This window comes from Schistocerca cancellata, chromosome 11 (genome assembly GCF_023864275.1).
Source record: "Schistocerca cancellata isolate TAMUIC-IGC-003103 chromosome 11, iqSchCanc2.1, whole genome shotgun sequence".
Classification (NCBI taxonomy): domain Eukaryota; kingdom Metazoa; phylum Arthropoda; class Insecta; order Orthoptera; family Acrididae; genus Schistocerca; species Schistocerca cancellata.
The window spans coordinates 125,847,889-126,106,845 of record NC_064636.1 but is presented as its reverse complement, the minus strand read 5'-3'; the positions used below and the strand labels follow the sequence as shown (position 1 = coordinate 126,106,845).

The window sequence follows — 258,957 nt, the reverse complement described above, 5'->3', positions numbered from 1 at the left end:
CACCGCAGGGTGCTCACATCAGAGCCCGTTCCAGTCCGTCCCCTGAGAAGCACGCCCTGAAGATGCAATGGTTCAAATGGCTCTGAGCACTATGGGCTTAACTTCTGAGGTCATCAGTACCCTAGAACATAGAACTACTTAAACCTAACTGACCTAAGGACATCACACACACCCATGCCCCAGGCAGGATTCGAACCTGGGGATGCAAATACCGTCAAAATTGCGTCCACCCTTGGCAGTGGCCTCCGTTCGGCGGCGAAGAAAGTTCGCGGATTTCGTATGATCTGCACCAAATGGTGACTACATCTGTAGAGCTACTTGTCGGGGGTGATCTGCGATCACACACTGTCCCAAGAACTCGTAGACACGCATTTCTATGGGACTAAGATCGATTGATTTAATGACACCATATGTGATTGGGTTCAAGAGCGTTCGTCAAAAGAGGGAACTATCTGTTAATTTCTGTCAACACACCTGTTGTAATCTATACAAACGGGAGTGTCTACAGCCCGCATCTCGTGGTCGTGCGGTAGCGTTCTCGCTTCCCACGCCCGGGTTCCCGGGTTCGATTCCCGGCGGGGTCAGGGATTTTCTCTACCTCGTGATGGCTGGGTGTTGTGTGGTGTCCTTAGGTTAGTTAGGTTTAATTAGTTCTAAGTTCTAGGGGACTGATGACCATAGCTATTAAGTCCCATAGTGCTCAGAGCCATTTGAATTTTTCAGTGTCTACAGCACGCTCATCAGGAAGTGGAGAAGTAAGTGGTAAGGTGGTAGATTAGTAAGCAGGGCACATGGGCTTCTGGAGTGGAATGCTGACCCTATTTGAGGATAGAAAAACTTATTTTTACCACGTTAATTAAAACAGAGCACTGGTGACAACACAATGATTAATTAGTATTTGAAAATTACGGTGCTCTACACCGATTATTCAATAGTCGTGTGAAGTTAGCACCCTTTTTTTCAGAAATGTATATTTTTTTCAGAGTTCTTGATAGATATGAAATAGTTCTAGAGTTCTTTGTACAAAATTTCAATAGTTCTGCAGAATTTAGCGAAGAAAACAACAATACTCGAAAAAATTTTCGTATCGAAAACATTCTTTGTCAATTTCCGCAAAATGTAAATAAGTACGACAGTTCTGAGCACAGTTCTGAATAGAGCTCCAAGAGTTCTGTCGAAAATCCCAGTAACATTTTTTTGTGCAGCTAATAGTTTACGAGATAATTGCAATTTAAGGAGAAAATCTTTTCACTTACTGTGAAGTTGGCACCCTTTTTTTCAGAAATGTATGTTTTTTTCAGAGTTCTTGACAGATAGGCCCTAGTTCTAGAGTTCTTTGTACAAAATTTCAATAGTTCTGCAGAATTTAGCGAAGAAAACAACAATATTCGAAAACATTTTCGTATCGAAAACATTCATTGTCAATTTTCGCAGAAATTAAACTCGTACAACAGCTCTGAGGACAGTTCTGAACAGAACCCCAAGAGCTCTATCGAAAATCCCAATAACATTTTTCTATGGCTATAATAGTTTATGAGATAAATTGATTTAATGTGGGACACACTTTCTCTACAGAAAATATAAATATATTCGTACAACAGTTCTGATGACAGTTCTGGACACCACGTGAAGAGTTCTATCGAAAATCCTGGTAGTATATTTTTGTGCAGGTAATAGTTTAAGAGGAAATTGCAACATAATTAAGAACTCTATAAGAGCTCCCACTGTGAAGCTGGCACCCTTTTTTACAGAAATATATATTTTTTCAGAGTTCTTGATAGATAAGCCATAATTCTAGAGTTCTTTGTACAAAATTTCAATAGTTCTGCAGAATTTAGCGAAGAAAACAACAGCACTCGTAAAAATTGAGGTATCGAAACGATTTTTGTCGATTTTTGCAAAAAGTAAATTCGTACAACAGTTCTGAGGACAGTTCTCAACAGAGCCCCAATAGTTCTATCGAAAATACAAATAACATTTTTTTGTGCAGCTAATAGTTTGTGAGATAATTGCAATTTAAGGAGAAAGTCTTTTCACTTACTGTGAAGTTGGCACCCTTTTTTTCAGAAATGTATATTTTTTTCAGAGTTCTTGATAAATATGCCATAGTTCTAGAGTTCTTTGTACAAAATTTCAATAGTTCTGCAGAATTTAACGAAGAAAACAACAATACTCGAAAAAATTTTCGTATAGCAAACATTCTTTGTTAATTTTCGCGAAAAGTAAATTCGTACAACAGTTCTGAGGACAGTTCTGAACAGAACCCCAATAGTTCTACCGAATATCCTAATAACAGTTTTTGTGCAGCTGATAGGTTACGAGATAATTGCAATTTAAGGAGGAAACCTCTTCACTTACTGTGAATTTGGCATCCTTTTTTGTTTTAGAAATGTACATATTTTTCAGAGTTCTTGATAGAAATGCCATAGTTCTAGAGTTCTTTGTACAAAATTTGAATAGTTCTGCAGAATTTTGCGAAGAAAACAACAAAATTCGAAAAAATTTTTCGTATCGAAAACATTCTTTGTCAATTTTCGAGAAAAATAAATTCGTACAACAGTTCTGAACAGAACACCAAGAGCTCTATCGAAAATCCTAATAACATCTCTTTGTGGCGATGATAGTTTATACGGTAACTGCTTTGATGGTAGACCTACTGTATCCACAGAAAAAAATTAATTCGTGCAACAGTTTTGATGAACAGTTCTGGATAACACCCCAAGACTTCTATCGATAATCATAATAACATTTTTTGTGGTTATAATAGTTTGTAAGATAATTGATTAATTGTGGGGTTCACTTACTCTAAAAAAAATTATGTCTATTCGTATGTTCTCATGACAGCTCTGAATAGCGATGTAAGAGTTCTATCGAAAATACTGGTAACATATTCTGTGCAAGTAATTGTTTACGTAGTAACTGCATTCAATAAGCAATGCTTATCAGCATTTCCCGTGAAGTTGGCACCCCTTTTACGAGAAATATACATTTCTTTCATAGTTCTTTATATGTATGCAATAGTTCTAGATGACCCTGCTCAAAACACGAGTAGTTCTGCAGAATTTCGGGTAGAAAACAATAACTGGGCAAAATTTTGGTATAGTAAAAAATTATTTGTCAGTCTGGAAAAAATAAATTTGTACAACAGTTCTATTGGCAGTTCTCGATAGCACCCAAAGAGTTGTATTGAAACTGATAAAAACAATTTTGTGGCGATAATAGTTTATACGATAATTGTTTTAATCTGATACTCACTTTCCCTACGAAAATAAAATTCGTAGAATAGTTCTGATGACAGTTCTAAATAGCACCTACAGAGTTTTACCAAAAACTATAATAACATTTTTCATGACGATGACATTATGTGAGATAATTAATGTGGGACTCACTTTTGTCATGTAAAAGTAATAAATTCGTAAAAAAGGTCTGATGGCATTTATTAATAGGACCCTAAGAGTTCTACCGAAAACTGTAATAACATTTTTTGTGGGGATAACAATTAATGAGATAATATCATTTACGAGAGATCCACTTGGTCTACATTATAATAAATTGGCACAACCCTTTTGCTGACAGTTCTGGATAGCACCGAAAGAGTTCTTTTAAAAACCCTCATAACATTTTTATGGTGCCAATAGATTATGAAATAGATTGTGTGTTCACTCTGCAGTGGGTGTGCGCCGATGTGAAACTTACTGGCAGATAAAAACTGTGTGCCGGGCCGGGTCTCTAACCCCAGGCTGTGACGAAGGAACATCGTCACAATATCCTTTCTTCCAGGAGTGCTACTTCTGCAATTTTCGTAGGACAACTTCTGCGAAATTGGGAAAGCAGGAGATGAGGTACTGCTAGAAGTACAGCTATGAGGACGGATCGTAAATTCTCACTATTATTTTGGAATTATGTGAGACATAAACAATGTTACAATGTGCAGTGTGGTACACAAGAAGCTCTTTTATCCGGACTACGTGGGAGCGGAAGTAATCCGGATAACCGAAAATCCGGATATATATTCTACTAAATACAAAAAGTCTAAATGTTCAGCACTGTACAAATGCCGGTACACCTTATTAAGACTGATTGTAGTAACTGTAGGTGGAAGCGTGGGATGTGCACGCTTTGATGGTTCAAAGAGAGAAGGCTCGTCAGTGCAAAACAGATGGCTGAGAGGGCAGATACATTCACACACGCCATTAACCAGGTGGTGTCACACCTGTCGAGAAGCGCACCAGAGGTACAATGAGCTCTGGTGGAGTGCGGTTGGCGTGGTTACTATGCAACTTATTTGATGGACACCAATACACCGCTGTATTAATGTACAATACTTGAGAAACAATGTCATTCAAACACTCTGAGCTCCTTTATCACTCAGTACTAGACTAAATTAGCGGCCTAGTGATAAGCAGCCTATGTACCTCACCTACTACGTATCTTCGTTTTATAAGAAAAAAGAGAAAAATACTAAGGCACACGAAATATGAATCAGGATAAACCGGAAATCCGGATTAGTGAGGACCAAATAAACGAGGTTCTTGTTTACAAATTTCGAACTCCTTAGTAACGTTAATACTTTATTCCCTCAACATAATAACGCCTCTATCAGTCATGAATCAGGATAAACCGGAAATCCGGATTAGTGAGGACCAAATAAACGAGGTTCTTGTTTACAAATTTCGAACTCCTTAGTAACGTTAATACTTTATTCCCTCAACATAATAACGCCTCTATCAGTCATGTACTGAATTACGATTTAAACGTACTACTTAGTTCGTTTGTACAATATATTCATTTAAATATACTTACATTTCTATACATTGAAAAGACTTTTGACTCTCACTGTAGTGTAACTCATCAAACTTCCACACTTCCTTTCTACCTAGAACAAATGTTTGCAACAATATTAACGATAGCAATTTCAAATTTATTCGTTACACACAGCACATGTTTTTATGTATCCTAGCGTCTGGTGATGTTGCCACCTAACTTTCATCCGTGAGGGTCCTGGGCATATTTTTGGCTGTTAGTGGGTCCTGGATGTCATGAGAGCTCAAAACAATAACAGTTTTACGTAATAAAATTCTTCTGGTTCTTCCTGATTCTAAAAATATACACTTCATGTACAGTACCTTGTCATTCTGATGCTTAAATGTCATTTTGTTTAATTTGGGCGCCGCAGTTTCCGTAGAAACTCGTTTATGTAATATCTTTGAAGAACCTGTCGACTCTCGTATGTGCAGGAAAAATGTTTACATGCCATAAAACAAAATCAGAATGCGTTTCAACAGTAGCAATTTGTTTTAATGGTGGAGTAAAAATGGTTCAAATGGCTCTGAGTGCTATGGGACTTACCTTCTGAGGTAATCAGTCCCCTAGAACTTAGAACTACGTAAACCTAACTAACCTAAGGACATCACACTCATCCATGCCAGAGGCAGGATTCGAACCTGCGACCGAAGCGGTCGTGCGGTTCCAGACTGTAGCGCCTAGAACGGCTGGGCCACTCTGGCTGGCCTGGTGTAGTAAAGATTAAAAACAATGAGCAGAACAGGCATCAAAACTAGGAACAACATGAACATTGTGCTGGTATGGGCGGACAGGCAACATGTCACATAATCTGAAAAAGCTGCTGAAAGCATGAAAAGGAGGCCACAATAACAAAGAAAAGAAGTAAAAATAAAGAAAATGAAAAGGACACGAAAGGTATCAACAAGATTATGGAGCAGGAATGGTTTGCAATGTCGTCATTGAGAAGAGAATGACATACAAATCTTTAGTTTCAGTTTTCTGTAATCAACGTGTTTGAATACCGAGATACTGTTACCGGTATCTCATCCACTATTAAAGCTACATAAACAAAGCTATGGATGAATAATAATATAGTGCTTGCCTACACACTGAACCACATTATTCAACAATGGATTAAGTATTTTAAGCTGCAGTATCTCATATTATGTTCTTAAATCATTAGGAGGAAAAATTTACTCTTAAAATACATTTTTTTTAAATAATCAAAACATGAAACGTAAATATTACTGGTTTGCTGTTCAACAATGTAATAATTCAAAGAATAAAATTTGTTTTTTATCTTTTATTTGGAATAGCGTTAAGTACATTGAACCTAAAATAACATTTACGTGTAATTCAGTATGTAAGAAAACATCAATATTCACTGCACAGTGTATTCCACAGATTTACAATTTTTTTCACCTGGAGCTCACAATATACCAATTCTTTGATAAAAGTTTCATTCCTGAATCTATTGACAGTCTTGCATTACTAAATTTCAAAGTACCAGTAAAAACTACAGGCTGTGATGTACAGTTCCCGTTAACAGCTCTTCTTCAGGATACACTAAAACCTAGAAGGAAGTACATATGTAGGGAATTCAGTAATAAATAAGCATAGAATTTATGAGGTGTGAAACAACTAAGAAAAATAAGTACAAAAAATATATACGTGAAATTTAGGGCATAAAATGCTCTTATTCTAGTAACCGAAACAGGAGGCTGTGATACCAGAAACAAAGATACTAAGATTTAACATAAGAGCTGTATTTGTAATATTTAGATACCAACTTTTAGCAATAGCTTACCTTATAAAGCAAAGTTCCTATGTAGGAATTACTTGTTTCGTCTCGTCGGTCTTGTAGCTGCCATTTGAAAATTTTCCTGTCGTGACATACATGAACAGGTGCGGAGAAATTATCGTTTCTTTTGAAACTTTCTGTACATCTTTATACACGCCATCGTACTGCTTCCAGTAGGTTCCGTCGAAGACATATGCCGTGTAGTGTTTGATGGAGATATTAGAATGAATGGCTCCAACGAGAGTGTACTCTTGATTGTTGACTACGATTACTTTCGTGATCGTTTGCAAAACACATTTCTTCCTTTGATTCGGAGGAAACTGATCTTCTGTTAGTTGACAAATTGTTATACTAGTATCCATCATCAAGTAACATCCGAATTTCTTTTCTTCGACTGCTTCTCCTTTACATTTCTTGCATTTTAAATAGTCTTTAGAACTCCATTTGTTGCATCTACAGCCTCTTGCATGAAATTATAACCAAGTCTGAAAAGAACATACGTATCAATGGAAATATAATGTCGTTTCACATAGCATAAATTTAGGCACGTCAGACACGATGTATTTTTGTTACAAATCAGGATATCTTTTAATATTTTCTCGTATAATTCCTGCATTCAGAGACAACATTTTTCGAGAGATTACTCCTTTTTTTAGGAACGGTATCACATATAAAATATCAAATCTCTGCCTAAAATGCTGGGAGTTTATAATTTGTTTGTCCAAAACATCCAAAGCCAGATCCAAAAGTGGATGGCCCACCATTTGAATTTTACTTTTGAAATCATCACTGAGTGATATTGCTTGCATGAATAAGGTCATCAGAGAATCGAAACCGCACGTTCCCTTCAAGTTGTAGGTAGCAGATTTGAATTTGCTTGAGGACCTATTTAGGAAAAGTGGCAAATTAATATCTATGAATTTCTTAGTCGAATTCCAGTTTGGGCAATCATCTAAGTAGTTTTTTCTTGCTCTTAGCTTGTATGCTCGAGGTGACAACGTTTTCATTTTGAAGCTTTTTCAGCATTGCACTCTCCTCCATTTTATTGTTACAGGCCTCTCTGTTTTCTTCTGTTTTCGAACCACAGGATGAAATTTCAGTGACATCCCTGGTGAAGTATGATTCTTGATAGTCTTTTGTGGAATGAAATATCTCTTTAGAGTCCAAATCGGGCAGTAAATTATTATCTGAAGAGCGCTGAAAACACACACTATCACTCTTGACTGTTGTTCTCCGCATTCATAATAAGTGAGCTCGAAGTAGGAGAAAATCTGTATTCAAAACTATTAAAATTTTGTCTAACTCTGTCTCATTGCCATCTTCGTGTTGGGTCTCACTTCGTAAGGTATTGTTCAGTGTGCTCTCAGAATTATCGAGTATATGATTGCTTTTGGGGTTTGTTATCTTCAGCTTCTTATTTTTACCTCTCCAGTTTTCTTCTTCATGGTAAGGCAATGATGCTTCAGTTAGTTTGTGCTTCACAGTTTGCTTTGAATCTTCTTTTTCCATCATAAGTAGCGCTAACAGTTTTGTTTCCTCATGCAGCCACTTCAAATGTTGAAAAATGAATTTGTCTACTCGTGAAGCCAGCTTGTCAAAGCCTATTGTCTATAATTATGAAAATTGTCCTTCCATCGCTGCTGATGAACGAATAGATAATGGAATATGGGAAGAAGGATACATCACAGCTGTTCACAGTCGTATATAGTTCATCAACTCTTTCAGCAACTCTGCAGCATTAGGAATGTTGTACTGATTCACATCAAAGAGATGGTCATCATTAGTCTGATTCGTGATGACTTCAGCTTCATTGTAGATACGTTTTGCCTTATCAACCCATGAGTTTGCAGTAGATTCCTTAGAGTTCAACATTGATTCCAAAAGACAGTCATCATTGTTTTTAACATCATCAGTTTTCCTGTCATCATCTTTCTTTTCGTCAATATATGAATGACGTGGACCACCTCTGATAGTGATGTCAAGATGGCGCTGATGTTCTATTGATGAATATTCTTGACCGCACTCATCAGTACCAAGACGTTCACTCAACGCAACAACCAAAAGTGAGTGCAAAGCACTTTCAATATCACGAAAATGTATCATCATGCAAATATCGGCCAAAACTCGAAGATAAAGTTGTTTGACTTGTGGTTTACTTCTTGAGAAGCATTTCCACCTCGAAATCATGACCATAAAATGGTTTAAAACTGTTCTCAAACAACACGAGGGTAGAATTACTCTTTCATGCAAAACAATATGACTATAACACCTATTCAAATAATCTGTTAAGTCCGAGCAATTGGCTATTGTACTAGAAATGGCAACCAACAAAGCCTTACCAAAATCAGTTACCATGATTTTTGGTATGGGAGCTCCAGATCTGACGATTTCCATAAAGAAAAATGACAAGAATGATGCGTCATGCCTAGAGGATATCATCTGATAAGTTGGGCAACTGATTGATGATCGATTGACGATATTTGGATCTTTACTAGTGACGTTTACTTCGCGGATGCACATGTACTGGTACAGGAATATGTACTTTGACTTAATTTACACACAGTCAGCCCTGTTTGACAGATCCCCAAATCGTGAAATAACTCGAAATGCAACGCCACCTGTAGCATCTATTGAATCGTATACACTGCTATTGATTTGATGACAATATTTGTGCAACTGACTTTGATCTTTCAGCCAATATATACAGAAGAATGGGTCCAATCCGACTGCGTGAATTTCGTCCCGATGGGTTGTATGCTTTGCGATTTACAGGTTTTCAAAAGGCTTACTCGTTGTTATACTAAATCGTTTGTCCCTTTCGTGTTCTTTAGCCTTTCTCAAGATATCAGCATTTAGTAAATTTGGAGGAATCATGTCTCCGAAAGACATATTTTTCGCTTCATCATTTCGCCAAAGAGTTGCAGGCATCCTGTAATCAACCAGTTTAGCAGCTATCTGTTGTCTTCTCGTGCCACGAAGTTGTCTTCTTTTCAGGTGATTACTATCATCTGAAAAGTTTGAAAGTCTGCAGTTCAGAATAATATCGTTGTCCTTTTTTCGCTTCTTCAGAGTAATCCCTTCGAAAGTGGCTCCGCATTCTGTACATCTTCCTTTGATCTTCAAGAAGTACTTTGAACTTTCACACACTTTCGCATATTTGAAAGAAAAGGCACATGGAGTTTTGTGATGTTCATAAATTTTATCAGTCATCAAATCGGTCCATTTCCCTATTTCCAGTCTTGAAGGCTTTCAAAGTTTCCTCTTTGTTGGTTTTATGGAAGACCATTTTTCTGCTGACAGTAGTAAGTCAAATTGCTTTGTCATGTCCTTGTTGCACGAAGAACCAAAAACACTCCATGACTCATCTTTGCTGTCGTCGTCTATTTCTTCAACGAAACATTCCAGCCTGAAGGTGTTTCTAACAAAAGTAAGCAGACCATGGTGATCTTCTTTAATTGTTGTGTAAATATGTTTTGAAGACATTTTCGAGCCGATGTCGACCATGGCATCAGACAGTTTTTGGAAGACCGGATGAGACGGAGTGAATTGAATGCCTCTATCATCGATTACTTTAAATTCCTCCATGCTGAGAAGACGTTTCAATTCTGGTAAATTGTACATTTTTATGGGTATTACGGTTCATAAATATCACTTACACAACAGCACCGACTGCACAACAGGCACCGACTGCACAAGAGCTCTGACTGAACGAGCATAATGATAATTCGCTTGAGAGTGAGTAGTATTGTTACGTATAGTCATTAGGGGCAGATCAAAGAGTGAAATGCAGCGCTGGCGGGCGCCTTCACACGACGCGGCGCGCGCGCCACCCAAAAAGTGCAGCTGTTGTTGTCATTAGCTTTGATGCTACCGCGCGAAGCTTTCATGCTACCTCTATTGTAACTGCTTCGCTGACGTCATTTGTCGATTGTTTAAAAGACGCAGTTCATGTGTTCATTGTTTCCAGATGTAGTGCCACGACTTTTGCGTTGTTTCTGTGCTTTGTTTATGATTTTTTGGTCTTGAGAGGTCTCAGGCACATATCATAGTTTTTATTATCCTTCCATCGGGCGCAGCTATTCAGATTGATACATGTCGAAATTTTCTGTAAATTACTTTTCAACAATTTGAAGTATTGGCGCCTTCTCGTTAATAGCTTCCCTTTTCCGTATGCCTTTCATTGTTGTGTGATTCTGTGAATTATTTGTCAACAATTGGCAGCACTGGCGCCTTCACTGTTATAGCTTCCTTTCTGTGTATGCCTTTCATTGTTGTATGATTCAGTATCGACGCTAATGCTCTCTTGATGAGATATGAGCCGATTGCTCGTTTTTATTCACTGTGCCCTTTCGTATTTCATTTAAGCAATTAATTTATTACCGAGCGAGGTGGCGCAGTGGTTAGCACACTGGACTCGCATTCGGGAGGACGACGGTTCAATCCCGTCTCCGGCCATCCTGATTTAGGTTTTCCGTGATTTCCCTAAATCGCTTCAGGTAAATGCTGGGATGGTTCCTTTGAAAGGGCACGGCCGATTTCCTTCCCCATCCTTCCCTCACCCGAGCTTGCGCTCCGTCTCTAATGACCTCGTTGTCGACGGGACGTTAAACACTAATCTCCTCCTCCTCCTCCAATTAATTTATTTGTTTATCAACGTAGTAAGTAGTGCAAAGCTAATCCATAATGTAAAATGCACTTAAATTCTGTTTGAACTGTTTAATCGTCAGTGTCCGCTGTCTGAACGTCAGATATCAAATTAATACACTGCGCCTGGTTGCGTTATGTTATAGGAATTTTATTATTTTAAGTGGGATGTACCAGATCATGTTGAAGAAAACCAAAGCATATTGTTCGAAGAGGATAATATTATTAGAAATTTACCTGGACAATAGGCGCAGCCAAAGCAGCCATTGTGATGCTGTAATTGCCTCATAGATGATGACATTTGTCTATTGTAGTTTTGTATTCCATTCAGCATTTTGAGAGCGTCAAAGCTTCATTTCAGCGTGAGAGAGCGGTAAAATCAATAGATGTTATTGAATTGAAAGTCTTCATCAGTCTCTTGTTTTTAATTGTTGTTTACAAAAGTAACAGATAAAGCCTGGAAGATCTCTGTGGAATTGATGTGGATGGAACTGAAAAATTTCACCTCGGAAATGAACTTAAAACGTTTCAAATTTATTGTGGAGTGCCTTAGATTTTAGAGTCGCGCTATTCGTGATGAAAGGAGACAAGTAGACAAGCTAACAGCAATTCGGGAAATATTTACTGTGTTTGTACGCAACAACCAGAAATCTTATACCCTCGGAGAAAATGCTCTAGTAGACAAGAAGCTGGAAGGATTCTGAGGAAGGTGCAGTTTTCACCAATATGTACCTATCAAAACAAACAAATATGGATTTAAAATCTATGATTTTGTGGATTCTTAAGTATTTAACCTGTACAATTTGGAAATATACACTGTGTTGCGACCAGAAGGATTTACCAACTGAGCAATAAACATTTTGATGTTGTTCTGAGACTGTGTAACATATATATCAGTCAGGTCGAAATGCGAAAGCGGACAACTGGTATACTAGTATTGGAATGATAATAGAGCTATGAAGGGAGAATTTTTCTTTTGTTGGCACGATGAAGAAAAACAAGCGTGAGATTTCTCTAGAGTTTGATATCAGTAAAAGAAGGGCTGCCCACAGTTCCCTTTTGGGCTTCCACAAGACTAAACTCTAGTTTCCTTCGTACCTAAAAAGGGGAAATGTGTGATCCTGGCATCACTTTTGCATGAAGATAATTCGATAGATGCTGACACTGTAGATAAACGGAAGCCATCCATCGTAAATTTTACAATAGCGTTAAGTGTGGTATTTTCACAGCCGATAAGCTGAATGCTTTGTACAACGCTGCACGAAATGTGCGCCATTGGTCACTGGTTATATTTTTGTAATGATCAATACGGTTGGAATCTATGCACAAGTGTTTTATTGTGGCAACAGTAAGAATTGTACCAGAAGGAAAGGGCTCCTGAATCAGCTATGTTATACATTGTTGTTTTCTTCGCTAAATTCTGCAGAACTATTGAAATTTTGTACAAAGAACTCTAGAACTATGGCATGGTTATCAAGAACTCTGAAAAAAATTACATTTCTGAAAAAATGGGTGCCAACTTCACAGTAAGTGAAAAGACTTTCTCCTTAAATTCCACTTATCTCGCAAACTATTAGCTGCACAAAAAAAAATGTTATTTGTATTTTCGATAGAACTATTTGGGCTCTGTTGAGAACTGTCCTCAGAACTGTTGTACGAATTTACTTTTTGCAAAAATCGACAAAAAATCGTTTCGATATCACAATTTTTACTAGTGCTGTTGTTTTCTTCGCTAAATTCTGCAGAACTATTGAAATTTTGTACAAAGAACTCTAGAACTATGGCTTATCTATCAAGAACTCTGAAAAAAATATATATTTCTGTAAAAAAGGGTGCCAGCTTCACAGTGGGAGCTCTTATAGAGTTCTTAATTATGTTGCAATTTCCTCTTAAACTATTACCTGCACAAAAATATACTACTAGGATATTTGATAGAACTCTTCACGTGGTGTCCAGAACTGTCATCAGAACTGTTGTACGAATATATTTATATTTTCTGTAGAGAAAGTGTGTCCCACATTAAATCAATTTATCTCATAAACTATTATAGCTATAGAAAAATGTTATTGGGATTTTCGATAGAGCTCTTGGGGTTCTGTTCAGAACTGTCCTCAGAACTGTTGTACGAGTTTAATTTTTGCGAAAATTGACAATGAATGTTTTCGATACGAAAATGTTTTCGAATATTGTTGTTTTCTTCGCTAAATTCTGCAGACCTATTGAAACTTTGTACAAAGAACTCTAGAACTATGGCCTATCTGTCAAGAACTCTGAAAAAAATATATATTTCTGAAAAAAAGGGTGCCAACTTCACAGTAAGTGAAAAGATTTTCTCCTTAAATTGCAATTATCTCGTAAACTATTAGCTGCACAAAAAAATGTTACTGGGATTTTCGACAGAACTCTTGGAGCTCTATTCAGAACTGTGCTCAGAACTGTCGTACTTATTTACATTTTGCGGAAATTGACAAAGAATGTTTTCGATACGAAAATTTTTTCGAGTAGTGTTGTTTTCTTCGCTAAATTCTGCAGAACTATTGAAATTTTGTACAAAGAACTCTAGAACTATGGCCTATCTGTCAAGAACTCTGAAAAAAACATACATTTCTGAAAAAAAGGGTGCCAACTTCACAGTAAGTGAAAAGATTTTCTCCTTAAATTGCAATTATCTCGTAAACTATTAGCTGCAGAAAAAAATGTTACTGGGATTTTCGATAGAACTCTTGGAGCTCTATTCAGAACTGTGCTCAGAACTGTCATACTTATTTACATTTTGCGGAAATTGACAAAGAATGTTTTCGATACGAATATTTTTTCGAGTATTGTTGTTTTCTTCGCTAAATTTTGCAGAACTATTGAAATTTTGTACAAAGAACTCTAGAACTATGGCATGGTTATCAAGAACTCTGAAAAAAATTACATTTCTGAAAAAATGGGTGCCAACTTCACAGTAAGTGAAAAGACTTTCTCCTTAAATTCCACTTATCTCGCAAACTATTAGCTGCACAAAAAAAAATGTTATTTGTATTTTCGATAGAACTATTTGGGCTCTGTTGAGAACTGTCCTCAGAACTGTTGTACGAATTTACTTTTTGCAAAAATCGACAAAAAATCGTTTCGATATCACAATTTTTACTAGTGCTGTTGTTTTCTTCGCTAAATTCTGCAGAACTATTGAAATTTTGTACAAAGAACTCTAGAACTATGGCTTATCTATCAAGAACTCTGAAAAAAATATATATTTCTGTAAAAAAGGGTGCCAGCTTCACAGTGGGAGCTCTTATAGAGTTCTTAATTATGTTGCAATTTCCTCTTAAACTATTACCTGCACAAAAATATACTACTAGGATATTTGATAGAACTCTTCACGTGGTGTCCAGAACTGTCATCAGAACTGTTGTACGAATATATTTATATTTTCTGTAGAGAAAGTGTGTCCCACATTAAATCAATTTATCTCATAAACTATTATAGCTATAGAAAAATGTTATTGGGATTTTCGATAGAGCTCTTGGGGTTCTGTTCAGAACTGTCCTCAGAACTGTTGTACGAGTTTAATTTTTGCGAAAATTGACAATGAATGTTTTCGATACGAAAATGTTTTCGAATATTGTTGTTTTCTTCGCTAAATTCTGCAGACCTATTGAAACTTTGTACAAAGAACTCTAGAACTATGGCCTATCTGTCAAGAACTCTGAAAAAAATATATATTTCTGAAAAAAAGGGTGCCAACTTCACAGTAAGTGAAAAGATTTTCTCCTTAAATTGCAATTATCTCGTAAACTATTAGCTGCACAAAAAAATGTTACTGGGATTTTCGACAGAACTCTTGGAGCTCTATTCAGAACTGTGCTCAGAACTGTCGTACTTATTTACATTTTGCGGAAATTGACAAAGAATGTTTTCGATACGAAAATTTTTTCGAGTAGTGTTGTTTTCTTCGCTAAATTCTGCAGAACTATTGAAATTTTGTACAAAGAACTCTAGAACTATGGCCTATCTGTCAAGAACTCTGAAAAAAACATACATTTCTGAAAAAAAGGGTGCCAACTTCACAGTAAGTGAAAAGATTTTCTCCTTAAATTGCAATTATCTCGTAAACTATTAGCTGCAGAAAAAAATGTTACTGGGATTTTCGATAGAACTCTTGGAGCTCTATTCAGAACTGTGCTCAGAACTGTCATACTTATTTACATTTTGCGGAAATCGACAAAAAATCGTTTCGATATCACAATTTTTACTAGTGCTGTTGTTTTCTTCGCTAAATTCTGCAGAACTATTGAAATTTTGTACAAAGAACTCTAGAACTATGGCATGGTTATCAAGAACTCTGAAAAAAATTACATTTCTGAAAAAATGGGTGCCAACTTCACAGTAAGTGAAAAGACTTTCTCCTTAAATTCCACTTATCTCGCAAACTATTAGCTGCACAAAAAAAAATGTTATTTGTATTTTCGATAGAACTATTTGGGCTCTGTTGAGAACTGTCCTCAGAACTGTTGTACGAATTTACTTTTTGCAAAAATCGACAAAAAATCGTTTCGATATCACAATTTTTACTAGTGCTGTTGTTTTCTTCGCTAAATTCTGCAGAACTATTGAAATTTTGTACAAAGAACTCTAGAACTATGGCTTATCTATCAAGAACTCTGAAAAAAATATATATTTCTGTAAAAAAGGGTGCCAGCTTCACAGTGGGAGCTCTTATAGAGTTCTTAATTATGTTGCAATTTCCTCTTAAACTATTACCTGCACAAAAATATACTACTAGGATATTTGATAGAACTCTTCACGTGGTGTCCAGAACTGTCATCAGAACTGTTGTACGAATATATTTATATTTTCTGTAGAGAAAGTGTGTCCCACATTAAATCAATTTATCTCATAAACTATTATAGCTATAGAAAAATGTTATTGGGATTTTCGATAGAGCTCTTGGGGTTCTGTTCAGAACTGTCCTCAGAACTGTTGTACGAGTTTAATTTTTGCGAAAATTGACAATGAATGTTTTCGATACGAAAATGTTTTCGAATATTGTTGTTTTCTTCGCTAAATTCTGCAGACCTATTGAAACTTTGTACAAAGAACTCTAGAACTATGGCCTATCTGTCAAGAACTCTGAAAAAAATATATATTTCTGAAAAAAAGGGTGCCAACTTCACAGTAAGTGAAAAGATTTTCTCCTTAAATTGCAATTATCTCGTAAACTATTAGCTGCACAAAAAAATGTTACTGGGATTTTCGACAGAACTCTTGGAGCTCTATTCAGAACTGTGCTCAGAACTGTCGTACTTATTTACATTTTGCGGAAATTGACAATGAATGTTTTCGATACGAAAATTTTTTCGAGTAGTGTTGTTTTCTTCGCTAAATTCTGCAGAACTATTGAAATTTTGTACAAAGAACTCTAGAACTATGGCCTATCTGTCAAGAACTCTGAAAAAAACATACATTTCTGAAAAAAAGGGTGCCAACTTCACAGTAAGTGAAAAGATTTTCTCCTTAAATTGCAATTATCTCGTAAACTATTAGCTGCAGAAAAAAATGTTACTGGGATTTTCGATAGAACTCTTGGAGCTCTATTCAGAACTGTGCTCAGAACTGTCATACTTATTTACATTTTGCGGAAATTGACAAAGAATGTTTTCGATACGAATATTTTTTCGAGTATTGTTGTTTTCTTCGCTAAATTTTGCAGAACTATTGAAATTTTGTACCAAGAACTCTAGAACTATTTCATATCTATCAAGAACTCTGAAAAAAATATACATTTCTGAAAAAAAGGGTGCTAACTTCACAAGACTTTATTCAATTGCATGGAAGCAATGAGAGTACTTAAGAAAATACTTTTAAAGAAAAACAGCCTTATGGGCGTAACATTAAAGTAATAAAAGATTACTTTACACAAATGTAACCGTAACATAACTACAGATCTGAGATCACTAATCACTTGTGAATATGAAAAATTACAATTTGTAAAAGCTATTTGGTTTCAAAACATATATTCAAATAGCAAGGTCTCATAAATACGTGAATTAACTATTTTGGAAATCATTCGTCAATATGATGTTACGATAGCCTGAAAGATCCATACACCAGTCAGCACCCTCTCGACGTTTGGCGTTCACATCGGCCGCGCGTCTCAATTCCGTGCTCGAGAGCTCAAGTGACACCAACACGCAGGAGGGCCTGCGCAAACCAATAATGGCTTCTAGAATACACAGTTCACTAAAATATAAAACCAACAGCCAAGTACTGGGTAGTGCCAAATGCAGGAAGAGGTGTTAAACATTATAGTGTGTCAATCACAGTTACTGTTAAAGTAATAGTTCATTACAAAATCTCCAGTGACGTCAAATTTCGTTTGATAAATTTAAAAATCACAACTAGTTCAAGGTGATAATGATCAGACAATCCGCACACATCCTTAAAAAGCAAAGCACCGTTTGACGATGCAAAGTCGTTACTATTACAGTTGCCAGCGACAATGAAGTTGGCAATTCCAGTTTAAATTGGCGGCTCAAGTATTATACAGAGAATAAGCTTTGACTCATTGAATTGACCACTTAACGTATTAACAATAATAGTAATAAAAGGAATCGCCGAATATCGGCCACACTTGTAAAGCAACAGAACCAGGGCACAGTTCAGTTAGATGGACTTGCAATACCAAGTATCCCGGACCCACATCCAAGTGGTTTAAGGAATGACTAGCGAAAATCAAAGAGGCTACACGGAGCAATGACTAGTTCTACGACAAATGGCTCACCATTTAAAGTTAGTGCAGGAGCTCGCCGTTAACTTGCACGCCAGGGTAAATTCCCGCGCTCTCCTCGGGATTCCAGTCGGACGCGGCTCTCAAACAGAGCCCGTGTTGGCCGGTGGCCGCTTCCGCCAGACCCAGGCGCCGGAGTGTCGGCACGGTGCGTCCCCGCAGTTCACGGAGCGCCGGCCGGCTGCTCGCGCTGCCTCCTTCCCCCTCTCACTGCCGCCTCTCCTCCAGAGCCGCGGCCGTCCTAATTAGAGGGCGCTGGCCAACCTGGACACCGCAAAGTGCGTAGCTTCGACAGAGAAACTATCCTGCCAATAGCATGGCAGGAAATCACGGCTCAGTAAAGGCAACAACTGGACACCGAGAATGTACCAAAGTACACACGGTGGTCCACGTTCACGGTAACCTGAATGAACGGGCCTGAGTAACGGTACACGAAACACCGCGAAAGCTGACTGAGCCGCTTCCAGAGTGAACTGCAGCCTCCACACGTACCGGGCAGAACGCCTCGTTGCTTCTTCGGTGCACTCAGGGCCTCGCGTCATCTGACGAGGCAGCAGACCTATGATACGTCGGGCCAAACGGCGCACCTCCAGACGGCTACTGCCCAGTTCCTGTGCTGTCTGGCACAGCTGAAGACCAGCAGTCTCGTGTGCTGCTGGCTACCAACGCTAAATGTCCAGTGTATACGGTTCTCTCAGCAAAGTTTACTCGCAAACGTGTCGAAATGGCCATATATACAGTGACAGCAGCAATCAATAATACGTTTGATGCCTGCTGTCGTTAACGAGGTGTGACACTCGTCTTGCTTGTTACGATCACTGTTCCCACGTCGCATTACATGGAGTGAGCGTTAAGACACGTTGGGCACCCCCCCCCCCCCCCCGCATTGGTATATACTCAAATCAGCCACCTTTATTCAAGTTTCAGTCCTACCTTACAATCATTATACAACTTCCGTTGATTGTTTCCGATGAGGTCATCGGTCTAATTCCTGTATAACTACAGCAATCTATATCAATTTCAACGTACCTACTCTACTCAAGCCTCGGTCTCCTTCCACAACTCTTACCCCCACTGCCCACGTATCTTTACACAATGTAACTGACAATTCATTATTGCATCAAGACGTCTCCTATCAACTAGTTTCTTCCTTTAGTCAAGTCGCGTCATAAATTTGCTTTTCCCCAATTCATTTAAGTATTTCCTCACTTAATCAAATGAAAGTATATGGTTCCAGAGATCTCTTCAAGTCTGAAACATCAGATATATGTAGACTGGAGAGATGAATGAAAATTCATACCAAGGCCAGGATCTGAACCTGCCTGGCCTGCACACTAGGCAGATATGCTGGTTACTACGCCACCCTGCTGCAGTGGGTTTGCAGAACAGTGTGCACTACCCTTGCATGCCTCAATGTTCAATTAAAATTCTCATTCCTGCCAAACGGCCTCAGGTGTGATTAGGGATTTGGTTTGGGGAGGGAGGTGCTCTAGGATAGTCTGTGGAGTTGTGCAAAGCCATTTTGCCAGCGTGGCGTAGTGGTTACTGCTTCTCCGAAGTGCGCAGGATCCTCATTTCAAATCCCTGCCTTGGTACAAATTTTTGTCTGTCTCTTCTATCTTCTTCATTTGTTATTCAGTCCATCGTACCTTCAACATTTTTTTTAAATAGAACCATGCTGTAAAAGCTTATATTAACTTCTTGTCTGATCTGCTAATCATCCACGATTTACTGCCAAACAAATACCTACATGTCATACTCCCTAACACTTAAACTGATATTACACCTTAACAAACACTTCTTCAGTATAGCTTTCCTTGCTATTGTCACTCTACACTCTATATCCTCTGCACTACAGTCTTCATATAATATATCAAGTCGCTACCCATTTATTCCAAGTGCTCTTCCAAGTCCTTCGCAAGCCTTATAACATTAGGATGTCGTAACCATACTTAAATGTTTTTATTTTTTTACCCTGATATTTAATTACCTTCCAAAATATCTCCTGATTTTACTTCAAAGCTTGCTCCACGTACAGACTCAATAGAAGCGGCGTTTTTTTACAATCCTGTCTCTCTCCATTCTCGACACTTATAACCACCTTCTTGTTTCTGTACTTAATGTGAATAGCCTTTCACTACGTACAGTATTTGATAAAAACTATGCAGACACCCGGTTCATAATGACATACCAGTTCGCGGCGCACTCTATCGGTAATGCTGGAATTCCTTTTGGTGTTGTCCCCCCCCCCCCCCCTTAGCTTTGATGACAGCTTACACTTTCGCGGGCATACCTTCAATTAGGTGCTAGAAGGTTTCTTGGGGAACAGCAGTTCATCCTTCACAGAGTGCTGCACCGAGGAGAGGGGTCGATGTCGATCGCTGGGGCCTCGAACGAAGTCAGCGTTCCAAAACATCTCGACGGTCTTCTATAGGATTCAGGACAGGGCTATGTGCAAGCCAGTTCATCCCGGTTCTTGTCGTGTAACCAATCCGCCACAGGCCGTCAATTATCAACGGGTACTCGATCTTGTTCAAGGATACAATCACCATCCCGAATTGGTCTTCAACAGTGAGAAGCAAGACGGTGCTTAAGACATCAATTTAGTCCTGTGCTGTGATAGTGCCACGCAAAACAACAAGGGGTGCACGCCCCCTCCAAAAAAACACCACCACACCGTAACACCACCGCACTACACATGCTGGCAGATGTCGTTCACTGGGCATTCGCCATTCCCACACCCTGCCATCGGATCTTCACATTGTGTACGCTGATTCGTCACTCCACACAGCGTTTTCCCACTATTCATTGTTTACGCTCCTTAAACCAAGCGAGTCGCCGTTAGTCATACATCGGCGTGTTGTGTGTCTTACGAGCAGCCGCTCGACCCTGAAATCCAAGTTTTCTCACCTCCCGGCTAACTGTCAGAGTACTTGAAGTGGATCCTGATGCAGTTTGGAATCTCTGTGTGATGGTCTGGATAGATGCCTGCCTATTACACATTACGACCCTCTTAAACTGTCGTCAGTCTTTGTAACTCAACAGACGAGATCGGCCTGTACACTTTTGTGCTCTACGAGTCCCTTCACGTTTCCACTTCAGTATCACATGTGAAACAGTGGACCTAGGGATGTTTATTTGTGTGGAAATCTCGAGTACAGACGTGTGACACAAGTGCCACGCTATCACCTGACCACATTCGAAGTTCGTAAGTTCCGCGGAGCTCCCCAGTCGGCTCTCTCACGATGTCTAATGACTATTGAGGTCGAAGGTATGGAGTACCTGGCAGTAGGTGACAGCACAATGCACCTAATATGAGAAACGCACGTTTTTGGGGACTTCCGGATATGTGGGATCACAGAGTGCATATTTCATCTCAGTGTCTTTGAGAACTTGAAGAGGTATTTCAAACAACATAGTCAAAAAATTTCCCTAAATCTACAAACGCTATAACAAAATGTTTGCCTTTCTGTTCTAGAGAAAGTTGCAGGGTAAGTTCAGCCTGGTGTATGCCTGCATTTCCTTGGAGCATATGCTTATCTCCCCTGACATGGGTTTTTAGTCACTTTTTCCATTCTTCCATAAATAATTCGTCTGAACATATGGCGACTGTACCTCACTAAATTTGTGGGTCTGTAGAATTTTCACTTGTGAGCATCTGCATTATGTGAAATAGGAACTCTCACATTCTTCCAGTGGTCTGAGGATATTTCGCCGGGCCTGTCAACACTGATATTGACTGTTGATGACTGGAAACATGTTGACTGGTCGGACGAGTCACGTTTGAAATTGTATCTAGCGTCTAGACGCCGCATCATGAATCCATGGGGCCTGCATGTCAGCAGAGGTCTGTTCACTGTTCTATAGTGGTGTGGGCCTGTGCTGTTGGAGTGATATGGGACTCCTGATATGTATAGATACGACTCTGACAGGTGACACGTATGTAAGCATCTTGTATGATCACCTGCATTCATTTCTGCCCATTGTGCGTTCTGACGCACTTGGGCATTTCTAGCAGGACAATGCGACACCACCACACGTCCAGAATTGCTACAGAGTGGCTGCAGGAACACTCTTCTGAGTTTAAACACTTCCGCTGGCCACAAAACTCCCCAGACATGAACATTACTGAGCATATGTGGGATGCCTTGCGGTGTGCTGTTCAGAGAAACTTTCCATCCGTTCGTACCCTTACGGATTTATGGACAGAGCTGCAGGATTCATGGGGTCAGTTTCCTCTAGCACTACTTCAGACAATAGTGGAGTCCATGACTCGTTGAGCTGTTTCACTTCTGCTTGTTCGCTGCGGCCCTCTATGAAAATAGGCTGGAGTACCAATATCTTCAACTCCTTCAGTATATATGATGCAATTAAGACTTTTTGTAATTTTGCAATAAATTCTGTAGATATGGTAATGTTAATAGCTGATCTTCCCAAAACCCATATATATTTGCAATTAATATGAGAAAAATAAATATAATATATCATATTTGAGTAAAATTAATTATCTGAAATGAATGGAGAGAGATGAAACGTAACAACGTGAAGTCATACCAGTGCAATGAACACATCATCAGACATTAAGATACAATTATTTTCGAAGGTTTTGTGGAACTCCTTTCGTCGTGGAATGACAGTCGAATTATTTAGTTGTGGTTTCGCAGCTTGCTTGAAACCACTGGCCAGCTGCACTCATGAGTGACTGTCCACCAGAAAAACACTCAGGCGCTCCCTGGACTCGTCGCGGGTCAACAGCGTAGGGGTCGCCAGCGATAGCGTGGGCCTCGCCTTCACCAGAGCGTGCCGTTTTGCGACGAGATAACACGAAGTAAAGGAGAGTTCATTTCTTGTTGCCGTTCTAATGAAAATTCGAATGGCAAAAACCAAAAGAACAGCTTTAAAACAAGAACAAGTGGAGCAACGAAGTAAATGAAAAAAGCACAAGTCATGACATTTTCCAAGAAGGAAATTAGAAGCAATCATTGCTGACGTCAAGCAGCTGTTGAGTTATGGAACAAGTTTAATGCTCACGTATCACGTACTCTCCTTGAGTGCCACAGCGCTGTAGACATCGGCGGCCAGCTTGATTCCTCCTAGTTTACTGACTTCAGGAAGTCACTTGGGACAGTGCCGGCTCTCCGTTTGCTGAGGAAACAAAACGTCGCTGGTCAGGGGACCAGGCTCAAGCCTTCCCTGCGACCAGAATTCAGCACGCTGCTCTTAAAGGAACTACATCGTCAGGTGGAAAGGTGTTTTCATTCGCATCAGAAGGACGTGTCAAAGGACCGATACTGTTAACATTACATACAGGGTGTTTCCGTAAGGCCGAACAAAAATTCAACAGGACATAGAGATTGCTCGACTGAGCAATTTGAGGTATGGAACCTGGGGTCTTAGAAACCAGCTTAACAAGATATGGGAGTATACTCGTCCACCCCTCTGTCTAGTGTTACTGTTTTCCAGCTTATTTACAACTAACATGTGTAGAAGTTTACTGTTGGCCCTCTGAATTTTACTGTTGGCACGACACACGCTGGCAAAAGACGTTCACTTCGCATTCGACATACCACACCCTGCCATCGGATTGCCAAACTGTGTACTGTGATTCGTCACTCCACAAAGCGTTTTTCCATTGTTCAATCGTCGAGTGTTTATGCTCCTTACAGGAAACGAGGCGTCGTTTGGTATTTACCGGCGTGATGTGTGGCTTATGAGCAGCCGCTCGACCACGAAATCCAAGTTGCACTCACCTCTCACATACCTGTCGTAGTACATTCAGTCGATCTTGATGCAGTTAGGAATTCCTGTATGATGGTCTGGATAAATGTCTGCCTATTACACATTACGACGCTCTTCAACTGTTGGCGCTCTGTCAGTCAACAGACGAGGTCGGCCTGTACGCTCTTGTGCTGTACGTCTCCCTTCTCGTTTCCACTTCACTATCAAATCTGTAAAGTGGACCTAGGGACGTTTAGGTATGGGGAAATCTAGCGTACAGACGTATGACACAAGTGACACCCCAATCACCTGACCACATTCGTAGTCTGTGAGTTCTGCAGAGCGCCCCATTCTGCTCTCTCAGGATGGTTAATGACTACTGTGGTCGCTGGTATGGAGGACCTGGTAGTACGTTGCAGCACAATGCACGTAATACCAAAAACGTATGTCTTTGCTGGTGTCCGGGTACTTTTGATCACACTGTGAATTTTTTTTTCTCTTCCTTTTCCTACACTCGAATACCAGTCCTCTACCAATATTAAATTTTGCTCTCCGTTAACTTATGAATAATTTCTATTATTTCATATTAAATTGTTTCATTTTATGTATCATTTGCGAAGTTGGTTGACGTATAAAACTGGTACTGCTTTGGTTGCTTTTAGCTTCCTGTTTATCTTCGCCATGATAATGTATTCTCTGCGCTGTTTACAGTGCGTTAGCCACGTTTCTGTTTTCTTCTTCATTGTTAGACCTGCATCTACATTACCCCATTTGACTTTGTATTGGTAAACCTATATTGACTTCACCAGAAGTCCTGTTCTTCGTCCTACCACACTTCACTACTCCCACTGCATCTAAATTGAACCTGTTCATTTTCTTTTTAAATTCTCTAACCAACTTAAACGGCTAACGTATTCCCCTCTGTGACCTCTAGAACGCCAGTTTCGTTTTGTTTTTTTTTTCTGTTGACATCCTCCCGAGTTTCCCTCGCCCAGAGATCCTCATGGAGGACTACCATACCTCCATAACATTTTACCCGACAGTGTGCCCTCATTATTTAACTATACAGCAAAGCTGCAGGCGCCGCGCGGGATTAGCCGAGCGGTCTTAGGCGCTGCAGTCAAGGACTGTGCGGCTGGTACCAGTTGAGGTTCGAGTCCTCCCTCGAGCATGGGTGTGTGTGTGCGTGTGTCTTTGTCCTTAGTATAATTTAGGTTACATAGTGTGTAAGCTTAGGGACTTTAGCAGTTCAGTCCCATAAGATTTCACACACATTTCAACAAAGCTGCAGGCGCTCAGTAAAGTGAAGACAACTAGTAATATTTTGTTAATAGCTTTTCTTCCTGATCCTGCAGCGTCAAAAGACGACAAAATATTTAATGAAGTATGTATGTATTCTCCACACATCTATGTTCCCTCGACACACAATAGGGATTCTTATAAACTAAAACTGTACTCCGTCCGAACTGGTCATGAAGGTCCAACTGTAACGACCGACCGCCGTGTCACCGTAAGCCTACATGCGTCACTGAATTCGGATATGGAGGGGCATGTGGTCAGCACACAGCTCTCCCGACCGTATGTCAGTTTACGAGACTGGAGCCGCTACTTGTCAATCAAGTAGCTCTTCAGTTTGCCTCACAAGGCCTGAGTGCAGCCCTCTTGCCAACAGCGCTATTCAGACTGAATGGTCACCCATCCAAGTGCTAGCCCAGCCCGACGGCGCTCAACTTCAGTGATCTGACGGGAACCGGTGTTACTACTGTGGCGAGGCCGTTGGCACTAGGGTTTATTGCAGGTCGTTGTTAAGTTCAGCTCTACAGCCTGCCCACTGAATTAGATAGGGCCCTCTCTCCCTGATGCAAGAGACATTAAACCCCAGTTTTGACAATGCCTATTATGGCTAACTTGTTTTAGGTGAAAAGTATACTCGATGCACAGTAGCCATGTTCTCGCTTGCTCAGATGGCAAGGCAACTTCTGCTTCGGTATATTGACTGCCGTCCTCTAAAATCGCTACACCAGGAAGAACAGCAATTAACAAAATATTTGTTGACGGTATGCAATATGACAAAGAACACAAATGATTAACTCTGTAAGTGACATAAGGTATGGACCTTGGAGAGGCTGCTACACCGCGCGGTCTCAGGCGTCTAGTCACGGTCCGCGCGGCTCCCCCCGTCGGAGGTTCGAGTCCTCCCTCGGGCATGGGTGTGTGTGTCGTCCTTAGCGTAAGTTAGTCTAAGTTAGATTAAGTAGTGTGTAATATTACGGACCGATGACATCAGCAGTTTGATTCCAAAGGAATTTACCACCACCCCATCACCTTAAAACTCTGAGCAAAGGTGAAGCCAAAACGAAAATTAGAATTTAATATCACTCCTTAGATAGTTTAACAAATTCGGTATTGTTGTTATTGTTGTGATCTTCAGTCCAGTGACTGGGTTGATGTGGCTCTCCGTGCTACTCTCTCCTGTACAAGCTTCTTCATCTCCCAGTACCTACTGCAACCCATAGCCTTCTGAATCAGCTTAGTGTATTTATCTCATGGTCTCCCTCTACGATTTTTACCCTCCACGCAGCCCTCAAATACTAAATTCATGATCCCTTCATGGCTCCGAACATGGCCTACCAACCGATCACTTCTGCTAGTCAACTTATGGAACAAATTACTCTTCTCTCCAGTTCTGTTCAGTATCTCCTCATTAGTTACGTGATCTATCCATCTAATCTTCAGCATTCTTCTGTAGCACCATATTTTGAAAGCTTCTGTTCTCTGCTTGTCCAAACTATTTTTCGTCCATGTTTCACTTCCATACATAGCTACACTCCATACAACTACTTTCAGAAAAGGCTTCACGACACTTAAATCTATACTCGATGTTAACAAATTTCTCCTCTTCAGAAACGCTTTCCGTGCCATTGAAAGCCTAGATTTTATATCCTCTTTGCTTGGACCATCATCAGCTATTTTGCCTCCATAACAGAAAAACTCATGGACTACTTTAAATGGTTCAAATGGCTCTCAGCACTATAGGACTTTCTTCTGTGGGCATCAGTCCCCTAGAAGGTATAACTACTTAAACCTAACTAACCTAAGGACATCACACACATCCATGCCCGAGGGAGGATTCGAACCTGCGACCATAGCGGTCATTCCAGACTGAAGCGCCTAGAACCGCACGGCCACACCGGCCGGCGGACTACTTTAAGTGTCTCATTTCCTAATCTAGTTCCCTCAGCATCGCCTGATTTAATTCGACTACATTCCATTACCTTCGTTTTGCTATTGTTAATGCTCATCTTATATCCTCCTTTCAAGACACTGTCCATTCCGTTCAGGTGCTCTTCCTGTTACTATGCTGTCTCTGACAGAACTACAATGTCATCGGCGAACCTCAATGTCTTTATTTATTCTCCATGGATTTTAATTCCTACTCCGAATTTTTCTTTCGTTTGCTTTACTGCTTGCTCGCTATACATACTGAATAACATAATATTCCATATAAATGTCGTGTGGCTAGGGCCTCCCGTCGGGTAGACCGTTCGCCGGATGCTGGTCTTTCGAGCTGACGCCACTTCGGCGACCTGCGAGTCGATGGGGATGAGATGGTGATGATTAGGACAACACAAAACCCAGTCCCCGAGCGGAGAAAAATCTCCGACCACACCGGGAATCGAACCCAGGCCCTTTGGATTGCCCTATTTTAGCGGTGATCACTGAGGTACAGGGGGCGGACATAATATTCGGTAAAATCACATTCGATGTTATACAATGGATTTCGATAAATGCTGTTTTCTTTATGATACTTAGAAAAAATAGTAACTAAGCACCGATCCACGGGAGGACAGGCAAGCGGTGGTGGTGGTAGGTTCCTATGGGACCAAACTGCTGAGGTCTATGGTCCCTAGGCTTACGCACTACTTAACCTAACTTAAAGTAAGTTACGCTAAGAAAAACACACCCACGCCCATGAGAGGGCTCGAACCTCCGACGGGGGTAACCGCGCGAACCGTAGAAACGCGCCCTGGACCACGCGGCTTCCCCGCGCAGCCACAACTAGGCATGTGAAACCTTGGAACCTCAAGCAGGGCTGCACTAGTATGTGCGTGGGACTCTGCGGCACAGTTTTTGTGCCCGCAGTTCGCAACAGGAGAAGAACATAACACTGAGTAACCTACACCTGAATCATACATCGCAAGAGGCTTTCAAACTGTTCTACTATAAAGAATCTGGTTTAACGCTGGACTGCTGAATTTCTTTTCTTTGAATAAACAGCTTAAGCAAAATTTGGAAGCTTATTGGTGTGCTAGCAGGAGTGTAAAATCTAACACAGAATGAACTGAATACTTCTGTTTCAGAGACGCTCACGCATAAAATACAGAAAGGGATATGTGAATCGAATTTTGCCTCAGATTTTCTTGTATGTCTTCCCAATACTTCGCTAGGTCAGAGCTGTTGCTGAAGTCGAACAAAGATTTTTTTTAAAGGCAACGAACATTCTCAGAGCTACGACGGAGCTGCAGTTATTGTCGGTCATTTGTGTATACACGTCTTCCAATGCAATGTTGGATCACCGTTTCGCTCATCATCTGAAAACAGTGCTGTTGCTAGTCTTGTCAGAGGTAAATGCAGTAATAGTTTCCTCACCTTAAATGGTCTCGTTCCTTCGATTCCACTTGAACCTAATTCACTTGAGCTCTATAGGAGAAATTATACAAACGAATGCCTTGAGCATGAGCCGTGTGGTGCAGTACAGCATATCGTTTGGTGAAATCCTCATATCGCAGACAGTTGACTTCACTTTTCAACGGCAATATAGCTCTAGATAAGTTGAACGATGAAGCCTGTAATTCTGCTCATGGATGTGAAATCACGATTTAAGATATTAGTTTCCCTCATTCGACATACTTTCGCAGATATTTTCCCTCTCACTAAAACCGTACCTGATATATTGTAAGGCCGAGTTTATCACACTGGCAGAAGTGTAACACCAATTTGTGCGTTCCAAGCTGTGTTGAAAACAAATGTTGGAGAGTGCATTTCACGGCCAATGTACGGACGAAACAGCAACTATTCATCCTAGGCCTGATGCTGCCGTAAATCTAGAACCAAACATTATTTTGATCCATGTAAGCAGTAATAGCTGAAGCTTGTACAAAATCGCTTTAGGATTTGTTTGGACGATTTTTCTGCACTTGGTTTTATTTTTCCTTTTTTTCGTTCGCTGCTGTTTAGGATCACAACGGTGGTTGCGCATATTTGCGGAGAAATGCTAGTTATTTGTTGGATTTTATTGTCAAATGGACTCCAGGCAACTTTGCTGCGCTGTGCAGTGTCTCTGGTCGCGCCTCGTCGCACTTTCCAGCTCTGAGCACCAAATGGGCAGCTACTGGTGGCGTAAGCAACAGAGACACGCTCCACGTGAGAAGTGTGTGCCGCAGTTCGATTTCTTTATGCTGAGGGATTCCGCCTGATTTCATGCGGCCCATGTAACACAACCCTCACGTGTGATAGCAAGGAGTGGCAGTCATGCAAGATCTTTGAAGCAGGATGTCCATGATTCAGGCTGTCAGGGAAGGAAGCGAATGACAGCCGATTTCCTTGTTCACTGGTTGGATAAGGCGATTCGAGAAAATCGACCTTAAGGGGCAGTCCAGAAGAAGCGAAGAGGAACCCTGCCATTGGGTAGTGTCCCTCTTCATGACAATACTCAGCAGCTCACTTCAGATGCTATAAAGACGCTCGTGCAGTCTGAGATAGGAAGTGTCTGGTCTCCCACAATAACAGCGTCGATTTTGCTTTATCACTAACGGCTGTGTGAAGCTGTGTCGGATGCTTCCCTGAAGTCAAGGAAAACGTCACAAACAAGGCCACCGCTGTATACACCGTAGTGGGCCTCATGGATGAACACAGCGAGCTGAGTGTCCCAAGATCTCTATACATGGAATCCGTGTTGATTTTTATACAGTAGGCTTCCGTGAGCGTAGTTCATATTCTGTAATTCTCGGTTGATGTCAACGATACAGGCGTATTATTATTTACCTCGATCTTATGAACCTTCTTCGAAATGAAAATGACCTGCGCTTCTTTTCAGTCGCTAGCTACGCTTGGTTGCTCCATGCGACCTACGATAAAAAGGTCCTTCTTGTTCAGGATTCAGCGCTGTTCTTCATCTTCCTGCCATTGGAATTTTCAACAGCACGCCACTGACTCGTTTTCTCCGTGTTATCTTCAAAAGATAACGTGATGTGACATAACCTTCAGATTGCCAGCTCTGATCCATCGAACAAAAGGAAGGACAAGAATAGAACTAAAAACAGAACATGATTCACACACCCTACCAATGACAACGCCGTCTGAAAAAGATCAAGGCTAATAGCGTCATAAAACTCGTTAATTCACATGACTATGAACGACCTAACGTGAAACCCGGTCGGGGTGGCCGAGAGGTTCTAGGCGCAACAGTCTGGAACCACGCGACCGCTACGGTCGCAGGTTCGAATGCTGCCTCGGGCATGGATGTGTGTGATGTCCTTAGGTTGGTTAGGTTTAAGTAGTTCTAAGTCTAGGTGACTGACGACCTCAGATGTTAAGTCCCATAGTGTTCAGAGCTATTTGAACCATTTGAACCTAACGTGAAAAATATCAGCATACACTGCACGCACCTGAGGACGGCTCGACGAGAATAGTTCAGGCCAGGATTTGTGGGCAGGGTGGGGGGGGGGGGGGGGGGCAGACAGGAGTACCAGCCCAGAGCGGCAATTTCACAGGGCGCCAAGTTCATATTCTTGAAGAAAGAAACATTGTTTCGCATGTCGCCTGAGCATCCAGTGCATGTTGTCTATTTTAAGTTGGTATCTGAAAGAATGATAAGTTGTTTTCGCATGTATACATAGTCTAAGTGATATCTCTACCAGGGAATTCCCTCGCGTCTAGAAATAAAAACAGAGGACGGTGCTATACGAGCTGAGCCGAATAAACCCGAATGGGTGAATGCTATTTGCAGTTTGTTTGTGTGGTTGATTGGCAGTGCGAATTATCAGCGTTATTGTATTAGTTAAATCCATAAATTCAAACTATCAGAGTGGAAATAACTGGTAAGACGGATTACGTATTATATTTCTGCGCTTATCCACTAAAAGGAAATTTTGACAGAAAATTTTTGCCAGATCGCTACATTACCAGTTTTACACTCCCCGGTTAGCAGTCGCATTAAGGTCTGTTCTCGGAAAACGAGTCGTACGAATACGTAATGACGCCTGAGCGGGGAATAAACGCGCGATAATTGAAACTGTGCTGCTGGCAGGGTTACTGAAATTAAGCTTTCACAATGGAAGGAATACTTACAGAATTTTTAATGAAAAGATTCATGTTAGAAGGAGGAAGGAGAGGAAACGGCGACACCACACAAATTATGTGGTAGAATATGACGACTGCAAATATATATATAAAAGATTTGGTACTACTATTTTTCGATCTAATGAACGAAACGTGATACTATTTCTTAATATAAAACTTTCTGCTTGTAATAGACCTAATAGGCATTTCATATTGATACTTCGTGAATTATGCTGTCATGTTACTTACGTAAGCGAGGTAAATAAAAATGATCATTTGTGCGAAAACAGTCTCACTTATTTGGTGTGTGTTACAATTGCAGCAATATTAGGAAGGCCAGTTCATTTTATCTAGCAGACAGTGGAAAAATAGACATAATCAAGTCGAAAAACCACACAAGTCTTTAGTACTACGCGTATTAACAGTTTTTACAGTATTAGAAGACGACATCCTGATTTTGCATATAGCAGACCGTTTGACGGACTTTGATGAGGTAGTAGATTAATTCACAGGAAGGAAGGCACACCATGGAAATCTGTAGCAAGATTAGAGACAAAAAAATTCTGGGACCTAAGGATTGAACAAATGTGTGTTGTTTTGATGGTCTGTTGTTTCTTACTGTCTTTTTTTTTTTCTTCCTTAGGAGGAGGCAGGATATGAAACCGAATGACTAGGAGCAGGAAAGGCACTACAGGACAATTTAAATTCCACTGCCCTGAATATACGTTTGATGGCTTCCACTGCAAAATATACACGATCGAGTTCCACAGAGCAAAATACAGTCACGTGTGATGGAAGACTGCTGTGTGAAGCGGCGTGGCACTCCAGTTTGGGAGACTTAAGACCGAATAACTTGTTTTACATATCCTGGGACATATATATTTTGTACATGAAACTCCTCAGGAAGATGCGCGGTACAAAATGAACATATGTTTGAATAATTGAGTTTTTTTAAATTTTTGACGACATATCACAAACAGTCTAGGTGGTGGGGGGAGGATGGGTTCCACTATCAAGTTGTGGCTCCAGTTCGCAAAAATCATAGATCCGGGGCTGGAGAAGTTAAAGAAGAAATGAGTTCAGTACAAGATGAACGAGCTGCTACGCCCCTGCCTCGCCCGCCGTGTTGCAGCTCTGCGAACTGAAAAAGCCTCTCCAGTGCACCGCGCTCTGTCGGTGTGACGCAGGGAGCCGCCGACTTAGCGAAGGCCAGGCGCCGCATATCGCTTGTGAACCTGTGCCCTCGACCGCCAGCAGTCGCTATCAAGGTTTATTTTTTCTTTTCTGAGAAGTAATTACCCACCAGTGCAGCTGAGCAACAAACAAACTGCGAAAAAGGTGGCTTCACATGAGGAAAAAGACGTAAAGGCACTCTCTGTCTGCACATTTTATGATATGTTTAATATACAGGTTCACGTCAGATTGTATCACCGTTTTCATTATACAGGGTGTATGAAAAAGAATCATCCGAGTTGGAACGTCTACAGTTTTGAAACTAACAAAGATATAGGTGGCTGGTTCATTAATTAATGCCCCACATTTTTTCCTCAGAACGTATATATTGTTAAGACTCAGAATTTTGTGACAATATATATGAACATGTCTTGTTCATGTTCTATTTTTCTACGTAGTCTCCATCACGATCTTTGGCTGTACCCCAATGTTGTGGAAGAGCATGTACTCCCCGCTGGTAAAAGCTCTTGTCCTGCGGGCGTAGCCATGTTTTCACTGAATAACTGGCACTTTCGTCATCATCAGAGAAAATCTTAAAGCGGCCAAAAGAGATGGAAGAGAGGGGGGGGGGGGGGCAGGTCTGAGCAGTAAGATGGATGCCGCAATGATGTACAACGCAGTTTGGCGATGTGTTCCCGGGTACTCATACTTATGTGCGGGCGTGCATTATCGTGTTGGATCAAGATTTCTGATGGTTTCTTGTCTGATCGGACATGTCAAAAAGGGTTCTTGAGTTTATTCAGAGTCTTCATGTATGCCAATGAATTGATGGTTGACTCCCATGGCATCACATCTACCAGAATGACGCCATCACAATCCCAGAATACTGCCGTCATGACTTTTCCGGAAGAGAGGGTTGTGCTGAATTTCTTCTTTTGTGGTGAATGAGGATGAAGCCACTCCATGGACAGCCTTTTTGTTTCCGGCGCAATGTGGCGCGCCCAGCTTTCGTCACTGGTAACGATCCTTGACAGAAAGGTCCTTCCGTCGGTCTCCGAACTTCAAATGAAATGCCATTTCTTTCAATCTTGTGGTCCGCTGTGAGCAGTCGTGGAACCCATTGTGAGCACCTCTTTGCATATCTGAGAGTCTCGATCATTGCAGACGCACTTCCAGTGCTGAGCGACAACTGTAGAGGCAACTGTTGAGTTGTGTTGCGCCGGTCGGCACGAGTAATGGCTTCCGCACGACTCAGCATGTCTGGAGCAGTGGCTGTGACAGGACGACCCGAGCGCGGCTGATCACGGGGTTCTGTTTCTGAATTTCCTGAGGCTGTAACTTTCTTCACGCATCGACCAGCTGTACTCCTATCAACTGCAACATCGCCATACACTGTACACAAACGTTTATGGATATCCACCACGGCTCGTTTTTCTGCACGCAAGAATTCAATAACAGCACGCTGCTTGTAACGTGAATCGTATGTAGACGCCATTTTGACGCTGTACTACGGATCTGCCATGTGCCAGAACGGTGCGAACCTTCACCGGGCACAAAACAAACATAAAATGTGAAGCATCTACAGGGACATTTGTCTTTGTACATTAACGGACTTTTCAATATAATTACTTACCTAATGACCCTCATACAATGAATTTTCTTTTATCATTAACGGGCAACTCAAAAAGGTTTTTTCATACCTCTTCGTAGATGTTCAATATTCTTCGCTTGACATGAATGGCAAGTGTCAATCCGATATTCAAACTGTTCCTCACTGCAGCTAGCATGTCTTGAGTTACAGCCTCCACAGCTGCTGTCATGCGATGTCTCAGTTCACTCATTGTTGTTGGTAATGGAGGCAAATAAACACAGTCTTTTATAAACCCCCATAACAAATAATCACATACAGCCAGGACCGTAGACCTGGATGCCAGTAATGCAAGGGTGAATCATTTGGTCCATTGCGATCGATCCATCGTTCAGTAATCCTTCGATTTAAAAATTCCTGCACTTCCAATTGCAAGTGTGGCGGTGCCCCATCCTGTTGTCGTTCGAATCAGTCTCCAATTGTGGGATAGGAACGCTCAAAAACATATGGAGGTATGTGCTTCCTGTAACAGAGTTCTCGGCAAAGAAACACGGACCGTACACCTTTTCGTGTGAAAGTGCACAACACACATTAAATTTTGGAGAATCCCTCTCATGTTGTACAACTTCATATGGTTCTTCCGTACCCCATACTCTCGCAGCATTACGGTCCACCTTTGCGTTAAGTGGAATGTAGCCTCGTCACTTAGCACTAAGGGTGGGAGAAAACTGTCACCCTCCATCTGGCTGAGAAGAAATTACAGAACTCCACACGTTGCTGCCTGTCACATTCACGAAGAGCTTGCATTAGCACAAACGTAGACGCAACACACGCCAGACGGAAATCGGGGGCATGTTGACTTGTCGAGCTGCACGGCGAACGGATTTCTGCGGACTCCTTGTGAAACTATGGCGGATGCTTTCGTCGTCTGTCACACACTCGGGCACGGCCCGGCGATTTACCTTTACACAAACAACCTGTTTCTCGCAATTGTTCGTGCCATCGTCTAATGCTCTGTGCTGTTGGAGTATCCACACCATACCCAGTACGAAAGTCACGCTGAACAGCTATTACCGTCCCGCACTGCACAAAACGTATAACATCAAAAACCTCTTCGTTGACTTTAGTAAAAGTGAAGTGGGCGCACACGACTGCTACCTGGCGGGAACCATGTAAAACTAGAGAGTTTTCTCTCTCCATCAGTACATTATTCACGCACATATCTCAAGTAATGGAATAGGTCCATTTTTATCGGGTCATCGTATTTCACACTCAGTTGATTGGAATCGAGAGAAGGTCGGAAAACTAGGAAAGTACTGCTGCAAGTACTGCTGAGGAAGAGGAAGGGTTATTATATGCTGCTGGAATTGCAGATTGATCGGAAAGAATTTTACATTATTGTTAACTTCAATGAATTTCTAGTTTGCGAGAATTTATTTTTCAAACGCGTTTATCTCGAAATGACTTTTTTGACATTTGCGTGCAGTCTAACTCAAAAAGTACAGAAACGATCATTATTAAATTTTATAGTATGATTCTTTATAAAATTACGAAATGTATGAACCACCGTGTGAGATTATATCATGGTTTGAAGGGTATTTTTCTTAGCTTAATTAGAGAAAAATAATCCTGGAAATCGAAGTAAATTGTTCCAACGCCTGCAGACATTTTAATATTCACTATTTTCACCTACATTGAGCTTCATATTGTTATAAAATAAGTTATTAATGGAAAATCAAAACCTTTTTGATTTCAGATGAAAAACAGAATAGCTGCACTGCACTCAATTGGATAACTATGCTCACAACCTGAAATTATTCAAAAAATTCACAGAAACTGTTAGAAATATGAATTAAATGATATAAAAATTGATTCAAATTCTAATTAAATCTTCCCATCCCAAAAAAAATCTCGAAAATTCGGTGTCAAACAGCTTCCTCATTTGGTTTCCCCCCTCAATCACAAGATTATCTACAGCGTTATACACTATCAGCCGCGAACCCCTTCTCATACAACAGAAAGGATGTAAAAAAGGCCAAGGACCGTTAGGGACAGCGAGTGAAATGTCGCAGTCTAGATCTTCTCAGTTTTGTAGCTCTACAAATGTAGTCATCAATCGTAGAGCGCATCGCTGGATCGGAACCACTGTCATCGCTGGACATCTACATCTACATCTACATCCATACTCCGCAAGCCACCTGACGGTGTGTGGCGGAGGGTACCTTCAGTACCTCTATCGGTTCTCCCATCTATTCCAGTCTCGTATTGTTCGTGGAAAGAAGGATTGTCGGTATGCCTCAGTGTGGGCTCTAATCTCTCTGATTTTATACTCATGGTCTCTTCGCGAGATATACGCAGGAGGGAGCAATATACTGCTTGACTCTTCGGTGAAGGTATGTTCTCGAAACTTTGACAAAAGCCCGTACCGAGCTACTGAGCGTCTCTCCTGCAGAGTCTTCCACTGGAGTTTATCTATCATCTCCGTAACGCTTTCGCGATTACTAAATGATCCTGTAACGAAGCGCGCTGCTCTCCGTTGGATCTTCTCTATGTCTTGTATCAAACCTATCTGGTACGGATCCCACACTGCTGAGCAATATTCAAGCAGTGGGCGAACAAGCGTACTGTAACCTACTTCCTTTGTTTTCGGATTGCATTTCCTTAGGATTCTTCCAATGAATCTCAGTCTGGCATCTGCTTTACCGACAATCAACTTTATATGATCATTCCATTTTAAATCACTCCTAATGCGTACTCCCAGATAATTTATGGTATTAACTGCTTCCAGTTGCTGACCTGCTATTTTGTAGCTAAATGGTAAAGGATCTATCTTTCTGTGTATTCGCAGCACATTACACTTGTCTACATTGAGATTCAATTGCCATTCCCTGCACCATGCGTCAATTCGCTGCAGATCCTCCTGCATTTCAGTACAATTTTCCATTGTTACAACCTCTCGATACACACATTGTGCTGACAGCAAGTGCGAGGCGCCTCCAGAGGGCGAATAATGGTCTGTCCGGGGTGCGAGTCTCGCAGAAGGAGAGGGAAAGGCCACTGAAATGAACACCTCGTGGTGGGCAAGTACGTCGCTGTCGGGGAATGGAGTGGGCAGAGGCTGGGAATGAACAGCATCTGATGTGGCGCACGTGGCTTTCTGCTAGTCAGAGGTTCCAGCCACTGTGTTCCGCGATCGCTCATCTCAGTCTCTGCAGTTTCGGTGTTCGTGCGATGATTGAAAGGAGGGACCGCATTTCGCGATGAAACATTTTAGAAATACCGAATGCATCACTTTGCATTACGATGCCAGTATGGCCACTGGATGACACAATACGCAACTTGAATTCACTTACTGGGTTTGCGTAAGAGCAAGATTTCTTAGTGCTTCGTCTAAGATGAGACGGGAAAAATACTTCGAACGTCAGACCTATGCAAGGGTTATCGTTGGCGGTGCGGATGGCGGAGGGGGAAGGAGTGGGGGAGGGAGGCGGTCTCGAGGAAAACTGCGGACAGAGTGGGTGGGGGGCGGCAGCCCAGTCCAGCACAGGAGGCGAGTCTCGCTGCCGACCACCACTGCACTGGCTGCCGCGGCGCCCGACGTGTCTGGTGAGTCTCCACGTACTCCCTCCATCAACGTACAGTGTATACTGCGCGTGTAACTTCCCTCAATTTGGCAGTCTCCTGTTCTCAGTGTTATCCACACTTAAAAGCAGCAGCTATGAAAACGGGGGAAAACTAATGGAAGACCGAGATGTTTTTCTTTTTTCCCAACTATTTTCCGCGACCTGCAGCACGACAGCTCTTATTTTGAACTTCTGTACTGGCTCACATCAGCTGTGAACTTCATTAAGTACAGCTTCTTACAGCACAATGTAAATAATGGTGCTGCTAGCAGTAGTTATTATTGTCACGTGTTGCATGGTTTTGAAACGGGTTCCAGAAGGAACGTAGCTTTCGACGTAAACGTGTCTGGTCCAAATGACAACTAAACCAGGCGAGAGTTCCGGAATGAAACTTTCACTCGGCAGCCGAGTGCGTGCTTATATGAAACTTCCTGTCAGAGCACTTTCCCGCGAAAAGCATAGGTCCCTAGTTTGAGTCTCGGTCTTGCAGGTAGTTTTCGTCTGCCAAGACGTTTGAGGCGAGAGTTGCTGGAAGACTTCTGTAGAATGGTAATGTACGTAAGATATATTAGCCAGCAGGAAGAAATTTAGATGTGATGGGTTCATAAAGGTTTTTAATAAACTAAGTAAGAACACGGAGGAAAGCTGGATGTTCAATTTATTTCGATGCACAGGCTGATTCCAAAAGTTTGCATAGATAATATTGTTTACTCGACAGAGTTGTACAGAAGAGTAGGTGCTCAAAAAGACGACTAACTGGGACACCTGCTCCCTTATGTGTGCAAGTACGTGACGTACAGGATCTCACATATCCCAGTCAGTGGATCGAATGGGGAGACCAATTTGCATGACTCCTTCGGTTCCCTGATCGGACGCCTCTTCATATTATTTATCTCAGGTCATATAAAAAAACATCGTTTACATGATACGGTTCCTGTAAAAGTTCAGTTTCATTAACACATGTTGCCGTAAAATTTTACGAAAGGACGTATTCCTTTACAGTACATGACTCACGTTGGATAGCGTCTGCGTAGATACACTGCTGCAATGTGACTTCTTGGACCTTGTCCCTTTCCTCCTCTTTCTCTTCTGACTTCTCTTTTCCGTCGATAGTTTGGAAACGAATAGTGTGGTCTCCTCTCACATTTTTTGTATTTTAATGCGACAGTGCTGCTATGTTAATTTGCTGGCTATGTAATGGTTTCCTTAGTCTCTGCGTGCTCAGAGTACTTCCACTACGTGCGTGCTATAATTCTTTCCCTATTACTACACTCTTTTCAGTAAAATCATTACTTTTTCTACTAATAAAATAATACGTAGTTTCCCTCCATATTTACACCAAGACAACCCAGGTTCAGCTAACTCGATGTTTCCTTAACAAAATTTGTACAGGTTAAAATAATCATATCGGGCTAAGGTATTATCTTTCATTCACAAAGATTAGGAATTTTATACACACTGCGTTTAATTTAGTTTACCATCAGGTATGCCTACACATGTTGCTTGTCTGAAACCACACTTTAATGTCGCTGGAAGGCAACATATTTTTATGTGGATTAACAACAAGCGTGTGCCTGGTATCGATGTCTTCTAGAGACCTCGCATGCCACTTTCCCCCATTTCGAGGTGAGTTTCATTCCTACGGCTCCCTGTGATTTCTGTTGTCAAGGTCAGACACCACCAGTGCAGAAAGGATGCCGTTAATGCCACAGCTAATTGTTTGCCCTGTAGAGCTTTGTGTCCCATACAGTTAAAGACTTTGGCAACTTCCGGTTTCCCCACATCACTGAAGTCTGTCAGGTAGTAAGGCCCCAGTCGTTAAATGATTACATACGGACTTAATAATATTCCTATCAACTCAGGACCAGATTAAAATAGAAATAAATCTATGGCGCCTATACTGGGCTTGTTGCCACTTTGAAGAAGTAATCAGAGTCGCTATGGTGGAGACTGACATGGTAGCGGGTCGGCCCCACATGGTAATCAGGTTATGAGAGAGCAATTTATTTTAGTAGGTACCTACTACGACGATGTGTCACTGATAAAATTTTATCATAATTTTTAGTTTCCCAGCGCAAAAAAATTTTGCTTCGTTTCCTCCACACATTGTCCATCCACAAAATTAGTAGGCGTTGACCCTCAGCACAGATACTGGGTATACTCTTGGTAACAGCAGAACGGTGTGCTACTTAGCGACTGCGAAAGGTTGATCATTATCTGTAACAAGCAAGAAAGGACTGAAAACTGTACCTCTGATCGTTGATAAACTGAGGAAGTGATGAGGTAACAAGTACGCATGAGCATTTTACACTATGTCCAGAACACACGTGATCACACTGCCACGCATGTGTTAATCAGGTATGTAAGCGTACTTCATCATTTGTGTGTTGTTGTTGTAGTAATAGTATTAGTAGTAGTAGTTTATTAGTAGATCACTTTTTACAGGTTATCGGACACGTCTTTACATTACAATTTAAGAACTACAAGTTAAGGTAGTACACATATAGAGACTGTGCAGGCTTATAGGTGTAGAATGGCATTAGGGTGACAAGTAGTTAGCCGTGGCCTTATAGTAGGAATAAACCTAGCATTTACCTTAGATGATTTACGGATACCACGAAAATCTAAATTAGGGTGGGATAATGAAGAGCGAACCATCCACCCTCCCGAATACAAGGCCAGTCTGTTTAAGACAGTGCTACCTCATTCAGTTTATCCCTTGCGTACGATACTTAAGACAGCAGGGACCTCGGTTGGACGGGTAAGGAGCAGGTGGCCAAATGAAACAATCGAGTGCACAATACGAATTCATGAAACAAACTCGATATATTGAAAAATTACAGAAGTCCGTCCTTAAAGAACTATGTATGTTACATGATAACAAAAACTAAATGTACTTATTACTCTGAGGTCATCTAGCAAGATTACTCACACTTCACAGAGCAACAGCAGAGGTTGCTTCGAACTACACTCCTGGAAATTGAAATAAGAACACCGTGAATTCATTGTCCCAGGAAGGGGAAACTTTATTGACACATTCCTGGGGTCAGATACATCACATGATCACACTGACAGAACCACAGGCACATAGACACAGGCAACAGAGCATGCACAATGTCGGCACTAGTACAGTGTATATCCACCTTTCGCAGCAATGCAGGCTGCTATTCTCCCATGGAGACGATCGTAGAGATGCTGGATGTAGTCCTGTGGAACGGCTTGCCATGCCATTTCCACCTGGCGCCTCAGTTGGACCAGCGTTCGTGCTGGACGTGCAGACAACGTGAGACGACGCTTCATACAGTCCCAAACATGCTCAATGGAGGACAGATCCGGAGATCTTGCTGGCCAGGGTAGTTGACTTACGCCTTCTAGAGCACGTTGGGTGGCACGGGATACATGCGGACGAGCATTGTCCTGTTGGAACAGCAAGTTCCCTTGCCGGGCTAGGAATGGTAGAACGATGGGTTCGATGACGGTTTGGATGTACCGTGCACTATTCAGTGTCCCCTCGACGATCACCAGTGGTGTACGGCCAGTGTAGGAGATCGCTCCCCACACCATGATGCCGGGTGTTGGCCCTGTGTGCCTCGGTCGTATGCAGTCCTGATTGTGGCGCTCACCTGCACGGCGCCAAACACGCATACGACCATCATTGGCACCAAGGCAGAAGCGACTCTCATCGCTGAAGACGACACGTCTCCATTCGTCCCTCCATTCACGCCTGTCGCGACACCACTGGAGGCGGGCTGCACGATGTTGGGGCGTGAGCGGAAGACGGCCTAACGGTGTGCGGGACCGTAGCCCAGCTTCATGGAATCTGTTGCGAATGGTCCTCGCCGATACCCCAGGAGCAACAGTGTCCCTAATTTGCTGGGAAGTGGCGGTGCGGCCCCGTACGGCACTGCGTAGGATCCTACGGTCTTGGCGTGCATCCGTGCGTCGCTGCGGTCCGGTCCCAGGTCGACGGGCACGTGCACCTTCCGCCGACCACTGGCGACAACATCGATGTACTGTGGAGACCTCACGCCCCACGTGTTGAGCAATTCGGCGGTACGTCCACCCGGCCTCCCGCATGCCCACTATACGCCCTCGCTCAAAGTCCGTCAACTGCACATACGGTTCACGTCCACGCTGTCGCGGCATGCTACCAGTGTTAAAGACTGCGATGGAGCTCCGTATGCCACGGCAAACTGGCTGACACTGACGGCGGCGGTGCACAAATGCTGCGCAGCTAGCGCCATTCGACGGCCAACACCGCGGTTCCTGGTGTGTCCGCTGTGCCGTGCGTGTGATCATTGCTTGTACAGCCCTCTCGCAGTGTCCGGAGCAAGTATGGTGGGTCTGACACACCGGTGTCAATGTGTTCTTTTTTCCATTTCCAGGAGTGTATACACTGGGACAGGCATTTAGTTAAATTCAAACAGAATGGAATAATTTGTCAAAAAATGAAGGAATCATTAAGTGAAATTAAATGTATATCAGGCTTGCAGTCAAAGAAATTCAAAGCACAGTAACCAATAACAAAGAATTTACTAGTTACATAAATAACAACATCAAAATGTCTAAATGAACAATATGGAGATGCTCTATACATTCAACAGCTGCAATAAGATCTTATACTGATTGTATTTTCCATGTAACTTACCCAACAATTTTTCACGGAATCTGGCATCACTTAAACATTATAATGTTCGGTCGGTGAGACAATTCAAATTTTCAAAAAAAAAATGGCTCTGAGCACTATGGGACTCAACTGCTGAGGTCATTAGTCCCCTAGAACTTAGAACTAGTTAAACCTAACTAACCTAAGGACATTACAAACATCCATGCCCGAGGCAGGATTCGAACCTGCGACCGAAGCGGCCATGCGGTTCCAGACTGCAGCGCCTTTAACCGCACGGCCACTTCGGCCGGCTTCAAATTTTCAATTGAGGACCCAAAATCATGACAAGCCACTCAGTTCAGACTGGCGAGTTAATGGGTCAATTTATTATTTAACACAAACATGTGCTTAAAAGGTGGAAGGCTCGCCAAAACACACAAAATGGGCGTGCTAAAGGCTGCCAAGCCTCGACAGTAATTTATCTTGCTCCCACAACCCAACGAAACAGATTGCTGATCTAGACATTAAAATGGCGGACCAACAATTATACCTTTTGTCACACAGGCTATCACGCTGTGGAACTAATTTTTACGCTCTCTCAGATACAGCAACTTAGCTAACCAAACATCCTCCCCCAAGCAATGTTCTACCTTGGTCCGTTTAAAACAACTTCGTCGTAACTGAAACATGTTGCATTTGTGGTCTTCAGTACAAAGACTGGTCTGATGCAGCTCTCCATGCTACTCCATCCTGTGCAAGCTTCTTCATCTCCAAGTACCTACTGCAACTTACATCCCTCTGAATCTGCTTAGTGTATTCATCTCTTGGTCTCCCTCTACGATTTTTACCCCCCCACAGTGTCCTCCAGTACTAAGTCAGTGATCCCTTGATGCCTCAGAACATGTTATACCAACCGCCCAATCTTCTAATAAAGTTGTGCCCCAAATTCCTCTTCTCCCCGATTCTATTCAGTACCTCCGCATTAGTTAAGTAATCCATCCACCTAATTTTGAGCGTTCTTCTATAGCACCATATTTGGAAAGTCTAAACGATTTATCGTCCACGGTTCCCTTTCACACGTGGTTACACTCGATACAAATACCTTCAGAAAAGACTTCCTGGCACTTAAATCTATACTCAATGCTAACAAATTTCTCTTCTTCAGAAACGCTTTCCTTGCCATTGCCCGTCTCCTTTTATATACTCTCAACCCTGGCCATCATCACTTACTTTATTCCCCAAATATCAAAACTCAGTGAGTTTCTCATTTCCAATCTAATTCCCTCAGCGTCACCTTATTTATTTCAGCTACATTCAATTTTCCTCGTTTTGCTTTTGTTGATGTTCATCTTATATCCTCCGTTCAAAACACGGTTCACTCCGTTCAACTGCTCTTCCAGATCCTTTGCTGTCTCTGACAGAACTACTATACAGTCGGCAAGACCCAAAGGTTTTATATCTTCGCCATAGATTTTAATTCCTACTATAAATTTTTCTTTGTTTGCTTTACTGCTTGCTCAATTTACAGATTGAACAACATCGGGGATAGCCTACAAGCCTGTCTCACTTCCTTCCCAACCACTGCTTCCCTTTCATACCCCTCGACTCTTATAACTGCCATCTGCTTTCTGTACAAATTGTAAATAGCCTTTCGCTCCATGTATTTTACCCCTGCCACCTTCAGAATTTGATAGAGAGTATTCCAATCAACATTGACAAAAGCTTTCTCTAAGTCTACAAATGCTAGAATAGTAGGTTTGCCTTTCCTTAATCTTTCTTCTAAGATAAGTCAAGGGCCAGTATTGCCTCACGTGTTCCAACCATTCTACAGAATCCAAACTGATCTTCCCCGAGGTCGGCTTCTATCAGTTTTTCCATTCGTCTGTAAAGAATTCGCGTTAGTATTTTGCAGCTGTGACTTATTCAACTGAGAGTTCGGTAATTTTCACACCTGCTTTCTTTGGGATTGGAATTATTATATTCTTCTTGAAGTCTGAGGGTATGTCGCCTGTCTCATACATCTTGCTCACCAAATAGTAGAGTTTTGTCAGGACTGGCTCTCCCAAGGCTGTCAGTAGTTCTAATGGAATGTTGTCTACTCCAGGGGCCTTGTTTCGAATTAGGTCTTTTAGTGCTCTGTCAAACTCTTCATGCAGTATCATATCTCCCATTTCATCTTCATCTACATCCTCTTCCATTTCCATAACATTGTCCTCAAATACATCGCCCTTGTATAGACCCTCCATATACTCCTTCCATCTTTCTGCTTTCCCTTCTTTGCTAGAACTAAGTTGCCATCAAAGCTCTTGATATTCATGCAAGTGGTTCTCCTTTCTCCAAAGGTCTCTTTAATTTCCCTGTAGGCAGTATCTATCTTACCCCTAGTGAGATAAGCCTCTACATCCTTACATTTGTCCTATAGCCATCCCTGCTTAGCCATTTTGCATTTCCTGTCGATCTCATTTCAGAGACGTTTGTATTCCTTTTTGCCTGCTTCATTTACAGCATTTTTATATTTTCTCCTATGATCAATTAAATTCAATATTTCTTCTGTTACCCAAGGGTTTCTATTAGCCCTAGTCTTTTTACCTGTTTGATAGTCTGCTGCCTTCACTATCTCATCCCTCAAAGCTACCCATTCTTTTTCTACTGTATTTCTTTTCCCCATTCCTGTCAATTGTTCCCTTATGCTCTCCCTGAAACTCTGTAAAACCTCTGGTTCTTTCAGTTTATCCAGGTCCAATCTCCTTAAATTCCCACCTTTTTGCAGTTCCTTCAGTTTTAATCTACAGTTCATAACCAACAGATTGTGGTCAGAGTTCACATCTGCCCCTGGAAATGTATTACAATTTAAAACCTGGTTCCTAAATCTCTGTCTTACCATTATATGATCTATCTGATACCTTTCAGTATCTTCAGGGTTCTTCCATGTATACAATCTTCTTTTATGATTCTTGAACCAAGTGTTAGCTATGATTAAGTTATGCTCTGCGCAAAATTCTACCTGGCGGCCTCCTCTTTCATTTCTTAGCCCCAATCCATATTTACTACTATTTTTCCTTCTCTCCCTCTTCCTACTGCTGAATTCCAGTCACCCATGACTACTAAATTTTCGCCTCCCTTCACTACCAGAATAATTTCTTTTATCTCATCATATATTTCATCTATTTCTTCGTCATCTGCAGAACTAGTTGGTATATGATCCAGTGCTACTGTAGTAGGCGTGGGCTGCGTGTCCGTCTTGGCCACAATAATGCGTTCACTATGCTCTTTGCAGTAGCTTACCTGTACTCCTATATTTTTATTCATTATTAAACCTACTCCTGCATTACCCCTATTTGATTTTGTATTTATAACCCTGTATTCACCTGACCAAAAGTCTTGTTCCTTCTGCTACCGAACTTCACTAATTCCCACTATATATAACTTTAACCTATCCATTTCCCTTTTTAAATTTTCTAACCTACCTGCCCGATTAAGGGATCTGACATTCCACACTCCGATCCATAGAACGCTAGTTTTCCTTGTCCTGATAACAATGTCCTCTTGAGTAGTCCCCGCCCTGAGATCCGAATGGGGGACTATTTTACCTCTGGAATATTTTACCCAAGTGGACGCCATCATCATTTAGTCATACAGTAAGGCTACATCCCTTACAGCTGTAGTTTCCCCTTGCTTTCAGCCGTTCGCAGTACCAGATCAGCAAGGCCATTTTGGTTAGTGTTACAAGGCCAGATCAGTCGATCATCCAGAGTGTTGCCCCTGCAACTACTGAAAAGGCTGCTGCCCTCTTCAGGAACCACACGTTTGTGTGGCCTCTTAACAGATACCCCTCAGTTGTGGTTGCACCTACGGTACGGTTGTCTGTATCGTTGATGCACGCAAGCCTCCCCACCAACGGCAAGGTCCATGGTTCATGGTTATTATGTAATTCTTATTCTCTAATGTAGGTTACTACTGTTCTGAATTACAGACTCAACAGTTAGTTTCATATTACGACACTTTGTTACACAGGTATATGTATATCTAAATTTACATTTCTACTGCATTTTCCACATGAAGAACGCACTTGTTTTAGAAGCTGTTGCTCTGGTAGTGACTGTAAATCTTCGGATTAGTGCTTAACGAGGGCGAAAATGAATAGCTAGATTTTGTTGGGTTTGACTCTGGTCCAGGATTTGTACGTTCCCTAAGAGTGCTTAAAAGCCAGTGGCTGAAAGGGAGAAACGAAATTAGTGGAATATATTCGCTGCTAATGAGAAAAGGGAGGCCTGCAGATCCGCAAGAATGTCGGAATTTCGAGGGGACGCACATGGCCGGTTCCCAGAAACTCCTCTCTGCGATAGAAGATGGAATTAGGAGGGGTGACACTGTCATGAGGGTGGCTATCCTATTTCGTATTCTCGAAAGTAAGAATCAAACCGTATTTTAGCAGGTTTTGTGATCATACCAGCCTAGATCACTGATAAAATTACGGTTCAGGTCCTATTATGTTGTAACATTACGTTTCCTTGCGACTGGCGAATCTTTTAAGTCTGGCTGTCAGCCACAGAATAGCACAACCCACGATTTCGAAAGTTGTTGTGGGTGTATTCACTCCATTTGGCAACACTTTAAAGGCCCAATACTTAATGATGCACTAGTGGTATTTTTCAAAGTTCGGAATATATATGTGTATTGCAGACCTCGTCCGTCGTACTAGGCAAAACTGCACGGACTGTCTCCCCTATCACTGCCAGTTTCTCTTCCCTGGCATGCTGAAATAAAGAAAGAGATGCAGTCAAGTTAAACATGAACATTCGTAAGCTACGGTATTGCGGTAGAAATTGCAAATTACCATGTAACGTTACATGTATATTACTCAGAAATAAACGATTGCCGACTTACCTTATTATGATAAAGCGACTCGTCCGGTTCACATACACACATTTCCTAGTTGTATGTCGGAATTAAGACGCATGACGCCTCTTTGCTCCATTCGATTTGTAGAATAAAAAATTGTACAGGAAAAAAATTGCTTTTTTTATTAAACATTTATTAAAATCTGCATTCTGAAGAAAATGCGGAAAATCCCGAACATGACACTAGCCACTAGACAATAAGTAAACGACAACTAGAAAGCACTGCAGTACCCCCTTCTGTGCATGCGTGAGTTACAGCTGCCTAGTGCGCATGCGCGGATTGGCGGCACTTTAGAACCGCTCCCTTTTGTAGCGGACGGGTAGTGTGTGTGCTGATTTCCGCAGCTTCACCCGTTCTACCGCTGTGTGGCTGGCGCGCTAGACCGGTACCGTTCGCGGCGGATCGTCGCGTAATACCCTCTGGCCGACGCGAGAGCGACGATCGGTCAGAAGCACGCGTACACTGGTGATGCCACGCTCTTGGAAGTAGGTCCTACTTACGATTGAGATACATTATTACTGAGTAACGTTAAATGAAGCTTTAAGATACTCTAATGTTTTAACAAGCACCAACATCTTTGTTAATCACGCTATAGCTATGTACATTTTATTTCAAAAATCGTACACAGTCATAGCCTGTGTACTGTTGTGCTGTGACTGTCGAGCTGTTAATACGCAGTAAGAAAGTGGCTGAGGCTGCTTCCTGCTCCATATTGAAACTCGCGTTTGGAACACGGTTACGAAGTGCCCAGTAATAGGCTGGTCTTAATGTTTTTCATAAATTTACAGAAAACAATCGGCTTTGACTTTTTCCGTGGGACTGTATTTGATACAGTTGAAAAACAAATACACATTTGCTGTATGAAGGAATCGGTAGTGTAGTAGAGTGATAATCTGGTACAGTTCATGGATCGTTCGTCCAAGTCTCGCCTTCGTCATTTTTCTCGTTCAATTTCAAATACTTACATCTAGTAATTGCAAAATTCATCATCATTTTTATTAGTAATGCACATCTTCTTGTTTCAAATTACGTATTCAACGCAGAATTTCTGATTTCATTTTGTATATAAATTCTTAATTATCGACGTTTTATGAAAGATTGTTAATACAGGTTGCTTAAATTAAAAACTCATAAAAATTAAATTTTTAGGGGAAAATAAAAAACCAAATACACTTTATTTGCACTGTGTCCATTGTTTTATACCACAGATGTAGTCTCAAACGAACTAGCGTGATGAGTGCCGTAGAAATATGAAAAACAATAATTTTCACAACAATGAGCACGCCATAAACATGCTGCATATTTGCTACTGTCCCATTACAGTATGAATCCAACAGCGCTGATCTGGAGCCAGGTTAATGGATTTGGCCTGCGAAATAACAAGACTGTTAATCTGCCAGACAGACGTACTGGAACTAACGCACGCAGCATTTTCACATGCCACTTCCGAACGCCGGCGGGATATAGAACGGCGGCCCATAAAAGAAGACGAGAAAATACGGCGCCTGGGTGACTTCGTGGATTCTGTTGTTGATCGCCTCGTTGTCAATGTACGAGATCATAGTTCCAAAACTGAAAGGTGTTTCTCGCATTCACTTACAGAAGGAGCTGAGAGATTACCAGGCGACTGACTGTAATTAATACAGTCAGTAGCTTCAGTATTCAACAGTATGGTGAAATTCCTGCAGTATGCTTTAGTATCTCACATAGCTCGCTCAGAATATTGACCTTGTGTTTAAGTTAGGAATTCTGATCACTCTTGTTTGTAATCAGAATACTATTTAAACTTCCCCTTTGTATGTAAAGAATGACAGTGCTGTAAAAACTCTTACATTATTTGATTTTCAAACAGCTGAGCAAAACTCAACGTACTCAGACAGTTTTCTCTTTACTTATTCTGATCTTCACTAAACTGACATATAATATTTTAGCGCAACACAATCTGACATTCAATAAACCCTACAGAATAATAGCCATGACTAACAATAACTTATACCTTTCATGAATCACTTACCTCACAAAAATCTTCGTTACTCGAACTACTGCAATACAGCGAGCGCCAATACTGTCAGCTAAATAAAAGATTCTAACGACTGAAGGCACCAACTACTGATAGGCACAGTTAGCAAATGAAAGATTTTGATACAGAATAAATAATGTATTTACCTTAACAGTATTAAAAAGTCATAATAGACAACCAGTCTTACAAATTGCCTTTATCTGACGGACACACGTCCAGATCGTCCGCTCATAGTAACCTCTCAAAATTCTGGCATCTCTCTCCCCACATCCAACACTGCTGGCGGCTCACCTCCAAATGCCGAAGGCTACACGCTGTTCCCATCTACACTCCTGGAAATGGAAAAAAGAACACATTGACACCGGTGTGTCAGACCCACCATACTTGCTCCGGACACTGCGAGAGGGCTGTACAAGCAATGATCACACGCACGGCACAGCGGACACACCAGGAACCGCGGTGTTGGCCGTCGAATGGCGCTAGCTGCGCAGCATTTGTGCACCGCCGCCGTCAGTGTCAGCCAGTTTGCCGTGGCATACGGAGCTCCATCGCAGTCTTTAACACTGGTAGCATGCCGCGACAGCGTGGACGTGAACCGTATGTGCAGTTGACGGACTTTGAGCGAGGGCGTATAGTGGGCATGCGGGAGGCCGGGTGGACGTACTGCCGAATTGCTCAACACGTGGGGCGTGAGGTCTCCACAGTACATCGATGTTGTCACCAGTGGTCGTCGGAAGGTGCACGTGCCCGTCGACCTGGGACTGGACCGCAGCGATGCACGGATGCACGCCAAGACCGTAGGATCCTATGCAGTGCCGTAGGGGACCGCACCGCCTCTTCCCAGCAAATTAGGGACACTGTTGCTCCTGGGGTATCGGCGAGGACCATTCGCAACCGTCTCCATGAAGCTGGGCTACGGTCCTGCACACCGTTAGGCCGTCTTCCACTCACATCCCAACATCGTGCAGCCCGCCTCCAGTGGAGTCGCGACAGCCGTGAATGGAGGGACGAATGGAGACGTGTCGTCTTCAGCGATGAGAGTCGCTTCTGCCTTGGTGCCAATGATGGTCGTATGCGTGTTTGGCGCCGTGCAGGTGAGCGCCACAATCAGGACTGCATACGACCGAGGCACACAGGGCCAACACCCGGCATCATGGTGTGGGGAGCGATCTCCTACACTGGCCGTACACCACTGGTGATCGTCGAGGGGACACTGAATAGTGCACGGTACATCCAAACCGTCATCGAACCCATCGTTCTACCATTCCTAGACCGGCAAGGAAACTTGCTGTTCCAACAGGACAATGCACGTCCGCATGTATCCCGTGCCACCCAACGTGCTCTAGAAGGTGTAAGTCAACTACCCTGGCCAGCAAGATCTCCGGATCTGTCCCCCATTGAGCATGTTTGGGACTGGATGAAGCGTCGTCTCACGCGGTCTGCACGCCCAGCACGAACGCTGGTCCAACTGAGGCGCCAGGTGGAAATGGCATGGCAAGCCGTTCCACAGGACTACATCCAGCATCTCTACGATCGTCTCCATGGGAGAATAGCAGCCTGCATTGCTGCGAAAGGTGGATATACACTGTACTAGTGCCGACATTGTGCATGCTTTGTTGCCTGTGTCTATGTGCCTGTGGTTCTGTCTGTGTGATCATGTGATGTATCTGACCCCAGGAATGTGTCAATAAAGTTTCCCCTTCCTGGGACCATGAATTCACGGTGTTCTTATTTCAATTTCCAGGAGTGTATCTGGCCAGCGCTACGCTAGCGAATATTCCAACAATGAGATCATAAGCCACAGACTGCACACAGTGCAGTCAGCGAATCTCATACAGAGCACTACGTGGCGTTAGCAACATAAATACCTAAACAGCCTACTTACATAGCCCCCATGCTCCCCACAAAAAGTCTTACAAATTGTTCTGGGCAGTGGATATTACTGATTTGACAATATTTTTCATATTTACATGAACAAAGATATCAAATGCCCACATTTATTGATACAATGTTAGTCCAAAGCCAAAATTCGCCTAACAGTCCATAAAGGCAGACCTAATCACAGTAAGAATGATAGTAATATGCCCTCGTCTGAGCAGTAGAAGAAAGTTCACACTGACGTAGTGCATTTCCATGCAGTCTTGAAGGAATTGTGTCGTCCTTCCAACAGAAACACAGTGCTAACTCTTGACATGCAGACAGGTAATAGGCCACAACAGAGCAAACTCACGGCAGAGTCAGTAGAAGTTTCGAAGAATTTTTGTAGGTAGGTGTTCACAGAGCAGACCCACAGTATTTTTCGTAGAGATGACAGTATTAGAGGGCCACCACAGGTGCAAACCCAATGTAGTCCTGGTGCAGATAATGGTATTGGTGGGCCACCAAAAGTGCAGAACCACTGCAGTCCTTGTAGAGATGGCTAGCAGCCATCTGTGCCATCTGTTGCGACTGTGTGGGTACATAATCAATATCGAAGAGTCTTGCGGATAATATAGCAAGTTCATGAACCACTACTTGTGCACTCACAAACTTTTTGGAATGTCCTTAGAACCAGCAATGCTGTTAACCAGTCCCTTGGTGAATTATCAACACAGTCCAAACAATAAGACAGTCATTTAGCATCTGAGATTTTACGCAAACAGTATGACCAACAGAAATTTGTGTAGTAAAATGAATCCCTACTACTCACATAATTTGAAGAACTGGTGTCTACACAATTACAAATTTATGGCATAACAATACAATTATAAAGGTACAGAAAACATCATTAAAGGACATAATAATACAGACAACATTTGTAGTAATACAGGATTTACAAAAGAATAGAAATAAGCATATGCATGAGTATTATAGGAATTGTGACATAAGTAAATAAATCAGAATATTCAAACATATGATTATTTAAGGAAAACATAACAGAATAAATAATATCTAAACATTTTTCCAAAGTATTTGAGGATAACAGTACTCCCCATCATAGTGAATGAAGCTTAGTGTTAGAAAATTCTACAACATAACTCCTGTCAGATAAACAAATAAAGACAGGAAGAACATAGACACACAAGGGTACACCTAAACACATAGCAGAATAACACAAAAGGAAAGGACAGGGTTTGTTTTCAGTATAACATTTGGTACTGCAGTCCAACCCAAAACTTCATTCACTAGATCTTTCCTCTTATTTTTTTCGCAAAAAGGTCCTATTTAAGCATGCTTTCTGTATTTTCCATTATCTGACATCATCATTTATTTCTCATTGTCTTACCTCATCATTTGTTTCCAAAAAAATCCTACCTAAACCTGTTGTCCCTAAACCCTACTTTTTTGTTCATATCCTCTTTCAAAATAATCATTCTTCATTGTGCTGTGCTTATTTTGCCAACCCTTTTTATTATAGCTTCTCAATGCATTCTTTCCCTATTCACCATACATGTATAGTATCCCTCCTTTTAAGCTAACTTAAGTCTACTGAGCTCAGATACATAAACTAACAGATGAGGCAATGCACCAGCATAAGCATTAACACAACCAGAAATGAGAAAAAAATGCGAATTTGCAAAGCAAGCAGCAGCATACCTAAATGAGCAAAGCAAATACACTTTACAACTAATATAAGACAGTATGCAGCAAACAAGAAAAAGAAATCAGTATTAAAACTGACTTATAAGAGTAGTACAAAGTGAAATTCAGTAGGACAATGCCTGACAAACAGCAGCAGGAAAAGCAATAAACCATACCTAAACAAGACAAAGCTCAAGCAGAAAAAATATTGCAGTAAAGGCAGCAATGCAGATAAGGGAATGTCTATTTACATCTTATTGCCTACGTTACATCTTAACACTAAAGTGATGCACCACAACAACCTCCTGTATAAAAAAAATTACCAAGTCCTTGAAAAGGAAATTATGTATATAGTTCCTGTTATCAATCACTTCTCTTTCTTATACTTCTTTCGTTTCCTAGTGCTCCTTTTTTTAAGAATGTAGATCATAAAAATATTATTTCATAGATATGTAGACAGAAAATATTTACATTAGCACATGTATTAAATTCTATTTTAAGCAATGCTGCAGTGCAGATAGAAATCAGTTATTAAACAAAATGAGCGAATATATAGTAGACAAAACATACAGATTTCATTCACTAGCCATATGGCATTTCAAAAGGCAGAAAAAGCCTCTCAACTAGAAAGACAGTAGTCATAATCAGGTGTATAGACGTAAAATATTTCTCATCATTTCATTAGGCATTTTAGTAAATACCAGAAAGTATGAGCTCTAAACTGTAATTATATGTTTTCAAGTATGAGCACGTCATATTTGCGATGCTTTCTACAAAGAAATGTTAATAGCGAGGTTAGTGGCCTCTTTTTCTTACACCTGTGCCTCTGTAAGGCACACACTAATGGTTTTCTTCCAGGCGCCCACAGCACATTATGTCAAGGTCACTTACCTTCTTTACTGAAACACTTACAGCAGCGGTTTCCACTACAGTGACAGTCCCATATTAAAAATTTCACACGTTGAAAATTTACATTACAAATGTGTAGAAACAAAACCCCATAAATATAACAGTGTCCAAAAATTTCAGTCATCATAGTGGTACTCACAGTCACGCATATACTCACCCTTCATAATGATAACAACAACACCGCGACATCACAATACACATCGTCGTCACAATAATAACATCACAACACCTCAGTCAAATCTCAAAAACGTTGCTTTCTTCAATAGATTCAAAAGCTTTAAGAAAATGCTGTCATAATATCACAGTGGTTTCTAAAGTAAATATGAACAGTTCACAAAAATGGAGGCAACATACAACTTCATAAGTGTGAAGTTATCCAACTGTGTAATTACATAAACTTGAGTCACTGATCTAGTAAAAAGAATGTTTGTCTCTCTCAGTTAAATGATCAGATAGCTGTGTAACTCTGTGTTAGAGAAATATGGTACTGAAGTGTAAAGCTGACTAAGCAAATACCATATTAGCTACGGCTCCTAGCTCTTTCCACACTCTTAGTACACTAAGAAACGTGTACCCCCTGAGGGTTAATGTAATTATACCCTCAGGTGCTACAGCGTACAGTAATGGAATGAAATGTATCACCAAAAACCTTCTCTGTATCTTTGTAATTTGAGAATCTTTCAAAAAAAGTGTTTTAAGTACAAAAAGTAATCATTCAAATGCGTGTCCTGTAGGGCTAAACTGTGCGTCTTCCTGTAAGACAATTTCTGTCATTACTTAACGGTAAAAAATGTTCCAAGTGTGTTAGTTATAGTCGTTCATAAGCAAAGTTCTGCAAAAGTCAACGTACTTAACTCCTTATAAACAAAAGTGAAATGCTATGCATATAATCTCATAGTCATTACGTACATTACCATGACCAAGAAAGTAGTGTACTTTATTGTTGTGCTATGGAAAAGGCTGTCTCATTGTAGCTACACCACAAAGGTTACTACTAAAACATATGTAGAAAAACTGTGCAGATATAAAACAGATATAGCCCAAAAGCAATAATGTAAGTTGTGTTACTCATTAATAGTGACGTGATATAATCGTGTAGCTGTCAAATAAGCTAACCACTGTGCCATCTGTTATTTCTCAGAAAGTACTTTAAATCCGCAATGTTTTTCAAGTAAACCAAAATGGCGCATTAAAATCTCTTTAGCAGAATATGTTTTAATTATGTAAGCCTTATAGTCGTTACGAAATCGTGCAATGAACAACCAAGAATGTACACACAATAACACTGTGCCGTCTGCTCACTACAAATATGCACTCGAAATTGCTGTCTAAACAAGTTCCCTACGTTCTTTCCTGGGTAGTTGCCTTCATATCATTGTCGCGTGTTAAGAGTTTCTAAGCGTGACAAAGCGTACTAGTAACATGAAGTAGAAATCTTACTGCAACCACTAATTCAGAAAGCAAATTATCTCTCAATAGACGGTTTTACACGTGAAATGTGATGTAATCCTTTACCTTTCCCAGTACGCAGAGTTTCAACTTCAACGCAATTATCATGTGGTATACGCTGGATCCTGTAAGGGTCACTGTAAATCAGAAAGAATTTGTGACTCAAGTGTTTCTTCTTATGTGACAATCAATGAGCTTTAATGAGAACTTTCTGACCAATATATAGTTTCTTTGCATTTGGTTTATAGTGTAGTTTTTTTCTTCTTTGTCTGCATCAGAATTTATATTTTTAATAGCCAAATAAATTATGTCTTCGTGTCGAATTTTACGTGTATTCGGAAAAGGTACAAGCTCTATGTTTCTGTTCGGTGGTTATTCATTCTTCAGTGCAGAATAGGTGGTAAAGCAGTAGAGTCATGAGGCATTTCATTCAGCACATTTTGAAATAAGTGTAAATATCTGTCCCAAAATTGATGCTTTCTGTGACAGTAAAGTCTGCAAAGCTTATTGATTTCTTTCATAACCTGTTCAGACGATTTACAATGTGGTGAGTGCAATGAAATAAAAACAGGTTTGATTTAACGATTCCGAAGCATGTGTCACCAAAGAGCAGATCTGAATTGCGGTCCATTATCTGAAATGACTTTAGCAGCATGTCCAACTTCAAGGAAGAAATTTTTAACAAAGGCGTAGGATACAGACCGTCTAGTGGCTTTACGTAATGGTGTGAAAGAAACAAATATTGAAGTAAGATCAACAGCGACTAAAACGTACGAAAATCCATTTGACGTTCTGACAGGGGGTCGCAAGAGATCAACAGCAGCAAATTCTTTTAGTTTAGAAGGAGTGATAGGAATGAACGGAGCCCGATGTGAGATGGTAGATGGTTTAGCTTTTTGACAAAGTTTACAAGTAGACAAGACTCTTCAATTTCTCTTTTCCATTTTGTTAAAATAACAAGTCGTCCAAAGAATACGATAACATGTTCGTGGACTAAAATGTGGTTACCTGAAATGAATGTACCAAATGACCTTATTGACAAAATCGTCAGGAATGCAAAGTATACATAGCTAGTCAACAGTGCAACCAGATAACAATGCTGAATCCGTGTGTGTGTGTGTGTGTGTGTGTGCGTGTGTCTTTTCATGTCATTTACTTCTGATACATAGCTAGTCATCAACAGTGCAACCAGATAATAATGCTGAATCTGTGTGTGTTTGTGTGTCTTTTCATGTCATTTACTTTTGATGTCTTTCCAAATCGCATCTTTATCTTGTTCATGAGCAATGTCCTTTAAAGATGTGGTGATAAAGTTTTCAAAGGCGACTTTCTGAATGTAAAGAATGCTGTAATTTTTCTCGAGGTTGCCTTCTGTGTTACTTTTCTCAAGCGCAGCTGGTGCACGTGATAGTGCGTCCGCAACAATGTTCTCCTTGCTGGGAATGTAGACTATTGTCAAGTGGAATTCTTGCAGAAACAGTGCCCAATGTTTTAACCTGTCATGATTTAATTTTGAAGACATATGAAATTGTAATGGACAGTGATCACTCTATACTTTTACGTGCTTACCAGAAAGAAAGAAACAGAATTTGTCAAATGCCCAAACGATAGCTAAAACTTCTAATTCAGTAACAGAATAATTTTTTCCGATTTTGTTAGCAAGCGGCTAGCAGAAGCAATGGTTTTCTGAACAGTAGTGTCATTGTCTATAGGTTCTTGAAATAAACGAGCACCAAGACCGACTTTAGAGAATCCGTGATAAGGCAGAAATATTGTGACAGATCTGGATGAGCTAGTATTGGGGCATTAACTAGCGCTTCTTTCAAAGAATTGAATTCCAGCTGTGCCTGTTCGTCCCAGTTCCAAATAGTATTTTTTCCAGTGGGAGAACAAAGTTTTGGTGTTACTAGAATTTTCATATTCAGAAAACGACGGTAAAAGTTCATGAGACCTACAAAAGTGTGGACTTTTTGTTTGTGGATGGAACTGGAATGGCTCTGATTGCTTGTAACTCTTCAGGATCCAGCTGAATATCTTCAGAAGAAATAATGTGTGCCAAAAACTTCACCCTTGTCCTATCGAATTCAGACTTTTCCAAGTCAACTGTAAGTCCAGATTCTGCAAAAATACGTAATACACTGTTGAGGATGCGATTATATTGCTCCCATGAAGCTTCTGCTTTTAGAATATCGTCCACATATAAGGTGAAGTGACGTTTTAAGAACTCGGGTAATATGGAATTTAGCCCACGAATAAATGCTGCCAAAGAAATGTTCAAACCAATAGGAAGTTTCCAAAATTTATAACAAACGCCGAAACAAAGAAACGGCGCATTTTCTACATTCTGGCTGAAGTTCGTTCTGATAACAGCTGGATCTGAGATCAATATAAGACAACACTTTTACACCATCAAAATTTTGAAGAAGTTCTTCCAACGTTTGCGGTCTGTCTGTTTCAGGAATGATGATAGTATTGATTTAACTCAAATCTATGACAAGCTTGATCGATCCACTTTTCTTCTCAACAACATGAAATGGATTGTTGTATGAGCTTACTGCTGACTCAATAATGCCCTCGTCAAGCATACAATGTACTTCTGTTCTAACACAGTACCTAAAATGTGTCGAAATTACGTATGGTCTGACACAAAATTTAGAATGCTCGCTAACACGAAAATGGTATTGAAATCCTTTGATGGTTCCTGTTTTGAGAGTGAAAACTGTGGAATGTACCTTTTTTTTTTTTTTGGTCATCAGTCTACTGACTGGTTTGATGCGGCCCGCCACGAATTCCTTTCCTGTGTTAACCTCTTCATCTCAGAGTAGCACTTGCAACCTACGTCCTCAATTATTTGCTTGACGTATTCCAATCTCTGTCTTCCTCTACAGTTTTTGCCCTCTACAGCTCCCTCTAGTACCATGGAAGTCATTCCCTCATGTCTTAGCAGATGTCCTAGCATCCTGTCTCTTCTCCTTATCAGTGTTTTCCAAATATTCCTTTCCTCTCCGATTCTGCGTAGAACCTCCTCATTCCTTACCTTGTCAGTCCACCTAATTTTCAACATTCGTCTATAGCACCACATCTCAAATGCTTCGATTCTCTTCTGTTCCGGTTTTCCCACGGTCCATGTTTCACTACCATACAATGCTTACTCCAGACGTACATCCTCAGAAATTTCTTCCTCAAATTAAGGCCGGTATTTGATATTAGTAGACTTCTCTTGGTCAGAAATGCCTTTTTTGCCATAACGAGTCTGCTTTTGATGTCCTCCTTGCTCCGTCCGTCATTGGTTATTTTACTGCCTAGGTAGCAGAATTCCTTAACTTCATTGACTTCGTGACCATCAATCCTGATGTTAAGTTTCTCGCTGTTCTCATCTCTACTACTTCTCATTACCTTCGTCTTTCTCCGATTTACTCTCAAACCATACTGTGTACTCATTAGACTGTTCATTCCGTTCAGCAGATCATTTAATTCTTCTTCACTTTCACTCAGGATAGCAATGTCATCAGCGAATCATTGATATCGTTTCACCTTGTATTTTTATTCCACTCCTGAACCTTTCTTTTATTTCCATCATTGCTTCCTCGATGTACAGATTGAAGAGTAGGGGTGAAAGGCTATACCTTGTATTACACCCTTCTTAATACGAGCACTTCGTTCTTGATCGTCCACTCTTATTATTCCCTCTTGGTTGTCGTACATATTGTATATGACCCGTCTCTCCCTATAGCTTACCCCTACTTTTTTCAGAATCTCGAACAGCTTCCACCATTTTATATTGTTGAACACTTTTTCCAGGTCGACAAATCCTATGAAAGTGTCTTGATTTTTCTTTAGCCTTGCTTCCATTATTAGCCGTAACGTCAGAATTGCCTCTCTCGTCCCTTTACTTTTCCTAAAGCCAAACTGATCGTCACCTAGCGCATTCTCAATTTTCTTTTCCATTCTTCTGTATATTATTCTTGTAAGCAGCTTGGATGCATGAGCTGTTAAGCTGATTGTGCGATAATTCTCGCACGTGTCAGCTCTTGCCGTCTTCGGAATTGTGTGGATGATGCTTTTCCGAAAGTCAGATGGTATGTCGCCAGACTCATATATTCTACACACCAACGTGAATAGTCGTTTTGTTGCCACTTCCCCCAATGATTTTAGAAATTCTGATGGAATGTTATCTATCCCTTCTGCCTTATTTGACCGTAAGTCCTCCAAAGCTCTTTTAAATTCCGATTCTAATACTGGATCCCCTATCTCTTCTGAATCGACTCCTGTTTCTTCTTCTATCACATCAGACAAATCTTCACCCTCATAGAGGCTATCAATGTGTTCTTTCCACCTATCTGCTCTCTCCTCTGCATTTAACAGTGGAATTCCCGTTGCACTCTTAATGTTACCACCGTTCCCTTTAATGACACCAAACGTTGTTTTGACTTTCCTGTATGCTGAGTCTGTCCTTCCGACAATCATATCTTTTTCCATGTCTTCACATTTTTCCTGCAGCCATTTCGTCTTAGCTTCCCTGCACTTCCTATTTATTTCATTCCTCAGCGACTTGTATTTCTGTATTTCTGATTTTCCCGGAACATGTTTGTACTTCCGCCTTTCATCAATCAACTGAAGTATTTCTTCTGTTACCCATGGTTTCTTCGCAGCTACCTTCTTTGTAACTATGTTTTCCTTCCCAACTTCTGTGATGGCCCTTTTTAGAGATGTCCATTCCTCTTCAACTGTACTGCCTACTGTTGCATCTATAGCGATAGAGAACTTCAAACGTATCTCGTCACTCCTTAGTGCTTCCGTATCCCACTTCTTTGCGTATTGATTCTTCCTGACTAATGTCTTGAACTTCAGCCTACTCTTCATCACTACTATATTGTGTCTGAGTCTATATCTGCTCCTAGGTACGCCTTACAGTCCAGTATCTGATTTCGGAATCTCTGTCTGACCATGATGTAATCTGATTGAAATCTTCCCGTATCTCCCGGCCATTTCCAAGTATACCTCCTCCTCTTGTGATTCTTGAACAGGGTACTCGCTATTACTAGCTGAAACTTGTTACAGAACTCATTTAGTCTTTCTCCTCTTTCATTCCTTGTCCCAAGCCCATATTCTCCTATAACATTTTCTTCTACTCCTTCCCCTACAACTGCATTCCAGTCGCCCATGACTATCAGATTTTCGTCCCCCTTTACATACTGCATTACGCTTTCAATAACCTCATACACTTTCTCTATCTGTTCATCTTCAGCTTGCGACGTCGGCATGTATACCTGAACTATCGTTTTCGGTGTAGGTCTGCTGTCGATTCTGATTAGAACAACCTGGTCACTGAACTGTTCACAGTAACACACCCTCTGCCCTACCTTCCTATTCGTAACGAATCTTACACCTGTTATACCATTTTCTGCTGCTGTTCATATTACCCGATACTCATCTGACCAGAAATCCTTGTCTTCCTTCCACTTCACTTCACTGACGCCTACTATAACTAGATTGAGCTTTTGCATTTCCCTTTTCAGATTTTCTAGTTTCCCTACCACGTTCAAGCTTCTGACATTCCACGCCCCGACTCGTAGAACGTTATCCTTTCGTTGATTATTCAATCTTTTTCTCATGGTAACCTCCCCCTTGGCAGTCCCCTCCCGGAGATCCGAATGGGGGACTATTCCGGAATCTTTTGCCTATGGAGAGATCATCATGACACTTCTTCAGTTACAGGCCATATGTCCTGTGGATACACGTTACGTGTCTTTAATGCAGTGGTTTCCATTGCCTTCTGCGTCCTCATGTCGTTGATCATTGCTGATTCTTCCGCCTTTAGGGTCTATTTCCCACCCCTAGGACAAGAGAGTGCCCTGAACTTCTATCCGCTCCTCCGCCGTCTTTGACAAGGCCGTTGGCAGAATGAGGCTGACTTCATATGCCGGAAGTCTTCGGCCGCCAATGCTGATTATTTATCAAAATTTAGGCAGTGGCGGGGATCGAACCCGGTACCTGTAAAATGTCAAAAAGGTCCTACCTATCAGTGTCATTACATTTCTCAATTGTTTGAATTTTGTTCTGATTTAATTCATTAGTATCAAATACGTCGTCGATATTATCCTTGTCAATACTTGCAAAGTGATTATTAGTGTCAAGTTCCGTCGAAAGTTCCGAACTGTTGTCTAACAAGAGGTAAAGCCACTTAATTTTCTCATCGTGGTTTGAGAGCCATTCTTCAAATTTCAAAGCTATTGACTTACATTCTCTAAACTTATTTCAGCATCGTGAAAGTTTAAGATTGTTTCCTACTCATTCAAAAAGTCTACTCCCAATATAATTTCTGTCGACAATAATGGAACCATAAGAAAGTTCATAATGAATCTGTGGCTTTGACAAAAGAATTCTAAGTTTGTTGGTGTACATCTACATCTTTTCCAAAAATTGCACCTTGTAATTTAATATTATGCAAAGGAAATGTGGGGCAATCGTTCGATTTGTTGCATTTGCTAAAAGCTGTTTCACTAATTACTGAAATGGGACTGCCAGAGTCAAGCACTGCTATAAATTTTGCGTCATTTACTATAATGTGAACTATGGGATATGCAATGTTGTTATGTTTCACGTCGTGTTCCTGGAGTAAGAAGTCCCTAAAGTCTTCCATTTTTACGTAATCAATAGCCACGGCAGCTACATGGTCAGCTCCGTAAGTACGTTTTGTGGCTGCCAGCGGTGTGAGTCATTGTTTACTGTCTCTTTGTTGTCGTGGGTCGCTATTGGAATCTGGAGATCTAACCTCCACAATTTCAGCTTTTCGAGAGGGCTGTGCCCTGTTTGAATCACGCCAATTTTGGTTAAATTATGGTCTGTTGTTCAGACTATATCGTCTGTCATCATGTAGGTAATTTCATTAATTTCATTATTGTCTGTCACGTGGTGGAGAATTTCTCCCTCAATTGTAACTGTGCGGTGGGCTGTTGCGTCTGAAGCTAATCTGTCTCCCTTGATAAGAATTATTTTGGTTCCCATGTTGTCTGTTTCTATGTGTCTGTCATAGTCATTACCACAGATAGGTGATCTTTCCCTGTAATTATTATTACTCTGCCAACGGTTGTCATATGGATGGTGTCTGTTTTGGTCACGATCTGCGATGTAAGAATAGCCTTGTCCTGTCCAGTTAATATTTCTGTCGTCACAGAATTGTGACGGATGTGACCTGTAATGGTTGTTTTCTGGTTTTGCGTCCCGCGATTGTCAGTGTCAGTTTCCTTTGTAAGAGTCATTGAAAAGCTTCGATATCGTCTTTGCAACGTCCTACCAAAATAATGTGTCTTAAATGTTCAGGCGATTTGATGAAGCAAATGCGGATGAGTTCTGTATGGGTTTGTCTTCAAAATATTTGACAAGACTGGAAAATTCAGATTGTTCAAAGTGTTTCATCATTATGATGATATGCTTTACTTGGTATTGAGTAGCTTGAGAACTATATGCTGAGAGAAAGGCATGACAAAATTCTCCTTCAGTGTGACAATCACGAATGACCAAACGCATTCTTACAGCAGGCTTATTTTCCAAATAGCCACACATAAATTCCAATCTGCGCTCTAATGACCAGTTGGGAGGAAAACAATGAGAGAATTGATGACGCCACGCTAGATGAATGTCATTGCCGGAATTCTTAAATGTATTGAATTTACGTGTAGTAATGAACAGCTTATAGTCAAAATCATTATGACGATGAGTCGCATATCGGTCATTGTTACGTAGTGTCGGCTGTTCCATCTGAAATTTTGGTGCACCTTGCCAATCACTTTCATAATTTCCGAAATGACCTGTGCTATTATTTTGTGGCTTTTTCCGTATTTCTAAGTCCCTCCTCCCGTGTTGGAGCGCGAGTCTCCTCTGAAACATGTAATTCTTGTATTACCTGTGTCAACTGATCTTGTACTCCACGGATTTCTCTTTTGTACTGTGTATTGATTTGATTCTGACTTTAAATTTCGTACTCTTCTGTGTCAGTGAGGGCTACCGGTCTTGCGTCATTCAGATAATCATCTACCTTTGTAGAGAAGTTAGTAAACTGATCCGAAAGTTCGGCTACTTTCTCCGATAATGAACTGATTTCTCCCGTGTGTTTTTCTGAACTTAGTATCTACTGTGTACTTTAAGTTTTCCTGAGTTTTTGCAAGTTGCATAACCGAATCGGTAGATGCTTCTGCGTCAGTTTTAGACCATAAGGTGTCGTGATTTTCATGAACAATAGTTTGCAGTTGTTTTATAGCTGCATCGTGATTCTGTAATGCATTTTCATGCCACAAATAAATAGTTTGAAAATGCTAATTAATTTGTGTTTTTACGTCAGTACAGACTTTTTGACATTTAGTTACGATGTTTGTTCAAGCGTGCTGTCTAACTCTTGAAGCTGTTGCTATGTTTGTCTCTGATTTTGTTCCATTTGTTGCTGTGATTGTTTTTGATTTTGTTCCATTTGTTTTTGATTTTGTTTCACTTGTTGCATTAATTGCGATAATAATGTATTTGTGTCTGGAACCTGTTCCTATGTGCTTTTCGGCAGTGCATTTGCACCGGAAACATTCGCATCTTGAAAAGCAGAAAATCTGTGTTGACTTAATTGAGAAAAAGGTGAGGACGCAAATCCTGAATCGACGGTATTTACGAGATTGTGTCCTGTCATTTCGGAATCCTGGGGGTGCTGTTGACGACCGATCGATCGACAATACTATCCTGTTCACTGACAGTTTCACTGTCTACACCATTATTTATTGCCTGGTCCATTTCCCTATGCACAATTGCCAAATCACTATTCTGAATATTCGTTAATCCATTACAAGGTGGCGCTAACACACATATTCACTGTTTTTTTTTAGTTTACTTTGCAGCCTAGTGTTGCGTTCTTCACACGCCATAATTGGCAAAATATTTGGCACGATAACCCAGAGAAACCCATTTTGAAGAGAAAAATAATAAAACACATTAAAATAGCACTGAAAATAATATCCAATTAATTGCAAGCGGGGCTGCTAAATACTTGGTGCAAATCTACATGTATGTCGCAACTGTCTCACAAACGGGTCACTTCACAGTGATCAAACGATAATGCTACACTGTCCATTCACTTCTCACTGACACTCACTCCACACTCCAAACACGCTGTACACACATTCTTTCACAGCACTACACACGCACACACCGTCAGCTGACGTCACAACCACTTAGTGCTCCGCAGCTTCACAGCTGCTAACCTGGAAAACAAAGCCTGCATCCCTCTATAACAAGTGGGGTGCTTAGCTCAGGTAGAGGACGGGGTCTCACTGTTATACGGAGCACAGCTTTGGGAGGCGCAATCCCTCCAGAAAAAAGGAAGGAAAAAAGGGGGGAGGGGAAATGTAGAGTGAAAAACTTACGTCGAATGTTAGGTTTTTTACTATCGCTATTTTTTGTATTACATTTTATTACCAGGCCATTCTCTGCGTTATGTACGTATTCCTTCACTGTATAGAATGTTTGGATTAACAGGTACATTTCAATTTCCTGCTTAAATAGGTTTGTTTTAGCAATTTATGTAATCTCCTTTGGAAACCTAGTGTGCAGGTTTATTCCTTGACTTAAAATTCTGCTTATTTTTTCTTGCTAAAAGCAATTTCCGTCGTTATCCTATTCCAGCTCTTCGCGCAGTAAAAGCGAATGTCATCCTTGATGTGTACAACTGGTTTGTAAATGTACACACACGTTACACTTACAACCCCAGTGTTTTCAACAGATCTTTGCAATCACCTCGAGTACTACTCTTGGTTACTGATGTTGTGGCACTTTTCTGCAGTTTGAAGATTGGGTTCCTATTTTTTACATTTGATCCCCCGGAAGAGAATATCACAAATAAGAATTGAGTGTACAAATACTCAATTTTTAACTGTCATACACTGAAGAATTGAAGAACATGGTACACGTACCTGGTAACGTGCAGGGCTCCTGCGAGTACACAGGAGTGCCGCAACACGACGTGTCACAGACTCGACTAATGTCTGAAGTAGTGCTGGAGAGGATAGACACCACGAATCCTGGAGGGCTTTCCTTAAATTCGTCAGAGTACTAGAGGGTGGTGATCTCTTCTGAACAGCTCGTTGCAAGGCATCCCAGATATGCTCAGTGATCTTCATATCTGGAATTTTCCTGCTGGAATTGGCCAAGCCCGTAGGAATGCACAACGGACATCAATCGGTGAAGGTGAGCAGACAGGATTCTTACGCACATGTCACCTGTTAGTGTCGGATGTAGATATATGCGGGGTTCCTTATCACTCCAACTGCACATGCCCCACACTATTACAGAGCCTGCACGGGCTGTAACAGTCCCCTGCTGGAATGCGGGGTCCTTGGATTCATGAGCTTGTCTCCATACTCGTACTCGCCCGTCCGCTCGATACAATTTAAAACGAGACTCATTCGACCAGGCTACAAGTTTCCAGTCGTCGGTAATACAATTCCGGTGTTGAGAGGTCCAGGCGAGACGTAAAACTCTGTGTTGTGCAGTCATCAAGGGTACACAAGCGGACCTTCGGCTCCGAAAGCCCATATCAATCACGTTTCGTTGAATGGTTCGCTCACTGACACTTGTTGATGGCTCAGCATTGAAATCTGCAGCAATTTGCGGAAGAGTTGCACTTCTGTCGAGATGAACGATTCTATTCAGTCGTCATTGGTCCTATCTTCCATGATCTTATTCCGGCCGTAGTGATGTCAGAGATTTGATGTTTTACTGGTCTCTCGGTATTCATGGTAGGTTCGTGAAATTGTCCTACTGGAAAATCCCCACTTCATCGCTACCTCGGAAATGCTTAGTCCCATCCCTCGTGCGCCGCCTGTAACACCACGTTCAAACTCACTTGAATCTTGACGAAGTGCCATTGTAGCATTAGTAACCGATGTAACAACTGCGTCAGACACTTGTTGTCTTACGTAGGCGTTGACGACCACAGCTCTGTATTCTGCCTGTTTAAGTATCTCTGTATTTGAATACGCATGCCTATACCAATACCTTTGGTGCTTCAGTGTACAATGACGGTGGGTCTCTAAGGTCATAGCATGCTGAATACGTTACCTCGCAAGTACCTTTGGCTGTTCAACTGATAATCAATATTCACCCCGAGAAGTTTTCCATTTCTTATATTGCCTATAGAGGTGCCATCTACATTTAACTGAATAGGATCACTTTCACTCTTAAAACTGATATTCATGCCGTTCGTTCTCTTTATGTTCAGTGTCACTTTATTGCATATTGTCCGATTACAAAACTCCTTAAGGGCCTTGTTTTCTCCCTCTACAAGGAGTTCCCTAGTTTTCTCAGAGACTACAATATTGCTGTCATCAGAAAAGATATTATTTCTCCATGACTGTCACAAGTGGAAAAGCCTGAGATGTATATCTAGAAGAGTATTATTCCCAACATGCTACCCTCCTTCACTTCTGTATTAATTTGTTTTGACTCTGATAAATGCTTTACTAAGACATTAGACTTATTTGAGGTATGTGTTATCTGTAAAATTTGTACCCTGTGTGCTAGGTATGATCAGAACTCCTCTTATCACTAATGTTTCTAACTTATTTCGAGAATGTTATCGCTTACAGTATCAAAAGCATTCGAATCATCTAAAAACTGTGTGTCACTCACTCGTCTTTGTCAAGAGCATCAAGTTATGAATTACACTATGGCTAATTCTATACTCCTACTACTTCGAAAACCAAACAATTATTCACTTAAAATATTGTATTTATTCAAGTAACTCATTAATCTGTTTTTCATAAATGTTTATGTTTTCCAGAATGGTCATAACAGCGTAATGGGCCACTAATTTTCTATACTGTCTTCTTACCTCTCTTTAGCAGGGATGCAACTCTTGCCTGTTTTAAAAATTCTGGAAATTTCCCTGATGTCAAGATTTCATCTGTCGTGTTTATTAAGGGAGGTTGTATACTCTCCATGCAGTGTTTCAGTACACACGTTGTTACTTCATCTAATCCTTTAGACCTTTTATATTTTAGTTTTGCATAGTTTTACTAGCTTCTTGCTCTGTTGTTGTAGCAACAAAAGTGTACTTATGACTTTTTGCCGCAGTTAGCAACGTTTTGTAAATCTTTCGGCACCTTCGATAAAGATTTAATAATTCTGGCTCATTATGACTGTTTTTAATGAAACTGAGGCACAGAAGGACTTTGAAGGACTTCTTAACAACTGCTGTTATCCATGAATGGAAACATTTTTAAGTGATTTGGGTGCTTTTCAAAAGGTCTTTTGAAAATTCAATTTAAATAATGTTGAGAAAATAGACGATTTTACATTTACATTCGTTTCTCATTACAATTAATCCCAGGTTTGGTTTGCAGGTTCTTTTGGAAAATCTTGTATTTTGATTTCTGATAAATATATTTCAGAAGTTTGCAGTTTAGGGAATTTTCCATACCCGATGTTACTGTTATTTGACAGAAACGCTCTGAGAATCCAAGATCTTGTACAGCTATTTCACACTTTTCTCTGTCCATACTTTTGGCCACGTGGTGAATCACTGATGCCGTTATTGTAGTAACCATTGTTGTACTATTGACCAACTGGGACATCCAAAAACTCTGAAGGATATTTATGAGGGTGCTACCAATTTCATTTATGGTACCTGTGTTTATGTTTATGCCTTTACACAACAATATGTAGACTTTTGTACTTGAGATCTTAGGTAGTATATCTGTTAATTTAATGAGAAAAATGTCCACACTATCACCAGGAGATCGAGACAAACACATATTGATTAATTTCTTGGCGTTTTGTGTTCCTGTCCATTAAATAGCCGATGCAACAGAGAGTTTTTCTGCACTTACCGTGCTAAGGTCATGTCTTGCTTCGAACTCTGATCTTTTTTCTGAAATAAATACATGACCCTCTGCCATTTGAAGTAGTCATACAATAAGAGTCTATCATTTCATCCAACGAAAATACTGCATGTTCTATATCTGTGACTCTACACAAATGCTCAGTGACAGAAAATATTGTACAGTTGAACGATTACACTCAAGATAAAATTTTTGTATTTTATTTTGTGTCTATTGCATGTTTTTTTCTTATTCACTCTACCTATCTAATCTTCAACGTCCACCTGTTGCACCACATTTCAAAATGTACCATTATCTCCTTGTCTGAACTATTCATCCTTCACGTTGCACTTCAAATCACGGCTGCACTTGTAACAGATACCACTAAATGGCACTTAAATTGCCATCAGCTCTTAATAGAGTCCTCCTTTTCAGTAATTCCTTTCGTGACGCTCCAGACCGCATTTTATATCCCATCTACAGTGGGAATTAACAGCTATTGGCCAGTCTGTAGAACAAAGTTTTGCAACTGCTTTTAGTGACTCATTTCCTAACCTAATTCTCTAGTCAACACTTCATTTAATTCGACGACATTTCAGAACTATTGTCACACTTTTACTGACGCACATTTCACACCCTATTTTCAAGACGGTATCCGATATGTTCAACTGATCTTTCAAATTATTTGCAGTCTGTGACATAATTACAGTTTCGTCAGATAACCTTAAATTTTACATTTCTTCTCCCTTAGTTTTTTATTTCCTTTCTCAATTTGCCCTTGGTTTCTTCACAATACGATCAGTGTGTACATTCAATTACGTACGTTATATGCTTCAAAGCTACCGTCTCATGTCCTTATAATTGCAGTCCTATTTCTGTACAAGTTGTAGATAACGTTCCATTGCCTTTTTTTATTTCTAATACAATAATAAAGTGTAAAGAGAGAATTCCAAATCTAGGAAGGCTTCGCTCCTCAAATGACGTACGCTATATTGCTACTGGAAGAGGAGAAAATTCTTTCGCATACTGCAAATAGATTGATGTTCTGTCAGATCCAGTGCCTATTCCTCTGCAGAATAATTTCAGTTGTTTTTCTTTCCAATGGATATTTATTTCGATATCTGTTGTTCGGACGTTCGCTTGATGAATTAAATGAGGCACCATAGTAAGATCTTCCCAAGCGAAACAACTTTGGAAACGAAGTTTAGTATGTCCGCTGTCTGTCAACCCCCGTTTCGGTACCATTGCGTCACATAGTGTCGAGACATATGGCATCAATACTTCCACTGAATTAACCTTCAAATTTGTTGAATCACAAAGCTTATTGTCTTTTGTCCACAATATTTGGAAAGAAGTAGAATAGAATAATTTATTTTTCCAGTTATTAAGTTCTATACTGAGAGCAGAAAACTTCGTATTTTCTTACTTCCAAAAGAATTCGCGAAATTACGTACAACAAAGCTTCGGTACGATGTTCAAAAGACATAAATCCTAAACTGTAAATTTTATTTGCAAATGAGTCTCCTCCATGTCTTCTGGCAGTGGTGTCTGGACGTCGCAAGGCCGGAATATCAGACCCGCACTACGGGCTGGCTCTCCTCTATGTGTCACAGAGGTTGGTCGCACACCAGAGTTTTAATGCGTCGGTACGCAGATAAGAAATGATTCATTTCTCAAGCAATTTATAGGCTATTTAGCGGAGTATTGAGAAATGGACTGAACAATCAAAACCGTAGGGCTAATGAAATTCACCAACACAATCCGATTATAGGTCAACATTTATAAATATTTATTGATATTACTGAAATATCTGTGAATGTTGATCTCACTTCAGTGTGGATTCAAAGCAAAGTCATTAACAAACAATCATAAATAGAGTGCAGAAGTACAGCGTAAACGCAGAACATATGCTTGCAGATTTCCTTTTTCTCAAATCAGTAATTATCAAAACTATGAGCAAACATTTCAAGAAATTCTGATTCTTTACTAAACACGATGCAAAACTTGGTTCCCTGCTCACATGCCACCAATAACATCAGCTATAGCAAAGTAATCTACACTGTGACAATTATTCAACTGTATGAGGAAAATCGCAAATTAGTCACAAACTGTCGGGCGTGCACTCCCTTTACTTAACACGTAAATGTCACTACAGATATTCGACTTTAGGTTATGAGACGTTCGTTATGTCTGCCATCATTGGCGATGATGTGGTGCCCACGAATAGCGAATTTCTGCACGGCCCGCTGAAGCGTCGGAACTTCGATGCTGTCGATGACCTCCTGAATGGTTGTTTTCAATTGAGCAGTGGTCTTGGGGTTATTGCTGTACACCCTGTCTTTAATATAGCCGCACAATGAGGAGTCACATGTGTTCATATCCGGAGACTATGGCAGTCAATGAAGGCTCAGGCCGGGGGCCTCTGGGTGCACCAGAGCCAGGATGCGGTCCCCAGAGTGCTTCTTCAGGACATCAGGCACTCTCCTGCATCGATGGTGTCGAGCTCCGTCTCGCTTGAACCACATCTTGTTGATACCAGGGTGATTTTGGATAATGGGGACGACATCATTTTGGAAAACCTTCACGTACCCTTCCGTAGTCACCGTGCCATCAAGAAATATCGCACCGATTACTACGTGACCCATTGAGGATGGAGAGAATTCTCGATCACAGAGTACGGATTCTCAGTCCCGCAAATGCGCTTGTTTAGCTTATCGACGAACCCATGCAAATTAAACCGGGGTTTGTCACTAAAGCAAACCAAACGCATGCGGATATTAATTCCCATAATGCCCCATGGCTAACCGCGTAGTTTTAACGTCCTAACGCAAACCGTTGACACGTTATGGCGATTTTATTTCATTCACTTCAATAATATTCACCCTGTAATTTCGTTTCTGCCTTGATTCTCACTAGTACGAAGCTAAAGTTACAACAAGTTCTCCAAAATAAATCATCGAAACTTTATTTAGAGTATTCCAAATCCTGGACGAAGTAAAAGTGTGGGGCAGAGCTGAGTAAATTAATGGAAGTTCAGCGCTCTGCACCCGCAAACAGTTCGCGTTAACTCGCCGACCAGATCACTGTTCAGATCTACCTCTCGTGAGATCAGCGGAACGACACTCCGAGACAGGAAGCTGCCGAAACTCGAACGATGATACACCAAATGCCGAATGAACCGAAAGACGCAAAGAGAACACGCGCAGTGATCCACGCCCTTCCACATTCTCTGTGGCATCGCCCAACACTGACCCGACGTTTAACACTGAAAAATATTCATATTTAAGGCTGTCCCTCTTACGTACTTTACATTAAATTCCAAATCATTACATTCAAAATAATCTCAAAGTTATCACAATCATTTTGTGACCACTCAAAACATCAGCTGTGTGGTATTACCTAACATATTAAGAAAAATGTAAATCATATTTAGGTACGTTGTTCAGTACTCTCAAGAATTGTGCTACTTAAATATATACGATTAATGTGTGACTACTTTAAAAGGTGTGTTAATCTGCCATCTGTTCATTTGTTTCTTTAAAACTTGAAGTGCACATTTTACTAACGCCGATTTGCATTTATGAGTAAACCTAGTACGAAATGGTATTCAACATTAACTATGGTATTCATCATCGATTATGATTACCTATGCAACTGAGTAACTTAAACTACCATCTTATTTCGTTCAACTGTGGCTAATTCAGTGTATTGTCACATTTACACAATCGTGCTGCTAGAAGACAGAGCAAATTACATAAATAAAATCAGACTTTTTTTTAGTGTTTATGAACGTCTTTAGCTTTGATTTGACACAATGTATGGTACGACACCTCGAAGAGCGAGCTAGTTATTAATTATTAAAGGCCTATCACAATATTCGTAATCAAAAGCATTCCTAAATCTTATAATAAATATCGCAAAATTGTCACCCATGTTGCGGTGAGGTCATTTCTTCACGAATATCTATCTCATATCCTCAGTTTCATGATATCGTGTGTAGGAGATTGTCCCGTTTCGAGCAACCGTCAGTTGCCGACACTATACAGGCAGCATCAAAAATAATCATCCTATACGGCACACCCATACTTCTGAAACTTTCAAATACAACTGATGTTGTTTTTTTATGAACGGAAAATTCAAAGTTTTTTTCATACCTTCTCATAGTTCTTCAATATGCCGGCCTTGAGACGTACGACAAATGTCAATGCCGTATTCAGATTGTTCCCATAGTACAGCGAGCATGTCTCGAGTTACAGCTTCTGCAGCTGCAGTTATGAGATTTCTCAGTTCGTTCACTGTTTCTGGTAATGGAGGCACATTAGCAGAGTCTTTCATAGACCCTGACATGAGATAATCAGATGCATTCAGGTCTGGTGACCGTGGACGCCAGTTATGTAAGGCTGAAACATTTGGTACAATGCGAGCGATCCATCGTTGAATAATACTTTGATTTAAAAATTCCCGCACCTCCTGATGCCAGTGTGGCGGTGCCCCACCCTGTTGGTAAATGGAGTCGTTCGAATCAGTCTCCAATTGTGGGATAGGAATGTTCTCAAGCATATCGAGATATGTACTTCCTGTAACAGTAATCTCGGCAAAAAGAAAAAAGAAAAAGGAAAAAATGGGCCGTACACCTTTTACCGTGAAAGTGCCCAAAACACATCCAATTTAGGAGAATCGCTCTCATGTTGTACAACTTCATGTGGTTGTTCCGTACTCCATATTCTCACATTATGGCGGTTCTCCTTCCCATTGAAATGGAATCTTGCCTCGTCACTAAACACTAAGCGTGGCAGAAAACTGTCATTCTCCATCTTCCCAAGAGCGAAATTACAGAACTCCAGACGTTTATGTTTGTCACCTTCACTAAAAGCTTGTATTAGCTGAATTTTGTATTGTTTCGTGCGTAAACGTCGAAGCAACACACGCCAAATGGACATCGGGGGCACGTTGAACTGTCGAGCTGCACGGCGAACGGATATCTGACGACTTCTTGTGAAACTATGGCGAATGCGTTCGATGTCCGTGTCAGACACTCGGGGATGGCCCAGCGATTTGCCTTTACACAAAGAACCTGTTTCTACGGATTGTTGATGCCACCGTCTAATGCTCTGTGCTGTAGGAGGATCCACACCATACCTAGTACGAAAGTCACGTTCAACGGTTATTACTGAAACGCACTGCGCAAAACGTAAAACACGAAACGCTTTTGGTTCTCCCGACACCATTTTTACTACAACTGAGGTGGGCGCTCACTCCTGCAAACAAGCGGGAACCATGTAAAGCTCGAGAGTTTGCTCTTTCCTTCAGTATGTTGTTCACGCACGTATCTTAAATAGCATAATAGTTATGATGTTTTTGAAATGGGGTTATACTTTTCCATAGAGAATTCGTTTGTTAGAGAGCAGTTTCCCCCAGCACCACACTCGGAAGTACCCGCTGGAGAGGCCTTACCCGCCCAAGGCTCGTCTAGCCGGCTAACGCCACTGCTGTAGGCGAGACACGCCCACATCCTAGACCGAGCGAGGTGGCGCAGTGTTCAGCACACCGGAGTCGCATTCAGGAGGACGACGCTTTAACCCCGCGTTCAGCCATCCTAACTTTGGTTTTCCGTGATTTCCCTAAAAAACTCCAGGCCAATGCCGGGATGGCTCTTTTGAAAGGGCACGGCCGACTTCCTTCCCCCTCCGACCTCGCCGTCTGGCATCCTCCATCACAACAACCCCCCAATTCCCCATCGTCCCCCCCCCCCCCCTCTGCACAGTAGATCACCACGTATTGACATGCACACTATTGCCCATTTAAAGTTGCTACACAACTAAGATGACGTGCTACAGAGGCGAAATTTAACCGACAGGAAGAGGATGCTGTGATATGCAAATGATTAGCTTTTCAGAGCATTCACACAAAGTTGGCGCCGGTGGCGACACCTACAACGTGCTGACATGAGGAAAGTTTCCAACCGATTTCTCATACACAAACAGCAGTTGACCGGCGTTGCCTGGTGAAACGTTGTTGTGATGCCTCGTGTAAGGAGTAGAGATGCGTACCATCACGTTTCCGACTTCTTTTATAAAGGCCGGATTGCAACCTATCGCGATTGAGGTTTATCATATCGCGACATTGCTGCTCACGTTGATCGACATCCAATGACTATGGAATCGGTGGGTTCAGGAGGGTAATACGGAAGGCCGTGCTGGATCCCAACGGCCTCGTATCACTAGCAGTCGAGATGACAAGCATCTTATCCGCGCGGCTGTAACGTATCATGCAGCCATGTCTCGATCCCTATCTGCACGAACAGTTCGACGACGTTAGCAGCAGCATGGACTATTAGCTCAGATACCATGGCTGCGGTTACCCTTAGCGCTGCATCACAGACAGGATCGCCTGCTATGGTATACTCAACGACGAACCTGGGTGCACGAATGGCAAAACGTCATTTGTTCTGATGAATCCAGGTTCTGTTTAGAGCATCATGGTGGTCGCATCCGTGTTTGGCGACATCGCGGTGAACGCACATTGGATGCGTGTATTCGTCATCATCATACTGGCGTATGACCTGGCGTGATGGTATGGGGTGCCATTGCTTACACGTCTTGGTGACCTCTTGTTCGCACTGAGGGCACTTTGAAGAGTGGACGTTACATTTCAGGTGTGTTACGACCCGTGGCTCTACCCTTCATTCGATCCCTGCGAAACACTACATTTCAGCAGGATAATGCACGACCGCGTGTTGCAGGTCCTTTACGGGTCTTTCTGGATACAGAAAATGTTCGACTGCTGAACTGACCAGCACATTCTCCTGATCTCTCACCGATTCAAAACGTCTGGTCAATGGTGACCGAGCAACTGGCTTGTCACAATACGCCAGTCACTACTCTTGAACTGTGGTATCGTGTTGAAGCTGCATGGGCAGCTGTTCCTGTGCACGCCATCCAAGCTCTGTTTGACTCAATGTCCAGGCGTATCAAGGCCGTTATTACGACCATAGGTGGTTGTTCTGGGTACTGATTTCTCAGGATCTATGCACCCAAATTGCGTGAAAATGTAATCACATGTCAGTTCTAGTATAATTACATTTGTCCAATGAACACCCGTTTATCACTTGCATTTCTTCTTGGTGTAGCAATTTAAATGCCAGTAGTGTACTATAGTTTCATTTGAAAAAGAGAAGTTGATCCCCGTCCCCTGGAATGAATATATGACAACGGACTATACGTCGCTACAGCAGTCTCTCTCATTTAATCAGGTGCAAACATCATAAAGATCTCTTAAATCCTTTCAAAAGTTTTTGAAGTAAACAGTTCAGCTGATCAGCCAGTATACAGATTGATTTACGAGGATATGCAAGTATTTTAATATGTTATTCTGCTAGTAAAACTAAAGAAAAATTTCATGTAAACAGAGATACGCAAAATTTTAGTTACGGAGTTACGGCTAACAAAAGATTTTGCCTGAAATTTAGCTACTTAGCTAATATAAAGCCATCGCTAAACTGTATAAGTTTAAAATAAAGCACTGTTTCCATTCATTTTGTTGTTATTGATATGGTGAATCTAATAAAACATTTTCCCAGGACGTCTAACTGGCGAGAAGTACTTACAATTCCTTCAAGGAGAAATGCTCCGCATGCTCGAAGGTCTTCCACTTGCTACGCGACTGCAAATGCATTTCCAACATGACCGCGCGCCTCCACATTACACCAACCCGTCACTACACATTTAAATGAACATTTTCCCCAGAAATAGATTGGTCGAAGTGCTACACGTCTGTGGCCACTCAAATCGACCGATTTAACACCAATGCATTTTTGTGTATGGGGATGAGTGAAGACATAGTTTGTGAGGACAGAGTCAATAGACGTGAGGCATTGCTTGCTCGCGTTGTGAGCGCAACGGACGAAATTAAGAACAACCCTGTGAAACTGAAACGAGCAACGAAATCTGTTCATACACGTGCAGCTAAATGCATTGAATTCAGTGGAGACATTTTTAAACATTTATTGCGAATGTATTATGAAATTGTATGTACACTGTACAATTACCTTAACACTGAGCTTCGTTTTTTCCGGTTTAACATGAATTCAAGTTTGCTATGATATTAAAAAAGCAGATAATCTGACACCTTCATACAGATTCAGTTAACGTTATTACCATCATTTTTTCCAAAATTAATTTCTCTGCAACTTCTGTTGAAAACTTTAGGCAGTTGTCTGGAATTTAAAAAAACCAAAGTTGGGGCCAGTAATAAATTAAAAATTTTACGAAAGTACTTATTTGCTTCTTTGGATGTTCTGGAAAACTACTGCAGATATACATCAGGGGCATGTTTTATTATATTCACCAGACCAATAACCACAAAATAAATGTAAATCGTGCTTTACTGTAACATCGTTCAGTTTTGCGATGGCTTCATATTACCAAAGTTGCTAAAGTTCAGTAACTTGGTAACTAAGCATTTGCGGATCTATGTTTACTTGAATTCTTTTCTTTAGTTTTACTTGTAGAATAACATATTAAAGTATTTGAATCTCTTCGTGAATCACACTGTATATTCGGAATAACGGAGTGGCATCCACCTTGTAAAATGGTGTGATTCAATTTAATTTACGCTACTTTATTTACTAGACAGGTAGTGGCAAAAAAATGTGTTTTGTGGTTACACTTGTTCGTAAAATTTCAGGTTGTTCAGCAGACTGCAAGTTTGGTGAATTTATTTTGAGAGAAAAGTTCCTTACTTGTCTCGACACCTTCGTCTTTCCACCATGTTCTGCAGAAGTTTTAGTTGGTTCATCCGCATTTTTGTGGCGGTGGCCATATTTACTGGCTTCTGTCACCCAGTTCCTGTTACAGGTAAAAATTTTACTTTGTTCGATTCATAGGAGTCTGAGTATGATAATGGATAACAATTTATTGTGAAATAATGAACAATAAGTTTAATTTTTTTATTGAGATTTTTGCGAATTTCTTTTTCAGAATCCTATACCGGAGTCACCTTGCATACTTTAACAACCGACAACTCAGGTAAGTGTTTGATCCGTTACTACTGAAAACATCTCATGGTCCACGGGGTTCATTTGGTGCTATTTTATTTAATCACGGCAGTCTTATCTGATGGTCTGAGACGTCCCCGAAGGCGCCGTGTGGCGGCGGTCATATTCAAACACAGTAGATTGCTTCTTGAATATATCGTTCTTTTATTTTTAAAACAGCGATAGATGATGTAAAATAATTGTGCACTAATTTAATCTTAATAATGTGATATCCCATTTGTTCAGAATGCTGTCTCGTCCAAGGGTCACACAAACTTGTATTCAGTACTGTTCATTGCTCCTGGATGACAGGCAATACGTACGTCCCACGCTACTGCTTTGCCAGTAGCATAACACCCGTGGTATACGCCGGAGTGACCTTGTTCGGGTATCTGCTTTGTGTCACGTTGCAGACATAAGGATACTGCGAGCGAGCTTCGCAACATCGTTGGGTATCAGTGTATCATCGCTTTTGGTGTTCAAGAAAGCTCCAGTTCGAATGCCATTTAGTCATCACGTAGCGCATACAGGATGGTTTTTACCACCGTATACAGACTCTAGGGATTGATCGATGAGAGGATACGGAACAAAAGGGTCTAATGAATTTATGTTTGGAAACGCATGGTTTCCACACCAGACACAAATTATTCATACACTGTTACAAAGAATGCGGTCTTATACTCGCTGTGCCACGCAACGACAGGTACAGTACGTAATGAAAATGGTTTCCGTGTGCCTCGACGCATGCGTGTATACGCGCAGTAGCGTGCTCCGTCTGTCACGTTCAAATCGGCCAGGCTGCATACGAACAGCGTCATAGGCAGGGTGAATACACTGCTCCAGTGTCTCCACATCTGCAATGCCCTCTGCTTACACGTTACTTCTGAGGTGGCCCCATAACCAGAAATCGCACGGAGTGAGATGCAGTGAACGAGCAGGCCATGCAACTGGAGCCTCTCGTCCGATCCTTCAACCTGGGAAGACACGTTTGAGATGCATCCGGACGTTAATGGCGAAGTGGGCTGGAGCACCATCATAACATAACCATTAGAATCATCAATGGCACTTCTTACAGCAAGACGCCCGTAAGATATGCCGATAGTTCCCGCCTGTTAGGTGACATGGAAGGAAGACTGGTCCCAAAATACGGTCGCAAATTATCCCAGCCCACCCATTCCGGCTGCTCCGATGGTGATGATTCGCTGTCATCGTACCACAGGGGTTCTGCATACTATCCCACCGATGACTGTTATGAAAGGTGCAGATGCTACTCCACGTAAGGCTGACCTCATCGGTGAATAGAATGGACGACACAAATCCTGCACTCATGGTTGCCTGGTGAAGCAACCGACGACAAAACTGCTGCCGATGTGGAAAGTCTGTCGCTAGTAACCCCTTCACACGCTCTAACTGATAAGGGTAGTAACAACCGTCATGGAGAATGTTCTATACGGTCGTCTGGCTTACCCCGTACAGGGGTACGTCCTTCATGATTTCCTGCATGTTAGGTCATGACGTGCGAGAAACAGTACGACCCTCTAGGAGGAAAAAAATGCATTCTATAAGTATGGCTGTGTGGTATTGCACTGCAGCTTCTGTGACAAAGTATGATTGAATAAATGGTCTCTGTCATGGGAACCATGCGTTTCTGGACATCATTAGAACATTTTTGTTCCTTATCATCTCACTGATCAACCCCTAGTGTTTGTACATCGTAGAAAAAAGTCACCTAGTATCTTCCATAGACCCTTACAGTGATAAAAGCAATCTGTCTATGGAACGTAATAGTAAAATTTTCAAAGAGGGTTACCAACGCGTCTTTAGTTGCATTATGCTGCACACTGTACTTCTTTTTTTTTTTTTTTTTTTTTTTTTTTTAGAGACGTACTGATGTTGCAGACTTCATCTTTCACACGCAAGTGCCAAATGTGACACGAAACCAGCAAAATGGAGAATCCGGCAGTTCCCTTGGCTACTTAATCATAATTTCGTATACAAGCCAACTTCTGCTATTTCCTTCGTGTCGGAGTAAAACCAGATGTGTCAGATAAATTCGCCTCTAAAAGTCACGTCCTAACACTTCATATCAATTTTAAACAAGTTATTCGTGTTAACTGTATCAAAATCCATGTTTGTGTCGCACTATATTCCCTATTTTCGTACGCTGTGTGCCATGAGAAACGAATTTTGTGCTATAGCATCCGTTACAAGCAGCATTCATCCTCTATAAAAATTCCGGAGTAGCAATCTCATTCAATGATACGTTTATCCCATCATTCATTGTATATCAACGTGAATAAATATAAATTTTTGAGAATTTTAATCAGTTACCAGTGATGAGAATTCGTATGTCGTAGAATATCAGTGCTTTTGTAGCGCTTGTCGTGAGTTGCATGTCGTGTTCCATTGTCTGCATTCACCGCAAAGTAATTATTATCTTGATTTTGTTTTCGACTACAGTCTCTAAAAAAATTCAGGACATTAGTAGCGTTTATAGAAGGTGATACTGAGGCTGTAAAGGAAACATCGATTTCAGTACGGACTGCTTCAGATATTAACGGTAACTCGTCATACTTGGAGCTTAACTGGTCCAGAGTATAAAAATGATTCTCTAGGCTTAATTTAATGATACTTGTTTACTATTCTGTAAGACATTACACCAGCCACACTGCAGCCCTACTATGAACACTCTCCCCGAACGTGGGAATAGTAAGCCGACGTTCATAAGCTAAGATCAGCCGCCTGCAAGCTGCTGTGCGTGGGTGTTTCGGGAGAGTTACCGACAGTCATGTATCCGATATACCACAGGTACCTGAGTTACTATCATATCTTGCTGTCACTTCTACACGAGGTACATGATCTGTCACCGTTCATGCACTTGGCTGTGACCGGTCTGCTAGTGGTAGTACTAGGCTGCATGGACGGTGGAGTCAGGGACCGGGGAGGAGTCAGCACGTGGTACTCATCACCATAACCAACAAATACGAGGTTCAGGCTTCCACTGAAATCGAAACTGAGTCAGTGGGACTGACTTCAGCTGTTGGGTAACATGGTATGTGCGGTGTCAAGAGGAGGCAAACTTAAAAGGATAGGATCTATTAACAGCAGGATGGCAAGTGAATGTATCCCTTAGGGAAATGCAAAAAGCGATGTGAGGGAACACGAAGTGCACTCAGTGTGTATGGCTGGGAGCCTTATTCAGCATTCTACAGCCGCCATTCAGTCAGCCGCTGAGAGAGCCGGGCGCTACCAGCTGCTGACTGTGCTCTGCGGCCACACTTGGATCATTCAAATGGCAGAGAAGGTTGTGAAAGCTGGCCTCATCTAATTTCAGTGAGACTCACAATTTGCTGCAGTGCAAAACTGGTCGTGCATCCCACGTTCTGAATCGAATGGAACGACTGACTCAGAGTTCGAAGGTTCTGTGACAAAGCAGCCTGAAAATTCTTGGACTTGCATCAAGGGGTTGAGTACTCTATGGACACCCTAAATGGGTCAGGGGTGTGGTACACATCAGAGGCTGCTGCTCAGGTAGCTGTTTGGGTGCGGAGTGTACATGTTTTTAGATTACTCTTCATTCAGTTCAGATAACGATAGGGACCTGAAAGTGTCAGTAATAATTCCAAAGAAGTGTCACATACTTGCAAGAGTATTAGAGTTCAAATGACTAACTTCCGAAACACTGATATCAACGTGCCAGGGTTTGAAACTGCCCCAGTACAGCTCATATAATACCCGGTACAGAAAGTTGGTGAAAACACGGAATGGACAACAGTGAGACACTGATAAAACTTTCAACCTGTATCGAAAATTACACTGAGATAGTATGGCATTTGCCGCAGGTCACAAACAAATTGTGCCAACCAAAACAGAAACATAAATTGCGTGTGAGGCTTTCTGGGAAAGACTCAGTATCATGGTGGACATTAGTTTGGAATCCGGTCCCTCTGTCAACTTCTAGACCTACTCCAGATGCAACCAAAAATTATGCAGAAGGCTAAACCACTGTTATATAAGTTTCCAAGTCACTCTCTCATTGTTGAAATAGATGTTAATTGTGCAACAATCTACTGGTTAAATGACAGTTCAGTAAGGGGTGGGGGAGACAAGACTTCTGGTGAAACATTTCCAAATGAGTTGTCTGATGATTACCTAAAACACTCTGTTTGGGAGCCCACTAATGATGTTGCGCCTGATAGTTTCAAAATGGCCATACCTCTTTGAGGAAGCTCACACAGAAACTAGTATCAATGACCATGATTTACAACATGCAAATGGCCGCTAAAACAAGTAGCAGAATACATATATGTTCAGCAAACAGGATAAAGAAGCAATTGTGACCTATTTGAATACAAAACTCGAAATATTTAGCTCTTGAGAACAACATGTAGAAAAATTGTGGTTCAGGTTTACAAGAACAGTCAGCTGTGCACTTGGTACGTATGTAAAGCAGTTCATGATAAGAGGGACACTCCAGAGTCTCATTTGAAAGAAATATCTAAAGAAAAAGAGACAACTGGTCAATCAATGCTAGGCAAAACGTAGCCCTACATGTAGGAAAATGCTAAATGTATTTGGCTGATGAGAGAAAATTCCGTCCAACCAACTAAGCCTACTAAGTCAGAGATAGGCACAACAAAAAACTCTCATAATTAGAGAAACAGTGACGTTCGTGGTGGAATGCGGATATGTAGTGCTGGATGGGAACAGGGAAGGGGATGGATGGGTGAGGACAGTGACTGACAAAGGTTCCCACAACCTGCCTGGTGTCCTCCTTTGTTAGTCACTGCCCTCACCCATCCAGCAAGGTGCCCTGTTCCCATTCCAACACAACCCAGCCATCATGCCACCACCACCCCACTTTTCTGCTACTTCCCCTCCCTCCACACCCTTCTGCTGCCCTCTGTCTAACCTGTAGCACTTCACTGTCCACCACCCCACCATCCTGCCGCTCCTGCTCTCCCCACACCCAGTCGCCACTCCCACCATGCACTCGTGCTGCTGGTCACAATGTGGTTTCAGTTGCCTGAGACTGCAGTCGTGTGTGTGAGTTGCGTTTGCTCTTGCGTTTCCACGCGCGCGTTTGTGTGTGTGTATGTGTGCGTGGGGGGGGGCGGGTGAACGTGTATGCATGTCTGTCGTCTATTGTTGACAAAGGCCTTATTGGCCAAAAGCTTTACTTCTGAGAGTTTTTGGTTGTGCCTATCTGCAACTCAGCATTTCCGTTCTATGGAGAGTTGCAAGTTTCCTTTTCGTAATATTGTCACATTCCATCCTGGATTTTTCATAATTTGCTTCCTACTAAGACTGTTGTAATAGAATAGGAAGGATCTCTCACAAAACCAAGGAAATTCCGGTACTATGTAAAGCTGGTACTAAAGTTAGTGTTCAGACACTCGTAGACTGGGTAATGACAGCAATTAAGAATAGCAAAACAAAATCAGAAACTCTGACTTAGTTTTCCGAAATGTTTGTTTAGAGATGGTACTGTGGGGTATTGCTACAATTTGTGACAATGACAGATACAGATGTAGATTTAGTGTCGCTAGTGTTGAGAAACAGCTGAAATTTAGCAAGGCTCCAGAGCCTGATGGACCCTCTATCAGACCCTACACCGAATTTGCGACTAAGTTGGCCCCCCTCTTAACCAAAATCCTCGTACAGATAACACAATAATAAATTGTAAATCTCTATCACTAATAACAATGTCCAGTAGTTGGGAGAAGTCCGAGGAGACACCCATCAAGTAGAGGGGCTGCAGGAGTCATTCACAAAACTACCGTATAATATCCTTGCCATCCATTTCTTATAGGATTCTTGAACATATTCTGAGTTCAAACGTAATGAGGTTCCTGGAATAGAAGGACCTCATTGTCAATCAGTATGGATTTCAAACAAACTGACATTTCCTTCATGACATCCTTAAAGCCATAATCGAGACAGTACGATAAATGCAGTAATTTCGGATTTTCGATAAAATCGTTTGACTCAGTACCATAACCACACTTATTACCAAAAGTAAGATCATATGGCGTATGGTGCGAAATTTGTGGCTTAACTGAGGATTTATTTGCTAGGGAGGACTCAACGTGTTACCTTCAAAGCAGAGAAATTGGTGTGGACAATGTAAGTGTATTGGGACTCACAGGTTCTGTTATATATTAATCGTCTTGCAGCAATTTAATAGTTTTAGAATTTTCGTGGATGATGCAGTTATCTATAATGATGTACTATCTGAAGAATTCTGGACAAATATTGAGTAGGATCTTGATAAAAAATAATTATAGTCACCAATGAAAGAGTACAGCTGGTACCAGTCAATTCATACAAATCTCTGGGCGTTACAATTTGGGACATAAAACGGAACGATGATGCGCTCTCAGGTGGAGATAAGACGCGTGGAAGGCTTCGGTTCATTGGTAGAATACTAGGGTGTTGGAACCAGTCCACAGAGATGATTGTTTACAATTGTCTCATGGGACGATACCGAGAATATTGCTCTAGTGTGTAGGAACCGTATTATATAGTACTGGCATCAGGTATTGTAAAGACGTAGAGAAGAGCAACATGAACATTCAATACTTCTTTGATCCATGAAGAAACTGAACTGGCACACTTTGAAGATAGACGGCAACTATTCGGATAAAGCCCACTCTGAAAGTTTCAAGAAGCTGCTCTACACCTCGAATCTAGCAATATACTACAACCCACCACTTATCGCTCTCACAGGTGTTGTGAGGATGAAATTAGCAGACTTACAGGACGCGCAGAGGTAATTTAAACAATCAAGCTCAAGCTCCATATGTGACTGGAATGTGAAGAAGACCTGATAACTGATACATTAGGAGGTACCCTCTGCCATGCACTTCAAAGTGGTTTGCAGAGTATGGATGCAGATGTATAAGTAGATGAACAGAGTTGATGGGGTTATCGAACAGAAAATGTAAGATTTGTGTTTGAGAAATAACCTCACTTTATCTTAAGCGTCTAAATTCAGTGGAGAGTGGGTTAAAATAAAAAGCTATTAGTTTCTAATATCTCCGTTAATCAGTGGCCGATTTTTCAGTCCATTGTGGATCCCACTATTCTGGATTACGAGAAAATTTGCTGTCACGCATACTTGAGAACCCTACAGGACAGTTTCAAGCGAGCTCTCGTAGCGACACTTTTTGATGTGCTCCCGTGTGTTGACTGTGTTGCGTGTTTGACGATTCGCACTCTACACGTTCTTATAAGTATCTTGGTACTTGTAGCGTCGTTACTGTAGAGGAGGAGCGTAAAGTGTGAGGTCCACACCTCAGCCTAGCCACACCTTCAAGATCGCAGTCATCGTCAGTTAACCTCACAGATCGCCGATCCTTCTGACACTATCCTGGTCATACCGCCACCCTAACAGCTCTATTCTTGACACCAGTGCAGCAGGCCAGTAGCAGCAGAAGGGTAGGCCATATTACTAAAATGACCTGTGCCGACTCTCTGATACTGTCCCAGACTGTGAGGTACCGGGTTCAGATCCCCTTCTGCTGTTGGCACAGTGCTGAAATACAGAGAATACTCTCGGGATCATCCCCCGACTCCCCCCCCCCTTCCCCCACCTCCCCACGACACATTTGCGCGGTCAGGTGTCTACAGTGTGAGTCACTAACTATTGCCACCAAGAATAACGTGAAAAGTGTGATAGAATCTGAAACGTTTGTGGGACAAAGGGTGCATGGGACGATGGGGGCGATAATATGACGTTGGTTTTTTGTTGCTTGGTGGAGTCGTGTCAGAGGTATGAAGGACAATTTTGTTTTTTTAAATAACATGCTACAGTTTGGTAGTTATTTTATGATAGCGGCTATCGAGACGAATCCAATGATGTGTAAGTTCTTTGAAGGTCAACAGGGTCACAAAGGTAGCATGAACGTCAATTTACAGAAGGTGTTCGAATGCCTCCAACCTTCTTATCATGGACTGAGTGGTATTCGTCATCACATCAGCACTTATGAAAGCACCATCTCTGACATTTCTCTCTTGAATATCTTAGGTGTAGTAGGAACGTCTTTATAAATAATGTCTTTTACGAATCCACATAAGAAAAAAATCCAGTGGTGTCAGGTCTGGCGAATGAATCCGCAACGACGCATCTCCTACGCGTCCAATCCAACAATTTGGGAATTGTCCCTGCAGCTCATTTTTAGCCATCAGCGAAAAATGTGCCGGTCACCCATCGTGTTGATACCACATTCTGTTCCTCGTTCCTAAAGGTATTTCTTCCAAAAACAGACCAAATGTTCCTTGCAGGAAGGTGGTGTACTTCCTACCATTAAGATTTCCTTGGATGAGTAGGGGCCTATAATTCTGTCCTCCAGCATCCCAGGCTATAGATTCACCAACCACGGTTTTTGGTGTGCAACTTGCCACTGCCAACATGGATTTTCAGTTTCTCACTAATGCATGTTATTCAGATTAACATTTCCATGAATGTAGCCTCGTCAGTAAATAAAATCAAATTAATAAATCTGTCATCCCTCTGAATATGTAGTTGAGCCCGTCGGCAGAATTCAATGCGACGCATACAATCGGTAGCAGTTAATTCTTGGTGGAGACTGTTATGGTAAGGATGATATTTATGTAGATGCAGAACACGAACAACACTACTCTGGCTCATGCCAGATTCCCTGGTGATTTGACGTGATCTAACACAAGGATCTCGAACCACAGTGGCAAGAGTACCAAGTTCCGTTTCCTAGTTAGTAACTTTCCTTTGCCAGATATGTTTCCGATAAGTTCAATATCCAGTTGTTCTCAATTTATCATACACATATTTAAATGTACGTCGTATAGGGTGAGTCGGTTGAGGATATCTTTCAGCATATAAGTCTCTATTTCTCACTGAATTTCGTTGGCACTCCCCGTAAATGAGAAACATATCGACTTGTTCTTAGAAGGAATACATCATACACATTCGCTTGATTCGACGATATTAGTGCTGTATTGCGAAAGCGTCGAATGGTGTTTACATGTGAAAGACACGTTAGATGGATATACCATATTCGCCGAATATTTACTATTTGCATGATATACGAGAGAGAGTTGTCATAGTATGTGCTTCTCTAAGTGGTGATGTGGTAAGGAATACCAATCAATCCATGATAAGAAGATTGCAGTAATGCATTGATACCGATGGTCATCACTTCGAACACCTTCTGTAAATGGACGTTCATGCCACCTTTGGACATTCGTTGACCTTCAAAGACCTTACTGTTACACATCATTGCATTCGTCTCGATAGTCGTTATCAGAAAACAAATACCAAACGATAGGATCTCATTTAAAATAAAAACAAAGTTGACCTTCATATCTCTGACACGACCCTATCTAGCAACAAAAAACCAACGTCATATTGTAGCCCCTATTGTCCCATGCAACATTTGTCCCACAAACTGTTTAGCAACTGTCATACTTCCCGAGTTACTCTAAGTGGCATCAGTAGCGACTCTCCCTGTACAAACGGTACAGCTGATCTGATGCATGCCCATACTTCCTCCTCGTAGAGAACTTAGATAAGAAGAATGGTAAACTCAATAACATTTATCTGGGTTTGTGACTGCATTGTCAGTATATAAAACTGCTGACGTTTCGGTCACTGTTGCATATGTCCTTCTTCAGGGTATTTTTGTTTACAAAACATTAAACCAAAACACACTGAAGAAGGTCACTTGCAACAGTGACAGAAACGTCGGTGGTTTTACAATGCAGTCACAAACCCAGAAAAATTTTACTGGCTGTGACAATGGCTGCGGAAGACTACGGTTATATTTAACATTGTTAAACTCCATCTGGTGTTACTGGCCAAGCTGTTGCATGCCTATAGCTCTCATTTAAAGCGCGACATTATCAACATTAGCCTGCCAGGCAGAAACAGAGTTAATATAAGACTGAAGTCCGCTGTGGCTGCCAGTAGAGTCGTCCGTTCTCAAAGTTCGCTGTATGTACCGCCACCTTCCTGCTTCATACATAGCGCATTATTCGCCATGTTGGTGTTAATTCGACAGACTAGCAGATAGGCGACGAAATGCAGACAGAGCCTGTACCATATCGCAAGCTCCAAATGTTAAGTCAATAAACATCATTTAAATCCCGAATTAAATGTGCTGCTTCCAGTCTGCGTGGTAATTTTTCGATCACAAACTACCCTCACATGTTGCTGTGTTGGGGACCGACCATTCTGTCGAACCTGTATTGTCTGTATTTGTCTCGCATCTTATGTAACTGCTTTGCTCGTTTCTACTTAATACGGCTTCTGTATGCAAAGCTCTTCAATGTAACAACGACCCAGCATTGAAATCACTCGAAAACAACTTAAGCAATTGGAGGGACGAGATTATAGGAGAGGTGGTGCGCATATGTGGCTATTCATCCAAGTAGCGTTCCATACCCGAAAACGGCGGTTCATCCTTATGCAACCTGACTAATGCACATTTTCGTCAACTGTGTCGGTGCAACATTTTACAAAAACAAGAAAACGCCACACAAGGACTGTGTAAATGTGGAAACCCTGTTTGTTTTTGCCGTATAAATAAATGTATACTTCTCTTTCAGCTCTAAATATTAGCCAAAGCTAATTTATAATGTATTAGCAATGAATGTAATATTCTGAAACACAAAAACTAAATACGTTAAAAATCAAAATAATTTTCTGCTTGCACAACAACTCATTAATTTTTCAAGATGTGTGGGTAATGTGCAAACGCCTTAAAATTGTGGGAAACTGACTACTTCAAACGAAAACTGTTGAAAATATTAGAAACTAATTTATTTTATATTGAATTTAAATTAGAAAAAAATATTTTTAAACGAAACAGTAATAGAAAAATGCTTCATATGCGAAGTTCACTTGCAAAATTCGCACATGTTAATATCTCCTTCATTTTCGGCACGCAAAGGGTGACTCCACTCCTCACACACTACACATTTAATCTACAGTTCTCCCTGTTCTCCCTGAACGTCTTTGGAATATGCGTCTCCAAAAAAAAAAAAAAAAAAAAAAAAATATATATATATATATATATATATATATATATATATATATATATATAAAATGGCATCTTCTTCAGTAGGTTATTTTCCCCACCTGGGAGATCCAAAACTGACTCGCCTGAAGAGACATTTGGTGCATTGGGCTCTTCACTGAATCATCAGATAACTTAAGCCGTTTTCTGCATGATCTTCTAGGAGGAGCTTCACGTTTTTTCTTGCTTTTGGCAGGTGCCTCAGGAAGCTTCTGTTTCCCTTCATTAAGGGGTCTTCAGGGCGTGTTTTATAAGGCGAAGATGTCAAAACAGCTCTGTCGTAAACCTTCCTCTTTAGAGGAGGGATTGGCGTGATGTCTTGTGCAGACACACCCGTGTTTAATGAGGTATTTGACAACGATGTTGACCTTCTGTTTTATCTTTGGCCATCTTCACTTGGGCTGTCAGTTGTCACAGGTTTGAATGCGTTTTGAGTGTCTTCTTGTCTGAGGTCACCACTTCCACCTGGAGATACTGGATTCTCATCAGGTCCTCTCACACTCCTGGCCTCATCTTAAGCCGACGTTACAGCTATAAAGTCGATTTATGCAAAAACAGTCCTGTCACATGGGAAAATTCCAGTCTCCAAAGATCATTTTGCAGCAGTAGAGCCAGTCTGGCACTTTAGGTAGGCTTTCCCAAACATCACAGATATGTCATATGGTCCTAAGGGCCAGCTACTGTGCCGCAACCATTGACGAACAAAGCGTAATAGGTTTTTAGAGTGCCCGTAAAGGTCTTATCAAGTGGCTGAATTTTATGAGAGGTGTGAGGCGGGATGCTTACGATTGTAACATGGTTCTCCCTTGCACGTTCTATAATTTGAAGGTTTCTGGCATAACTGTTATGCCCATCAAGAATTAGCAGCACAGAAGATTCTTTTGAGGGATGTGCCTTAGAGCCGGCCGGTGTGACCATGCGGTTCTAGGAGCTTCAGTGTGGAACCGCGTGACCGCTACGGTCGCAGGTTCGAATCCTGCCTCGGGCATGGATGTGTGTGTGTGATGTCCTTAGGTTAGTTAGGTTTAAGTAGTTCTAAGTTCTAGGGGACTGATGACCACAGAAGTTAAGTCCGAAAGTGCTCAGAGCCATTTGAATTTTTTTTTTTTTTTTTGTGCCTTAGAAATGAAGTTGTCAAAGCACTGAGAAGAGCTCAGATTGAATCCAGCCTGAAGGATGGCATTTACCAATTACCCTTAGGGCTATTATAGTCTTAATCATGTTTTCAGCATCCCACTTCTTCACAATAACTCTTGGTTTCCCATCAGTTAGCTTTCGTGGCATCTAGAAACTGACGCAAAACGTATTAGAAGTAATGTATTTGATGATGGTATTGAGGAAACGTTTCCACAATGCAATCCTATGTATGCTTCCACATTACCTACACAATGGCCACTTTCAATTTCGGTAGATTACATTAAGCAACTATCCATTTAAGGTTGACCAAGGACTGCTAAAACCTTCTATGCACCTACCTTTATAAGCTATCAGACGTAAAGAAAGATACCTACAAAGTATGTAGATAAATATAATACCACAACTTACCTCGAAAAACGTTTAGAAAATGCGCGAACGTAAAGTGCATCACTGTCACAGCGTCTGTTGCTCAACTGACTGCTAACCCTCAACCATGACAAATAGGAACTATTGCAACAATTTCTGGCTGCCCTACTAGTGTACAACACTCTGCAGGCCAGGTACTAGACGTGTCCACATTACCCATACGCTTCCACTTTTCACCCCTACCTCTATATATGAACGTTTCTTTATTTGTCCCTCCTTCGATTCTATACCATTCGATTATTTGCAATTAAACTTTGCTGATCTGTTGTGTGTCAACAAACGGAGGCTTTTGAATTATATTAAAGTTGTTTAAGAAAAACCTAGAAACTGTAAGTGTCGAGAATAGAACACGCCAAGAAAAAACAAGAGTAATTATTGATAAAAGTGAAGCAAACATTTTAGCAGCAGTAACATACAATGCAAATGTAACTGAGATGCATCTCAGAAGTTGCCAACTTGCAACTGAATGCAAGTGGCGGCAGGCGAAAACGCTATCCGTCTGTGCAGGTGCACCAACATCGAGGCGTTACCATAGACGTCTACTAAAATTTTATTTTCGAATATGTGTGTGTGTCACATTGTTCATCGGCAGTTCTTGCATTCCCGTATGTATGACGTATGTGAAATGAGTTAAACATAAATATTGATATTTCAGTTCGTGTCTGACGTAACAAGTGGTCTTAATTATAAACTTCAAACTGCAACTCGGCATAGCACAACTGACTCCATTTTCTCTTCTTTTTACAAACTAATTGTAATAGTTTCCGCGAAGCAATACTTTCACTATCAAGCGAACCGGATGGTGCAGTCCTTACCAAATTGGATCCTTATTAGGGAAGACGAAGGTTTCGAATCTGTGTCTGAGCATCCAGATTTAGGTTTTCGTGATTACCTTAAGTCGCTCCTGGCAAATACTGGAGTGGTTTCTTTGAAAGGGAACTGCCGGATTCGTTCCCCGTCATTGAAACATTCCGACCGTGTGCTCCGTTTCTAATGACCTAGATCTCGACGGGACGTTGAGCCCCAATTTCCTCTTTTCCTCCCTTCAAATCAGACTTTTACAAAGAGCTATTGGTCAATGTAGACCTCTAGAACGGAAGAAAAAGACATCACGAACCGCAGAAACAAACGAGCAACGTGAAGTAAGAACGGAAAGCGATCGACAACGCGCTTTTCGATTCAGACGAACACTGCATACCGATCTATATCTTGGTGCATTAGACTGTGGTTCTAATTATGATTTGAGGCTCACACAGGTGGGGTTATCGTAAAAACTGATAATTGGAACTTGTAGTGCCCTCTAAAATGAAACACCAGCAATGCTCTGAGCAGGTGGATAAGAGAAACAGAGGAAATTACATTCATCACCCTCAACATTATCATTGTTAGTGATAGGTGACGTAACCCTATCAACATTTGTTTGCACAAATGACCACTCAGGTTATTTTAACATATTCACTCGCAGACATTCATGGGATGAAATAAAGGAACTTAGGTTCACTGGAGGGTCATTACCTGAATGTCATAATATTTTCTGTGCCTGACATTAACCAAACACAGAAGTTATGAATAATTTTCATTGCAGATCATCATGGTTTTGGAGAGACACGCTTCTGGATGTATTCCGTTGAACGGCAAAGTAGAGGAGTGTCACACGCATACGTTTCTATTTTATTGACCACAAAATCCAGGCAGCTTCACACTGATCAACAGAAGCACAAATACCCGAAGTCGACATTGACCCATACTTAACGGAAGTCTTCAACAAAAACATGATTTATAGTCCATATGACTTCTGCAACAGCGATTATCCCTGCATGCCTGTCGGGAAATGCAGGAAAAGTAAGAAAAGATGACTGTCGGCGAGACTACACCTGGCAATGATACCAGTTTTGTCGTCGACCGTTGATTGAAGATACCAGAAAATCGATCACTTTAAAACTATGTAACAATGATAGTGAGGTGGTTAATCATTACGATGTACCACATCCACCGTCGTCCTCGAAAACGTGCAGGTCTCACACCAACTGCGAGTAGTGGAATTTGGCAATTTGGGAAAACGTTAAATCCAGCCTAGTGTCAAATATGGGGCCTCTAGATAAACTTGCTTTCTCGGATCGCTAGGCAACACTCAGACAAATCGTATTCGTGAGTTTTATTACAAAAGGAAAAGATAACATAAGTTTGTCAATTAGACAGATGTGTCGCAAGCAAAGGGCGACATGAAAAATACGCAGTGATCTTCAGTATAAACGCTGGCCGCTTTGACCGAATGGTTCTAGGCGCCTCAGTCCGGAACCGCGCTGCTGCTACAGTCGTAGGTTCGAATCTTGCCTCGGGCATGGATGTGTGCGATGTTCTTAGGTTTAAGTACTTCTAAGCCAAGGGACTGACCTGAGAGTTAAGTCCCATAGTTCTCAGAGCCATCTGAACCATTTTTTTCAGTATAAACAATCCTAAGTCGCTGATATACAAGTGCCTAATCTCGAAGCTGTTGTAGAACTTGCTGACCTTGAAGCTACCACTCAGTTTGGCCGCGACCAGTCGGGAGTGGCGCTAAATCGTCCTACGGCGTTGTCATCCTGGAGAAGCGTCGGCAAGCGTGCGATTCTCACAGCCATATCCTCTCTATCGTTCACGACTGGTATACCGGCGCTTGACTTTACGCTGTAGCAGAAAATATCGGCGAACAAGTTGCAACGCCGCCAACAACGTAGAGCAGTTCCAGGTCGTCCTAGTTTGAGTCGTCCGACGGGTTAGGCAGCTTGTATACTGGTCACCCAAACAATGCAGAATGCTTTTGTTTACGATTCAGAATAACGATGTCAGTCCTGTTATCTGCTTTGAGATTTCAATATATGAATTCTAGGGAAGAAAGAAGAACTAATGGACGCACTACTCTCACTTAGAAATATTTCGAAATTTCATTCTGAACTGTCAAAAAAAAAAAAAATAAAATAAAGCTGCTCAGAGTATTTGACAATTGATGATCTGCTTTGCCCGTTTAGACGGAAATGTTTTTTCGTGGTTTATATGAACTCGAAGTCTGCTAAATATAGCATCAAGATTAAGTGCCTTTGCGACGCTAAAACACACTGTTTATACAATGCTTTTATCTATACAGGCAAAGCAATTACTATATAAAAATAAGCCAACTTTCAGTTCCAACACAGAATTTACTGCAGCTTGCAGAACCTTTATTTGGAACAAATAGAAATACACTCCTGGAAATGGAAAAAAGAACACATTGACACCGGTGTGTCAGACCCACCATACTTGCTGCGAGAGGGCTGTACAAGCAATGATCACACGCACGGCACAGCGGACACACCAGGAACCGCGGTGTTGGCCGTCGAATGGCGCTAGCTGCGCAGCATTTGTGCACCGCCGCCGTCAGTGTCAGCCAGTTTGCCGTGGCATACGGAGCTCCATCGCAGTCTTTAACACTGGTAGCATGCCGCGACAGCGTGGACGTGAACCGTATGTGCAGTTGACGGACTTTGAGCGAGGGCGTATAGTGGGCATGCGGGAGGCCGGGTGGACGTACCGCCGAATTGCTCAACACGTGGGGCGTGAGGTCTCCACAGTACATCGATGTTGTCGCCAGTGGTCGGCGGAAGGTGCACGTGCCCGTCGACCTGGGACCGGACCGCAGCGACGCACGGATGCACGCCAAAACCGTAGGATCCTACGCAGTGCCGTAGGGGACCGCACCGCCACTTCCCAGCAAATTAGGGACACTGCTGCTCCTGGGGTATCGGCGAGGACCATTCGCAACCGTCTCCATGAAGCTGGGCTACGGTCCCGCACACCGTTAGGCCGTCTTCCGCTCACGCCCCAACATCGTGCAGCCCGCCTCCAGTGGTGTCGCGACAGGCGTGAATGGAGGGACGAATGGAGACGTGTCGTCTTCAGCGATGAGAGTCGCTTCTGCCTTGGTGCCAATGATGGTCGTATGCGTGTTTGGCACCGTGCAGGTGAGCGCCACAATCAGGACTGCATACGACCGAGGCACACAGGGCCAACACCCGGCATCATGGTGTGGGGAACGATCTCCTACACTGGCCGTACACCACTGGTGATCGTCGAGGGGACACTGAATAGTGCACGGTACATCCAAACCGTCATCGAACCCATCGTTCTACCATTCCTAGACCGGCAAGGGAACTTGCTGTTCCAACAGGACAATGCACGTCCGCATGTATCCCGTGCCACCCAACGTGCTCTAGAAGGTGTAAGTCAACTACCCTGGCCAGCAAGATCTCTGGATCTATCCCCCATTGAGCATGTTTGGGCCTGGATGAAGCGTCATCTCACGCGGTCTGCACGTCCAGCACGAACGCTGGTCCAACTGAGGCGCCAAGTGGAAATGGCATGGCAAGCCGTTCCACAGGACTACATCCAGCATCTCTACGATCGTCTCCATGGGAGAATAGCAGCCTGCATTGCTGCGAAAGGTGGATATACACTGTACTAGTGCCGACATTGTGCATGCTCTGTTGCCTGTGTCTATGTGCCTGTGGTTCTGTCAGTGCGATCATGTGATGTATGTGACCCCAGGAATGTGTCAATAAAGTTTCCCCTTCCTGGGACAATGAATTCACGGTGTTCTTATTTCAATTTCCAGGAGTGTATAACTGCCGATAATGGGTTTTCTCCTGTGGAGCTCGTTGACAGACTGATTGAAAATGGTTGGACCATCATTGGAACGATGAACAAAATTAAAAGGGAAATACCACCAGAATTTTTAGCCAATAAACAACGGGTAGTAGGCTCTACGTTATTTGATTTCATGAAGGATAAAACATTGGCATCTTATGTCCCTAAGAAGGATGGAAGCGCAGTTGTGGTCTCATCAATGCACCATGAGAATTCAGTCAATGAAAGTAGTGGAAAACCTGAGATAGTTGAATTTTACAACAAAACGGATGGTGGTGTTGATACATTACATCAGAAATTCGCCAATTATTCAGTCTTTACAAGAACATTCAATGTTGCGAGTGAAAATGGATTCGTATTATGGAAGGCACCAAATGGTGGAAAACGTATGAAAAGTAATAATTACAGAAAAGAAATTGGACTAAATTTGATAAGGCTCTTTATCACAGAAAGAAAGATTCTTCATGTTCAGTAGATTTGAGAGTAGGGTAGATAATTTTCTAGGGGCAGCTGATGAACCACAAAATGACCAATGACCAGAAAATTCATCTTTTAATCAATGTGGATCACGAAAAAGAGGAAAATGTTATTTATGTGGTCCTAAAACTGACAGCAAACAACCACAAATATGCGACACTTGTTTTAAATGCATCTGTAAACGGCTTGCAGGAAAAGAAGTGTTATGTGCCAAGTGCCGTTCTTCGTTCAGGTACTGATACAGATAACATTTGGACACTTCCATGTTTCATTTTCATTATTTTTGTTTCTGAGTGATGGCATGTAGAGTCGTTATTTCTGTTAAGCGGAAGTTATGAGAAACCCCACAGTATATCTAGGTTTTTTGATGTAAGCAGTCATGTAGAATTCCCAAGTAACAGGCTAAACATTCTTATAAAATATAAAACATCGGACTTGAACAAATAACACAATATAAAAATTTTCCTCAATAAAAGTTTATTTATATTTGAAATAAAATTTATTTTAATACAATCATTACGCATTTACATATGAATTATATCTTTTATGGGGATTGTGTTGAATTTTTATTCAAGTGTCCATTTGGACCCGCGATTTTACTTACGTTCGTTAAAATATCGCTTCCAGTTAAGGGTTAACATCCATGCATTCTAATAATCAAAATCCGAACATTCGATTCACGCCAAACCTCTATAACGAGGTAATGGTTTCGATGGACGACATATGCTTATCAGTCCCTAACAAACTATTGGGAATGGCTGCCCCGAATCTGCCTCAAACAACGTTTTCGTTCACAATAAGCAGCAGGAAACACCCAATGACGTTGACTAATTGGGCACATCTGTTCAAACGAATCTTCTGGGATTGGTTCCAGAAAAACATATAGGCTATGACACAACCATGCGTACAATTACAAGTCAATGTCATTGATAGTATATCCTACATGCCCCAGGAGGCAAAATCAGAACGTTGTCCGTTTCATTTATTTTGAAAAACAAATGGTCGAATAAAGTAGTACCCTTGCAGCTGCGTCATCTGGAACTGCAGCAACTCTTTTCGATAGTGGCCAAACATTGCTTTCAGCAACAAAATTACTGTCGACTGTTCAATCAGTGTGATATCTCCATCCAGTACCCTCAAAACTACCGTAATGGGTACAGAACCCCAATCACGTCAGCTCATTATGAGGGACGAATGCACTACAGAGCAAAAAAGAGCTCATCGTACTCTCAGAGTTGAGAGAAAATGAAGAGCAATTTGGTGGCGCTCTCGCCTTCTTGTCTGCTGCTTCTTGACAAAGCTCTATCAGTTGTTCCTCATTCAGAAGCCACTGATGAAGTGAAAACACTTCTCAAATTATCGGTATTATAGAAATATGTGCAGAACTGACTTTGGAGACGAATATCAATGAGAAACAGCTACATGATGCATTTGCTGAACGTTATGCAGCACAGTTGTTCTATATTTGGAATGGAAGAGTGACAACCGATGAATCAACACAGTGCATCACATTGACAACGAACTTCCGCAAAGCCACAGCAATCATGTACAAAATGATGCTTAAATTTTTCAAAATATCCCACAGAATTACAAAAATTGTGAGATGGGCGATCCAGTTCTTTGTACACAACTACTCCTTTAGAGATATTTCTTCGTATTGAATTAGTTGGATGAATCAGTTGAAATGAGCAAAAAACAAGAGCAGTAATAAAAACCCACAAACGCCTAAACCGCGCAGCCACTCCACACGGCAGTAATTAGAAAGTCATATTTAATAATTTCATTGCCTACAGAACTGAATACAATGATGATGCTTGTGGGTACGCCAGGAGCCTCACCTGTGTATGTCCAACAACTTGTTGCTAGGCTTTTCAGGTGAAGTCAATTCGGCGCCTACGTGTCGATTGGGATGAAATGATGTTGAAGTCAACACAACACCCTGTCCCATGGTGGAGAAAATGTCAGCTATGCCTCATTGACCCCTTTTTTATACCATATTTCTCACTTTATTGACTATAAATAGGCATAAAAGAAAAGAAGAATACCATCGCCACTCCTATCCTAAACTAAATAAGAAGCCCCCCCTCCTAAAAAAAAAATATCCTCAACTTCATGTGTAGCCCCAGTTAATAAGACACCATTAACGTTTACCAGAGGGGAAAGGAGGATACAGCGAAGTTCTTTTTTAATTGTGTTTTTAAGCCATCTCCGCTGCACCAGCACTTCACCATGAAGACTGACGATAGCCTTCAGCATCATCGAGAGAAAATCTGGGTGGTAGGGATGCGTTAGCAAATCACTGATGCATAGCTTTTCACGAGTGTGTATGACTAACTGTTCAGGGGATAGATTCTGTAAAATGGAGGAAAGGAAGGTATGTCGCTGTTGCTAGCATGTATGATCCAGCTGTGAAGGTGGTTACAGAGAGCACCCTTGAGAATGTCCGATAAATATTGTTGGTTCTTAGAGTTCTTGACAACTGCACAATGACAGTCATTAAGGTACTGCCACAAATCGAGGGACCACCACCAAATAGGTAGTTGGCAGCATGTCCGCTAATCCAAGCTCCTGATTGAGTCTTAGTCCACAGGAAACAGTCAATGCCTGGGAACAGAAGCTTTTGGGCTGTGATAATGTCAGGAGTCATGTGTGAAATAAATGCCGACATCTGCTGGACCAAAGGCTAAACATTACTCGCCTGGCCTTCACAGCCATCGTTGTAGGCCACATGTGGTATATAATGGCGATGCTACCAGGTGTATCCTGGATAGAAGCCACTCCAATACCTGCTTCCCAATAACCATCATGTATTAGGTGGATTGGACATCTGACAAAATACAGCATTCCACGCAACAAGGGGTTGTTTCTCCACAATCACATTCAGCAGAAGCTATGATTGCAAGTGAGGCATAATCTTGGCCATCGGTAGATGCGGAGGAAGATGCGGGGTCCAGATGTAGTTGTATTAATGGAAGAAATAGCTCCAGCAGGGAAAGGACATTGAGACATTTGTCAGCGGCATACGGGCAACGACAGCGACTGGTCAATAAGCTGATCAGACAAGTCAAAATATGTTGCCACACCTTGACATCCAAGAATTTAAAGAGGACAATTGCTTGATGTTGGAGATGACAAATACTGAGGCCTCCTTTGCCCATCGCAAAGGTGGGGTTGTCATAGCTCACCTTAAACAACATGCCAGTGTGGATAACTTGTGTCTATCCATTGACGGCAGGATGGGAAAAGTCTGGGCCATCTGCAGGATTTGCGATGCAACGTAAATGTTTGCATACTGTGTGCATTGTAGATGTGCAGGTATCAGAGTCAATGGTAAAGGAGCTCTGCCCAGATCCAGCATAATAAGCGCCTATTGTTAAGGGCGACAAAACACCCCAAGTTCGCTGTAAAAATTAATGCCTAGACATGTTATCACGTCACGGAGCTGCAGCAGAGTAACGCATTCAGCAGACAGTCCACGTCCTATGGGCAACGTGCGAGATTTGCAAATGTTAATGACATTGCCTGAAGCAATTCCCTAGTACCCCACCCACTTCAGTGTTGCTTGAACGTCGTTTCTGTTCCGCAGGACAACTCACTGAGGAGTTGGTGGAGGCCGCAAAGTAACGGTTCCATGGCGAGAATGTAAGGGACTTTGGAAGAGCATCTGCCACACCAATCCTTGTACCAGGATGGACGGCATAAGTTGACGATCATATAGGATCCAAGATGTTGCCTACCAGAGCTGTCTGGGAATCCCATGTTCTGCATCACTGCTGCCAGATAAGAGTGATGATCCCTTTCGAATGCCTAGCTGAAATCGAGGGATGCCAAGACTCCCATCAGACACAGTGTCTGCCTAAGCACAGTAATGTTACAGTACCGACATAAGGCAGTGCAGATCTTGTGACAGCCTGCTAAAGACGCCTGATTGTGGGAGACCACAAAGCATGCAACCCTTCGCAGGTGTGGTGTAAAAAGTCAAGCGAAGATCTTCATGTCAGAGTTCTGGAGCAACAGGGATCAATAGACACTGATGCTTCCACGCTTCAAGGAAGCCATTAGGGTGCCGGATTTCCACATTGCCTCCATGAGCTGTTGGCATTCAGGCTTGAGAGAGAGATGCCGTGTATGTGGATGGGAATTGCTGGTATGGTGTGTGAAACCCTCCCTAACGCCATGTATTTATTTCCACGTGTCAACAAATCGAAAGTCCGCCCCCAGTAGCTAAGTGGTCAGCGCGACAGAATGCCAATCTTAACTGCCTGGATTCGATTCCCGGCTGGGTCGGAGATTTCCTCCTCTCAGGGACTGTTGTCCTCATCATCATCATTTCATCCCCATCGACCCCCAAGTCGCGAAGTGGCGTCAAATCGAAAGACTTGCACCCGGGGAATGGTCTACCTGACGGTAGGCGCTTGTCACACGACATTTATGTTTGAATGAATCGTGGAGAGTGCTTCATATGGTGTGTAGTTGGCAGATGGTGTAGATATTTACAGTTCTGATGGCATGGAGAGTGAGCGCCGTGCTGCTTCTGTGAGGCAATCAAGCTTTCACAGAGAAGGACGTCATGATGCGTGGAAAACATTAGTGGTGTATCTGAAAGAGATGACGAAATACTCCTGGAGGAGGGCTATGCCTGCACCTGCTGTATTCTGTGAGCCTTGTAACATCGTCAGTTTATGGTGTGCATTGATGTTATTGACATTGAGCATGGCCTGTCAGTATTATTTAGTCCCCATGCACACCTGGAAAGTTACGTGCCCTCTGTCAGTGGCTCTCCATGGTATACCAACTGTGGCATCTGTAGCATTGTCAGTCACTGTGTTGTTGCTCTGCCCCGCTAGTGCGGTGTCATCCTCTACCTCATATTCCCAGAAGCTGATTACTATAGATTTTGTGTCGTCTGCTGTGCACACAAGTGGAGTCGGTACCAAAAGAGTTATGCCACCTGGGATTCACGCAAAAAGGGTTGGCACGACTGTGTCACTATGACATTAAGCAATCATGAGACAAAGTGTCAGAGGACTTGGCGTCATCAGACATATGGTCATCATCAGGCACCATTTGTTAAATTTAGTCAGCCAATGGTCACAGTGCCATTTCTGGCGCTTCCATTGAGGCTTTTGTTTGTAAACATGCTTTTCAACCTTGTGGTAGCAATTGCCCATTGGTTCAATGGCTGACAGAAGGAAGGCAGAAGTCGGTACAACACTCGGAGCCATTTCTGTGTTGTTGTCATCGGTGCTAGGCAGGAGAGTGTCTCCTCCAGTTAACAGCTCTGGTTCCAGTGGTGTGATAAGTGCCAGATCAGTCTCTGCGATGGCAGTCATCGTTTGTAATGGATCACGTGAGTAGTGCTGAGGACCAGCAGTTTGTGCAGTGCGCACAGCATAGGTGACAGGATGGACAATGGACGTCGCAATGGCGGCAGCGTCGTTGAGCGGTGTCTCTCCATGACAGCTCCAGGGGCAGATTTCGCGGAATGTCCTTCCTAGTTGCTGCAACTACAGGTACGGGGCTGCATCTCATATGTGATGATGGCCCTGCATGCTCCTATAAACAGGTATAATGGCACATACTTCCCTAATTCAATATTTCAGTTGACGGACACTGTTGAGAACAGGATAGGTATCAAGATCTGTCGGCCTGCGTACATTCCCATATGGCTTTGAAGACGACATGATGATGTCTGGTGGGACCTCAGTCGGGAGCTCAAAGACCCCAATCGAATGGAGGCCCCTCCCTGTCCGTCAGGGTCCTTATACTTGAGGTTTGGCACGTGGTGGATCTCAATGTCGGTACACAATTCTTCGGTGCGCATATTGACACCTTCAACGTTACCAGTAATGGATATGTGAATGCCAGTTACATCCTGTGGGTCCAGGCGAAGATCATCCCGTACAACTCAATTTCAAAAGGTCGTAGCCGTGCATATTCAATTTGAAAAGTGATCCTGATCGCTACCCGGCGTTCAGTGCGCCATGGCTCCCTCGTAACAGGGAGCAGTACACGGAGCCGCGGTGGGGAGTAAACAACGAAATCGATCTCGTGCACTCCACGACGGGCGGGACGCGAGCAGACATCGGCGCGTCATAGCTATGCGAGACGAACTATGACTCAGACCTTTAAAAACAAATCCGACTGCATATTTCTATGATTCTTTTACATGCAGTCTTTTTGACACAATGGGCTGAGCGTTTTCAGTTTTATCCAAAGTATTTAGCTGGGAACCCAGGAAGTGGGAAGCACTAAGGATGAAATTATTCTCCTTGTCACCAAAGCGATCATCTGCTATCTAATTTTCCATCTGACAAGATCTAGAAATAGGAAAAACTCGCTCTTATTAATTATTTCGTCAAAATTAACTCTTAACATGAGAAGGAAATATTTAGATACAGGTACTGTAGACTGAGTTGAACTAAGCCAACTAACGGAATGGCTTCTCTCCTCTATCCCACGCAGTTCGCACAGTTCGGAACTGGAGGCTGAACTTAAGTAAGAGGACATGTGACGGGACATCCTCCTCTAGCACTACTTTTACATTACAGTACTTGTCGATACCAGTATTATTTTCCGAATCCTGGACAGGTCAATATTGTGTCAGCTGCCTTTCTGAAAACTTTCATATAATTTCATACGTAGTATGTAATATTACGAGCTAAAATGTATGAACTGCAATTACTTTCTGATATATTTTAGTTTAGATGTTATAATCGATAAGTACTAGTTCTGAATGTATGGTTAAAATAATATTTTTAGAAACATTTGAAATTACGAGTTTTTTTTTTGTCATCAGTCTACTGACTGGTTTGATGCGGCCCGCCACGACTCTCCTTTCCTGTGCTAACCTCTTCATCTCAGAGTAGCACTTGCAAGCTACGTCCTCAATCATTTGCTTGACGTATTTCAATCTCTGTCTTCCTCTACAGTTTTTGCCCTCTACAGCTCCCTCTACTACCGTGGAAGTCATTCCCTCATGTCCTAGCAGATGTCCTATCGTCCTGTCCCTTCTCCTTATCAGTGTTTTCCACATATTCCTTTCCTATCCGATTCTGCGTAGAACCTCCTCATTCCTTACTTTATGAGTCCACCTAATTTTCAACATTCGTCTATAGCACCACATCTCAAATGCTTCGATTCTCTTCTCTTCCGGTTTTCCCACAGTCCATGTTTCACTACCATACAGTGCTGTACTCCAGACGTACACCCTCAGAAATTTCTTCCTCAAATTAAGGCCGGTATTTGATATTAGTAGACTTCTCTTGGTCAGAAATGCCTTTTTTGCCATAGCGAGTCTCCTTTTGATGTTCTCCTTGCTCCGGCCGTCATTGGTTATTTTACTGCCTAGGTAGCAGAATTCCTTAACTTCATTGACTTCGTGACCATCAATCTTGATGTTAAGTTTCTCGCTGTTCTCATTTCTACTACTTCTTATTGCCTTCGTCTTTCTCCGATTTACTCTCAAACTATACTGTGTACTCATTAGACTGTTCATTCCGTTCAGCAGATCATTTAATTCTTCTTCACTTTCACTCAGGATAGCAATGTCATCAGCGAATCGTATCATTGATATCCTTTCACCTTGTATTTTAATTCCACTCCTGAACCTTTCTTTTATTTCCGTCATTGCTTCCTCGATGTACAGATTGAAGAGTAGGGGCGATAGGCTACAGCCTTGTCTTACACCTTTCTTAATACGAGCACTTCGTTCTTGATCGTCCACTCTTATAATTCCCTCTTGGTTGTTGTACATATTGTATATGACCCGTCTCTCCCTATAGCTTACCCCTACTTTTTTCAGAATCTCGAACAGCTTGCACCATTTTATATTGTCGAACGCTTTTTCCAGGTCGTCAAATCCTATTAAAGTGTCTTGATTTTTCTTTAGCCTTGCTTCCATTATTAGCTGTAACGTCAGAATTGCCTCTCTCGTCCCTTTACTTTTCCTAAAGACAAACTGATCGTCACCTAGTGCATTCTCAACTTTCTGTTCCATTCTTCTGTATATTATTATTGTAAGCAGCTTGGATGCATGAGCTGTTAAGCTGATTGTGCGATAATTCTCGCACTTGTCAGCTCTTGCCGTCTTCGGGATTGTGTGGATGATGCTTTTCCGAAAGTCAGATGGTATATCGCCAGACTCATATATTCTACACACCAACGTGAATAGTCGTTTTGTTGCCACTTCCCCCAATGATTTTAGAAATTCTGATGGAATGTTATCTATCCCTTCTGCCTTATTTGACCGTAAGTCCTCCAAAGCTCTTTTAAATTCCGATTATAATACTGGATCCCCTATCTCTTCTAAATCGACTCCTGTTTCTTCTTCTATCACATCAGACAAATCTTCACCCTCATAGAGGCTTTCAATTACGAGTTATGTGACACTTAAAATTTGTGTAATTAATTACACAATCCTATACTGTTTACTATGTTGATATCAGGATTAATTTGTGAAATATTAATCGAAATTAATTATGTAAAGAAATATAGTAAAAATTAATTTGTTAACAAAAATTGTAAACCCTTTCGAATATTGCTACTTCTGCAGAATGAGAGAGTCGTAAGCGTGTCTGTGATCGGACGTATTTTTGTGCGAAAACTTTAATTTCGGCTTTGTTAATGCGAAAAATCAAAATGCTGTTGGTATACTACAAAATTAGAAAGAATATATTTATGTGAAAAACTTGCTGCAACCACAATGTTCAAATGTATTAGGTTTAAACCAAGGGCGAGGGGCTGATGTGACATTTATATCTTCAAAGAGTCAGACCTCTAGAAAAGAAGAACTGGAGACAATTAAAAATGACAAGCTAAGTAATCTGGAAAGTTAACTGTAATCTTCGCTCCTCTCAAATCATCATGAAATCTTTTGCCTTATGAGATTACAAACTGACAGAACGGTTTCAGTCTTCTAATCAGATGCAGTCCGTACAGTCCACCACTAGGAGGTCAGAACGAAGGACATTTACTTCCTGGGAATCGGCTGTACTCAGTATCAAGGGAGGAGAAATTTGTTCACACGTATTCTAACTACCAATATGGAGGGGAAACCAGAAGTAAACGAACTACATTTTACTAATAGAAAGGCTATTTTAAACAGTTCCTTTCTCAGAATAGTTGATTTCAACCTAATTCATTTCATTTCAACTACACATCATTAAACATACTTATTCATCTGCATGTAAAACAAAGTATCGGGCGAAGCGACTGTATATCAATGCACTGATACTGCAATGAATCAGAATGTTGTTGTTGCTGTTGTAGTCTTTAGTCCTGAGACTGGTTTGATGCAGCTCTCCATGCTACCCTGTCCTGTGCAAGCTTCTTCATCTCACAGTACCGACTGCAACCTACATCCTTCTGAATCTGCTTAGTGCATTCATCACTCGGTCGCCCTCTACGATTTTTACCCTCCACACTGCCCTCCAATGCTAAATTTGTGATCTCTTGATGACTCAGAACATGTCCTACCAACCGGTCCCTTCTTCTTGTCAAGCTGTGCCACAAACTCCTCTTCTCCCCAAATCTATTCAGTACCTCCACATTAGTTATGTGATCTACCCGTGTATGAAGTTGTTAAAAGTAGTATGAAGTTCTTAAAAATTCAACTAAATTCCTAAATTCACTTCAGGCCTTCAGCTGCACGGTTTAACGATGGAAATTTCCTTGGATGTCATTCTTCTTCGAATCATAAAGCCACCACGATTTTCCAATGGTACCACTTGTTTGGCAAAAAAATTTGACAATATCATTAACACCACACGTTTAAATGGGAACATTGCAGGAGAAGATATATTGTTGCTTCACAACTCAATGAATCCAGCAGATATGCCACTCGAGTTGAAACGTTTGCTGTTTCGGGTTGCGACTCACATTTTCAGGAACCAGCAGCAAAGCACAGGAACTTTTGCTGTAAGTGTGATTACTAAATTAGGCTAATACATGCTTCCCACATGCCACATGTGTGGCCTGATGACACGTTGGAAAACCTTTTGATTCATTCGTGTCCGCGCCAGATGGAGAAACAAAAAATACTGTGTATCGAAAAATATTTCACTACGCAAATCTTACATACAAACACTTCCTTTGATTGAATGGAAATGGAACGCATGCACAGTACTCGACACAACTGGAAAATCGACCCTTAAGTAATTAACGTGGCTAAAATAAAAGTAGTGCACTGGTCTGCGTATATCCAACAATAATTATGAAAGGAAGACAATTAACTGTGAGCAGTGCTTTTAAAGAAGTAAGTGAGCGTTCAAGGGGAAGCCATATGACAAGAACATCTAATGATTAAGACTAGTAAGTTATGTCTGGATACTCTGGAAACTACATAACCACGGAAACGTTTTCCGTGTTGTTACAAATGTATGGAACGGAAAGTTAACAGGCAACACGCAAAGAACGTGTATGTCTGTGTATACAGTGAGATTTATGATGAGTTATCTACACAGGAGTGCCAAAGAAACTGGTATAGGCCTGTGTATTCAAATACGGAGATATGTAAACAGGCAGAACACGGCGCTGCGGTCGGTAACCCTTGTATAAGACAACAATTGTCTGAGGTAGTTGTTAGATCGGTTATGCTGCTTTTAATGGCAGATTATCAAGATGTAAGTGGGTTTCGACGTGGTGTTATAGTCGGTGCAGGAGCAATGGGACACAGCATCTCCGAGGTAGCGAAGATGTGGGGAATTTCCCGTACAACCATTTCGCTCAACGTAACAAAAGTGCCACCCTTCCGCAAATTGTTGTAGATTTTAATGCTGGGCCATCAACAAGAGTCAAGCTGCCAACCATTCAAGGAAACATCATAGATAATGGACTTCAGAGCCGAAGGCCCACTGGCGTACCCTTGATGACACAATGAGACGAGTCTTCACGCCTCGCCTGGACCCATCAACAACGACTGTTGATGACTCTAAACGTATTGCCTCGTTGGGCGAGTCTAGTTTCAAATTGTATCGAGTGGATGGATGTATGGAGACTACCTCAGGAATCCATGGACCCTGTATGTCAACTTGGTCGATGCTCTGTAATGGTGTGGGGCGTGTGCTGTAGGAGTGAAATGGGACCCCTGATACGTCTGGACACGACTCTGACCGGTGACACGTACATAAGATTCCTGTCTGATCACCTGCATCCATTCGTGTCCATTGTACATTCCGACGGACTTGGGCAATTCCGCAAGGACAATACGATACCCCACCCGTCCCGAAATGCTACAGACTGGCTCCAGGAACACTCTTCTGAGTTTAGACACTTCCACTGGTCACCATACTCACGAGACACGAACATTATTGATCACAAGTGAGATTCCTTGCAACGTGCTGCTAGAAGAAATCTCCACCCATTCGTACTCCTACGGATTTTGGGACAGCCGGACAGCCCTGCAGGATTCATAGCGTCATTTCCCTCCGGCACTATTTCAGACATTAGTCGAGACCGAGCGAGGTGGCGCAGTGGTAGCAAACTGGACTCGCATTCGGGAGGACGACGATTCAATCCAACGTCTGGCCATCCTGATTTAGGTTTTCTGTGATTTCCCTAAATCGCTTCAGGCAAATGCCAGGATAGTTCCTTTGAAAGGGCACGGCCGACTCCTTCGCCATCCTTCCCTAATCCGATGAGACTGATGACCTCGCAGTTTGGTCTCCTCCCCAAATCAACCCCCCCTCCCCCCCCCCCCCATTAGTCGAGTCCATGCCACGTCGTGTTGCGGTACTTCTCCGTGCTCGCGGGGCCCGACACGAAATTTCTTTGGTTCTTCAGTGTATTTAACATTCAAATGCTTAGTGTGTATAATTAGTTATACGTACAGATCGTTGACCTTCCTACATGTAGACATACATGGTATAATTGTATAACTGAAGATATTTCTACTGGAGACTGAGAACAGTGTACTAAACAATATTGCCGGCCGAAGTGGCCGCGCGGTTCTGGCGCTGCAGTCTGGAACCGCAAGACCGCTACGGTCGCAGGTTCGAATCCTGCCTCGGGCATGGATGTGTGTGATGTCCTTAGGTTAGTTAGGTTTAACTAGTTCTAAGTTCTAGGGGACTAATGACCTCAGCAGTTGAGTCCCATAGTGCTCAGAGCCATTTGAACCATTTTAAACAATATTGTATCAGTACTTACGCCGTTCGCAGACTAATAATTATGGCTGTTAGTGGTCGTACGTTTTAGATGGGTTATTACTTGCAAGTACACATGGCACAAGCAAGCCATTGAAAGTGTACTTTTCTATGGGCAGCAGATCAGGTACTGAAGGGTAGATGCGTAGACGCAAAATGAAAGTCTATAGTGACAGGCGTAGTCCATTTTTTCGTACAATTACGACAGTGAAGTACACAAGATATATAAAAAACTCTGAAAGAATTATACACTCCTGGAAATTGAAATAAGAACACCGTGAATTCATTGTCCCAGGAAGGGGAAACTTTATTGACACATTCCTGGGGTCAGATACATCACACGATCACACTGACAGAACCACAGGCACATAGACACAGGCAACAGAGCATGCACAATGTCGGCACTACTACAGTGTACATCCACCTTTCGCAGCAATGCAGGCTGCTATTCTCCCATGGAGACGATCGTGGAGATGCTGGATGTAGTCCTGTGGAACGGCTTGCCATGCCATTTCCACCTGGCGCCTCAGTTGGACCAGCGTTCGTGCTGGACGTGCAGACCGCGTGAGACGACGCTTCATCCAGTCCCAAACATGCTCAATGGGGGACAGATCCGGAGATCTTGCTGGCCAGGGTAGTTGACTTACACCTTCTAGAGCACGTTGGGTGGCACGGGATACATGCGGACGTGCATTGTCCTGTTGGAACAGCAAGTTCCCTTGCCGGTCTACGAGTGGTAGAACGATGGGTTCGATGACGGTTTGGATGTACCGTGCACTATTCAGTGTCCCCTCGACGATCACCAGTGGTGTACGGCCAGTGTAGGAGATCGCTCCCCACACCATGATGCCGGGTGTTGGCCCTGTGTGCCTTGGTCGTATGCAGTCCTGATTGTGGCGCTCACCTGCACGGCGCCAAACACGCATACGACCATCATTGGCACCAAGGCAGAAGCGACTCTCATCGCTGAAGACGACACGTCTCCATTCGTCCCTCCATTCACGCCTGTCGCGACGCCACTGGAGGCGGGCTGCACGATGTTTGGGCGTGAGCGGAAGACGGCCTAACGGTGTGCGGGACAGTAGCCCAGCTTCATGGAGACGGTTGCGAATGGTCCTCGCCGATACCCCAGGAGCAACAGTGTCCCTAATTTGCTGGGAAGTGGCGGTGCGGTCCCCTACGGCACTGCGTAGGATCCTACGGTCTTGGCGTGCGTCCGTGCGTCGCTGCGGTCCGGTCCCAGGTCGACGGGCACGTGCACCTTCCGCCGACCACTGGCGACAACATCGATGTACTGTGGAGACCTCACGCCCCACGTGTTGAGCAATTCGGCGGTACGTCCACCCGGCCTCCCGCATGCCCACTATACGCCCTCGCTCAAAGTCCGTCAACTGCACATACGGTTCACGTCAACGCTGTCGCGGCATGCTACCAGTGTTAAAGACTGCGATGGAGCTCCGTATGCCACGGCAAACTGGCTGACACTGACGGCGGCGGTGCACAAATGCTGCGCAGCTAGCGCCATTCGACGGCCAACACCGCGGTTCCTGGTGTGTCCGCTGTGCCGTGCGTGTGATCATTGCTTGTACAGCCCTCTCGCAGCGTCCGGAGAAAGTATGGTGGGTTCTTTTTTCAATTTCCAGGAGTGTATATGGTTGCTAAATACCTAAGTGCCTATACAATTCAAGTTAATCTTATTAACCTTTAATTTGTGTCTCAGAAATCTTTAAATTTTTTTGTCAGTAAAACCTGGTAACAAACAGATATAATGTGCATACAGCAGAGACGTCTTTCATTATTCAGGACTGAGACCAGAAATTATGAATAAACCGTAGAGAATTAAAAAAAATAGACACAACAGTATAATGTTCACTGACGAAAGAAAGACACTGAAGCAATCTCTTCTCTGTTGACCACACAGGGGCAGAAACGAAAGTAAGAGAAGAATTGTGAAAACATCACCGAGTTTTTGAGCATCGAGGAACAGGGTGTGTAGTCTCCAGACGGACTTGCATTTAGACCAAAACCTCTTTCCAACCCTGATTCCTTGGCGACAAAGTTGTTTTGGCATGGAATACGACGACCACGGTCAGGTACAGCTCTCTGTGCTCGACAAGGAGCAGCCTCAACGACAACATTTAATGAGAAAGCACAGTCTGTTGTGTGTGGATATACGTACAAAGAGACACAACCATAGATATACATGCCAAAGAGATTATATAAACGTTGTCCGTGTGGTTGCAAATGTGTGAAAGAAAAAGCCAACACACAATGCACAAAAGTTCCGTATGTGTGGGTATGCAGTGATTCTGTATACGTATTCACCCCAGAAGTGCCGTGGTGTAAGCTGGTGTGAGTCAGCAGCTTAAATACCCAAACGCCACCTTTATTAAGCCTTTAGCGAGAGGCAGAAGAGGGAGCCTTTTTCGTCCAGGCAACCCCTTTCCATGGTCTAGACTTGGCACACGGTTCAGCTCCAGAAACAGGTGTTCCTCCTGCGGCAGTGCGACTCTGCGGCCAATCACTGGCACTGAGGACAGTTGACAGTGAAAATGGACAGCGACAGGTCATACGTAAAGCACACCAGTGGCGAGACGCAATCAATACCTTCACCGCGCGATAACAACGGCGAAGTCACTGATGACAGTGCCACTAAAGCAGAGTTATTAAACAGGTTTTCCGAAACTAATTCACCAAAGAAGACGAAAAAAATATTTCGGAATTCCGATAAAGAACGACTGCCTAGATTAGAAACATAGAAGTAGACATCCATGGTGTAGCAAAGCAGGTTAAATCACTTAATAAAGGCAAGACCTCCGGTCCAGACTGTGTCCCACTGAGGTTCCCTTCCGCCTATGCTGATGCTGTAGCTCCATATTTAGGAATTATATACAACCGACTGTTCACAGAAAGTTCCGTACCTAAATTCTGGAAAATTGCTCATGTCACACCATTACCCAAAAATGGAAGTAGAAATAATCCGCTGAATTCCAGACCCACATCAATAACGTCGATTTGCAGTAGGGGAACACATACTGTGTTCGAACATTATGAATTACCTCGAAGAAAACGATTTATTGACACATAGACATCACGGATGCAAAACACATCGTTGTTGTGAAACACAACTGCCTCTTTACACTCATGAAGTAATGAGTGCTCTCGACAGGGGATGTCAAACTGATTCCATATTTTTAGATTTCCAGAAGACTTTCGACACCGTTCCTCACATGCGTCTCTAACCAAACTGCATGAATATGGAAAATCGCCTCAGTTGCGCGACTGGCTTCTTGATTTCCTCTCAGTAAAATCACAGTGCGTAGTAATAGACGGAAGGTCATCGAGTAAAACAGAAGCAATATCCTGCGTTCCCCAAGGAAGTGTTATGGGCCATCTGTTGTTGCCGAGCGGGGTATCCGCGCCATCTAGGGCGTCTTGTCACACTCCGTGTGACTCCCACCGTCGGAGGTTCTGATCCTCCATCGGGAATGGGTCTGTGTGTCACCCTTAGCGTAAGCTAGTTTATGTTAGATTAAATAGCGTGTAAACTTAGGGACGGATGACCTCAGAAGTTTGGTCCCATAAGACCTTACCACAAATTTCCAAATTTTTCCCTCAGTTGTTCCTGAACAACATTAACGACATAGGAGACAATCTCAGTAGCCCTCTCAGATTGTTTGCAAATGATGCTGTTATTTACCGTCTTGTTAAGTCATCAGATGACCAAAACGAACATCAAAATGATTTAGATAAGATATCTGTATGGTGCGAAAAGTGGTAATTGAAGCTGAATAAAGAAAAGAGTGAAGTTATTCACATGAGTGCTAGAAGAAATCCAAAGAAATTTTGATTACGCGATAAGTCACACTTAATCTTAAGGCTGTAAATCCAACTAAATACTTGGGGATTACAGTTACAAATAACCTAAATTGGAACGATCACATAGATAATTTTTTGCTTAGAGCAAACCAGAGATTGCAGTTCATTGGCAGAACGCTTAAAAGCTGCAACAGCTTTACTAAAGGGACTGCTTACACCAGGCTTGTCCGTCCTATTCTGGGGTATTGCTGTGTGGTGTGGGATCCCCATCGGGAGGGACTGATGGACGATATAATAGTACTGCGCTCGTTTTTCATTCATAATTGACTCTTGTCTTCCAAAGCTGAAAACAATGTATTTGCCTAAGGTGAAAGACATAATGGCAATACACTGGCGTATGTTTACGATTATTTGGTTTATTAAGGAAAGGCAAGCCTACGTTTCTAGCATTTGTAGACTTAGTGAAAGCTTCTGACAATGTTGACTGGAATACTCTCTTTCAAATTCTGGAGGCGACAGGGGTCAAACACAGCGAGTGAATGGCTATTTACAATTTGTACAGAAGTCAGATGACAGTTATAACAGCCGAGGGGCATGAAAGGAAAACAGTGGTTGAGAAAGGAGTGAGACATGGTTGTAGCCCATCCCCAACGTCATTCAGTCTATGTACTGAGCAAGCAGTAAAAAAAAAACAAAAGAAAAGTTCAGACTAGGAATTTAAATCTGAAGGAGAAATAAAAGCTTTGAGGTTTGCCAATGACATTGGAATTCCCTCAGAGAGAGCATAGGACCTGGAAGAGCAGTCGAATGGAACGGACTGTGTCTTCAAAGGAGGATAAAACATGAACTTAAACAAAAGCGAAACGATGATAATGGGAAGTAGTCGAATTAAATCAGGTGAGGCTGAGGGAATTAGATTAGCAAACGAGGCACTGAAAGTAGTAGATGACTTTTGCTATTTGGGGAGCAAATTAACTGATGATGGTGGAAGTAGAGAGGATGTAAAATGTAGACTGTCAATGACAAGGATAGCGTTTCAAAATAAGAGAAATTTGTTAACATCGAGTATAGTTTTAAATGTCAGGAAGTCGTTTCTGAATAAATTTTTATGGAGTGTAGCTGTGTATGGATGTGAAACATGGACGATAAATAGTGTATACAAGAAGAGAATAGAGTCTTTCGAAATGTGGTGTTACAGAAGGATGCTGAAGATTAAATGGGTATACCACGTAACTAATCTGGAAGTACTGAATAGAACTGGGGAGAAGAGAAATTTGTGGCACAAATTGATTAGAAGAAGGGATCTGTTGGTCTACCTTTTTTTGAGGAATCAAGTTATCACCAGTTCAGTATTGGAGAGCAGCGTGGAGGGAGACCAAGATATGAATACATTAAGTAGATAGCCGTAGGTACTTTGAGATGAAGGAGCTTACATAGGATAGAGCAGCATCAAACCAGTCTCTGAACTGAAGACCACAACAGCAACAACAACAACATGTTTACGATAGAAATCAGGAAGGAAAGCTATTCATACAGGGTGACAATTCGAGATTGAAATTTTCACACTGCAGCAAAGTGTGCGCTGATATGAAACTTCCTGGCATATTAAAAGGGTGTGCCGGACCGAGACAAGAACTAAAGAACTTTGCCTTTTGCGGGCAAGTGCTCTACCATCTGAGCTACCCAAGCAGGACTCACGTCCTCTCCTCTGGGCTTCAGTTCTACCAGTACCTCGTCCCCTACCTTCCAAACTTCACATAAGCTCTTCTGCGAATCTTGCAAGGCTAGCACTCCAAAAAAGAAAGGATATTGCGGTGACATAGCTTAGGCACAGCCTGAGGGAATGTTTGCAGACTGAAATTTTCACCCTGCAGCGGAGTGTACGCTGATATGAAACTTCCTGGGAGGAATGCTAGTTAAGTTTGGAAGGTAGGAGACGAGGTACTGGCAGAACTGAAGCCCAGAGGGCGGGACGTGAGTCGTGGTTGGGTAGCCCAGTCGACAGAGCAGTTGCCCGCGAAAGGCAAAGTTCCTGAGTTCGAATCTCGATCCGGCACACAGTTTTAATCTGCCAGGAAGTTTGAGGGTGACAATTATTGACCTACATGAAATGAAATCGTCACAGCGTCTGGACGGTTTGCTTTATGACGTTCAAATTGCACCATTGGCTGCGGGGGATGTTGGGAATTAGTTTGCGTATGCACGTGCGCCTTGTTGTTGTCGGCTATGTGCACCACAAAACGTCACGGTACAGCGTACCTGAACATATACCACTTGTGAAGGCCTACTACACGAGCAATAACAGCCCAAATGCGGCTCAAAGGAAGTGGTGCGACCGAGATCAAGATGAAGAAAACCGGTCCGTGTGTGCTAAAAATCAAGAATATGATTCGCAAGTTTGGGAGAACGGGTAGCTTTCTTGCTGACAGTGTTCGCAATGTCGGTGGACCGAAACGGATGGAAACGCCTAACAATATCAAGACGACAAGCGCTGTGTTTCAAAGCAGCCCCAGGAAATCTATCAGACGAGCTGCACAACAGCTGGGAATCAACTGGGAGGCACTGTGACGTATAGTTGTTGAAGATATGCATCTTTTCCCATACAAAGTTCAAACTCCTCAGCCATTAAGCCAGAGGGCCATGGATCAGCAGTTTTGTTTCGCCTACACTCTTGTCTCCAGACTTGACGAACAGGACTTTTATGTGAAGATGGTTTCGTTTCGCGGTTAAGCCCACATCCACTTGGATGTGTTCGTCAATGAGCGAAATTGGCGCATTTGGTAGACTGCGCATTCGGTGATCGAGAAGTCTCTTCACCCTCAACGGAGCACTGTGTGGTGTGCAGTCTCCAGACACGGAATAATCAGTGCAATATTCTTTTGGTGACTACCGAACGGTACGTAAAGGTTTTGGAAGATGATATCATCACGATTATCCAAAGTTACCCTCGTTTCGATAAGATGTGATTCATGGAAGATATTTCTCGACGAAGCAGGGAAGTGTTTGATGTCCTGGAGGAGCATTTTGGAGACCGCATTCTGGCTCTGGTGTACCCAGGAGGCACAGGCATGGGCCTCGATTGGCCTCCATGTTCTCCAGGTCTGTATGCATCGACTTCTTTCGGTGGGGCTATATTAAGGTCAAGGTGTACAGCAATAGCCCAGAGAATATTGCTGAGCTAAAAACAGAGATTCATAGGGTCATCGCCAGCATCAATTTTCCGACACTTCAGCGGGTCACGCAGAATTTCGCTATTCATCTGCGCCACCTCATCACCAATAACGGCAGGTACATAGAAGATGTCATAACCGTAATCCGAATATATGTAGTGACGTTTACATTTTGAATAAATTGTAACACGCCGAACTTTGTAACTAATTAACGTTTTACTTCTTCTTCATATACAGTCAGCCATAAAAATGTATGCTCACTATAAGGAACGAAAACTATGATTTATGTGTTTATTTTACATTTAATAATTCATCACATATGTTGTACAACCTTCAGCGTAGCATAGGGTTACTTTAAGTGTTAAAATGTTTACAGTCGGCGGCTACACACATAGCAGCGGTCATCACAAGTCTCTAAGCACTATGGTACTTAACATCTGATGGCATTACTCCCTTAGACTTAGAACTACTTAAACCTATCTAACCTAAGGACATTCCACACATCCATACCGGAGGCAGGATTCGAACCTGCGACTGTAGCATCAGCTCGATTCCGGACTGAAGCGCCTAGAACCGCTCGGCCACAGCTTCCGGCTCGTCGCAACTATGTCAGTCACTGTTTCAGTGGAGATCGCTGCACATGTCGCTGTAATCTCCTGGCGAAGTTCCTTCAGTGTGCGAAGTTCCTCCAGTTCCCCACGAGTAAAAGTCCGTAGGTGTTAGATCTGGAGACCGTGGAGGGAACTCAATGGGTCTTCTTCATCCAGTCCAATGCCCCAGCCGCGGGACACGATGGTAATTAGAATGCCCATCGAACACCCCACGTTGTGGTCGGCCACTTTTATTTGGATGGATTCGTTAGTAAGTGAAATTGGCACAGTTGGAGGCTGAGAGTCAGTATTTGACGATCGAGATGTCACTTCACCCTCAATGGGAGACTGTGTGGTGTGCAATGTCCAATCATGGATTATCCAAATTCACCCTGGAGGAGCACTTTTGGGACCATTCTGGTTCTGATGCACACAGAGGACACTAGCATGGGCCTATATTGTATTCACTTTCAGATAAAACAGCTATGCAATGCATACATGCTCTATTCTCCTGTATTACTACATGTAACATGTCTCCCCCTTCCTAAGTACCTGTTCGTTGAATAGATTAAAGATAATTGTTTATAGTACACCACCCTGCCGGACTCATTTGTGAACATCTGTAGAACCTGTGTAGAGTGCACTCCAATGAAAGTCTTCTCTTTTATTATACAGCTTCCACATAACATATCACTCTATATGCATATTCCTACTCTCTCCTGTACCTCAAACTTTATTTGGCCATTTTACAGCATGAAACGTTTCCTGTATACCTACCAAAGCTATGTACAGGGTTATTACAAATGATTGAAACGACTTCACAGCTCTACAATAACTTTATTATTTTAGATATTTTCAAAATGCTTTGCACACACATACAAATACTCAAAAAGTTTTTTTAGGCATTCACAAATGTTCGATATGTGCCCCTTTAGTGATTCGGCAGACATCAAGCCGATAATCAAGTTCCTCCCACACTCGGCACAGCATGTCCCCATTAATGAGTTCGAAAGCATCGTTGATGCGAGCTCGCAGTTCTGGCACGTTTCTTGGTAGAGGAGGTTTAAACACTGTATCTTTCACATAACCCCACAGAAAGAAATCACATAGGTTTAAGTCGGGAGAGCGTGGAGGCCATGACACGAATTGCTGATCATGATCTCCACCACGACCGATCCATCGGTTTTCCAGTATCCTGTTTAAGAAATGCTGAACATCATGATGGAAGTGCGGTGGAGCACCATCCTGTTGAAAGATGAAGTCAGCGCTGTCGGTCTCCAGTTGTGGCATGAGCCAATTTTTCGCGGGCTACGCGTGAAACTTGCCCGCATGCGTTCAACCATTCCTTCGCTCACTGCAGGCCGACCCGTTGATTTCCCCTTACAGAGGCATACAGAAGCTTTAAACTGCGCATACCATCGCCGAATGGAGTTAGCAATTGGTGGATCTTTGTTGAACTTCGTCCTGAAGTGTTGTTGCACTGTTATGACTGACTGATGTGAGTGCATTTCAAGCACGACATACGCTTTCTCGGCTCCTGTCGCCATTTTGTCTCACTGCGCTCTCGAACGCTCTGAAGGCAGAAACCTGAAGTGCGGCTTCAGCCGAACAAAACTTTATGAGTTTTTCTACGTATCTATAGTGTGTCGTGACCATATGTCAATGAATGGAGCTACAGTGAATTTATGAAATCGCTTCAATCATTTGTAATAGCCCTGTATTTACTATTTCAAATTAAGTTTAATGATATTACTCCTTCTTGGATTCTTCGTTTTTTTCCGAATCCAAACTGACTTTCTGATAATCATGTGTCAACTGTTCGAAGCCAGTGGAAGCTTTTATTTGATAAGGCATTCACAACTAAGCTAAGACTTCGGTAATTTTCGTATTTTAAGACATTCCTCCTTTAAGGATAAATATCGTATAATATTTCTCTAGAATCTGAGGGCAAATTCCCCTGTTTCTATATGTTACGCTAGGGAGTAATTAACAGATTTCTAATTTCAATTCTTCCACTTTCGACAAATTCAGCTCGAATGTTGTCTTTCCCAGGGCTTTCTTGTTTCTCGGATTTTCAGAGCTAGCTGATAGGAAATAAGTGCAATAAATGATAGTAATTGAAAATGTCATTTAAAGGATCAACCTGATCATCTAACGTAGCAACTGGAACTGTGACTATTTTCAGCGCTAATAACAGCTTGTAATGAAGAACTTACACCAACAAAGGTCAGTTATAAGTACCATCTGCAACAATTTGGTAGGGTGTTATCAATTATCAAATGATGGAAAAAATGTGTGTTGAAATATAGCATATTCTCTATGACTGGCTCTGACATATCCCCCTACAGTAATGGCTCCCAATCTTTCTGAGAGCATTATCCCAGAGTGCTAACAGACACTAGCTAGAGCTCCACCTCCCCCACCCCACCACCCTACCCTCCCAAACACACACACTAAGTCATCATCTTTAGCAATTAACTAAACTCCACTAAGAAGAATATTTCCTTTGAAAATTTTTATTTTGAAAGTGATGAAAGATAAATGATACTTAGCTTTTGTAGACGTTTTATTAAACCTCAGACTAATGTGTCAATTATACAATTGGTACTTCTGATTTGTAATGATGTAGCCTTTCTCATTGCGTCTAAGACTACTCAAAAATGGAAGTTCACTAACTGTCTGCAGTGAAGTTACGCACTTGTTACAAAACTTGTTTCCTCTACACCACCTCTATCTCTATTGACACTTGTGTCACCCTCACCCTGCACCTTTACTTAAAATCAATCAAGTGAAAATTCGTGCACTCTACTTACTGTTTCTGAATCACTTGATTGTTGGACTCCTTACTTCTGCAGTGTCAGAAATCGAACGATTTTAACTTGCCAACGCTTTGTGTCTGACTAGTTGCCAGAAATAATAATAAAAATAAAGTACTGTACACATCTTACACTACAATAGTAGCCATTACATAGTAAGTGTTGAGTTTAAGTTTAATATTTTTTCATTTATTATTATGAAGTGAGTGATGACGAAATTTCTGGTCATTTGCTAGAAATTTTTATGAGATATTGAAGCATATGTGATCTATAAATCTCGATTTCTCCATCATGGTACAAAGTGAAAACTATTGTGTGCAGCAGGAGGATTATGTGTGGAAGATGAAGTTCATACATTCGTTTGACAAGCTGTAGCATGCACCATATTGTGTCATTCATTACTTCTATTATTTGAAATTAAAAATTGATTAATGTTAACTTATGTAATAACTATTACATTGTTGTGAAATAGTAATGATAAACATGATCTTTTAGAAATAATTTAGTATTGTGAGCGAAACACAGTTGGACACAGTTGTTTGTACCCCATACAAAATTTAATTTTATCCACTGGGGGAGGGGGGGGGGGAGGGGGCCGTTATGCCACTACCCTACAAAATATTGGGTGTTGTCATGTTGGAATATGTGAGAAGTTGCCATCAAGCTATGCCCGCCACCTCTATATCATGTTTCTAGAAAATCATTCCAGACTGTGACAGCAGTTAGTGGATCCCCTGTATCAGTTCCTGGAGAGAAACATGCTGGGCTAGCGGTTAAGGGCAGAGGGATAAAGATTTCAGACATAAAATATCATTGTTTTCTTAAATAAGAGCAGATATTGGGACTGTGTGTTGAATAAAATAATCTCTTAGTTGTGTGCTAGATCTCCATTTTGATACTTTGAGCAAGTAATTGTACAAAGAGACAAATGATAGGAGGCCTGTATTCCTCCTGTGGCATTTTTTACAAGCAAATAGGGAAGTTTTAAGAGGAGATGTAATATATTTTCAAAAGTATTATTTCCTTCATCTACACACTTTAATCTATGTTGTGTGTGCATTTTATACTGATGGCAGCTTTATAAATGCCTTTAAATTGATAAAATGATTAACTCTGCACTGACAGCCACTCCCACCTTTCCCTTGGGAAACTGTGTTCCAGAATCCCTCAGAGTGGGACGAGTTCAGGAGGCTGAGAAGGCCACGGCCGTGGATCTGGGTGCTCTGCTGGACGCCGGGGACGGCGCTGTGGTGACTCTGCTGGCCGGGGACACGCGGCTTGTGGCTCACAGGGCTGTCTTGGCCGCCAGGAGTCCCGTATTTGCGGACATGTTCCGTCGCGTCACTGTAGAGGGCAGCAGCAGCCAGCTCGTACTCTCGGACACAGAGGGTCCTGTGCTGCGCCAGGTGCTGGCATACCTCTACACCCTGCAGGTGCCCCAGCTGCCCAACATGGCCCAAAAGCTGCTGGTCGCCGCCGACGTATACGGCCTGTCGGTACTGAAAGCGCACTGTGAGCAACAGGTGGCCGCCCAGCTGTCTGTCGAGACTGCGGCAGCTGCAGGTGTTATCGCGATTAGGCATTCCGCCAACAGGCTGAAGCAGGCCGCCGTCGCCTTCATAAAGGCCCACTTGCTCCATGTGATGGCGACGCAGGGCTGGGCTGAGGCTGTAGTCAACGACCCACAAACTGTTGTGGAGTTGACTCACCTGATTGCAGAGACACCGACAGACACCAGGTAAGCGTGAGACAAGCTGCTCAACTATGTTACACAGCTCTAAGTGTGTGTACTGACAAGCCTTCAATGTCCACCACAAAGTTTAATTAGATGTGCATGTCCAGTAAAATACACTACTACTGATATCCATTTTCTTGTATACACTATGTGATCAAATGTATCCAGACACCTGGCTGAATATGACTTAGAAATTCAATGAAGCCCTCCATCGGTAATGCTGGAATTCAGTGTGGTGCTGATTCACCCTTAGCCTTGACCTCAGCTTCCACTCTCGCAGCCACAAGTTCAATCAGGTGCTGGATGATTTGTTGGGGAATGGCAGCTCATTCTACAAGGAGTGTTGCACTGAAGAGAGGTATCGATGTTGGTCGGTGAGACCTGGCACGAAGCTGGCGTTCCAATATATCCCAGATGTGTTCTGTAGCGTTCAGGTCAGGACCCTGTGTGAGCCAGTCCTTCACAAAGACGTTACTGTCATACAACCACTCGGCCACAGCCCATGCATTATGAACAGGTGCTCTTTCATGTTGAAAGATGTAATCGCCATCCCCGAACGGCTCTTGAACAGTTGGAAACAAGAAGGCGCTTAAAACATGAATGTAGGACTGTGCTGTGATAGTTCCACGCAAAACAACAAGGGGTGCAAGCACCTTCCATGACAAATACGGCCATATCATAAAACCACCGCCTCCGAATTTTACTGTTGCCACTACACATGCTGGCAGAGAGCGTTCACAGGGCATTCGCCATACCCACACCTTGCCATCCGATTGGCACATTGTGTACCATGATTAGTCACACCACACAACGTTTTTCCACTGTTCAATCGTCCAATGCTTACGTTTCTTACACAAGGCGAGGCGTCATTTGACATTTACCACTGCGATGTGTGGCTTAAGAGCAGCCGCTCGACCATGAAATCCTGGTTTTGTCACCTCCCGTCTAAATGTCATTGCACTTGTAGTGGATACCGATGCAGTTTCGATGTCCCGTGTGATGTTCTGGATAGATGTGTGCCTATTACAGATTACGACCCTCTTCAACTGTCGGCAGTCTCTGTCATTCGACAGACGAGGTCGGCCTGTACGCTTTTGTGCTGTATGTGTCCCTTCACGTTTCCACTTCGCTATCACATCGGACCTACGCATGTTTAGGAATGTGGAAATCTCGCGTACAGACGTATGACAAGTGAGACATCAATCACCTGACCACATTCGAAGTCCGTCAGTTCCGTGAAGCTCCCCGTTCTGCTGTCTCACGGTGTGTAATGTGCCCTGAGGGCGCCAATATGGAGTACCTGGCAATAGTTATCAGCACAATGCACCTAATATGAAAAACGAATGTTTCTGGGGGTGTCCAGATACCTTTGGTCACATAATGTATGTCATACAAATACCGGCGTTGTCTGCATTAGATTGTCACACACTAGCTGAATAGCTTGTCTAAATGCTCTGAAGGAACACGCATGCTCGAAGTAAGCAAACATAAAGACATTGTACTTCGCAACTAAGCAGGTTGAATGCCACAAACAAGTGCCGATGTCGAACATTTCAAATATGGTATCTCGTAAACGACTCGTACTTGGATCCTGCAACAAACACCACTGACATTCTGATCTACGCTACTCTTCGTTTGTTAATGTCAATAGGAGTTGGTCTATTTTGAAAAGTCTATCTTGTCACAACAAATACACTTACTAGGTATTAGTACAATCTATGGATTGGCTAACAATACGAGCTCCAGACTACAAATCCACTGTATGCAAACAGCAGATGAATAGCACTTCCAATACCTGCAATACTTCTGGAGGAAGCATTAGGTGATTTACCCTATATATTGGCAAAATAATAAAACTTCATCCATACTGGCACTCTAACCTGGAACCTGGAAGTTGTTAAGGCCACTGCTCGCATAAAGTGGGAAATCCAGGTTCGGGTCCCAGTCTGGCACAAATCTTCTAATGTCACCAGTAAATTGTAGAGTGAGAATCTCATCATAAACTGCAAACACATTTCTTATGCTAAATACAGCTGTGAACTGCAGCAGTGTCTGTTCCTTCAGACATGCATCCTTGTCTGAAGGACATGCCATAGGAGGTTTTTAAACACAGGCACTGTAAGTAGTATTCATATGCCCAGGCAGAGGTCGTGGCAACAATAAGTAAGTTTCTACCTGTGTGACAGTAACAGTGATTGTTCTACAGCAAGACATGGAAACTCACGGTGATATGTGGGGTTTAAGGTCGGTCATTGAAGCATCCTCGCATAGACGAAGTTGTTCGGCGATCATACTTGCACATTGGAAAATTCAGATTCCAGTCCAGGTCTGAGATCAAGATTTTGACATCACCAGCAAACTGTACAGTTGGAGTCTCATTGTATTCACGATTGTGAATACGTTTCTTGTACTTCACGCAGCTGTAGCTCAAGCAGTACTTGTTTCTTCTAACATGCATGGATGTCTGAAGGCCATTGCACAGTAGAGCCATAAACACATACACTGGAAATAGAAATAGCACTTTCTGAAGGCTCACAATGCTTTCATTGAATTCTAATAACATTTTCATCAAATCTTTTGTTGGCAGATAAGTTAGCAAGAAGAGAATCATGCAATAGCCAAGATTTCCATAGCTACGTGGATTATTTAGGTCTTATTTGCAGTCAACATTTCTATTGAATTGCATGTGTACAACAAGCTGTTATTTACGTTAGTTCCTGAAATGTTTGAATAAAAAGGAAAATTGGCTGTGGCCACTGCAGGTTCCGTTCTAGTGATGGACACAATGATGGACTGCTCAGATCACAGACAGACACCACAGTGACATGTGCTGTTGGCAGCTAGGGAAATCCCGCTCTGTTCTCTGTGCTGTACATGCTACCCTAAACCTCTTCCTTCAAAGTACCCTCTGTTCTCGTTTGTTGTCTCCCCTGCTTCTGGGAATGAGATACCTGTAAATGGCGTTATACTGTGTAAAGTGAAGGTGAAGAAGCGGAGCAAGTCTGTCGCCTCTTACCAGGACCAGGGAAACATCTACACTATGTGGTGAAAAGTATCCGGACTCCCCATAAAACATACGTTTTTCATATTAGGTGCATTGCGCTACCACCTACTGCCAGGTACTCCATATCAGTGACCTCAGTAGTCATTAGACATCGTGAGAGAGCACAATGGGGCGCTTCGCGGAACTCATGGACTTCGAACGTGGTCAGGTGATTGGGTGTCACTTGTGTCATACATGTGTACGCGAGATTTCCATACTCCTACACATCCCTAGGTCACTGTCTCCTATGTGATAGTGAAGTGGGAACGTGTAGGGACACGTACAGCACAGATGCATACAGGCCAACCTCGTCTGTTGACCGACAGAGACCGAAAACAGTTGAAGAGGGTGTTAATGTGTGATAGGCAGACATCTATCCAGACCATGACACAGGAATTCCAAACTGCATCACGATCCACTGCAAGTACTATGGCAGTTAGGCGGGAGGTGACAGAACTTGGATTGCATGGTCGTGTGGCTGCTAATAGGCTACACATCATGCCAGTAAATGCAAACAATGTCTCGCTTGGTTTAAGGAGAGTAAACATTGTACGACTGAACCGTGGAAAAACGTTGTGTGGAGTGACGAATCACGGTACACAATGTTGCCATCCGATGGCAGTGAGTGTGTGTGGCGAATGCTTAGTGAACGTCATCTGCCAGTGTGTGTAGTGCCAACAGTAAACTTCGGAGGCAGCTATGATGAAGGGCAATTCGTGGGTGGTGATTGCATCTTTCAACCCAATCAAACACCTGTTCTGAATGCACGGCTTGGGGCGGAGTGGTTACACCTCAGTAACTTCCCTGTAATGGACTGGCCTGCACAGAGTGCTGACCTGAATCCTACAGAACTTCTTGTGATGTTTTGGAAAACCAACATCGTGCCAGGCCTTGCCGACTGACAAAGATACCTCTCCTCAGTGCACCACTCCATGAAGTATGGGCTGGCATTCCCCAAGAAACCTTCCAGCACCTGATTCAACGTATGTCTGCGAGAGTAGGAGCTGTAATCAAGGCTAATGGTCGGCCGACACCATATTGTATTCTAGCATTACCCACAGAGGGCGCCACGAACTTGTAATTGAATTTCAGCCAGGTGTTTGGATACTTTTGATCACATGGTGTATCTTAGAATGCTGCAGCACAGTTCAAGGTGTGCAGCAACGTATTTTAAATTCCCTATTCGTGACGTTTCCATTCTGTAAAACCTGAAATCTTCGTTGTAGTGGAGTAGTCAGCCACATTAGTCGCTACACCCATATCAGTACAACACTTTTGCGTGTTGTGTATCTCCCTTTTACTTTCTAGATATATATGTGGGATTCGCTGACCATTTCTGTAACAAAATTCATTAACTCTAACGAACTATTCGAGGGGAATTAGAAAAAAAGTTTTTGAAGTTTACTAAGCTCTAAGGAAAATGTCATTCTCAATCGGAGCATATATGGAAAATTTCTCTTAAAGAAGGTGATATAAAAACATAATTCTTGAACACCACATGACCACCTCACAAGAAAGGCGACCGGGTTTCACAACAGCTCTGCCGCTTCAGGCAGTTCCACACAATGCTCTGTCTTCCTTCACATTTCCTTCCCGCTTCTAGTCTGTTCTTTCCCATGACATTGCCATACTTCAGTGCACTCCCTTGTGCAACACACAAAGGAAGGCCCTTTTTTGTATGAAAACTCCGTACTTGGCTCTTAGAGGAGGGTCTGTCAAATATCTACTGACCATTCTTTGCTTAATTTTCCTTGTGGCTTTTGTAAATATTAGTCTTGCAGTGTTTTCTTCTGGTAGAACTTAGTGTTTTCCTTTTCTGACCTGTTCCAGTTATTGGTCCATCCCCAACCACGCCAAAATGAGAGAGATCTTTAGATCCTTCTATTCTTTTTTATGAACATATCACATTATAAATACTCACTATAATGCTAGTCACTAGTAATTACCATAAATTACTTTTATTTTTAGATATATCTGAATTTTTGTGCACCACTTACTGAGCTGCTTCAAAAACTGGAATTCATATCCTTCACATAATAATCCTTACACTCAATGATTCGTTTCTCATTTATTTTTATTGCTACAGAAGTGTATTCCATAATTACAAACGAAAATCAATGTTTGAATGAAAACGCTTATCGCCATAGCCATGTTTTCAAGATGCCTATTATTTACACATTAACCTTAAGGGGAGCCGGAGGTGGTCAAATCCAAAAAAATGACGATTTTTTTTTGCTACCGAAAATTAATTGGAACATTCCTCTTTAATGTAAACTTTGAATTATTGTTCTACTCGCCCTAGAAGTGGAGTTATTACCATTTTCCCCCACGCCTGCAGAGGAAATGGGCGGCCGCTGAATGCATCTAACACCCTCTCGTGACTTCCTGGGGAACTGCTTGGGATTTTCTCGGCCTGTTACGCATACAGCGGCTTATGTTACGCTTACAGCGAGTGTGCAAGGGTTGGCTACATTGTTTTCTGTGACAAATGAAGCGCTAAGAGCACGGAACATCGTCTCTTTGCTGTTTACCATTTCGAATTAGTTCAGTGTTGCTCCTGTTGTTGGTAGTATTATACTTCTTGTGTAAAGCGTTGTTCTGGTTATGATGCCACGTTTTAGTAACCGTGTATATAAGAAGAGGAAGAACGTAGGGAAAAGAAAATTAACACTAATACCAAGTTGCGATACTACAATTACTGAAACAGTGTGTTCTGCTAAGCAACACATGGCCGGCCATAGCCCTGTGACATCTTCTAGCAAGAAGCTGACTGGTGTAAGTGACAGATTTCGTGAATATGTTAGTGACAGTGATGATATTAACGAAGTACTGAATATTGGATTATTATCTTCTGTGCTGAAAGAAAGTGTTCTGTGCAAAATGTGTTCAAGTGTAGGAGTGGGACTAGAGATGACAAAGCACTTTGGTTTAGCTTGTGAGATGAAGATAATCTGTGTATGTTGCAAGTATCAAGTGACTTTCTACAATTCACATGCGAGTCTCTTTGGTGAAAATGGACGATCTGGAGTGTCTGATGTGAACGTTCAACTTGTGTGTGGTCTTCGATCCATTGGAAAAGGGTCTGCTGCTGGTAAACTGTTTTGTGGTATTATGAACTTGCCATCGCCTCCACGCAAATTTGGGTACTACTGTGAACTGGTAGGATCCTCTGTTGAAGAAGTGGCTTTGAAAACCATGAAGGAAGCAGTGGAGGAATCTGTAGAAATGAACGGTGGGTCTAGGGATTTGGTATAGGCATTAGATGGTTCCTGGCAAAAGAGGGGTCATAAATCCCTGAATGGGGTTGTAACTGCTACTTGTGGTGCTGGTGCAAAAGTGATAGATGTTGCAATATTATCAAAACATTGTAGGTGCAAAAATAAAATCAAAGGAGAGCACAGTGGAACCTGTGAGGCAAATTTCAGTGGATCAAGTGGAGCAATGGAAGTGGATGGAGTGAAACAAATTTTTGAACGTTCAGTTCCCAGATACAACGTTAGATACAAATACTACCTTGGGGATGGTGACTCCGAATGTTTCAAGACTATAGAGGAACTGAAACCATATGGAAATGAATTTGTAGTTGAAAAGTTGGAATGCATTGGGCATGTGCTTAAGCGTATGGATGCTCGAAGGCTCAAACAAACTTTCGGTTCAAGTAAGTTCAGTGATGGAAAGACAATAGGAGGGAGAGACAGGCTTACTGATGAGGTGATTGAACGTCTACAGAGATACTATGGGTATGCTATAAGGCAAAATACTAGTAATGTTAGTGACATGCGAAAAGCAGTGTGGGCATTGTTCCTTCATACTGCCTCTTCCAATGAATACCCTCAACACAGCCTGTGCCCAAAAGATTCCTGGTGCAAATATAATGCTAAAAAGGACTATGATCACAAACATGGTTTGACAGCAGCTGTGATAAATGCAATAAAACCAATTTTTAATGACGTAGCACAGCCAGAATTGTTACACAAATGTCTACATGGAAAGACGCAGAATCCTAATGAGAGCGTAAACAATTTGATTAGGAAAGTGATTCCTAAAAGGGTGTTTGTAAGCATAAAAACACTGCACTTTGGCATTTGTGATGCAATACCAACCAACAACCAAGGGAACAGTGTGAAGTGTGAAGTTCTGAAGGCATTAGGATTTACAGCTGGGTTGAACACTGTATGAGCACTAAGAAATATTGACAGAGACAGGATAAGAGGTGCAGAAAGAAGAGAAAGGCATATGAAGTAGGATGGAACAACAGGCCTCAAAAGAAGACAGAAGAGGAAGCTTTAAGAGGATGAAGAAGAAGACCCTGATAATCCATTCTATAGTGCAGGAATGTATTGAGAAACTTTGATAGCCATTTCCCACAAATTAGAATTTTTCGAATATAAGGAACATTTTCTCAAAATCCACACAAGCTAGAGGGATGAAATTTTTATACAGCACTCTTAGTGGTCAAACATACATTGTAACACAGCCATTTGGCAATATGTGCAGTAGTTTCATTTCAGTTTAATTATAAAGCAATTATTTGTAAAAAAAATTTGGTTCATTCATAAAAAATAATTGGAAGGAAACTAGAAAAGATACTCCAAAATCCCTCTGTCATAACTGCGATACTAAACCACTCTATATGCAAAAAAAATCAAATTTTTATATTTGGTAGTTTATTCATAAATGTTCCTCAAACTTAGTGATTTTAATATGGGCAGCATAGGCACCTCCGGCTCCCATTAAATATGTAATTCTATCCGAATTATTTACAAATAAAGTTGGGAAATCCACTTCTTAACTTAAATAGCGTGCATGTCACAAGACCTAACCAGTAACTTCTTCATTGCCTCAAGCTATGTACACTACTGCATTGTACCTATTCATCTGCTTACCATGACATCCAGTTCACACACGAGTATCCATCCACATTAGGTGCATGTACATGAAGCCTCTCTTCTTATGTGAATCGTAAATTCATCACCCAGTTTCTTTGTGAGAAATCACAAACGTTAACCAACACACACACACACAACTACAAGTGCCAAAAGTAGAAACTGCCACATCTTCAGTAACACAGTTATCATTTGATACACCTATCTCCAAACAGTTACTGCCATTGAACACCGCTGCTACATGTAGCATTGTTTGCAGAACTCTGGAAATGCTTGTCTTTTTCCATGACAACACTTGCTTCATAAGCACCACTTGTAAATTGCACGTCGTCCAAACACCAGCCACAACTTTTTCACTCGTTATCACACTATATACAAATTTCCATCAACTGGCATATGTAGCATAGTTCCTTTGTCTGTGCATTGCACTTATATTTAAATTATTATGCACTAATATAAAACACACACACACACACACACACACACACACACACACATACACACAAACACACACACACACACTCACTCACACACACACACACACACAAACACTTCAGTGACTACCTTGCAGTCTCCAGATATTTGCCTGTATCTTCTTCTAACTTGAAGAAGGCACAATGGACTTTCTCTACTTTCTATGTGAAAGCATTATTTCATGAATTTTTACTGAGATATATTTGGTGCATTGCCTTATGTAACCTATTTCTCATGGTTTTCAATCATATTCAATCATTCTTGTATCCATGACATATACTAATACAGTCTGATAAATATCATTACACTGAACCCAGTAACAAAACCAAATTCTTGATTTCAGTGAGAAATAACCTGTAATCAGCCCTTAGGCGTGTGTATATATATATATATATATATATATATAATCTGTCTGCTTATTTTGCTGATCATACTCATAGAGTCGTTCAGCCGCCCAGTCAGGTACTATTCAACATTCACCTGTTTTGTGTGAGTGCTCATTGGCCAGTCTTAATCAAATAAATCTATTGGCCGAAGTTTCAATTCTGTGATAAAGGTTTTAATGGAGGTTAAATTTTTAGTGCAGTAGCTTCGTAATATGACAAATACTGTGCTCCATTTTTCTCTGAATTTCCTTCCCCAGTCATTTCAGAAGTATCTGTCATCATATTTACTGTATGTTCCCCCTACCGCCCAGTCTGTAGCATATGACCTACAAACACCATCTGAAGGACATAGTAGCAAATGAAGTAAATTTAAACGTTTAGCCAATCTAATTTCTGAGTGATTGTAACTTGGTATGTTTAACCGGTAGTATGAGGAACTCATAAGAGGCAGTGTGTAAACTGACTGTCTCACTAGGTAAGTCATTTATCTTAGTGGATTAGTGGACCGATTGTTGCCTTTGGCTGTATTGGTCCCACTATCTGTGGATAGATAGCTGCCCAGTGGCCTCTGTCTTACTACATGTATCGGAACACTCTACCTCTGCACTGTGGGCCAGCCACTGGACACAGCAGGACCAACCCCCAATATACAGCCACACAGTGAGCACAGCGGCTGTGGCCGGACCCTCAACACAGCTGTGCAGACCACAGGTCCCCACTCAACCCCCGTCTGTGGCATGTGTGAGTTCTGTCAAAACATACATTTAAACAAATTAGAGGAGGGTGGCGTTAACGAAGTATTATGGCGAAAAAATCGAATTTTAGTTTCTAAAAAGCAGAGATGGCAATGGTTAACATTAAACTTATTGTTTTAATCGATGTCAACATCTTTCTTTGTATTATGTACATTCAGTGTGGTAGTATGGGGATTGTTTCCTAAGCTAAAATTCTTTTCCAAAGTTTCTGTGTATATTAATCTAGTGGATGGAGTTTCCAGTTTCATTGTTGGTTATATATCTCCCAAATTAATCTTGGAGGGAATGGATGTGGAAGTAGATTTCTGGTGTATTGCTATATGAGTATCACACATGAACATAAATTTATGGACTTTATCAGCTGCGAAAGAGAAAGGTAGAGTCTGCAGAAAATGAAGCATTTAAGACTGGAAAGATAACCTCCACGTAAGACTATGAACATCGCTTGATGTAGAGATGATGTTTAAATATACATTGCATCAAAAAGAACTGAAGTACTCGGAAGGGCTGACGAAACGAAATGATACTTCACATGTTGAGACAGTATGTGACATTACATCAGTCATTGAAAAATCGAGTCAAATATACACAGAACTTAGTGGTATGAACTCATTTATAGTTTGGCATTGCAACCACACTTACCTGGACAGATGCGTTGGTTCTGTTGGGAAGTAAATCTTAAAGTCATTATACTCTCTCTTGAGGCAAAATGGCCCATAACCATTGCAATTCGTCCTTGATATCACGGTTACTACGACTGCAATGGATTGACACCCGACATGATCCTACTTGTTAGATCTGGATGTCTTTCGGGACATGGGGGTATTTCAGCGTCATGCAGACAATTCATGGAGATACATCCCATGTGTGGGTGAACATTTTCCTGTTGACTGTTGATGTCTCAACACTGTTGCAAGAGAGGCAGCAAATAGGGACACAGAATGTCAGTGGCGTACCGTTGTGCTGACGAAGTCCTCAGTCAGTATGAGTCTTGAGCTGAGGTCATACCCAGTGGATCCACACACCATGACACCAGAAGTAACACTGCTGCACGTCTCCAGAAAACAGGAAGAATGCGACCTCTACCAAGGTCGCCGCCACAGTGCCTGACGATGCTCATCTGGACCAGTACAAAATGTGATTCATCGCTGTAATGCGAGTAGTCTATGCATTATATTGACAGAAACACTCCAATATAAGTCTTCTCTGTGTTGGTAGTAATGACAGCTACACGTGGCTGAATAGTTCCATAGTCCATCTGCTAGTTGTCTCTGACACCAATGCAGGGACAAGGAAGATATGCTCATGGCCTCAGGGACTGTGAACAAAACAATACATTACTGTGATTGGCTGGTCCTATAACAAAAGTTTTAAGGGAGGTGACCACGAGTGTATCTAAGAAGATTAGAAAAATGAGTGAAATACAAGTGATACACTTTGATCTGTTGCAATGCTGTCTCCAGGCAGTAAAATATTGCTGGACATGATAGCGTGGCCAATCTGGCTCCAAACCTAGAGAGACCCTAGATACTTCTGTTAGTACAGGGTGGAGCAAATGAAAGTGGCCTGGGAGATTGGATACGGTTGCACGTGAATATATGGATACAGCCACACCCTGTGACATGCATGCCATGTGTAAGTCCACCACGTGATCCACATCAGTTCAGAGTGTAGTGAGGCCTGTGTCAGTGTGAGTGAAGCATTACAGAGGGGACAATGGCACTCACAGTGGAGTAGCAGGCGTTCGTTGTGAAAAGTTATGTTACAACGGAGTCATGGGAACGGTGTGTTCACTTGTTTTCTGCGGAGTTTAGTGTTGTTAAACTTCGAGCAACGACTCCCATGCAACGCTTAATCCGAAAGTGATGTCAAACGGACCTGTTTTGAACCAGTCAAAAAAAAATTCATAAACTCCCCTGCACACCACAAACATAGCTGCAGTGCACGAGAAAATGTATCAGAGACCTACCAAATCAATCCAACACCTGTTACAAGAGACTAGGATATCACATTGATTATGCAGACCTGCATACAGGGTTGTCCACTGATAGTGACCGGGCCAAATATCTCACTAAATAAGCATCAAACGAAAAAATTACAAAACGAAACTCATCTAGCTTGAAGGGGGAAATCAGATAGTGCTACGGTTGGCCCGCTAGATGGCGCTGCCATAGGTCAAATGGATATCAAATGTGGTTTTTTAAATAGGAACCCACATTTTTATTACATATTCGTGTAGTAGGTAAGGAAATATGAATGTTTAAGTTGGACCACTTTTTTCGCACGTATAAGTCCGTGGTATCTCGTAACATTCCGCCAGTGCGGACGGTATTTGCTTCGTGATACTTTACCCGTGTTAAAATGGACCGTCTACCATTTGTGGAAAAGATCGATATCGTGTTGATGTATGGCTATTTTGATCAAAATGCCCAAGGGGCGTGTGCTATGTATGCTGCTCGGTTTCCTGGACGACATCATTCAAGTGTCAAGACCGTTCGCCGGATAGTTACGTTATTTAAGGAAACAGGGAGTATTCAGCCACATGTGAAACGTCAACCACGACCTGTAACAAATGATGATGCCCAAGTAGGTGTTTTAACTGTTGTCGCGGCTAATCCGCGCATCAGTAGCAGACAAACTGCGCGATAATTGGGATCAAAAACGTCGGTGTTGAGAATCCTACATCAACATCGATTGTACCCGTACCATATTTCTATGCACCAGGAATTGCATGGCGATGATTTGGAACGTCGTGTACAGCTCTGCCACTGGGCACAAGAGAAATTACGGGATGATGACAGATTATTTGCACGCATTCTATTTAGCGACTAAGCGTCATTCACCAACAGCGGTAACGTAAACCGGCAACGTAAAATCCACGATGGCTGCGACAAGTGGGACATCAGTGACCTTGACGGGATAATGTATGGTGCGGCATTATGGGAGGAAGGATAATTGGCCCCCATTTTATCGATGTCAATCTAAATGGTGCAACGTATGCTGATTTCCTACGTAATGTTCCACCGATGTTACTACAAGATGCCTGCCGGAGTGGCCGTGCGGTTCTAGGCGCTACAGTCTGGAACCGCGTGACCGCTACGGTCGCAGGTTCGAATCCTGCCTCGGGCATGGATGTGTGTGATGTCCTTAGGTTAGTTAGGTTTAAGTAGTTCTAAGTTCTAGGGGACTGAAGACCACAGCAGTTAAGTCCCATAGTGCTCAGAGCCATTTGAACCATTTTACTTCAAGATGTTTCACTGCATGACAGAATGGCAATGTACTTCCAACATGATGGATGTCCGGCACATAGTTCGCGTGCGGTTGCAGTGGTATTGAATAGCATATTTCATGACAGGTGGATTGGTCGTCGAAGCACCATGCCATGGCTCGCACGTTCACCGGATCTGTCGTCCCGGGATTTCTTTCTGTGGGCAAAGTTGAAGGATATTTGATATCGTGATGCACCGACAACGCCTGACAACATGCGTCAGCGCATTGTCAATGCATATGCGAACATTACGGAAGGCAAACTACTCGCTGTTGACGGACATAATTTTGAGCATTTATTGCCTTAATGTTGTATTTACAGCTAATCGCACTGTAACAGCAAGCGTTCTCAGAAATGATAAGTTCATAAAGGTACAGGTATCACACTGTAACAACCGAAATAAAATGTTCAAATGTACCTACGTTCTGTATTAGAATTTAAGAAACCTACCTGTTACCAACTGTTCGTCTAAAATTGTGAACCATATGTTTGTGACTATTACAGCGCAATTTATCACAAAGCGAAAAAAGTGGTCCAATTAAAACATTCATATTTCTTTATGTATTACACGAATATGTAATAAAAATGGTGGTTCCTATTTAAAAAATGCAGTTGATATCCGTTTGACCCATGGCAGCGCCATCTAGCGGCTAAGCATAGTGCCATCTGGTTTCCCCTTCAAGCTGGACAAGTTTCGTTCTTTGTAGTTTTTACGTTTGACGCTTATTTCGTGAGATATTTGTCCCAGTCACGATCAATGGACCACCCTGTATATGTATCGCGTGTCTGTTGGTCATGCATTAAAACAAGCAGATGTTCCTCAGCACCTCCACAAATGTACATACGTTCTGTATTAGAATTTAAGAAACCTACCTGTTACCAACTGTTAGTCTAAAATTTTGAACCATATGTTTGTGACTATTACAGCGCCATTTATCACAAAGCGAAAAAAGTGGTCTAATTAAAACATTCATATTTCTTTATGTATTACACGAATATGTAATAAAAGTGGTGGTTCCTATTCAAAAAATGCAGTTGATATCCGTTTGACCCATGGCAGCGCCATCTAGCGGCTAACCATAGCGCCATCTGGTTTCCCCTTCAAGCTGGACAAGTTTCGTCTTTGTAGTTTTTACGTTTGACGCTTATTTCGTGAGATATTTGTCCCAGTCACGATCAATGGACCACCCTGTATATATATCTATCGCGTGTCTGTTGGTCATGCATTAAAACAAGCAGATGTTCCTCAGCAACTCCACATTTGTGAATGGCTGTTCACTGAGATAACAATGAGTTGCTTGTACATGGATATGTTCTTTATGTCTGGTGGAGCCTGATTTCTGCTGAGTTGTTACTTCAGTTCACAGAATAACATGTCCTGGGTAGCAGAGAGTCCGCAGAACTTCCAGGAAACACCTTTGCACGATCAGAAAGTCGGTTTCTGGTGTGCAGTGTCTGCACGCAGCATTACTGGTTTTACCTTCTTTAATCAGCTGCTGACTTTGTGCCCATCACATTGCCAACATTTTCGAGCTATTTGTAGCAGCATTAATGGAGGAGGAAAGGGGTACATTTACTTCCTACAGGATGGAGAAACTGTCCATCCAGCCAGCCGAACCTTTGAGCACAGATACACAATCTTCATGCTTCACAGTTGTTAGCAGAGGTCAGTCTGGTCGTGGCCCAAGCTGGACACGTGGGTCACCTGATCTGTCAGTGTGTTATTACACTGCGTGAGAGCCCTCAAGAGCAAAGTCAATCACAACAATCCTCATAGTCTTCAAGAACTGCAGCAGAACATTCCAGATGAGACTGCAGCAATTCAGGCATTCCGCCTTCAGCAACCTACTGACCAGAGCCCAAAAGTATCAAAAGATGAATAGTGGTCATCTTGAACAGCTGCTATAGTCAGCATAGTGCTGCATTTACTTTCCTGTGTTGTGTTGCTTTGTACTATGGAACTCTACTCTCTGGCTGCTTTTATTTGACCCCACCCTCTAATAAATTGCGTGTGTATCTGCGTCTACCTTAGACGACTGTATATGGAAATAGCAGATCTATACAAGGCTGTAAGCTGGTTAACTGTTCTCTCTGAGTCAGAAAATGAAATGTTATCTTTTGTAATAGCAGTAGAATTATTAGTATTAGTGTTAATATTAGTAACAACTGTCAGTAGTAACAGTAGTAGTTGTAGCTTCTAAAGAAAATTCATGATGATTTAGTATTAAAAGAGGCTTTTAATAGTTAGGAGTCTTCAGGGCACTGTGTGTTCAGACACACTTGTAGCCTGCACCATCTGTCACGTTCTACCAGTCTATCCAACCTACAACATTCGAGATATGTAATAAGGGATGGCCGCCCAACCCCATGACGTCTGGACATAGTTTCACCTTGGTTTCCCAACATGTCGAAGGCACTCACCACAGCGCTCCTCGAACACTCAACAAGTCGTGCATCCCGAAAGGCTCGTGATGAGCGTCCAGGTCGTTCCTCGTGAAGTGACGCTGCTATTGCCAGTACAGGTTTAATCGATGATAGGCACGTGATGATAATGTTCTGGCTAATGAGTCTGTTATTTATAAATAGCAATGATCGCTGTTTCAACCGACAGGGTATTGAGAAAATGACATAAATAAATAAATACACTAATAAATGAAACTCTGAACCATGGTGCAGGACAACACATTGCTCAAAAAAGACCATTATTTGGTCTCAAATGGTAGGCACACTTGTAAAGGGGTCACTGTGAGCCCAGTATGCAATATGGCATTCTTCCCTTGTCTTGACCAGACGTGATAGACTAACCTTGACAATGATAGTGCCTGCCCTCATGGTCATTTACAACTCAACACTACTGCATTGTAACATCTAAATGCCCCAAAATCTTATTGTTGCCAGGCAACTAGAGATCAAGAGTGGAGGGACTTTCAAATTATGTCAGCTGCACATAACACATGCATAGAAATGCATAACACATGCATCACAAGTATCACACAACATCTGACACTGTTCACTGGCATTATATAAATGCACTGTGGTGTGCGGTCTACCAGTCATGGAGATTTGAAACTCTTATCAGTTACACTGCAGCTGATGGCATGTTTGTGTAAGAAGCCACAAGGACAACGCGTCGCGTTTACTGTGTTCATCAATTTATCTGTCATGCATCAAATTATTAATTCTGAAACAGTGACTTGTAACAGTACACTTGTTTCAGTCGGTGTCTTCTCTCTTCTTTGGATTTACAGAATGAGCAGTCTTTTGTTTTGAATTTGAATGTCACACCTTTCATTTAACAGATAAGAGAGACATCAGCAACTACCGACCTGTTTCACTTGTTATATCATTTACCTAAATTTTTGAGAATGTGGTGTATTCTAGAAGATTATCTCACCTTGGCAACAATAATATTGTCACCAAATCAGAGTTTGCCTTTCTGTGACCCATCCAAGGCATTTGATTGTGTAAACTATAATATACTGCTAGATGAATTTTATGGGGTTGATGGTGTAGTCAACCAATGGATCTTATCATATCTATCCAAAAGGTTGCATAAAGTTGTACTTAGTAGTAATTCAACCAACAGAATTCAGGGACATAATTCTGAGTGGGTGGAAATCACGTATTGCGTTCCCCAAAGCTCAATCTTAGGTCCACTACTGTTTCTCATACATTATCTACAATCTAATGTACAACAAGCAGAATTCATTGTTTTTGCAGATGACAACAGTATTGTAATCACTCCCAGTATTAATACAGAACTGGAAGGAATGGTAAACAAAATTCTCAAAAGTATCACTGTCTGGTTTTCTGAAAATTGCCTCACCCTGAATTTCACAAAGACACATTATATTCAGTTCAGCACCTCTGGGGGGTACTGCATCAGTGACATGTGTAACACATGGTGATGAAGTAATACATAGGACGGAAACTTTAAACTTCTTAGGGGTCCATATTGATGAGAATATAAATTGGAAAAACATAAATTTGGGAACTCCTAAAACAACTTAGTTTAGCTACATTTGCCCTTAGAATCATAGAAAATTTTGAAGAGAGATAAATCAGTAAGTTGACATATTTTGCTTATTTTCATTCAGCAATGTCGTATGGAACAATGTTCAGGGGTAACTCTTCTTTTAAAAAAGAAGGTCTTCATTGGCCAAAAACGAGCTGTAATAATAATATGTGGCACTCACGTGCGATCATCTTCTAGACATCTGATTAAGAAGTTGGGCATTCTGACTACTGGTCCACAGTATATTTATTCCCTCATGAAGCTCGTTGTAAACAATCCACTACAGTTCAAAAGGAACCATGAGGTACATAATTACAATACTAGAAGAAAAAAATGACATTCATTAGTCAACATTAACGTTGTCTTTAGCACACTATTGGAACAAAAAATTTTGACCTCTTACAATGTGATATAAACTAACACACAGTAAGGTAAAATTTGGAAATAAATTGAAAAAGGTTCTCCTTGAGAACTCCTTCTATTCCGTAGAAAACTTATTATGTTTGTAATGTGTAAAAAGTTGTGGGTGGGACTGGTAACTCCATCTGTATTTCTTGTTGTCATTTTGGGGAAAAAGAATAGTAAGTAGGTGGTGATGTTTAGAGTACAAATAGGTGTATGAATTAATTATCAATTTGAATGTAAAATGACTCATTCCACGACATGCCGATCTATCGTGCGAAATGATCCATGGAACATGAAAGTGACTAACTATCAAGCGTTTCTTTCTATTCATCATAAATGGGCAATCTTCCTTTAAACATCTCAAAATTCGGTAACTGTCTTCTATCCTACCTTATTCGTTTCATATTATGCAACATTTATCAGCGACATTGTGCCTTGTAGACATAATGTTATTGACTATTTTTTGACATCCTTGTGAGGCATTAAAATACCAACATAGAGAAAAAACACTCAGAGCAGCTGTTACTCGGCAATGGCGTACGAGCACTCTGTCTAAGACTAGTGGAAGTCTAATGACTTGGTGGAACAGTAAAGTGATAAGAATTAATCACTACATGTTATAACTCTACTTCTAGCACGAAAAGATCAACTTTTTCATTGTACCATAAATACCTAACGTATCACTTGTCTTTGAAAGCGAGTAGCGAGCGGCAAGACCGAAATGACATCCTGTGTGGCGGTAGTCTGCTTGGCAAAGGTGCAGTTCTGCGCTTTCGAGTTTCTCTCGCTGTACACAGACATGGAGGTCGACTCCAGTTTTCGGCGCGGCATTCGCCTCACCCAGTGGTGACCCCCGATGCAGCCGCCGGGCTGTCTGCCGTTCACCCAGGGGGCGACGCGACTCCCGGGGCGGCTGGCGACTTAGGCTGCCGTCATCCTGGCCCCAGGGCAGAACTGGCGCCATTCACCGTGTCATCCCACGTCACGCGAGCGTTGCGGTCCTTGTGTTGTTTTGGGTCACCAATCATGTTCAGGAGCAGCATCCCACAAACTAACGACCTCGCAGAACATCATATCATGGGCATAATTTATCCATTTCTGTATTTATACCCGTCTCTTCGTGTTCTGTGTTTATTTTCGCATCATTCTTACACACAACAGCGACGAAAAAACCCAAAGAGATTTTTAGCATCCCTCTATAGGCCGATTCCTGACTCTTAAGCGGGGGAGGAATTCAAAAATAAAAATGAAACGATTTTTCGAAAACATGCCTATTTTGTAGCGTACATCTGTCTGAATAGTTTGATGTATAAAACATAAGTACTTAAGAGTTTATAGGGCACATTATTTGGTCCTAAGTGTACCAAGATGCAGCGCCACACCCCTTTGCACAGCATTCTGCTGTCATACATACATGTATTTCGCTCTGTAGAATTCGAATGTTTATATTTGCGCCAGTGATGGTCATACGTGAAACAAAGGACTATTGACATAGAAGAAATGTCTTCATGGCGGTACCCAAAACCCTAATGAAAGCTTTAACGAATGTGCTTGGAAAAGATTGTCGAAAACCGTTTTTATGGGAAGAAATGCACTTGCTGTTGGGTTTTATGATGCAGTTTCATGTTTTAATGATGGTGTGCAAAGCCGGATTGTTTTAGAGAAAATGGGAATCAAGCGCAGAGTGAACTGTATCAAAGCTTTGTATGCGATAAACACAGAGCTTGTAGTGAAAGCACGTATATGATTTTTGGAGGTAATGAATTCGGAAAGAGTGAAGCATAGGAATGTGAAAAAGACGAAAGCTGATTTACTAAATGGAAAAGAACCTGTTTATGGTGCTAAAAGATGCCAAAAGCAGCCAGAAACTTCAATGACCCTATTCCACAGAACACGAATTTCTGTTCTCTGGTACATGTAACATCCAAAATTCCTTTCAAACTTGGTATCCTTATTAAACACAAACTCCTTGATGCAAATCTCTAGAATTTTACATGTTTATTAAAAACTGGGGCAAAATTTGAGATAATTAACTATAAAATCTGAGGTTTTTTTAAACATGAAGTTTAAAATATAACAGGTCATTTTTTTATAAATTAAATAAACTCTAGAGTTTCATACACATGTAAGTATAGTTTGTAGGCTGTGTAAAATTCATCGAATATTCTCTCTTACTTATGAAGAGAAGTTTACGTATAGCAAGAAATGCAGCCAGTAGTAAGTTAAAAAAATTATGAAATCTCACATGTAAAAAAAAGAAACGTTATATTTTTGAACTTCCACTTCTGTGAGTGTGAATCCTGAATCCTTCCTGGTCATATTGAGAAAATTCTATGAACTTATTTGTAAAAATATAGACAGAAGAAATTAGTGTCTTGTGCTGCCTCGTCTGCTCCAAGTTGGCCCGTTTGACGTCCAACGCCCCTTAACACACGAGCTACAAACACCATCTCATGACGGCAGTACCACGTTAAGTGCATTGATGGGGTACTGTCATTCAAATTTCTCTGTGATTTATGCTGTTGTCTATTGAAACTATGTTGACCAATGGTTGTTGTAAGCAGAATTGTTGAGCTCTGTGCAAATCTTATATTTATGCTTTATTTTGTACCAAATTTTGTGTAATATGCTAGGCTACAGGTATGAGAAAATGAGTAGAAGGAAGATGTATGATCACCTGAATGAAATTTTATATGTATGCTTTATTTTGTACCAAATATTGTGTAATATGCTAGGCTACAGGTATGAGAAAATGAGGAGAAGGAAGATGTATGATTACATGAATGCTGTCATTCATCTTACGTGGGCCACTACTGTCTTTGGCAGTGTGTGTTCTATTATCTGTGTGTGGACAGTACCTCAGCCGTACAGTCTGTGGTAATCTGCCCACTGGACTCGATGTGAAAACCGTTTTTGAGGCAGTGTTCCTCCTGTGCAGCACGCCAGGCGCTGGAGAGAGCAGGACCGGCGCCTCCTCGCAGCCGCACAGTGGCCTCAGCGACGACGGCCGGAGCCCAGCCACAGCTGTGGCCCCCACCTCTCCCCAGACGACTCCCCACCCTGATGACGCCGTCGTCTCTCTCCTGCGGTGAGTTCAGTCACTTTACATGCAGACTGTTCACAATCACAGTGCGACATATTGGGCAGTTAGCCGAGTGATAAAGTCAAGAAATTGAATGTCGCTATTTTACGTTTTTGACGAAGCAAAAGTTGTAGTTCTCGTATAAAGTTTTTCCTTTCATGAATTGTGACGTTCGAAGAGGAAAGTGTATAAGGGGATCTCAGCTCCCCTCTACAGGATTGTAGCGTGACTTATTTTCGGTTCCTAACACAACTAAGTCATTCAATGTACACTCCTCGAAACTGAAATAAGAACACCGTGAATTCATTGTCCCAGGAAGGGGAAACTTTATTGACACATTCCTGGGGTCAGATACATCACATGATCACACTGACAGAACCACAGGCACATAGACACAGGCAACAGAGCATGCACAATGTCGGCACTAGTACAGTGTATATCCACCTTTCGCAGCAATGCAGGCTGCTATTCTCCCATGGAGACGATCGTAGAGATGCTGGATGTAGTCCTGTGGAACGGCTTGCCATGCCATTTCCACCTGGCGCCTCAGTTGGACCAGCGTTCGTGCTGGACGTGCAGACCGCGTGAGACGACGCTTCATCCAGTCCCAAACATGCTCAATGGGGGACAGATCCGGAGATCTTGCTGGCCAGGGTAGTTGACTTACACCTTCTAGAACACGTTGGGTGGTACGGGATACATTCGGACGTGCATTGTCCTGTTGGAACAGCAAGTTCCCTTGCCGGTCTAGCAATGGTAAAACGATGGGTTCGATGACGGTTTGGATGTACCGTGCACTATTCAGTGTCCCCTCGACGATCACCAGTGGTGTACAGCCAGTGTAGGAGATCGCTCCCCACACCATGATGCCGGGTGTTGGCCCTGTGTGCCTCGGTCGTATGCAGTCCTGATTGTGGCGCTCACCTGCACGGCGCCAAACACGCATACGACCATCATTGGCACCAAGGCAGAAGCGACTCTCATCGCTGAAGACGACACGTCTCCATTCGTCCCTCCATTCACGCCTGTCGCGACACCACTGGAGGCGGGCTGCACGATGTTGGGGCGTGAGCGGAAGACGGCCTAACGGTGTGCGGGACCGTAGCCCAGCTTCATGGAGACGGTTTCGAATGGTCCTCGCCGATACCCCAGGAGCAACAGTGTCCCTAGTTTGCTGGGAAGTGGCGGTGCGGTCCCCTACGGCACTGCGTAGGATCCTACGGTCTTAGCGTGCATCCGTGCGTCGCTGCGGTCCGGTCCCAGGTCGACGGGCACGTGCACCTTCCGCCGACCACTGGTGACAACATCGATGTACTGTGGAGACCTCACGCCCCACGTGTTGAGCAATTCGGCGGTACGTCCACCCGGCCTCCCGCATGCCCACTATACGCCCTCGCTCAAAGTCCGTCAACTGCACATACGGTTCACGCCCTCGCTGTCGCGGCATGCTACCAGTGTTAAAGACTGCGATGGAGCTCCGTATGCCACGGCAAACTGGCTGACACTGACGGCGGCGGTGCACAAATGCTGCGCAGCTAGCGCCATTCGACGGCCAACACCGCGGTTCCTGGTGTGTCCGCTGTGCCGTGCGTGTGATCATTGCTTGTACAGCCCTCTCGCAGTGTCCGGAGCAAGTATGGTGGGTCTGACACACCGGTGTCAATGTGTTCTTTTTTCCATTTCCAGGAGTGTATTTACTTGTGTAAGATAACACTAAATATTTCCCCAAAAATAGAAACTGTGCTGGTGTGTTGGGAGCAATTACAGTTTTCAGCGAAAACTCTGTCTCGGAATCTGGCAGAAAGCCCTAAGACATTCTGGTGATATGTAAAGCACACCAGTAGCAAGACACAGTCAATAACCTTCACTCCGCGATAATAACAGTGAAGTCACTGATGAAAGTGCCACTAAAGCAGAGTTATTAAACATAGTTTTCCGAAACTCCTGGGCCATGTGAGAAGTAGTAAATATTGCTGAATTCCAATCAAGAATAACTTCAAAGTGGGAAACATTGAAGTAGATATCCTCAGTGTAGCAAAGTAGCTTAAATCGATTAATGAAGGAATGCCTCCTGTCCAGATTGTATACCTGTCAGGTTCCTTTCAGAATATGCTAATACAAAAGTTCCATATTTACCAATTATGTACATCAGCTCTCTCAGAGAGAGAGCTCTGAAAAATTGCTCTTGTCACACCAATACCCGAAAAGGGAAATAGGAGAAATCCGCTGAATTACAGGCCCATATCACTAACGTCGATTTCCCGTAGGGTTTTGGAACATATACTGTGTCTGAACATTATGAATTACCTGGAATAAAACGATTTGTTGACACATTATCAGCAAGCGCTTAGAAAATATCGTTCCTGTGGAACATAACTAGGTCTTCATACTTGTGAAGTAATGAGTGTTATCGACAGAGGATGTCAAAATGATTCCATATTTTTAGATTTCCGAAACGCCTTCGACACATTTTCTCAAAAGCGTCCCCTAACCAAACTGCGTGCCTATTGAATATTGCCTTAGTTACGTGACTGGATTCGTGATTTCCTGTTAGCAAGACATGGTGTAAAACAGATGTAATATCCGGCGCTCCCCAAGGAAGTGGTAGGCCCTCTATGGTTCCTGGTCTATATTTGTGGCAATTGACTCTGAACAAAGAAAAGTATGAAGTTATTCACACGAGTACTAAAATAAATCCTCAAAATTTCGATTAAGCGATAAGTCCCACAAACCTTGTTGTTCCCGTTGTTCCCGTACTCTGTTCGAGAGCGGAACGGTAGAGACACAGCTGGATGGTGGTTCAGTGAACCCTCCGCCAGGCACTTTATTGTGAATAGCAGAGTAATTACGTAGATGTAGATGAAGATGGTTTCCTATCTTATGAATTAACTATGTAGGGAAGATCCCTTGACTTGCATTTCCATGGTTATTCTCCCAACGGTATAATGAGAAATTCTCTCACAGTGTGTGTGGTAACACCGCAGCTGGGGGAGTGGAATCAGTTGAGATCCATGGCTTACCCTACTACGAGAGACGTATGTGACAACGTCTAGCGGCAATTTTTGGAAATCATTCGTGGCAACATCAGCTTCAACGAAAGTGGAAGTCGGACCTGTCGGAGTCCTAGTGATAAAGGCGGTCATTCTGGTTCAAGAATAATTTTGTCAATCCTGTTGTGTGGGCATGGTTGAGTGGAGATGGACACAGCAGTCACATGTCCCCAGCTGTAAAACCTTCTGCAGCTCAGACCAGTTTCAGAGTAAACTCGTAGTCACTTCACTTTTGTTTTTTGAAGTGATTGATCTATAGTGGTAGTCACAGAATTTGACTGTCGCTTTGTGAAATAACCCTGTCTGATAGTGAACTGATATTGTTGTAAGACACATTTCAGTTGATGCCTGAATTCTACAGGCCCAAAAGTGGCAATTCAGAGTATTAAACACTCCTTTACAATTAATCAGAGCAGAATCCAAAAAGTTTTTGGACAATAGAGGAGTCTGTATCTATTCAAGAGAAAACAAGGTATCTTGTCAAGAATTTTAACAATGACATTGGGATCAGTAATGTTTCAGTGACTTATGAAAACTTACTCTCTCCCAGTGATTCAAGGATTTCGGGCTTTAATTACCTATTATGGTCAGCCACAGATGTACGATGTCTTACATTTAATGTTTATGCCAAATTGAGCAAATACTTATCAGAATACGTTTCCCAATCTAAAAGCTTTATGTACACAAGCAGTCAACAAAAGTTCACCCATTGGTCTGATAGTATAGAAAGATACAGATAACGTACCCTGAAATTTTATAAGTAAGAGAGCCAGACAGGTATTTACCCAATTTGTCGCATACAGATAGCATCAGCCATTTGACATAAGAAGACAACCAACGGGAACTAATTGTAGCATTAAAGACTAAAGATAGAGATCACAGGAAAGAATACTTTGTAGATAAGCCAGAAACTCATCAATGAAAGATGTTGCAGCATAATCAATAATAATTAATGAATATGATGACAGGCAAAGTCTGTAAATTATGTTGCACGTACTAGACATAAAATTAGCAGAAGCTCAGTAGAAAAGGGGCAGAAAAGAAATTAGAATATAAATTATTGTTGTTGAATAAGAGACAAGACATGGAAAGGGAGGAATGTTTCAGCATAAAAATACTGATATAAAAAGAGGAAAAAGCTGGCTAAAAAGCGACAGAGAAACATTAGCATGAGGAAATAAGATATTAAGAGCAGGAAATGAAACATATTAAGACAATATTCGATAATGGAGTGAAAAATTTGTTGAGAGAGAGTTAGGAAAACCAGGCTGGTGAGCAGATCATGTGTAGAATGGTACTGATGTGAATAACAATGTACAGGGGGAAGAGAGTCATGGCTTCCTTTTTTTCGGCATCGGACGCCTTTGGTGCCTAATGAAAGGTCCTACATAAAAAATACAGGCTTTGGATGACTAAAAGCGACAACACCTTTAAACAAAAATAGTTTACAATCATAAATACACTGATGGAAAAGAATCACAAAACCAAAAACTTGTTAATATATAATAGTGAAATATCGGGAATACATTTGCCAGGGTAACATATTTAACTGATTAACATTGCAAGATCGCAAGTTAATGTTACTGCGAGATAAGACACTGGAAACGTGAAATGCTTGTGCACTGTCAGAAGATCGAATCTAAGCATGCAAACATGCATGCATTGTGGTGCTCTAGTATCGGATGTCAGTATTTGAAATGGAGTTCGATGCCTGACGCACTTGCTTGGTCAGTACGGGGATGGTTAATGCTGTTGGTGAATCATGCCAGAGTTATTGTATGATGATGTCCCATATGTACTGTGCTGGAAACACACCTGGAGATCGAGCATGCCAAGAGACGTGTCAACACTCTATAGAGCATGTTGGGTTATAAGAGCGGTAGGTAGCCCTATTACAAACTTCATTTAATCTCTATGAGATGTTGAGAACGGCGTCTTTGTCGTGTCAAAGGCCTTTTTGCCCTACATCAGCTCACTGCGTCCAATCTCAAAGGTAACTAACGCTCACTGCCGTCACACCATGTAATTAAAGGAAGCTTGATTTGCTTCCTCGTAGTGGTGCCATTGGCGCCACTCTTAAGCGACTGCAGCGAAATTTGAAAAGACATCATATTCCAGATGTAGAAACACACCTACCAACTTTCGTTAATGGCGCACTGCTTCTTCTTGGTGCTGCAATCCTTCATTGTATCTACTATTTCGCAAGTAAAAGACGTTGTTAACAATGTTACCAAAATCTCAAAAAGTTCTTGAACGACTTACTTCGCATTCTTCTACGATACTCTAATAAACGTTGGGACAGTGTTTGCTTTTATATACCAATGAATTAGGAGTGCGCCATTAACTAGTGGTCAAAATTTTCCGTGTCCCAGGTTCCAAGACAGGCACTGCTTAACGTCTGAACAAAAGTTAACAGCAGTGTCAGCAGAAGACGTCCAGCATAAGAAGTCACCAATATCCTGACAAAGGCTTTGTCAAATAGGGCGGAGGAACGACAGAGCTTCAAGGCACTCCCTTGCCCTTGAGGTGGGAAACTGCCCTTAAAAGGGAGAAGAGTCACTAAAGATCAATGACGCGAGGATGCAGAAGGCAATGGAATCGAATAAATTAAAACGTGTATCCACAGGACATACGTCGTTAACAGGGAAACTGTCGTGATGCAATCTGCATTGAGAAAAGTTTCCGGACAAGTTATCCTTTTGGATCTCTGGGAGTGGACTACCAAGGTCGAAGTGGCCATGAAAAAGAGACGGAATAATTTACGAAGGGATAACCTTCTCCGACTTGGAGCTTTGAATTCAGAAATTTGATCGCAATTGGAAAGCTAGGGAGTCTAAAGACGGGAGTGCAAAGGGCTCAGTCTAGATATGGTGGGGTCTTTGATGTGAAACAGAAGAAGGCTAAGGATTTGTCATAAGACACATTGGGGTAATATCAACAGCAGCAGAAAATGGTGTAGGAAGTAGGAAGTAGGAAGTAGGAGAGACAATGGGCTACTGTTAACAGTTCTATGACAGAGTTTTCTCACCAGATTCGAAATCAAACGAACGCCGACAACGATAGTTCATGTACACATGGCAACGACACAAGCAAAAGGAGAAAAGAAAGGAAGTGTACAACTGAAATCAGTTGCAGGGAAAAGAAAAGAAGAAATGGTCATGCGGTATGTGGGCTTGGCATTGGGATGGGAGGGGTGAAAGTCTAATTAATTTCTGCAATGAAATTGAGGTGGTAATAACGAATATTCTGTTCAGCAATCATATGAGGAAAAATAAACTAGGAAAAGATCCAGAGACACTGGAGGATTCCGGATATTAGAATGTAAGGCGTACCCAGATGTAAACATAGATTTAATAATTATGAAGAGCAGAGTGAGGTTCAAGAGAGTCGACCAGAAGAATCAGTGTAGAAGGATGTAGCATACTGCAGTACTGAGAAACGAAACTTAAAGTTTACCAACGATGTGGATATTGCGGTAAGGAATATCACAGTGGGTTGTTCAGTTGAAGAGGAGAGAACATCTTCAGAAAGTAAAATCACAGACGGTGGTCAGACGAACACAGATAATGGGAAGCTACCTTCGAAGAAATCTTGAGTAAAAAAAAAAAAATGCTACTGATCGATGATAGAAGACAGGAAGACAGCTACATTCACTGATGTGGCAAGAGTCGTGGAATACCTCCTGATATCATGTCAGACCTCCTTGTGCCCAGCCTATTGCAACAACTCGACGTGGCGGCGAACCAGGAAGTTGTAGGAAGTCCCCTGTACAAATAATATGCCATGCCGCCCCTGTAGCCACCCACAACTGCTAAAGTGTTGCTGGTGCAGGATTTTGTGCAGGAACTGACCTGTCGATTATGTTCCATAAATGTTCGATGGAATCATGTTGAACGATCCAGGTGGCCAAATCATTTACTCGAGTGGTCCACAATTTTCCTCAAACGAGTCGTGAACAGTTCTGACCCACTGACATGATATCGTTATTTGAGAACATGAAGTCCACAAATGGCTGAAAATGGTCTCCAAGTAGCTTAACATAACCGTCTGCATTCAATGGTAGGCTGACTTAGACCAGAGGACCCAGCCCCATTCAATGTAAACAAAGCCCATGCCGTTATTGAGCCAACACCATTTTTCCTTGTTGGCAACTCGGGTCTGTAGCTTCAAGCGGTCATCGTCACACTCTAACACTACCATCAGCTCTCACCAACTCAATCCCAGACTTATCTCACCAAGCCACGCTTTTTCACTCGTGTAGGATTCAACCAATATGGTCATGAGACCAGGAGCTGCAGGTGACAACATACTGTTAGTAAATGCACTTGCATTGGTCATCTTTTGGCGCAGCCCAATGACGCCAAATGTAGCCGCACTTCCGAACATATACGTTGGTAGTACCTTCTACATTGATTTCTGCGGTTATTTCACGCAGTGCAGCTTGTCTCTTACACTGACCAACCTATGTACAAGCCGCTGCTTTAGGTCGTTATCTGAAGGCTGTCAGCCACAGCATTGACCGTGGTGACAGGTAATGCCTGAAATTTTGTATTCTCGGCACACTCTTGACACTGTGGATCTTGGAATACTGAATTCCCTAACGATGTCTCATGCATCTAGCTTCAACTATCTTTCGGTGTGAAAAATCTGTTAATTCTCGCTGTGTGGGCATATGGTCACAATCACGTCGGAAACTTTTCACATGAATCACCTGATTACATACGATAGCTCCGCCAGTGCACTGCCTTCTCATATCTTGTGTACACGATACTACCGCTATCTTGGTATGTGCACATCGCTTTTGCACAACTTGTCACCTCGATGTAAGTCATTTAGGAATGACATAAGTACCATGTTCTAGGTATCCAAGGCTAAATAACTGCAGAAAACGTAAGACAAAACTTTAAACAAACAGTCGTAGGAAGGACTGACACAGAATACAGAAAAGTCAAAACAATAATTACCATGGGAATTCCATTCCCAACGTCAGAAGAGAGAGCAGATAAATGGAAAGATTACATTGACAGCTTCTATGAAGGAGGAACTTTTCTGATGACATGGAAGAGGAAGCAATCTGTGTTGGGGTGGAAGATGTAGAGGATGTACTGTTAGAGGCAATATTTAAAAGAACTCTGGTCGATTTGATAGCAAGTAAAGCTAAAAGGATACATAACATTTAATCATGACTACTGAGTTGATAGGGGAAAGTGGCACCCAATGACTGTAGAATCAATGAGACTGGCAATGTGCCGTCACACTTTCAGAAAAAAATCATCTACGTATTTCCAAAGGTAACAAGGGCAGATAAATGTGAAAACAACAGCACAATCGTCTTTGGAACTCATACATCCGAGCTGCTGATGAGAATGATGTAAATAAGAATGGAACAGAAAATTGAGAAACTGTCAGATGACGGTCAGTTTGGCTTTAGGAGAGGTAAAGGCGCCAGAGAGGCAGTTCGAAAGTTGTACTTGATAATGGAACCAAGTCCGACGAAAAGTCAAAATACAGTCAAAAGCTTTTTCAACTAGAAAAAGCGTTCGACAATATAAAATTCTGCAGGATCTTCGAAGGTCTTACATTAATATAAGTAAGTTACAAGGAAAGACAGGTAGGTTACAATATGTACAAGAACCAAGAGGGAAGAATGCGGGAAAATAAAGAACAAAGTGCTCAGATTAAATGTGTGTAAGACAGGGTGCAGTCGTTTCCCCTACTATTCAATCTATTCATCGAAGAAGCTATGATGGAAATATAATAAAGGTAGAAGTGTGGGATTCAGATTAACAGTGAAAGGTTGCCAAAGAAAAAATTTGTTGATGACGTTGCTGTTCTCAGAGAAAGTGAAGAATTACAGGATCTGTTGAATTGAATGGAGAGTCTCATGAGTAAGGAATATTAATTGAGAATGAACCACGGAAATAAATTTCGAATGAGAAGTAGCAGATATTGAAATTTTTTACATTTAAATTGGTGGTCATGATGTAGACGATATCAAGGAATTCTGGAAGCAAAATAATCCATGATATACAAAACAAGAAGGACATAAAAAGCATACTAGCAAAGGCAAAATTGGTACAACTAGCCAACATAATTCTACTACTATGAAACAAAGGTCATAATTTGAGGAAGAAATTTATGAGAATCTATGTTTAAAGAACTACTTTGTATGACACTGAATCGTAGACAGTGGCAAAACACCGTGACTGAGGACACTACGAGCGTCTGAGATGTGGTGCTAGAGAAAAGTGTTGAAATTTAGGTGTACATGTTGGATATGGAATGAGGGGATACTTTGCAGAATTAGTGACATGGGGAAAGACTGACAAGACGAAGGGGATGTAAAAACTGAAGAGAAAGACAGATTGGCCTACATCCAGCAGTTAATTGAGCATGTAGTGTGTATCTGCTATTTTGAGATGAAGGTTGGTGCAAGAGAGGAATTCATGGCAGGCCACATCAAACCAATTAGATAACTACTGGCTAAAACAATTTCATTTGACAGATTAATAGAATTTATTTGTACTTAATTGTCTTTAGTTCACAAAGAAAGTTTTACATGCTATTCCTGAGGCTGCAACACACAGTTTGAAACATCAAAATGTAGGTGCTGCTGTCACATGCAAATAACATGGCCCGTTTCTCAGTAGACATTCAGTTACATCAACTGTTTCTGGACACCCATTAGTGAACATTAATAAGGGATGTGACAAAAGTTTCATCTCTATGAAGGCTTTGACTCTGCTGAGGAAACTTTCAGTAATGGGTCTGAACTTCAGTGGAAAAATTAAAACCCATCCTTCCTCAACGTTGGACTCTTCAATCTGCAGCGAAGTCAGCTCCTACTCATCCCAAAGCAGTTGCATTGGATTCAGCTCGGAATTCATGCCAGAATAGTACATTCATGGAATGTTGTTGTCCACAAACTCTCACGTGACAGATAATGATTTATTACAAGGAGCACTGTCTTGCTAATACACACAATGATACTGTATTGTATGCAGTACATAAAGCTGGAAAACGTGATTCATATGCTGTCGAATTCAGTGTTCTCTTAAGCCCAATAGGGGAATAATAACATAACCATGGATATACCCCATAATGTAACGCCATCTCCTCACTCCTTCACTTTTGGCATTACACAAAATGGCAGGTAATAGTCGTCAACGAAAAATAGAACCTTCCATCGGACTGCCACAGGTGATTCATCTGTCCGGACCATTCGTTTCCACTCATCCATCGTCCAGAGGCGTCACGCTTTACACCAACGTAAGTGTTGCTTAGCACTGACTGCAGATACCTGTGGCTCATTGGGGGGGGGGGGGGCTACTCGACCATTTTACCACCTTCTTTTTACCTCCCTGTGGACAGTCGTTGTGCTGGCTGCAGTGCTTCATGCGATTTTTTACAACGACCCTCCATAAAGCTCCATGGTCCCTATTGGTCAGTACATGGATCCTTTGCATTCCAACTTCACAAGGGCTACTGTGTAAGGGTTGAAATATAACTGGTACATTTGTTACTCAGGTCCACATTCGAAATTACTGAACCTCCCTGATGGACCCATTCTGCTATTTCTGGTTCTCTGCTGACAACACATATGTCTCTGCCTCCTTTTATACTGGCGGATCGTCCTTTAATTACATTTGTTTGTCAGTCACACATTAGATAGAGGTGTTTAGATAGTTTTGATCCTAGTGTGTAGCTTGTCCCCAATGTTATTCAATCTGTATATTGAGCAAGCAGTAAAGGAAACAAAAGAAATATTTGGAGTAGGAAATAAAAGAAATAAAAGGATTGACGTTTGCTGATGACATTGTAATTCTGTCAGGGACGGAAAAGGACCTACAAGAGCAGTTGAACAGAATGGACAGTGTCTTGAAAAGAGGATATGAGATGAACATCAACAAAAGCAAAACGAGGATAATGGAATATAGCCAAGTTAAATTAGGTGTTGCTGAGGGAATTAGATTACGAAATGAAACACTTAAAGTAGTAAATGAGTTTCGCTATATGGGGAGCAAAATAACTGATGATGGTCGAAACAGATATAATAAAAACTGTAGACTGGCAATCGCAAGGAAAGAGTTTCTGAAGAAGAGAACTCTGGTAACCGCGAGTATAGATTTAAGTGTCAGGAAGTCGTTTCTGAAAGTATTTGTATGGCGATATCCGTGAATGGAAGTGAAACTTGGACGATAAACAGTCTACACATGAGGGGAATAGAAGCTTTTGAAATGTGGTGCTACAGAAGAATGCAGTGGATTAGGTGGGTATATAATATAACTGATGACAAGGTACCGAACAGAATTGGGGAGAAGAGGAATTTGAGACACAACTTGAAGCAGGGATTGGTTGCTAGGAGATATTCTGAGACATCAAGGGATAACAAATTTAGTACTGGAGGGCAGTGAAGAGGCGAAAAATCTTAATCAGAGACCAAGAAATGAATACACAAAACAGATTCAGAAGGATGTAGGTTTCAGTAGTTACTTGGAGATTAATAAGCTTGCACCCAGTAGAGTAGCATGGAGAGCTGCATCAAAGCTGTCTCTGGACTGAAGACCGCAAGAACCTCAACAGTTTATGTTAATGCTGTCAGATCCTTAGTGTATTCACTCAGCCAAGATCCAGATTGCCCAGTAATTTGAATGGTATGAAAAGCGCATGAAATTCGATGTACGCTGACGTCCAAAATTAAAGCAACAAACTGAAATTTTTCGAGGTTGCGTTTATTTAGCCATAAATTAGTACAAACAGGCGATAGTGATGTAGGAAAAATGTTAAGAACAAAGAACTTAAACAACTACAATATGCATAAAGGTAGAAAAAAAATGTTCTTCGTTTTTTCCAACTTAACAGATTTGCACACACAATCCAAGAACTGGATAATGTGCTGAGCATAGGCTGTGACCACCTCTGGCTCATACAACCCTGACATCGACAGGGCAAGCTGTGAATGATGTCATCAATCTCACGTGGAGGCAATAACTCCATTCCTCCTGCAGAGCTACTCTCAAGTCTTATGGAATTGTTGGTGGATGCTTGTGTGATGCAACCCATCTCACTACTACATATATTTCGTATGCGTACTACAAACAATTTACAATAAATCCACACATTTTAGAATAATTTGTCCTCTATAAAATTTACAATATGACAATGCTAATAAAATTCATGGAAAACTATATACAGCATAATAAAATTTTATACAGTCTTTGTTTCACATGTCATTCTTCCAGAAGTCCACATATGCCCTCGCTACTTTGCTGCACGCCATCAGGTCTTGGGCCGTGCACGCTCTTGGATGGTTTAGTAACGGACACTGAAGCAGGTGGTTCATCGTCTGGATGTTCCCACACGGACACAAAGCACTTTCACTAACTCCCCACTTGTGCAGATTTCTGTTACATCTGTCCATTCCTGAACATAGCCTGTTCAGGGTTTTCCATCTCTCCCACACAAGTTCCGCACCTGATGGCAGCACTTCCTCAGAATCGTGTGAATATTCTTGTTGATAGTCTTTTTCTAGAAGTTATTGGTGAACCTGTGAGCAGTTCGGCTGAGTGGAGAAAACTACTTCTTGACGTAAGGCGTTTTGGTACCATTTGGTACGCATGGAGCAGACGACGTTGATTTTGAACCTGTTCTGTTCGTTTAATTCTGCTCTGTATTGAACGTCGGACATTTGGTGGAGCAATTCCTGACAAGCAGTATAGGTGTTCTACTCTTGTTGGCTTAAGACATCCAGTAATATGTCTACACATCTGGTTCAGGACAGTGTCCAGCTTGCAAACTCAGCAGCAGAGTAACAGAGCGCCATGGCGGTGGTGCAGAAAACTTTTGGATTAGGTCGGTCGACATTTTGATGTTGTTAGCTTTCCAAGTAAGTTATTCCGTGATTGGATTTCTGCCCTGCTCTTCTCAATGTGCCACTTGAATGACAGTGTCCTATCAACAGTAACTCCCAAATACACTGGGAGAGGGCAGTGTGTTAATCTTGTGCCATTCCACCAAACATTCAGTCCTTGATTCGCCTCTCTGTTGTTAACATGGAATAGGCAAGTCTGGCTCCTACTTGGATTGGGTTTCAACTGATTTTCATTGTAATAGTTGGTGAGATTTTCCAGGTTCTCAGCTAGAATTTCCTCAATATCCTTCTAGTTTTATGCCTGAGCTGCTATTGCCCTATCATCAGCATAAATGAAAGATCTTGACCAGGTACTAATAGGCTGCTCATTTGAATAAATATTGAGTAACATGGGGGCAAGAACACTGCTCTGGGCAAGCCCATCTTTTTGTAGTTGTAATCTCCCCACGGAAAATTACCCTCTACCACGCAATAATTAATAATGGTCAATCAAATCATCCACATTTATTTACGTATGAAAAGTATCTGAGCAGATTTTCTAGTAATATATGCGCCGACAGCTCGTCGACGCCAAGGTATTTTTCGAGTACGTTTATTCTTTGGAACAACAGAGGTACACAGGTGTATGCTCCATGGTCATTATAGTTATAGAAAGGGAGATAGAAAGAGAGAGAAAGGAACAGCTTCGGAAAGTATCGTTTGGAAGATTTTCGTATTGCAAAAGGAGATTTATTTACTCTTCTTCGCGATAAAGCGAGGCAGGAAAGTTTGTGCCGCTAGCGGGGTAGACAAAGAGAAAGAAGGACTTGTAAAAGTAAATTTCATGAGACTAAAAATCCACGGAAACGGAACATGTACGGAAATGGATTCAATATACAATTTTCCTCAGAAATAAGGTTTGTGACCATTTCATTTTAGAGTGAATGACGAATGCGTTCTCTGTCTGAATTGTTGATGATTGTCTGGGGCCTGTAATTAATTGGGAAGTTTCAGCTGTGACGAAGAGAGCCTGCAATCTCTGAGTTTTATTGAAATCGTCCAAAAAGGCTTCGTCCACATCTGAAATTTTAGATCTGTCGTAAACTGAACGAAGTGTTCAAAACGATCGATTTTTTCCCAACTGAATGCAGCGCTTAATAATAATAATAACGTATGTGAAGATCTTTTCTAGCAAGCCAGCCGCTGAATATTAAGAAGAAGGGCTCCACCAGAGATTTTAATAGGCTGATTTCATGTAACTTAAGACTTTCAGCAAAATCGATTTAAGTAGTAAGGGCATTCATTAGAATGGCCAATCCGTGACAGGACACGTTTTTGGACGTTGTTAAAATAATTTTGTTCTTTGTTTCATGTGAACTATGACGAGACAACTTAACGTGGAAAAGAGAAGAAATACTCGCAGGCGCATTATTTCTTCGACAAATAAAAGCAGCACGCTGGACGCAGAAAAGAGGCCAGATCTATAATTTTTTTGTAAACTTGATAGTATTGAGGAAGTAGTCGTAGATTTGAACATTTTCTAATTGTATTCGTAACAGAAGTACTTTTATTCACTTGCCCTAGTTGCATTTACCTGTATAAGTACCATAACAAAGTAGCCACAGAAGTATTCGTGTGAAGGGAGATATATATATGAGGAAGTAGTCGTAGATTTGAACATTTTCTAATTGTATTCGTAACAGAAGTACTTTTATTCACTTGCCCTAGTTGCATTTACCTGTATAAGTACCATAACAAAGTAGCCACAGAAGTATTCGTGTGAAGGGAGATATATATATATCTTGACGGTAGAACATTTAATGGTTTTAACGAGGGCAATGTTTAAGATGAGTCAAGCAGAGCAGAGCAATACGCAACAGCCTTCAGCTGTGAGCATTGATGATAATGATGTAGTAAGGAGTGTTGTAGAACCGATCGCTACAGATAGCGCAATAGAACGCCCGGTAGACACGGCGGGAGATGTATCAGCCAGTACGCAACATGGATTAGACCCATTGGTCATTATCATGAGGCAGATGCAGATGTTAACGGAGACCGTGAATAATATGAATACAAAATTAGCCTCAGTTACTGAAGGGCAGGAAAATATGAAAACTGACATTAACGCGAAATTAGCCTCAGTTACTGAAGGGCAGGAAAATATGAAAACTGACATTAACGCGAAATTAGCCTTAGTTACTGAAGGGCAAAACCATTTGAATACAAAATTAGCCTCAGTTACTGAAGGGCAAGAAAATTTGAAAACCGACATTAACGCGAAGTTCGCCGCAGTGAATGAAGGGCAAAATGATTTGAATACGAAGTTAGCATCAGTTACGGAAGGGCAGGAAAAGCTGAAAGCTGAGATTAAGCAGCAATTACACGACAGTTTTTCCGAATTAGAACAACGGATAGAGGCGAAGACAAAGGAACTTAAAGATCAGGCCGAAGAGACGGAACGAAAATTAACTGCACAAATCGAATTGGTTAAAGCTCAATGTGAGGAATCTACTCACCGCGTACGTGTAGAAATGAAGGAGTACGTGGCTATTAAGATAGATACCGTACGCGAACAGGTGGAAATGGTTCCGCAATTAGTACAAAAGCAAGATGCCATGTCGTGTGCAATTGCGCAACTTCCTGAATTGGCACGTACACAGACGAACATAAAGGAAAGTGTGGAACATCTGACAGAACGTCAAGACGTTATAGACCACCAGATTAATGTATTAACGGGTAAATTATCCGAAATCACATTAGAAAACAAAAGGCTAATGTGTGAAAACGTTGAGCATAATGTTAAAGAAGCATTCCAGAGTCTGTGCGGCAAACAGGAAGAGAATTTGTTTGCGAAAGGACTAGAGGAAGTGCGACAGCAGTTAGGTGCTGATCTCGAGCATTGGAAACAAACGATAGCAGAGTCGATACGCGTTTCACAACAAGGCTCAGAACAAAAAAAATACCGGCCAGCAGCAGAAGTTGCCAGCGACTATAGAGCCAGTTACTGCACATTCGCACACAATACCGACTTGTGTGAGTAACTCAAATATTAAATTGCCACGAGCTAGTTGTTCGCGTGAAGTTTTATCTGACGGAGATTACGAAAGCCTTTGCCATGCCGAAGAAAAAATGATAAAGCATCGGCAATTTCAGATTTTTAATACTGACAAAAGGGGGGTCCATCTGATTGTTTTTATTCGAAGTTTTAGAGGAGTTCTACCCAGAAATTGGTCGGAGTGGCAGAAGATCAGTTTCGTTACTGGGTATATACAAGGTTCGGGGGCGATATGGGCCTCGGATATGACTTCTGTTTGCTCGACCTATGACGATTTTGAGAAAGCGTTTTTAGCAAAGTTCTGGTCAGAAGGAGTACAGGAACGCCTAAGGCAGGAGGTGCTCTACCCAGAGCCTTTCTCCTTTTCGAAAGGAAGCCTTAGGAAGTATTTTGAAAAATATATAAATAAAACTAGATATTGGGACAGACCTATGCCTTTGCCAGACATAATAAACATACTTAAAGCAAGATTACCAACGAGCATCCGGAATCAATTAATTTACGGCAACGATAAAGACCTCGAGTCGTTCCTCACGACGTTAGATCATATAGATATTATAGAAGAGAACAACCAGAAAGCCCGTAACAACAGATTCCAATATCGGGAGATAGAACCTCCGCCAAATGGTAGGCAAAGGAACGCACAGAGATCGATAAATAGTGGAGAAACCCCTCAAAATCTCAATAATAATACCGGCAATAGTCTTGCGAGGGGCTATCCAAGGAACAACAGGAATGGGAAACGATATAATCCCGTATGGGGGAACGAAAGGAATTTCAGACCACAAGCTTGGAACAATAACAGTAATAGAAAGTGGAACCAACCGGGGGGAACAAACTCAAATAACCAACATCAGTGGGGACGGACATCCGCGAATCAACCGGTAATTACCGAAGTGACGGATGATGTCAACCAGCAAACAAATCAGGATCCAACAAACTTGTAAGGACCCACTCGTGCCCCGGAGGAGCAGTCAACAATTGGTTGTGGGGCAACAGGATATGTGTACCCATGCTAACGTATAATGATGGACGATTACTGGCAGATGAACTGACCGAGGACTTAGAACCACAAGATGAGAATAAGGAACAGGTGGCAGTAGGCGAAGTGCAAGTCATTTTGGAAACTGTACCTATAGTGGCAGTTTTAGACACAGCTGCAACCACAAATGTCATTTCGGAGTCTCTATTCAACAAGATCAGAAATATAAGACGAGTACCAATTTTTCCAGTTCAAAATTGCAAAATAATAGGCGCCGTTGGGGCTCGATCGGCGAATGTAAAAGTGCAGTCACTACTTAGTGTAGAAGTAGGAAATGTAGCAATATTAAGCACATTCCTTGTGGTGAAAAATTTGGTGGTAGACTGCATTATCGGAGTCGACAGCCTGCGTCAATACGGATGCAGAATAGATTTTAAAACAGGAAAAATTTGGTTAGATGTAAATAAACAAGAAATTGAATTGGACTTGTTGAAAAAAGAAAGCCTTACCAGAAAATATAATAGTGGGATCAGTGTGCAAGTAATCAGGACTGCACGAAATTCTAAACAGCACGTGAATAATGAGTTCAAAGTCAAAGGAGATTTCGGTCAATTAGTGGATGAGAAGTTAAATGAATCCGACTGCATCACGGAAGATCAGAAGAAGCAGCTCAAAGGGTTATTATCAGCGTATGAAAACGTGTTTGATGAAAGGCCAGGAGTGATTAAAGGATATATATGCCATCTCTACGTTAAGCCGCACGAAACGTATTGTAGAACTTTCTATACTGTTCCCTGGAGGTTAAAGGCTCAAGTTCAAAAGGAAATAGATCGCATGTTGAAATGGGGTTTGATCGAACCCTCTACAAGCCCATACTGCTCCCCACTGTTGGTTGTGCCAAAAGCAAATGGAACTGTGAGACTGGTACTCGACGCCAGGGAAATAAATAAAATTATAATTCCAGTGAGGACACACCCGGAAAACATAGACGAACTGATACAACGGTTCCAGGATGTCCAATATTTGACGAGCATCGATTTGCGGAGTTCTTATTGGCAAGTCAAGCTGGATGAGGTATCGAGGAAATATACAGCTTTCATTTATGCAGGAAGAAGTTACCAATTTACTGTAGTTCCTTTCGGGCTCAACATAAGTGCTGGAATTTTTATTGCAGCGCTAGATTACGCATTAGGCCCAGAACTACGAAGCAGGATAACAGTATTTGTTGATGATATGCTTATTGCATCGAAGACCTGGGAAGAGCATATTACTTTACTGAGGCGGGTGTTGGACGTTTTCAAAACCATGTGAATAACTGCTAACCTACAGAAATCACATTTTGCACTAAATAGAATCAAGTTCCTGGGGCATATAATTGACGCAAAGGGAATTTTACCGACCAAGGAGAAGCTAATGGCGATTAGTAAGTTTCCAACACCAAGAAATAGGAGGCAATTAAAAGGGTTTTTGGGTCTTGCATCATTTTTTAGATTTATCACGAATCAGGCCATGAATGCAGCAGCGCTGAATAGTTTGCTGAAGAAGGATGTGCCCTGGCTCTGGACATTAGAGTGTCAAGAAGCGTTCGAAGAGATAAAGAAGCAATTAGTAAATGCACCGCTTTTGTACCATCCGGACATGCAAGAGGAATTCTATTTGTCAACAGATTCGTCAAATGTGGGTCTTGGAGCGTGCCTTTTCCAAGTACCCAAGATAAATGGACAGCTTAACTTTTGTCCGATTGCGTTTGCTAGTCGTGTTTTGTCCAACTGTGAACGAACGTACACGACGACAGAATTGGAGGCTCTTGCGGTCGTCTGGGGATTTAAAAAATTTCACTATTACTTATATGGGTCGAAGACTATCGTATATTGCGATCACCAATCATTAACGTTTTTACAAACGTGTAAACTGTTACACCCCAGACTGGCTAGATGGACTCTCGCTCTGCAACAATACCAGTTTCAGATCGTACGTGTCTCAGGGCAGCAAAACATTATTGCGGACGCTCTATCAAGGTCACCGCAGGGTTTAACCAAAGAGATTGAAGTAAATAATTCCTCAGAATTCCCGATATTGCTGCTGCAGGAAAATCCATATAAGACGTACTACATCAATTTGTGTGTGCATATGGCCCAGTTACAGAAAAAGGATGCTCAATGGGGAAGTGTCATTCAAAGGTTACAACAGCAACCTTCGGATCAGATTGCAAATTATTACAAGCTAGTAAATGGCGTATTATTTTTCCGCTGTGGAAGGCCAAACAAAGTCCGTTGGTGTGTTTGTATACCTGAGGCACAAATAGAGAAACTTGTCTGGTTCACTCATTTGACCTGGGGACATTTCGGTGCGACAAAATGTGCAGACAAGATAAGTGGGTACTGTTATTTCCCCAACATAAAGCGCAGAGTGCACGAGGTCTTAAAGAGGTGCATAATCTGCCAAAAAACAAAGCCGGATTCAAAAGGGACTAAGCACCCATTATGCTCTATAGTAGTACAAGAACCAAAAGGATTAATTTCGTGCGATCTGTGTGGACCGTTACCTACTTCAAGAGGTGGTGTTAAATATGTGTCAGCATTTCTGGATGTGTGCACGAAATACGTAAAGCTATACCCGATAAAGACGGCTACAGCAAAAGTAATTGTATTAAGATTAATAAGAGATTATCTTCCACATGTGGGTATACCAAAGGCGATCATAAATGACAATGCTAAAATATTTACGGGACTCCGGTGGAAGCAGACTTTGTCTCAAGTAGGTGTGAAACACGTACTAACATCATTTTGCCACCCACAAGGTAATTTGGTGGAGAGGATTTTTAGAGAATTCAATCGATTTATGAGGACGTATTGCCATAATAAGCAAACTGCGTGGGCAAATTATGTGGAAGAGTTTGAGCAAATATACAATAACATGCCACACTCCTCAACTGGATATACACCTCGTGAATTGATGTTCGAAGAGAAGGAGGAAAACTTCTGGACTCACCATATCCCCAAAACTCAGGAAACCGAGATGCCTTGGGAAGAAAAAATAAGACAAGCTATCATAAATATGACGAAAAAGGCTGATCAAAGAAAACAACGATATGACAAATTGATCAAGAGGGTACAGACATACCATGTCGGCGAGAAGGTACTAGTCAAACGATATACCAAATCATCCGTAACAAAGAAAAGTATAAAGAAGTGGGAGTTACTATATACTGGACCATACATTATCCTACAAATTCCGAATCCTGGAGCTTATCTGTTAGCATACCCGGGATCGAACAAAATAAAAGGGTTATTTCCTCATAACGACTTAAAAAGATATAATGAAGATTAGAAGATAGGGAGGAATGGTGTTCCGAGTGACAGAGATGAACGCTCGTAAAAAATATAACAACAAACTGTGTGTGTGTAATGTTAAAAGCCTTTAAATTGAAATAGTTAGTTAGTGACATAGAGTATAGAAATAATGACTAATTAGTACTATTGAGGGTTGTAAAAAAGGATAGTGGAGATAGGCTTCACCTGTGGTTTGGGTGAACATAGAACTTTAGCATTGCTAATGTTATCAAGATGTATAAAAGATCTGACTGACCTTCAAGAAGAATAAAATGTTTCCCTGCAAATGACGCTGAATAATCTAAAGAGGTTCGAGTGAAGATTCGTATATAATCTCATGTGAACGCTTAAATGTGTAAATATGTGAATTGTGGTAGTGAATCGTGAGTGACGGTTAACGCCGCAACGATTATTTCCCGCGCAAAACAGTTGACGTCAGCGCGAGAATTAAAATCGATATAGACGATACAGATATTCTTTGTAAGAGACTCGCACCAAACGCGAGGATAAATTGATTCATGTTGAACTTTAAAAGGAATAGGTGGTATAATTAGAAGCTAAGAGTTTTAATTTTTTATTGAATGATTAAAGAAAGTAGTATTCATAGATTCACTAGTAATTTAATGGTTCGTGTTCATTTGGGAATTTTGTGTGAAAAATCCATTTCCATATATGAGCATGGATGAACGCCGTATCAATCAGAGAGTAAATGAAAGAAGTGAATCCGCATTCTTCAATGCTAATAACTTCTACATTTCAGCACTCAAGTGTAGAAATATATGTATTTAGAATAAAAAGTTTTTTTTTGAGTATAGCTAAATTATATGACTTATCAAAGAAATATGGATGATGTCTTGAAATAAAATGAACTACACTTTCCATTATTCGATAATTTGAATCCAAAATCTATAGTCAGTTACATGAATCCTTTAAATTACGAAGAACAAATCAGTCACAGAAAATCTGTTAAAACTTTTGGACTTATAAGCACAAGTGGGGAGGCAAAGTCAAAAGGAGTATTCAAACGAGAGTAAATCGGATGATGCTTTTGGCAACATCATTAATTAAGAGGTGAATTCCTTGAAGTACGTCGTAACAAAAAGGATCCATGAAGCCACAAGGATTTTGCTTTCAAAAAGGAGAATCTTGGACGGTGCTACCTAATCAGTTCTCTTACAGGAAGAGTTTCCCTTTTGGTCATTGCTAATCCTTTTGGAATGAATGTTGCATGTGAATTCGAGTATCCCTGTCCCTTCTACTCTTCCCATTGTGGGCCGCGTAGAAGATCAACGACAGAGGGGGCCGCATAGAAGACCGACTACAACTGTGGACGTCGGGGTCATGCAAGACCCGGGGGAGTTTAGCACCGCAAGATATATTGTCCTAGAAGCAAGATTGTAAAACGCAAATTCACGTTATTTATTGTAAAACGTTTTTTTTGCTAGAGGCACAAACTACTCTTCTCCAAATCGTGGTACTAATTAGGCCCTATCTTTCCTTTAGAGATAAATTTCAAAATTATTTTTGTTCTTCTATAGGCTTTCCTATCTTCTATGTACCGTAGGCTGGGGGTCTAAGCTTAAGAGGTTTTCCAAGGTTTCCCTGCTTAAGAAAGTTCCCGAATGGGTAGACCCTGACATACGTTCATGAAAGATCATCTTCCTTGGTTGTGCACAGCAAACATAACACCTAGATGCACGTAAAAGTAATACAGCCGCGGTACCGGTCTCTTCATTTCTTCTGTCTTCGACATTTCTTTTCTTCGTCTAGTTCAAACACAATATTCTTTTTCAGTCGGAGGACTGACAATCATCACTTCCGGGTTATCCACGCTAATAGATAGCTCGCGAAGTGTGTTCGGTGAATAAAAATTGACCTCACAAACTTCGCTCGCTGCGAGGGGCATTGTAATCTCCCCACGGAAAATTACCCTCTACCACGCAATAATTAATAATGGTCAATCAAGTCATCCACATTTATTTACGTATGAAAAGTATCTGAGCAGATTTTCTAGTAATATATGCGCCGACAGCTCGTCGACGCCAAGGTATTTTTCGAGTACGTTTATTCTTTGGAACAACAGAGGTACACAGGTGTATGCTCCATGGTCATTATAGTTATAGAAAGGGAGATAGAAAGAGAGAGAAAGGAACAGCTTCGGAAAGTATCGTTTGGAAGATTTTCGTATTGCAAAAGGAGATTTATTTACTCTTCTTCGCGATAAAGCGAGGCAGGAAAGTTTGTGCCGCTAGCGGGGTAGACAAAGAGAAAGAAGGACTTGTAAAAGTAAATTTCATGAGGCTAAAAATCCACGGAAACGGAACATGTACGGAAATGGATTCAATATACAATTTTCCTCAGAAATAAGGTTTGTGACCATTTCATTTTAGAGTGAATGACGAATGCGTTCTCTGTCTGAATTGTTGATGATTGTCTGGGGCCTGTAATTAATTGGGAAGTTTCAGCTGTGACGAAGAGAGCCTGCAATCTCTGAGTTTTATTGAAATCGTCCAAAAAGGCTTCGTCCACATCTGAAATTTTAGATCTGTCGTAAACTGAACGAAGTGTTCAAAACGATCGATTTTTTCCCAACTGAATGCAGCGCTTAATAATAATAATAATAACGTATGTGAAGATCTTTTCTAGCAAGCCAGCCGCTGAATATTAAGAAGAAGGGCTCCACCAGAGATTTTAATAGGCTGATTTCATGTAACTTAAGACTTTCAGCAAAATCGATTTAAGTAGTAAGGGCATTCGTTAGATAGTCTCCATCTACTCTTGCTACCTTGGAATTCAACAAACTACCTTCTGTTAAATAGAACTGATTCGAGTACAGCAGTCAATTGAGGGCTTTTTGTCGTTTTTTGCAATTTTGCAATGACATTTCTGAGGTTGATGGTATGATATGCTTCCATAAAATCAATAAACACCATCCCTGTAGTAAGTCTTTTCTCAAACCCATCTCCAATATAGTGGGTTGGGCTGAGAGCTTGATTGGTACAAGATTTACCAGGCCGAAATCCTGCTTGCTCTTTTATTAAGGTGCCCTCAGTAAGCTCTTTGAATCTGCTTAGTATCAAACAGGTTGTGTGTTGTGCACAACAGAGAGATTGGCCGATAACTCTTAGGATCTTCTGGGTCCTTACCAGGCTTAAGAATTGTAGTTATTTTTGCCTGTGCCGGCCATAGTGGCCGAGCGGTTCTAGGCGCTGCAGTCTGGAACCGCGCGACCGCTACGGTCGCAGGTTCGAATCCTGCCTCGGGCATGGATGTGTGTGATGTCCTTAGGTTAGTTAGGTTTAACTAGTTCTAAGTTCTAGGGGACTGATGACCTCAGAAGTTAAGTCCCATAGTGCTCATAGCCATTTGAACCATTTTTTTTTTATTTTTGCTTGTCTGTAGATTTCAGGAATTCGTCCAGTTGCCCAACAGCAGTTCATAAACTCCAACAGCCACAATTTAGAGCGAACACCAAGACGTATTATCCGTTCATTTTCAATATCATCTAGACCTGTGGCCTTACCAGTCTTTAAACTTTTGATTGCTTCTTTCAGTTCTGATATTATAAATTTATGATCGAGTGTATCATTATTTTCTTCTAGGAAAGCATTTAGTCTACTCGTATGCCCTTTCTTCAGTCTGTGTTTCGCTTTAGCGTTTTTCTGCAGTTGGGAGGCTATTTGGTTTGCTGTACCGCCAGCAAAGCCTGGTGTACCTGCAGGTATACCATCTAATCTTTGAGCAGTCTCTACGTTTTCCGACTACTGTGTGTCATGTTAATGCTTTATACAGTGTGTTACCACTTCTGTCTTCTATTTTCAATCATTGTTGTTATTACTTCTTTGCCTGCCCCCATTGTTTATGGGGAGAATGGGTTGGCGTCATAAAGACCACAATACGTTTCGTATTTCTCTTTTGTCTCTTCGCTGTAGCCTTGAATGTACGATTTTCTACATCCTCTCGTGTACTCTGCCGTGCACAGTATTTTAAAGCTTTAACAAACTCACTTAAGCTTTCTGGTAGAGGTGCGTATCCGCGATATGCTCTATGGGATTCAAATTGGGAGATCGAGCTTAGCATCCCAGGTGTGCAATATCTTCCATTTCCAAGAAAACTTCAATCAGCTGATCTCTATGGGGCATACCTCTATCGTCCATCAATACGAAGTGGTAGGCCACAGCACCTCTCAACGACGGTATATGAGGTTCCAAGATCTCGTCACGATACCTGACTGGAGTTAAGCATTGCCAATTCACCCATACAATGTCATGAAGAGGTGTTCAGGTAGTCCACATAATCGCTGAGGACACCATTAAAGAACCTCCCTGATATCAGTCTCTTTCGCAAGATATTTGGGTCATGAAATCCTGTTACACGTTCCCTCCATATGAAAATCCGCCGAGAATCACTCTCCAGACCATTTTGGGACTCACGAGTGAACATTGGCCCACTGTTGGGCCATTCGGTGGGATGTTGATGACTTCACTCTACACATTTCTTTCTGTGAAGTTCAGAGGTACATAAACCACGGGCCCCTGACAATAAGTGGCACTCTGGTGAGATCTCCTGTATAACGTCTGCCTAGATACAACACATCCAGTGCATCCTGCGAGGTGAGGTGCCTGTTGCCGTGTAGTAGTACCGTGATGCCCTTTCAATGAAATAACGGTCCTCCCTTTCTCTTATCACATGTGGTCTGCCCTCGTCTTCGAGATACAGTTTCCGTCTCTACGAACAGTCGCCACATCTGAGAAACGACAGTGTGATTCACATTAAGCCATCGGGCCACATCAGGTTGTGACTGTCCTCCTCCCATACTTCCTATGGCCCTCCACTGCGGAGAGCCTGGAATGCGTCTTTTCTGTACCATACTGCACCATCTGTGACTGTGTCTACAGCGACTGCGGATGTGGGAGTACCCATCAACCACTACCCAATTGCTAGCTGCACTGACTTCGTCGTGGGCGTGGTTGTCCGTTGACTGGAATGCCAACTTCCGTGTAGAACACGGTTGTGCAGACATCTGTTGACATTTTGCATGATTACATCGTGAATTGGACACAGGATGGGAAATCGCAGTTAGAGGCTTTAATTTTGGACACTAGTGCATTGCGGTAACCTTCTTGACTTTTAGGGACTCATCACAGTTCTGCTTCTGCCATAGTGTTTCCTCCTCGGGCGTGTGTGTTTGGGGCTGTAAGTATTCTCCTTTTGTTGCAGGGATCTTTCTGGAGCAGAGAAGGGCAAGTTGCTGATTGCGGCAGCTAAGGAGGGGTCAGTGAGCAAGGTGCGAACGTTGCTGATAGTGGGGGCGGACGTGGAGGCGAAGGACGAGAACCAGCAGAACTCACTGCACTGGGCAGCAGCCAGGGGATACGTGGAGGTGGCGAGGCGTCTGCTGGAGGATGGAGCTGATGTCAACGCCAGGGACCGCTGGCAGAACACGCCTCTGCATCAGGCTGCATGGAATGGCCACGCACCAGTGGTGCGGCTGCTGGCAGCATCCTTTGCCAACCATGACGCCAGTGATGAAAGTGGGAACACACCACTGCACGATGCGGCACGGCGTGGCCACACTGACGTGGCGACTGCGCTACTGGAGGCAGGGGCCGACAGAGAAGTCAGGAATGACAATGGGGACACGCCGCTGGACCTAGCCAAGCGGAACAACCACCAGCGGCTCGTAGACATCCTAGGATCAAGCTAAATATAGTGCAAACGACTCTGAAGTAAAATAAAAAAAAGCCTTCTATGTGACCTTTGTTACTTATAAAATAAAGAATACAGAAAAGTATATCCTGCAGCCTTGGTTTGCACCCATATTTAAATAGTACATACAACGACTCAAGTACCATTACACCAAGAGTACTTATAGACTACTATAAGTTCAAAGAGGGCCTCTCCTTTTGCTGAAAATTCAAAACAAACTGAATAATTCTCGATTACTAATGAACAGTTTTCTACAATATTTTTTTACTGAAAAATACTTTTTAGGTGCATGTTTGGTGCTATGTGGAACTTATATAAAACTCTGATGAATTTCCTTATATCCAGATTGCTGACATATAAGCTCTGCACTTAAAATACATCTTCATTTGAGATCTTTCACTGAATTTACTTCTGTACCTCAAGTGCTGACAGTCCAGCAACTTGTGTCTGCAGTTAAAAAGTTGTATTATTACCAGTACTTACAACACATTAGTTCCGATTCCAGACTGAATTTTGTTGTATACTGCCAAGCTGTCGAATACCGTTGGCTTAGGAAATCTCCTTCTCGGATCACTAGACAATAGTTCTAGCAAATCGTAATAGTTTCATTACGAAATGAATCAATGACAATACTTAACTCTGACAATAACAAAGAAGTGTTGCAAGCAAAGGGCGACATGCAAGAAAGAAATCTCTTCAGTATACACAATTCCCGAGTCACTGGTCTTGATGTGACTAATCTCTGATGTAGAAGTGGCCGCAACAAGCTGGGAGTGTGCGCATGTTCTCTTCCCGTGAAGGCCGCAGCTGTCGCGTTGTCGTCCTGGACAGAGGTCGGTCAGCGTGATATTGGGTGACGTCTTCTTCACAGCCCTGTCTGCTCCCTAGTTCCCGACAAGTGTGCAGGCGCTTGACTTTACGCTATAACATTCCTCCCCACAAAACGACGAACCGTCGTCGTATAAGGAGCGCGACAACGGGAGGGAAGGCAGGAGCGTGGATGCTGCGATGGACTGGAAACTGTAGCTGCAGCGGACGTCGCGCTTCCAGTTGAAGCCCGCAATCTGGCCTGCGCTCAGGTGGAAACGTCCCCCGGAAAACGCACAGAATGGCACGTATCCAACTCCTGAGACCCATAACCAGGTGGAGAAGCCGCAAACTGCTGCGGCGTTGGCGGGTCCAGCTCCATCGGTTGGACGAGAGGAGGCGAAGGGGGCGACGCCTCTGTCTCCATGGGGTCGTCCCTCGGTGTCGTCACGACACCCTTTGACAGCTGCTGTGGCCACACTGTCTCGGTGTCTGTGAATCTGGGGGAAGAGATACACAAGGATCACTGAGCACATTACAGTGGCGAATTTGATCCTGATGTCGGCGCTGCAATCCGTCTGGGCCTGAAATGCGATACACACAAGAACCAAGACGACGAACGATCTCGCCTCGCGCCCACCGTCTGCGTTCGACGCCGGATATTGAGGATGGTGGAGCAGGTGGAGCAGTGTCCGCCAGCGATGGTCCATCTTGTGGATGCGAACGATAGGAGGTGAGAAACCGTTGCTATAAGCGTATACCACAAGCAACCAAAAAGATCCCACAAAATCTATGTGCACACGTTGCCATGGTAATTGCGACTTAGGCCAAGAAGAGAATTTTTATGTTGGAGCAGACCGAATTTCCCCACATGCGTGACGCTGTTCTATTTGGCTGTCCGTACTCTTCCAAGTCCAGTCACGATGCGCTAACTGTTTCGTAATAATCCCCCAGCGTCAGTCCACTGTCATTTTGAACAAGAATCACCCCTCGCTTTATAGCGAGGCTATGTCGACGTGCAAAGCATTGACGCACGAAGAAGTTCTTAATGCTATACTATGAGCGAGGCAAAATTGTGCGAATGTAGTTTAGCAGAATGTCCAAATCTGAATCAGCTTCCGTGGCTTGTGCAATTTTCCTCTTGTTCGGGAGAAAGGTTGAAGCAATTCAGAATCCTGACCATCGATGTGACAACAAGATCCTGCAGAAGCGTCAAAGTCTGTATCAGGGTCAATCGGAAGACGTGAAAATGCGTCCGAATTACCACGTTATTCTGTCATAAGATTTACAATCTCGTACTGATATTGAGACAACAACAAAGCCCATCATTGCAATTTTTGTCCAGTAGGTACAACGACTGCTAAGGCTTGTGATACGTTACTAAGTAGAATTTCATGCCATACAAATAGTGGTGGAATTTGGTGACACCATGCACAATAGCCGGTGCCCCTCTCTCTATTCGTGAATAATTACAATGAGCTTTGGAAAACACTATTGATGCGAATGCAACAGGCCTGTCTTTATCACCAAATCTATGTGAAAGAACTGCACCGAGTCCATAAGAGGGAGCGTCAACTGGCAATACAGTTGATTTGTCAGGATGAAAGTCAACTAAGCATCGATCACTGAGCAACGCATCTTAAAGTTCTCGAAAAGCTACTTGGCACTTATCTGTTCAAACAAAGGGGACATTCTTGCGACGCAAGCGGTCGAATAGAGCTCCAATTTCTGCAGCATTCGGTATTAACCCAGAATAATAGTTCATTTTCCCTAAAACTGACTGCAATTCTGTGACATTGCGAGGAACTGGCAGGTCTCGTATGACTAACAAATGCTACTGAAGAGGATGTAAACCTTGACTGTTTATGACATGACCAACATACTGTAACTCATGTTTAAAAAAGAATTACACTTGTCCAGTCTACACTTTAGTCCTCCATCAGGTAACACACAAAGCACGCAAATCTGCAGTGTGTTCTTCAGGTGTACGACCTGCTACAACAATATCGTCCAAATAGTTTCAACAGTTTGGCACTTGAGCAGTCAGCTGTTCCTAATAACATTGGAAAACATCATGTGTGGAAGAACTGCCATTAGGCAAACGCAAATATTTAAACAAGCCCAAATGAGTATTCACTATACACACTTTTCGAGATTCTTCATCGAGCGTTATTTGAAGACGCGCATCACACAAATCAATTTTTGAATAGTAGCGACCAGCGCCTAATCTATCAAAGAGATCCTCTGAGCGAGGTAAGGAGTAAGTATGAATCACAGTTTGTGGGTTGACCATGTACTTGAAGTCGAGGCAGAGGCGAACACGACCTGAAAGTTTGGAAGAAAAACCAATGGAATTGCCCACTGACTAGCTTGTATGGGAACAATAGCTCCGCTAGCTTGCAAGCCTTTATTTCCAGTTGCTATTTCGCCAAGTAATGCAATAGGAACAGTTTTAGCCTGGTAAAATTTCGGTTGATCACTGTCATTCAGAGTAGACTAATATGTGGAACAAAACTGTTAGCCTTGCCGAAACGTTCAGAAATGAGTTAACGGAATTCTTTTAGCAAACTAGCTACACTGTCTTTAGCAGTGAATGCATTGACTGCCAACACATTGTACTGAATTTGAAAGCCAAACAAATCAAATGAATCAAGGCCAAATAACTTCTCACAATCGCATGATTGTACCACAGTGAAAGTTAAAGTTCACTAATGTGAGCGATACATGGCAGGCAAAGTACATATTCTGAGAACGGGAATGGCTTGTCTGTTATAAGCTATCAGGTACATGCTAGGTTTATACAGGCGTGGGGAACCTAAAAGTTACGATTCAGCGATGTTACTGAGGCACTTGTGTACAACTGAAATTTCACATGTTTTCCACTAGTGTGCAAATGAACAATAAGTCTGCCCACAAACTTTTTGTGCCCACTGAAGATACTGCACTGCAGAAACTAGTCGCTTGCTAGTTATGCAGATGCCTGTAGCAGGCTTTGACTACAATGCATTGATTACATGGGCCTTGTGACTACAATTTAGTTTATGTTTGTTCTATTGCATACATAAGGATTGTACATGACCTTTCTTCCCCAAGCATAACACTGTGATTGTGTAAACAGGCTGTCTTGGCGTCTGTGAACAGCACCATGGGCATGACTTCACTCTGTATGCCTGTGTAGAGAGCTCTTTACATGGCGTGGCGCTCGCTAGTGGATGCTGCCTAATGGGCCTGTCGGGAGCAAGGGTCTCAAAAATGGTTGAAATGGCTCTGAGCACTATGGGACTTAACTTCTGAGGTCATCAGTCCCCGAAAACTTAGAACTGCTCAAACCTAACTAACCTAAGGACATCACACACATCCATGCCAGAGGCAGGATTCGAACCTGCGACCGTAGAGGTCGCGCGGTTCCAGGCTGTAGCGCCTAGAACCGCTCGGCCACTCTGGCCGGCTAAGGGACTCAACCTGACGGATTGGCGGCTGCTTAAATTTATCAGCCGACGTGGCACCCTAATTGTGCTTATCTAGTATTTGCACTACTTGCTGAAATGATGGATCAGACAGTTTCTAAGTCAGATCACTAAGTGTGACATCAGTTACATTGTACACGATCGCATCACATATCATCTGAATATAAAACAGCACAAGCACTTTTGAATTAGCATTTCCTCGTCACACCATGAAAATCTGTTACCCACTCACAGTAAGATTGTTCCGACCGTTTCTTGCAACGAAGAAATTGATATCTAGCTGCTACCTCATTTACTTGTTGGTCTTAATAGTTAATTAGTGAATCTACAGCCTTATCATAGGAAAGTTCACTCAGAGTAGCGGTAGGGAATAATCTCTGAATGAGACAAAACACAGCACTTCCCACTATTGGTAAGATATTATGTGGTTCCAGAGTACCTGGTATGTTGTGACCAATTATGTGGGTATCAAACTGTTGCAGCCACTTGAACCATTCGTCTTGTTGTTAATTAAACTGGCGGAAAGGCAGTATGGCACTCGGAGCTAGAGGTGTGGTATTTTGCGCTTCATTTGTGGCTTGAGCGGTGAATAGCTGCTGTACTGTACTCAGTAGAATTGCGATTTGCTGGCTCTGAAACTGAAACATCTGTGTTAGCTGCGTTGCATATATCGCTAGCAGCTGTGGCTCTGAGCACTATGGGACTTAACTTCTGAGGTCATCAGTCCCCTAGAACTTAGAACTACTTAAACCTAACTAACCTAAGGACATGACACACATCCATGCCCAAGGCAGCATTCGAACCTGCGACCGTAGCGGTTGCGCGGTTCCAGACTGTAATACCTAGAACCGCTCGGCCACCCCGGCCGGCCGCTAGCAGCTGTGCCGCTGGACCAAGGGGGGGGGGGAGGGGGGGGAGAAGTGGGTTGTTCGATTTGGAAGAGAGAACTGCAATAAACAGACAAGGCAAGCAATAAAAATAAGTACAGAAGCAAAGAAAATCTCCGCAACGCCCACCTCGAAACACTGATTAGCGAATACAATATGAGAGAAACTATTAACCCTGTGGTGCGTGAATTTCACTGCAATGGGCAACTTATAATGGTCAATTTTCTGCCATTTTCAGTCAGTCATGTGGCTGCAAATGCATGCAGGGCACAACACCAGTAGGGACTGACGACTGCAGTGAACTGGATGCACTAGCAACCTCAGGACTGATTGAAAATACCGGAGAAGCGACCATTAACAGCTGTCCACTGTAATGGGCGCTATGCGTCACAGGGTTAAAGCAAGTAAACACACCCTTGCAAAGAAAAGTCAACCCAGAACTAAGGCGCCAGTAAAATAGAAAACGAAATCCGTGGTCGTCAGGGACTGAGTTCCTCTTAATACTCATCGCCAATGTTGTATCATGCCTAGATGCCCAATATATTGTGCCTGGGGAACCTCCTTCTCGGATCGCTAGACAGCAATTCAAGCAAATAGTATTAAAGTGTTTTATTGCTAAATGAACCAATGGCAATACTTAACTTTGACAATAACACAGAAGTATTGCAAGGAAAAGCCGACACGCAAACAAAAAAATCTCTTCATTATATACAATTCCTAAGTCGGTGGTCTTAAAGTGCGACCCGTCGGGACCTACCCTTATGTTCTCTTCGCCCAGATGCCGCTGCTGTTGCGTTGTCATCTTAGAGAGGTGTCAGTCAGCGTGCTATTTGCAGACGTCTTCTTCACAGCCCTCTCTGCTCTCACGTTCCCGACTGGCAAGCCGGCACTTGACTTTACACTGGAACTAATTGACTCATGTATGTGCGTGACAGATAGCTTAGAGATTAATCTGTATAACTGCAGTGTGCCATTTGTAGCAATAATCAAACTATTTTATGTTCTAATCATTTGAAAAGTTTATCTTAAAGTAGAAAGAATTGTAGAATGACATATAATCACAAGTAGAACACACAGCAGTAATACTCCACTTAGGAGATGTATTAGCACGTATCATGTAATATTGATCTCCACTATCACATGACAGGAAGCTAGAGATATTTTTCCCTTTTTCCACACTTTGCTTCTGCCCGTCTTCAGTGCATTTTCCTCTGTCAGGCATCACGTCTACAACGCTTCTGCAGGGGCCGCCCTGCTACCAGCTGCACAGCAGCCCTGGCCAGAGAGCCGCCCCTGCCGACAGCGTCTCCACTGCCTCGGGCATCGGTCTGCCCAACTACTGCTTGCGGGAAGTGTACAACTGAATGAGGAATTGGTATAGGGAATTATGTCAGAAAATTTAACATGTGAGATAGTGCGTGAATGCCACTCATCTCTCAAGGGGTAAAACCCGAAACCGCTCATAATATTTAAAAAATGGCTGCAAAGATAAAGACGTATTTGTTTACATTCTGCCGAAACAGGCAGTAGAAGATTACAGTCAACAGACTCAGTTCTCAAACAGAGGACTGCCAGTGACTGCCAGGTAATATCTAACAAGCTCCGATACAATGAAATTGTAATATAATACTCTTTGAGACTATCGGAAACCACGTTATATTCAATAAAATATGAACACAGATCAATTTGGTTTAGAGTAAAGGAAGATGAAGGAGTGACCAGATGCACTAATACAGTCGTGAATGAATGACGGCGTATGCGGAAAATAAAATGAGTGTTTTCTTGATATTATCCTGTCAATTTTGCGACATCAAAGTACAACCGTCAAAAGAACTGAAGTTGCACTTCAGACAGAAGGCAGACTGCCAACTATGAACACAAAACAGCAACACATAGTCCATAATGCTGGACGCACACATCAGCCAGAAGGATGCAATTACGGTTGTAATTAAAGTAATTGAAAATAATTCTATACTTTGGCCCATAAATCAAGTACATAATTCAAATGAATTTATTGTTTCAGTAATTAATTGAAATGTCAGTACATTTATTAATCACAGTTATAGACTTGCCCTGCTAGATCAGAATATTTCTTCTCATTTTTGGTGTAAAGTATGGTGTCGAATGCAGCTCCAAGCAAAATCAGGGGCAGACAATGAGTGCCTCATACTTCAGTATCAAGATCGTGTGTAACTTATATTTTTCATATAATCACTTGTCCCATGTTCAACAGTGAATAAGGAGACTTCATTGCAAACATATTTCAGAGTTATCAGCAGATAATTCAGATTTTGTATATATTATGTGCTGTTGGAATGTCATTAGGACTACTAATATAGATTTACCTTAGTTTAATGTACTAATCGGATGAGTATCTCCAAACATCTGACCTCATCCATGCCAATCTGTACAAACCATTAAAACATTGATCATACAAATTCCAGCTTACAGTCTCCTCGCAAGTACAGTAATCCAAGATGGGGGCGATTACATCATCCAAGATGGCGGATTTTGGCGGGAAATTTGAATTTTGGCGCGAAAGTGCCAAGCCCACCTTCCCCCAGAAAAATGGCGGGAAGTTCAAATTCCGCCATGGAGTAGTCGCCTTCCCTCCTATGGACACCTTGCAACAAAATAGCGCAATAGGACTAGAGTCTACGAAGAGTGTATGACCGGAAATCATGTGACCGGAAGTGCAATCATCTCGGATTTGTAGGGTATAAACGAATGCATGACATCTGCATCTAATCAGTCTTCTGTGGTAGTTGAAAGTGTCAACATGGATTCCTCCAAAGTGCTTAACATGCCTCAACTATTAGGGAGGAAGATGAGACCAACTGATGAACGCTTTGGTTTATGGTTACTACTGGGGAACCTCGACAATCTGGTTTCTGACATTGGTAACATAAATTACACCGAAAATGGTACGCTCCTTAGCAAGAAGAACTTAAATGTGCTTACTCCTATTACAGAACCCTTTTGCGATAACATGTGGTACTTAAAATCTGTGAACAAGTGGACTGTGAGGAGCAGTTAGAGAAGGGATGATCTGTAATGTTAAAATAGAAGATGTGTGGCTCATTTAACTATTATCTACGTAGTAAATTCTCCAAGTTCGTCACTGCAAGACATGGTGTCAAGGCGAAGCTACCATTTATCCTACATGAAAGCGACAGTGTGATAGCTAGAGGAATTTTTGACAAAATCGGCAAAGAAGCACTGGAGATGATTTCGAAAAAATATAAAAATCTTGGGGCTTTACCATATAGTGGAATTAGCCGACGTTAAATTGGATTTTCTAATGGAGGAGTTGCCCAGAATATTGTAGCATCTACTTGTGGACGATTATTACCTTTTGGATTTAGACATAACGCTAGACATTGCGGGAGTTTTTAATGAAATTGAGATGTGCGAGTACCTAATATCAACCCACGACTTCTGCATGGAAGGAGACCATCAGGGAAGCAGCAATGCGATTGTGGACAACGATATAACAGCTGGAAGAGACTTTTCAACGTGGATGAGGTCCAATTGTAGGGTAAAAGTATATAACAAATTTATATGTCAAATCACGAGTCCAGGAGTAAAGAAAGTTTTAAGTGACCATCTTATAGATGTTACAGTGTCCAGACACACGACGTCAGGAAAATTTTACGTCTTCTTTGGCTAAGGAGCATGGCATTACCAGGCTGGAGGCCACAATATACAACTACAGAATGGATCGTGTGTTCGACCCAGTGCTAAGTTGTTTAAATGTATTGGACACCAACAATCAGTATTTATGATGTGCCCCACTTTATTATATGCCAATTGCATCCATGTGGTGTCAGCTAACTAATAGTTTACGGAACAGTTGCTGTGAGATGTTTAACAACGTTCTACAATTTGTCCACTGGGGCAATAAGAACACCCGAAAATTGACAGTTGTGCAAGTAAGTCTGCTGGACCTTCAAGACCGAGAAAAGCTTATAAATTATGCTCTGTCTGCATACAGTTTTAATTATCTACCTGTAAACTACGTGGAGATTCTTAACTCTGACTCCAACAAAGACAATATAAGTATTACGCAGAAGTGTTATGTTAGAGCAGGAGAAATTTATTTTTTTCAGTCTAGAACCTCGTTCTCCACAGTACCGTCCTATTTAGATATCACTGAATTGGGACTGGTTCCTACAGATAATGTTATACACTACGTCTTAAGAAAAAGGACCAATGTATCAAACAGACTTAAACCATTCCTCATTAAATAAATTACTCCAATAAGTGCAGTTAATGTATTAAGTGTAGGAAAACGAAAACTGGAAATGGAGGAACTCGAAGTAAACAAAAAGGGACAGGCGTGTATGGAAAAGACAACTGCTACAAAGCAAGAGTATAAGCTGCAATTGGAAAAGGAAGAAGCTATTGCCAATGTGCAGGCCAGGTTTACGTATGGATTTAAACATTCTGTATGGAAAAATCTGACTACGAAAGGGAATACAAAATATTGGCATTTATAGTAAACAGCCATAGAAACTGGTCACGTGTTGGAGTACTGGCCGAAATCGGTGGAATCGAGAACGTTTACTATATTAAGGGATACACGAAAAATGTGTTTATTAATCTATATTCCCATTTGGATCAACTGAAAAAGAATGGTTATATTCCAAGTGTGGCGAGCTGGATGTTGTCCACCAAGCAACAGAACATCCATTTGCCAAGTTTAAAACTGATGGAATAACTACATTTAATGGCCACTCGCTTGCAAAAATAGTAAACTTAAAGTTCTATACAGAAATCCCGCAAGAATGTGGAGCAGAAGAGTTGCCGAGATACACACAGGAGGATGCGGAAGTATTTAACAGCAGCGTCATGGAGGATATACGAGGAAAAATTAAAATTCTCGAGTGCTCTCGCCTAGAAGAACTGCAGGAAGGAACAGAGCTAGTAGTTAAAGCCATAAAACAAGTATTTTATAGGAAGAAAATTAGATATGTATTAGAATTCGAGAATACATCTTCTCTGTATTTGTCAAGTTAGTGGTTGAGAAAGAAATAAATGATTCAGATGTGGATTTAACCTATAAGTTAAAAATTAAGTTGGACATTATTAAAGCTACACCTAACAAAAATAATGAAAGAGATGTTTTCTGTGTGTAAATGTATATGCAAAAGTTAATAAAAATTTTGTAAGCGGATATTTACGTGTCTTACTCGCTAACCTACCAAAAAATCATATCACATTTCCTACATACATCGATCTATGTGCCAGTATTTCGGATGTGGAAGTGAGTGGTAGGATGACCTTGAAAAGTAGTTGAAAACATATTGAACCCTTTTTCTTGCCTATACGAATATTTCGGCAGTTTGTGCGTGCACATGAGCATGTGCTGGTTATGATATGCATCCTGGCTCCATCACTCTGCATTGCAGAAATCTGCTGAACAGAATTCTTGTACTTATTCCTCCTATACTCCTCCATTATCTTACTCTTCCATACGTGATGTAGTGAACTGTGGTTACAGGCCTCCCTCGAATGCTGCTCAAGTGGCGCAGTTTGTGTGGCTGACATTTCAGTTGTTTCGTAATGGCGGTTCAAAGAGACGGTTTGTCTGATGAACAAATTTTAAAACATTTGATCTCAATGTCAGACTGGGAATACGAAGGAGAAGATCGTCACGATGTTTGTGAGGCTGGTGAATTACGAGAAGACGACGCTGCAAGCGCTGTTGATGGTGAGGAATATAACCCCCCCATCAATGAAATCAGTGACTCTTGAGACAGCGCTGTTGCAACTACCGGACAAGCTGAGAAGTTGCAAACCAGTGTTGCTTTACCTATAGCAGGTACCTTTATATAGCCGTTGTACTAGAATTTCATATTTTATCGCAACTGATATTTCAGCAAGCGTTATAAATGTGTTCTATATTTCTGTATTACAATTTGAAATTTATCGTTTTTGTAGTGATCGAATTATTCTATTATATACTTTACATTTAGATACATCAAATAAAACTGTGCGCTTACCTCTAGCTAACAGCACTAGACGCGTCGGTGGCAGAGTGAAAAGAAAAATTCAGATGGAAGGAAATCCTTCTATTGGGAGTAGTGAGGCAGCTAATGGCAGAACAACGTAGACTGTTACACATACGGAAAGCTGTTCCTTGAAGACGTCCACAGTAGAACAACTTGAAAATAGCACCGGGACCTACAGGCTATGCGAAGAAGATTGTCAGGAAAGGTGTATATTGTAGTGCATGGAGACTGCTAATTGATGACAGGGTGCTACAAAATATAAAGAAATGTAAAGATGATAGAGCAAACCAAGAGCTACATGATGATTATCAGACCATTAGCGTCGATTCAATAAAAGCCGCAATATCACTTACGTGTTTACGAGACCTATATATAGAAAAAAAATTTCCGTTGAAGCTGTTATGGTCGAATACATGGGGCGGCCAGAATTTTTAGGGAACACAAAGAACAGAAGTAAGTTCACCGAAATATTTTGGTTTATGAGATTTGACGAAAAGAGCACACGTCACATAGACTAAAGACAGACCGTTTTGCACTTGCTACCCCTGTGTGGAATCCCTTCATTGCCAATTCCTTTTGGTGTTATATTCCAATATAAATGTTAAAAGTGAAAATATCACTGTGGATGAGCAACTGTTTCCATGCAAGGCTAGATGCTCTTTCATTCAATACACGAACAGTCAACTAGACAAATTTGGAATAAGGTTTTCGTTTGCAGTTGATACGAATTCTAAGTATCTGGTGAATGGGTTTCCTTACATAGGCAGAGATGAGCCACGTCGCACAGGTGTTCCCCTTGCAGAGCACGTCATAAAGTGTCTTATGCAGCCCTCTGTTTCAGCAGGAAGAAACATAACCAGCGACAGTTTTTTCACAACGAAATGCCTTGCAGAAATATAGAAACGTAAGAGTGCAAGCATTGTAGGCACAGTGAAGAAATCTAGAAGGGAGATACCTCGATCAGCAAAATCTGCTGTGGCACCTTTGCACGCAACTACCGCTACCAGTCACGTGACATGACTCTAACAAGCTATCGGGGGAAAAAGAACAAATATGTGCTTATTTTGAGTTAAATGCGTGGCACAGTAACTATCGATGAACGACATCTTAAAAAGCTACCAGTCAGTGGCCTATTGCAGTAACACTAAGTATGACGTGGACGTAAACGATGAAATGGCTTGGCTTTGCATGGTGATGCATAGATGCCGCAGATGGCCCATGCGCGTTTTTTCCTATGCCTAGGATTAAGCAGCTATAAATGCTTGAGTACTCTGTAAGGAAGTAGGAGAAAAATTAAGCAGACATTAGTTTATATACTGATTGGCAGAAGGGTTGGCTTGTATACAAGGACACAAGGGTACAAAGTATTCTTCCTCATACAGCATCACAACATCGCAGCATTCGAAGGACTGGTCAAATTGGAGGGTGTAGAGGCTACAATAGAAGCAAGCATTTATGTATAATGGGTGACAAGTATGTTTATGAACCATGTTTAGGCAATGCTGAATACAACTGTGTGAGGAGTCACGGCACAGCAGGTGGTTTTGAATGAGTAAAAGCAGGGTTATAAATGTTTCCTCTACAATATATTGTGCTTTTCAGATATTTGTGTTAAAACACATGGTTTTCTTTTCTACAGAAAGTCATCCATTCCACATTTTGTTACATAATATTTTTATTAATTTTTAGGTTAAAAATGTTCATTGTACCATGTTATTTTACAGAAAAATTTAAAATTGTATCGTGGTAAGCTGTGTAACTTGTCTGAAATAAATTGTCTTCTTTTAGTGTAAAGGCTTATTACATTTACTGGTTGGGACAGAGTTCAGCATCGTGCAGTAATGTCTCACATTGATTGGTTGGTGGCTGTAGTAATTGTCATTCAACTAATTAGTATTTATTAATAAATGAAAAATCATCACTGAACTTTCTAAAGGCTTTAGTAGTTTACACCATGAGCTGCCAATCATCATCAGGTCACATAAATATTTGCATAAAATGATTGAAGATAAGCGGTAGTTATCAAGTGAGATGAACAATGAAGATTAATTTAGGGTTAGCTCACTATGTAGTATAATGACCATTTATTAATCTCTTGTTGTAATCAGCGAGACAGTTGTAAATTGCACATTGTCGAAATGGTGTCACTCATGGTTCTAATTCAACTACATGGCTTTATATCATGGCCTACAAGATTCGCATTTTAGATCAAAGTATTCATACAATACTCGTTTGTAGTTGTGATCCCGGACAATTGAGCAGAGTCAGTGATAACCATAGGCAGGGAGTGCTTAATACTGTGCCCCCAGTTCAGTAACTATACTATGGAAAGCATAAAGCATTTAACATCATTTAGAATGTACTGTATGGCACCAGAAATTTTAAGAAGTCTCGAACTGAATGTACCTGATGCCACTCACGGTCAGAAATAATTTGGGTGAAGGCTACAAAAATATGTCTTTGTCATTATTAAGATACATATGACACTACAAACTTTAACTTGACTGGATATATGGTTTTAACATTTATGATATCCTACTAGTGACAATCGCGGTGTTCAAGGTTGGATTTCACCTATTCCCTGGATTTACTGGAAATGTACTCCCCATTTAGGCCAGTTTTAAGGAAAAATCGAAGGTCAAAAACCACAAGCGAATTGAAACATCTCACCAAAGTTATCACTTACTGTGTCATAACGAGGTATGGCTGTGATAATGACTTCTGATCGGCTATTAGAACTTTAAGACGGACACTATCAATCGTATACTTTATTTCATTTTTCTTGAGTTTTGCGATGACAGCATCAGTTGTACTTTCATTAGAATGTAGGCAAAGCAGTAGACCATTCCTTGAGTTAATCAGTCTTCTTCTCCTCTGGGGATGGAAATACTTGACTGTTCATATCACTACATCACTGTGTCATCGGCGATGTTGTCGGTTGGGTAATGTTTGAGATCGTTTGTTGAACATTCAGAAGAGCCATACTGGATCCTCAGCTATGGGTGTACGCCATTTAGTGACAGCAACACTCTCAGGGAAGGACAACACAACTATAAAAGGTGCCATGCCTGACATGGTGCTGTACTACATCAGTATTTTAAGATGAGTACAAGCAAAAACTCATGTTAGCGCCCTTTGAAAAGGAATCTATTAATACATCGCAGTGGTGTTTCCTCAAACAATTTAACTTTGAAACACTGTCTTTACAGGATTTATGCTAAGAGCAGTTATTTACATGAATTGATAGTTTCAGAATACTCATCATAAAACTGCCCGATTTCAGGTAACATGCCAGCCTTTGTGACCGAGTGGTTCTAGGCGCTTCTGTCCGGAACTGCGCTGCTGCTGAGATCGAAGGTTCGAATCCTGCCTCGGGCATGAATGTGTGTGATGTCCTTAGGTTAGTTAGGTTTAAGTAGTTCTAAACCTAGGGGACTGATGACCTCACATGCTAAGTCCCATAGTGCTTAGAGCCATTTGTATCATTGCAGGCATCATGTTGAGATTGCCACACCAGTTGCTTTCCTTCTTGACTATTTTTCGACCGTGACTAAGACAAATGTAAAAGTTTAAAAAAAATTACCGCTACCAGTCACAAACTTTGTCAACTATTGTATTACTTATTTATTTAGCGACATGTTTGGAGGGTTAAACCTCATCTTCAGGCTACATGTCACTACAACAACAGCTTTACAATAGGGTCATACTGATATTACATAGTCTTTTCGTAAATGCTGTGGTCATCCTGTGGAAGAAGAGAAAACTTAGGAAGAGGTGATGTCACTTAGGAAGCTGGACTGATGTTTGCAAGAAAAGGTTGTGTAACGGTCACTCACTTTCCTCTTCTGGCGTGGCAGTCTCATTGTGATGTGTTGCGGTGTATCCATTTCCGTGAATTTTTGGTCACTGTTCACAAAATGCCACTAATATAAAATAAAAAACCCTTACATACTTTCCTTCTGCCCGATATTCAGTTTTTGTTTTGTGCATTTACAGTACAGACATAAGTGTCTTTCCAAGCAGCACAACATCAGAGGTGACTTAAAAAAGTTCTCAAATGAGCCACACTCACATTCCTCTTCTGCTGCCAGAGCACAGTCCCATATGATGTGATTCTCGAGAAGCAGGGTAGACACACACAGCATCAGCTTGTAAGCAGTCAGTGAGAACTTCACATTTTTATTCCAATGACGCTGCCTATAATATGTTCATCACTGATACATCAGGACGCGATATGTGATTTCAGAACTGTACTACGTGAGATCCCTTCCAGCAGTTCTACACAACTCATTGTTCTTTATCAGTTACATACAGTAGTTAATTTAGACAACCCTCAAACCACTTATGAACTCCGTTAGTTGAATATACCGTATGTGCAGTCATGTTTTCCCAAATTCCTTTACAGATATGCCTATTATTTCAGTAGAATCTTCAACCTCTGCATATGGCAACCTCTTTGTACCACACATTTGACAGCCTCTCAGGCAAACGAGCTTAGTTGTTTGGCTACAGGAATGGCTTCTACAGAGTGCGATCTTTTTTCTGTACTCACTCCTATGACATATCATACTTGTATTAAGGTCATCAATTCAGACCCAAGTCAGCTCGCCTAGCATGAAAAGGTTCTTCACATCTGTTTACGAATAACAGAATATAAGATAGGCAGAACTGCCTATCTAGACAAGATTCTACGTGATTAGCACCTTCAAAATCCAGGTAATATCTCTCTCTCTCTCTCTCTCTCTCTCTCTCTCTCTATATATATATATATATATATATATATATACATATAGGATGTAGTATGAAACAATATGTGCTCCTGTGCTCCGTGTGACCGCCAGCCATTTCAATGCATCCTTCCATCCAAATCCAACATCAGATAGAATCATACATCTGTTGGTACACTTCCGATTGCTGCCAGATTCTGTAATAGACATTGAACAAGCATTCTCTTAGTGTATGGACATCATTTATGGCGCTGCCTATGGCAAGGTCCTTAGAATCTTCAAAGCCAAAAGCCAACAACAATAAGGTCAAGAAGCCAGGCAGGCAAAGGTATTGGTCCTGCTCAACCAATCCATCACACCTAAAAGGTACGTGTTAGGTATCATCTCACCTAATGCTTGTACCAACATTCTCCAGCAACACATGTAATTGGTTCCAAAGAAAGTGACGATTCCTAGGACAATTCACTGTGTGGTGTGTAATGTAAGGACATAGCACTCCACTCCAATGAATGTCTGCCTAAATGTTGATACTAAATGTTTGGTGGTGTCACATCTCTTCAAGCCCACATGGGTTGGTATTGGCCTATATCTGTGTGTATTATGGCAATTTATGATACCATCACTTCTGTAGCCCAGTCCATTAGTTAACAACACTTTTGCTGTGAACTACAGTATATGAGTGCACCTTCGTAAATACCAATGGCAAAATGGCTAAATGGCCGCAAATCCTAAACTCACTGAACTTGGTAGGGATAGAGCAACTCTTCATGGAAGATTTTCCAGACAACACACTTTGCAGCCATTCTTCAGACAGTCATTCCAACATTATTCTCCACCGTTCCAGAATTATTTTCCACACATTCTAATATCCATGGCTCCAAATCAGGTTTGGGTTGTTGGAGGTGTGCCACTATCCTGATGCAAAGGATCACACTTTCGATTGCCACTGGAACAGGCTAATAAGCATATGAAGTTGGTACCTGTAAACATACCATTGGTGATCTTGCAGCTCACAAAGATTGAAATTATAATGAAATCCAGACGTTTAGCTGCTTACAGGCGTTGATAAATATCAATGGGGACAGTTGGAAAATGTGTGCCCCAACCAGGATTTGAACCCAGGACCTCCTGATTACATGACAGACACTCTCACTGTCTGAGCTACGAAGGACCGAGTAGTGTGTGGACAATAAGTGGGGAATGTGGGTCTCACGGGGAGCATGCCAGAGATAAGTCACTGCAGTCCCACCGTCCTCTGTGTCCTGAGTGGCTCAGTCGGTTAGAGCATTGGCCATGTAAGCAGGAAGTCCCAGCTTTGAATCCCAGTCTAGGGCGCACATTTTTTATCTGTCCCATTGATATTTATCAATGCCAATAAGCAGCTGAAGGTTTGGATTTCATTATAATTTCATGGTAATAAATATCTTTACAAATGGTATACCATGTCATGCATATTTCGTAACATAAAGGTTACATGCCCATAAGCTATCTGCCTGCCAGAAAGAGAAGACCATATGTGCCATCTACACAGAGTAGTAGGCTGGGCCTCCTTTGGATACTGTACATACAGTGACAGACATGCAAACAAATTACAGGAATGTACTGCCCTGTCACAGCAAAAAATGCACCATACGAGCCCTATGGGTACACCAGATGAAAATAACATACCTGACCAATACATTACATACTGTAGTATGCTACGGAATACTGTAAATGTTCTTGGGTTTGGGTGGATGCTTGATACGAATGCAAACACAATGTGTTGCAAAAATGTCTAGTGCATACGCTGTTTTCTCATTTGTATTGTGTAAAAGGATATGGTGGGCAAGATATGCTCTTCGTAAACACACACAGGCCATGACGCCAAAGATAAATGTTTCTGGGAACATTTTTTTCTTTTCTAGGTGCATACTACACCCTCTGCAAATATTTGAACCTCTTTTCTGGTCGCCCTTTATATACACATACTGAAAGTTAAGTTCTGATACTTCTATTGGTGGCTGGGTACGATGTACTGAACCCATTACATCAATATTTACATCATTTGATGACTAACAATTACAGCAATTACAAATTATATGTTTTTAGGTTGGGTAGTAACTCGAAGTACTTTTGGCAAGAGCAAACCATAAATGATTATTATCTCCTGGGCAGAAGGTAGGTGCTGAAGTATAGACATGTGGACCCAAAATGGGTAGTCATTATAGAGTAACAGGGATAGTCCGCTTAGAATTGCAGCTTCAACCATGTAGAAAATATCAGACAATAAATTATATGACATGTTAGTGCGACGACTGTTCATTGCAGGGAAAAAGCAATCACTTTACTGCTGTGTGTACGTATTAAGGCACCACATATAAAAGAATCTGCATTTATACACAGCACACAAAATTTCTAGAACTTGTAGAAGGGACTGAGTATGTAATATCTTGAATAGCAATTTATATCCCGAAATGAACTGTTTCTGTTCTATCACAGTTTCACTTCAGATCTGTAACGTGTCCACATCTGCTGAGGGGAAGAGAAAAGCCTCAGAGTGTTCCTGTCCTGGTATGCAACTGGGTAGTCAGGATGACGTGCATTGCACCTGATGGTCACCTGATGTCATTAACGTCATATGCAAGGTTTGGTATATACAACTCCTGCAGAGACAGAGGAAGATATGCTGGCACAAGTTCTGGGTACTGCACTAGAAATTAAAGAGACACTAGGTGGGAAGGAGAGTGTGTATCAAGACATGCTTCATAGGCACAGTGTCTATAACAACGCAGGTGGTCGCCACATCAAGCACCTGTTGTAATGCATCAACAGTCTTCTGTGCATACAGCATGCTGGGTTCTTTTTTGTTTCGGTATTATGTAAACGTTTAAGGTTAAAGTCCTAATACAAATAAATGTACATAAGTAGTAAGCTCAAGTCTCGTTATGTTTCATTTCGAATTGTTACTTGATAACCACATTGTCTCACGGATCATTCAAATCGTCAAGTATAAGTGGATGAGTTAAATATCTGAACTGAAACTGTAATAGAAGAGAAACAGAATGTTTCCAGATACGGCTTCCTATTCTAGATATTATGAACTCCCTCCCCTCTACAAGTCCTAGAAAATTGTAATGGATAGTTCCAAGCACCCTGTATACATACGAGTTACATTTCTGAGAGAAGAATCAATAATTAATTATGTAGAAGCACACGTTATTAACAGATTCTGTTGAAAAAAAAAGACCAGTTCTCATTACAAAAATTCTTAACTACACAAAAATGAGATGTACATTTGATGATGCTGCAAAACCATTTAAATTATTTTTGTCCCTTCACAACGCTGCATGGCTCTTAGACTTTCCAGAAGTTTCCTTGCATTGTGCCCTCTCGTTTACTTTCCTTCTCCAACCTCTAATTCGTAGGGCCCTGGTGTTCCTTTCCACATCATCCAGTCATCCCTTGGTCTCAACATCATAACAAGAAAGCCACCTCACATCACCAGCTATGATTATTTTAAAGAACATCTCGTTCTCATTTGTCGAATCGAAAAGCTGTGAGACGAACTTGTCGTCAACAAGAAGCATTCCAAATTGCTGTGTGAGGACTTCGTGACATGATCCAACTGAAACGTTACATTCTTCTGCAATATCATGTAATAGAAGGAGCCTTATCACTCACTTTAAGCCTACTACTGACGGAAATACTACAACTCATCTAACCGAATTTGCTAGTATCACATCGTTAATTGAAAAATTATGTAACTTTAACAAAACACCTGTTAAATGAACACGTGGTGCCTGTTCTTTCGGACATGTCCGGAAGATCAGAAACGACGTATACACTGAAGCGACAAAGCAGTTGGTATAGGCATGCATATTCAAAAACAGAGATATGTAAACAGGTAGAATATGGCGCTCCGGTCGGCAACGGCAATATAAGGCAGCAAGTGTCTGACGCAGTTGTTAGATGGGTTCCTGCTGCTACAATGGCAGGTTATTGAGCTTTTAAAGAGTTTGAGCGTGGAGCTATAGTCGGTGCACGAGCGATGAAGACACAGCAGCTCTGAGGTAGTAATGAAGTGGGGAATTTCCCGTGCGACCACTTAACTAGCGTATCGTGAATATCAGGAATCCAGTGCCGACATCGCTGTGGCCGGAAAAACATCCCGCAATAATGGTACCAACAGCGAATGAAGAGAATCGTTGAATTTGATACAAGTGCAGTTCTTGTGCAAATTGCTGAACCGTCAACACGTGTCAGCGTGCGAACCATTCAACGAAACGTTTTTGATATGAGCTTTTGGAGCTGTAGGCCCACTCCTGTACTCTCGATGACTGCACGACAGAGCTTTAAGCCTCACCTCTACATACCAACACCGATGTTGCACTGTTGATGACTGGATACATATTGCCTAGTTGGACGAGTCTCGTTTGAAATTTTATGGAGGGGATGGACATGTACGGGTATAGAGATAACCTCATAACTCTATGGACCCTGCCTGTCAAAATGGTTCAAATGGCTCTGAGCACTATGGGACTTAACATCTGAGCTCATCAGTCCCCTCGAACTTAGAATTACTTAAACCTAACCAACCTAAGGACATCACACACATCCAAGCCCGAGGCAGGATTCGAACCTGCGACCACAGCGGTCGCGCTGTTCTAGGCGCTAGGCGCGGTTCTAGGCGCGCGGTTCCTGACTGTAGCGCCTAGAACCGCTCGGCCACAACGGCCGGCCCCTGCCAGTCACCAGGGGAATGTTGAAGCTGGTGAAGGCTCTATAATGGTGGGGTGTGTGCGCTTGGAGTGATATGGGACCCCTGATACTTCTAGATACGAGTCTGATAGGTGACGCATAGCTAAGCATTGTGTCTAAACACCTGCATCCGTTAATGTCCATTGTGCATTCCGAAGGACTTGAGCAATTCCAGCGGGACAATGCGACACCCGCACGTCGAGAATTGCAATAGAGTTGCTCCAAGAACACTCTTCTGAGTTTAAATGCTTCTGCTGGTCACCAAACTCACCAGACAACGTTATGGCCTTGCAGCGTGCTGTTCAAGAGATCTCCACCTCCCACATACTCTTACGGATTTATAGACAGCCCTGCAGGACTCATGGTGTCAGTTCCCTCCAGAAGTACTTCACACAATAGTCGAGTCCATGCTATGTCGTGCTGCGGCATTTTTGGGAGCTGCCAGGACCCTACACGATATTAGGTAGATTTTCCTGAAGCTACTCTGTAGCAGTTCTGGACGTAAGGAGTGTCGCATTGTCCTGGTGGATTTGCCCAAGTCTGTCAGAAGGCACAATGCACATGAATGGTTGCAAGTGATCAGGCAGAATTCTTAGGTATGTGCCACCTGTCAGAGTCGTATCTAGGGTTACTATCAAAAACAGTCTTGATCGCAATTATTATTCCCGGTGACTGATCTCGACCACAACTGTGGTCATCTTCAGACCAATGAGTAAGAACCTCCTTCTGTGGTAAATCACTACTGAGTAGGAGTGGTCTGAAGATGACCAGAGTTGTCACTGGAATAAATAATTTGTGATCAAGACTGTTTTTGATAGTAAATATTTGTAATAACATTGATCACTGCATACTCACATAACGTATTCAAAAGTAATTTCGTATCTAGGTGTATGAGGGGTCCCATATCACTCCAACTTCACACTCATCACACCATTACAGAGCCTCCACCAGCTTGAACAGTCCCTTGCTGACATGCAGCGTACATGGATTCATCACGTTGTCTCCATACCCATACACGTCAATACCCTGAATACAATTTGCATCGCGACTCGTCCGACCAGCAACATGTTTCCAGTCATCAACAGCCCAATGTCAGTAATGACTGGCCCAAGCGAGGCATACAGTTTTGTGTCATCCAGTCATCAAGGATACACGAGTGGGCCTTTGGTTCTATAATGTTTACTTGAATGGTTCGCACACTGGCCTTGTTGATGGCCCAGCGTTAAAATCTGCAGCAATTTCCGGAAGGACCGCACTTCTGCCACGTTGAACGATTATCTTTGATGTTTTACCGGATTCCTGATATTCACTTTCCACTTCATCGCTATCTGGGAAATGCTATGCCGCATCGCTTGTGCGACGATTATAACACCACCTTCAACCTCACTTAAATCTTGGTAACCAGACATTGCAGCAGCAGTAACGAATTCAGCAACTGCGAAAGACCCTTGTTGTCTTACATAGACGTTACCGATCGCTGTGATGTATTCTTCCTGTTTACATATCTCTGAATTCGAATATGCTTGTCGACAGAAGTTTTTTTTGGTGCTTCAGTGTAATATTTTTGCAACCGACATACAGTGGACATTTACCAATTGTTGCTTGATAAAGATGTACTTGGGCTCATAGAATATGCAGAGTGACCATTAATGAAACCGAAAAACGGCAGGGATGGATTCCTGACTGTAACTGGAGGAAAAAAGGTCCGATGAACAAGTGTCTGAAAATGCATCACTGTCATGGTGGCTGACGCTGATGAATGAAAGTTTCTCTTAAATGTGTTCCTTGTGTGTTGTAGGCTGTGTGAATGGTACAGCAGAATGATCGTGTATTTGTGTTGGGAACAAGCTGAAATGGTGTTCATATACAGGCAAGCAGACGGAAATGGTCTAAAGGCAGTATCTACGAATAGTTCATTGCTGTTTGTCGGTTATATACATTAATCATCAACAACAGGCTCCTACTGTCTTCCTGCAAAGTCTTCACAATTCTTACCTATCATGTTATCTTTGCATGTATTGTAACATGCAACAGTATATACACAAAAAGTTATTTTAGACAGTCAGAAAAACTATTGAAAGTACCAAACGATCTTGGTACCAAACTGGAGTTTTTATTTTATTTCTTCTCCAATGACTTGTGCAGCCAAGGCATTTTCAAACTTGACTACGAGAAAAAATACAATCTTTTATATAAATGGCATAGCCCCGCTTTAGCAAGAAAAAAAGAAGAAGTTACTGTCAAAAAATGGCGTTAAGCACAAATGATGCCATGCATACAAATTTCCCTGCAGGAAACTACTATGGTCAGAATTTAAAAACATAATGCAATGGTCTGTACGTTAAGCGTTAATTATACCAGAATACGGCAGACAAAATGTTCAGAGGCCAGCAAACAGTATAGTGCACTAAAAGACCAAAGCACACCAACACAACATTTTTAAAAAATACATAAAAAATTTACTTAATAGAAGTTGTTAAATGTAGAGGAAACCGCATCTAAAACACATGAAAGCTCCTGCAGGTTGTGGCTCTTGTTAGATACTTAAAATAGCTGACATGGTGTCCTATGAGACTCATCACCGCGAAAATTGTCAAGAAGTATTCGAAAGCAAATAACTGGATTCGTCTTGCAACAAGTATGGATATTTGTATAAATAGGGAGCAGATTGCCTTGCCTTTTGAGTTATGTGGCGCCATCCACATCCACTAAAATGGGATCAAGCCCGCATAGATGCATCATCCAGCACAGGAGTGGCAAATGCTCGTTCCCCCCACTGTGCACAGTACTAGGCATAGAAACGTACAAAAATATACGGTTAGTACACGCAGGACACAGCATATGGTTTGTGATAGTGTATTCACAAAGAGAAACATAATAAACAGTAGAGCCATACGAGAGACCATCCTTGAAATTGGAGGAAAAATATTTATAAAAATGGACCGTAGTAAACAAGAGTAAATAAAGTTTCAAAAATTAAAAAGTATTAACTATATAATGATGTGGCACGAACGAGTAACACTTAGCTGAGGGGGCATAAAGAACTAATTTCTCAGTGACCAGGCAGAGTTATGTCTAAAAATCATTTCATACACTTTCATCCTCTTCAGTCTGCTGTTGTCTGCTTATATTAGACGTTAATTCTTCAATGTTGTTACCACTGATAACTCTACGACACCGACCTGGAGCGGAAAAAGAAACACTGTTCCAAAAAACTTTAGTGATTTATTGGTAAAACTCGTTGACAGTTTAATACTTAGCTCAGTCAACAGGAAATTTTTATTGTTGGTGTATCAGTTATTACGCACCCACTGGGTGCAGTCTGATACCATGTTTGTTATTGCTATGGTATGTCCTCAGCTTCACGACCTCTCAGGACCTTGCTGCGCCAAAACAATATACAAACATGTGACTCTACAGATTGTCCTGCCAGTTTAACCTGACATTCCGTGGGCAAACCTGTGATTCACGTAATCTGTCAGTCTATAGTTTATCACAGCTTTAGTAAACACGTTATAGCGTTGCAAGGTTTTCCTCTGAGAAGCCAAGATAGATTCAAAGAATTGTTAAAAAAGCGAGTGTGGGGAATGAAGAACAGTTGAAGAACAGGTGAAGTCAATCACACTAATCGTCATGAGAATTCATTTAACTTTGGCTGCATCTGTTCCAGTTCCCGGTGTCCTTATCAACACAGTACATCTGAACATGAGTCCCAGTAAACATCTTGATCATTCAGGATACTTGATCATGCAGTACCATAGCTATAGCCCACTCATTTCAAGATAAGCACATTATCATATCATGGATAACTTTGCATTCTTTAGACCTTCCAGTTACTTCGTGTACTGGTGTTTATTTTGAAAATTATTGTCTATTTCTGCAAGTTCCAGTGTTCAATCAGCATACAGAACTCGCTTCAACTCAGGACCATTATTTTTCTGATTAATTTATCACTGTCGAGGGCCAGTATGAACGGTTTCAATAAATTCATTCATATGTTCTTTTAGCTTCATAATACTTTTCTGCAATACACTTGTACACACTTCAATTTACGTGAACACTCCAGACTGTACACATAACAGTAAGACTGTAATATTGAAATGTGTGCTGATGTGTCGACAGTTTCATTTATCTGTACCTTCCAGTAAGCACCTTTCTACACTTCCATCATCCATAATGTGGTTAGGCCACAAAAACTCAATTGTTCAAATAAATATGGCTAGGCTATTACAAGCTGTGAAACGCTCTTAGTGCTTTGTTGAAATCAGGATAATACACATACAGCATTTCTTCATTTTCTTATTATTATCTATTTCTGCAGACTTGACAGTCTTATTGCTTTCTGCAGTTTCTGTCAAATCTGTTGTTTCTTCTTCTCCATTTCATTTGCCAAATGATATTTCAGTATAATCAGTCTGTGAATACATTGAAATTTCGTCATCTGCAATCATTTTTCTCACAAATGCGACACAGCTCACGTCGCACACGTCAAGTGTGACCTAGTACTTTACTTATAGACATGCTGTAACCTGACTCAAAAGAGTTTTCATCACTTACGTCATAGTTTTTACCATGCATACTCAACATTTTCTGGGATGGTATTACCTTCTGAAGTTGACATACCTTTTTAAAAGTGTTGCTCATCTTTGTGTATCCCACAAATGCAAAATAAATGCTGTTATGCAGGACAGTAATTGTGATGTATTTTGGTCGCAGCAATATTTAAAAATAACCTGAGAAAACTTCTAATTTTAATTCAATGGATTGCTTTCTGTGTAAGGAAAATTTTTTTATTTTTACATACTGATTGTAATGAGGATTTGAAATGCTGCGAAAATTGTTTGAGAGTCCAATTTGCCAAGTTAGCTGGTTTATTGTAGATGCTTCCAGACTATCACTAGAGTTTATGTATAATGCAGATGTATCCTGAGGTGTATTTAAGGTCTAGTGATCCATGTTATCTAAATAGCTTAATGTGTGTTCCAATGTGCGCTGAAGAGCACTAATGACAACAACCGATGAAAATCAATAAATTGTCGATGACAACAGGTTCTCTTAACTTTGACCTCTGTTGGTTCTTGTGTCAGTATTGCTCCTCATTACACCTTGGAACATGCAATAAACAATTTAGTCAACCTGGGACATTAAAACCTCAAATACGTCTGAAGATATATCTGCATGGCTCGAAACCGGTTTCTGAGCGACTGCTACATAACAGCTAATGTGGCAGATTGGACTCTCAGTCAATTTTAGCAGCATTTGAACACCTCAGCATATTCTAATTTGTTTGAGTGTTCTTTTCAGAATTTATAATAATTTTATCTGTTGATAACCTACTCATAAGAAGAAGAATCATTGTTTGCAATAATTATTTGGACTGTATGGTAATTGTCACCACATAGTCCATCTTTCTTCATTACCATGCATTCTGTTCATCACCGCTTCCTACAATGCGTTTATTATACAAATTACGATTTTAAGAATCACCATGTAACCCCACTGTTAAATCCTTAACCTTCCCTAACACTTATTTCACTGCCACCTGCATTGTGAATTTTCTCAGTATCACTAAATACAAAACGAATGTATTTCAACGAAAACGCGGCTGCCACCCCCTCATGCCCAGGAAGGGTGACTCATGAGTTGTTTTCGTATGACAGAGAAATAAATGTATTACTGCAGAAATATTTGTGAAGTTGTGTTGCAATGATTCACAAGATGCCATTAGAACATTATATAGTTCACATCTAATAAGAAAGAATTCAACCATACAACTACTGTGAAAGGGAAAGATATCTGTGTGAGTGTAACTGGAAAATCCGGGTGGAACAATGCATCACACTTGGTAATCATGGTAAAAAAAAGTAACTCTCAACGAAAGTAAACTAAGTGTAACACGTTTTTAAGATTTTGATGTATTGTAGAACAGTATCTGATCTGAGCAGCAATAATATCCTCAGCAAATAGCAGTTCTGATTTCAGAAGAGTTGTTTGAGACGACCGATAAATCACGCAGAGCTAACAGGTAATTACGATTGTGGAAAGGGCCAAGGGAGTTGCGGTCGGATTCACTTCACAATTGTAATTTCTTATCATTTAATTCACAAACACACTTTTGAAAAAATTAAATTTGCTTCGTGGCTGGAGGCCTCCAAACAGATGCTTTAGAACAACTTCAATTTTGAAAAGGCATGACACACAGTTAAATTTACGAATAAGGTAATTCTTATACGTATATGAGATCAGCATGCAGAGCGGCTGAAGGCCGCTGGATTATATCTTCAAAATTACAAATATACACTCCTGGAAATGGAAAAAAGAACACATTGACACCTGTGTGTCAGACCCACCATACTTGCTCCGGACACTGCGAGAGGGCTGTACAAGCAATGATCACACGCACGGCACAGCGGACACACCAGGAACCGCGGTGTTGGCCCTCGAATGGCGCTAGCTGCGCAGCATTTGTGCACCGCCGCCGTCAGTGTCAGCCAGTTTGCCGTGGCATACGGAGCTCCATCGCAGTCTTTAACACTGGTAGCTTCCGCGACAGCGTGGACGTGAACCGTATGTGCATTTGACGGACTTTGAGCGAGGGCTTATAGTGGGCATGCGGGAGGCCGGGTGGACGTACCGCCGAATTGCTCAACACGTGTGGCGTGAGGTCTCCACAGTACATCGATGTTGTCGCCAGTGGTCGGCGGAAGGTGCACGTGCCCGTCGACCTGGGACCGGACCGCAGCGACGCACGGATGCAAGCCAAAACCGTAGGATCCTACGCAGTGCCGTAGGGGACCGCACCGCCACTTCTCAGCGAATTAGGGACACTGTTGCTCCTGGGGTATCGGCGAGGACCATTCGCAACCGTCTCCATGAAGGTGGGCTACGGTCCCGCACACCGTTAGGCCGTCTTCCGCTCACGCCCCAACATCGTGCAGCCCGCCTCCAGTGGTGTCGCGACAGGCGTGAATGGAGGGACGAATGGAGACGTGTCGTCTTCAGCGATGAGAGTCGCTTCTGCCTTGGTGGCAATGATGGTCGTATGCGTGTTTGGCGCCGTGCAGGTGAGCGCCACAATCAGGACTGCATACGACGGAGGCACACAGGGCCAACACCCGGCATCATGGTGTGGGGAGCGATCTCCTACACTGGCCGTACACCACTGGTGATCGTCGAGGGGACACTGAATAGTGCACGGTACATCCAAACCGTCATCGAACCCATCGTTCTACCATTCCTAGACCGGCAAGGGAACTTGCTGTTCCAACAGGACAATGCACGTCCGCATGTATCCCGTGCCACCCAACGTGCTCTAGAAGGTGTAAGTCAACTACCCTGGCCAGCAAGATCTCCGGATCTGTCCCCCATTGAGCATGTTTGGGACTGGATGAAGCGTCGTCTCACGCGGTCTGCACGTCCAGCACGAACGCTGGTCCAACTGAGGCGCCGGGTGGAAATGGCATGGCAAGCCGTTCCACAGGACTACATCCAGCATCTCTACGATCGTCTCCATGGGAGAATAGCAGCCTGCATTGCTGCGAAAGGTGGATATACACTGTACTAGTGCCGACATTGTGCATGCTCTGTTGCCTGTGTCTATGTGCCTGTGGTTCTGTCAGTGTGATCATGTGATGTATCTGACCACAGGAATGTGTCAATAAAGTTTCCCCTTCCTGGGACAATGAATTCACGGTGTTCTTATTTCAATTTCCAGGAGTGTACTATGATGATTACTGGAGGCAGAAGGCCAGAATGTTTTAAGATGCTAACTGCCCACAAGGAGCACAGAAAGAGATAAACGCAATAATATGGCTGAAGGCAGCAAGGTTAAACTCTGCAAATTAAGGAAACATACATTCAAACTATCGGTAAAGCAGTACAATAAGTTTAAAAATTTCCTTTTTGCAACACCAACGGCGGAAGGTCCACAATAACTTGTAAAATCTTTCAGGGGAAGTTACAATAACCTTTCAAGAGCAGAAGGCGATAATGTTTGGACTTGATAAATTAAAAATATAAAAAACAGTTAAATTACAACAACACTAACACTAACACTGCCAAAAGGATAATTAAGGGAGCAGCACTCAGGAGTCTCCAGTGCATCGGTCTGCCCTCGTTCACTTAGGCGAGACAGGTGGTGAGTCCAACTACACTTAATTCGTGCGAACCCAACCAAGGGACAGTCCAGGTACGACCGACCGACTGCTTGCCTGCCACGACGGAGTACGCGAGATTTCAAGCATCCCCCCCCCCCCCCCCAAAAAAAAAGAAATATTACGAGTATCACTATCCACAAACAAACATGTATGTGAACTGACCTGCCAAAACTATACACCATGTTAGGCAGCAACAACAGATGAGGAATAGACATTGCCTAACAACTACGTTAGCGGCCACGGCAGGTAACCAGAACACTAACGGCCACAAGGCAGAAAATTCACTCGAATTGTAGTCAGTCAAAATAGTTCATTGCACCGCATAGTGGCTAAATTTCTGCAGTAGAAACACTGTGTTGCTCATAGGAAAACTTCCCCAACAGCAACTCCGGAACGAACAATGTAAAGCACAAAACCACTGACCTTCACGTCCTCGTACCGATCGGACAGCTCCGGACAGACTCTGACACTGCGCAGAGACCGCCAGCGGCCCAGTCGACTACGCCGCACGGAGATGTCCTCGGACCAACCTACCAACCAAGTCAACTAAAAGTCAGGCCCGGGTTATGTGATGCGTGGTGGCAACGGTCGGGTGGACGATGTCCACGCAGGGCTCACTGCTGCTGCAAGGTGGCGACTGGCTGCCACAGGCTGCGCTCCAGGCACGATGCAACTCCCTGGCAGGACCCAACTCACAACCCTGACGGCCGCCGTGAACTCTGCTCCCCCCACATTTCGACTCTCTCAGAATGCTGACAACATCTAAAATAGTCGTCAGTAGAAATAAGACCAACTACACACACAACCCGACAAACACTTGCCAGAAGATCTGAAAGATACCCAACAGTAACTAAACACACAAGAAGAAAAATCGTGAGTCGATGCCCACACACACACACACAGCCGACTCATGAACGACCGGTGAGCCAAAACACGTCATCTGGTAGGCCGACCGACCGACAATCCACCAAGACCGTGGCCCGGCTCAAGTGCTGCGTGGCAACAATGGTCAGTCGAGCCATGTCGACACAAACCTTACTGCTCCAACCCGACTGCGCTAGTGCCGCATAGCAACTCCCTGACTGGCAAGTCCGGACTATGCTCCAGACGCGTTCCAACTGACTGGCACCCCGAACTGCCCGACTAACCGGTCTACGACAGAGCACGACCGGGAGGTAACAGCAATCAAACAAAGATATTACGAGAGGGCATATATCTTTATGCACTGCTAGCGCTGCTCACAGTCAGGCAAAGGAGTAACTCAGTGACAGTAGTAATTTAAACTAACGTAGTGAGGTGGAAGTACATTAAAACCATGGTGTAAAATACATGATGGCGGGAACGCGAGCCACACAAATTTTAGAAGTAAAAAAAAAAAAGAAATGGCTGGTTTAATTCTGTGTCCTAATGTAAGGAATTTGACGCTGAAAAACAGCATTCTCCAAAATAAATTGAAATTTTCCAGTACAGATGTTATAGCCAACAATGGATAATGTCATATCTAACCAAAACTGCGAACTTGTACTTAGTGATTCAACCAGTGCAGTCTGGCAACATTGTTCGGATTGTGAGAATTCACGTGGCATCAGTTTTAGGTCCACTATAGTTGCTCATAGATTTAAACTATGTAAACAAGAAAGACTATTCTTTTGGCACAGAAGAACAACTATTTCACTCCATCATATTTCTATTCATTTTTGTATTTCCTTCTTTATTCAATCAACTGAAACATTTTTCTTCTGTTACCCATGAATTCTTCGCAGTTACCTTCTTTCTAACTACGTTTTTCTCTCCGCTTTCGGTGATTTGTTATTTCAGAGATGTCAACTCCTCTTCAACTGAACTGCATACTGAGCTGTTCCTCACCACAGTATTGGAAGTCTTCGAGAACTTCAAAGTTTCTCTTCATTCTTTAGTGCTTCTGTATTCCACTTCTTTGTGCATTGATTCTTCCCGATTAGTCTCTTGAACTTCAATTTACTCTTCGTCTCTACTAAATTGTGATCTAATTCTATATCTGCTCCTGGGTACACCTTACAATCTAGTGTCTGGTCTCAGATTCTCTGCCTGACCATGATATAAGTGAAATCTTTCTATAGCTCCTGGCTTTTTCTTTGTATACCTCTTAATGTGATTCTTGAATGGAGTCATCCCTATTATTGGCTTAAATTTGTTGGGGAATTATATTATTCTTTCCCCTCTCTCATTTCTACTACCACGCCCATATACTCCCTGAACCATTTCTTCTACTACCTAGGCGAAGATTTGATAATAAAAGTCGTTCGTCTTCTGTTTACTGCAATGTGAAATGTAGCAGCTTGGAGGCTGGCGTCGCTAGAGCTATTGAACGTCTCTGTAGAGTAACTGTAAACATGGATTCAGAGTTGGTGTGTTTCTTCGACTTTTTCTTTTAATAACCATGTGTCGACTAGGGTGACGGCTGAGCAAGGGGCACGTTGCATGCTATTAATTGTGTGTCGATGGACTGGTGGCATATGCTGCAGGCGACTTCATGTCCACAATCACAGCTACAGCCATCCACCTCTACATCTGGAAATATCAAGGCAGCTTTTCAGCAAGCCGGAACAGAGGATGTTGTCGCACTCTAAAATGAAATATTCTTTCTTAGATTTCCCTTATACTTTATCTATTTTTGAACTCTGGATGCCTCAAGCTATAAAACTCTTAATCTTACATTTTTGTTAATTTTGTAGTTGTTCGAATTCCATTAATTAAATTATTGGAAAATGAAAATGGTTTTCATACCCATATAGTGTACTAAACATTTATTTCCCTTCACATATTCCCACTCCAGCGCTTTATAAATCACTCCACACATTTCTTTCCATATTTAGTTTAATGTGCAATGTGGTATTTGAGTGTTGTATTGTAAACTAGAGTAGCTCTCTCCTGTATCAAGAAATTGCTGACACATGAGCCTGTCTACTACATACATAACATTTCTCAAGAGAGTCTTCTTCGTATTTTAATGTGTGGGGCCACTGTACTGAGCAAATACTGAAATACACTCTCATCCATTCGTAAGTAATTTATGTATGACTTGACGTCCTCCACTTCCAGCTCTATGGCTTCATCCAAGTATGTTTCCTAGTTTTCTACCGTTTTTCTTCCGAATAAACACACAATGCAATTTTGGTACAAGCTTCAGCAGTGTATACTAACAAGTTGTTGTTGTCCGCCATTTGGAGAAAAATATGAGGGCAGTGTAATAAACCCTCTGTAGCGCCACGTCAAAGATCTTTGTCGAAGAAATCTGACGAATATTTGATCATGTTTCTTTGTCAAAGAAATATGGCATTGTAATATCGACCTTACGCGGCGTGAGAACAACTACAGAACGATATCCAAGAGCATAATTTGTACACTCTGTGGCACACGCTCTTAATTTAGTTATAGTGCATTCGTTCGAGGCACCTACCATACGGAACTCTGTCGGAACTACAAAACGCGTCCTAAACTTTTTTCGACAAACTCCACTTCAGGGGATCCTTTTGAAGAAAACTGCAGAACAAACTAACTGTTCACATTCGACGCTTATCTCCATTTGTGAGACGAGGTGGATTTAAAAGCCTGTGGCTGTCGAAAGATTTTGCCGAAATGCTTCCTACAGACTCAGCTAGTATTGATGTCGCCACTTAAGCAAAGTGTATGTTTAATGTAGTAAATATTATAAAGCGTTAAAACCCCGATATTCCTTTACAAACACCCTGTATAAACCCAAGTATAAACAAAGAACGCTCTAATAATACTGTAATATTTTACTGTATAATACAATTAATTATATAATTTAATAATACATAAATACCAACAATTTTTGATTTCTTTCCTTTGTCATTCATAAGTACCTCACTACATGAATTACATATTATTTATCTCGAGGTGCCTAGATTAATTGCAGCTTACCTGCAGCTTCACTTGCATGTGACTTGGATTCTAATGTACTTATGGGATTTTTTATTTTCAACTAACTAATTTTATTGGGGTAAACAACCGTGTCTTTCTATGCCGCGAACGAAGTTATGGACAAAATATAGTCTACCATCCTCAAGAGCCGTGGTGGACAATCCCATATAAAAGCTATAAGTTTGTCACTGGATAAGACATGTGTCATCATTTTCTCATAATTAATGTACAATATTTTCAAATCCGTAGACTTGTTTTGCAGAGATTTATCTAAGTAATCCAGTGTTCCTTGTCTACGGTTGCTGACGACTGCCAGCTCTTCTGCAAATGGCAAGCGTTTTATGACAGTCCTGTCAGCACGTGTTCTTGTTATCTCAGTCCCTTTTACGTTTTCTTCCCATTTATAATTTTGTCGAAGATCGCGCTGAATAAAAACGGTGGGAGACCATCTCTGCAAACAATTCCTGCAACTATCTGGAATGGTTGAGAGATTTCTTCCACAAATTTTATTCTGGACTTGGTGTCTGAGTGCGTCTCTTGTGTGAGTGTCCTAGTTTTCCTGTCGATTTCACATTCTTCGAGTGTGTCCTAGGGAGTCTGCCTACCTAAGGAGTAATAGGCATTCTCGAAGTCCAAGAATATGAGCATAGTTTTGTCCACCTGTTATTTGTATCAGCTTGTGATTCTAGTCCGTTGAAATGCCTTGGAGAGAATTTAGTAAGTGACCGATAATAATGACATAACTCTGTAATTATTGGGATCTTTCTTGTCGCCCTTTTTGTGGGGTGGATGAGTCTATGCACAGTTCCATTCCCGTGGAATAGTCTCTGTAGCCCATATTTCTGTGAGAATTTTGTGAGTTTCCTTTTTTAGGTCTTTGAGATTCGAGATCTCGGAGATAATGCCATCTTATTTTGACGTTTTCTTGTTCTTCACTTTTTTGTAATCTTGTCTACCTCTGTTGTTACAAGAGGTTCCTAATTTGGATATTGTATTGCGTTCAAAAAGTTTAAACTTTCTTTTCGCTTCCCGCAGTAGTTTTATTTAGAATTTCACAATTTTCTTTAGTATTTGTTTTATGAGTTAAGTCTGCTCTTCTGAAGCTTATTTTTTTAGGGTAAAAACCGTTTATATTTTCGCTTAATCTTCTGTACAAACTTCTACTATTAGTTTTCTTGAAGTATTTCTCAATTTTATTTAGTCAACATTTGTTTTATGTCCTTTACATTCTTCTAATATATTTTGAGGACTGTTTCTGGACTGATGACACAACTTGTCTATAGAATGCCATGTTTATCGTGTCCTATTACTGCTATGCTTCTTCCATTTCTTGATTTGACGTTCAATGGCCTGATCACAAGTTGTGTTCCTCCATATGTGCCTGTGTTTCCTAGGAGGTTCACTCCAAAACATTGCATTCTGTATTGCCTTTGCATGCTCTGTTCCATTTTCTGTTGTATTTCGATTAATTCTTCAAGAATTTTGCCTTTATTTATTTCTATTACTCTGGGTCCATTCTTACAGTTTTGTTCTCTGTCGTCTTTTTCTTTCTAGTGAGTGCCTAATCTTTTCTTGTACAGTGATGGCTATCCTCGATGAATCCTTTGCTTGTTACCACGTTCGGAATTTCCCTTGTATTTTTCTTTGTTGCATTTTGAATTCTTCACATATGTTTTCAGAGTTTTCCAAGTCTTGAGCTTCCCTCATGGCTCTTGAAATTGCCTTGACATAATTTTAAGTTAAAATTTTTACAGTAACCTTCTCCACATTTGCTTGTGCGTTTGTGTTAGCGTATGGGCCTTTGATTTCCCGTTCTTCTTCACTTTGCCTAGTTATGCACAGAAATATCATAATACAGTTTTAACATATCTTTCTTGAATTTTGTTTGTGATTTCTTCCACGTCTTCCTACAATTCTTGGTCATCTAGCGGTTCCTATTGTGCTTTTGTTTATAGTAAAACAATTTACCCATGTTTTCAAGCGCCTACAGTAGTTAAACAACTCTCAGTTTGATGAAGTAAATTGATTACTTCCGTTAGGAAACAGCAATATAAAACTACTTTCTCAGAAATATTAATGTTTACCTAAGATTTCTTTTCATCTGTAACGAATAGTCTGTGCAGACGATGATTAAGACGTGTCTTACATCCACAACTTTCGTCTATTAGGACGCACCAGTGGTTCATGAGCCCAGCTAGGACGGCTATGAACGGACGTGTTTCGCTACTGCCATACGCCGTGTCCACTGTGCGGGCTCCCCAGTGTTTGTCCACCCCCACCCTCCCCTCCCAGCTACTTCCAAACAAGACAACAAGTACTTGCCATCTCGGCTTAATCACAGCAAAAGCGGCCACCTGATCGGAGGGGTTGGAAAGCGAAACTTTTTTACAGGTTTTTATTAACATCAGTTTATTTCCTTGAATGGTTTCAAATACTTTTCGAGCGTTGAGCCCTGTAGATACCAAATACAGGTGGTCAACGACTTCAGCATACGTTGCTGAATTGTCATCGCTCCCATGGTAGCATTGCTGAAGTCTTCTTATGGTGAACGTCGTTTACGACTCTTCGCCAGGTGGGATGCATAAAAGAATCAGTACCTGTGGTCTAGGGACAGTGTCTGTGATTAGCAATCAAAACACTCCAGGTTCCTATTTCGAACCTAACCACTACTTACATTTGGATAAAAACCGTCAGTACTTACGTTCGATGACTTCTGTCATAAGCAATCACCCTCAATCAGCCAACAGCCTTGTCAGAGAGGGCAGAGGAGCAGAGAGAGGTTCAGGCCACTATTTTGCACTTGGGTTGGGAAACTACCCCGAAGGACGGATGAATCAGCAATGATCAATGGAATGAGGATGCAGAAGACAATGGAAGCCACTTCATTGAAGAAACGTAGTGTGACTCACGGGACATTTGGAATATAACTGAAAAATTGTCATGATGATCTCTCCATTGGTAAAACGCTCTGGAATAATGCCCCATTCGTATCTTCGAGAAGGGACTGCCAAGGGCGAGGTGATCTCGAGAAGGAAATTGAACAACCAACAAAATGATAACGTTTTACGTGTTGGGGCTCGGCTCTGAACGTCAAAAGTGGGAACGTGGTTGAAAAGCAACAAAATTTGAAAAGGAAATTCTGAGGAAAATCTAGGTATTGTGGAATTCAGTAGAGTGAAACAGTAAAGACAAGATTTTTTTTCCATTGAGCATAGACTAGTATCAACAGCAGCAGAAAATGGTAAAACTGGAGTAGGATTCGTTATAAATAGGATGGTGAGGCAGAGAGTGCCTTATTGTGAATAGACCAGAAATAGGATTGTTCAGATCAGAATCGGCACCAAACCAAACCAACAGCGATAGTTCATGTAAACATGTCGACATTGGCAGCGAACGATGAAGAGATAATACTGTACATAAAGGAAGACCAAAATCTAATAGCCATGGGGAACTGGACTGCATTCGTTGGGGAAGGAGTAGAAGAATGGTCACATGAGAATATGTGATTGATAGAATGAGAGAGAAGAAAGAGTAATTGAATTCTGCAATAAATTTAAGCTAGTATTATGTAATACTTCGTTCAAGAGTGACAAAGGAGGAGATATACTTGTAAAAGGACAGGGGATAGAGAAATTTTTCTCTTAGGATATATAGTGGTCAGTCAGAGATTCCGAAATTAGATACTGGATTGTAAGACGTGCCCAGGAGCTGGTATCGACTCAGATCACAATTTAGTAGTGATGAAGAGTAAACTGAAGTTTAAGAGACCAACGGGAAGAACGAATGCTCAAAGAAGTGTAATATGGAAGCACTAAAGAATGAAGAGATACGCTTGAAGTTCTCTAAGGCCATAGATTCTGCGACGAGGAATAGCTCTGTAGGCAGTTCCGTCGTAGAGTAATAAACACCTTTTAAAAAAAAGCAGTTACCGAAACTGGAAAGGAAAACGTAAGAGCAAAGATGATAACAGCGAAGCAACCATGGGTAAAAAAGCACTCCGTCTTCAGGCCACGAGTGGCCTAGCGGGACCATCCGACCGCCGTGTCATCCTCAGTGGAGGATGCGGATGGAGGGGCGTGGGGTCAGCAGACCGCTCTCCCAGTCGTTATGATGGTATTCTTGACCGAAGCCGCTACTATTTGGTCGAGTAGCTCCTCAATTGGCACCCCGAAAAATGGCAACAGCGCATGGCAGGCCCAGATGGTCACCCATGCGAGTGCCGACCACGCGGACGTGGTCAGCACTCGCATGGTTAAGCAGCGCTTAACTTCGGTGATCTCACGGGAACCGGTGTATCCACTGCGGCAAGGCCGTGGCCCAGTAACCATGGGTAACAGAAGAAATTTTTCAGCTGATCGATGAAAGGAGCAAAAAACACAACAATGTTCAGGATGATTCAGCAATAGAGAACTACAAGTGACTTAGGAATGAAGTAAACAGGAAGTGCATAGAAACTAATGTGAAATGGCTGCAAAAAAAATTTGAAGAAATCTTAAAAGAAATGATTGTCAGAATGGGTGACTCATCATACAGAAAACTCAAAGGAAGCTTCTGTGGAATTAAAAGCTAGGGACATAACATTAAGAGTGCTATGGGAATTCCACTGTTAACTGCAGAAGAGATAGCATATAGGTAGAAAGAGGACGCTGAGGAACTCTATGAGGAGGAGAACTGGTTTGATGATGTGATAGAAGAAGTTAAGAGGAGTCGACATAAGAACGATAGGAGATCCAGTATTAGAATCTGAGCGTTGGAAGACTTTTGGTCAAATAAGACAGATGGAATAGACAACATTCTATCAGAATTTCTATAATCACAGAGGGACATGGGAACAAAACAACTAATCTCTTTGGTGTGTAGAATATATGTGGTCGAGATATACCACCACACATATAGACAGCCATCATCCAAAGGAATTCCGAAGAGCTGAGAAGTGTGAAAATTATCGTACAATCAGCCTAAAAGCGCATGGAACCAAGTTGCTGACAAGTATTATATGCAGAAGAATGGAATGTGTTTAATGACGATCAGTTTGCCTTCAGAAAAGGTAAAGGCACCAGTGCGGCCGATTTGACTATGCGGTTGATAATGAAAGCAAGACAGAAGAAATATCAAGACACATTCATAGGTTTAGTCGATGTGGGAAAAGCTTTTGACAATTTCAAATGGTGTAAGATGTTCGAAATTCTGAGATAAATAGTCTTAAGCTATAGGGACAAGTTAGTAATCAATATTACATACTATAAAAGTAAGTGCACAGGAACGAGTTGCGGTACGATCGGGGGGCTACATGGTGTCGCAGCCCTTTATCCCCCATCAATGTAGAAGGTTTCCATTTTTACCTGAAGGGCGTACTTTTGAAGATTTAAGGGCTGGGAAGTACGCCCTCTAGAAATTTCTAGAACATTTCCGAATATTCGAGACTATTCGAGAACCTCCCAGAACATTTGAGGGTATTCAGGAGCATTCGTCAACACTGAAAAATATACTGAAATGTTTCACAATGATCAGGGACTGCCAAGGCAAAAGTGATCATGAGAAAAATTTGAACAATGAACGAAAGGATAACGTTCTACGTATCAGGGCTTCGAATGTCCGAAGTTCGAATGTGTTTATTTGACTGCAGGTGAGTTTTGACAAAGTTCCCTATTAAACCATCAACTTAGTTTGACATAAATATTTGAGATACCAACTTTGACAAAGAAAAATCATAGTCTCATAGCAGCCCAACCAGCTGCTCATCACTGCAGCACCACCAAAGCCTTGCCCAATAAATACATCCATATCCAGGTTATAAGATATGAGTTGCGTTATAATCGTTGTTGTCGGACCTCCTGAAAGGCTTCACCCCTTCCCCCTTCCCTTTTATATGTCCATAGTCTTAAGTCATGAACGTTTCATCTGCAAACGTCAGTGGAATGCCATTGCTCCACCGCAGTAAACACTTTTCAGATAAGCGGTAAGCAGATATGTGACCCGGCCTTATCGGAATTCCACTCTTTCGAAATCCATCGAGATATTTCCCGTCGCGTGCGTGCTTTGAAAGCAGCGAATGTTTCTCTACATAGCTCCGAGCTGCGCGGTTGGGGGGCTAGGAAAGGGGGGCGGGGGCGTCGAGAGAGACGAGCTGTGGTCACAGAGGAACCGACAACGGTCGTCAGGCGCCGTCGCCAAAGGTCGCCCGATAACATCGGCCGAGGAGGTTAGGTTAGGTTAGAATCTAAAAGTGTGTATGAAGTAGGGCTAGATTTTAACTTCTTAGTGTGCGATTAATACCGCGACACCTCTTTGTTTGGATACGAATGCAACCTAGCGGCTTTTCCTATTAAACAGATGCCGAAGCAACGTGAATCAGCTTTCCTGTCTCGTAAGGAACGTGGCGAGTACTACACATTCTGTCCTCAGTTATCGGTATAACGAGACAGGTTTTACGAATATATGACACGACGGGAGGAATGTTGTGCTACATAATCGAGATAGTTCGTGGTGACTTTAAAAAGCGAGCTGTAAACACTCTGTTTCGCTGTATTTATTTAAAGTTGTACAGACTTACGTCAGTTAACCTTCAATGACTGTCATTTCCACACAAGTGAAAGACAAGCACCAAGTGTAGCATAACCTTTAAAGCACTTATAAGTGGAAGTACATACTATATACCACATTTGCAAACCACTTCATAGTAAGAGAATCACTATCCCACGTGCATGAAAAGCCAGCAAACAGTAATAATAATTTCTGGACAACTAATAACAACCTACCACAAAAGAGACCTAGTACCTAGCATATAAAATACACCACCTATTTCACTTAAACAAATTAATTTTTGAGGTTACGATCCCTGTCTAAAATTTCCAATACAGAATTTAGTTATTTTTGGTTTCGAATAAACCTCCGATTTCAGACGATACATTCCTAACTATATCCCAATTACGATTTTTCCATTCTCAGGATGCCGCAAAGTCACTCTTTGTTGGACCAGACTTATCAGTTCCGGGTGCGAGAACATAGATCAATATGACTGACGGAAATCAAATTATTTGAATTTCAACGATTATCGGCCGAAGGCTGTACGTTCGGAAGGTATGATCGGCTATAGTGTGACTACGCACGTAGCGGCGTGCTGACTGGAAAAGATCGGCCGTCGCTGGCCGACGTCGGTCGTTGGTGGAATCCACCGATATCGGAGCCACTGTGACCGCAGCCTAAAAGACGGAGGGTGGGGGTGGGGGGGGGGGGGCGGGAGGGGGGTGCTGTGATGCCAGAGTCTCTGAAATTTCCTGGGAGCTGCACTCGTACCTTCGGAACAGGAAGATTCAGGTTCTAATGTTCCATCGATGTTGAGGTCATTCATTACATTCAGAGTACAAACCCGGAATGGGGAAAGGAAACGGTGGTGTTATTCGCCTTGGATAAATTCCAGCGTGCATATAAATTGATGTCTTCTCTTCTCACTCTCTCACAGCCAACGAGAGTGTGTCAGTCATAACCGATTTTGGGAAATTAAGGAGAACCTTTATTGTGGTCGCCTAACGGTGATTTTAACCGACGTCCTCCTGAATGAGCTTCCACTGTCTTACCACTGCGAGCTCTTGTTCGCTGAAACAGCAACAGCGGGGAATCTAGAAAATTTTTCACTCAGACCAGACATACAAATCGTAGAAACTGATGAACAGGAGGACTCCATCTTCCTAGAATACTTAAAGGTATTCCACATTATAGCTTTACGTTAAGTAATAACCACGGCACGATCGTACGGAGTATCTTTGCAGATTCGTACAATCTCAATAAAATACTTCATTGGAGCTATACGAGGTCTATCCAGAAAACTCGGGAACATTCTCCACATAAATTTTTTAGTCTTATTTTTTACTAATTGTGCATGGTCTCCTTCGAAATAGTTTCCTTCACAAATGATACATCGCTCCCAATGCCGTTTTCGCTTCCACAAGCAGTCTTGGTACGCCCCTTACAGTATGCTAATTGTCTTTTATCTCGCCTATCGTTGCAAATCTTCGTACTATTAATGGGATTTTCAGCTTCAGAAATAAAAAAAAGTCCGTAGTGTTCAGGTCCGGATAGTATGGAAGATGAAGCAACACGGTGATTTGGTTTTTTGTACAACAGTCACCCACCAACAGAGATGAACGTGTGGGTGCGTTGTCATGGTGCAAGAGCCATGAACTGTCTCGTCACATTCCAGGCCGTTTCTTTATCACGCTTTCTCACAAGCGTCGCAACACGTCCCAATAGTACCATAGATTAACAATGGCTCTGAGCACTATGGGACTTAACTTCTGTGGTCATCAGTCCCCTAGAACTTAGAACTACTTAAACCTAACTAACCTAAGGACATCACACACATCCATGCCCGAGGCAGGATTCGAACCTGCGACCGTAGTAGTCCCGCGGTTCCGGACTGCGCGCCTAGAACCACTAGACCACCGCGGCCGGCATAGATTAACAGTTTCTCCCTGTGGAACGAATGCATGAGGAACTAATCCTTTAAACTGGTAGAAAACTGTCAGCTTAGCTTTGACATCTGACCTCACCTGACGAGCTTTCTTTGGTCTTGGAGAACTTTTCCCCACCCATTCCGATGATCGAGCTTTGGTCTCAAGATCATAAACGTAAACCCACGTGACATCAACAGCTATGATTCTCTTAAAGAACATCTCGTTCTCATTTGTGCAATAGAAAAATCCCTTCACAGGTTGCAAGGTGAATATCTCTCTTGTCTTGACTCATGGGCCGTGGGACAATCTTGGCGGCAACACGAAGCATTCCAAGATGCTGTGCGTCAGGCTTTCACGAAATGATCCTACTGAAATGTTACATACTTGAGCAATCTCTCAGTCAGTCTTCTATTTCCACGAACAGTTTCGTTCGTTTCCTGACATGAGGGTCGTCTGTAGCCGTCGAAGGGCGTCCTGAACGAGGGCCGAATTAACTTCAGTCAGGCCGTTTTTAAAGCGTGTGAACCATTCGCAACACGGAATACGGCTTAACTACTCATCACCATGCTCTTGCTGCATCATTTGGTGTGTCGCAGTAAAGGTTTCCTTGCGTTTCAGCAGAATGTCATGCAGACGCGTTGCTCCTCTAACTCCGCCATCTCGAAATACACACACTGTGTGATGCAACTTTCCGCTCACTACAGCACTAAAACGTAACTAATGGGCATACAGCAATGAAACTTCCGGCAGTTACACATGTAACACAGGCGTCTGCAGGGATGCCAACCCAATTCGTACCTAAACCCCAAAGGCGCGAAATGAAAAATACACTCCTGGAAATGGAAAAAAGAACACATTGACACCGGTGTGTCAGACCCACCATACTTGCTCCGGACACTGCGAGAGGGCTGTACAAGCAATGATCACACGCACGGCACAGCGGACACACCAGGAACCGCGGTGTTGGCCGTCGAATGGCGCTAGCTGCGCAGCATTTGTGCACCGCCGCCGTCAGTGTCAGCCAGTTTGCCGTGGCATACGGAGCTCCATCGCAGTCTTTAACACTGGTAGCATGCCGCGACAGCGTGGACGTGAACCGTATGTGCAGTTGACGGACTTTGAGCGAGGGCGTATAGTGGGCATGCGGGAGGCCGGGTGGACGTACCGCCGAATTGCTCAACACGTGGGGCGTGAGGTCTCCACAGTACATCGATGTTGTCGCCAGTGGTCGGCGGAAGGTGCACGTGCCCGTCGACCTGGGACCGGACCGCAGCGACGCACGGATGCACGCCAAGACCGTAGGATCCTACGCAGTGCCGTAGGGGACCGCACCCAGCAAATTAGGGACACTGTTGCTCCTTTGCTCCTGGGGTATCGGCGAGGACCATTCGCAACCGTCTCCATGAAGCTGGGCTACGGTCCCGCACACCGTTAGGCCGTCTTCCGCTCACGCCCCAACATCGTGCAGCCCGCCTCCAGTGGTGTCGCGACAGGCGTGAATGGAGGGACGAATGGAGACGTGTCGTCTTCAGCGATGAGAGTCGCTTCTGCCTTGGTGCCAATGATGGTCGTATGCGTGTTTGGCGCCGTGCAGGTGAGCGCCACAACCAGGACTGCATATGACCGAGGCACACAGGGCCAACACCCGGCATCATGGTGTGGGGAGCGATCTCCTACACTGGCCGTACACCACTGGTGATCGTCGAGGGGACACTGAATAGTGCACGGTACATCCAAACCGTCATCGAACCCATCGTTCTACCATTCCTAGACCGGCAAGGGAACTTGCTGTTCCAACAGGACAATGCACGTCCGCATGTATCCCGTGCCACCCAACGTGCTCTGGAAGGTGTAAGTCAACTACCCTGGCCAGCAAGATCTCCGGATCTGTCCCCCATTGAGCATGTTTGGGACTGGATGAAGCGTCGTCTCACGCGGTCTGCACGTCCACCCGCTGGTCCAACTGAGGCGCCAGGTGGAAATGGTATGGCAAGCCGTTCCACAGGACTACATCCAGCATCTCTACGATCGTCTCCATGGGAGAATAGCAGCCTGCATTGCTGCGAAAGGTGGATATACACTGTACTAGTGCCGACATTGTGCATGCTCTGTTGCCTGTGTCTATGTGCCTGTGGTTCTGTCAGTGTGATCATGTGATGTATCTGACCCCAGGAATGTGTCAATAAAGTTTCCCCTTCCTGGGACAATAAATTCACGGTGTTCTTATTTCAATTTCCAGGAGTATATACTGGAAACTTTTTTCCAGACCTCGTAGGCTACAAAATAACAAAGAGCGATAGCTCAACAGAAACGTGAGTCCCAATATGTGTGTGTCGCAAGACAATACAGAAGGAACCCCAGTTATCTCGACTTACATAAACGATCTGTGAGACAATATGGATTCTCAGTCATCAAATGCGTCAGTTTTTCTTATAGACGAACCCAACCAAATGAGGTGGGCTTCGCTGCTAAACCTAACTATGCATGCGCATGCTAATTCCCATCATGCCCCGCTGCCAACCGTGCAGTTCGAACGTCCTAACGCAAACCGTTCAGAAGTTATGACGATTTTGTTTCATACAGTCCAATGATAGTCACCCTGAACCTATATTTCCTTACGTATCGACTGTACGCTCTCAGACGGTTTTTCTAGGTCTGCAAGTCCATTGAAAGTTTGCTGTTTCTCTTTAATTACTTTCCACTACTAAAATAAATGCCAGAATTCCCTCTGTTATACTTTTTATCTCGCCTTTAATAATAAATTGTATAGATAAACACTTTTCAGTCAAGAATTGGATAATGCTCGTGGGATGAACTGCTGATCAGCGGAAATCTCGAAGAAAGCTTATAGCCAACAAACTAGTGTTTGTATCGGCTCACGCGAACACACAGAGCGCCATCCTCGGCTGTAACAGTCGTAACGAGCTGTGCAGCCAGGCCTGACAGCAGAACACCGACCCCCGCGTACCAGAGTCATGTGGAAGGATGAGCGGGAGAGGCGGCGAAGATACGATGAAGAGTGGCGCGTTTAGCAGTGGTTACTATCCCCGAGAACCTTACAGACATTCTCAGCAAACAGCAGTGGCTGTCGCTACGAGACAGGCGCTTTGCACCATGGAGAGGGCTCCCGTTGGAAGTCCGAGGGCGCGCGATCAAAGAAGAGACGGGGAACGTATCACTTCCTCCCGCATGTAACTCAGCACGAGCAGAAAATCAGAGACATCAGAGCTCATACTAATGTTTAAAGGGAGCCATTCTGTCTACACAACGTTCGCGAATGGAGCAAGCGAGGGGACTGAGGGCAAAGGAGGAAATCATAGTGGTAGCAGAAATACCCTCCGCCCCACACCGTAAGCGACTCACGGATTGTAGATGTGGATATGGAAAGGGAGGCGCTGATCTATTGACACTCGAGACAGGAACGACAGGGCATTCTTTGATAAAAACCAAAGAGTCCGCATGGAAAGCACAAACACATTTAATAGAAGGAGCCTTATCAGGCATTTCAGACCTAGTACTGAGGGAAATATTGCGACTCATCTTACTGAATTGCTACTACCACACTGTTACTTGAAATACTTATCTTAGTTTCATAAAAACACCTTTTAAATTCTCATTAATTTAAATCAATACACGTTCAGAGCCAAGGTCTGTAATTCCTTAACATCAGTTAAAGTACCACGGTGCATATTTTCTGTCTGGAGAGAAAGAAGATGCAACGTCAGTTACCAATATAACAATGGAGAAAGTTCTGAAAAGCAAGAGAACCTCAGAAACCACCAACTTATCTGTAACTGAGATTCTTTATCAACAAAGGAAATCGTTGCACAGTGTCATTTTTAGATTCGCGTGAGCTGACAGTAGTACTCAAGTCTAGCCGTGCCAGCTAGCTTTATCAGGCCATCTACCAAGTATCTGAAATACGTCTAAGTACATTCATCACGTCACAATGATATGACTTCGAGTTCATATTAGCCACATCCTGTAGAGATTTAATTCCTATGTTTTTGAAATCTGCTATGGTCTTTAGTTCCTGTTTTTAGTAAACGAGGCTGGAAGAGCACAATAAACAAATTAAAATCAAATGAAAACTAAGAATTGTGAAGCTCAAGAAATCGTAAAATTAGTGTAGTAATGAATGTGTCACTGTTAGTCGTTTTAAGTTGATATGTCTCACACACAAAACGGGAAGAAGCGGGAAAAATAACAAGAAGAGAAGACGTGGACATAGTGGGATTCAACCTGGGACTCCCTCCACTATAAGCAATGGTACAAGATGCAGGAGGTAAGTTCCTATCACGTCCAGGGTTGGCTTGATTCGTGTGATAGGGATGCGCAGTCGCGGGAGCAGAAAGGAGGTGTGTGGGAATAATGCAGTGCAGTCGTGGTCTTGTGACGGAAGTGGATACAGCACAGTGCTAGGATAAAATGGTTGCCGTAACACTGTCTCCCACCAACTTCGAGGTTCGTGCAGTTCTCCGATTTTCGCCAACTGGGAAGCACAGTCCTACAGAGATTCATCGCTAGTTCTGTCACGTGTGCAGACACGACATTATGAGCGAAAGTATGGTCAGAAGATGATCCACACAATTCGCTTAAGGACGAACCAGTATTCACGAAGAAGACCTCAATGGTCGGTGGCTGGCCACGTCCTGCTGGAAATGTGTGCGGCAAGGAATCTTGCAGAACCGGCGCTTCAGTTTTTCTGAACACTCTCGTCAATTCCCCGAACGTCTCGCTCCCTGTTGCACGAAATTCTCACCCACTGGCTTGGTTTTCGTAGTGTGGATGACGGTGTCAAGGCAACTGACGCACAAACACAAAACCAAACGTCTGGCAGAACTGTTGATATTGCCTCAGCGGTACGCAGATATGGATGACTTGTCTCAACCATGTTGTCACTGGAGATAGAAATGAAATGATGGTATGGCATCGTTGGACAGGAAGCCTCTATGCGGAGAAGTTCGGACGCCAAGTGCAAGTCGGCGCCCCATTGGGCGACTTGCGGCCGGTGATGAGGATGGAATATTGATGAGGGGAACACAACACCCAGTCGCAGAGTGGAGAAAATTTGCAACCCCGCCGGGAATCGAAACGCGGGCACAGTGCAGTGGAGGCTAACATGTTACCACCCAGCTAAGGAGGCGGACTAGCTACAAATGAAACGTGCGTATCACATGCCACACCAGAAACAATACAAGAATACATGCATTGACAGCATAGTGATTCACCTATGAACACCAAATTACCAGAAACAGTCTGTTTAAAAACCCTGTGCACTGTCTTCTGGGATCGGTGTGGTGTCCTTCTGTGCGAGTTTTTACCGCGAGGGAAACCTTAAATGTTGATCGAAATTGTCAGGCACTGAAAAATCTGAGGAGGGTGATCCAGAACAAGAGACGTGCGATGTTGACAAGAGGAACTAAGGATGTGCCGACGCCACATGAAATGTGTTGTATGACTTTGGATGGCAGATCTTCGACCATCCACCCTACAGTTCCGATCACACAACTAACGACTTTTATCTCCTCCAACACAACGAAGTTGACGTGCAGACTGGAGTGACTCCGTGGCTCCGGATGTTTGCAGCTGACTCCTATGACCTGGGTTTTCAACTGGTGGTGCACCCTTATGAAAACGTCTAATCAATGGTGATGACTACGTTGAGAATTAACTAATGAATCTGAAAGTATTCTTATATAAATATATATTGCTTAGTGATGATTTTTTTTCCAGCATCAGAACTTACTTTCTGGACACCGCGTACTTCTCAAACACTGCCTATTTACCAGTTTTATCATCGGCAGACAGTAGATCATTACGGGGATGTGAAGCAGGTGGTTATTTCGAACCAATACCGCAATCGCAGACTAGTCATTCCTTCTTCTAGAGAGGAATGTACATGATTAACATTTCTAAATTACAACAACAGTACTTGAGATGGTCAAGCTATTTACTTAGTTTTGTCGTGGACCTCTTACATAATTAATGTCTACGATGTTCAGTGGAAAATAAAAGTGGAAGGCTTCATTTAAACTGCCAGTATCGCATCACAACTTCTATCCAGTAGTCAGAGGCGTGGTCCTTCACTAAATTATGAATACAAATTTCAAAAATCAATTATTTCTTTAATTTCAATGTTCTATATTTTGATTTCTCAGCGAAAATTTTACCTAATTCAGTAGTGTCTTAGTTTCCATTGAAGTGGGAGATGTTGACATAACACTTCTTTCAAGTCCGAGTAGTCTGAATTCTTCACACTTCGCAATGCTTAGAGATTTTCAGTGTCCTCTTAAAGTTGCAAATATATGACTTGTAACTGAATATATTAGTTTTGAAAATCTTACACTGTTTCCATATTTATGTCGTCTTCACTGAAGTATCTCTTAACCATGTTTATTTGGAACTTCATTATGATAAATTTTCAGTGTCCAAAGCAGTCGATAAACCGCAGACTCGCTGCCACACAGAGTAACCGAGCAGCACGCGGTACACTTCATTAAACAGCTGAGTATGATGTGTGCTGACATCTACAACCCCTCACCTGGAAGCCTTTATAAAGGCCATGGCTGGTCGCGGCGTGCCAAACCTCACGTGTGCAGTGTATGTGGGCCATGTGTGAGCCAAGGTTCGGCCTGTCACACGGATTTGCTCGGAACTTCTCCAAATACCCAGGACAGCGCGACGTTTCATTCTGCACTGCTAGGCGGCATTTATCGGTCGGCACAAGTCTCTTCAGTTCGGCAGAATCATGCTGTAAGCGCTGTTTAACCGTCTCTGCTTTTCCGTTGCATGAAGGGTGTTCAGATATACAGTGGCTGTTTGCAAGAAAAATGAGAGATGAGAAGTCTGAATTTACATAAGTGACAGGTGCTACATATGTTCGATGAGATTTCGGGATTGCAGCTGGATCATGTTGACTTCTTGCCACGATATTTCTGCTGCCAATCGACCAGCCTTCAGGTGAGGATCCGTCGCTGGAGACTGCAGGTTCCCAGAGTCAACTTTATAGCAAAGCGCAGGCGTGAAAACGCATGCACATTGGCGTCCGTCACAGGAGCGTCCTCTATCGAAATCCGCGCCCTCTGGAGCAACTGTTCTATTTGTGGCGCGCAGGCGCATGCGTGAAGGTGGAAACTACAAGTCCGCCCTTGTCGGGATGCGCGCCCGCGTCACTAAAATACAGATGTCTGATGTCGCCAGACGTGTCTTCTCTCAGAGGAAATTAGAGGAATCGCCGGGTCCCAAGCCTTGTCCAGTTGAAAACCGCCATCACGATTTATAAGATTTAGCTCTAGGCGTATCTCCACGCGTTCTTTAATTACTGAATTCCAGAATGTTTTCGCTGGGGCCAAGATTTTCGCGGCAGAAAAAATCCATAGCGTGTCTTGTGGTAATACAGTGCTCAGCTATGGTCGACTTACTGGGCTGTGACAGGCGAGTGTGGCGTTCGCGTTGAACGTACGTTTCGCGTTCTGTGCGTGTCGTCTGACCAATGTAAGATTTGCCACACTGGCAAGGAATTTTATAGATACCGGCCTTCCGCAGACCTAGATCGTCCTTTGCTGAACCGAGAAGGGCACTAATCTTCGCCGGTGGCCGGAAGATTACCTTAACTCGATGTTTACTTAGAATCGTGCCTATTTTAGATGAAAGGTTGCCTACGTATGGAAGGAACGCCCTGGACTTGAACAGCTCCTTATCTTCTTGATTTTGTAGGTGGTCACGTTTCTTCCTTCTTAGCGCTGCTCTAATGTGATGTGGAGAGTAACCATTACCTCTGAACACCGTCTCTGAATGTTCCAGCTCCTTTGTAAGGCTGTCTCCATGAGAAACAATAAGATACCGGTGCACCAACGCTTGCAGGTAAAGGTCCGTATGTGTTGGATTATGGTAGACAGAATGCTCTAATGACCCACCCACTCTCTTAGTAACTAAGACGTCCAGAAACGGCAAGCAAACATCCTTCTCTATTTCCATCGTAAACTGGATGTTTTTGTGGATTGCATTCAGATGTTGCAAGAACCGTGACAGTTCCTCTTCACCATGGGGCCACACTACAAAAGTCTCATCTACATATCGCCTGAAAACTTTCGGTTTAAGTTCTGCCAAGTCTAGTACCCTTTCCTCAAAGTCTCCCAAAGCCGAGAGAGGACTGCCCATGGCAACGCCGTCAGTCTGCTCAAAATATTCGTTGTTAAATAAAAAATAGGTTGAGGAAAGGACGTGATGGAAAAGCGCTGTTATGTTGGCCATGAACGTATTGCTGACGAGCGACAAAGAATCCATAAGAGGAACCTTAGGACATTCTGTCTACCGTAAGCCAACACAACAGGACGCTCCTGTGACGGAGACCAATGGGCATTCGTTTTCGCGCCTGCTCTTTGCTATAAAGTTGACTCCGGGAACTTGCAGCCTAAAGTGACGGACCCTCACCCAGAGATGGCTGGACGATTTCCAGGCAAAATATCGTGGCAAGAAGTCAACATGATCCGGCTGCAATCCCGAAATCTCATCGAACATTCAATACACCTGGAAAACTTCAAGAATCACATCAGGTGCTACATATTTGTTACGAAACAACCATGCGGAAAGAATTTAAGGATTTAGTAGTCAATGAAAGAGCGAAAAATGAAATCGATCCACAAATGGAAATCATTGTCCTGTACACAAATGAGAAATTTGCATTAAACTTTCAGGCCTGGACCACTTGAAGAATGGTAACATTTCTGAAGTCACACGCATTGTGAGTTGAAACAGTTGTCAGTGGACCTGAATGAAGAATATGGACCCTTTGTATATCACTGGAAAGTACGTTCACCAAGTCAAGACGCATGGCTCGAACGATTTTTGTAGTTAAAACTCGCTATCGTTGAATTTATGAAGGAAAAAAGAAAGCTTGACTGAAAATTGTACCCTCTGCAGTTGTTTGCAGATTCCATATTTTAAGTGAACTTGACTGCAGACTGTCGACAATAATACACTACAAGGCAACTTCCTTCTCATTTGATGGGGTGTCATTAAAAAAAAAAAAAAAAGATCGCGTTATAGAAGGGAAAAATTCTGACAGAGGCAGTCCAGGGCACTACAGTCACTGGCGTTAAAGTAAACTCGATGCGTGAAGGATTCATTGTGGCCTTGATCGAATTACAAGGATAGTTTTAAAGATATTTTGAGGATACCTTCAATGTTACATCTGTTTCCGAGCTATTTCAGTAGAAAGAGGCACAGTCCACACGGAGATGTGGCTGATTGATCTGCACGATAAGTCCAGTTTTAATTACAAATCTTTTTAGGGTAAAACTGCCCAAGACATGTACATTGCTTTCTTCAGGTACAGCGTCCGTAATGAGACTGTAAAGGCACGACAATATTTCGATCGAGATATTTATGTAAGAGACCTTTTTCCGATTGTGAACCTACATAAGTCAAGATTATGTGGCGACTGGAATTCTAAATGCCAACATTTTGTTGCAGATAAAAATTGTATTATGTATTCACCTCGCAAAAAATAATGAAATAATTCTAAAAATTTGTTTTGGTTGACGCCTGCGGTTTTGAGAATTATGAAGTATTAAACCAAGTACTAAACTACTTTCTAAGTGGGGCGCTTTCGCTGCTTTCGTCTCTTTCCTATCCTGACGCTCAGACGGCATTGCGTGGTGGTGGGGGTAATGTGAAGCGAGGCTGAGGGCTTCGGCACTCGTGCTCCGGCATGGCGCACGACACAAAATCTCGGCCACGGGACAGTTTCCAGTTTCCTCGTCCCGCCCTCTCTTCTCCGCTACAGGAGGTTCTCGGCACGCCTGGGTGTCCCTGGCTGCCCCCCCCCCCCCCACACTGGACACAGCTGGGACCAGCGGCGCCCCCTGTGGTGGGCTGAGGCAGCGCCGGCTGAGTGGCTCTGCCCGTGCCCCGCCTGCTCCCCCAGTCAGCCACGCACGCTCTGGACCCCCACCTGCGCTGCAGAGGAGGAAGACTCCGCCTCACGACCACCGCAGCCAGAGGCGGAGTGCAGCGTGCAGTCTCAGTGGCGAGTTGCGACGTTCCAGAGGTCAAGCTCCGTGACACGTCCCGTTCATATTTCTACGCTACAACCTGCGTCTCTGGTTTTGTACCGGAACTGACAAACATGGGGTGCCACAGCTGGCATTTTCAATTTTGTCCTTAGAATATTTCGAGCGGCAAAATTTTAAATTGTTCGAAGTGTAACTACAGTATATCAGTTTCCTCGTAAAACTCTCGCACCATATCGCTCAGATAATACAATTTTTCTAATAATCGTATTTGATTTTAAAGTAAAGTATGTAATATCTGGCGAGATGTGAGCTCTCCTCTTCGTCTGATACCCGGCTGTTGTGAGACGCGAAGTGGAATTCACCTTTAGGTCAGGATCGCAGTGACGTCACATGTGCTTCAACCATTATTCTTGTATTCAAAGATAGTTCGATTCTCGCAGAGAAAGGTACACTGACAGCCTTCAGACACTCCTAATAACAAGATCTGCCCTACGACTTTCACAGATGGATCAGCACTAACATCATTTGAAAATGTTGAAGACACTGAACGTACTGCGAAACAAAAATTACATGTTCTTACGCAAAAGGAGAAAGACAGGCTACTTAATCTGTTGCGGGTCTGCCGTCAAGTTCAGCGAGATTTATCTACAAACGCCGCATCTGGCAATAAGACACTCCCAGTAAGAGATAAGCTGATATACGAGTCCCCGTTATCGGAATTCGCCACACAGGTGATGGCGTTCCACGTCCTTCTGCAGCAGTGAGCGGCGAGCTGAGGGAGGCGGAGCAGCCGAGAGGTCAGCGCCTGCACGAGTAGCGGCCGCACACCTTTACTCTCTGCCACACGCGATATCCGGCAAACAGCAGACACAGGTACTCTCCCATTATGAACGTATGTATGGTGCTGCACCTCTTCCAACATTGGTTATTCACTGAAAATCTTCTCAGACATGTGCATACATGATAGAATTAGCGACTTATACAGCCCAGTACATTATACAAACAAACAAACACAGTCGGAAGAGGCCCTGCAGGCCCAACGGTGCCGACCAGCCGCCCTGTCTTCCTCAGCCCTTAGGCATCGCCTGACCTCGATACGGGACGGTGGGGTTGGAACACTTGCACGGAGATACACTTGCACAGTGCCTGGGACTCTTGCCTAACTAATCGGCTTCTCATGGGTACATTAAGGCGCTCTCAACAAGTCCAGCAGATCAGTACGGCTGCTCGTGCTATCTGGCCCGCGCTCACACAACGCCAGTGAGCAATCGCCTACCGCATATATATATATATCTTGATGACGTAAAGAACAGGTACAGCTAGGCTAGTAAATAATATTTCCTACGACTATTGTGGCCTTACGGTGACTGCCGACTTAGGACGGAATTTCAATTGACAAATTCATATTTCGTTACAATTTTATTGCCACGTTAAAGATAAACACACAAAGTCAATGGCTAATACTTATTTTGCTGTTCACTAAAGGATCCAATGTCTCTTACGACTTTTCTAGTAATGCAAATCGGAGACAAGCTCGTCAGCTGAAGTCTGACAGTGAGCTCCTGTGACTGCATTTCGTTCTCTTTATCGTGTAAACAAGCAGCATGTACAGTCGTGGACAAAACGAGCGAGACCCCTCGCCTTTTCGTTATGCTGATCCGCACGGCTTTAAAGTCTGCTACACAGCATAACAGGCAAGGCGACGAAGTGCTACCAACATACTATGCACTTGCGTGAAATTGACAAACTATCTGAACTCTTTTAGGGTGTTTTCAATAATTTGTAATACTACATTAATGCTGATTAGTGTGTTAAATACAAAACGTAAATATAAGACAGAACTGAAAGAAGAAACGCTAATTGGTATGAACTGTACCAATAAAAATGAATTTCAACTTATCGAGATAACATAATTGTTTTAGTAATACAAAGAACGCCGGATCGTTACGAATTAGCAAAATATTATCCGCTTTCGGCCGCGAAACGGTCTGTGTCAACGTTCAGACCAGTCATACTGGATTACCGTTGCTGACCTACCATGAAAGTGTGCAAATTTAACAATGCGTGAACATTCATAACGAAATTCAGTTAAAAATCATTCAGTGCCACACTTAAGTCAAATCCATTATTGACAGAAGCGGAAAAAGTAGGCAGTAACATGTATGAAACTCTACAAGAGTGTCATATTGACATGCACAGGGCGCCAGTACAGAATAAAGGTAGCGATAAAACGTATTGGGGCCGCGAGAATTTCTTAAAATTGCTTTACTGATATTCTACCTGCCTCCATCGAGATTAGAACCGAAAACAAACCAGACCTTCCTTTCACTACGCTAGCAGACAACCCATGCAAACCTCTATTATTACCCCAGACATGAATAAGCCACCAATTTCGCAATGAAAATGGCAAATTGATCTGCAGTTTCTGTTGCATAGAGCTTTCTGGACTCAAAAACATGAATTTTCTTCCTTTATGTCACCGCTTATGTGACAACCATTCGGGATGTTTATCGAAATAGCAAAATACTGTTATTAGAGAGTAAATTTAGTAGGATATTTCTGCACCACCCCAGGAAATAAACGGCTCCACAGCTGCCAAACGTATTCTACACAGTTTCGAATTCTCCACTAGACTCGCCACAGCCGAAAACGTTCATTAGCCTCAGTGTTTCTTAAGCAAGCTAGCTAGCAATGGGAATGTTGGCACTTCTAAAACGCGGTAGCATTAATACTGGGATGTGAACTACCACGTGTATAGGCAAATGGATTCTATTTGCATTCCTGTAAACGTGATTTGGATCGAAAGCGTAGCTACGATTAATATGCTGATGTATCGACTGCAACTAGAATATTTCGAATAAAGAGTAGGGGGTGTTATTTATGCAGCCCTCATCTTCAGTATCTGTCGTAGCTGTTTTCGTTGTTAGGATTTCGTCACCTAAACCGGTAAAAACGGAACCCTACAAGTCTCACTTTCTTGACCGTCTATCGGTCTACCCAACCTTTAAAACCCGTTTACCTCCAGAACGGGTAGACATAATAAGCGGAAATGTATCGCACTTCTTGTGGTAACCGGTCCCTTGGTGGTGTAAAAAAGTGAGCTTCTATGTCAACGCAATCTAAAGATACGGCCGTTTATGAAAAAAAAATTTACGTGAAAGGTCAAAAAATAGCTCCAAGAACTATGCGACCAAACTGCTTACGTCATCAGTCCCTAGCCCTATAACTACTTAAACCAACCTAACTTAACACACATCCACGCCCGGGGAAGGATTCGAACTGACGGCGCAAGCAGACGTGCGATCCGCGATATGACGCTGTTGAAAGCACGGCTAACCCGCGCCGGAAAGCTGTTAATATCGTCTGATGTTGCTAACAAGTTATTTACTTCTGGTGAATGATTTTCTGCGCAGTTCATTTAAGATAGAATAACTAAAATATATTTGATGTTACGGAAGACGAAGGGTGCCTAATTCATTTCCCTCTCTTTACTTATTATGTTACATTCGCCATCTGAGCATACGTATTATCCATAACCACACTTTAGCGCCACACAGATACATGAATGAAACACATTGGAGTACAGTTTTAGACATAAAAACTGACCGCCGGCCGCCTGCCACAGAGACTAAGTCCGAGTCTATTCACTTAACGTAGTCAATAAAACTGACCGGCCATCTGCACAATCTGGCAACACTGTAAAATGCGGAAGCGTTAGGAGGAAGTGTTGTCTACTTCCGAGTTGTTCTCGGATTGTGTGAGCCCGTGGTCTAGTGCTAGCCGGCATGGTAGCTCAGCGTGTTCGGTCAGAGAGCCGGTTGGCCTCTGCAATAAAAAAACTGAGTGGAAGGATCAACCACCGAACTTGAACAGGATGTCCTGCGACGTCCGCAATGACCAAACACAACGATCGATAATGAACAATAAAAAAAAAAGAAAAGAAAAAATGGTAATCGTCATGCATTCTAAGCTTATGGTCTCCTGTTCGTGTCCAACAATTTTTTTTTTCCACATTTCGGTCTAAAGTTATGATTCTGATTGAGCATCGAAGATAATTCGCTTAACATTCTACCCACCACCAATGACAAGTATTCCAGAAACAACTCCGCAGGACAGCTCGTGGCTGCGCCGCGATCATAACAGCTTACGCTCGAGCGTTTCCTTACGATGCAGCGGCTACCGGCCACCGGCCAGACGCCACCCGCCGCCTGAAATCCGTCGCCGCCCATGAGAACGCGGCGCCACGCTGTCAGTGTATGTATCAACTGTCATTTTCGAATTTGAAGTTCTAGTTATCATCTTGCAGTTAAACATTCGATTTTGCATACTTGAAAATCATGAACTACAGTTAAGCATTGTAAAATTGAGTCGCAAGTGGAAAAAGGTGTAACACCTGAAACACAACGTTTATTTTTGGTATAACAGAGGGGTGAATGCAGAGGAGGCAGCTAGAAAGATTTGAACTATGTTTAGAGCGAGTGCTTTTGGTAAAAATACGCCAGAAAAAGATATTCGTGTTTCAACAAAGATCGTTCTGGCATGAATGATTTTGAACATTAAGGAAGTCTCGACTACTGATATATGTGATAGATTACCATTTAACTATCATGCGACATTTGCATTCAACAGGCAAAGTTCAGAAGTCTGGTGTAGGAGTACTGCATGCTCTAATTCGAAACAACAAAAATCAACGGAGTGACTACTATTGAACGTCATCAGGTCACTCAACGAGCATTCCTTTCGGTCGGAGTGTAAGAAAATCGAGCAACAAAACTACATCACCTGTGCTACTGTATGATAACGCACTATGTTGATTTGAGAAACAAAACAATCCAGGAGATTGATAGAAAAGTCGTCTGTCAGGCACTTGTATTGATAGGGAAGTCCTCTCTCAAGCACTTGTCCCTCTCGTCATATATTTGTAAAATTTTACCTTTCCCGCTCTTGATCGATCAACCGTCAAGGCAATTCATTTCTAGACGGAAATACTCTTAAAACTACTCTGGTTTAATGACATCGTTAGAACCAGTAGGCTTCTACAGGCGTAGAATTTGTAAACAACTTTAGCATTGTCAGATCGTTTTAGATATCGTGAAAGAAAATTCTGCTGCTGATTAATTTCTCTTTGATAATTACTGTTGCGTTTAGTAAACTAATGGAAAATGCAATTAAAATATTCACTGTACTAATATAAATTAAATTCAGCTTCCTACAGAAACATCACGACGGCAGTCTATCTTAATAAAGCATTAAGTGTCTGTGAGACGATTGAACCTATTTTAACACGAATTAGTAGGATATTACCAACTTTTGACTTCGAAAAGATCTGTATTTATTTCATTTCCTGTACCATTCGCAAGTATTATGAAAATGTGAGATTCCATAGATAAAATTATGTATTCACAACAACAAAAAATATGTCGGCAGAAAACAAAAGTGGTATTATGAATTTGGCAGTACCGTAAGGTTTTCGCTCTGACACTAAGAGTTACTGAAAGTAGCAAGACGAATTTTGCTCGAGCGTTGTCTTACGATTCCCTTATTGAGTTTTTATCAGCCTGCTTGTAGCTGTGCTACAAAAGAATTAAAAATCTGGCTTTCAGCGAGTCGCGAATGGCGAACGAAAGCAGCTTGCACCTGTTAGCTAAGCATGTTACCTGGGAACTGGTTTTTTCCTAAACTGGGAAGACGTCCTTTTGTCGTTGAATTGTTGGCAAATATGAGTCAGACGTGTGCCGTTGGTCTAAGTGTTACGGTGTGTTGAATTTGTGCCAATGATTTTTCTACAGGTTTCTTCTGTCCCAAATAGAGAGTTGAAGTATCCCACTAGTATTTTCACGTCATCCTGGTGAATTTTGCTCATAGTATTTTCGAGTGTGTTCCAAAATTTTTCGACATTTTCGGAGTTTTTCTTATTTTAGATGTTGGTGGGGACACGCGCATTGATGAGTGCATATTTTTTACTGTGGCTCTGAATGAGCATAGTCGTAAGTCGCTTGTTGATGGGCCGGCCACGGTGGCCGAGCGGTTCTAGGCGCTTCAGTTCGGAACCGCGCGACTGCTACGGTCGATGGTTCGAATCCAGCCTCGGGCATGGAAGTGTGTGATGTCCTTAGGTTAAGTTAGGTTTAATTAGTTCTAAGTTCCAGGGGACTGATGACTTCCGGTGTTAAGTCCCATAGTGCTCAGAGTCATTTGAACCTTTTCATTGTTGATGGGTGTGATTTCTTTGACAAAGTTGATGATAGATCTGTGTTCGAGAAATGCAATGCCGAAGATTGGTACGCCTTTCGCTACCTTTTGTTGTATTTTGCTTTTGAAGACGCAATGGTTTCCCTAATGCAAGGTTTCATTGTCAGTTAGTCGTGGTTCTTGAAGAGCAAGGATGAGAATTTTTTGTCGGTGGATTACTTTTGTGAGATTATTTAGTTTTCGTGTTTGGATCATTGTATCGATGTTTACTTTTAAATGTATGTTTCTTCCTTGTAGGGAAATTTACCAGAGATCTTCGATATTCTCTGCCGTGCTAACCTGGACTCCCCAGAATCCGAAAATCCAACTGCCGCCTGTCGACAGCCGGGTTGTGTACCACCTGGGGTAAAGTTGACTTTGCTTGCATAGTTCATGTTTGCTTGTGTTTCATTGGTTTGGCTTGGGTGATACGAGGACCGGACAGGACCAGAGGGTGTTGAAGCCTTTGAAAGCAAATATTTTCAGCCAAGCTCATTGAGCTAAGAGACGGTGACCAGAGTAGCGGTGAATTTCACTCAGACGTGTCTGGATTTTGGGTTCAACGGATTTGGTAGCCGTTCAGGATTGTGTTAGTATTTGGTTCACCCCTAGTATTTGATTTCCTCGGTACCACCCATATGGGGGAGGGTTTCCCCTATCCGCCACACGCGATTATTATTATTATTATTATTGTCATTATATCATCAGCAAATCCGATATGGTGTATCTTCCCACCACTGAAATAGATGTGTATTGTTCGATTCAGTATTTCCATCACATAAATGTGGGTTATAATTACGTTACATTGCTGCTAGAAGACATATTTCTCACTTTTTCTTAGACAGTTGCTACCTGTTACTCCATCATAGGAATTTATGTGCGCAGCATTGTTGCAATACAGACGTTCAAATGATCCGATTTCTGTAATTTCGTTTCGATACCAGATAGTTCTAATCGGATTCAGCTAGGCAGTCTTATTGTGGATATCTGACTACGACTCTCATCATGTGATAGATTGGGCAAATCACATTCTTAATCGGACTGTTGAATAAAGATCACTTCTCTCTGACAGGGCCTGAATTCTTAAACACTGTGGAAAATAATAATCCAATGTGCTTATTACAAATACGTTATTTAAATATAAATACATGGACTAACGAGATAATAGTTTATTTACAGGAGCAGAGCCCCATCCATCATAGCAGAGCAGTGCGTGATTGGTTTCAGGCCCAAGAGAGGATAAAGCTGTTGCCATTTGTTCCACGATCACCAAACATCAACCAGAAAGAGAATATGTGGGCAGAGGTAACAAGGCCATTGCCACGTGGATCTACAAAAGCAAGCGACCTTTGGACAAATATAGAAAACATATGTTGGGAAGTAAACCATCACGCTACACTGTCGACGACTTAATGAAATAAATTCCCTAAGCCTTCCAGAAATCTTACGTAATGATCGTGGGTGGGTTGGTTACTAAAAGTATAAAAAAATGTTCAAATGTGTGTGAAGTCTTATGGGACTCAACTGCTAAGGTCATCAGTACCTAAGCTTACAAACTACTTAACCTAAATTATCCTAAGGACAAACACACACACTCATGCCCGAAGGAGGACTCGAACCTCCGCCGGGATCAGCCACGCAGCCCATGACTGCAGCGCCCTAGACCGCTCGGCTAATCCCGCGCGGCTACTTAAAGTATACTCGTCCACAAAACCCATGTGGACAATTATCTGATAATCGGTCAAGATTTGCTTTGTGGCAGCTCTCTAGCATACAAGACCATTTACTTTCAGGCTCCTCCTTACAATTCTTGCAGTGCAAGGTAATTGCAAAAACTCATCCACTCGACGCCAACTGAGGAACTGACTGGTGCATGTGTTGTTCAACAGTTGTCAGCCTCACTAGAATCAATGACTGTGTGTCTGTGTGTGTGTGTGTGTGTGTGTGTGTGTTTTCGTGTTCATGCACAATCTGAATCAATACTATTAACATTAGAAAGACAACCAACAATAAATAATTCATCAAATATGACTGTAAAGTATTTTAATGCGATGGGAAGTTACTAACTGAATTTTCACCCAACCCACGTCCTGCATATTTCGTTAAGTAAGATGTATTAACTCCATAGTATCGTTAGCAGAGACAGTGCGCTCTTGTTGTCGAGGCTCGCGACAAGCGCAGCGATCAGCAGTGCCCAATGCCGCCGCGATTTGTTTATGTTGGCTGAGCGTGGACACTGCAGCAGACGCTTCGCCATAAACAGAAAGAAATTACCTTGTCTCTGACCGCAGTGAGCGGATATCACTGCCTGCATGTTCTTATAGTAACCAACGTGAGACTCTACTCACAGGAGCCATGGAGCAATTGCAATGGGTATCATGTCATTAGTCATCAGAATATTAACCAGTGATGAAATGTCCACTCTATATGAATCCCAAGAAAATAGGAACCTTCTCACAAAGGAATGTGAGGTGATATCAAAATTTATCCAACATACAAAAATTAACTGCAGGGCTTTCATGTATGCAGTAGTAGCACACAAGGAAATATTATGTCTTGGAAGCGTATATTTCATTTCCTCTTCTCATTTTAACGCCCTTGTTTTAGTATGAAGTGGGAAAATAAACACGAAAAACTCAAGTTCCTGAGAAGCATATAAGTCATTTCCTCTTCTCATATCATAACTTTTGTTTTAGTATGAGGTAAAAAAATAAACAGTTTAGGGTTCTGAAACATAATATGACACCAGATTCTTATCGTAGGCGCTATCGGAAACGCAAAAAGCAGGGAGCTGTCCATTGTTTTGTCCAAAAGTCTGTTTCCTTTCACGCATTACTCACGTTAGGAGATTCTTATTTAAGGACTTGTGGGCATCAAGTTCTTCAGCAGAACAAGCCTTATGTTATTGTTCTAATTACGGTATGGAAAAAATGCAACAAAGACGAGTTCCCCTGGAGCACATGTCTGTATTCAGCAATGACCGCCAGCTGCCACAACACTTCACAGAATCCTTGCGGCGGGCAACACAACTGTGCGTGCACTTCAGACTTCATTCAGTAAGACGTCAGGAGATGGATGGAAACGTCAAATTAACGTTTCTTTCCGAGTCGTATTCAACCCAGAATGAGGTGTTATTAAGGTAGTTGAACGTTCTAGCAATTACACTTATATAATTCCAATATGAGTATTCAGATAGCCAAAAGAACCCGTTAGTGCGAAACCATCTGGAACTGCATTAACATCAAACTGGAAGAACGTGAGACAATACGTGGACTCTTCTCTTCGCTAGGTGACCTATTACTGATATTTAGGATTCTCACCTGCCTAGGCGTAATGGAAACGGAACTTCAGAGGCGCTTTCCGCTATTCTTGACAAACATGAGAAACTTGTAATCACTGCGAGTTACAACTGCGTGATGATAATGGTTCAGGTTGTCAGTAGTTGTGGTGGTGTTATGCTGTCAAACTGCTTACGGCAACGTTAATGGTGGCGCACATAATTTAGCGCTGACTCCCTACCTAAGTAAAGATAGTGTTGTGGCGTCGTCGCTTGTCTTTATTTGGCCTCAGCTTGAGTAATCCGATTTAACGAACATAGTACTACATTCGCGGGCTGCTAATGGTACAGTATGACTACAGAGATCATCGTGCGGGTATTACATTAATTCTGCAATGAATTGCTTAAAAAATGTTACCCTCAGCTATGCAGCTGGAATGACTCATTACACAGGTACTCTATGTTGCACTTGGTTAAGTGATCAGTTCGCTGCAATCCTGCTTCTTCTGTTTGTAAATGCTTGTATACGTCAAAAATGGTTCAAATGGTTCCGAGTGCTATGGGACTTAACATCTGAGGTGGTCAGTCCGCTAGAACTTAGAACTACTTAAACCTAACTAACCTAAGGACATCAGACACATCCATGTCGGAGACTGGAGTCGAACCTGAGACCGTAGCTCTCGCGCGGTTCCAGACTGTAGCGCCTAGAACCGCTCGGTCACCCTGGCCGGCATACTTGTATACTGACCACTCGTTATTTGACTAAATATGAACTACAATCTAATTCGCATGTATATGGCATGGGTTAGCTCCGGCACGAAGGTATGACTAAGGATTGGTTTCCGTTGGAGTCCCGTTATTTTGATGGCAAGACTAATGTTCGCAAATCACCTCTATTGCCTCAAAAAACAATTGCATCTTAAATATCGAAGGACCGACGTCCGCACTGTCACAGCGCGTTGAAATACAGCAACGACAGCAGATGAAAATTTGTGACCGACTGAGCTTCGAACCTAGACCTGCTGCTTACTAGACAGACGTTCTGACCACTGCACTATTACCTTTTTTTAAAGTTTGAGAAGAATTCCAGCACCAGGTAGGCGGAGGCAAAGAGGTCAGGGGTCGAAAATCCGAGGCCTGGCCACAGTGCCTCCACCATACCTGTCACTGAGCAGCTGCATTATTCACATGTATTCCATGTTTGCACTCATATATTCCTTTAAATTGTTGAACAAAATTGAAGTAGTAATTAAGGTAAAATAAATTACAGATTGTCGCCTCCAATCGCATGCGATCCTTGTGGAACATAACTTATAACAGTGAACAAGGTGACGGAAAAATAAATAACAACCATTCATTCAGAAATATATTCACAATTTAAGTTATTATGCACTGGATGCATATGAAGTCTGTAAGGAAGCCATATATTTTTCAACAAATGGAAGAAGTTTCGGAGCCGGAGGGGGTTTGCCAAATTAGAACAGTTGTGATTTAAGAACCGACCTAAAAGAATATTCCAGGAATAAAAAAAATGTGAAAGAATAGTATTCTGCTTCTAATCAATAAAACTGTCCATCTCTTTGTAGCCCACATAAAGCAATAGATAAAAATTTTTTAAAACATTCCCTATATTTGTTATTCTTCTTCAGCTTAAAATGTTCTTCTGCAATATAAAACATGCACTCTTCTAAGTTCTAAGTTTTGTTTATTACGACGTACAACACAAACTGTCCCAGAAGCCACGAATAACTTATTCTTTGCGGACGGGTAACATTTCCAGTCAGGTTTAAAGCTTCAGTTATCGGTACATGACTTTCTGCGGTTCTGTGGACAGTGCTAATTTCTTCGTAGTTCAGTTCCAAATTCTGATTCTATTTTCACATAAGAAGGTGTGCGCTAGAGTTTCTATAAGCCCACATTTGTCGCAGTATGAAGATGGTCTCAATTTGATTTTTCATAATCGTTCCGCTGAGGGTATGGTTTCGTTTACAACGTCGCACCATACGGCACTGACTCTAGTTGGTATAGTTTTATTGTTGATATTTTTCCAGACGTTTCTCCAGTTTTTTGTAGGTTAATTCACCGGAATTGGTTTGTGTAGACGATGTCTGGTAATATAATCATAGACGGTTCTAGTGTTGGTTTGTGCTGGTGGAAGTCTTATACAGCTCCAATCGCCATAGTACTTTCGGACGTAATCTAGGCTGGCGTGCTACATTAACAGGAGCGTTCCTATCTCCAGGATCTAGCGAGAGGAACAGAAGTTTCGTGACGCTTGTCTTAGTGGCATGTATTAGTTTAAAGGCACGTCTTTAATTCCAAGTCCTCTGTTTTGCCTGTGCAAAGTCGCCGTGTGGAAGGGTACTTTGAAGATATTTTGTTTCCACACATACCAAGAGGCTACAGCTAATATTTTATGTGCAGTGACCTGCAGTATCGGTAAGACAGCTGTGACATGATAAATTTTGCTACGTATGTATGTATTTATAAACTGAACTTTCTGCAGTCACTCCAACGATCGCATATCATGGTCCTTCAACACGGTTCCGATGACATTAAGTTTCCGCTCCCAACTGTTCGTGGCCATTCGCTTGGGGTTCGCCCTTAACCACAATCCGAGATGGAGACTCACTTCAGTTACATCTAACCAGTGCGCACTTATTGCACTATTGTAGGAACCGAGATGCAGTATTTTGGATTTAAAATTTTGTAAATTTGTGGTGAGAACGTATGGGACCAAGTAAGCTTACACACTACTTAATCTAACTTAAACTATGGACAATGCCGGAGGGAGGACTCGAAGCTCCGACGGTGGGCACTGTCGGGACACAGCAACCAACCTCTCTGCAGCACATATCTACACACGCTCCTCATCAGACGCGAATTCCCATCTTTGCCGTATACCACATGTGCGGTACTCCCCCCTCCCTCCCCCATCCCCCTCCTCACCGACCATTATTCCACTCGCTCGCGGCCACACTGTATTCCCGCGAGGGTTCGGACGATGTCGTGCGTCAGGGTTCGGACGATGCCGTGCGTCTAGCACTGAAAACTTTAGATGACCCGTCGAGAGCCAAATAATTATACAGGATGTTTCAGGAGAAATAGTAATTATTGTAGGAGATGGTAGTATAGACAAATTGCAGAAACAATGACATATAACATGTGTCCAATTTTTATTGAACATACATATAGCTGGGTTGTAATGTATCTAGAGGTAGCCCTAGATGGAAAAATATTATGAACACCTCACATAAATAATTTGTTCCACTGCGAAAGACAATCTTATAAGCACTAGAAGCTGCTGTAGGGTAAAATTGGGTCTAAACCCAGTACTTACTGGATATACACCTCTGTAAAAAGACCATTGGTAATTTATAGGCCTATAATATGAACAAAGTCGAACAGAAGGTGGCTGCTAGGGAGTCTGGCAAAGTGCAGAGACTGATCTGCTTTCACAAACAGATGGAATTAGCAGGACATCCACTCTTGGGATTGATATTACGCTAGACATGCCAGCCTTACACCTGTGGCTTAAAATGGAGACAGCGGCAGGGACATAAAGGCTACAAATTGGAAATAGCTGGATATAGTTAGAATATACGGAATCCCAAATTAGTATGGCGCTTGCTCGGGAAATGCCGACTAACTATACAATAACTTGTAGCTGTTTCAATAAACCTTGCCATGTAACAGTTGGAGGCAGGGAGCAGTGGAAGAACGAACCACTAAACCGTGCAGGAGACATAATATAGTGGTTTGCTGAGAGGTCGAGAACAGATGAATGTACCGGGTCTGGTGTACTGCCTAGAATCTCTTTAGGGAAGATGGCCACAGTATTACATGACATCTTCTATCAGCAAGTGCACGGAGGAGAATTAGAGTAGACCCTACAAAAATCGTAGCATCCACTTTTATTCAGACAGCCAAGCAGCTCTGAAATCTTTATCAGCCCGTACAACTAGATCGAAGGTCGTTGCAGAATGCCATGAAACATTTTCTTTCGGACGTGTCCGAAAGAACAGACATCACACATATATCCATATACAGGGTGTTTCAGGAGGAATAGTAGATATTTTAGCAGGTGGTAGTACAGACGAAATGCATAAAAAAATTCCATATAAATGCGTCCACTTTTTATTGAGGACAGAGATACAGCTGTTAGTACACTCTTTGACATAAAACTCGACCGGCGGCCGGCCGCTTCAGAGGCTAAGTCCGCGCCGATCGCGACATGGGAAAAAAAAACTGGCCAACTCGCTAATTCTCTAAGTCCGGTTATCTGCACAATCTGGCAACACTGTAGACTGCGGCACTTCCTGGAGGAAAACTTGTCCCAAGATAGAGAGACTCTAGGCTGCTTACGCCTGTGGTCTAGCGGTAGCATGCGTTGTTTCTGTTCATAATGTCAGTAGATCGAGAGCAGCTGGAATAAAATATTTTTATAGCCTCTTCTGTCTGAATGCTGAAGACGTGAATGTAATGGTAGCGCAGATTCAATCTATTTCGCTTTGTGACACACCGATATCAAAATTTTATCTAGTAACGATTTTGCGGCAGATTTCCTGCAGACTGTCCTCCTCTGGACGCCGTATGCGGCAAAGCTCCGGGATCCATTTGCTGGCTACTGGCAGCGGCCGTGGCGACAGCAGCGGCGCTGCACTCCCCAGTTCTTTATCGAAAGCGCCTGCTACCGCTCATCGCTTTTGATGATTTAAAACGCTTTATTATTAAATGTTGCTCCACAGAAAATTTTTACAATTTCCATTCACGCTCAAAAGCAACGGAGACAGACGCCCTGATTAGTAGGCGGGTAATCGGCAAGAGCTGAGTATGGCCCGAAATTAATTTTATAGACTGGGACGAAATTAAACCACCTCACTACATTCGATGAATTTATAAATGCTTCATACCTCGTTTCTTTTCCATTCAAACTTAATTATTTGTGCAACTTTTGGTCAATGTTTGGATGATTTCGTCAAGCCAGAGTGAGCGTCTGTGGTGTAAAGTGTATTACAGTTCTTGTTTCATTCCTTATGGTAAGTCTATGCGATAAACTGTGTGAATACCTTGCAATGCATGCTCTGTAGCAGTGCAGACACACTGCACATTTGGAGTTCCATGTACGGGTTCATGAAGTATTTATTGTTGATCGGAAGTGATAGTTAAGGTCATCAGATTTAAACCAGAAAAATTTGTCGTTTTGAAGGTTTCAGAGAACGGAAAGGAATTGCTAACGCCGGTGTTAGAAAAAGCCTACAGTTAAATGCTATTGCAAAAATTGAGAAGATGGGAACTATATTAATGAACAGGTGCACTTCATAAACAACCTTCCGACATGTTAGACCTATATGACGAACAAAGCTCAAATTTATATCGTTGACAGTCGGTTTGAATCTTTTCAGGACCTATTTTACAGTGAAGCACCTTGGAATTTGCAAAGCAGAAATCCATGACATTAACTTAATTTACTAAGTCGAAATCGGACGAAGATTGATGTTTAAAGGCATTCTTCAGATTTCGCATAAGAAATTTTTACTAGCAGTTTGCAACTCCATTAATTAAAATGGAAAATAAAAGGTTGTAGTCAGCGGCTTCTACCGTGATTCGAACTTATAGTACAAGCACTGCAACGCAAAAGGGAACCTCTGAGCTAACGACACACTGGCGGCCAGAGGCGGACTATAGTCACTGCGATGTTGCCTGAGCCTCAAAACGCAACCTTAAACACACAAACAGAGGAGGTGGAGATTACTGTTTTAACATCCCGTCGACCACGATGTCATTAGAGACGGAGCACAAGCTCGGATTAGGGAAGGATGGGGAAGGAAATCGGCCGTGCCCTTCCTAAGGAACCATCCCGGCATTTTCCTGAAGCGATTTAGGGAAATCATTGAAAACCTAAATCAGGATGGCCGGGCGCGGGATTGCACCGTCGTCCTCCCGAATGCACACACAAACAGGTGTTACTTATGTGAAGAACGCCGTTCTTGGAGTCCAGAAATTAAATATACTTTCTAATTGTGTCATCTTGCAGTGGATTATATCGTACGAGTCTTCGATGTAGAAAACGAATGTCAAGTGAATTTAGCGAGGTAACGCCGACCTACACCCGGAAGTAAATGCACTATAAGAGTGTTGACAAATACTTGCTACGACGCTGCCATTTCTCGGCTCTCTGACGAGGCAGCTCTTCAGCGAAATGCTTGCCGTGATTCTCCGATGCGGTTCTTCAGAGTGGAGACGCGCGCGCACGTTTGGTTTTTATGCGGCGTTCTCCCCTGATGGTTTCTGACGTCGCCTTGTGGGCTATGTATACATATGAGACATTCAATTATCATTAATCCAGAATGATACAAGTTTCAGCTTCCGGCGTGGAAGAAGGCTGTTGACGCCGACATTATATCATTTCAACGTAGGGAAAGCAAAACGGATCATTCAATGTTTCTCATTCAACATAAAGCATTGAGATAAATTTCCGTAACGTTCATAATCATCTAAAAATACAAACGAAGTAAAAATACACCCGAAGCTTATTCGAATTGAATATAATGTAAGATACCAAACGCTTTGCACCTCGATGTCGAATTTGTCCACTTGCAATCGTTTGCAGCATGCACATAGAATGTCATGATTACCACGAGAATGAAGAAATATGTTGGTAAGGATGGAAGCAAGAAGAGACGCAGTCAACAAATATTCTATTTCTCATGGCATTCATTTCATTTGACACGTAAGAAGAGGTAAAGCGGGAATTTACTTTCGTTAACACGAAAGATATGCCGCACATATTGATAACGAGGAAGTCTGCGTCTTCATACGTTTCCTCCTTGAAATCTGTATGCTCTATTATATACTAAGTAGCCCGATCATTGTTTCAGTAATGTTACCCTCTTGTTCGACCCCGTAACGATGAACAGATTCCAAATGCATGTCTCTGCGTGAAAGTAGCTGTTCGAACCCTTCCTGGGTTGTTTTTTGTGTTTTATTGCTTGGAATTCCTGAAGCAGACCACTGTGCCTTCCCCCCTCGTGGGTTAGGTCTCAAAACTAAACCGCTTTGTATCCAATGGCATAATTTATTCATACAGTATCAGCATAAGACTCTTCCGAGTGAGAGAATGACAATAACAATTGTAACAAGAACAAGCAAATAATGAATGATGTTTATTCCAACGCAGAACGAGAATGGCTTTAAATATAAAAATCTATATCTATATCCATATCTATTGATCTTTGAGTTGGCACAATGCAAATATATTCTTAGCATTTAGTTACTGAATTTAGTTCTGGATGTTTGCAGAGAAAAGGAAAAGTCGGTACTTCTCGCTAGTGTAATATAATGTGAACCAGCAACTACCCTTTCCTTAGAACACGACTCAAGCAGGTCCTCAAGCAGGCACTGCTGCATTCTGTTCCCTGACATTGCTCTGATGACGGTTAATGCATATAGTTCCGATTAGGAAATACAAAACGTATTGTAGGTTAGTTCCTAGGATACTAACATTGAATTTGCGTTGTAGATGGCACATGAACGTGATGACTATCCATATTACTCATCAATATAAAAGGACAATATTTTGGGAATTTAGTAGGATTACTCAAAATGAATTCTGAAATTGGGTGACTGACCGCACAGGTTCTAAACGTCGTCAAGAGTATACGATGACCTAATCGCATTAGGAATATGAAGATCGTCTTCGACAGCTCGCCACTTTCACATTGCTATCTCCACCCTACTCCAGACAGCTCTCGGTGGAGTTGCACTACGTTGCCGATGTTATGGAAGGCCTTCAAACCGACAACAGACCACATATTCAAAAATACAAGCGAATTCTCTTGCAGCGTAAGCTTATTGTAACTAATCTAAAAATTATTGGAGAGGAACATTGTCCTATTCAAAAAAAGTAAAATGTTACACACTGTTGACGTCAAACGGACATTATGTATGTCCTGTCTTGTGTCCTACTCATCTATAACATCAAGTGTACTATGAAAATGATTATATATAATGGATTATAAGGTAATGCATTGATACCAGATGGTGGGGGCCGGCCGATGTGGCCGTGCGGTTCTAGGCGCTTGAGTCTGGAACCGCGTGACCGCTACGGTCGCAGGTTCGAATCCTGCTTCGGGCATGGATGTGTGTGATGTCCTTAGGTTAGTTAGGTTTAACTAGTTCTAAGTTCTAGGGGACTGATGACCTTAGAAGTTAAGTCCCATAGTGCTCAGAGCCATTTGAACCATTTGAACTATTTAACACAAAATGACATTAAAAATTTAAGTTATTCACGAGCAGCTAGTTGAGAATATGTATGAACATTAAATGACACGACGAACCGTCTTGTTCTGCATATGGATTCAAACCCAGCTCATGCAGACTAAGCAAAGATTTCGTGACTGACGGAAACTAACAGTCATTCCTGATTAGGCATACAGAGAGTGATATACCTCGATTTTAGACAGTATCAGTTAGCAAATATCAACTTTAAATTGCATAACGCAAACACTTTTAACAGACGCGAATTCCTACCCAGCATCTATTGTCCCTGTTAACGAACTACGAGAGATGTTAAATATTGCTTCTTCACAAGTAACTTACTTGAAATGCCGTGAGGTAAAGCTGTGTGTTGGACACGGATTCGAACCCGGAACCTAATCGGATTGCTATCGAAGCACAGTCAAATGTGACATATCGGAATTTCGCGGCAGTAACTAGATGTTTTAACTGGAATGACGAGACGAAACATTAATTTTTTCCTTCCCAGGACTCCAACCCGGCACCTATCGCTGTTATATTCTAGAGAAAACTAACGTTAAATATGGGTTTGTTGCACCAGCAGTGACATGTGAGCATGTTTGAACTGAAATAATATGACGAAGAGTTCAGCGCTCACTGGGAATAGAGCCCACACATATCGTTGTTGACTACACACAAAGAGACGTCAGCTACCGAATTTTTCTCCACCAGCTGCTCAGAATAGCATTTTGAACTTACAGTCATCTCGCAAATAGTTCTGTGTCTCACTGGGAGTTAAAAACGTCGGATATCGTTAGTGTTGACAGCGAATGAAAATACATTAAAAATCAAAATTATTATCCACCAGCAGATAGGTGTTCTCATACTAGAGCTTGATAATACATAATTAAATCTTTAGTGCCGGGCCAGGATTCGATCCCATTCACGCATAATATGTGAAGGTGTTGAGGAATCTGCAGTTTTGAACAAACAACAAATTGTAGTCGAGCTGTATTGCCACGAAGGGATCAAATATCGCGTTAAGGGCGGTCTGAGTTGCATTCCCAGTTCAGAACCAATTTTGTCGACATACAGAAGCTCAAATAAAAGATGGAATAAGTGTCCTGTGACCATACATAGCGTTTGTGTCGTCACTTGAAATAAATAACTAGTATAAGAAAGGTTACTGGTGATAGAGTTTCTACATGTCGCCACTTCAGACTTTATTGTGGTTCAACCTACCGTCTACTTGGTAAAGAAGGAATATCATCTTTAATGTGAATTTTCAGACCACGCAGCCATTATATCTCCTTCACTTGGTGTAGCCAGGAGAGAATGGAATCTGTCTCTCCCTATCTAAAATCATTGACAGAAGTGGGAATCGAACCCAGACCATAGGTATAACAACCTACCATCCGTCCAACAGACCACGAAATCCTCTTCTCTGCGAGTCATTTTTCTATCGTAACGCAGTTGCGCCACACTGGATGAGAATTCTGACACACAGGCTCCCTGTAGTAATTTGCAGCATGTTCAGTAAATTCATTTACTTGGTTGACCGAATCACCATGAACTAGCTGCCTCGGCACCAGACCCGGTACATTCATCTGTTCTCGACCTCTCAGCAAACCACTATATTATGTCTCCTGCACGGTTTAGTGGTTCGTTCTTCCACTGCTCCCTGCCTCCAACTGTTACATGGCAAGGTTTATTGAAACAGCTACAAGTTATTGTATAGTTAGTCGGCATTTCCCGAGCAAGCGCCATACTAATTTGGGATTCCGTATATTCTAACTATATCCAGCTATTTCCAATTTGTAGCCTTTATGTCCCTGCCGCTGTCTCCATTTTAAGCCACAGGTGTAAGGCTGGCATGTCTAGCGTAATATCAATCCCAAGAGTGGATGTCCTGCTAATTCCATCTGTTTGTGAAAGCAGATCAGTCTCTGCACTTTGCCAGACTCCCTAGCAGCCACCTTCTGTTCGACTTTGTTCATATTATAGGCCTATAAATTACCAATGGTCTTTTTACAGAGGTGTATATCCAGTAAGTACTGGGTTTAGACCCAATTTTACCCTACAGCAGCTTCTAGTGCTTATAAGATTGTCTTTCGCAGTGGAACAAATTATTTATGTGAGGTGTTCATAATATTTTTCCATCTAGGGCTACCTCTAGATACATTACAACCCAGCTATATGTATGTTCAATAAAAATTGGACACATGTTATATGTCATTGTTTCTGCAATTTGTCTATACTACCATCTCCTACAATAATTACTATTTCTCCTGAAACATCCTGTATAATTATTTGGCTCTCGACGGGTCATCTAAAGTTTTCAGTGCTAGACGCACGGCATCGTCCGAACCCTGACGCACGACATCGTCCGAACCCTCGCGGGAATACAGTGTGGCCGCGAGCGAGTGGAATAATGGTCGGTGAGGAGGGGGATGGGGGAGGGAGGGGGGAGTACCGCACATGTGGTATACGGCAAAGATGGGAATTCGCGTCTGATGAGGAGCGTGTGTAGATATGTGCTGCAGAGAGGTTGGTTGCTGTGTCCCGACAGTGCCCACCGTCGGAGCTTCGAGTCCTCCCTCCGGCATTGTCCATAGTTTAAGTTAGATTAAGTAGTGTGTAAGCTTACTTGGTCCCATACGTTCTCACCACAAATTTACAAAATTTTAAATCCAAAATACTGCATCTCGGTTCCTACAATAGTGCAATAAGTGCGCACTGGTTAGATGTAACTGAAATGAGTCTCCATCTCGGATTGTGGTTAAGGGCGAACCCCAAGCGAATGGCCACGAACAGTTGGGAGCGGAAACTTAATGTCATCGGAACCGTGTTGAAGGACCATGATATGCGATCGTTGGAGTGACTGCAGAAAGTTCAGTTTATAAATACATACATACGTAGCAAAATTTATCATGTCACAGCTGTCTTACCGATACTGCAGGTCACTGCACATAAAATATTAGCTGTAGCCTCTTGGTATGTGTGGAAACAAAATATCTTCAAAGTACCCTTCCACACGGCGACTTTGCACAGGCAAAACAGAGGACTTGGAATTAAAGACGTGCCTTTAAACTAATACATGCCACTAAGACAAGCGTCACGAAACTTCTGTTCCTCTCGCTAGATCCTGGAGATAGGAACGCTCCTGTTAATGTAGCACGCCAGCCTAGATTACGTCCGAAAGTACTATGGCGATTGGAGCTGTATAAGACTTCCACCAGCACAAACCAACACTAGAACCGTCTATGATTATATTACCAGACATCGTCTACACAAACCAATTCCGGTGAATTAACCTACAAAAAACTGGAGAAACGTCTGGAAAAATATCAACAATAAAACTATACCAACTAGAGTCAGTGCCGTATGGTGCGACGTTGTAAACGAAACCATACCCTCAGCGGAACGATTATGAAAAATCAAATTGAGACCATCTTCATACTGCGACAAATGTGGGCTTATAGAAACTCTAGCGCACACCTTCTTATGTGAAAATAGAATCAGAATTTGGAACTGAACTACGAAGAAATTAGCACTGTCCACAGAACCGCAGAAAGTCATGTACCGATAACTGAAGCTTTAAACCTGACTGGAAATGTTACCCGTCCGCAAAGAATAAGTTATTCGTGGCTTCTGGGACAGTTTGTGTTGTACGTCGTAATAAACAAAACTTAGAACTTAGAAGAGTGCATGTTTTATATTGCAGAAGAACATTTTAAGCTGAAGAAGAATAACAAATATAAGGAATGTTTTAAAAAATTTTTATCTATTGCTTTATGTGGGCTACAAAGAGATGGACAGTTTTATTGATTAGAAGCAGAATACTATTCTTTCACATTTTTTTTATTCTTGGAATATTCTTTTAGGTCGGTTCTTAAATCACAACTGTTCTAATTTGGCAAACCCCCTCCGGCTCCGAAACTTCTTCCATTTGTTGAAAAATATATGGCTTCCTTACAGACTTCATATGCATCCAGTGCATAATAACTTAAATTGTGAATATATTTCTGAATGAATGGTTGTTATTTATTTTTCCGTCACCCTGTTCACTGTTATAAGTTATGTTCCACAAGGATCGCACGCGATTGGAGGCGACAATCTGTAATTTATTTTACCTTAATTACTACTTCAATTTTGTTCAACAATTTAAAGGAATATATGAGTGCAAACATGGAATACATGTGAATAATGCAGCTGCTCAGTGACAGGTATGGTGGAGGCACTGTGGCCAGGCCTCGGATTTTCGACCCCTGACCTCTTTGCCTCCGCCTACCTGGTGCTGGAATTCTTCTCAAACTTTAAAAAAAAGTAATAGTGCAGTGGTCAGAACGTCTGTCTAGTAAGCAGCAGGTCTAGGTTCGAAGCTCAGTCGGTCACAAATTTTCATCTGCTGTCGTTGCTGTATTTCAACGCGCTGTGACAGTGCGGACGTCGGTCCTTCGATATTTAAGATGCAATTGTTTTTTGAGGCAATAGAGGTGATTTGCGAACATTAGTCTTGCCATCAAAATAACGGGACTCCAACGGAAACCAATCCTTAGTCATACCTTCGTGCCGGAGCTAACCCATGCCATATACATGCGAATTAGATTGTAGTTCATATTTAGTCAAATAACGAGTGGTCAGTATACAAGTATGCCGGCCAGGGTGACCGAGCGGTTCTAGGCGCTACAGTCTGGAACCGCGCGAGAGCTACGGTCTCAGGTTCGACTCCAGTCTCCGACATGGATGTGTCTGATGTCCTTAGGTTAGTTAGGTTTAAGTAGTTCTAAGTTCTAGCGGACTGACCACCTCAGATGTTAAGTCCCATAGCACTCGGAACCATTTGAACCATTTTTGACGTATACAAGCATTTACAAACAGAAGAAGCGACGACGCCACAACACTATCTTTACTTAGGTAGGTAGTCAGCGCTAAATTATGTGCGCCACCATTAACGTTGCCGTAAGCAGTTTGACAGCATAACACCGCCACAACTACTGACAACCTGAACCATTATCATCACGCAGTTGTAACTCGCAGTGATTACAAGTTTCTCATGTTTGTCAAGAATAGCGGAAAGCGCCTCTGAAGTTCCGTTTCCATTACGCCTAGGCAGGTGAGAATCCTAAATATCAGTAATAGGTCACCTAGCGAAGAGAAGAGTCCACGTATTGTCTCACGTTCTTCCAGTTTGATGTTAATGCAGTTCCAGATGGTTTCGCACTAACGGGTTCTTTTGGCTATCTGAATACTCATATTGGAATTATGTAAGTGTAATTGCTAGAACGTTCAACTACCTTAATAACACCTCATTCTGGGTTGAATACGACTCGGAAAGAAACGTTAATTTGACGTTTCCATCCATCTCCTGACGTCTTACTGAATGAAGTCTGAAGTGCACGCACAGTTGTGTTGCCCGCCGCAAGGATTCTGTGAAGTGTTGTGGCAGCTGGCGGTCATTGCTGAATACAGACATGTGCTCCAGGGGAACTCGTCTTTGTTGCATTTTTTCCATACCGTAATTAGAACAATAACATAAGGCTTGTTCTGCTGAAGAACTTGATGCCCACAAGTCCTTAAATAAGAATCTCCTAACGTGAGTAATGCATGAAAGGAAACAGACTTTTGGACAAAACAATGGACAACTCCCTGCTTTTTGCGTTTCCGATAGCGCCTACGATAAGAATCTGGTGTCATATTATGTTTCAGAACCCTAAACTGTTTATTTTTTTACCTCATACTAAAACAAAAGTTATGATATGAGAAGAGGAAATGACTTATATGCTTCTCAGGAACTTGAGTTTTTCGTGTTTATTTTCCCACTTCATACTAAAACAAGGGCGTTAAAATGAGAAGAGGAAATGAAATATACGCTTCCAAGACATAATATTTCCTTGTGTGCTACTACTGCATACATGAAAGCCCTGCAGTTAATTTTTGTATGTTGGATAAATTTTGATATCACCTCACATTCCTTTGTGAGAAGGTTCCTATTTTCTTGGGATTCATATAGAGTGGACATTTCATCACTGGTTAATATTCTGATGACTAATGGCATGATACCCATTGCAATTGCTCCATGGCTCCTGTGAGTAGAGTCTCACGTTGGTTACTATAAGAACACGCAGGCAGTGATATCCGCTCAGTGCGGTCAGAGACAAGGTGATTTCTTTCAGTTTATGGCGAAGCGTCTGCTGCAGTGTCCACGCTCAGCCAACATAAACAAATCGCGGCGGCATTGGGCACTGCTGATCGCTGCGCTTGTCGCGAGCCTCGACAACAAGAGCGCACTGTCTCTGCTAACGATACTTTGGAGTTAATACATCTTACTTAACGTAATATGCTGGACGTGGGTTGGGTGAAAATTCAGTTAGTAACTTCCCATCGTATTAAAATACTTTACAGTCATATTTGATGAATTATTTATTGTTGGTTTTCTCTCTAATGTTAATAGTATTGATTCAGATTGTGCATGAAAACGAAAACACCCACACACACACACACACACACACACACACACACACACACACAGACACACAGTCATTGATTCTAGTGAGGCTGACAACTACTGTGTGTTGAACAACACATGCACCAGTCAGTTCCTCAGTTGGCGTCGAGTAGATGGGATTTTTCAATTACCTTGCATTGCAAGAATTGTAAGGAGGAGCCTGAAAGTAATTGTCTTGTATGCTAAAGAGCTGCGACAAAGCGAAGCCTGACCGATTATCAGATAATTGTCCACATGGGTTTTGTGGACGAGTATACTTTTAGTAGCCGCGCGGGATTAGCCGAGCGGTCTGGGGCACTCCAGTCATGGGCTGTGTGGCTGATCCCGGCGGAGGTTCGAGTCCTCCCTCAAGCATGAGTTTGTGTGTTTGTCCTTAGGATAATTTAGGTTAAGTAGTGTGTAAGCTTAGGTACTATGCTCCTTCAGAGCCCCAGTAAAAAATATACACTCATCAATGCACGTGTCCCCACCAACATCGAAAATAAGAAAAACACCGAAAATGTCGAAAAATTCTGGTTCAAAATGGTTCAAATGGCTCTGAGCACTATGCGACTTAACTTCTGAGGTCATCAGTCGCCTAGAACTTAGAACTAATTAAACCTAACTAACCTAAGGACATCACACTCATCCATACCCGAGGCAGGATTCGAACCTGCGACCGCAGCGGTCGCTCGGTTCCAGACTGTAGCGCTTAGAAGTGCATGGGAAAAATTCTGGAACCAAGTCGAAAATACTATGAGCAAAATTCACCAGGATGACGTGAAAATACTAATGGGAAACTTCAACTCTCTATTTGGGCAGAAAAAACCTGTAGAAAAATCTTTGGTACAAATTCAACACACCGAAACGCTTAGACCAACGACACACGTCTGACTGACATTTGCCAACAATTCAACCACAAATGGACGTCTTCCCAGTTTAGGAAAAAACCAGTTCCCAGGTAACACGCTTAGCTAACAGGTGCAAGCTGCTTTCGTTCGCCATTCGCGACTCGCTGAAAGCCAGATTTTTAATTCTTTTGTAGCACAGCTACAAGCAGGCTGATAAAAACTCAATAAGGGAATCGTAAGACAACGCTCGAGCAAAATTCGTCTTGCTACTTTCAGTAACTCTTAGTGTCAGAGCGAAAATCTTACGGTACTGCCAAATTCATAATGCCACTTTTGTTTTCTACCGACATATTTTTTGTTGTTGTGAATACATAATTTTACCTATGAAATGTCACATTTTCATAATACTTGCGAATGGTACAGGAAATGAAATAAATACAGATCTGTTCGAAGTCAAAAGTTGGTAATATCCTACTAATGCGTGTTAAAATAGGTTCAATCGTCTCACAGACACTTAATGCTTTATTAAGATAGACTGCCGTCGTGATGTTTCTGTAGGAAGCTGAATTTAATTTGTATTATTACAGTGAATATTTTAATTGCATTTTCCATTAGTTTACTAAACGCAACAGTAATTATCAAAGAGAAATTAATCATCAGCAGAATTTTCTTTCACGATATCTAAAACGATCTGACAATGCTAAAGTTGCTTACAAATTCTACGCCTGTAGAAACCTACTGGTTCTAACGGTGTCATTAAACCAGAGTAGTTTTAAGAGTATTTCCGTCTAGAAATGAATTGCCTTGACGGTTGATCGATCAAGAGCGGGAAAGGTAAAATTTTACAAATATATGACGAGAGGGACAAGTGCTTGAGAGAGGACTTCCCTATCAATACAAGTGCCTGACAGACGACTTTTCTATCAATCTCCTGGATTGTTTTGTTTCTCAAATCAACATAGTGCGTTATCATACAGTAGCACAGGTGATGTAGTTTTGTTGCTCGATTTTCTTACACTGCGAAAGAAAGGTCTCAGTTGTGGCAACAAATGCCAGCTGTGTTGCACACACCCTGGGGGCAGAATTCGTAGCGCAAAACGCACTTTTGGAATTATCAGATGTAAAATATCATGTTCACGTTACTCTTTCTATCGAGTTTACGTCTTTTGGTGGGGCACAGCCTTTATTTCTTCTTAGGAAGTTGACAATAAAGGCAACAAAATACGTCACCAGTAACAGTACTGCATAGGAATGGTCGATGAGTGGCCTGATGACGTTCAATAATAGTCACTCCATTGATTTTTGTTGTTTCGAATTAGAGCATGCAGTACTCCTACACCAGACTTCTGAACTTTGCCTGTTGAATGCAAACATCGCATGATGGTTAAATAGTAATCTATCACATCTATCAGTAGTCGAGACTTCCTTAATGTGGAAAATCATTCATGCCAGAACGATCTTTGTTGAAACACGAATATCTTTTTCTGGCGTATTTTTACCAAAAGCACTCGCTCCAAACACTGTTCAAATCTTTCTAGCTGCCTCCTCTGCATTCACCCCTCTGTTATACCAAAAGTAAACGTTGTGTTGCAGATGTTACACCTTTTTCCACTTGCGACTCAATTTTACAATGCTTAACTGTAGTTCATGATTTTCAAGTATGCAAAATCCAGTGCTTAACTGCAAGATGATAACTAGAACTTCAAATTCGAAAATGATGGTTGATACATACACTGACAACGCGGCGCCGCGTTCACATGGGCGGCGCCGGATTTCAGGCGGCGGGTGGCGTCTGGCCGATGGCCGGTAGCCGCTGCAGCGTGAGGAAACGCTCGAACGGAAGCTGTTATGATCGCGGCGCAGCCACGAGCTGTCCTGCGGAATTGTTTCTGGAATACTTGTCGTTGCTGGTGGGTAGAATGTTAAGCGAATTATCTTCGATGCTCAATCAGAATCATAACTTTAGACCGAAATGTGGTAAAAAAAAATTGTTGGACACGAACAGGAGACCATAAGCTTAGAATGCATGACGATTACCATTTTTTCTTTTCTTTTTTTTCTTATTGTTCATTATCGATCGTTGTGTTTGGTCATTGCGGACGTCGCAGGACATCCTGTTCAAGTTCGGTGGTTGATCCTTCCACTCAGTTTTTTTATTGCAGAGGCCAACCGGCTCTCTGACCGAACACGCTGAGCTACCATGCCGGCTAGCACTAGACCACGGGCTCACACAATCCGAGAACAACTCGGAAGTAGACAACACTTCCTCCTAACGCTTCCGCATTTTACAGTGTTGCCATATTGTGCAGATGGCCGGTCAGTTTTATTGGCTACGTTAAGTGAATAGACTCGGACTTAGTCTCTGTGGCAGGCGGCCGGCGGTCAGTTTTTATGTCTAAAACTGTACTCCAATGTGTTTCATTCACGTATCTGTGTGGCGCTAAAGTGTGGTTATGGATAATACGTATGCTCAGATTGCGAATGTAACATCATAAGTAAAGAGAGGGAAATGAATTAAGCGTCCTTCGTCTTCCGTAACATAAAATATATTTTCGTTATTCTATCTTAAATGAACTGCGCAGAAAATCATTCACCAGAAGTAAATAACTTGTTAGCAACATCAGATGATATTAACAGCTTTCGGCGCGGGTTAGCCGTGCTTTCAGCGGCGTCATATCGCGGATCGCACGGTGCTTGCGCCGGCGGTGTTTTTATGTCTAAGGCTGTACACTTGAGATATTTCGTTTCCCATGAAATGGTGGCAGACGATGCTGTGGTGTCTTCGAAGCGCGAGCTTCGTCAGTGCAAGATATCTCAGCACAGCTGAGCGTACGTTTTCTTCCTGTTGCTAGTCTAATGGGCAATGGCAATACTGTAGAATACTTTTTTACAACTATGTGATCATCGATTTATGTTCGTGGGTGGTTTATAATTATGTTAGTAAAATCACTCGATATTTTTATGTCCTTTAAATTACATTTGCTTCATGATTCGTATTGAAGACGTAGGAAACGTATGTTATTTGGTCCAGGAAGCACGTTCCAACATAAATTGATGCTTACACTGACATTTATGTTGCGAATTAGTCGTCTTATCCATCACATGGATAACGAGGATGCTCCGTTTCGCTACAGTTGTTTCATAGCTAACAAGGGAACCTCCCCATCGCACCCTCCTCAGATTTAGTTATAAGTTGGCGCAGTGGATAGGCCTTGAAAAACTGAACACAGATCAATCGAGAAAACAGGAAGAAGTTGTGTGGAACTATGAAAAAAAAGCAAAATATACAAACTGAGTAGTCCATGCGCAGGGATAGTGTGAGTTCGGGAGCGCCGTGGTCGCGTGGTTAGCGTGAGCAGCTACGGAGTGAAAGGTCCTTGGTTCAAGTCTTCCCTCGAGTGAGTCGTTTCATTTTTTGTTTTCAGACAATCGTCACCACACGTACTGTTTATCAACAAATGTAGGAAATAATCATACAAATGTTCGACAATCGTTCGATCCCTTAAGGAACTTTCCGATGCCTTACAGTTCGGAAAATATTCATTGACAGTGTTATTGAAGTCGCGAGCTCTATTTGCTGGATTCATATTGCCCACGGAATGCATCTCACGTATTTAATGCACTCCCTTCTAAAGTAGCGAACAGTCAACTGCCAGCCATGGAGCCTCGTTAGCAGGAATACTCTCTCTTCCGTGCGCTGTAGTCGACTGACGTCATGTGTTTCGATGTTTGTTTCGCTGTAGCGTCATCATACCACGGCGCAGTTACCTCGCATCGGACGGACGGACGGACAGATAATAATTGTCTGAAAAGAAAAAATTCAAATTTTCACTCGAGGGAAGACTTGAACGAAGGACCTCTCGTTGCGCAGCTGCTCACGCTAACCACGGGATCAGGCGCTCCTGAGCTCCCTCTGTCCTTGTTGTTGCGTATCTTGCGCATCGACTACTCAGTTTGTATATTTTGCTTATTTTTTTCATAGTTCCACACAACTTCTTCCAGTTTTCTCGATTGATCTGTGTTCAGTTTTTCAAGGCCTATCCACTGTGCCAACTTATAACTAAATCTGAGGGGGGTGCGATGGGGATGTTCCTTTGTTAGTGGTATTGTGTGTTGGTGGCGTTGCCAGTTTACATACTGTGCATGTAACACACAATAAATGTGTTGGATGCCTCCTGTGATCAGTTTACTTGAAAAACGTTTGTTGCCATCGTAATTTATGTAACTGGCTCTCCGACTTCCAATTTGACAATTTGTGGAAAAATTGTTTACCTTGCTACTTCAAATGGCTCTGAGCACTATGGGACTCAACTGCTGAGGTCATTAGTCCCCTAGAACTTAGAACTAGTTAAACCTAACTAACCTACGGACATCACAAACATCCATGCCCGAGGCAGGATTCGAACCTGCGATCGTAGCGGTCTTGCGGTTCCACACTGCAGCGCCTTTAACCGCATGGCCACTTCGGCCGGCTTACCTTGCTAGTTCTAGTTTCAAATATTGTCTGACAGAAGACGTAGGCATGAAGGAGTCAGTAAAAGCAATTATTCGCTATTATAGCAAACTTTTGAATCCACTGGACACTTGAATTCTCTATATTGATTCTGAGAGTTTTGTTATTTCTCTTGTTATTTACTGTCTCAATGTCATCCGTGAGAATAAAATTAAAGGCAGTTGGATTAGGTTCCTGATCTATAAACTATGATTTAATAGCCGGCCGCGGTGGTCTAGCGGTTCTAGGCGCGCAGTCCGCAACCGCGCGACTGCTACGGTCGCAGGTTCGAATCCTGCCTCGGGCATGGATGTGTGTGGTGTCCTTAGGTTAGTTAGGTTTAAGTAGTTCTAAGTTCTAGGGGACTGATGACCACAGATGTTAAGTCCCATAGTGCTCAGAACCATTTGAACCATTTAATATTCTGCGCTGCTAAATAAATTTTGAAGGTTATATTCTTTACGTAAAACAGAGTATCGGTTTCAGTCCTAGGATTGGCGATAAACTTCAGAAAAACAATTACAGAATAGTGGCATATCGATTATTGAAACTTCCTGGCAGATTAAAACTGTGTGCCCGACCGAGACTCGAACTCGGGACCTTTGCCTTTCGCGGGGAAGTGCTCTACCAACTGAGCTACGGAAGCACGACTCAGGACCGGTACTCACAGCTTTACTTCTGCCAGTACCTCGTCTCCTACCTTCCAAACTTTACAGAAGCTCTCCTGCGAACCTTGCAGAACTAGCACTCCTGAAAGAAAGGATACTGCGGAGACATGGCTTAGCCATAGCCCCCGAAAGGCAAAGGTCCCGAGTTCGAGTCTCGGTCGGGCACACAGTTTTAATCTGCCAGGAAGTTTCATATCAGCGCACACTCCGCTGCAGAGTGAAAATCGCATTCTGGATATCGATTATTGCTCCTCACCATCAACAATAGTTGTTACCCACAGTTTCGTATTTGCTATTTTACCGTCGTTACCCTTTAGAAACCAACCTGATCTTTCCACAATGCCATTTTTTACTTGCTTCTTAATATGTCCTATAACTACAGATTTGTTGAAAATATTAACTGTTAAATACGCTATTCCACAAATTAAAAACTTCCAGTTATTCTTCATATCTTGAAACTTAGTACCGTTGACTTTCACTGAAGAAAAGATACATGATAATAAAATGAAATCAAAGATTAGAATGTCAGTGCATAGTGTGAATGGTTAAAATGAAATGAACTAAAAATCATCTTCTTGTCTAAAACACGTTACTCTCCCAGAGAACTTCGGCAACTCTCAAAATTTTTTACACCTCTGATGTTTAGCCACATGTGGACAAATAGTGGGTTTCATGATGCAGCACTATTTAGTCGTCACAAAATAAAGCCTCAAAAATCAGTAAATAAAACTATTCTTCTACTGTTGCTCCGAATCGCATATACCAACCGCCCTCGGCAGCGACAACGACTCAAAGTCTATTGGGTATTTGATTTTTCTCTGCTTTCTCGGGCCTCATTACCTCTCCTTCTAGCCCAACCTGTGAATATATAAGGTGTGTATTTCTTCTCTTGTCAAATTAAATATTACATATCTTTCTGTGAATTAATTTGTTTGTCCACATTCCACTTACTGCGTTTCCATGAAATTATGTAAAATATACGTCTGTAAATAAAGAAAAAACTTGAAACAGCTGTTGCAGCTGATTTGTGAAGGGCTGAAAAAAAAACACCTCCGCTGATGCTGCTTTGTATCGCGTATAGCCTCCTTCGGCTTCCACAACAGCTCGAAGTCTGTTGGGCATTGAGCCCACAACTCGAGCCACATAACTAGGAGATTCAAGTAACTCATTCCAAGCGTCATGAATCACATCAGAAAGCTGTCGGCGAGTCGACGGTGACTGCCCCTTTTCCCTTATTACTCTGACCATTTCTGCCCAAATATTCTCAATGGGATTCATGTCAGCTCCTTTACGTGGCCATTCCATTACAGTAATATTACTATGGTCGTCGAACCACCTCTTAACCACACGTGCCATATGAATAGGCGAGCGATCTTGTTGGAACATGATCTGATCATCGCCAAATCTTGCTGTCACAGAAGGCTACATCACATTCTCCAGAATTGATATGTAATTGCGCGCATCGAATCTTCCTTCCACTTCCCACAGGAGCCCACACCCTTCGGCTGATATCCATGCCCATGCCGTTACCGACTCCCTGCCATTCCTTCGGCAACTGTAATATATTTTCGATTATACCTAGCACCTTCAGGCCGGTAAACAAGTACTTTTCCGGTTGATGCCGTAGAGAAAACTTTTTCGTCCGTGAAAATCACTCGCCTCCAAAACTGGAGAGGTTTGTCGACATTTTCAGCAGCAAAAGCAAGGCGAGCTTCTCTGTGGGAAACAGTCAGTGTCTCTTTCACATCAGCGCTTCTTGCTCTCAGTCCACCTTCCCTTAGACGACGAGTGACGGTCTTACTGCTAACATTGAGACCCAAAGTCTGCTGAATTTGTCGTGGGGTGACAAATGGGTGGTTCTCACTGAAACGGCGTATCTGCTGATCCTGAGCTGCTGTTGTTTTGCGGCGACGCCCCTGAGGCCTCCCATTCAGGTTACCACTATCTTCCTTTCGTCTGATCCACCTGGCTACCGTCGACTTGGGAAGACCCATAGTTCGTGCTGTATAGCCATTTGAAGATCCCTCTGCATAGAGTGCTATTATAGTGCCCTTGTCTTCCTCAGCCAGATGGACCATTTAGCGTTGACTGAATGATTCGTTGCGGTTAATATCTGCTGCGGAAACAGCGCTAGTAGGAAACAGACTGCCTCCTCCACGACGGCAGCCACAACGCAGTGGCCAAGTATGTGTAACACGGAAATCGATGGCATAAACGAGAGGTCGCAAGCCCGTACCCGTGTCATTACATAGTGGAGCAACTTAGAATCTGTAATTTTTCTCAGAAGGGACTGGTCCACTCTTGTCATGTCTTATCCTGATAAATATTACATGAAATGAAATGTTTACATTTTGCATATGCGGCAGGCCTAAAGCAAGAAACATTTCTGAAATATATGAGGCAACCTGAAGAACACTTCGTGAATTTTAGCTGTAGAACGTTGCCTTATAAGAAGGAAAACGTGTTTATCCTCGCTCGCCGTGGTTCCAAGTGGCGCAGTTTTCTCTGAGGCATACATAATTCTCGCCGGGCGTAAGAAGCGACTCGACTAACGAGGAGAACTCGCCAGGTGTCATACGCTGATTGTCCGGAAACTTTGCTCAGTGAAGGAGAGGACAAAATAAGCGAACATGTGTTTCGATTTATCTGCAGACACTCGACCGTTTCTGAGAAAACGACGGTCAAAGTTATCAACGCGCTCTTGCTATAGTGTAGATACCTTCTGCAGCCGAGAACGCAATTGAAGCGGTGGCTCAGTGGCTACCGTCGTTCCTTCTTAACTTTGATTCCCGTGTTCGAGACCATATTGGGTTTTTTTATTACTATTTTTTCCTGCCTCTCTATCAGAATTATCTACGAATGTTTTTTCTTTTCTAATTTATGTTGAAATAATGTTGTCATTATTCGCAAATTAACTTTATGTGTAATAAATTAATTTAAAAAATAATAAACGAATGAGACAAGCTGATCTAAAATCATCTGGTCTGCCTCATGTATCGTTATATCCAAATGGTTTATAAATGTTAATCTACATTCAGATCCGATGACGGCACCTTTAGTGTGTTGAACCCGGCTACCCAGTAAACAGTATTTAAGCGATCTTGGCTTCTGAATTATTTCTACAACAGAGTGATCGCCCCACTACGCACTATGTGTTCCCTTTTTAACTTATTTCTTTACACAGTAAATTAACTGACGAATAACGACAACAGTGTTTCAACATAAATTGGAATAAACATTCGTAGATAATTCAGAGAGTGAGGGGGGGTGATGGGGGGGGGGGGAAGGAAAAACCGGGTTTCGAACTCGCAGCGCAAAGTTCCGAAGTCGCTATGGTAGCCGCAGAGCCACCGCTTCAGTTGAATCCTTACCCGCTAAGAGGTATCTACACTATAGCAACAGTGCATTGAAAACTTTGACCGTCGTTTTCTCAGAAGCGGTAGAGTGTAAGCAGATAAGCTAAGACACGTGTTCGCTTATTTTGTCCCCTCTTTCACTGAGGGAAGTTTCAGCAAGATCGGGGTATGACGCTAGGCGTGTCCCCTCGTAAGTGGCGTGCGTTGGGATTCAGTAGACAGAATGCGTCCACTTTCCTCGCCTACTCATTGACATGTTTGGAAACTTTCTTTCTTGTAGTGGCACTTTGCATTATGAGGGCTGATTTTCCTGATAACGATCTCTTAATGGACTTTGCTCCTAATTTACGTTACTGTATAGTAGACCTACTGCAACTTCTTAAACCGGAAATGTTTATTTATTTGGATACTCCGCTTCTTAGTTGCTACATTTCGCTATAATATTTTCCTTTGTTTCAAAACGGCAAGTTAAGATGACCACTGCAACTTGGTAACATCAGTAACAATTTAATACTTTGAAACAGTTATATGTGGTGTAAGAGGAGTGTACTCTGTTGAATGAGGAATACATTAAACACGAAAGCTGCGTTCAATAACAATAATTAACTTTCGGTTACATGACAAAACACAAGTCGAAGCACTGTCAGTTCATCTCAGTACCCAGTAAAACTCAAACTGGAACGATCGAAAACATACTTTTGTGGGGAAGGCAAACGAATGACTGCGTTTTATTGGCCGCACACTAAGAATACGCAACAGGCCAACTGAAAACACTGCCTACACTACGTTTGTCCGTCCACTGCTATAATATTCTTGACAGAAGTGATTGACTGCGCTCGCAAAAGCGTCCAAGGAACGGTAGCACGATTTGTAATGTCACGAAATAGGGGAGAGAGGGTGCCAGGTTTGATAATCGAGTTGGGGTAACATTCATGAAAACAAAAGCGTTTTTCGTTGCTGCGAGATCTTTTCACGAAATTTCAATCACCAAAATCTGTTCTGAATGCCAATCCTCGGGAACTTACACAGGAAGAAACCATAGTAGTAATGTAATTCAAGGCTCGCAAGAAAAGATTTAAGTGGTCCTTTTTCCCGCACACTGTTAATGACTGGGACGGTAGAGAAATAGTCCGAACCTTCTGCCAGGCACGTAAGTCTGGATTGCAAAAAAATCTTGTTGATGTAGTCATGTAGATGTGACAACGAAATTATGTTGTAATTGCAACATGTGACTTTTATTTGATTTGAACATCGAAGTTGTTTGCTATTTATTTACTTTCTGTTCATTAGTTTCAGCCATATATGAAAACCTAGGCGCGTTAAATTGATATTGAAATACAGTTTGATGCATGGACCAATAACAATAAATTCTTACCTACTTGTTATGGTACTGCAGTATCTGCCAGCGTCTTCAGAAGTGGATATCGCATACGACGTTCCTAGGGTGTTTATAAATGGATATTGCAGACGACTTCGAACAAAGTTTGAATGTAGCTTCGTAAAAGTTCCGTGATCAAACGATCTGAGTTGCTGGCGAATACAGTTTATCATTATACATGAGGTGAATAGGGCTCCGCCGGGTGCTGTGGTCGAGCGGTTCCAGGTGCATCAGTCACGAACCGCACGGCTACTTCAGTCGCAGGTTGGAATCCTACCTCGGGCATAGATGTCTGTGATGTCCTTAGGCTAGCTAGGTTTAAGTAGTTCTAGGTCTAGGGGCTGACGACATAAGCAGTTTCGTCGCATAGTTCTTGAAGCCATTTTTTGACCTTCCGCGTAAATTTTCTTTACATAAACGGCCGTATCTTTAGATTGCATTGACATAGAAGCTCACTTTTTTACACCACCAAGGGACCGGTTACCGCAAGAAGTGCGATACATTTCCGCTTATTATGTCTACCCGTTCTTGAGGTAAACGGGTTTGAAATGTTGGGTAGACCGATAGACGGTCAAGAAAGTAAGACTAGTAGGGTTCCGTTTTTACCGGTTTAGGTGACGAAATCCTAACAACGAAAACAGCTACGACAGCTACTGAAGATGAGGGCCGCATAAATAACACCCCCTACTCTTTATTCGAAATGTTCTAGTTGTAGTCGATACATCAGCATATTAATCGTAGCTACGCTTTCGATCCAAATCACGTTTACAGGAATGCAAATAGAATCCATTTGCCTATACACGTTGTAATTCACATCCCAGTATTAATGCTACCGTGTTTTAGAAGTGCGAACATTCCCATTGCTAGGTAGCTTAAGAAACACTTAGGCTAATGAACGTTTTCGGGCTGTGGCGAGTCTAGTGGAGAATTCGAAACAGTGTAGAATATGTTTGGCAGCTATGTAGCCGTTTATTTCCTGAGGTGGTGCAGAATTATCCCACTAAATTTACCCTCTAATAAGAGTATTTTGTTATTTCGATAAACATCCCGAATGATTATCACAGAAGCAGTGACATAAAGGAAGAAAATTCATGTTTTTGAGCCCAGAAAGCTCTATGGAACAGAATCTGTAGATCATTTTACCATTTTCATTGCGAAATTGCCGGCTTATTCATGTCTAGGGTAATAATAGAGGGCTGTTTGCCTGGGTTGTCTGCTAGCGTAGTGAAAGGAAAGTCTGGTTTGTTTTCGGTTCTAATCTCGATGGAGGCAGGTAGAATATCAGTAAAGCAATTTTAAGAAATTCTCGCGCCCTCAATACTTTTTATCGCTACCTTTATTCTGTACTGCCGCCCTGTGTATGTCAATATGACACTCTTGTAGAATTTCATACATGTTACTGCCTACTTTTTCCGCTTCTGTCAATAATGGAATTGACTTAAGTGTGGCACTGAATGATTTTTAACTGAATTTCGTTCTGAATCTTCACGCATTGCTAAATTTGCACACTTTCATGGTAGGTCAGCAACGGTAATCCAGTAGGACTGGTCTGAACGTTGACACAGACCGTTTCGCGGCCGAAAGCGGATAATATTTTGCTAATTCGTAACGATCCGGCGTTCTTTGTCTTACTAAAACAGTTATGTTATCTCGATAAGTTGAAATTCATTTTTATTGGTACAGTTCATACCAATTAGCGTTTCTTCCTTCATTCTGTCTTATATTTACGTGTTGTATTTAACACACTAATCAGCATTAATATAGTCTTACAAATTATTGAAAACAGCCTAAAAAAGGTCAGATAGTTTGTCAATTTCACGCCTGTGCATAGTATGTTGGTAGCACTTCGTCGCCTTGCCGGTTATGCTGTGTAGCAGACTTTAAAGCCGTGCGGATCAGCATAACGAAAAGGCGAGGGGTCTCGCTCGTTTTGTCCACGACTGTACATGTAGGCCTACACAGCGACATAATCATAACTACGGATTGGTAATGTTGTAAACAATCACTATGGGTAAACAGCACTCAAGAGGACAACTTTCGTTATGAAATTACTCACCCTAACGTCATGCAGAGTTACCACACTGCCAACACAACCTCAAAATCAGAGAAACTGCGCTATCCTTTGCAACTCCAAATGGAGCATGGTGACTTGATGCAACTGCAGATTCACTCGCTGAGTGTTCCTCCTGAAAACAAAAATGTATTTTCATAGTAAAACTGTTGGGCAAATGATTGAGACGTTCTTTCTCTGCTCCCATATGCACGTTCTTCAATCATACTGCTTAGAACCGGTTCTTTCTTCCTAGTTCCTGCACTTCTGCCTCTCGCTGTTTGCCTTCCGAGTGTCCATACTGTTTTGCACTGAAATCTACTTTAATGTGCATGTATGCTGAATTTTTCCGACGTGTTCAGAGTTTTGAAGCGTCTTAATAAAAGATTAACTTTTCATGACACTGTCGCATGTAATAAACATGTAGATTAGGCATCCTACATTGATACTTTGAAGTTCCTAACCCAACCATCATTCTAGCTTTCCTTCCTTTAAAAACAGCTACTCTCCGTTTTAAGGAAGAACTCAGCCTACAACTTCATTTTGATTTAGAAAAATTTAATGACCACTCACACCTCTGAAGAATTTACTCTTAAATCCCAAAAGTGTTTTGCTGTATCCGAATTTCAAGGACGTATGACACTTGTTTGAAATATTCATTGTGTAAGGGGCTGAGGCACACCGAAAGATGCCAAAAATAATTTCTGTATTGTATCACCATCCTACAGAACGATTTTTACTTCGGCCTTGGCATAAGTCAGACTCGGAAAAATAAGTTGCAAGATTTCCAGGAAATCTGAAGTGAAACAATTGCCAGCCAGTCATTGTAAATCAGTTACTTTGCCTGTTGACTGAGTAAATATAAATTTTGGGAATACATTGAAGTCCTGATAAGTAGAGTCAGTAAGCTTGAAAGAAATTGGCATTAGCTTACAACCAGATATCGCTAGCACTGCATCTTCTCGAGAAGACTGTGAGTAACTTTTTATACAGAAAATTCCAGGGAAAGGTTACCCTGATGTTGAAATTACGACAAGAAGTCTCATACCACCAAAAAGGGAAACCGTTATGCGGCCGGTGAATTTTATGTGTGTATGAGTCATGTAGAAACCATTATTTTTTGATAAAATTGTAAAACAGATTTTTTTGTTTTTTGTAAGCTGAGTGCCAACTTTTTTATTTTTAATATTCACCAACCTGAACGAAATTTTTTCCGGTAAGTAGTCTTGACGTGTTTGCATACTTCTGTGTATTTATACTATAGAAAATGTAATTTGCGTATTCCATCATCATGTTTATGGGTCGATAATTAAAAAAATTTAAAACTGAAATCTGAAATAAACGCTGAAACCAAATTATTAATATTTCTCATGAATGCACAGAACCGTAGGACTATATCTCGTGAATGTACCTTCAAAATCCAGCGTGTCAAAATTGTGATGTTAGTAACAAAAGTTGTTTTTCAAGAACACCATTAAAATTATATTGAAAGTTCAGGACTCAAATACCAATGAAACTGTATACTTCAGAACATACGTCTTACTGTAACTATACACAATACACACCATTTTAAAATTCGGTTGCTAACGGGAAAGTGGAGGAGAAACTAAATTTTTGAGTGGAGTGTGCGCGTAAGCGCCGTGCCTTATAAACTGCGTGTTCATATCTAAGGCTACACCGTACATCACTGTACTCACTCCTCTGGTGGGAGCGCAGTACTCGCTCTCCTCCTGCGCTGCCAGTGGGCCGTCCTGCGGCACGTAACGGCGTCTCGCAGTCCCACTCTACGGCGAGCGCCCACAGTCCACGCGGCCAGCAAGCGTGAACGCCCTTCCTCGCCTAGCCGCATTCTCAGCAGGACTGTTGTGGTCAAGTCTTACTAGAAATTAGTTTTAACGTATGTTGAAGGGTTGCAAAACTGCGACCTGTCACTTTTTTATAACAATTTATTTTGTCTTTCCGAGTTCCATGCTGGTTTACTTATCTTGCAACGGAGAGAGAAAGTATGGACTTCATTGTCTGTCATTTACCTGCGTTTTCGGAGAATAGATTTTCTATTCGTTGACCGCCCACACAGATTGTTACTATCATTCATCAGTAAATTTCTTTCTTGGAAGACTACTCTTCCTGAATCTCTGCTCCTGAACTGGTGCCACAATTCTAGGTAAACTGACGAAAGAGCAACGTCTGTTTGTTTTGCCCTCTTCTTTTCGCTGACAAAAATTTTTACCACATTATTTGCTGTTTCACCTGGAATACAAACATGGCTACCTTTCTCTAATATTGTGTAATTCTTTGTGCATAATCTTATTTTGCCTTTATTGTTTTTAATGTTCATACAACGCCAGTAAGTCACTTCTTGTTTGTTTGGACAGTACACTGTATGCCGATGCCTGTTATAAATCACCAAAAGTTTCCATATGTTCGTCTCAGTGAGCTCCATTATGCAAGCACTAAAACACGGAACACTACTTCCCAGTCAGAGGTCAGCTGCAGTACTGAACGTTGGGAGGAAGCCACACACACCACCAACTGTTGCAGGGACAGGGAACTCGATGCAATAAATGGGCTCTGGCCCTCCTCATAAGACGTCGGAGGTAGTGGAGGGCAGACTGGCGTACCCCTTCTTCCCGGACACCCTGCAGTGTCTTCGGATCCGTGCAAATGCCAACACATTCCATCTCCGTACAACTTTCACTCCATGCAAGTGTCGCAAACAGCGATAATGAGCGGCACGTGGTCAGCACATCGCTCTCCTGGCCGTTGTCAGTTTCCGTGACCGGTGCCGGCAGTTCTCCGCCAAGCAGCTCCTCAGCTGCCCTCAAAAGGGCTGAGTGCTTCCCGATTACCAGCAACATTTGCCAGACCTGGGTGGTCACCCATCCAAGTGTTAGACAAGCCCGACAGCGCTTAACTTCGGTAACCCAGCGGGAACCCGTGTTACCACTGCAGTAAAGGCGTTGACATTGTCCCCTGTACATTATATGCACACCGAAAACTCAATAGAAAATAAAATCTTATGTGCTTCACAAAGAGGTATAAGATGTAGCTATTTTTCTCAGCGTATTAACTGGTTTAGCAGAGACCATCAGCTGCAACCTCAGACAACGTTCTCGCCTACAAGGATCAGTTACATCTGGATGACTGGAAGGAAATGTGGAACAGATCTGACGTTGCCCTCTCATTTTTTATCTAACAGAAACCCTCTGCTTAACTATGTAGCATTGCAATAACAGCATAATATCTACTATTAAGAAAAGAAATATCATTTTATTCAGTTACCAAAACTGGGGAGCTAGAGATGATTGCACAAGGAGCTGCTCACATGGTAAAAATGGGAAATGGCAGAAAACGTGACGTTAAAAAACGGAAGAGATAGTGCTCTGGAAATGTGTACAACATATGTTCAGGGCACCATACATGGTCGGTTGGTTGATTTGGGATATAAATTGACCAAACTACATGGTCATCAGTCTCTTTTTCCTCAAGCAAACAAGTCCCAAGGTAATACAATTAAAAAAATGAACTTTTGGGAAAGTGAAAGGACATACAAGTAATGGGGAACCACACGGAAAGAGCAAACGAAAGAAGCGAACCAAGGGGAAAACGTACACTAAAAAAATGTAGAGAAAGCAAATAAAATCGTATAGCAGATGGCCTGGGCTGGCTGATCACAAGGATAGCAAAGGATGAGCCAGCCACTCTGCAACACACTAAAATCGCCAGCCTAGAAGACAAGGCGAGATGAACACAGGGAGAAGACGAACACCAAGGCAAACAAAATACAAGGAAAGAGTTACGAAGAGATAAAATGGTGGGAGGGTGGAGGCATGGGAGAGAAGGCGAGACATCCACCTTTAGACTGCATGATAAAAGCCCCTCACGAATAAAACGTACAACTAAATCAGCCTTGAGGCATTGTCGCCCAACACCGTAGGTAGGGAGCTGGGAAGGGCACTTCAACAAGATGTTGACGACAGTCATGTGGGGGCCACAGCGACACTGTGGTGGGTGCTCGCAGCGGAGGAGGCGACTGTGTGGTGGACACCTGTGGCCAATGCAGAGCCGGCAAAGGGGGACAGAGTCACTGCGGGTGGCTCGCATGGATTGCCCCACAATCGTTGTCGCCTTGATAACATAGAGTTTATTTGGCGTACTCGGGGTGTGCCATTCAGTATGCCAGTTCGCGGAAACTTTGCGGCGGAAGCGTCGGAGGTAGGGGTCATGTTTTTGTGGCTGTAGTAGATTGAAGCTGATAATGTAGGTAGACAATAAAACGAAGTAGTCAATTCTATTTTAATAATTTATTTTACAGTCTTTTTCAGACTTTAGTTGTTGCAAAATGACAAAGAAGCACCGTTAAATCTATAGTTAATGCGGCCTTGTTTCCGATTACTATGAGTCTAAAAGGTCGGAGTCGAGCTAGACCCACACAATTCCTGATGATGATGATGTTTGGTTTGTGGGGCGCTCAACTGCGTGGTTATCAGCGCCCGTACAATTACCCAATCTTTGCGCAGTCCAATTTCGCCACTTTCCTGGATGAGGATGAAATGATGAGGACAACACAAACACCCAGTCATCTCGAGGCAGGTGAAAATCCCTGACTCCGCCGGGAATCGAACCCGGGACCCCGTGCTCGGGAAGCGAGAACGCTACCGCGAGACCACGAGCGGCGGACACACAATTCCTTAATTGAGCTTTGATTATTTTCAGTTTACTGGATGATCTTTTGACTGTTGCACAGGAGACAGGTATTGAGCAAAATAATAAAACTGCGGTAATCACTTTCGTAATGACGCTTTCTCGCATTCCATATCAGTTATAATTTTCTTATATAATTGGTTAACAGTCCAAGTCGGAGTAAATTTAGGTAGAACAAAGCGATATGTGTTAATAAATAGAAGATAAATAGGAGACCTATTATATTAAAATATGTACAGGTCACATTTTTGTAAAGAAGTTGTTTCATCTACAGTGAGGGTAAATGATGGTGCCAGGAAATTAAATATTTAACAGACTGCACTCATACAAGTAAAACGTGTATTTAACTGAGATGCTATTGTGTCCAGTGCATGTATGAAAATAATAACTCTAAATATTTCATCCCTGTTTCGAAATCAGTGCTCAGAAACTCGTTCATTGAAATGGTTTCCAACTTTCTTTTGCAGTTTTTCGTGAAAATTCGGATCTGTTTCACACCTTTTGCAGTTTCTTTGTCTTTGCACTTGAGTAATTCAAAATCATTTCAAAAAAAATATTAATTTTGTTGTAACATCTGCTAAAGCTCTACTTGCCTCATCCAAATCGATGTCGCTTTTTTGTAAAATTTTGGAAGCTTAATTTATGTCATTCAATATTTTGTGAATGAATTCACAGAGTGATACTGACTCGAAACTTAGTATTTTTGTTTTAATACTATCGTGCTTCGCTACGGTCGTCTTTACCGGAACTGTTTTTGACAATTCCTTCATTATATTAAAAAAAGAAATTTTATTGGAGATAGCGTATTAACTCCACTAGACAATTTGGTCAGATTTAATTTTTTCAGAGTGTTTTCTGATATGCCAGTGAATTTAGACAGTAGATCCCAACGCTCAGTGTTATTCCCAAAAAATGTACGTAAGTTTT

At 42.1% G+C, this 258,957-nt stretch overlaps 1 protein-coding gene across 1 annotated transcript; it reads left to right on the top strand.

Moving 5' to 3' along the window:
• Positions 1-37,356: 37,356 nt before the first annotated feature.
• LOC126108701 (serine/threonine-protein phosphatase 6 regulatory ankyrin repeat subunit A-like) lies at positions 37,357-165,192 on the top strand. Its single transcript, XM_049914018.1, has 6 exons — positions 37,357-37,431; positions 76,438-76,607; positions 76,731-76,778; positions 118,242-118,818; positions 138,986-139,135; positions 164,619-165,192. Exons 2-6 carry the CDS (start codon positions 76,520-76,522, stop codon positions 165,103-165,105), a joined length of 1,350 nt encoding a protein of 449 aa, XP_049769975.1. The 5' UTR covers positions 37,357-37,431; positions 76,438-76,519; the 3' UTR covers positions 165,106-165,192.
• Positions 165,193-258,957: the final 93,765 nt, after the last annotated feature.

Excerpts from the sequence above, each read along its gene's own strand:
- LOC126108701 (XM_049914018.1), top strand. The coding sequence starts at position 76,520 with ATGTTCTGCAGAAGTTTTAGTTGGTTCATCCGCATTTTTGTGGCGGTG. Across the intron at positions 76,608-76,730 it reads TCACCCAGTTCCTGTTACAG|AATCCTATACCGGAGTCACC; the intron begins GTAAAAATTTTA and ends TTTCTTTTTCAG. Across the intron at positions 76,779-118,241 it reads TTTAACAACCGACAACTCAG|AATCCCTCAGAGTGGGACGA; the intron begins GTAAGTGTTTGA and ends ACTGTGTTCCAG.